This window comes from Mytilus edulis, chromosome 7 (genome assembly GCF_963676685.1).
Source record: "Mytilus edulis chromosome 7, xbMytEdul2.2, whole genome shotgun sequence".
In the NCBI taxonomy this organism is placed as follows: Eukaryota; Metazoa; Mollusca; class Bivalvia; order Mytilida; family Mytilidae; genus Mytilus; species Mytilus edulis.
The window spans coordinates 21,947,471-22,165,438 of NC_092350.1; the positions used below are offsets into that span (position 1 = coordinate 21,947,471).

Here is a 217,968-nt window from a genome sequence, read left to right on the forward strand (position 1 = left end):
AGTGTCGTTTTGTGTCTTTTACCTGGTTTCGAAACCTCTTGTTTAAGTGTATCTGTTTTTCCTAAACTTTAGCTTTCTTTTAAGTTTACGATAGTTGAAAATGTAATACGTGCATTTTAACTACATTTAAGGTTCATTCTACGAATGAAAGTTTCAGTTAATTACTTTAAATTAAAATAAATGCTAATAGTGTGGTCATTTAAAAGAAATAGCTGCATTTGAAGTTGAGCGCAGTGAATATCAATTATACAACCCTGTCTTCTGTGTTGTTTGTTTCTCTTTTTTACGTTGTTATCCAATCCAATGTACTCAAATTAGAATAAGGAGATGCTGTATGATTGCCAATGAGACAATTATTCGTCAAAGATCAAAGGATATAGATATAAGGAACAGACTATAGGTCACAGCACATAACCCATATCATATGGTAAGATAAAGACTAGCCAACATGATGAATGGAATATTTATGCTAAAACAATAAAATTTGAAATATATATAATATATATATATATATATGACCGAGAGAAATCAACGGCAACCACTGACTTCGGACAAATTGCATACAAGAAATGTCTTATTTATTTGTTCTTCTGTTGTTGTTATTATTATGATAAAAGATTTAGGCTACATTCAATTGCCATGTTTTATAAAAGATTTATGTTCATCCTTATTTGTTTTTACTTTTACCTTTATTATTATTATCATTATAATTAAATTTGATTTGTACGTGCTTAAAAACATAGTGTAATTATCTTTTAAAAGATGTATTGAAAGAAATTTTTGTTAAAAGTCCCCAACCACACATAAAATAGTAAGCAAAAAGACATTAAGATGGAAACACATGGTCTGTAATAAAAGCCATGTGCCTCTACGATATATCAAGCTCTAAGTCGACTTAAATCAATGAATTTAGGGAATAAATCAAACAGATAACTGACATAAAACACAACATTTTCCAAAATAACAAAAAAAAAGATATAACATACAAGATTACTAATAATATGGTTTTTGATTTGGAATAGACACATGAATATGTACCTTTTTCAGATCTCGATCTTGCACTTTCCATCTCAAACAATGGTTTAACAAAAAATATTCATAAAAAGGTAAAATATGAGTAAGAACAAGAAAAGCTATTAACTTACTTGTTGACCTCTGATTGGGACGTGCGTAAAACAAAGTTTACAAACTGTCTAACTTTTTAACAATGAATGTAAAGAGATATAGGTTAAGCGTCAATGAGACGGGAAACAAAATGAAAAAAAGTATGAAAGATGTTATTCACACAAAAAAAGAATGAGCAATAGCAGTCCATTTTGAAAAATGCTAACAGAAAATTATTTTTTTATAGAAGATATTAAAAATCAAGCTTTACGGACTATTTTGTTGTTAAGAAACCATGCTGTTCTAAAGTGTCATGTCGTTTGTATTCATAAAAGATTTATACGACAATGCCATAAGCATTACAGAAAGACACAACCGTGTGCAACGCTCAAAACAAACTATACAGCAAAATAAAGTAACATTTTTTTAGGATCGCTATAAATACACAAATAAGGGGATGTGGTGTGATTCCCAAAGCGGAAATGAGTTTGTTTGAAAAAGATACAAAATTATGTCGTTAAATGATATTATCAGTATCCTTATGTCAAGTAGACATATTTTTCATGTCGGTGACTTTTATTGCAGACTAAACAATACGGTATGGGAGTTTCTTTATCATTGAAGGCCATATGGTTGTCTATAATTGCTTACATCCATTTTTACCTGTGGTGGATATTTGTCTTATTTGCAATCTATCACATCTCCTTGTTGATATTTGAAAACTCATAAGTCGAAGAAGTCGAAAAATGACGAAAAGAATATCAAGTCCACAAAACACTAAAATGAAATCTAAAGACACTAACCCCATAAAAATCAGTACTCCATTATATTGAGTAGCTTCTTTTACACATGTGGCTTGAGTCAGGTTGAATACGGTAAGTAAAATTCGGCGATATCTTAAATTGAGCATGTCAAAATTGAGGAAAAGAGGACGGGTTTGAGTTTGAACATTGCTGTGGATATCTGTGACACAAATCAGCAATAACGGTCAATCGTAATATGGGTCATGCTGGTTTTGGGGGAAGGGGGTAACATCGTATTATGTGTTTGTTCTTTGATATTTTTGTGTTAATAATCTTGATATACTTCATTGACAATCGTATTTTCTCTCTCTGAAATCTTTTTAATATGGTCGTTTCAAGCACACTAAACAATATCTAAGATTTTTTTTGCCGTAGCAGTTTAGTCTGATAGCATTGCTTACGACATCCTTCCGTGATATGGTTCAAACGAGATTTCCTTAATGTTATCAGTTGCAATAGAGTGTTCCAATATAAGCACTGTTGACATTGAATGATTGTATGCAAATGCCTTTTATGGCAATGATTTCTTTAAATTATGAAAGTTAAAGAATGATCAATCTGTGTGAATATCGAGGAAAACATAAAGTATGGATTAGACGTTTTAGTTTCTGTAGTATACTTAATCTGAAGTTGATGACATTTATGAGATGTAATCATTTACTGATATGTGGTTTATTAGGTTACAGGACATCATCAATATATCTGAAAGTTAGATTAAAGAATCTAGCCTGATGCTAAGTCACATGATTACAAAAACAAGTCGATGAAGAGGGGCACATTGAGCACCCGTCGACCTACCGACTAGACGTAAATAGCAATCCACCGAACTAAATATTTGACTTGAAGATAAAAAAAAAGTCCAGAATCGAATCGAATCATCATTCAAGAAAGATGAAGAGCATTTTAGTTCAGTAAGATTGATATCCAATTTTCTCGTTCAATATAAATAGTAAGTATGTACACTTTTCAGTCAATATTAAAAATACTTCGGTACAATTCTATCATGACAAAATCAATTGGCTTTTGAATGAAGAGATAAAATCTGTTTTTTTAAACAACAAATCAGTTTCATTCACCAGTCGTAAAGATAACGGTATAAAAGATTCTTTTATATGATAACCTACAGAAAGGCACAATGATATCACCACTATGTCTCCAATGATAAGCTATTGTGCTCTGTAAAATATAATAATGTGTGCTGTGCCACACTGTAGAGTTCTGTACAATATACCTATGTGCTTTGTACAATATACTGCTGTGCACTTTACAATACACTGTTGTGCTCTTTACAATATACAGTGGTGATCTGTACACTATATGTATGTGCCCTGTACGATAGATATGTTGTGATCTGTACAATATACAGCTGTGCTCTGTACAAAATACTGTTGTTTGCTCTGTACGACACACTATTGTGCTCTGTACAATATACTGTTGAAATACATACAATACACTTTTGTGATATGTCAATTATACTGGTATGATCTGAATTATAGACTGGTTTTATCTGTATTATATACTGTTGTGCTCTTTAGAATATACTGCTGTGCCTTTTTCAATATAATGTTGAGCTACGTATGATCTGTACACTGTTTTGATCTATACACTAAACTGTTATGTTCTGTACATAACTATACAAATTTGGTAATGATATATTAAAAGCATTTTTATCAGAAGTTACGCTAGTAGACAAGACCAACTTCAATAAATTTTTAATCAGGAACTGTAGCCCTTCCTGCTGTTGTATCTGAAACCAAACAATGCACTTCATATTATAATTTCTGGAAATTTGCAGGCCAAAAATATGAAAATATAATAATAGTGTAGTAACTCATATGTGTTTGTGTTTACAGTAAAACTATGAACCAATAATTTTCAATTTAATGTCAGGTCTAACCTCTCATATATGACATAATTACCTTGTTTATTAAAATTATAATGAGCATGACGAAGCGAAATAGTATAATCTACATAGTCTAAAAGACTTAAAACTATTCTGACAAAAATATCTCCTTCAAAGAGATTCCATAAGTGATTAATGATAAAATAACAAAAATGATATATTTTCTTTTATGTCAAAATATAATATAATATAAACATTAGCCTGCTGTTTAAATGATATTTCGTATCTAAATTTTAGATCGTTTAATTATGTAACTGTAAGAAAAATAAAGTTGCAACATCCTGGGGCAACGTTGGTTTAGACAGTTTAAAAATCTTCTCTGTTATAACGCCCTTTATTTTTTTGCATACTACCAAACCTTAAATATTTTGTTCTTTTTAAAAGAAGGACAAAAGATACCAGAGGGAGATTCAAACTCGTAAATCGAAAATAAAATGACAATGCCATGGCTAGAAATGAGAAAGAAAAACTAGTAGACATGACACACTATAGAAAACTAAAGAATGAGAAAAACGAACCCCACCAAAAACTAGGGGTGATCTCGGGTGCTCCGGAAGGGTAGGCAGATCCTGCTCCACATGTGGCACCCGTCGTGTTGCTCATGTTATAACAAATTCGGTAAATAGTCTAATTTGGTAGGTCACATTCATGAAAAGGAAGGGGATTGTAGTTACGACATAAAGAACATATCCGATATCATCTGTGAAAACAGTTATTCCATAACGGTCAACCAACTCGTGATGGCGTCCGTACAAATTTACGAAGGGATGATTTCAACTTCACCATTTGGAACTCTTGGTTTAATAGCTTCTTTGTGAGTAGCAACCCTCTATCAAAAAATCATGATAGGAAATACAAGCACGGAAATATCGTACCAATTCGGTGATCTATTCCCCGTATGCAGGACCTGCGGTGCTGCTGGAATTTTGCTACTTAAAAATGAAGAGTTCACAATAGAAAAGCTGAAACCATCTCTTTTGTCGTAACGTTTTATTTTCAACCGACCTTCATTGTCAATTTCTAGATGTAAGTCAAGATATGAGGCCGACTTAACTGTATCGGTTGTATACTTTATCTCTAGTTCGATGGGATAGATGCGTTCAACATATTATTTATAGTGAGAGATATATATATATATTCATATATAGTGAGAGAACATCATCTTTATAGCGGAAAGTAGAGTTAAAGAATGTTGCTAACTTCTTATTTTTCTTTGGCACAACTTTTTGGAATTTTGGATCCTCAATGCTCTTCAACTTTGTACTTGTTTGGCTTTATAAATACTTTGATATGAGCGTCACTGATGAGTCTCATGTAGACGAAACACGCGTCTGGCGTACTAAATTATAATCCTGGTACCTTTGATAACTATTCTTCCTAAGAACTTCTGTATGAAGTCAGTCAAAGTTAGGTTATCAGGGTACCTGGTGCCTGATGACATATGACCCTACTCTAACCTGAAATGATGATGTAACAACACAAGATAAGAACAAACTATACAAACTAGGTTCAAAATGGCTTAACTCAACAGATCATCACAAAGCAGAAAAACATCCCAAAAAAATACAGGCCATACGTGACAGGGAATTCATACATTTTGAACCTTATCCAGACGCTATCAAATAAAATCTATTTAAGGACAAAACATAAAAAATACTTGTGTAACTGTTGATAAGACACATGACACACATGATCATTCGGTGGTGCTATTGAAACTATTTGTTTGCACTCAAACATAATTTGATCTTAAGCTTTTAAATGGAAACAGTCATATGTAAACTAAAATATGTAAACGAATGGCATTCTTATGAAAACTTTAAGCAACAAAATTATGTAAAAATGTTTAAATTGCAACTTTGTTCATTTCTTTCTTTGTTTATTTTAAACTTCGGTTCTGTTTTTTGGAAAATCATTTAACAATCGAAGGCTTCTATTTTTGTATTGTTATTGAGGTGTAAAAACTCAGTCTTTTAATTTGGTACACCAGACGAGCGTCTCGTCTCATTCATCATTTTGATTTGCAACTGTTTTTATTCGATCGCTACTGATGAATGAGACGAGACGCTCGTCTGGTGTACCAAATTAAAAGCAGAGTTGAAGAGCATCATTAAATAAAAATTCCGAAAAGTTTTGCCAAATACGGCTACGACAAAAAAAAGCCATTTTGCCAAACTAACTTGTGGTAGAAAAACCTTAGAATTTTGAAATGGCATGAAGATGCAGCAGTTGTAAACTCTTATAAAAAAAATTCTATGCTTATAATTTGAAATGTAAGACTCGTGTTCAAAGAGAAGACTCATCAGTGACACTTGAATATAAACGATTTAAATGCTAAATATTTTTCAAAGATGAAGAGTATTAAAATATATGAAAATTCCGAAAAGTTTTATTCTACAAATAAAAAGTTTCAGTTAATTACTTAAAATTAAAATAAATGCTAATATTGTGGTTATTTAAAATAAGTAGCTGCATTTGAGGTTGAGCGCTACATATGAATATCAATCATAAAACCCTGTCTTCTATGGTGTTTGTTTCTCTTTTTTCTTTCCTCTTTTTTTGATGTTGTTGTACAATCCAGTTTATATAAATATTCCACTACATTTTTATAAGGGGATGTTGTATGATTGACAATGAGATCTACAAAAGATCAAAGAATATAGATATGAGTAACAGACTATAGGTCACCGTACATAACCCTAAAATGGAATATGTATGCTAAAACAATAAGATAAAAATAAATACGACCGACAGCAATCAACGGCAACCACTAACTTCGGACAAATTGATTACTATAGAATTGTTTTATCTATTTGTTCTTCTATTCTTGTAGTTATAACTATACTGTATATAAGCTACATTCATATGCCATGATTCAGAAAGAAAAATCTTTTCTATATTGTCATCATTTTTTTACTATTATTACGATTGTTATCAATATACTTTAAATTACGTTTGATGTGTACATACGTAACAACATCGTGTTTGATCTTTTCAAAGATAATGGAATGGAAATTTGGAAAAACGTCCTCAAACAGTAAGAAAGAAAATCAAGAGAGAAACGCATTGTCTGTAAAAGCCAATTCTTTAATTTCAGTTACTAATGAATTTTATGAATAGATAAAACAGACGCGTTTAAATAAAAACTAAATTTTCCAAAATAAATAAAAATAAGATATGACATACAATATTACAAATAATGTGGTTCCTGATTTGCAACAGACATGAATATGTCTATGTCACTGGTTTTTTAGATGTCAATTTTACTAATCTCGATCAGTGGTTTAACAAACAGAAAAAGTACATAAAAAGGTACAATGAGAATAAGGAAAGCTATTAACTCACTTTATAACCTTTGATAAGGACGTGTGTAAAACAAGGTTTACAAGCATTCCAACTATGTAACGATGGATGAAATGAGATGTAGGCTAAAATACAATTGGACAGGAACAAAACTGAAGAAAAACGCTATTAAACATGTACATAAACACATATGAAAATGATTTTTTTTATACCGTTTTAAAGAATGTAAGCAGAAAATTATTGTCATTTGTATAGCAGATACTTAAAATCAAGCTCAACAAACTGTTATGTTGTTAAGAAATCATGATTTCCCTTAAATAAAATTGAGAAAGGAAATGGGGAATGTGTCAAAGCGACAACAACCCGACCATAGAGCAGACAACAGCCGAAGGACACCGATGGATCTTCAATGTAGCGAGAAACTCCCGCACAGTATGAATACAAGTGTCTAAAGTCTGTTTTAATGGTTTGGGGATGCCTGTAATGACACGAGGCAACACCTCGGGACGTTTCAGCCTCCGAGGACAAATCACAGGGTCAATTTCGGTACAACAAAAAGAGAAGGGACAAAAAGTACTGATTATATATAACGGTATTAGAAGTCACTTAAAGCTGTCGAATAGCCCAATTTTAACTACTTTATAAATAAGCCATGTACTGCAAACACTGAAATATCAAGCAATATATATTTGGGCGGTAAGAGAGAAGACTTAATAAGCAGTCTGAAAAATGAACTACTTAATATAAAAAGAAGATGTGATACGATTGCCAATAAGATAACATTCCATAATGGACCAAATGACATAGAAGTTTACAAGTATATGTCACTGTACGGCTTTCAACAATTAGCAAATCCCTTCCCAAATATTCAGCAATAAAAGGCACCGAAATGACAAATGTAAAACAATTCAAACGAGATGACCAACGGCCTAATTTATGTACAAAAAAATGAACGAAATCAAAAATGTATGAAAGAAACAAACGACAACAACTGAATTACAGGTTCTTGACTTTGGACAGGCACATAAGTCTTTGTGCAATGCCAAAGTATTAGTATATAATGAGAAGATTAAGTATACATCAGACGTTCTAGTTTCAATTGCTTCCTTAATATGACGTTCAATTGGTTATGTAAGATCTCTACAATATACTGGTGTGCTCTGTACAATATACTGCTGCTTTTTTTTTTAAATGTACCAAATATTCGTTCATGCAGGATGATACAGATTTTCATTACATGAATATGCTTTGATTGGCTGGTGGACTTTTTATGGCCTGTTTGCACATCCGGATTATAGAATGGTGATGTCTGGCGATTGTGTGGACGGTCAAAGGGATTGGGAATCAGTTTGGGTTATAAACTCCTCCGACAGTTTTTACCTAGGTCAAACTATCACAGATAGATTGCACATATATTGAAGTTATGCACCTGTTATCATGGAACTGCATTATGATTTGTTTCCTCATATGGAATTTTGTCCCACTTTAGGCAGAATTTACTAACAGACGGTACCTCATTTGTATAAACAAATTTGCCTATAGTTTCAATATGAATTCTTTAAAACTCTAAAGAAAATTGTACACATTTTAGGGTTAATCATCAGCTAGCTAGTATTGAATTTATTGAGGATTGCTTATAACAAAGTAATTGTTTGCAGAATTTATGGAAAACAACTTGATTTTGGGAAAATAGTATCTTATCGCAGTATTCAACCTTAAAACCCTCACAGAAGTTTCAAATCTATTGAGGTTGATTATGATTTTATTTTGTAGTTCTTTGAACATATTTTCCCCTTTTTACACTTTAACTTCTATATACGTAAATGCTAATTATATTTTTTCAAAAGTGTAAAAACAATTCTATTAAACACGGTCATTTGATTCTATCTTCCTTTTTTGAATTATTTGGTAACAATACATAAAATAATTTAATAGTAGTTATGGTAGTAGATCGAATGTACCAACTTCTGGCCAAGTTACTATCGTTTTAATCAGAAACGGTAGACCTTTCGGACCAAATGTACCAACTTCTGGTAAAGTTACTATATGTTCAATCAGGAACGATTGCCTTTCAAAACAAATAAACGCAAATTGTTGTCACAGATATTACGAACCACGTTTGTTCTTTCTTAAACCAACAAATGCACTTAATATTTTAATTTTTGGAAATTTATAGGCCACAAATATGAAAATATAATCAATAGTGCAGTAACTCATATGTGTTTATGTTTACAGTGAAACAACGAACCAATCATTTTCAATTTAATGTCAGGTCTAACCTCTCATGTATGACATAATTACCATGTTTATTAAAATTATAATGAGCATGACGAAAGCGAAATAGTATAATCTACATAGTCTAAAAGACATTGAACTATTTTGACAAAAATACCTTTTTTAAGAGATTCTATAAGTCATTAATGATAGAATAACACATATGATATATTTCCTATTATTATACATTATACTGCTGTTTAAATGATATGTTGTATATAAATTTCAGATCGTTAAGTTATATAACTGTTACGAAAGTAAAGTTGCAACAACCTCAGGCAAAGTTGGATAAAAATCTTCTCTGTTATAACGGCCTTTTGGTTTTTATGCATACCATCACAACTTAAAATATTAAAGGCATCGAAGTTTTTTCATCAGGGTAACCGTAGTAGCGTGCCATTTTCCAAAACGCTCTCTAGTTAACGGATAACACAGTCTGGTGATAGTGATACAGAAAGTAACACCATGTATAGAAATCATACCATTCGAGACTTTTTTCTAACACATATGTTTTAAGCATACAATATAAAAATAAGGAGATGTTGTATGATTGGCAATGAAACAACTTTCCGAGTTCAAGTGAAATGAATGTAAGCAATTATAGGCAACCATACGGCCTTCAACAATGAGAAAAACCCATACCATATATAGTCTGCTTAAATATATGAAATAATTCAAAGGTGAAAATAATGGCCTTATTTAGAACAAACAATTTACGAAAAACAAATTCGACGGACATTAACAAACGACATCCACCGAATTCCAGGCTCCGGACTTAAGACAGGCACATTAAGAATTGGGGCGGGGCTAAACATGTTTGAATGCGCCAACCCTATCCTAAACTGGAATAGTAGTGTAATGGAAAAACATAAATACAAACTGTAAAATTTAGTTGAAAAAGGATTACCTCGTCAGATTAATACAAATCGGAAAACATCACACATAAACACAGAGCGGTTGTGACAGTGGATTCATACATTTCATACCCTATCAAGATCAAATCTCTTTAGAGACAAAATAACAATAATATTAAGATACATGTGTAACTAATGATTACCGTTTGATGAGGTTCCTATTTAGAACATGCACATGACACACATTTGGCGGGGTTAACCTAGATTTGTTTACTTGAACATCTTTTGATTTCAATCATTTGAATAAAAGATGTCATATATCAACAACAAAATATTAGCAAACGGATGGCATTCTCGTGAAAACTACAAGTATGACAAAACAATGTTATGTCAAATATGGGATTCCGATAATTAAAATTTCTTTCTTTATATATATATTAACTTCCGTTCTGATATTTTGAAATTATATAAGAATTAAAGGCTTCTTTTTGTAATTTTATCGAGTAGTAAAAACTCACCAAAGACACCAGGCTTGGAGTTGAAAAGCAAATTCAAATACAAAATTAAAGAGCATTCATAAAAAAAAATCCGAAAAGTTTAGCAAAATACGTCTATAGCAAAAAGGCGTATTTGCCCAAACTTTACTTTGGAGTAGAATATCCGTAGAATTTGGAATATTTTCAACACTTTATAAACATCTTATTTACAAAAGTGCTTACTACAGGGCTAGTAATGAGGTTTTGCTGAACTTACAACGTGTCATCGGCTTGTTCTTAATTCTTCAGTAACTATTCTTATAGACTGACATCATTTCTGACAATCTTTGTTTGAATCGGGCTTCTGTAGACTTTAATATACTAATTCAAGGTTAAGTGTCTTTGCATGAATATATATAAATATATATTTGACCGTAAAGGTACAAAATTATGTCTGTGTCATTTCACGAATGATTAGAAGAACAACTACATGTTACCTTATGTAGTTGTGAATACTTTATCACATGTTCTGTGAAGTTAATCTGAAAAAAATATAACGGTTGTCACTTGTGAAGCAGGAACTGTTTACCCATTCCTACAACATGAGTTCACCATCTGATTCTTATGGGGTTGCTGCTCAATTTTTAATTTTGTTTTACTTTCTTCATAGTATTATAAAAATGTTTGTAACATAACAGATACCATCAAACACTTTCTAAGAGCAAACAAGTAATTCGCGAATCCGAGGGACTTTTTAAATTATTCGAATCCTGTTTTGTTTTTAACAAGTCAAACGATTAAACAAGTAACATTAACAGTTTAAGGTGAACAACATAGCGTCAAAAGTTCAGCGGTCGTTTTCATCATGTTTATATTATTATCATAATAAATAATAAGCCTCCTACATTTGTTATGGCTTTTCCATGACCTCATCTTAATCTACAAAATATTTAGGGGACTGTCAAATTTGAAAAATGTCTCGTTAATTGTTTAATGTTGATTAAGATAGATACGTGACTATTTTAAGATCGTTTATTCCAATAACGTGTATTTTACCTGTAATATGAAAAACAAGATTTGAAAAAATACATGTATGTCATCAATATAGCGCATTGAAGCATGATTATTGTGTTTGGTCCACCTGACGTATTATTCGCCACGGAATTACGTCAAGGTGTGCTAAAGTGACTGGACTTTTACAGGAACAAGGAAAAAGAAAACTGCAAGCTAATTGAATAGTTTTTGATATAAATTTCTCGCCCAAAATCCAACCAAATCATATTCTACTTGAAAGTTAAACTTTAAACATTATTTTTTCATAGTAGAGATTTATTTAATTTTTACAATATGTTAAAATTACCATATATGAAAGTATTGTTTTGTTCTTTTATATTTTTATATAGTAAGGTATCTTCAAATACAATACCATTGAAAGGTAAGATTACATATAGTTTTATAATTTTTATGATTTTTCATCTTTTGATGAGCAAATTTACAGCTTCATGATAACATTGGTCATATTTCTAAGCATGACAAGTTCTTCTCTTGTTGTTTTTGTGGTGGTTTTTTTTTTGGTTGGAAGGGGATGCAGGCTTGTTTCGTAACGTAAACATACAGATTTTTTTATCTGTATTATTAGAACGAGATATTACAATGATAGCATGTTCAATGTACAAAAAAAATCAGATTCATGTTTTGTGTTCATTGCGTTTTGACGGTTTTGAAAGAAAACTCGACCATTTTGTTCTTGGTTTCTGACTTTTCAAACAGCAATTTTCAAAAGCCATGATAATGCATTCTCATTCCTACTTTGAATGCAAGTTTGTGTTTTAATGTGACCACTTAATATGTATTTACCCGTAACACATGCATTTATTCATAAAAATTTATGTCGTTTTCCAGGATGTCAAGGTAAAATGGATATGATATTTGTGGTAGATGGATCAGATCACAATACTCCATCAGACTTTAACATTCTTAAAGACACCCTGATTGAGCTAGTAGAACGACTTCACATCGGCCAAGGCGGAGCAAGGATGGGACTTATTGTTTTCAGTCAGACTGTAACAAAAGAAATCACAGTCACCGGAAACCAAGCATTACTTAAAAGGGAGATAACTAACCTTAAACAGATCGGCACTGGAGTTAACATAGCAACAGGACTTCAAACTATGATCAAAATGTTCACAGATACTTATAAAAGTGTAGGTGTACCTAAAATAGGGACTGTTATTGCGACCGAACGTTCTACGGATCCAGGACAAACAATTGGAGTTGCATTTGAAGCTAAAAATGAAGGAATCCGTATGAATTCTATTGGAGTATCTACTTTCGCAGATAGGACGGAATTATCTGGAATAGCTAACGCAGATGACAAAGTACTGATGGTCAACACATACCAAGACCTAGCAGATGCTATTGGAAATGTAGTCACAATGGTGTGTCCAGGTAAGGCTATATTTTATTCAATGGTCTTTTTAGATAGTGAAAAGTTTATGGTTTTATAATTTATCATATCGGATTTTTAAAAAGTTAGCACTCTTGAAAAGTTTCATTTAGTGTGGATGCAGACGAAACATCGATGTAGGTAAAATAAGAAAAGGAACCAATCAAAACTAAGAATGTAGAGGCTGAGACTATTAAAAAGCATAGAGACTGGTGTAAAGAACTAGTGTATACAACCATAAATATAAAAGTACAATTTATGTAATACCAGGAGGAGATCATATAAAGGACATATGGTGTATCAGTGCATATATAATTTGTGAATATTGTTTATCATAAGAACAAACCATAAATAGCAATTTGATCTATTGTTTGCTATTGTTTAAGCCATTATCACTTTTATTTTTCGTTTGACAAGTATATAACTTAATCTTGTCCATCGATGATGAAGTCTCCCTTTCTACTGAATATTTTTTAGTGTTGTCAATGATTGCTATTTTTACTTTAAGGTATCGTGTTGATATATTTTATAGAACGTCAATAAATGTTTTCGAACGGACCATTTTATTTGGACATGATTTTAAGCCTGTATGCAATGCTTTATAAGTGCCACTCGTAAAGTGCTTCGTTTCTTTCAAAATTGAAAATAACAAAACACTCTGTTGCTCTGTTTGACCAGTATATTGCTATGATAGTTTCGTTTTACCTGTATGACATGTTCGGTTTTTTTTACCTGTATGGCATGATTGTTTTGTTGTACCTGAATGACCTAATGGTTTGTTTTACATATGCCAGTATGGTCTTTTTACTTATACGTTTGGATTGTTTAGTTGTATATGTTTAGTTTTATATGTTTGCCATGATGGAATTGTTTTACCTGTTTGTCATGACGTTTGTTTTCCCTGTATGACACGATGAATTAACCAATGTGGTATTGTTTAATCTGCATGTCATGATACTTTTGTTCTTCCTGTAAGCTATTGTGGTTGTGTTATAGCTGTCTGCAATAATTTTTCTAGCGGAGAAGAATTTGCCTCTTTATTTATCAACATTTATTTAACCCAAAGCTGTTTTAAGAAACACATTTCCAAAAATAAAGGAACTGATTAATTAAAATATTTGTATGGTTTATTTCTAGCACAAAATTTGACCACATGGATTCCCCCTACTACGACTACATCTACGACTACAACCCAGGCTCCTGAAATAACCACACCTTCACGTACCAAACGGTCGCCTATATCTGGTGAGTACCACTTCTATCATATGATACCACTGAATCGTTGAACTTCTCAAATTCGTAATGGTATCCCATATATTGAGTAAAGACACACAAAAGAAGTCGAAAATGCAACTTAAAGGACATTTTTTAATCAATTTACATAAAGTGTTCAGCGAGTGACTTAATGATGTAAATTATATGCATACGACAGTAGTTCAGGATAAAGCAGATTTTGGTTATACATTAATTCATTTTGTAGTCCAAATTATAAATGTGAAAACCTTTAAGTTGCATACAATTATTTCAATTCTTATAATCAATTACAATTATTAAATCATTATAATACAAAGTACATGTACATAGATTAATTCAACTTCTGTATTGTCTAATGTCATAGGTCCGTGTGAGCATTGTGAATTGAGGAATGGAGTCGGCTACAATCCACATCCAGAAGACTGTGATAAGTTTATCCAATGTTACTTTGGTGAAAACAATGAGATAGTTGGTGCTTACAGACAGTGTCCATGGGGACAATATTGGGACCAGGAAGTTCTCACCTGTCGACCTGCTGAAAATGTTGTCTGTCATAAAGGTATGTAGGATATACATTCAATGCTAATTTTCGTAACCTTTTCTATGCAAATGGCACACTTCAGAAGCGTGCTTATTTATTTAGTCATTCATGGCTTTAAATAAATACTTTGAACGTTTTGCTTTAACTTAATTTACAAGGACAATGATAATCCCGTACTGCTCAATGTAAATTGAGGGAAACTTAGTTTATGATGAGGATATTATTTACCAGAATGAAAGGTTAAATTATTTTAATGAGTCAATTTAATTGTATTTATTTTATTATAGAGAAATGCAGACTGCCTGGTTTGTTGTCCTATCCTTACGGTAATATAAAAAACAACCGTGCTTATTGGAAATGTAACCTTGGAAAGTCTGTTTCTCTGTGTTGTCCAGAGGGATACTTGTACAGACCATATCAAGGATGTGTTGAGTTCAATGGTAAAACTGAAACATGTCCTCCAATTGTTTTTCACGAGGGAGCCTGTGATATGAGACCAGTGTTTGGAAATGCAACTTACTACGAAAGAATAGTTCACGGAAACTGGATTAGAATGCCATGTGCACCAGGGACTCACTATGATCCAACTGAATGTGCATGCAGTTTATTTTATCCAACATACATTAGCAATGGTATGCATTTTATGTATATGTATGTTTTTCGGCAGTAAATGTAGGAAGTATCAAAATATTGATATGTTACATATTCCAGTGGCAAGACATATATATCTAGTTATCAACAGTTTGGTAATCGAAATCTTAAAAAGTTAAGCCGTATGACAAGCCTCGAGTATATCGTGCTTTTCTATATCTGCACATGCATGTACTCAATATGGCTCCAACTATTTACTTTTCAACACGGTGATGATATATACAAGATAAACATACATTTATCACAACTTTATTCTGATAAGTTTTAAAACCTAAATCATCATTTGGCTTGTTTTTCATACTTTCTGTTCTATTCATTTTCAAGTTGGTATAGTATAACGCTGGATATACATGAGGTTGTTGAATTTTTTGTCCTTTGTTGCGTCGTATGCCCTTGAACTTTTTGTACTTTGTTGCGTCGTATGCCCTTGAACTTCATCATTTGTTTTCTGTTGGAATAATAAGGAGCTTTTTTTCACTATAGCACACTGATTGATAACTTATTTTTGTATTATTTCTTAGTATTGTGGGCGTACTTTTGTTATGATTTTTTATGTTTATGATGAGTTAAACGCGTCTTAATTTGCATTGAAGAAAACAATTAGAAGAATGCCATATATTATATCTTTTTACATCAGTTGTCGAAAATATTTTATTAAAAGCCGATTTGATCTAGTGATTGACATTTATCGATTTGTTTAACATGGTACACATCGCCACAATGAATATTTCATTCTTTTAACTTTGAAACATTCCGTATATAGCAATCTATTTTAATCATAGACTGTAATAATTATAATAAAACTGTTATTTAAGGGCATATCTATTATACGTTTTTAATATTTAATAAACAAATAACCTTCAACTTTTAAACGTTTGATTATGATTATTTAAATTCGTATGACTAAATACTTTAAAAAAAAAACCTCGAGATATCAGCGATGGATTGTGTCAAACTTTGTCAAATTACCGAAAATATGATTTTAAGAATGTAACACCAGACTGTTTTTTATACTTAACTTTAGAGCATACGAAAGAAAATAAATACGACTCTCAAATTAACAGCTAAACACCTTCCTAAAATATATATGTATACTAATAAACAGTTTGATTTTTTTTACAGAATGTAAACCCGAGTTGTTCATATCATTTGATGGTACAGAAATCAAAGATGATTCCGGTAAAAACAATTATATAGAAAACCATAACGTTTCAATAAGGAAGATCAATGGTAGTAGTTATGGTTACTTTGATGGAAATTCCAAAATTGTTATTCCAAGATTTGCCAATTTTGAGTCAAAAGACTTTGTTATAAAGATGAACTATTCACACACTCCAAATGATAGATTAGAGTCCCTGATTAGTAATGGCGATGACTGTTGCGACAATGTTCCGTCCATGGCTTTGGTCAAAAGTAAGCGTAATGTCCATTACATGATAAAGACGGTCGATGATAAGACGAGAGAGGATTCAGTGGCCACCTTCCATCTTCCATCAATCGTAAGTAATCAATATATATCATTTCGTGTAATATTCAAATATCATTACAAATTGATGTGGAATAGCAAAATGCAACAATGTCTTGGTAAAAAAATGAATGAACAGAATGATTTATCTTTATGAGAACAGACTTCGTGTCCTAAACCATTACACAACACCTTTTAAGCATGCTCGCATATTAACGGATATTGTAATAGAAATTCTTTAAAGATGTCAACTGAGATTTATTCGATGTAAAAGTCCTTCGAAATTCAAATAAATTACAATTCAGTAAAAAGAAACAATAGTTGCAACTACACAATAAATCAAACGCGTAACACCAACATAAACGTAACATAAATAAATACAAAATAACTCCAATTAGGCATACAGAGAGCAGTTGAGATCAGCTATACATTGAGAGTATGCCTATGTGGTGGTCATTTTTTATCGCCTCTAAGTCAATTTGGTTTAATTTTGTTCATTATTTCATCATATGTCATATTATATGGATAGATAACATTATTATTTTAATTTCAGGCTGATCCTCATAACAACTGGAATGAGGTTTATTATATACATGACAGTTTGAGACTGGAAGGTAGAAGTAATGGTATAAGACAGGAAGATTTTGCAGTTGGTAAAATTAAGAAAACAAAAGCTGGATTACAAATAGGAGCTGGAAGACTTTTTCAAAATTTCACAGGATTGATAGACTATGTAGCAGTCTATCTGTGTAGACCTTCACATCTGTAAACTAAATCAAGATAAATATGAATGAAAAGTATTAAATTAGATTAAGATTTAGAGATTTGATGAACCTATAAAATTGATGATAAAAGTAGGTAATGATCTCCTTTAAGTAAATTCCAAATAACATGTCTGTGATATTCTATTGTTTATATGTATAAAATGTGATTTTTTTTATTTATGTATATATTTAACTATTTAAGTTCAAGCGAGCATAATGTATCAAATGCTTACTGTTGTATCAGTCGATCATTCTGATTGATTAATTATGTGTCCCAAGATTCTTTGCTTTAATTGTATTTAAACTTATTATTGTACCTCACATAGCAGCTGTAAATATACCATCAATATTATCATATAGCAATTACAAATTTGTATGTTTATCATTTTAATTAATACATTGTTGTAGAAACGTATTTAATTTTTTGTTGATTTTTTAATAAAAATACATGAGACTATTTGTGTTTGTCCGATTTGTATCAACGGTATCGAAAAGATTTAACAAGACCCTGTTATTGCATACGTCGAATTTCAGTCCCTTAATTAAGATATATACCTCAAGTCATTAAAAATCTATGGCATCAAATTCTTTGTTCAAAACTCTTCAGACGCACCAAGTTTGTTAATTGTATTTTTAGCTCACCTGGCCTAAAAGGCCAAGTGAGCTTTTCTCATCACTAGGTGTCCGGCGTCCGTCGTCGTCGTCGTCCGTCGTCGTTAACTTTTACAAAAATCTTCTCCCCTGAATTTACTGGGCCAAATTAAACCAAACTTGGCCACAATCATCATTGGGGTATCTAGTTTAAAAAATGTGTCCGGTGACCCGGCCAACCAACCAAGATGGCCGCCATGGCTAAAAATAGAACATAGGGGTAAAATGCAGTTTTTGGCTTATAACTCAAAAAACAAAGCATTAAGAGCAAATCTGACAGGAAAAAAATTGTTTATCAGGTCAAGATCTATCTGCCTTGAAATTTTCAGATGAATCGGACAAACTGTTGTTGGGTTGCTGCCCCTGAATTTGTAATTTTAAGGATATTTTGCTGTTTTTGGTTATTATCTTGAATACTATTATAGATAGAGATAAACTGTAAACAGCAATAATGTTCAGCAAATTAAGATCTACAAATAAGTCAGATGACTGAAATGGTCAGTTGACCCCTTTAGGAGTTATTGCCCTTTATAGTCAATTTTTAACCATTTTTCGTAAATCTTAGTAATCTTTTACAAAAATCTTCTCTGAAACTACTTGGCCAAATTAATCCAAACTTGGCTGAAATCATCTTTGGGGTATCTAGTTTCAAAAATGTGTCCGGTGACCTGGTCATCCAACCATGATGGCCGCCATGACTAATAATAGAACATTTGGGTAAAATGCAGTTTTTGGCTTATAACTCAAAAACAAAAGCATTTAGAACAAATCTGACCGGAGGTAAAATGTGTATTAGGTCAAGATCTATCTGCCCTGAAATTTTCAGATGAATCATACAACCTGTTGTTAGGTTGCTGCCCCTGAATTGGTAATTTTCAGGAAATTTTGCTGTTTTTGGTTATTATCTTGAATATTATTATAGATAAAGATAAACTGTAAAAAGCAATAACGTTCAGCAAAGTAAGATTTACAAGTAAGTCAACATAACATGACCGAAATGGCCAGTTGACCCATTTAGGAGTTATTGCCCTTAATAGTCATTTTTTAACCATTTTTCGTAAATCTTAGTATCATTTACAAAAATCTTCTCTTCTGAAACTACTGGGCCAAATTATTCCAAACTTGGCCACAATCATCATTAGGGTATTTAGTTTTAAAAATGTGTCCGGTGACCCGGCCAATCAACCAAGATGGCCGCCATGGCTAAAAATATAACATAGGTGTAAAAAGCAGTTTTTGGCTTATAACTTAAAAACCAAAGCATTTAGAGCAAATCTGACACTGATCAAAATTGTTTATCAGGTAAAGATCTATCTGCCATGAAATTTTCAGATGAATCGGACAACCCGTTGTTGGGTTGCTGCCCCACAATTGGTAATTGTAAGGAAATTTTGCCGTTTTTGGTTATTATCTTGAATATTTATGTAGATAGAGATAAACTGTAGACAGCAATAATGTTCAGCAAAATAAGATCTACTAATAAGACAACATGACCAAAATTGTCAATTGACCCCTTAAGGAGTTATTGCCCTTTATAGTCAATTTTTAACATTTTTCATAAATTTTGGTAAATTTAAAAAAAATATTTTCCACTGTAATTACTGGGCCAAGATCATTATAAATAGAGATAGTTGTAGCAACAAGAATGTTCAGTACAGTAAGATCTACATACACGTCACCATCACAAAAACACAATTTTGTTGTGAATTTATCTGTGTTCATTGTTTAATATGCACAAAGACCAAGGTGAGCGACACAGGCTCTTGAGAGCCTCTAGTTTTATTTACTTGAACTTAGACGATACCGTTCACTTTGGACTGTAGGCTCCGAGAGTAGAACTAGCTCAGTTGTCAGTGCTTTGCAGCTTACCTAATTCACAGCAAATCTTTTCCTGTAATAAATTAGTATTTATTAAAGAGCTTAGGTTCCAACTATCTCTGGCAATTGACCTTATAAGGTTTTGACTCTTTATAACCTCCTCAAGTATTTATCTATCTTTTTCTTGCAATCTTTTCATGTGATGATTTTATTGAAAAGCATTTCGAAGGCATCGAAATAACAAATTGAAATTGATGAATATAAAGTCTTGAGTCTATATTAATTTTTCTATTTTGTTATTATTACTTTAATTGCATTGCAAAATGTCTTGGTGTCTGTGATATTGTGTTGATAGGATGTACCCGTTTATTTATAGTTTGAAATTGAGAATTTTCACCAAAGTTGCACTCATATTGATCTACACGATAGGTACTGTTAATAAGGCAGGATCTGCTTAGACATATGGAACACCTGATAACATCCGTAGTTTTTGGTGTTGCTCAGTCTTAATTTTCATTGTAGGAATTGTTTGTCCTTTCGCCGTGGTTTTTTTTTTTTTTTTTTTTTTTTGTAACTACCCAAGCTACTTGATAAATAAATTAGGTATTGACAAATCACTTGGAAACGCATCATAAACCTCACGACATGGAAAAATTCTGAATAATCATTGGTCTGTTCAATGTTGTTTTTTTGGGGGTTTCAAACAAAAATAAAGAACTGGTTCTTCTTTCATTGTATAGGTGCCTAAATTAAATAAAGGTCATGAAACAAACTTTATATTGGTAAGTCTTCCAACTGCTCCACGAAACGTCTTAATCAGCAATCAAAGCAAAACCTCAAAGTTATTGTTATACTAACTTATTTGTTGTCGGCTTGAATTTAATGTGGATACTTTGAAAGTAGAAAGATTTATAAGAGTGCATACAATCAAATTCTCTTTAAATTTGCAATATTATAAATTCATCCGACCTTTTTTTTCCTTTACACAAGTACTCTTAATTCAACTTTAAAACAAATTGAAATAGTTGGTTCTGATTTGTTTCATAAAAACGAATGACTAACATAGATACAAGTATCTTATGTTTGAGAGAGGTATAACTCGTACTTTTGTAAACAAATCACATTGATTCAAACAAAGCTTTCCTTGTAAATGACATTATGAAGAGGCTTGATTTCTTGATTGACGACATATTTGCTATGAATACGTGTTTTTCAACAAACAATCGCCATTCCCATGGACACCGACTGTGCTCCCCTTTTTGTCGATTTGTTTCTGAACACATATCAGATAAAGGCAACAGTAGGATACCGCTGTTTTATAGCCATAAATCGGTAATACGTAAATAAATCCGGGTTACAAAGTAAAACCGAGAAAACACATCAACTATGAGAGGAAAACAACGAAAGCCAATATACACAGAAACGGATTATTACGGCTGATATTTTGAGAAGAATGAAAAACTACAAGCATTATTTTTTACCTTTAATTTCCACTATATATATGGTGTCCTCTCACTAAATGATATAAAGTTAGGTGACTATGTTGATCGCATCAATCCCATCGAATTTTTTAAAAAAAAGGACACAATACATACAGTTAATTCCGAATTTGTTGTATATATCTCCTAGTCAATAAGATATTCAAGAGTTTGCATTTCTTACATGATTTTCTTGATAGAGAGTTGCTGCTTACTATGAAGCGATCAAACAAAGAGTTCTAAAACGTGAAGTTGATATCATCCCTTTGAAAACGGACAAAATGACGAATTGGTTGACAATTATTGAATATCTTGTTCACAGATGACGACGGATTTGGTCCAATTGTCGTAACAACAATTCTGTCTTCTTGTCCTGGGTTATTATATACCGAACAGAATTATCCCTGTGTTTGTAAAATCATGATTAATGCGACATGTATCATATAGAAAGTAGGATTTGCTTACTCTTTGGAAGCACCTGAGGTTATTCCCAGTTTTTAGTGGGACTAGTGATTCTTGTTCCTTATTTTTCGATGTTTTGCTTAGTGTACTCTGCATTTGTCTTTCATTATTTCATATTTGAGATTCAAACAGCATTTGTGTATATAACTGATGAAATAAACCAAAGACAATACATCATTTGTTCGGATTCTAACGCTTTAATATTTTTCTAATGACAGTCTGAGTTTTGATTCTGATATATTTTGTTTACTTTAAATCCGATTAAAAATAAAATGGTTTTTGTGGCTAATTTGATATTCTGGTGCAGTGTAAGAAACTTGTTGAACCTTTTCAAAAAAGTTTTTGAAAAACCAACCCAATTAATCATAATAAAGTAAACCGCCATGAAACAAACACTGTGAAAACGTATTGTTGTCACACGAACATGTTTATTTCCTTCTATTTTGCCTCAGTTGAGATCTAAACAAAAGAATACAAAATAGGTGTTGCATTGTAAAAGATTTCCTTACCACAAAACCACCGACGTGCAAAAATAAAATTAAAATGAAGCTTTGTTATTTGAAAAATGTTTATAAAAATCGAAAAACCACAGAAGAGCCATATTTAAATTTGACCTTCTGATCTATGAAAAGTGTAGGAATTGCTAAATAAAGCATGTTTTGTGGGTTACCACAATGAGACATTACATCATTCGCCATCTTCGTCATCGTGGTTATTCTTAGCATGATGCTCTACTGCCATGTAATCATGGAATTCCTTTATAGAACATGAATAATTAGGCAACATTGGGAACATTTATCGTGGTGGTGTATAAGGATCAGGGGTATATTGCTTGTTAATTTAACTTTTGCTTTTAGATAAAACAAAATCTAGTTCTTTGCATCACTGTAGATATAGAAAATAGTAAAAAGATCCCAAGAAGACGGTCAAAACCACCAACTATAGGAATTAGACAATAACATGCAAAAAAATCCAAAACATAATACAATACAAAGTTCAGAGAAACAAAGCTGAGAAACAAATAACCTCCATCTTGTTAGATTTATAACAATGTACATTTTAAAATTAAAATCAAAATACATGTGTAACAAGTTTGATTAATAGGGGCTTCAAATAAAAAGGGACATAATTATACATCAGATAATGTACTTTCATTGGCCAAGTCTCATCCATGTTATAAAACTTCATATGAAAGAATAAAAACTAGTATATGCCAATACACATAATAAACAGCGCCTGATGATGTTTCATAACCTGACCGGTTTCGGTCCAAAAGTGACCTTCATCAGAAGCAGAATGGTAGATTAATGTTTGCACCCTATTTATATAGATACGAAAACATTTTTCCCAACTGATACTCATAACTAATATGGCTTCTACTTCTGAAACCTCAGTTTGGAGCAAATGTGTTTACAGACCTTTTATTTCAGTACACCTTTCCTATATTACCTAATAAATTTTTATACTCATTTTACCTACTACACATAAAATAAAATACATTTCTAGGTTGAATGCAAAAATGTATAATTGTTTTTTTTTTAATTCTTTAATGATGTTTACTTTTCATGATCTGTTGTATTGGTTTTTTTAATCTCAGTTCTGTCAAATTTCAATTACGACGTCATTTTTCATTTTGTTTTTCATTTGAATTTTCGTTGTTACATATTTGTTTGGTGATTGAGATTATAACACGAAAAATGTAGACTGCTGTATATTTGACATTTTTACCTATTATATCTGTTTGATTTATTCACACATCGTTGTCAATATAATGGAATTTTATGCGACTGTCGTACAAGTAGGAGGTTTAGCTAGCTATAAAACTAGGCTTATCAACCATTTTCTACTTACGAAAATACTTGTACCAAGTCAGGAATGTGACAGTTGTTATCTATTCGTTTGATGTATTCGTTTGATGTATTTGAGCTTTTGATTTTGACATTCGATTAGGGATTTTTCGATTTGAATTTGCCTTGAAGTTCAGTATGTTTGTGATTTTACTTTTTCCATTGTAAAATTTTGTAAGGCCACGAAAAACGGCGACCATGCATGAGGACGTCACAGATAAAGACTATCCTGTTCCTGATCACCTGATTTTGCTATGCTAAAGGCTTCATGATGGTTTACATTATTTATTTATTTTTGTTTTTTTTTCGTTGTTTGTATATTGTGTTAGTTTCTGCTTTTTGTTTTCTTATCCTCGTGTATATCTAAGTGCTGCCTTATCCATATTTTTAATGTGAACTTTTATAAGCTTTTCGCTTTTCTTTCATAATTGCTTGATATGCTACTCTGTTTTCTTGTTATTTGTATCCCTATTGTAATCTTTAAATTCCTTTAAACATAATCTACAATTAATCAGCGACTAAGTGTACTTTTGTAGAAAATGCTTTCTAGTGAGATTTATAAACTATAAATTATTGGCTGTCATGTATTTTTGATAACTATCTACATCATTTTTAGCTATATGTACTGACATGTCCTCATCGTGCATAGAATGTGCCATGGATATTGAAAAAAGAAAAAAATCCGCCATAAAGTTGGAAACTAGAAAAATTGCAAAACATTTGGATTCTAAAACATCTGCAATAGAAAGAATGACGTCATATTGACCATATACTTGTAATCTGTCATAGATTTGGAACCCGCTATGAATGTGAGTCCTATATCTATAACCAATTTTTCATTTTTAGAATGAACTGCAATGTGTTATAAATATCAAACTACTTCATGATATGGAGATTTGTAAATAAAGATGCAGATATCAATTAAAGTTAATAGAGACTGGCCATATATATTGAAAACAATGTTTTGAATAGATATTATGGTGGTTTTTTAAAAGCTACCTCAATAGTTATCAAAGGTACCAGGATTATAATTTAATACACCAGACGCGCGTTTCGTCTACATAAGACGCATCAGTGACGCTCATATCAAAATATTTATAAAACCAAACAAGTACAAAGTTGAAGAGCGTTGAGGATCCAAAATTCCAAAAAGTTGTGCCAAATACGGCTTTGCCTGGATTACGAAAATCCTTAGTTTTGAGAAAAAATGTGAAAATTTTGAAAAATATCATGCAATATCATACTAGTTTGTTAATACACTGGGAAGATCTGTTGTTATGATTCATATATGTTTTTCGTTGTCAGTAAGGGACGTCTCTCTGATCAAAAATCAATTTTACTGAATTGATTGAAAGATCTAGGACGCCTGATAGTTGTGGTTGAATTCCCTTACATTTAGTCATACAGTTGATACATTACACAAGTTATATTTGAAAAATTATTAATGATAAAAATAGTGATATCTTGTTTAAGATAGAAAACAAATAATACAAGCTAACACCTACGATCTGACTAAATATAACAAAAACAACAACAGGTAAATTTTGCAATTCTTGTTTGTTTTTATTTCCATCAATTCATCAATTCATCAAGACTTTTTGCTATAAATATAAAAATGCATCAATGGTTTTAAAGTTTATGATTATTTGGATGTAATTTATGACTTGTTTTAACTGTTTATTGCTGCCATATAAAAACAACTAGGAAATCAAAATGTTTAATTTGACAAGGTGTTACTTTAAAAAAAAAAACAGCAATAACAAATACCACAGACATACACAAAACTCAATTGAATGAAATACTATCTATTTCAAACGAAAATATATATATATATATGTTCTGAAATCAAACGACCCTTTAAAACAAATCACAAAAATACTGAACTCCGATGATAATTCAAAAGTCTAAAAAAAAATGGCAAAATCAAAAGCTCAAACACATCAAACAAACGGATAACAACTATCAAATTCCTTAATTCGAACATGCAATTTCTTATGTAAGGAATGGTGGATTGAACCTGGTTTTATAGCTAGCTGAACCTCTCACTTGGCTGACAGTCGCATCAAAACGATGCGTGAACAAACAGACGTAAAAGGTAAAAATGTTAAAAATAGGGGTACAACAGTCAAGATTGTGTTATAATGTTAAGTCATTTTACTACGATTGTAATCAATCGATATTTTGAGACAAAAATATGTAACTGTCAAATCGCACTTAGAGGTCATTATTTGAATTTAAATATATCGAGGACATAGGTACGAAGGTATGTTTCCACAACTTTTCCTCTAATAAACCTCTGATAGTACTTAAACTAATATCATCAAAGATACAAGGCTTATAATTTTGTACACCAGACTCGTCTTAATTCTATTCCCAATGCACAATTGAAAGATCAAATACATCGTTTCATTAAAACAGACATGTATGTACAAACATAGGAATCGTAGATACAAATTCTTTAAAAATGCAGGAATTGTATGCATAGCAGGAGACACGTGCACTTCTGCAAAAATTGTTGCCTTTCGAACTTGTCTTAACGGCTCCCTTCTCAACGGAAGTACATAATTTCTCATTTTTTAATACAATTTAACAAATTCTGTCATGCCATATAATTTTATAAGTCAAAATTTTACACCTCCCAAATGCTCGGTATAAAGATATTGATAAAAATATAACCTACCTATGTAAAACCAAGTTTGAAGCATGGCATGGAAGAGAAACAGAATACAGATTAGGCGGAAGTACATGCATTAATTTGAAAACTGTATTTTATTCTTTATGTAGTATTAAGACGTACCTACATTAAAATCTGACAGATATTTACTTTTTAAAAAAATAAACGTATTTCAAAAGAAAAAAGAAAATGCAAAAACCTTTTTAAACCTTATGACTAATTTGCAAAATTCTTCAATCAGCTATACTGGAACACAGGGTTCTAGACAATTTTCAAATCAAAGTGTGATAAAGCTGAATCAGGTATTACTTATTCGGCGACAAATTGACCTTGCTTGTTAAATCAGACGACATAAATTTTAAAGAATTTATTTGATATGTTATATGTATTCTATCATAGCAATCATTTATAGATCATTGTATTTAACATCGATCAATGTCAAAATTTTTAAATTATAAAATATAATGTTTTCAAAATCTCAGTTTATGATTCATAATTATTATAATTTGGCAGACTCTTAACAAAAATAAAATTCAATAATTGATTGGTTACTTGAAAGAAAAGATGATTTTGACGTCATATGTAACAATGTATGCTGAGATACAAACTATGGAAAAACCATTAAGAGTGCTTCACATAACACTTACCAGATATAAGTATTATTTTATACCACAGATATTGTCGTGTGCTGGTATGAGTCGACAATGATTATTGTCGAAAATTCGGGGAACAAATTATTGCATGTGACAAAAAGTCCCAAATTATAAAGACACCTTTGCATTCACTTATTTACTACAATGACAACATCCTTTCTCTTGAACATCCCGTTTACAAGAAACGTAGAAAAGCATCGACATTATTCAGGTCCGTACCGTTCATAACTCATTGGATACACCAGTGCTCTTTATGGGGAAAATGTTGGTACACTTGTCACCAACAACACACAATTATGTTTGTTTTTCTTATGATTTTCACGAGGGTAGGCTTTTCTCGAACACGATGCACTTTTGTATTTTTGACAACAAAAAAATATACAATCATAATTAATATCTTTCTATAAAAAACTTGCATATCATTTTTCTCATGTATTAAAGCGATGCCGGTACACAGAATGTTACCATCCACCTTTTGGTCATTGCTTCGAAACAGTCAATATTTTAATTATACTTTCTTACTTTGCATCATGATGCCAAACTTTCAGATTTACTTAATATACACGACATCTGGATTTTTTTTTACTGATGATTAGACCGACATAACATGTGTTTCCATTTACTGGAAATAATTGCCACTGGACGTTTAGTAACACAAAAATGAATCAATCAATCATTTTGATGAAGTGACATTTATATTTAAAAACTAGTTTAAGAGAAGATGAGACACTATATACAAAACATCAGAAACCCTGATTGGTAAAAATAACAGTAAGGTATCCATGCACATTGTTGACTTCGCCTTATACTAGTAATCAAAATTGATAAATCTGTTATTACGCATTTTATTTTTTCTATCTGCATAACACACGAATATTTTTGTTTACATTTTCTGTAGCTGATGTGTTTCCCTCAGTTTTTGTTTGTTACCCGGGTTTGTTTTTGCTTACTCGAATTATGACTATTGAACACCAGTAAATAAACTCATCATAGATACCAGGATTGAATTTTGTAATTACGCCAGACGCGCGTTTCGTATACAAAAGACTCATCAGTGACTAAGTTGACTTCCTCTGTATTCTATGACTGTTTTGTCTATGTTTTATGAATTATCGCATGTCTTCTTGTTATGCTACATGCTGACTGTTAATAAAACTTATTTATTCTTATGATTAATGTTTTATTCGAGAATACAAATGGTATTGCTTCTAAAATAATAAGAGAATTGCATTATCTCGTAACAAAAGAATGAATAGTCACCGGTGTTATGATAAAGATTCTGCTAACATTAAAATCCGTGCAAACAATTTTTCCAACCTCATCGTTCCGTAGTAGATATGAAACACGTATAACAAAAATACCGAACTTCAGAGCAAATTTAAAAGATGAAGTCAATACAAACATTATCAACCAAACATTATTAATCAACGGAACGATTAGAAATCAACTGTCATATTTGTGACTCAATAAAGACATTTTCCGAAGAAAATGGTGTTATACCTGGTTTTATATCTACCTTAAACTTTTACTTGTGTGACAGTTGTTCATAGTTCCATTATGTTGGCAAAATTTGGCGAGTAAAACAAACAGACATAATAGGCGAGTGAGACAATATATGAGATTCAGAAGCCAAAACTGAGTAAACATACATCACAGACACACCACATAACTGATTAAACATGGATCATTTAATGGGACATTGGCTGACAAATTCATGTTCACCAACTTGACTTACTAATCATATTTGATTTATAGCATCATAAAACGTATATCAAAATTACAAACGCCATCTAATTAACTATCGAGATGAGCTTCCGAAGACTGCCAACGGTCACATAACCTGATAAAACATAGATATAAATATATAGCAACCTCGTGTAATTGCTTTTCTAGGTCTGTTTGATACAATGTTTATATAAAACAAAATAATTATTGTTTTTACCTGTATAAGAATGTTTTTTTGTAAATCGAATCAGTCAACGAAATGGTTAACCTTTGTTTCAATTTCAATGTTGACATTCTTTTCCTATTAATGACCGAACAAGACTAATGCATGCGCAAAAAATCTCTAGATGATGGGTTGAATTGAAGGTCATAGGAATGCAGTTTCAATAAGGTTGAATAATTGACTTGCAAGAGAATAATTCATTATCGATATCTCATGGCTTATTTTGAAAAGAATTGAACCACATTGGCTGCTAAAAGGTAATAATTATTTCATTAATACATTTTTATTAATGATTGAAACAAACTCATTCGTATTCCAATCTTTTTTTATATCTCTTAGCTAGTTACACTTTAAAAATATATAGGTAATTTTGGTATCAAATAAAAGCTGAGAGGCTGGCGATGTGATTATTATATATCTTACACTTGTTGACTATAACTTTGAATAATAAAAAGTTTGCATGCAATTTTAAAAAGAGAACTCATTTTGCCTGTTTGTCAGATCTGAAATACCCTTTTGTACTTCCGAAGTTCCGGAAACCAGTTCTTTCTTATATGCCTTAATAAGTACAAGCCACCATAAAATGTTGATTTGACATTGTTGATTGTCACTTTGAACTTAATACAAAATAGCCTGATATAATAGCCTGATAGTGCCTGTTTGAAATTGTAGAAATTAACATAGAAAGCAATAGGATCATGATTTAGTTGTGTACTTCATTTTTTAATGAAATCAGTCTTTCTTTTCTTTGGTACTACCGCAAACTAAGGACGATAAAAAAATCTCCAGTCTGTATACTGGATACCCAAAACTGAACAAAACTCCTTATAGCCTTTAGAACTATCTACAGCCTGGTCGATAGGATGTTCGACTAAACAACTTTTTAAATTCTTATATCAATTTTTCTATAGTAAATATAGTCTTCACACATATTGTTATGATGTGTATTCAACAAACTGTGGATTCTTAAATCTGTTAAGTTTTACCTCAAAATAATCAATCGAAATCGTTGCATTTTCTCTATAATATCAAACTTTAATTCTAATTGACAGATTGACTACATTGTCATATTGAATAAAGCGTTGTTTTCTGCAAAAATTGGGATTAAATATGTAGGACTCAAATCTTTGGTGGGTTCCAAATCTATTGCAGATTCCTAATCTATGGTAAATATGACGTAATGCCATTTTAAATCTATGACAGATTTTTTAAAACCCAAAATCTCCACTTCTAAAAACAGCTGTGCCTTTCTTTGTCGTGGGATTCGGACGGTACGTCACATAATTAATACCCCTTCTGTGGATAAAAGATCTTCCTTTAAACCTTTTGCAAAATGACAGATTTTTGAAAACCCTAATCAATGGCGAGTTTTTATGCAAATGCCATAGACTTGATTTGTTTTGCGTTTGTAATGTCATATTAACCATAGATTAGGGATCTGGCATGGATTTAGAACCCGCCATAGATTTGAGTCCTATAAATATACAAATTTCTTTTTTTAGGTCATGAGTTTTTAAATTCTAGAATAAAAAATACTTGCTCCAATAATAAATACAAATGAATGCAATTAACGTTAGGACTAATTAAACCCTTCAACAATGAGGAAAATCCTGACCTATTTTAAACTCGGTCATTGCTTAGAAACAATTCAAAAGAGACAACCAACAGCACTTATGTCACGAAGAAAAGAAACACAAATACGACAGACAGCAACAACCTACAACCACATGCTTCTGACTTTGAAATATGAAAAAAGTCAAACAGCAAAAGTACCAAACTTCAATGAAAATTCAAATCGAACAGTCCCTTATCAAATAGGAAAACCGATAGCTCAAATATATGGTACTTGAAAACAGGCGTTGATGAAAAGTGGTGAGAAATTATATAATAAATCTATAAAATGAAAGACAATTTGTTCAAAACGTTCGAAGCATCACACCAATATTTCCGTCTTTGATAGTTTGACGTTAAAGGGAAATTCACTTCCATTATATAGAGAGTTCTCGAAAGTTGACGGTTGTATCTGATTGACAGTAAGCTGGTTGGAAATTTAATTGACAGAAAAACTCAACTTTGTTCCAAAATATCAAAACCCATACCAGACAATCTCAACCTGACATACCTTATAGCATATTTTGATTAATAAAATTATATTCGTAAAGAAATAGCAAAATACTGTTATCATACGTTCATATAAACAAAAAAAAACCACTAATTTCCTGATCAATACGTGACGTATCGATGAACTCGTCGTTATCTTGTCTAAACCAAAACTAACTGCTTGTCTGCACTTTCCTGCAGGCCGATGTCCTTGCATATCACATTGATCCGAGTTTTGAACGAGACATGCTCTTATTCTGTTATCTATGGCATGGTATTTTCCTATTTAACAAAATATTTACAGATTGACATTAAATAGGTGAAAAGTCGACCTACTATATCTATATTTGAATATTTTTTACCAGAAAAGCTCATCAGGAAGTGCCAGTAAACTTTATTCTCGCTAAATCATTTGGTTGAGATTTGATGGTTTACCAGGCGTGCTTTGTATAGTTATTCATTTCCTTGATTAGAACTAACTTTTATCTTAGTTTTAATTCGTAAGGTGTTTGGTGTTTACGTGTGGAAAATCACATTCTCATCGAAAGCGGATAGCTGTCACAATGGTAAACATAAAGCATTTCTTCGTGCATTTAGTTAGATTAGTTTCTATAAAACACATTTGGTATAAAATAAAACGTTCGATAAAGATCATATTATGGTTACAAGAAATGATTCGTCTATATGCAAATGTATGCTTTCGCGTGGAACGGAGAACATTTTAGAGTTTTGCCATTCTCCATTCTCAAAGTTCTTATTTTGGTGCTCTAATCTATAATTAAATGAAAACTTTCACACAATATATATCATTATAAATTTAAAGCGTAGTTTTAACCCTTTAACAGAATTGTTCATCGTTTAGAATTAATGAATACTTCTGCGTGCAAATCATTTAAGTTTCGGCATAAACCATACTGATTGAACACGTATCATTGATTAATGGTTATGTTTTGACATGTAAGATAAAAGAATATAATTTTATAGTAACTTATTTGAATTAACCATTAAATGAGATAAAGGTGCAAGATACCAAATTTAACAAAACAACCTGGGATTTATTTTCAAGTTGGAGACGAAAATATTATTGATTTTAACATGTCCCTAATTTTATATGTATCCATGAAAATGCAATAAAAACGAACAATGATAGTTTTTTTTAAATAAATCTGTCAATACAAATGTCAGGAAAATCCAGAATACTAGCAATAGACAATAGAGAATACACACTAGATAGCTATGTGGTATGTGTTTCCTTATACGGTACTTTTATTTTCTTAGTGCAACAAGTTTACGTAGATAAGTAGTGCATTCATAAAGCATTGAACGGAAACTAGGGTAAACCATGTAAATAAATATATAATAGGTAAATTGTGTTTCATTTCTTTGTTTCCTCTGAATCATAAAGTAGCACGTACTTCTATTGTTACCTCGGGATTTCCCTTTAAAGTCGAACTATCATAGACAGAAATATTGGTGTGATGCTTGGAACGTTTTAAAACAAATTGTTTTGCATTTTACAGATTTTTTATATAATTTCACATCACGTTTTATCTACGCCTGTAATATCAAGTACCATATGTTTGAACTTTTTATTTTCCTATTTGATTAGGGACTTTCCGATTTGAATTTTCCTTGAAGTTCGCTATTTTTATTGTTTTACTTTTTTCATATTTCAAAGTCAGGACATGTAATTCAATGGTTGTAGGTATTTGCTGCCTGTTATATTTGTGTTGGGGTTTTTTCATGACATAAGTCATGCTGTTGGTGGTCTCTTTTGTCAGCTATCTAACAATAAGTTGTATTGCACACCAAACTATCAAAACTACTAACTGTGTATTGGTACCTTAAACATACAGCGCTCGCTCGACTTAACGTCTACAGTTCTAGACCTTGCATCTTCAGTGGTATACTTTATTTCTCAATCACTTACTTAAAATCTTCAACCTTTTAGTGCTAGAACTTAACATCTCGTTTTTCTTGGCTTTAGAAACCACTGCTCTTAAGTATTTGTATTTATACACCTACATAACTTGATCATACAAAACTAATGTAAAATCGAAAACATGCTATTAATGACAACCACTATACAAAGGGTCGTGTCTGATTGACAATTAGCTAGTTGGAAGTTTTATTTGACAGAAAATCTCAACATTTTCTAAAATATCACAACCGGTACCAGACAATCTCAACCTGACATATTTATAGCATATTAAGTTTAATAAAATTGCAGTGGCACCTTTGTTATCCGACACAATGGAGGGCCAGGAAAAAAATTCGATTATGTAGAATATCGGAATACTCAGGTTTTTTCTGCAAAGATGGGCATATGTTGTGATCTGGTATTTATGATGAGTTTATTCAGTCATATGTGGGATGATATTCTTCTATGTTACAAAATATTAACAGATTACCAGAAAAATTCCACAGGAAATGCCAGAAACTTTTTTCTCGCTAAACAATTTGGTTGAGATTTTATAGTTTACCAGGCATGCACATGTAATTGAAGTAATGGTCAGTGTTTAACTGATGCAAAACAGGCATTATAATGTGATGCTTTATCTTGGATTACCCGTAAGCAAACCCAATTTAGAAATACCACATAAACCAAGAACATACACGAAAGAAAAGAATTTAGAATATAACAAATTTGTCCCTTTCTCCTTTTGGTATTTAAACCAAATAGGAAGATGAAAATGTTACGTCTTCATATTAGATTCCAAGCTTGAAGAGAAATCAAATTTAACAACGATGTATAATTATGATAAGCTATGTATTCTCAGATAGTGATATCAAACAGAAGTGAATTATTGATTATTCTTAAGATATGTTTATGACGAAACTTAAATGCTTTGCACGCAGAAGCTTCAAGCACATATATTACAATATTGCAATAAAATCAAAACTTTTGAGTTTGCAACACAGTTCACTTCCTGTCCTTAATGTTTTATTAAAAATCGACTACATCTTCTGACTAAACGTTAATTTTTCTACCAATATAGAAATAGAAGATTCAATTTTTCTAACTTTGGTCACGAATAAAAATTCTATTTTGAAGAAAATCACACTGATATAACAACTAAAACACCGATAAAAAATCATCGATATAAGACGATATCATCATAATATTTTTTTTTCATTTAATTTGCGTCATATTTGTCTAGTCATTGTGGATTAATATTACAACATACATTTGTATCCCAATAAATACTAAGTGTGCACCCTAATTTTTCAACCTTCTTGTATTCAAACGCAGTACAATTAAAACAAAAGTGTTAAAGACAATTACAAAAACTATCTAGCCAAATAATTTGATGTCATGTTCAGGTATACTGATTATAACATGTTGCTAACTAACTGCATACATTTCATATACCAAAGTCAACTTTGCATAGATAATACCTACGAAACTTGAAGGTGTGTTTCTGTCTGTATCTTTTTCTGAAGTTTTACATTTATGAAACAAGGATATATTACAAACATGACGCTTTAAATTTCCCAATGTTAGCTTCGCAGTATTAAGTATCAACATATCCTCTGACCCGTTGTAATTTGTATGGCGTTTACCTATATAGCTGATATCATAGGTGCGTGAATTAAAGCAATCCAAGATATGATTAATGAATAAATGAAAATATTAAATGTGGGTATACCGTAGTAGTCTACTATTGATACAACATTTTTGGTTAAAAACAATTGTTGTATTGATTTTGTCTCATATGAATACAATTTTTTGTTAAACGTCAGCCCATGGGGATGCACAATTAATATGTTTACCTATGGGAGTATGAAAAATCAATCCACCGATCTCGAAAAAAAATAATATCTCTTTCATCAATAAATTCCACCAATCAAGTAATATAGTTTTAGGTATATTGGATGTTTGGGTAAGTTGTTCATCACAAACGATGTAAACAATATTCTATTCGAATTCCTTTAATCTTCAAAGAAGTCCAAATTGTATATGTCGTAGCTTTATCTTTTCCTTCCTTTTAAGTATAATACAAACTGACAATATCAACAAGAACTGTTTGCCATCGAGGTCAGAATAGTTGTCAATAAGGTCTAAACCGAAAATGGTTTTCAACATAATATATGACCATAATATAAGAGGCCCCCTTATGGTGGTGTCCAAGTAATCACATAATCACATTATTTTGCCAATTTTATCACATTATCATTAAAGGAGTAGGTCCGGTAAGACCCCTTTTTGGCGCCAAAATATAGCAGTTTTACAAAATTGTTAAAATGTAAACTTTTAAATATATATTGGACATTAGAATGCTTCTGCTACATAAATATTGGTTGTTTTTGGCAATACAATGCACATATATCGAGTACTAGCACCATTAAGTCACGCTAAATTACTGAAATCTTCACAATTCTATCATTTTAGCTAAATTTTTGACGGTTTTCGTGTAAAACGAAAGTGGCCGCATTCGTGTTCATCCTTAATATTGAAATGTAAGTTGTATTTTATGATAATACATAACATATATAAAGATTTTGGATGAACACGGATGCGGCCACTTTCATTTTTAACAAAAACTATCTAAAAAGTGACATTTTTCGACATATTTGGTAGATTTTTCATATTTGAGCTTGAATCGGGTCGTTTTCAATGACGAAATCAGTTAAAATCTTTCACATAAACTAATTGATTCAAATGAAATAGACACTTAAGTGTTTAAAAAGAGATCAAATTCATTCGTCAGATGAACTTGAAATTTGAGGCCAAAATTGATCCTTACCGGACCTACTCCTTTATTTTTTAATAAGGTAATCAAATAATCAAATATTTATAGACTCCTTGATTATCACATTATCAATTATCAAGAATTATTTTATCTGGTAATCAAATAATCACTACAAAAATGACCAAGTAACAACATGATCAAAAACGAAGTTCATATACAACAAACATTAAAAGGTTTATGTTAGGTATTAGAGACAACTAGGCAGAAGCCACTTAATATGCAAGTTAAATGAAATTATTATTAAGACAAAGAATTCCTTTAGAACATTATTGTTTCATTTCGTTCATTGAATATCTAATTAATGACCATTCAGACATCATGTTGTTAGTAGCTGTTTGTTTTATGTTCAAAAGACTTCATTACAATGTTTACTATGTATTAACATAGTAGTCAAATGATAGGTATTACATATAATCATTTACATGGCTCTATGTCGTGTTAGTATTAATTTCATACTATTCAGTCTATATATGTTCTAAAATAAATCCCGATATTGACATTTCAACGAGTACATAATGTCATGTCGGTTGATGCATGCATGACTGTCGACACACCCGGGATGGATCCTCTTTATGCGGTTTCCTCAGTTTTTCTTTTCTTTTTCCTTACCTTGATTATTATCTTCTTAAAGAATTTCAGAGATTTAAAGATCACTTTAACCTCTGATTCCTAGAATTGCATATGCAAAATATAAAATAGAAATATCAGTGAAACTTTGATAAAAATCCTTGAAAACAGACATAAATTTAAAAGTCACGGAAGCATTTGCTCATCGCCTAGATAAAATTGAAATATCAGTGAAACTTTGATAAAAATCCTTGGAAACAGATATGAATGTAAAAATCACGGAAGCATTTGCTCATCGCCTAATTATTATTTTGTTTACATGATAACAACATTTATAACTTATTACAGGAAGGGAACTATAACGTGTATTTTGTAGAATTGAAAAAATGTAGCACGTATAGCATAAATTAATATTTTGAATGATGCTTTAATTGTTTGTCTCATTAAGGTAAATCATAAATGTACATAAGACTAAATGAATTATATTATATAGTGAGGAAGTATTTACAGCATTTGAATAAAATATCTTAACATTTGATTGGAGCACGTGGGTGTTACAATTCAACACTATATATATGTATATATATACATTTATATAACAATTCAAATCGATATTCAGTTCTTGATTTTAGTCTGCACACAAACTGTGGCACGTTTCTGATTTGGGACTATATTATTTATTCTATATTTATTCTAACCTAAATTTGGCAGACTGTTTTAATAATCCATTTATAATCAGACATTCTTGAAATATAAAAGATTTATGAGTTTTGTTCATTGGTGATTCACAATAAAAGACGACTATCGATACAACCGTTTTTGGTGTCAAGGAATGACAATGCTAGATTACATTATTTTATTTGGATTTTATTCTGCCATCGTTAGCTCTTCAGATTTTGAAGGTAAGTTATATTTTATTTTACTATTATATCAAATAATTATGTTCCATTTTTCTGATAGTTTTTTTTATAAAAAATCATACTTCTACATACTGAACGTTTTATTTTCATATATATTTACATACAACGAATTAGGTTAATGCATCGTTTAATATGCTTAAGACATAAACCTTTTGACTACTAAATGATTTTACATTTGCATTAGTATATAAATGTATATAAAGATGACATGTAACTTTTATTGATATAAACCTTTTATATGGAAAAGAACACTCAATATATCAAGTTCCAAATTAATAACTGGTAAATAAGATGCCGTTCGACTGGGAAGTCCTATATATCTAAGCCTGTAAGAGCCTATTTAAAAAGCGTCAACTTAGCATGTTCTTGAATTGAAAAAAGTACACAATAGTGATATAATGAAATGATATGTTTAATATTTTTTGGGGGGCAACTGTACTTTGCTTACAAATACGTCAAGGTCCTATTTATATATGATAGCAACAAATAAATTTTATATTAAGAGTCTTGAATAAATCTGTAATAAAAAAACGCATGCTTACTCTTCAATTGTTAACGTCTGTTCATTTATTACTTGAGATACATTTTCATTTCTTATAATATTCTATCTGATTTGATGATAGGTTTTGGGACCCAACATGGCATAGCAGTAGTAACACAAGTGGTATCAGATAATGACCAGCATTTAGAAAATGAAATGCCTGAAACACTAGATATTAAATTAGACCTATTGTCAGATGAAGACGGTCCACATGCAATGCGGCTCGAGTTAAACGATGACGATCTAGAATCCAAAGCAGTATATGTCGTCAGAGAAAATTCGGACGGTCAAAAAACTATTGTGAAAGAAAATATTGCCATAGAACAGGTAGCTTATTCTATATGGTTATTTTTTGTACTTTTTAATAATTTGTAGTAGTTTACCCTTGCCCTAATTGCAATCTATCATAGTAAGTACTCGCTACAAAATTAAACTTTAGTTTTATCATATGCAGTATTCGATTTTTTTCAAAGTGTATTTACTCTGAATTCGTATTAATGATATACTAGTATATGAATGTTAAACATCAGAATGTTCGTTATTCTTTTGAGTTTTTTTTCTTTTTTCTTGGATATCGCTTGTTACAGCGGACACTTACTACTTTAATAGATGTATAAAATAACGTTTATTCACAAATGTACTCATTTACCCTGGAAAAAGCTTTATAACGTTTGACTGCTTCGATTGCTTTTACTTTTAAAAAACGTGTTTAACCGTCAATCACCTTCATCACCATGACAGACATAACATAATTATGTCGATATCCGCCCTTTTTCGCTTTTAAGTTTGACTGATGCATAAAATTTTGTGTAATATATGAGTTTGCGGTTATAATAACACTGACTTCTGATTTAAGCTTTACAGGTCGTACAATGACTTGATGAATTTATTGTTACACTTCAACTTGTAAATGTGATTTATTTAATTAATTATTGGCCACCTGTGTTCAACATGATTTAGTTACTGAATGTCTTTTAAGGTACTTGCTGAAGTTCATTTTACAAATTCCCCCAAAACAGCCTCTTTATTGTCATGTTAATCTCATGCACAAAAATGTTCCTATTGATACAGATTATATGTCCAGTATTTTTTATCAATTGTGTCCGAGATTTTGCTACGTTGCAAAAATCAATATATTATAAATATTTTATCTTCAACTCCAAAAGGGCATATAAAGCACCAAAAAATTTCCCCGGACTTTTTGCAACCTATTTTTAATGTTATTTTTATAACTTGCTAAATGCTAAATGAATGTTTAGGCTGTTTCATATATGCAAATGATTAAAATATTAAGCTGGTAGGATAGATATAATGTACAAGGTGTACATTTTTCATAATGAAAAATGATAAGATACCTTAAAGCCAATAGAAATATAAGATAGATAGCAACACAGACAAAAAGTCAAACATGACAAAGAACAGATAACTTAACATGTATGCATATATTTAGCGACACTAACCAAACTAGGGTGAATATTAGTGTTTTTCTGATGCTCATGAGAATTTAAAATCAGGTAACACGTCGTTTCAAAGGATGCAACGGGATTAGTTATACAATGAATGAAACCTATTTTAAATGTATTAGATGGGAAAAACGTGTTTCGATATTTACTTACATAGGGCTAATAGATGTATATAATATTTCAGAATGTTGGATTATACCAGTCTCCTGATTCTCTGGCGTCTTTTACTGTAACGTGTGAGGGATTGGAATATGGAATGTGTAAACCTTATATTGTGAGCATTCATTTTACTTACCCTGTTTAAGTTCTTAATGATTTAATGTTAGTTTTTCTTTGCTGTTAGTTCGTCTACTCGACGCCTGAAGAAAACTCTAAATTTGTAAATGCAACTTGTGGTCTAAAATTTTTGTTGGAAAACATTACTTGGGATGACTGAAATAGATCAAAATGTTGTCAAATATGATACATGTGACCAATTAATTTGAATATCTAGGCATACGTTGCGCATCTTAACTTGTTTTACAATTAAATCTTCGATAATCAACACAACAAGCATTTTAATACCTATTCATATTCAAATTTTGATAACATTAGAAATTTATTATCTTTCAGTTAGGATCAATCAACCTAAATGGTACGGATTTCGACATAAAACCTAACAGTGATATGGCAAATACTGGTTTTAACAGAAATTATGTGTATAATGTATACAACAGAAAACAACCAGAAACAGAAGGGAAAACTTGCATAGCTGGAGGTACTGTTTATTTGGATTTTTTTAAAATAATTTTACAGCTAATAATTGCACGTGTGTTCATAGTCTGAGCACGATCGAGTATATTGCAAATTACTTCCGATCTTTACCTTTGCCTTCAATGTAAATAATTGGTTTTTGATGACATTTTATGGCAACTCAAAATCATATATGTTATGTTCATGATGTTAGATTGTTTCAAGTGCGCATTAGATTTTGTCCCTAGTGATCATACACGTTCAATTTGAAATGAAATAACTGGATACCAAAAAAAGACGTTTCTTTTTCCTAAACTATATTTTTTGTCTTCTTTCAAATTATCATATTTTCTTCTATATTTCCATATTCATACTATAGTATTAAATAACATTTGAATATATTGGACATTATGTTCCACTTGTATCGAAACAGAGCTGCATGTATTTAGTAATATTCTTCTTAGTAATACCAATCAATGAAAATTATAAAATAAATAAAATTTAAAAATGTTTTATTCTTACTTTTTAATAGAGGATCAAGAAATTGCAGCTGTTACTACAGCGTTTCAAAATGAGGAACAACAGACGGAATTTGAACATTTTGCAATGAGAAAAAGATTTCGAGTTATTAATAATGCCGCTGGATCTTCTTTCACTGGTCATCAGACCATAGGAATGGGACAACATGGACAGACCTCCGGCTCCTTTAATACATATGCAGTTGGACTACTTGTTCTAGTAGATGATGTCATATATAGAAGGTAGTGAATCTATTAGGTGTTGTCAATCAAATACGCTATTGTTTAAGATGCAATTCTATATAAAGTAAGACAAGATGTGGGTTTAAATCCAAAAGATAACAGTACATTCTAAGAACATAGTTCAACAAGAAAAAAACGAAATACTTTCAATACCAATATTAAATTGTATGTTCGTACCTATATAACTTGTGTTTTAATACCATTTTAAGATGTTTGATATTGAACCCCTTTAAACTATAAACTTAACTTAACAAATGTTTGCTAACTTTTTGATATATTTATTTTTAGGTTTTACTCTATGAGTAAAGGTTATACGCATTCCCAAAAAGAAACAGACGCTAAAGCATTGATTCGACAATATTATGCTCATGTTGTAAACGCCGTAAGTAGTTTCCTATTTTTATTTTTACACGAATTTATACTTTTCTATATAAATTCATGACCAAAAAAACCATTTACGATCTGAGAACACTGGAAAATAATGTTTGGTAATACTGCGTCTTTTAGAGATTTATCAACTGAAAATATTACTGAAATCTTTTACACTCAAAATTATTAATTTGGTATTTAAAAAAGAAAACTCCAAAAGAACAACTTTTATTTATAGCATATTATTTTTGTTTTCCAGATGGACATTCGTTACAGAAATATCCGACATCCAGTATATGAAATCCGAATTGTTGTTTCTGGATATCTAATCGATGATGTAAGTTTATATTTTTTCCATTGAAGTAAAATGAAATGAAATGAAAATGAAAATAACCAAGAAAAAATTATTTTGTCTGTCTCATAATTAATTTTTTTGAAGAAGTGAATAGACAACCCAGTTTTTAATAAAAGTAGAAAAGATAAATCCTTCTTTTTTTCTTTTCATATATTTAAAAATATAAAACCGTATGTCACCTTGCTTTTAAGTAATTTTTATTTTTTGGATCTAGAACCAGGTGGTAAACATATGGAATGATCCAGCAGAGGCCGCCGTTGAAGATGCCATGTATAGAGCCATTGAATGGAGGAAAATGATGACGTCAGAACTACCTCCACATGACCATTTAATGATTTTCACGGGGTAAGTGATTGTCTATTTGAAATCGTTTTCTACTTAAAGTTAAATATTTGAAAATTAATCTGATATAGAATCGTATTCCCGATTTGTTATAAAATATAAGAACAACCTATGGAGTAAATGGCTAAAATAAAACAAAGGAGACCGAAACCAGCAAAACATGTCTTTGCAGATGGAAGATCAAATTTTTCACCAAAAAATACATTTTACATTTATCAACATCACGATACAAAAAGTGAACCAAACATATATTAAATTCATTTGGCGAGTTTGTATTGCTCATTTATTGTTTCTGATGTGTATTTTGTTTCGGTTGGTTTTGTTTTACTCTACTTCTTTTTTTCTTAATCTACATTATTTTGTCATTTTTGTACTTTAATATCATGGTGTTTTCTATCTTGTAGGAGAGACCTTTACACCAAAGTATCACGTGATTATTCTGTTACTGGTAAGTATTTTTTTGTATTTTTGTACTTTTCGTAAAATTTTATTGTATTAAAATACTTCAAGATTGGGTCATTTAATCTGCTTCATTTGTATTCTTGAGTCTTTCCATATAGTATTCGTTAAAAAACACAATTTCAGCAATGTAGTAAAGATATAGATTGCCTTTCCTCTATAATCTGATTATACTATATTCAAGATATTTTCTTTTATATTTAGGATTTGCCAGTCTCGATTCAGTGTGTAGACAAGATAGCGTTTCCATTATAGAAGACAAAGGTGGATTCGATTGTATTATAACAGCTACTCATGAATTAGGTCATAGGTGAGTGCATTTTATCTATCTTAATCTGTTGACGATATCCTTTGTTTTTCATATTTTGAATTGCTATTGATTATTTTCCCTTTGTCAACTTATTTCATTCAGTTTCAATAAAGAAAGATTGCAACTTAGTAAAAGCAAAATATTACAGTATCATATCTTTTAATAAAATTGCCATATTATATTTTGGCTTTAATTTCATTTCTTTTGTACTTTATTTCAGTCTGGGAGCTAGACATGACGGAGATAGAAATATCTGTACTCCACAAAACAAGTATATTATGACATCGATTGGTGGTGGCGATGTAACAAAGCAAACCAGACTCAACCCATTTCGTTTTTCTGAATGCTCAAAGAGTTACTTTCTAGACAGATTGCAAACATTGTAAGATATTATATTGTTTTCTTAAAAATGTCATGAACCAAGTCAGGAAAATGCAAGTTGTTATCTTATAGTTCGTTTCTGTGTGTGTTGCATTGTCGTTTGGTTTTATGTTGCATTTTCTGTTGTGTCGTTGTTTTCCTCTTATAGATTATGTGTTTCCCTCGGTTTTAGTTTGTAACCTGGATTTGTTTTCTTTCAATCAATTAATGACTTTCGAACAGCGGTATACTACTGTTGCCTTTATATTTCTGATTACTATGCATATTCAATCTTGATATATTAGTACACTTAATTAAAGGAGATTATTAAATATATTAGTGTCATCTTCATAAACTAAACGGATATCTATCATTGATAAATCTTATAATTGTGTAACAACTTATCCGACTCAATTTACAAATACGAACAAGCAGGTGTCGTATAAAAACACAAGTACAAAGCAATTATGTTCTGTACCTTTCTGTTCAGCAGTATTATCCTTATCTATCGGAACATTCCCACATGGGCAAACATAAGAGGATATCTACAGAGTGTGAAGGGATGCTAAAATTCCAAAGTTTTATCAATCAAAATTAAAGTAATATAACAAAATGAAACTAAAAAAAATCGATCTCTGTCATTGTTTTGCTATAATTCACCATTTCTTTCTACAGAAGTAACCAGGGACTCAACTGTCTATCTGTGCGAAAATCATACTACGATCCAAGAGAGTTTGCAGGATTAACAAGTGTAGCAACTGGTCAATTATTCAGCCCAAACAAGCAATGTCAAATGAAACTTGGCGACGACTCTTTCTATGGATGGGTACGTATATTTAATTATAATTGTTCAAGTCTTTATTAATGCTTGCCATATTAGCTATTATCATTTTGTTTATTATAGTTGCATTTTGTTTATTATTTTTCGCAAATTATCAGTTAACATTGAAGTTGTTATTATTCATGTCCAAATTATATAATCTAATTTGAGGTATACACTGTAAAGCAATTACATATTCTTTGTCTTGACGCAGAGTGTCTCTAATTGCATTATGTTTTAAAAGTTCTTGCTTTTATTTATTTTAGGGAGGCAATCTTGGGTTATTCAAAGATGTATGCACACATATGGCATGTAAAAGTAACAAATCGTCAACCAGTTATAATCTGTACAATGCAGCACGAGGAACGTCATGCGGCAATAAAAAGGTATTTATCGTATATCAAAATACAATTCGGTGTTCTTATCTATTGTTGGTGCAATTGCATTTAAAATATATATCTGACCATGGAAATATCATATTCAGATTATCAACTCATAAAATGAATAATATGGGTTCCATTTAGCTTGTCACATTTTAGGATGCTATGCCCAAAAGTACAAAGTTTATAGACAACTGCTTTCTATTATCTATCTGTTTCGGATAAAGCCAGTGATGGCTATAATATAATTGATTATCAAAAACTAATGGGAATGGAACTGACAAATTGATTTAGTCAATATTTCCTTATACGAAAGAAAAACTTGAGCTATTTCTTTCTTAAAATATAAATGAAATTCAAATTGATATGGAAGTGATACAATTAATTTTTCCATGTGTCACTCAACAGAGACGTGAAAATATCCCTGATCCCATTTATATGATAACTAAAATGTTACGATCACAACATAATTGATTAATGGTTACCAGTGAATAAATTATTCTAATTTTTATATAATTGTAAAATTTGATTGCCATATTACGTCCAATACATGTATATAAATTAGTAACAGGTTTTGATCTGAATTGAAGTTGCGCTTTTACTTTTTTAAATTAACAAAATAATAAAGACTAGGATTGATTTGGACAAGGTAAAGCGAACGACGCAATTGAGTCAACTTGGTATGTTTGAGTGGGAAAACCAAAGATATACTTATACAAGTATATCATATTTGTCTATATAAATGTATCCTTTAATGTTTTTCATTCCAATTAATCGTATGCATATGATATCATGTTACCACGATCTACCAATAAAAATTAATTGTGAAAGTTTATAATTTCATACTAAGTATTTATTAAAATAATGTTGTTTTCTTTTTCAGTGGTGTGTTAATGGTGAATGCATTTATGACCAAAAAGCTCCGGCAAAAGATGGTATGTTAAAATACTTGAAACTTCGCTGTTGCTACTGTTTCTATAACTCGATAAAAATTAACGGCAAAATTAAAAATGGTTCAGTAATTTACAATCCCAGCTTTACGTATAATTGAATATGAGCGCAAAATCAGACCTTTTATACAGCTTTAAAGATTGTGTGCTACTTATGATTAATATCGCTTCACACATATTCCAAAAAGGTGAAAGCTGTTAGTCTATTCGATATTTTCGCCATCTTAAAATTTAAAATTCAGAAAATATCGATTCTGATTGGTTTGCACCATTCTAAGGTTCTATTAGCTAAAATGAAGAAAAAATGGACAACATGTCCTGAAAGGAGGAGATATCAAATACGGACGATTAGCAATACAACTACAGTTTAGATATTTAAGACCCGATCAACAAATATTCTGTACCTTTTAAAATATTAAAAATAAGTTGAACATGTATGCATTAGTCTTTACCAGCATCTGGTGCCTCGCCTCGTTCGTTTACGTCAATGAGACAGCAACTACAGATAAAAAAAAACGAGACATTTACTGTAACGCAAAAATATTTGTTGAATAGATATTTTTTTTATCTGCATTAAAACACATTAAGTTTAAACTAATGTAGACTTTAATGTATTAAAAAATCTAAATAATATTCTTAGTGTTTTAGGCTTCTTCTTGTATAATAAAGTCTTTTATTTTTTTCTTTCAGAATCATGTATACACGGAGATTCCCTACGATCCTTTGCAGCCTACTATTCGTGTTCCAATATGATTTCTTCGGATCCATCTAAATGTACGGATAAATATTATCGACAGTTTTGCTGTGAATCATGTAAACAATATGGGTTGAATACCTTTACCCTTCCTGGAGTAAATACTAGACGAAGGGCGCCAAATGTTTTGTCTATTCCTGTAACACAGCACATGCAACGAGTTTTACCAAATACCTTTTCCGCCAGAGGGCGTCAAGGTGGATTCGGAAGTCCAAGGAGTTCAAGTCAGCACGTGTTTTCAGCTTCTCCAGTCGTTAGAAATTTTAACGTTGCAAATCAAATACCCAGGAATCGTGGAAATACCAATGATAAATTTAGAATATTTTCCACACATAATAACATGCATAGTGGTATGTCAGGGCCAGGAAAAACTGCAAATCATCTTACAGCCCCGCAACATCATCAGCAACAATATGACCAGAATCAGTTCCAATCAGATTCTAACACATATGGTCCCCAGACCGATTCTAACCAGTATGGAGTTCAGAGCGATTCTAACAAATTTGGATATCAGTCAGATTCTAATACATTTGGTATGCAAGCACCTGGACCAGATCCATCCATCACTTTGCCTGACCATCAACGTCTCGGGTCTTTACAGTCATCATTTTCTTCTATGAATCCTGGTGATTTGACATCTTTCAGAAATTTGATAATGCGAACATTACATCTCCTGGCGAGAACTGATGGCTCACAGAATAATCAGTATAACCAGGTGCCTTCACATAACCATCATAGTTCATATTTTCAAGGTTCAAATCATGAACATCTAAGACCATCGAATGGATTTTTCAATATGCGAGAAATTCCACGAGTGGTTGTTGAAGGAGGAGCTATTGCTACAAACGATTCATTAGAAACAATCAGTACGTCAAATATTAGTTCTAACAATACCGTCGTAACAGAACCATTATCTTTTTCAAAATCGAAACTAGAGGAGGAATTGCGAAATTTTAACTTATTGAACATTGCTTTGCCTGAAACCAAAGCAAAATCTACCTCAAAAGTAGTTATTAATTCCAATTCTCATAATGATAAAACTATTGTGAATAGGTCATTAGATAACATTATAGACCCGTTTCTTAAGTGAGAATGAAACCACTGAAGAGTGAAATATCAAAAGTTAAATACTACCTTCTGTGAACGATCGACAACCCAGTCGAAGCAATCATCCCGGTTGATTGCCATAACAACGACAGACCAGTTCGTGTTACAAGTACATGAAGTCAGGGTTGGGTGAAGTACAATAAGACAATCAGTTACCAGGAAAGCAAAAGAAATTCCAGTGATAATATGAATTTTCTAGCCATTGACTATTAGTTGGTGATTATGTTCTGAAAACATTTTAGAACCTTATGGAAATAACTATAAAATATGATAACGTTATTTCTACCACCATGTTTCATCAGAAAGTAGAGAAATTGCCTCATGATCTATTTTGGTATTTAAATTGAGTGCAAATTAACATTCTACAAGTGGCTATCACTGTAATTTCCAGAATGGTCAAAGGAAGAAAATTTTGAAAATGTCAGTGTTTTGTTTAATCTTTAATGTCTGTGATTTCTATTTATTACAACTTTCTCGTTAATTTGTTATTAATTGTGTTACATTTTGTATATTTCTATTAAATTTGTTACTGTTAGTGCTGGTGATTCTTTTTATTCGCCATCATCATTTCTTGGTTTGTTTGGGTTTTGTTTATTATGGGTTGGGTTATCTCAAAGCAACAAATGGAGCAGAGTAGCTATCATTATATAGCGCTATAATAACAAGTAATTGCAGATAGAAAGAATTAATTGATTGCGGGTATAGGCAGATAGTTGGATGAAAAATACATTCTAAACTTACTAAGATTGTAGTTTTTTTTACGAAAAAGGATGCACACATCTTCCAAGAGTAATCTACTGTTATCCTAATTTATAACGTTTTATATGTACAACAACAAATGTTTTGTAATATGAAACCGCTTGGACGTTTGGTCAATAATAACTCGTCAAAGCTTACGCTATGAAATTGGGTGGCTTAAATGCAGTTTTAGAGATGATGATATATAATGAAACGATTAAAACTTGATAAAAATAGAGTATATAAAAATCATCAAAGATACCAGACTTTATATGTTACTTCAAACGCGCGAATCTTCTACACAAGATTCAATACTGATAAAATTGAGAAGGGAAATGGGGAATGTGCCAAAGAGACAACAACTCGACCATAGAGCAGACAACAGCAGAAGGTCACCAACAGGTCTTAAATGCAACGAGAAATTCTCGCACCCGGAGGCGTCCTTCAGCTGACCCCTAAACAAATATATACTGGTTCAGTGATAATGAACACCATACTAAACTCCAAATTGTACACAAGAAACTAAAAGTTAAAATGATACAAGACTAACAAAGGCCAGAGGCTCCTGACTTGGGACAGGCGCAAAAATGCGGCGGGGTTAAACATGTTTGTGAGATCTCAACCCTCCCCCTATACCTCTAGCCAATGCAGAAAAGTAAACGCATAACAATACGCACATTAAAATTCAGTTCAAGAGAAGTCCGAGTCGGATGTCAGAAGATGTAACCAAAGAAAATAAACAAAATGACAATAATACATAAATAACATCAGACTACTAGCAGTTAACTGACATGCCAGCTCCGGACCTCAATTAAACTGATTGAAAAATTATGTCTTCATCATATGAATATCAGGCACAATCCTTCCCGTTAGGGGTTTAGTATTATACCATCATAACATATATGAGAAGAACATAACCCGTGTCATGCCAACAACTGGTTTATTAAGAATAAATGTGTTTAGTTCCGATGCAAAGACCCTATACGTGAATCAAAATTAACGCCAAAATATGCAATCTTTAATGACCTGACAACAGTATCGTAACTTTATCCCTTCTTAATAAGTCTATTTAAAGGTTTTGTTAGCTTCTGAGGTGAATACTGACATTTTTGTGCTTTATAAAGAATATTTCCATAAAATATTGGATGTGAAATACCTGAACGTATAAGAAGTCTGCATGTTGAGCTATATTTACGAATGATGTCCTTATACCGATGATAAAATTTAGTAAATGTTTTGACTAGTTTGTGATATCGAAAACCCTGGTGTAATAATTTTTCAGTAATACATAAATTTCTCTCGTTAAAATCTAAAACATTGTTACATACACGAGCGAATCGTACAAGTTGAGATATATAAACTCCGTAAGATGGTGACAAGGGAACGTCACATATATATTCTGACTTTTTAAATGCCCATTTAATTAGGTGTGTGATTTTTTTCTTAATGAGAATGTGAGGCAATGTGGTATATAGGGTTGAAAAATCAAAACTTTGAACAGATTCAAAATCACCAATATAAGCATGCAACTTATCAAGTACTTCCAACGAGTTTTTGACACTCCAAAAGTGATTAATTCCACTATTTTAGAAGGTTTTATTTGAACAATTTATTATCAGGTTTTTGATTGTACCAAGTGTACTAGTAAGAAGAATAGATAATTTAGTAGTGGAACAATGGCTTGAAGACGAAATAAATCAATATTTGTAAGGTGTTTTGTGTAGTTTCGGAAGCCAATACATAGTTGGGACTTTCATTGTTCTTGGTTCTACTTGTAAAGCGGTAGCTAAAAGTTTATGTTTGTTACAGATGTCGTTTTCTGAAAATGGAGTCAGTTGGAATGTTGGTGAATTGGTGATTTCTTTTTGTAGAAAAAAGTAAAAACACAAAAATACTGAACTCCGAGGAAAATTCAAAAAGGAAAATCAAAAATCAAAAGGCAAAATCAAAAGTCCAAACACATCAAACGAATGGATAACAACTGTCATATTCCTGACTTGGTACAGGCATTTTCTAATGTAGAAAATGGTGGATTGAACCTGGTTTTATAGCTAGCTAAACCTCTCACTTGTATGACAGTCGCATCAAATTACATTACATTGTCAACGATGCATGAACAAAACAAATATACTCAAAGAGTAAAAATGTCAAAAATAGGGGTACAACAGTCAATATTGTGTTATCATCTTAATATCACTACATAAACAACAAATGTAACAAAGTAGCACAAAAAGGCATACATCAAATTTAACATTCTCATTTTGCTTTTCTTATACGGCTGAATTTATCTATGTAAAGTCTACCCATAAATGATAGAAGGTTTTCATTACTGGTGTAAAATTGCGCGTTTGAAATTCGCACAGGTAGACATAAAAATAATTTTGTCGTATGACGGCATACATAAATGCAGACTCACGTAAAGTAGAACCTCAATGTACAATTGTGTCAAACAATAATAATATTATTAGCAGCTTTATCGGCCGGGACAAAAACAAATTCCTTGGCTAGTTCTTTTAGTTTATGTTTGATACGAGAAATAAGTTTATTGTAGTTATTTTTAAGAGTAAAATGTTCTTTACAATGTTGAATACGTATATCAACAATGTTTGTTACTGAATTAAAAAAAAAGAGTCCAAAGATTTGCCCTCAAATCAAGACGTATGGAAACGTACGCCCTGAAGTAACCATTATTCCTTTTTCAAAATCAAACTTAAGGAATGGAATATGAAAGAAGGGGAATATGATGTGAGTGAAATGAACAATTAGTAGACAGACAAATGACTTTTGCAATAAATATATATAAATGTCGTTCAAAATTTTCAAAACATTGTAATGAAAAGCTAAGGCAACCACAATGTTTCGCAGCCAGGCCTCACGGTCATAAAACTTTCGAGCATGATTTTTGTACTCAGACTCGAAAATCAAACAATCAAATTGCTGGATTTCAGGTTTCGAGCATGATTTTTGTGCTCCGAGCACTGAGCAAAGTTGTATGCCTTCAAGGCCAGATGTAACAGGACGAAAAATTGAGATCTTAAACACAAATAAAAAAAACCTCCGTAATAGTTTAAGGACTCTACTCCAAGTTACATGTTTTAAATAGCTAGAACTGACTAACAAAGAATGTTGAGACCTACTACTTGATAAGTTACTTTTAAAAGTTTTAAATTATCAGTCTTAGTAAGTACAGTTATACTTATTCTCGGCGGCAGAAAATGCTCTATTATCACTGGGGTAAAGCTGATGACCGTAACTGCATTCACGGTCATCCCAAGATGTCGGATGAAAAATTAGGTCAGTTTCTGTAATGTCTGTTAAGGTGTTTCTATATCATTTTCTTTACAAATTATACATTGAAACGATGTAAATTTATAAAAGAATCACTCGAAAATCACTAATTACTTCCGAGAAATGTGCATAAAACGGGAAATTCGATTTGAAAAAATCGTTAAGATGACCGTAAATCATAATCAAAATATTTTCAAGATGACCGTAACATAAAACAAGGATGACCGTGATTGGTAAAAAGATGACCGTAACTTGTAAAGGATGACCGTAATTTGTAAAGACTAGCTGACTGTAATTTATATAGGACGACCGTAACTTTTATAGGATGACCATCAATTCTAAGAAATATCCGTATTATATTCAAAGTTTTTTTGTAGAGTTTGTCGATCTCAATAGGGGCTCGGTTAGCGGATATAAATATGTTTCATAAATTTCTTTTTTTAAACTATAATATAATTGGCCATATTTAGGATTTATAACAATGATAGTAAATTGCATATTTCTCGTAAACAATGAAATATTTATTGATATCGACGTTAAAATTTTAACACAAATTTACAGCGATACGACGAAAATTTGAAGAAACATGAATGTGTCCCTAGTACACGGATGCCTCATCTACACTATCATTTTCTATGTTTAGTGGACTATGAAAATGGGATAATACTGTAATTTGGCATTAGAATTAAAAAGATCATTCCATAGGGAAAATGTGTACTAAGTTTCAATTTTATTTAACTTGAAGCTGGACAAACGGACAAACAAACAGACGAACGGACGAACGTACGCACAGACCAGAAAAACATAATGCCAATAAATGGAGCATTAAAAAGATTAATAATACATACGAATATTTGGTAATCGAGCCCATGTGTATGGGTCCAGAGGAAGCAGATTAAAATCTTAATTTGTCTTGATATATGCAGGCGGAAACACTTTTGAAATAGAACAAAAGAATCGAAGCTCTGTGTTTATCGAGAAAGCGATAAAAGTTAACTGTAATGTTTGATATAGTAACAAAATTCGTGTCTGCCCTTCCATTATGTGAATCAAGAAAAAATTCCCCAAAACAGGTAACGATTGTATCGAAAAGAGAAAAATCGAGTGCACCTTTTTATGTTAGGGCATGTTTGGGGTGTATATTTTGTCTTTAAAACGTTCAAAGCAAGAGTATTTTATATAGCATCTCGCTTCAGATTCTATCATTATTATATATCAAAGCTACAGGTTGACTTTATAACGTAAAAAAATGACAGTACGAAAAGATGAAATATATGGGTCAATTGAGATACCTATCTAATGAATCACAAAAACAGAGTAGGTGTGTTCGAATAGCTATTTTTTCTAAAAGTACTTGACGACAGTCTTTTAATTTGGATGATGACAATGTGTGTGTGATAACTAGGCTTTATCACTGAAAATGTTTAGTCTGCCCTTCCACGAAATATTTAACTAGAATTTTTTTAAATGCTTAAGAATTTTCAAAAATTCCATCTGACATCCAAACAGACAATATTTTTAAGTTGAATGAATGCAGACAGGATCATTAACTAATGCTCATTAGCTAGTAGATACATTTGTATTTTAAAATATAACTGACATATAACGATCGATCGTAATGGTGCTATGTGGATCAATTTATCAGTTTTCAAGAGCAAAATTGGCAGAGCGTCATCCCTACAATGGCTTCCATTTCTACGACTGTGAGCATGAACTGGCGTAATGGGGAGATAATTTTGAAGAAGTAGAATCCTGACTGTATGAATAACATTTCTGTATATATACAAATTGACAACGTTCCCCCTTGTGATACGCTTTTCGTACAATACTATTTTAAGGATCTACTTTGCTGGAGCTCACCTTCACTAGTTTATTCGAATGATATTTTCAAAATATTTCTGTTATTTTATTTGCACGACAAAATGAAAGACGATATATTATCAATGGGTGTACATGCAATTTTTTTGCATTTTTAAAAATGTGTATTTATTATATGTCATTAAAAGGAATCCCAGAAACAAAAAAAAATCTTTTGTCGAGCAGTTGAAGGCTGTGCACCGCATGTCTTTTGACAAATTCATTTTAAAAATTGAACCCTCTACTGTAAAAAAGATAAATATGGTAATCTTTGCATTTGAAGCACGTCTTATTTTCTTCTACCTTTAGGATAAAACTTTCATATTAATATGTGTATACCAATACGATTAATCATTTGATACAAAAAGATAGTTATATAAATACGGATATTTCTTAGAATTGAGGGTCATCCTTTAAAACTTACGGTCATCATTTACAAATTACGGTCATCTTAAAAGCAGTTACGGTCAGCCTTGTTATGAATCGCTGATTCTGTTACGGTCATCTCGATTGTGATTTACGGTCATCTTGGCGATTTTTTCAAATCGAATTTCCCGTTTCATGCACATTTCTCAGAAGTAATTAGTGATTTTCGAGTGATTCTTTTATACATTTACATCGTTTCAATGTATGATTTGTAAAGAAAATGATATAGAAACACCTTAACAGACAATACAGAAACTGACCTAATTTTTCATCCGACATCTTGGGATGACCGTGAATGCAGTTACGGTCATCAGCTTTACCCCAGTGATTATGGAAACTGTTCAATAGCAAATATCAAGCCAAATACACAAAATATATCACTTTGAAACGTTGTGGAGAACGTTGAATTAACAAACAATGCGTAATATGAACTATAGAGATATTGGCTTGCATTAATTTATTTTTGTTCAATAGTCAAAAATGTTCAGGAACCTAATTATTTGAGGTTATATATTGTTCGTAAAAATATGTTTAATTAAAAATGTAATTATGCTTTACATTTCTGTTGAACCAAATATTGCAGCTTTGACAATTTTTTGACCAAACTGACACTATTGTATCTGAAATACATAAAGGCAGCAGTAGTATACCGCTATTCGAAATTCATAAATCGATTGAGAGAAAAAAAAAAACAAATCCAGGTTACTAAACAAAAAACTGAGGGAAATACATTAAATATAAGAGGAGAACTACGACACAACAGAAACACAACGTTAAAATGTAACACACACAGAAACGAACTATATTTCGTGTGTATAATTTGGAGTTTAGTATAACGTCCATTATCACTGAACTAATATATATATATTTGTTAAGAGGCCAGCTGAAGGACGTCTCCGGTTGTTGAAGTTTCTCGCTGCATTGAAGACCTATTGGTGACCTTCTGCTGTTGTCTGTTCTATGGTCGGGTTGTTGTCTCTTTGACACATTTCCATTCTCAATTTAATATAATATAACAAATACGATCATCAGTAGAATTTTGGTTTAAACAAAGGATTGTTAATAAATTTAAATGCTCTTTTTTTTCGCTGACACTAACATTTTGCCAAAATATATTTGAATGAGCTTCGTCAGATCGACCTTATGTAAGTTCGCATTTACATAAACAAGTAAACAACTTAGATTGGTTCTAGGATCATTTAACATGTTCAAATACGAAATGGAAGATGAATGTTGATCTGTTTTATAGGGTTCTTATCACAACTCAATTTTTCAAATAGTAAGAGACTGTTGATAGAGATTTTATTTAAAGCCAAAAAAAATAACATATATATTGATATTTGCTTGCATAAGGTCGATTTCTATCCGACGGAGCCAATATCAAAATTCAAATTTATTAATTTTCCTAATACTTTTACTTACAAAATTATGCCATTGGCTCTTTTTGGGGGCATGTGTCATTGAAGAACTCCTTCCATCTAATTCGATTTAGCGCCGGTTTTTCTTAAAAGTGTTATTGTTGTGTCCCTGTTGCTTCATTTCAAATGGGTCCCAGTGCCAGGTGTTTCTGAGTGCTCCTCTGTTATTAATTCCCCCGAGTGTTCCATATTAGTGTCTGCCGTGTAATGCTGCTTGTTAGTTTTCGCAGTATGTAGCCTATCCATACCCATTTTCCTTTCTTGGTTTGGTTGTCAATGGGTTCGTGGTCATCTCTTTTTCAGATCTTCATTTTTATTAATTTGTTAAACCATCTGATGTTCATGATTCTTCTCGTGCAGTAGTTAATGAACCTTTATGAGTCTTGACAGCAAATTTGTGTTAGCTGTTCCCCGTTTTTCTGTTCAATCAAGAGCACAGATTATATGTTGGAGTTTAATAATTTCATTTCTGTGCTGCAGATTGTTTTGGCACTCCATACGTTTCCTAGAATGCTAAATATGACTTTGGCTATGTTGATTTTTGATTAAATATGATTTATCAGCTTTTGTACCATATCCTCTTCCTTGACAATGCTTACGAGATATGTAAACTCTTTTTGTTCTTCTGTTTGTGTCCTTTATTTTAATGGATGTTTGCTATTTGTATTGATCATTATTATTTTTCTGTTTTCTTTGTTTAGTTTGAGTTCAAGCTTCGTAGATGTTGAAGAAAGAAGGTATGTTCGTTCTTGCATTTTGTTTTTGTGTGGATATTAAGGCTATACCACTTCCACAAAATCCAAGTCTTTTAGTTGTCTCTTTCTTTTACCTTCATGAGCTTGTCATGATGTAGTCTATTGCCAAGGGGAAAAGCGATGGTAATAGCATACAGCCTAGTTTTACTCCCATTTTGACATCAAATATCTCCCCGAGCTTGCCTTCATATATAACGCTGTATTACATGTTGTCATAGGATTTCCTTGTAATAATTATGAATGTTTGCGGTATTCTATCAGCAATGATATTCAAATGGGTTTCCCTGTAAAGCTGTCAGATGCCTTCTCAAAGTCTATAGCCTTAATCAGTAGGGAAATTGTCCAATCTAAAAGACTGTTCTATTACTATGACAGCAGTTGCTATCTGCCACTGGTAGTATTGGGATTCCTCTGAAAATGTTTCTTTTTAGTTAAACTTTTTTTGATAATTTGATTGGTGTACCTCGCTCCATTCTTAAGGCATTTCTTCTTGCTGCCATATATCACTGAATATCTTATGAAAAAGGTTAGCTATTAGTTCTCAGCTGGCCTTTAAAGATTCTGGTGGAATATTGTCTTGATCTGCTGCAGCCGATTTCAACTTTTTTACTGTTTCTTTTAAACTTGTATATAATTCAAACTTTAGATTTTACCCCGTTGAAGCTGATAGACAAGATATGTTTTATTGCTCATTAATTATGTAAAACTAGGATGTTTATTCTTAGTCAAGTATTCAATAAATATCTGACCAAATTGTTTTCATTAAAAACCATGAAAATCATTTAAAATCTATCTATGCTATTTATGATTCCAATACATATTTATATCAAATCTATTAAAATTGAAAGACAGGTCTGGTGTTATCAAGGTGCTTGTTTTTTTGTATTCAATATTCAGTCCTTCTGGTGGTTAATTAGTTACCATTTGACAATAACAATAAGACAAGAAAGATTTTTTTTTGGAATTTTTACTAAAACAGTATTCTGTACATCAATAAATCTGATATATAGGTTCGAATGCAATGGTTCAATTATAACTAAATGTACATTGGTAAAAATACTAATGATAAATGAAATGAAAGGTATTAAAATGTTACCTGAAAAAAATTCAGTAAACACAAGTATAAACAAAACTCACATCCATGTGAACATAGCTTTATTATAAAGCATATAAAATATGGACATATTTTATGATACAATAATGAATTAATTAAACCAAATTAAATTTTCATTCTTTTTATGCCAAAGTTTAGTGTCTACATTCATTTACATAGAAAGATATTTCGTAAAAAAAGAGCTAAATGCATTTCCACATTATGACAAATGATGATATTTTATAGCTCTTAGATAGTTAGATCTGTTGACTGAATTGCCTCTTCTTGCAAAACAATTATCATATAGGAACATTTCATACATAAGGAAAATGATTTGATAATAGAGATTGTAATCTAGTGAGATAATGACTGCTAAAAATTCAATGATAACTTTTACAATCTGGGCTGGTTCATATCGATGTACAACAACACATCAGATATACTTTATTTAATAAAGGAGTATGTTTGGTAAGACCATATTTTGTTCCAAAATATATATTAGCTCATTTTTGCAAGATTAAAGTGTTTCAAGTTGATGAACAGACATGTAAGAATGTGAAATATACTATTTTTGTCAAGTATTTTTAAATTAAGCATTGACCAAGTATAGTAATGAGGAAGTTTTTATGAGATTTGACCATTTTGCTGGATTTCAAATACATTTCAGGCCAGGACTACTAAAACCAGCAATCTATCATGTTTGAACATCAAAATATTGTTAGTTTCTATATCCCTACACTTCAGAAACAAGCAGTTGTTAATATCTGATGACATGCATGTACCATTATAACTTAATGTTGCTTTACAGCTGATTTCTTAATGCTTGCAAAGTAAAACTTTGGTTGGCTTGCTTGCTTTGTTTGTATAATTGCTTATACAAGCTTTGTAAATAAGATTGACATCTTTCAACAATTTATATAGGGATAGTTTAACCTGTATATATCATATTTGAATTTAATTGGGTGTTATCCTAATGATTGTACAATATACAAACAAAGCAACCAAGCTAAACAAAGTTTTGTTCTACATGCATTAGGAAATTAGCTGTCATAACTAATGATAAGTAAAAATTTCAGAACAACATACTTTAAAAAAAAAGCATTTCAATAACAATGTTAAAAAGTTTCCAAAAATGCTCTTTGACATGTAGGTATTGTAAAAATAGAAGCATGCTTTTATGCTTTTAAAAATTTTGAGGAATACATTTTTATAAGAGAATTCTAGATGGACTCATAACAAAAAAATATTTTGTGACAGATTCAATAAAATTTCATTTGTAATTAAATATTTTTTGACTGTTTCTTTCAATCACATCTGACACACAATGAGGGTTAAATAATTCACACACTTCTGTTTCATAAATAATCTGATGTAATTGAATTGAAAAATGAAGTATGAATGCATCTTAATTAGTGACAAAGATGTGTATGGCACATTTCCCCCTAAAAAGACATAGATATAATGAAAATAAAGCTACAAAGCACAACCGTTCTTAGTGCATCTATCTGCAACCACCTAATACAGGAAATGCACACTTTTACCCCTCTCGTAGACAGGTATCTTAAAAAAAGAGACATAACAAAACATAAAAGCATTGCTTAGCTATCTTTTTCAAACTTAATGTGTTCTGTAAACAAAATTAGTTGGCACTGAAACTGGGTTTTCTAATAAAATTGCATTTAACATCTTGCAATTCATAACTTATTCAAATCCTTGGGTAGTTCCCAATATATTAGTAAACAATTTGAATAAAAGGAAAATAATAAATCATTACAATTAAACTGATAAAATAACAAAATTGATAAATTGAAAACTATTATTTCCAAATCTAAGAATGCTCACCTTATTTTGAAAAACAAAAATAATTTCATTCACCTGATTTGTTTGAAATCAAATCAAATAAGAATTCAATAACAGTAAAAAATATATCCATTTAAATCAACAAATCAAACATTAAATCAAAGTGCTTCATTTTTATATCAATAGTTTTTGAATGTAAAAGTATTTTGTAGTTTAATTCACTGGTGGTTTGGGTAATTTTGATCTCAGAGTAGATATAAGGAGATGTGGTACAACAGCATATTTTATCTATTCTATTTTTGAAAGAGACAAAAATCTGTCATATAGCGGACTTGCATCATTTCAAATCTTTGTTAGTTTAAACAAACTATGAAATCATCTTTCTAACAATAAATAAATTGTACAACTTAATAAGTGATTTGTGCCCATTCTCAACATATCAATAACAATATTGTCTTGGTTTTATATTAAAATAACAGCACAATTATATTTAATCATATAATTTCTGACATACATAATGCACTAGTATTCAATATTCTCTTAATCACTCATAAACATCAGATCATTATCTCTCACAACACTATGATGAATTAATTGCTTTGTACCAATGTTATCTTCAATCTTCTTCATCCTTTTTCTAACATATTCTTTAAGTCATCAAATATCTGTGATAAAATAAAAAAATAAATAAATTCAATGATTGTGTTTTCAAAACAACAAAATGCTTTGTAAAATAAAATTAACACTGTGTCTAAGGACACAAATGCACCGGCTCAAGCTTTGCAATTTTTCAAGGTAAAAAGGGCCATAACTCTAGAACAGTAAAGACTCACAACCCAAATTTGAACTTTGTTTGTGTGTTGTGGTTCTAGGCATTGTTAATGAGTTTGCATAAGTCTTTTATAGCTTACTATGTGGTATGGGTTTTGATAATTGCTGCAGTCTGTATTGTGACCTGTAATTGTTCACCTCTAAATCACTTGGTTTCTGCTGAAGAGTTGTCTCATTTGCAATTATACCACATCTTCTCATTTTTATAATATAAAGCAGGGCTTCCAAAAAAATTTTGAGCCAGCCGGACATTTTATATCTGATTTCGATTTTAATCCCTAAGACTTAAGTACAGAAAATAGTTTACCTGTCACATGAACAGGTAGTTTTCAGCTGTCTAACAACTAATTAGCCTTGATTAAAATTAGAAAGGATTGAAGTAGGGGTTGTTTTGATAGTAATTAATCGTCATGTCCCTTTTATGACTGGAAATGTGTTGCTGTTAAAGGCAAAAGGTTGGGTCAAAAAGATCGTGATTTATGTTAAAATGACCGAAAAAACCTTGAAAACTAAGAAGTATATGACCGTTTCATGCTTTGCCCAGCCGGGCTTTTACAGGACATAAAACAATAGTCCGGAATATATGACCGTTTTGGAAGCCTTGATATAAAGTATGGCATTTGGCAAAGCCAAATGAAGCTTGGTGCCATATATCATAAATGATGACATGCAACAGACAGAAAGACCTAGGTGAACTTGTATACCCAAACGTAGACAGGAAAACTTTTTTGGCTGTATATTTCTAACAATTAGGTACAATTAATTGTTCTGAATTTTTTTATTTTACTGTACATACAATCTCCGAAGCAGAATAAATATTTAGGGAATACTTGTTTTTTATTGATCTACATGAAACGTTTAAAAAAATCATTATTTCAGATTGAAATATTAAAATAATATTTTATCCTAGATCAGTACAGGGTCTTTTTATGAGTTGCTCTTTAAGTTTGATCTTGAACTGGATAATGCCTAGTTAATCACTTTTAGTTTTTCTTTAATAATTATAGGAATGAAAGTCAATGTGTTGTAAAGAATGACAGATTACACTTACCTTAAGCACCCATGTTCTATTATTTAAACATTTATCGAGGATTTCAGAGTTATCTAAATTTGTGTTTCCTTCTCTTACTATATCAACCTATAAAATATTAAATTATCTAACCTTATAGATATTGACAATATATACATTTTCAAAAATAAACATGCTTATATATATATATATATATATTTTCATAAATAAAAAATGCTTATATATATGTTACAGTAAATAGGTGAAATTAGGAATTACATGTAATTACTAAAATTTAGGAATTACATGTAATCCCCGATGCACCTAGTAAATACTAGTAATTCCTGAAATGGCCTAGTTATTACCAGTAATTACTAATTTTAAAATGAATTTTTACACCTATTTACTAAACTGTTAAAACAATGTTGTAATATGGTCAGCTGATCAAAAGTTAGGGTAATACTAACTATAGAAGATCAGTGAGCAGCCTTAAAAAGTGATTAGCCTAAACTGTATCTTTTTTTATAGGAGCATTAGCTACGAGATATATAAAAAAAAGATTTTTTTTTTTGTTAAATCATTAATGAAAATGATATAGTGAAATTATAATTCACTTCTAGCAGTCAATCTGGATCTATTTTACAAAAAATAAGCTGAGAAACCTGCTTGATGAGATCTGTTGTGCACTTACAAGTGAATAAATGGACCTCATTGAATACTTATCCACATGTACATGACCTTCAATTCAACCCCTAGCTGCAGATAGGTTACCGATGGATTCAGATTTAAAATTGTACGGGTTTCATGGAACCCAGTATATCGCCTACATTTGCTGTTAATCACAGGCTCAACAAAAATGGAAAAAAAATATTAAATTTTCCTCCATATACTATCTTTTGTCTAGGACTGTAAGAAGCTTTTGTCCAAATTTGGTTAAAATCTAGGATGGTTTATGAAATCTAATAAATGTTTTAGAAAAAAAACGAAGTCAATTTATGAGGAATATACGAAAAAGATTTTTTTTTCCCATCTTTACTTCGGATATTATCTCATGATCATAAACAAGCTTCTGTCCAAGTTTCGTAGAAATCCAGGATATTTTGAGAAAGTTATTAAAATTTTAAAAACTTTAACCACAGTGTGAATGTAATGTTAACACAGAAAAACTTGATTTTATTTTTACAAAATTTACTTCTTGAAAATTATCTTATTATCATAAGCAAGCTTCTGTTCAAGTTTGGGAGAAATCTAGGATAATTTAAGAAAGTTATCAAAATTTGAAGAACTTTAAGGGGGTAGGCCTTGGTAACACCAAACTTTTCCTCTCGTTTAATTTTTCTTATACATTGTATTTACTTCATTGAAAAGGTAGGGGTCCATGCATCATCTGCCAAAGTTTTACGGAAATTCACCGTTTCATTTTATGTTTAGGGTATATTGAATATGACCAGTTTGGTGTACCCTACAAAACGGTCGAAAACACTAGTATGTAAAAATCATTGAGTGTTTTTGTACAGAGTATACACTTTTAATGTTATATTCCTTAATCCTGTTAATCCTTAATTAAAAAAGCTCTAAAATACCTACCCTTTACGTTCTTATTTTGTATCTTGAATTATATCTTTAGTTTTAAAACAAAACTATCAAGTTAGTAAATAGCTGTAAAAATTACAAAAAAAAATCAGTGAATACCAGTAATCACTGAAACAACTAGTAAATACATGTTATTACTAAATTGGCTAGTAATTACAGGTATTTACTGAAATGTTTAGTAATTACGTGTAATTCCTAATTTCACCTATTTACTGTAACATATATATTTTTAAAATACATGTTTCATAATCCATATAACTCATTAAACAAGAGGCTCTCAAGAGCCTGAATCACTCACCCGTATTTTTTGCTTAAAATGTTTCCACAATTGTAATTTTGCTTTTCGATATATATTATTGAGTGTCTTAAAAATTCCATTTAAATGTTCTTTGTATCTGTCATATTTTCTTCAAAAGTGTAATAATGCATTTTACCCCCTTTGTTCCATACAAAATTTATACTAGATATTCTGAAACTCATTCAGCCCAAGTTTTGCTGAAATTGATTCAGCAGTTTTAAAGCAAGCAAACTAGATGAACAAATTCTGAAAAATTGTCTTTAAAGGGCAGCAACTCCTTAAGGCACGTCAATTGACAATTTTGGTCATATTAACTTTTTTGTAGATCTTACTTTGCTGAACATTTTTGCTGTTTACAGTTTATATTTACACTAAGAAAATTCAAGATAAGCAAATACTGCAAAATTTCCTTAAAATTACCAATTTAGTGGCAGCAACCCAACAATGGGTTATCAGATTCATCTGAAAAATTTCAGGGCTGATAGAACTTTACCTAATGAACAATTTTACATCACATCAGATTTGCTCTAAATGATTTAGTGTTTGAGATATTAGCCAAAAACTGTATTTTACCCCATTGTTCTATTTTAGTCATGGCTGCCATGTTTTTTGACGAAACAGAAAATAAAAAAACTTTATTCTAGATACCCTAATGATCATTCAGCTAAATTTTGGTAGGAATTGGTTCAGTAGTTTCAGAGGAGAAGATGTTTGAAATAGTTTGAATCAGATCGACGTTGATGGACAACGACAGACGCCAAGTGATGGCAAAAGCTCACAGTTCCTTCAGAACGGTGAACTAAAAAAGGTGATTGGCACTGATTTTCAAATTTGTCCCAAGACATTGCTGACATTATATTTGATATAAATTTGATAGACATCTGGCAAGAATTGCAAACATGCAATGGCTAACAATACAGTTGTTATTTGGATCTTGTTTTTCAGAACGCAAAACTTGTTCAAAGAGCCTCTACTTGAAGTTGAAAATAAAGCCTAGCCCATGTTGCTTCTATATTTACCATCTCTCATCAAGATATTTTTCTTTAAAACAATACAATATATACAAGAAGTACTTGAAATATCCTACCTTTGCTAAGCACCTTTTATACAGGTTATACTTGAAATGATGAAGACTATGGTAGGCACCTATGTAATGTGATGCTGATTTTCCTAACAGGTATTCCTACAAAAAATAATATACTTAATACTTATTTTTGAATTATTTTTTATTTCTGAACAATTGGTTTATTTATACAATTATAAAAGGTATGTTCCCTATTGGAATTTTGAAACCAAGGACTTATTTTTGAACTGAACATCAGTAGCTGCTAGGACTCTCAGATAGCTAATTTGTATCATAAGTTGTTTTTGTCAGTTAGTTATTTTTTATTTTTTAGTTACTTGATATCTCTCTGATGAGCGAATATCCTTTCAACTGATTTCTATAGGTTGTTCTTCAGCTGTGCTGTTACACCACTGTCAGTCTTGTCAGCTAAGTTGGGCACAGGCAAAAAATGTTTAGCCCCTAGGGTATTGCACATAGTTGAAGGTAAATCAGTGAGTTATAGTTGCTAGCATCTATGATATTTGGGTCTCTAGTGGATAGTTGTCTCAAGGGTAATCATACCACATCTCCTTATTTTACATGATCATCAATGCTTTATAAAACTAACTATTGTATGCCACAATCTTTTTTACTTTTTGAATGAATAACTTACTCAAAAGAAAACAAGTGAGAGATAGTCTCACAGAACTAGTTTAAAATTGCATTATGCTTCTATGCATGTAAATAACCTTGTCATTCTCTTGAAATAATGTTGTCCTCAAGGACTGGATGTTTTGTTGTCTTAGCTAAAATAATCTAACTTGCATAAACCCACCATGATTCAACCCTATTTCTAGCTAATGCTCATTATATACAGTGTGACTATTTATGTTCTGGCTTTTTAATGCGTTGCTGTCTCAAGACATGACATGACACCCAATAAAATATATAATATATGTAAGTTTTTGTATGTTACTTAAAATGTGAATGATGGTGTATATAATTTTATCCATTTTCTTACCACACTGCCTTGGTGTGATGTATTATAAAATGTGAATGATGTATATAATTTTATCAGTTTTCTTACCACACTGCGTTGGTGTGATGTATTACAAAATGTGAATGGTGTATATAATTTTATCAGTTTTCTTACCTCACTGCCTGGGTGTGATGTATTATGAAATGTGAATGATGGTGTATATAATTTTATCAGTTTTCTTACCACACTGCGTTGGTGTGATGTATTATAAAATGTGAATGATGGTGTATATAACTTTATCAGTTTTCTTACCACACTGCCTTGGTGTGATGTATTATGAAATGTGAATGATGATGTATATAATTTTATCAGTTTTCTTACCACACTGCGTTGGTGTGATGTATTATAAAATGTGAATGATGGTGTATATAACTTTATCAGTTTTCTTACCACACTGCCTTGGTGTGATGTATTATGAAATGTAAATGATGATGTATATAATTTTATCAGTTTTCTTACCACACTGCCTTGGTGTGATGTATTATAAAATGTAAATGATGGTGTATATAATTTTATTAGTTTTCTTACCACACTGCCTTGGTGTGATGTATTATAAAATGTGAATGATGGTGTATATAATTTTATCAGTTTTCTTACCACACTGCCTTGATGAGATGTATTATCTGGAATTTCTTTCAAAGTTGTTCTATCATAGGGTTGACCAAACAAGTGCACAGACTTTATGGCATTCTGTGTGGCATTCTCTGTAGCCTGCAATATACAAATTGACATTCCATTAATATAAAGGCAAAAACAAATACTGTAGCAGGATTTAGTTGAATTTTTGTGATTTCTAGAACTAGAACTGTGAGTGAGATTTTATTTTTTAGTTTAACTTTTCCTATCTCTTGATCTTCCTTTAAAAATACTTTCTAAAAACAAACATTTGGTATGATTACTACATGAAATTCATCTTGATAGATCTCAATTGATAAAATCTACAGTACATTACATTTTTATAAATGATTTGCTACAACAATCTGGTATTTCTAGATAAAAATTCTGTTGACTAGTCATTTTTAATAGAAAATTACTTCTAATCAGGTATATGTAGTTTTATACAAGTTAATCGAGAATTGAACTTAATATTGAGTATATCTTCTGCCCTGTTCCTGTACCCATGTGACTATCTTTAATGCTAAAGATTTCTGACAAAGAATATTGTTCATGAATTTCAAATGGGAAAGTGTATATTTTCACACATTGATTTTTAGTATTTTTTTGTGTACAGTGTTATAATTCCTATAAAAGATGTAGTTTTGGGGTTATAATATTTTACCTGACACAGCTAACACAGAGTTGAGGTTATAATATTTTATTCGACACAGAGTTTTTTATTATATTTTACCTGACACAGAGTTTTGAGGTTAAAATATTTTACCTGACACAGAGTTTTGAGGTTATAATATTTTACCTGACGCAGAGTTTTGAGGTTATAATATTTTACCTGACACAGAGTTTTGAGGTTATAATATTTTACGTGACAGACAGTTTTTAGTTTGTAATATTTTACCTGACACAGAGTTTTGAGGTTATAACATTTTACCTGACACAGAGTTTTAGAGTTATTATATTTTACCTGACACAGAGTTTTGAGGTTATAATATTTTATCTGACACAGTTTACCTGACATAGAGTTTTGAGGTTATAATATTTTACCTGACACAGAGTTTTGAGGTGAGGTTTGTCAACTTCTCTGATGTGAGGTCTCTTCTCAGCAGTTTTCTGAAAAAAAATGTTATTTATTAGCTGTATTTTTCCATAACTGATCAGTATTCACTATGGATTCTTTTTTTTTCTTTTTGTGGGGGTGTTCATGGTCTAATATTGAAAATAAAAACCTATTTTGTTATTGTTGAAGATCGTTTGTTGACCTTAAGATAAAAAATAAGTTTTTGTGTAGTTAGTTTGCTGTCTCAGTGACGTTTACCTGCAATCATCCATAATTGATTCAATGCAACATCGCAACATCACTCGTACTTATAGATTATAGTTGGTCATCTCAACGAGAATAATTTTCTCTTTTGAGCCTGTACAGCGAAAGTGAGAAAAGCAATTGAGTTGAGATGACCAATGATAATCTGTGTAACACTATGTTGCCTATGATCATTTTTCATATTACTCGACAGTGAGGAGAAAGTAAATTATCCGTCAGTTAGATGAAAGAATCAAAGAGCAGAATGCTCTGAGGGATACGATTGCCATATAGTTTTCATTGACACATGTATAGCAGTTCTGCCAACTTTTCATTAAGCAAATTCGTGAGATTTGGTCAAAATAGAAAAGATCAAAGAGGAAAAAATTGATCCAAGGATACTGCTGCAAAAAAAGCATGAACATGCGTGAGTCTCACACATTTTTGGCAGCCCTGGCCTTGATAGTCCAAATAATTATGACGTCTTGAAAGGCTATTATATTTTTTTTTCTTTGACGCCTTACTTCGACGTCGTAGAAAAGGGGTCCCTCCTAGAATTAACGGCACCCATAGAAAAAGTCAAATCGACTTAAAGAAAAAAAATATAATAGCCATCCAAGACGTCATAATTATTTGCAGTGTTCTCCCCAGACCGTTTTAGCGTCGCGGTACCGCGACGCTATATTTTTTCACCGTGATGCTATAATAATTCCCGCGACGCTATAATTATTCCCGGGACGCTATAATTATTTTGAAGATGCTATTTTACTTGTCCTCAATTTTGAACTTTCATCTATTATCGATTATGATCATAAAAATTATATCACCTTTAATTGTAATCCCTTTAAGTCGGACACTAAAGGCAATTAAGAGATTAAATAGCTAGGTGTTAATTGCCCTCAGGGTGATAACTGTTTGGATGCGAATATCCCAAGCTGACACTTGTGACATGACTAATACCACGTGTCTGCAATAACCAATTTCGACATGGAAAAATGCAATCACAAAACAATTAGAAACCTACGTTTTGTATTACGATACTTCAAAGATTGAAACGATTTTTTTTTTTTTTTAAAAAGGTCGTTTTTTTTGTGAAACTCTCCAAAAATTACTTTCTTTCTCTTCCGGTAATACGAGAGCGAGAATTTTGGTTTAGAGCTAAAATAAGTTTAATACTTCTTTAAAAAGTTATCATAATTGGCTTAAGTTTATGTTTAATCCATTCAATGCATTAAAAGCGTCTTATTCATTCACAATCTCTTGTCAACAATGTTTATTCTCGGACTCATTTTTCGTAAATTTTTCTACGGCTGCCATTGCACATTTTTGTGTAAACTACGGATCAGAACCGGACCAGATATGACAAAAATCCGCATTTTCACGATAATGACAACAGATGGACAGTAGACAGAAAAAATATACCAAGAGAGAAAACTACGCTTTAACAGACTATTTGTTAGATAACTTTGTTAAAAATACATATCATTTTAATGTAAAAATAAGAAACAACTGGAACTAATTCATTAAGTGCCATGAAACAATGAATTTCATAAACATGATAAAAAAAAAATTAAATTGATTTTTTTTTTTGCTACTTTATCTTTACTTGATATACTATAAAAAATAGTTAATTTTGTGTACTAGATATTTAGTTTTGTATATATACAGGTTGATCTATAATGAACCATTCATTCATTTGACTTATTGTTGGGTAACTGAAACCACATATTTATTTTTATTTGGCACAAGAGGAAAAAAATAATTCTGTAACTATAAATGAATAAAGAAAACATAAACTGAACCAACTGTTTTTGTGGTTATAGTTTAATTGTATTCTCAGTTATGAATTGAACAATATAAACTAAAACATATGAAGGAAATAGAGCATCAACGCGACGCGACAAACGAAATTAAAAAAATAGTTATTTTTATTTACGCAAAATGTGATGCTATCCAAAATTTCTGGGGAGAACACTGTATTTGGACTATGGCCTTGAAGGCATAAAACTTTGCTCAGTGCTTGGAGCACAAAAATCATGCTCGAAACAAGAAATCAAGCAATTTCATTGGTTAATTTTTGAGTATGAGTACTAAAAAACTGACTCGAAAGTTTTATGGCCGCAAAGCCTGGTACTGCTGGATAGTATTATTTTCAAAACTAATTCAACTGCACATGTAAAAGTAATATAAATCTGAATAGTCAATCAACTTTAAAAATAGCTAATCCCAGATACAAGTGTACGAGCAATGTACTTATTGTGTTTTATTTGTGTGCTATCAATTCCAATTTTACTTTCCACAGCAGTCACTGAGAGAGAGAGAGAAGGTATTTCACTTCATAGTTCGAGATTACTCTGATGTCCGACGGCTGATTTGCCAGACAAGCTGGGACCGTGGGGGACTTTTATGCTAGTATACTTAAATTACAAACTTAAATAGTCCCAGTCCCATATATTATATCAAGTATTATTGGATGCCGAATTGAATTTTAAATAGGTGCCGATTTGACTAGATGCCGATTTAACCAGGTGCCGATTTGACTTTTTCTATGGGTGCCGATTTGACTTGTACCCAGTAATCTCGGGACTATTCACTTCGTATATTATCACCGTTAATTCTAGGAGGAACCCCATTTCCCAGTCCCATATATTATATCAAATATTATTGGATGCCGAATTGACTTTTAAATAGGTGCCGATTTGACTTTTTCTATGGGTGCCGATTTGACTTTTACCCAGTAATCTCGGACTATTCACTTCGTATCTTATCACCGTTAATTCTAGGAGGAACCCCATTTCTAACTCTTTAATTATTAATTTCCTTTGGGTCAGTGGGCATGAATCCTTCCGTACACACTCCTTTAGATCTGTTTAAATTGAGATCGTTCTTAATATAATACGACGTTTATCGACATCTAATGAGTTAATTTTTTCTTGACGATTTTGACGGGAAATACTTCTGAAAGGGAGACAACTCGAAACGATAATATGGAAGACTCCATTTCGGCTAAAGGGGTGTTATAGGTAAAACTTCATTGATTTTAATTAAAATGATGCATATGATTTTAAATTATGCAACAACAATATTAAACCCTCAATAGCAGGCAGACATAGAAAGAATCCAATGAGTTTCAAATTAATTAATAAGCAGGGAATCCAGAACAACCACTCAATCTGATACCCCTTGAAATCAAGAAAACTATACGCATGCGCATTAATACATAAACAAACCCGTGACTTGCAATTTGGAACAAGAACGTTTATTTAATTTATGATATGATGAATGAGTCTCAATTTCTTTATGAGAGTACAGTATCAGTTTCATAACGGTAAAATATAGAAAACTCCACTTCAGTTCTTATGACAGAAATAGAATTATCGGAATTCAAAGAACTCTCGCATTTATCAAAACTGGGGAATTCCCTCTGACGTGTTTCTAAATTTATAAAAACACTAAATATAAATACTGCTTAATTTTGATTTTCCGTGTTGTTAAAAACACGCATATAAGTCAAGGGAAAAATCAAACATGAAGATTATGAGAAGAACATTACAGGAAAGTTGTTTATGTTCAATCCTTTTGCTTGTTTTACCTTTTAAAGCAAGACAATCATAAGAATCTGAGATGTTGCTGAATGTTTAGAATAAAACGGTTGACGTGAGGGAATGAGCCCTGAGTCAACGGTAAAAGTCTACAGATTGCTTAAAAGCAATCGTATCCCAAAAATTTCGTAAAATAGCGATAATAAAATTTTCTTGTCATATCTGATTATCATATACAATCCTTCTTCCGATATAGACTTCACTGTTGTATAGAAAGTACTATTATTCTCTGAACATATACAGTCAAGATATGCAAATCAACTTTGTACACAAAGAAAAAAGGGATGACTACCAGGTGAATTAAAGAAATAAATTAAGGTTATCTATTAAGTTAGTACATGTATCCCACTTATTAAATTTGGCCTTTATCTAATACCAACCTTAAAATCTGTCATCCATCTTACTTTACTGTTAATTTCTAGCAGCTTTTTAGATATGATTTGATCAATCTTTTTCAATGGTTTCAAATAGAAATCATCTGAAAAGAAAGGTACATATGTGTACTGCAGTTAAAGACATCTATACCATACTGTACATTAAAACAAAACTTGTACATAAGGGAATAATTTATCAAAATTGCTCTATACATGTTTCTGAAGTTTGCAGGTGACAGTGTACTGGAAAAGCATCTACTCCACTTGTCCCATATTAAGTGTTTAATGCAGAATGTAAAATAAAGTAAAATAGTTACTACATTTACATTTACTGTGTTTTTGGGGAACTAGAAAGGTAAGTCAATAAAAAGTTTTTGAAGCCTGAGAGAATTATATTGTAGAGTTCTATGAGGAATTTGTTGACACAAGAAACCAAGGTTCCACAAATCTAATCTATAATCTTCCTTCAAGCCATAAATATTGGTACCTATGAATATTATTGGATTCTTAATATCTTGTTATCAAATGTGAATCAATCAAAACCTTCTATTTGAATTTATTAGCATAAACTGTCCCTTCTAAAAGCAAGCATACAGTTAAATTTACTGTACATCAAAAATTACATTTCTGTATGCTTTTCATACAAAATTAAAAAAATAAATGGATTTTAATTATTTTACAAATAAACTTACCACCACTTTCATGTATTGCTTCCAGAAATGTTGGCTCCATCGCCTGACTTAGGAATACTTGCATAAAGACATTAAACATGTCCGCTAAAGGATCCTTCTCGTACTCTGTTTCTTTACTGAAAATATCTAATATAGATGAGCAATAAACACATCAACAAGGTGATCATAATCCTTATAGCTAACTTCAAATATTTCATTATTGAACAATATAATATAAGGAATTATAACTTAGTTGGTTGGCAAAGTATTACCCGCCTGGGAATGTCTCGGTGGCAATACTCCCACAAATGGTTAATACTGGGCAATATGATTTTTTAAGCTCATTTTAACACAAAATAGTTAACACTTGGTGTAGTTTCATAGTATTATAGCTAAATATATACTTTTTGAGTCGTTTCTAGAAGAATGAAAAATTTAATTTCATTCTGTTCTTCATTAATTCTATGTAAGCAGAATACAAGATTTACACATTTAAGAATACCTTGTTAATTACCAAGCATTGTTTCCATAATCCAAACTTTGATAAAAATACATTTTTTTAAGTGAATTGTTATTTAGAATTGTTATACATTCATATTGCTAAATAAACACCATAAGGGGTCATGCCATTAATATTTATAGAATTGAAAGGGCTGATTATTGTTACATAAACAAATCTGTGTTCTAATCTGAATTACTATTAATAAGTGACAGTACATATACATTATTTAAATGTAATTTTTCTTACATGTAATTGTTAATTTTTAATAGGAGTTATAATTATTTGAAAAACATGATTTTTTGCTTTATATTTACAGTTTGATGAATCTAGACAAATTAAAACAAGTTATAAATATCTTAAATGTATAACATCTATAAAATTTAGACCAGTATTTTATATTTACCCAGTATTACCCACTAAAACCCAGTAAAACCCGGGTTTTCCCAGTATTTCCCACTGGGCTGGGCAATACTCATAAAACCCTGTATAACTAACAAGTTAAGTTTGAATACCGTTTAATCTGTGATTTGAAGACTTTGGAATTTTACTAACAGATGGAAAGTTGAAGTCTATTGGTTACACTTTTGTCATTAGAATCCATGGAAGGGATTTTTTAAACCAAATGTTTACAAGATATTTGTTGACAAGATTACATCATAAAAAACATTTAAATATAAAATTCCTAAACTCAATATTAAAATGCCCATAACTTTTAAGGGGAGTTAAGAAGGTATTTGATTTACATTTACGTTTCATAATTAGTTTATCTTTTCAACAATGTAGGCATTTCAAAACTGTAGATCAGAAATTGATTTCTGGTGAATCATGCAAACCAGTTATGTATGGACTTCTAAATCCTAAATATTTACTTGAAAGCTTTTCTTTTTGAAATAATCATAAAATAGTATTTTAAATACCCTGAATCTAGTTTTGGTTTAGGCCTATCTTCATCTAAGACCTGTACAATATACTGACTATCTTTAATCGTGGCACGAGTATGAGGGATCTGTTTAGTTCTCACAGATACATAGTTCTTCTCCATATTTGGTAGCCAGCTGGAATACTGAAATCATATTCAATAATATTTTGAATAGCAAAAACAAAAGATCTTTCACTAGTTTTACAGAGCTGTGTGAAATAAACAAGATTAATGGATTTTTTTACTTTTTGATACAGACTTATTCAGCAAAAATATCAAGCTATCCTTCTATCAATAATTTATAAATTAACACAGATGGATATGAAATGTGATGTTGGTGCATTGTTAAGTGACATCATTGCCTAATATTGTAGAGTATCAAATCCTGTCCTCAACTAAAGAAATATTGTGCAGTAGGATCAAAGGGAAAATGTTACCAGATGCTCCGCAGGGCGCAGCTTTATACGACCTCTGAGTTGGAACCCTGAACAGTTGGGGCAAGTATGGACACAACATTCAAGCTTGATACAGCTCTGAATTTGGATTGTGATTAAATAGTTGACACAACATAGGTTTCAGACACAGAATGAATGTGGTCTAAGAACTTAAACTTAAAGACTTAAAAATTTTAAATTGGACATTTACCTATAATGGTCCAATATCCAAAATCTAAATACATGGTTAGATTCAGCATATCAAAGAACCTCAAGAATTCAATTTTTGATGAAATCAAATAAAGTTCAATTTTGGACCCTTTAGACCTCAATGTGGACCAATTTCATAACTGGGCCTATATTCAAATACATGGTTAGATTCAGCATATATCAAAGAACCCCATATATTCAATTTTTGTTGAAATCAAACAAAGTTTAATTTTGGACCCCGATTTGGACCAACTTGAAAACTGGGCCTATAATCAAAAATCTAAATACATGTTTAGATTCAGCATATCAAAGAAGCCCAAGAATTCTATTTTTGTTGATATCAAACAAAGTTTAATTTTGACCAAGATTTGGACCAACTTGAAAACTAGCCCCATAAGCAAAAATCTTAATACATGTTTAGATTCAGCATATCAAAGAAGCCCAAGAATTCAATTTTTGTTGAAATCAAATAAAGTTTAATTTTGGACCCTGATTTGGACAAATAAAACCACTAAATCGGTTTTATCAGTACTGTATTTCTTTATTAGACAGACATAGGCAACCAGGATTACAAAAAGATGTATGGTTCATGGTTAATCTTTATTCAGTAAAGAAGAAATTCAAGCATCTGTTGTCCTTAATTTGCTCAAACAAGCTATAAAGTATACTTACTGTTGATAATGATCGATGTAAGATTTCTCCTTTCTCAACATATAATTCATATTTTCTCATCATTTTACCAGCTTCAATTTTCCAGATAGGAAATCCTTCAAAATTGTTGAGATCTTTTTTATTAATGACAAATGCACCCATCTGAAAGATATAACATATTTGACAATTTTAAAACCCCTTAACACTAGTGTTAAATTCAGAAAGCAATCATGTGACTAAATAATTGTCAGGACATACTATGATATCTAACATAACAGATGTTTTTTGATCTGTAAATTGAACATGTTCAAAAAAAAATTAAAAAATTACAAATTGGACCAACCAGTGAAGTTCAACTTCAACAGATATCATCCATGCAAAAAAATGTTGAACAGTGTTTAACACTATAACAGGAAAGAAGCAGAGAGTAAATGATTAATAGTAAGTTGTAGATCTATAAAAAAAAAATAAACATGCCCTAAATATGACACTTCAATGAAAATAGATTATCTATGGTATTACAAGTCTGACAGTCAACACTTTGTTTGTGAGTTCACAATCAAGACAAAAAGTAATATCATATCATTTTATCTGGGAAATGCACTTGCTTAAAGTACTGAATACATAAATCTTTGGATTTTCTTGTAGAGACAACTTTGTCACAAATACTTTCAAGTGGAGATACTCAAACTGTATATTGCTGCTAAGCAACACAATTCAAGACAATTATGAACTTTTTTTTTTCTATCTGGATACAATAAATATAAATAGTAATACCACAAGTGCTTGTGATGCTGTTGCATTATCCTGGTCTGTATCTTCTGATGATGACTCAATTTCTGGGCTGGGAACTCTGGGATATGCAACACTTTCCACCCTTGATGATTTAGCAGGAATAGATTTTGCTGCTTTCGATGGCCGTTTGAGTTTCCTACAAGTGAATTTTAAGTTTCATTTCATATATATTGAACTTCAGTTATTATATATCCAATATATGCCTCATTTTATCTTCGGTTATTAGATAATCAAAAATCAATTATTGGAAATATTCAGTGATTTATAACTGATTTTTCATCGTTTGTATTTTATTTGCATGTATTTCTTACGATTAGAAAATAAAAAATAAAATTTGATTTGTATTCTTTCTCTATTCTATTCCGTAAAAATTGTTATTTGAAAGGCAATAACTTCTATAAAGAACTGTTTGACAATTCAGGTTAAAAGTTGACTATATACCTATTTGTCAAATTTGTCTTGCTGATTGTTTGTGCTATTTAATTTTCTTTCATGGTAAAGTTATCTAGATAAAAAGCAACTATTATTACAGAAAAAAGTAAAATTCATCATCTAAGGGCAATAACTCTGGAGATCCTTTAAGAGTTGCTCTAATAAATTTTTCTCACAACTGACTGTAGGTTGATTTTTACACTTAATAAATTCTGCAACAGTGAAATTTTCTATATCTGTAGAAGTTTCCAAGATAAAAGACAAAACATGCTTTTGACTAGATGATCTAATTCTAGGAAGGACAATGAACAAAAGATGGCAATAGCTTAAAAACAATTTCAAATATTTACATTTTGATTTTTGTATTTCTTGAACGACCTTTTCTCCGTGAACTGCCTAAGTCTCCATCAAATGCAGGCTCTTTTTTTTCCTGTAAATAAAAGAAAAATATACAGATCCTGTTAATAAAAGGACTGTTTTGCTGGCATTTCTAAATTAACAAAATAAATCAACAAGTTAAAAGAGTTTTCATTCTCATTAAAGAGAAGTTCGTAAAAAGTGTAAAGAATATTTTTAAAATGCAATATTTTCAAAATATTCAGTAGCTTTCAAATGAATTAAAGGCTACATGAGGTAAAACACATTGATTCAATAAGGAAGTAAACCAACAATACAAAAAGATGCTTAGAGCTAATTTCCTAATGCTTGCACTGAACCATGAAAATGAGGTCAAGGTCACATGACATCTGCCCGCTAGACATGTACACCTTACAATCATTCCATACAACAAATATAGTAGACCTATTGCATATAGTATGAAAAAAACAGACCAAAACACAAAAATTTAACTATAACCACTGAACCATGAAAATGAGATCAAGGTCAGATGACACCTGCCAGTTGGACATGTACACCTTACAGTCCTTCCATACACCGAATATACTAGCCCTATTGCTTATAGTATCTGAGATATGGACTTGACCACCAAAACTTAACCTTGTTCACTGATCCATGAAATGAGGTCGAGGTCAAGTGAAAACTGTCTGACAGACATGAGGACCTTGCAAGGTACGCACATTTCAAATATAGTTATCCTATTACTTATAATAAGAGAGAATTCAACATTACAAAAAATCTGAACTTTTTTTTCAAGTGGTCACTGAACCATGAAAATGAGGTCAAGGTCATTGGACATGTGACTGACGGAAACTTCGTAACATGAGGCATCTATATACAAAGTATGAAGCATCCAGGTCTTCCACCTTCTAAAATATAAAGCTTTTAAGAAGTTAGCTAACGCCGTAGCCGCCGGATCACTATCCCTATGTCGAGCTTTCTGCAACAAAAGTTGCAGGCTCGACAAAAACAAAGCCAGCAAGACAGCCAAAGTTTTACTCTACAAGCATTAGGAAATTAGCTGTAATGACTTCGGGAGGCTTAATACATCCTGTATTCCACAATACATAGATTGTTGACTTACATCTGCCACTGGTGTCCATGCTGGGTCTGAGTCAGAATCATAGGTCTCAGGAACTTTGTCTCCTTCATTCTCACTTTCACTGTCTTTATATTTTTCTGCACAAGAAAATTCATTACTTCATACTATGAAAAAAACTTCTCATAATTTTTTCAGCATTCAAAATTCTGCGGGAATTTACAATGGACATTTGTTTAAGATTGTGTCTATATGTACCATTTACAATTTTCTGAGTAAAATGTACTCAGAAATACAGTTACTGATTTTTTTTGTAGGAAACTGAAACAACTTCAGCTTGCTTCCTGACAGTAAAAGCCATCATATTCATCATAGTTTGGTAAAATATTGTTTACTGTTGGTTTGCTTGAGGGTTTTTGTTGTTTATTATAAAATTTGTGGGTTTTTCTTAATTGATTTTTAATCGTGTGATCTCAAAGTCTCTTCTGTTAACCTGCTGATTGGGATTGTCTTAAGTTATATCTGAAAGGTTTTGCCATTTATTTTTAATTTGGTGTTGAAAGCCGATCTTTGATAGTCTCCTAAATTTATTCACAACCTTTCTAGACTTTTTACGGGCAATAAAAAGCATGACATTCTTTATATGCCCATATCCATTTTTGAAGGTTGTTTGTCTAGATTGGTTTTTTTTTTATGTATTTGTTTTGCTGTCTGTTTGACCCCTAATCTTCTCTAATTGTTTTTAATTATACTTACTCTGTTGAGCTAATACTTTAGCTTTTCTTGTAGAAGTTCTTCTAGCTGGTACTACAGGGGAAGGAGTTCTCTCCCTTTCTTCTTCTTCTTGTGAGGAGCCAACCTGATATTCTTCCCCTGAAGACCGTCCATGTTCATCATCACTTTCTCTGTAACTCCTGGAACGTTTATGTTTGACTATTGACTGTCCAGATGTCTTTGACCTCTTCTGTTTTGGAGGAGTTTTTTGTAACTTAATTCTCATTTTTAGACTAGGATGGTCCTTATCACCAGTGTCAATATTTTTTACGGTACCAGTTAAGCCAGTACTTGCTTCATCATCATCATCTGACATTTTTGTTTTAGAACTAGATGTATCTCCATTTGATAGAGAATTAGTATCAGATTTATTTTCATTGTCTGGTTTAGGTGTGCTAGCAGCACTATCACTACTCTTTTCCACTGAAGTTTGACGTGGACGTTTTGGTTCAGGGATATATTTAGGAAGTTGTGGTTTTTTGGTTACAGCAGTATTTACACTAGATAATGTCTCAGGTTTCTTACCTTGAATGAAACTTAAAAATGAGTCCATAAATGCATTATTTTTATTACTTTTAGCAGGTGGTTGTTTTTCAACAGGTTTTTGAGGCTGAGGCGGTTCAACTTTAGCTTGACCCTGAAGTTGAATTTTTGGTAATTGCGTTTGTTCATTGGTTATTTTCTCAATAACAGGTGGTTTTTTTAAATGTTGAAATTCATCATCTTCTTCTACTGGGTTTAATACAGCAGTTGGTGGCAAAGCCGGTTCGGCTATAAACGGTTTATTTTGTGAATAATCTTCTGTAAATCCTTCAAAGAGTCTCCCATGTGGATTTGGCGGCTCTACATGTGGATGATCACTAATAAGACTTGATAATGCTGCTTCATCCACAGTAGAGGAAGGATTACTTTGTGGATTTGCACAATAATTTTGTTGAGTCAAATTTTGACCATATGAATTAAATGTGTCTAAATTACAAAGGTTACCATTTCCTGAATATACTCCTTGGTCCATTTCTAATGCATCAAATTCACTTGAATTTAACTGAGCCACAAAAGAAGATTGATTTGGAGCATCCTCATAGGAATACTGATTATTATCTATAATCCTATTTTGTCCTTGTGGATTTTGCATTGGAACATTTCCATCACTGAATCCATGTGGATTGTTTGCAGACATGAAATTATTTCTCGACGAAGCCATCACTTGGGGGTTAAAGTTTTCATTATGAACAGGAGAATTATTATATGAATCATTATTTATATTTCTCTGCCCTAAATTTCCCATCATGGTCCCACTTGCAGCAAAATCATAACTTCCATGTGCCTGTGAATGTTTAGAGGGACTTTGGGAATATCCAGCACCCATCATATTTTGGGAATGAGATATTAGCTGACCCTGAGACATATCTGGAAGTTTTGAACTTGTAATTTGTGAGCTCTGCATACTGAAAGGAACTAGGTTTTGGTTATTGCTTCCATAATTCTGACCATAAATATTACCTGACATTAATGATTGACTTTGTTTATACAGATTTTCTTGACCTCCTGTATGTGAGAAAGCCTTTAATTGTTGTTCTTGCTGAATATAAGAGTCAACTAATTTCTTCTCGTTGGCAGATTTTGTTTCTTCTATAATAATTTCTTTCTTTTTCCGACCTCGTCCCTTTTTTGGTTTTGTTGTAGAATCAGCTACAGCTTGAATTGTCACTGGGCCTCGATTAGAATTAATAAAAGAATCAGAATTCTCCTCAGAGACAGATATTCTTTGTGAGTTGTAAATATTTTGTTGATGATTGGTAGAAACTATTCTTTGCTGAGATTGCTCAGTACCTAAACTTTGTTGGTGAAGTGAACCTGGAAAAGACAAAGGTTCTGATGGATTTCTGTAGGCGTTTCCTGTTGAAAAATATTGATTGAAATTGTCTCCCCTGTGTTCAGGTAAAGACACAATAGGTCTCACTTGTTCAAATTGTGAACCATGTTTTACATTATCTATATAAGGCTGTGAAGTAGGTAGAGAATAATTATAATTCCCTTCTGATGATCTTAACAACTGTTCCCTCCTAGAATTTGAAATGTCACTCTGTTCCTGTTGTAGATGTTGTGAATTTCTTTCAAAATTATCAAATCTTTCAGAAAACTGAGGATTAAATGCAGATGAAAGTGTAGAATTTATAAGGGTGTTCTGAGTTCGACTCTCTTGGATAGAATTATGATGCAGGGTAGAAACTCCACAATGTGCTGGTGGTGGCAAAAAGCGTTGACCAAGGGGAGACAAATCAGTTGGTAAACTTCCAATTAAGTTATGTGAAGTCTGAGGTAAATTAGGCTGTCTCCAACTATGATTTCTCTCCTGTGTAAATGATGGTTTTGGAGGTGATAAATCTAGCCCAAAATTAACAGGCTCTCTTTGTCGAACTCCCTCAAATTCAAGAGGGGATAATGCTGTTGGTTTAAATGGTCCTGTAAATCCTGTGGATGGACCAGAAAGACCTGGTACCGGTCTAGTCCCCGCTAAATGAGGATGAGGTGATAAGGCTTCAACTGAAAGACATAAAATAATAATGAATGTACTATTCAGGTTGAATAAAAATGTTCAAGATGATTTAAAATAAATAGTGAATGTGTCAATAAGACACTCTGCTAGTATATCATATTAAGTTATAAAGGGACATAAATGAAGTAAAAGTGATACTACCCAAATTTGTACTTGATCTTAGTTTTGTGGTAATAAGTATTGTGTAAAAGTTTCATACAATTTGGTTGAGGCAAACTTAAGTAAAAGAATGGAAATGAACAATTCAGTTATTTTTTTTCATTTGTAAAGGGACATCAACAGTGAAAGTAACAATACTAAAATTCATTTATGATATGTGTTTTGTGGTAATAAGCACTGTTTATCACATATTTTGTACTGATATGTACGTTTTTGCATGGCCAATAATAGCCGGAAGTCAAGGTTGGTTATCAGCCCTCGGGGCCGATATCGATATCAGCCCTCGAAATCCATATCAAGCCCCCGAGTTTAACTTCCGGTAAACTGTCAATCAAAGACTATTTGTAAACAAGTTGAACACAATGAAAAGAAATTTAGAAAGTTACGAATCTGCTGTAGAAGAAAAAAGTAGAAATCAACAGTGAAAATCACAAAAGTTCCCGTAAAATTTTGACGTCATAAAGAATTTATAAAATATATGACGCCACACTGGAATGAGTAGCGATATAGGATTCTTCTTAAGCATTTTTAACATTTGTAATGTAACATTTTAAAGTCGTTTAATATTTGCAATTCTTAGAATTAATATATTTATTGTTAATCATTTCTGAAACTTTTCACAAAACGTTGTTTACCTACTGTGATACGAACTTTTTTACACTCACAGTGATACATTTTTTATTTTATTTTCGTTAAATATCTTTTTGATTTTTGATGAAATATCAAACATAATTTGGTGTAAGCTATTTGTTTTCTCTTGCTTAAAAATATGTGATAAATAGATTATTACATGTCATTTTTCATATGGTCCCTGGTATCAGCCCACGACCCATATCAAGCCCTCGGGCTAAAGCCCTCTGGCTTGATATGGGAGTCTAGGGCTGATATCAGGGCAATATGAAAATTGCCATGTAATAATATAATATCATTTTCATAACATTTGGTTGAGGCAAACTAAAGTTAAAGAACAACTTAAAATTTCAGCAATTGTAAAGGGGCATTACTCTAAAACAGTTATAGTGAAACCACCAAAATTCAGTTTTGGTAATGAGAATTGTATATGAGTTTCATAACATTTGGTTAAGGCAAACCAAAACAGGAGAACGGAAACCAACTATGGGACATACAGATGGACAAGGGTGAAACTTAATGCCCACTTTCCTATGGAGGGGGCATTAAAACCAGAGCACCTTCTGGGATTTTCAGCTGTAATTACATTGTACCCAGATGGCTTTAAAGATCTACTGGAAATTGAAAAATATGCATTTAAAATTGTGAATCAATCTTTTAGCCATACACAATTATAAGAGATAAATAAATGTTGTAGATAATTTAGTCTAAGAAAACAATCTTTATTCAGAGAAAATTGTTATTGGCATTGATCAAGCTTCCTCAAGAATATGCAAACACTCTTACATGTATATCTTTACTTTTCTTTCTTTATGTAACTTGTTATTGTAATTTACACATGGTATTATTTCATCTGATTTTTATTTTGTTTTATGTGTCACATCACTGTCTTACGTACCTGTTTGTTCGGTAGATATGTATGGATCTAATGAGGGAAATCCTTGTACTAGAGAGGTATATTTACCTGTTTGTTCAGTAGATATGTATGGATCTAATGAGGGAAATCCTTGTACTAGAGAGGTATATTTACCTGTTTGTTCGGTAGATATGTATGGATCTAATGAGGGAAATCCTTGTACTAGAGAGGTATATTTACCTGTTTGTTCAGTAGATATGTATGGATCTAATGAGGGAAATCCTTGTACTAGAGAGTTATATTTACCTGTTTGTTCAGTAGATATGTATGGATCTAATGAGGGAAATCCTTGTACTAGAGAGTTATATGCTTGATTTCTCCATTGGTTTGGATCCATAACAGGTCTACCGTACACCAATCATGTCTGCAATATCACAACTACAAAGAAATTTACTCCATTTATCAAATAATCATCAAATTCTTACATTATGTTTAGAGTTTCATGAAGCCAATTATATCTTCTCCATGGGTAAATCTAGGGATGAAACTCGACATGTCTTTTTTTATTTGACAACTGAACATGTGCCTTATTTTTATTCTATCTTTGAAAACTTCCCATTAAATTTGAAATATACTTTTCTTGATAGCCTTACTAGCTTTATTTTGGTAGCATGGCTCACACTAAAGGGGGGAGTTGACTTTTTGTATTGTCACTTTTCCATTGACTGCCGGTCCACATTCATTTGTCATCACTAGTTTATTTTTATAATAAATTTTCTAAAAAGTGATGACAAAAATTAGCACACAATTCCATAGATCTTAGAGAATTGAGTATTCAATATTTAGGTAGGCATTCAAATTAAATGCATATTCAGAAAAGAATATAATAAACCTGCTATGTAAAAGACCGACTTGCTAAGCCTGATTTTTAATATGCTAGTTCACAATTAAACAGTCACAGTCTGCAGGAGACTTGTCACCTTACTGAGACATGTTACTCCCTTCACCATTGTAGGAAAGTCAGTATTCTCCTGTAAAACGACTTCCATTCATAAATATTTGTAGTCAAGTATTGAAAAGTTACCATGTGTTGACATCATGTTCATTGGTTGTTTTAAAATTTATATTGAATTCAGCATTTTTATAAGGAAAGCTACACGTACACTTTCATATTTGTATTGCGATCTTTTTCCTCAACCATAATGCATGTCAACACTGAAAACAAGTGTCCAAGAAAAATATTTATCTATTTAATGATGATCTAAAGAATTACACCATCTGATAAGGCAAATCAATAATGGGGTAATTTGGTGTCATATAGATTTTCATCTCAGGCCAAAAAAAAATTATATATGTCTGTTAACTGTTACCTGACCAACCCTACTTTTGAGCGCCAACCCTTAGTCATTTTATTTCCATCGTAAAGTGAAAAATAAACTGAACTTGTGTCAAAAGTGAAGTTAGTGCTGCCAATAATACAAATCAACAAAATGATCAACTAGATTACCAAAATGATCAACTAGATTACCAAAATTATCAGGATTTAATTATCATACATTTCATGATAGAGAATGAAATTAACACACTGCAGGATAAAAATTGAAGGAACAGCATTCGATTGAGACGCTGTGGGAACAATGAAAATATTTTAAGAGGGCTGTGGTTCATCATATCGAACAGGGGAGAACACTGCTGTCCTTAATGACACAAGTCACACAACAAAGCCAAGGTTCCAGTAAAATTTTGACATATTAAAAAATATGTTAAGCCCCAATGGAAAAGTGATTGGTATTTGACGTCAATAGTTCAAGAGGTGCATATTCTTAGTTCAAGCTGTGAAGCAGTGAAGATTTCCAAATATCAATAAGGTGTATGTATCCATGGTGGGTCTCATTGAGGTCTAAGCGTGATGCGTGATTGCCGATTTTTTGTAAGCGTGACACGTGAAAGTCAAATTATTGGGCAGTGAAAACGGGAAATGAAGTCTAGCGGGACACGGGAAATTACAAAAAAATGATAATTGCTTACATATATAGTGTAAGCGGGATACCGGAATCTGACAAAACAGTAAGCGGGATCTGGGATCAGAACCCCCCAATGTCAATGAGACCCCTCCATGTATGTTCCTCAAATGTTTTCATGTCATATGTGGTCATTTGTGACAGGTTTACTTCTATATTTTACTGTAAATTTGATCAGATCAATATAAGCATGTTTTGGTAAATAATAATCAAGAAAATAAATGAAATAATTAAATATACATCTGCTGCAGCCTACAGCAGTGTACAAAATCATGAAAAACTGACAGCAAAATTGTGAGGGTGCACTAACTTGCGTTGAAGGTATTTATCATGCAGCAAACATGCACGAGAAAATGTTCTCTACCTTATAGTTTTTAAGGGTGGTAGTTTATTCAGACTGGTTTGAAGTTTAATGCACTCAAGACTTATTTTGAATATAAAAGTGTGTATTTGTTTTCTTGCGCCATGTTCAGCCTCTCAAATTACCCAAAGTCCCATACCGGAAGTCAGTTTTTCATTGGTTGAGTAGAAGAATGCAGCGCACCGACTTGGAAGGCTTGATTTTTATAGAAAACCCATTCTCACAACAAATGTCACTCCATATTCAATAAGCTTATCGCCAAGTAGAACCCTTTGACATAGCAAGCTCTGAAAGCGAAAGTAGATGTCAAGAAATTGATTATCAAATTTTAAATGACATGCGGACCGGAAGTCGCAAATTTTGCATATAGTGAAGACAAGCTTGATTGAAATTTCAAATCCCACTGATATTTTCACCAAAATGGAAGGTAAACTAACTTTTTTAACATACTGTTATTCATAAATTCAAATGTAGCTTTGTTCAATTTGAGATTGAGTGCATATTTTTTTGCATCATCTAATTATTTATGCATGTTTATTATTTCATATTTTTCAGCACTGAGGTCTTGGTGGGAAGTTCCAAGTATTGCTCATTTCTGTTCATTATTTAGAGCGGCATTTGATCTCCCAGATTTTGACATAGAGGTAAACAATTGGTAGAGCGTAATCATTAATAACACAATTTAAATGCGCACATTTTCCATGTATCATTTGTATGACATGAATGTTGAGAGGATAAAAGACATGTACTATGTACTTTCATTTTATATTGTGTGATTTTTACTTCATTTAACTTCATGCTTATGTTATTATAGGGTTTCATTTTTCAAAAAAACACATCGAACTGGTATTAGTACATACATGACATACTATTTAATATTTGAACCAAATCACCATGCAATTTTTTTATTTTATTTTGAATTTAGATAATATAATGTTCATTTGTTTACAACATTGATTTAAAATTCAGCAGCATCAGCTTTATAATTCATGGTATTCAGTTTGTTAAGAACATGGCTGCTTTAGATTTCATGACTGATAATTTTAAACCTGCTTAATTAGATATATAGGCTCTTGACAGTCTTGTTGATTTATATTTATAATGTCATAACTATTTCACAATTAATAATCAGTGTAATACTTATAAGTATTTTTCATTTTTGAAAAGCTATAAATTAAGGAGGTAATATGTATCCTAAAAGGAAAGTAAAAAAATTTGCTGAACTAAACAGGTTTTACTGTAAATTTGTATACAAAGGGAGGTAACTCTTAAAAACTAAGGTAAATCATCATTTATTAGATTATGAATTAGACTTGACTGTTAATATTCCTGTCCTTTTATCAATAAATTGATTTCTGAAACTGAAATTTACAAGTCATTCCCATACAAATTTTTGTAATGTTGATCTTAGCCATCAGTTTGTCATTGATTATACAAACATTTTAAGCACAAACATTTATATGATTGGGGAACGATAAACACTTTATCAACCATTTAAATTAATTATAAAGTAATGCAGGGAACAAAATTATTCTGAAGGACACTGTTAATTTGTTGGGATTCATAGTTCAGATCTTTTCCCTATCCCATGCTGAACACTTCACACTGACACTACAATCAAAATAAATCCCAATTATAAAAATAATTACGGTAGTTCAGAAAAAGGGCAGGTTGGACTAAAGAGACCATTGCATATGCTTTTACAGTACACATAGATTTATATATATATTAGTATGTTATAGAATGATACCTTATTTTTGGATGCTTGCTAAAAATGAATTTATATTTTCAGGATTTAGAGAACTGTTTATATGCCTTCTGTGAAGATCAAGAAAGTCCATTTGTAATAGACTTAATCTGCAGACTACTTAGAGGATGCTATAGCAGAAAAGATATTGAGTATGTTAATATTATACAAGATCAAATGTAATGAATGAAACCTTCCAAAGTATGATATAATGAGCAGAAATAAGATACTATGCAGGGGCTAATTACGAAAGTTTGAAACCCACACCAAGAAGGTCTTGCAATATTTTTTACATTAACCCTTTCGCCGACGAGTCCCGGTTTACCGGGATTCACGCTTCAGACAGGTGACGATGAGTCCCGTTTTTACCGGGATCGGAATACCTCTTTTATATTTCCCGCTTAAACAGTGCAAACATGAGTTATCTTTCTTTGATGAATAACCCCGGATGAAAGTGTAAACATGGCGCTTCTTTTTGTTGAAAACCGTGTCAAAATCAGAGGAAATTTACGGAATTTACGAGAATTTGAAATGAGGGAACATTTTTTTTGAAAGAATATGGAAGTATTGAAGCCAAACTAGTAAACTTTTTTGACATAAAATGTCGTTTTATGTACAAAACACGTGGAATGGACATCGATCAGTGTGAGGAATTTGTACAGCCTCATAAAATTTTTCAAAATTTTGCCGTTTTGGGTTAAAAAAATTACGATTTGGGGTGAAAAAGTCGAATTTTGAGAATTTCACTTGGAAAATGCCGAAAATTTGAAAATTTGAATATTTTATGAAGAAAAAAATGCCAAAACATGAACAAAACTGTGAAAATGGTGTTAGTGAATGAAATACATACACAAATAATTATAAACAAGTTTTTATTGACATTTATTATGAAGATCTCCCACTTGAGTAATAGTAGCCAGGGAAGCCATCGTCTCACAATAGCTTCTGTCAGGGCAGCAATCGGTGAAAGGGTTAATACAATAAGGGATACGATTATTTTATTTCAATATTGGGCTTGGTCATGTTCGTGAAATGAATATTTTTCAAATTCAATAATAAAAATCATGGAATACCAAGGCTTTTCTTCATGTAAGTTTTGTAAATAATTTTGTAAAATTGACTGTTTTGAAAACAAAATTTGACTGTTTTGAAAATAATATGCTTGATACATGCATACAAAATTTGTCATCCATTAACTCATCAAGAGTCTTCCTTCAATTTTGACTGTCGATTTGGTATTTACAGATCATATAATTATGAAGTTTACTTGAAAGACATATTTAAATATCGAGCTGCTACTGAGGAAAAACAAGAAAATCCATTTGTGAATTCCGACTTCAAGTCATTAGATTTGAGAACTAAGGTTGAAGTACTCCATCAGTTGTGTGATTATCGTCTAGATGCTGCAGATGTTATGGACCAACTTAAGGTATTTAACATTGTATGTAAAAAATCGAATGTATTTTTTATAAGGGCTATTCCAGAAAAAAATGTATGGGGGGGGGGTTGGAAGGCAGTTTTTGTCAGGACCCGCCACCCAGACAATTGTAATTGAGAATTATAGTGCATTATAGTGTGAAAAGTTGCTCTGATACCCATCACCCATGTATTATTAATTTAATGTGCCTTCCAACTCCCCCATACATTTTTTTATGGAATAGCCCTAAAAGAAAGATAAATGTTACCATGATCAATGCATGCAACACAGATATTTCAAAAACGATCATGATTGCAAACACTTGCAGATTATTCTTTGTAAAAATCAAAAGATTAAATAATTTTTTCATTCATTTTATTGTCCCTATTGCAACACAGTTTTCAATATAAGACAGTTGTCTACTCAATAGGTCAAGCTAACTTAAAGTATATAACATTTATGTATGGATTTACCAGAAACAATCAACATTGATTAAAGATCTGCAATTAAAACTTAATTCTTTGAACTATGTCAGATGAGAATATTTAAATATTGAAAAATCAGATAAAATTATTTATGTATTAAAATTTCTCTTTTTTGAAAGGGATTGGAAGGTGATAACATGCGTGTGTCACCCCTGGGATCAGAGGATAGTGGTGCCACCTATTGGTATTTTTATGGAAACAGACTGTATAAGGAAGATCCAGAACCAGTTATTGAGGAAGAAAAGCCTGAAAAGAAAAAGTATACCTCCTTAGAATGTATTTGATAAAACCCCTTTCTTCTATTAGTATTAATGCTTTATCTAGGGATTTCAGTATTTGAATACTTGTTATAATTTTCATGCTACTGTTAAGAATAAGAGTTGTACATGCTTCCTTTGCCGAATTCTGACTAAAAGACAAGGATCGGGAAATTTTTTCACCTAAGTTCGGCCATTTTGTGATAACTTTAATGTTGGTGCCATTTTTCCAATATTCCCCCTGAGGCATTACAAAAGTTTAGTTATTAGGAGGACCCTCAGCATTATTACACTTTTCTGAAGTGGCAGTTTAATACAGGAAAGGGATAACAAAACAAAAAAAAAGTTCAAAATGACAATTAAGAAAACCGATCTCAACAAAATGACAGAAATTATTTCTGTAAAAATATAAAATTTGACCCAAATCCAAATCTGTCGTTAAGGAAAATGGATTTCAGAATCGGTCATGTCTGGCATATATGACCGTTTCCGGACCCTTGCTAAAAGAACTTGATTATGGAACAAGTCTGCTTATTACATTTTACATGTATATTATAGTTAAAAATCAAATATCCCCCAAAATCATTTTACCGATCCAGTCGTATTTATTCCTCAAATGCCACTGTGATACACATTTTGTTGTTTTATTATAACTTAGGAAAAAAGAAAAGGATAAAAAGGAAAGCAAAAAAACAGAAAAAAAATCCAAAGGGAAGAAAGGGAAAGCCCAGAAAAAGAAAACAGAGGAAACCCCTCGTTCAAGAAAAGGAAGAATATTGTCAAAAAAGAGACATTTTGGAGCAAGTGATAGGTATAGACCAAGTTATGATATTCAGTTGAAAAGGTTAAGACTATCTAGTAAAAATACACTAGGAAATTAAAATATTTTACAATGAAGTCCTGATGGATACATACTGTCATGTCCATGGTAAAACAAACATTGTTTGCCAGAATGAGTTTTGCTGTTTTTCTACTGATATGAGGTTGTTAGCTATACAGTTTGTCATGAATAGTTTGTCAACTTTGGTTTAAATGTTGATTCTAAATTATTGATGACTTAAATTTTTGTCACAAGATTTTTTGTGAATTGAAGGCTAGGAACATTATAGACAAAAGCAAATATATACAAAACTACAACAAATATATGATATGCTATAAAGATAAGGAGAAGTGGTATGATGCCAATATAGTACAACTACATTACGGCCACTACGCATAAAATTGTCATAACTAAGCAATGTTTGGCAGTCCTAAAAATGGGACAAAAATTCTGTAAAAGTTAGATTTTCATGTGAGGAAAATTCAAAAAAAATTGATGAAAAGCTTTGCTGTGGTAAATATTTAAGTGACACTTTGACATGCAAATTATGTCGGGATAATTTGTAAAAAGTGCTTGACAGTACTTAATTTATTTTTTGTTATTTTGTATCAGTGAGAAAGAAGAAGTTGAGGAAGATGAGGATAGTAGTAGTGAAGAAGATGTTACACCAGCAAAACAACCAAAATCTTCATCCAAAGGGAGACAATCAAGATCAACACGAAAATCTAAGACAGCTGAAAAAATGTAAGACAATGATATCTCTGCTTTGTATACTCATTCACTGCAAAGCTTAAAAAGATTTTCTCTAACCAGTGTTGCATACTTTTCCACCGCTCATTTAAAGAAGCTAATAAACATACACTGTATTTTCCGAATTGTTTGCTATGTTTTAGTTTTTGTGAAAAATATGACATGATCAATTTTGCAACTATAAAAACTCACTTTTTCATATTGATACCATTATTATTATGCAGAATTTACTGCCATCATAGTCATTAATCTGGCATTTGTGTCTTTTGTTCATCAATTGCAAAATAATAAAAAAGTGAATCTGTTGGTGAACACAGTATTAAACTGTTCCTTCTGATAAATACTGTCATTAAATCCAAAGAATAATAGATTTTCTCTGGTACTATAAAGATACTGTAAACCAGATGCAGTTTTGACATATTCACGATATTTGATTTACATTAGTTTTCTACTAGCAAAAATTTGATGTTTTAACTAACTTTCATTACAAGTATTATTGAAATGTTGTCATAACATAATTAATTATGATGTTTACATTACAAAGTGAAGAGGAACCAAAAGATACAGGAACCAGAAGATCTAGTAGAAGGTTGTCTGCCCTTAGCACACCTGTAAGAGAGAAGAAAACCAAAGGTGGTAAAAAAAACTCTACAGTTAATGGGTACGTCATTTTTACACCTTTTGTATTAGAAGCAGCATTTGGTTACACTTCAAGAACTTAAGAGTGAAAGAAACCTACATCTTGAGATGCATTAATTTGGATGCATCCCATGTAGTTGATTCCTTCTAATAAAATATTGTCACAATGAATAAAACTTACTTTGGATTATCAGTCTGTGCGAAGTCTGACCGAAAGAAATTTGACCTTTAAAATTTCTTTTCGGTCAGACATAAACTATTTGATGACAAATTTGGAAGACGGAGCATGAAAGGCTTTTTTTTACCCATATTATATATATATGGTCTAGTGAGACGGCTATAGTGCAGGCGATTTGGTGTCACGATATCTCAGTAGCATGGGTTCGAATCCCGGCGAGGGAAGAACAAAAAACTTGCAAAAGCAAATTTACAGATTTAATATTGTTGGATTGATGTTTAGACGAGTTGTCAATTTACAGATTTAACATTGTTAAATCTGTAAATTTGCTTTCGCAGGTTCAAATCCCGCTTTTGCAAATTTTTTGTTCTTCCCTCGCCAGGATTCGAACTCATGCTACTGAGATATCATGACACCAAATCGCCTGCACTGTAAACGGCACGCTAGACCACACGACCACCTGGGCTTCATAAAAATGAAGCTTTCAGTGGCCGGGTGTTACCTTTCCATGTCAGTTTTAATCTAGCGTCTTACTACACAGACCTGATTTTCTTCCGTTTTTTAGCGGAATTCCGCTTTCCGCTCGACTTCTTTCAGATTTCTTGCTTTGAATTCCGTTTTTTTATTTATCACGGCAAAACCGGATATTTTTCCGCTCTTCTCCGAATCCGATAAAAATTATATAAAAAAACTTCCAAAAGCGGAAATAAGCTCATTTTTGATTGGCCATAGCTATGTTTTAATAAAAGGACGAACGTGATTGGTCGAGATTTCAAAGTCAAGATGAAAGATGGTTTCCCGTGTTGTACTTCAGAGGGACTCATACAATTTGGAAGTTGACAAAGGTGTCAAAAACTGTTGGAAATGGGATTGGGTTGAACGTTCGGTTTATGGCAACCCAGTAGGCCAGTTTATTAGGAAAATTAACTCAAGAGGAATTGCCAGATGTGAGTTATGTCAAAAAGACATCAATTACGCTGGAAGAGGCTGGAAAAGTTTGGAGCAACACTTAACCAAAAAACTTCACCTGGACAATTTGAAAATGAGAAAAACAAATCACAGCCTGTCTGGTACGTTGAAATTTCTTTATTTATTTGTCTAAATGTTGTGTATCTATCTTTTAAGCAATGAGGTATGTTCTTTTAGGATAAGGAGAACTGTCCTACTCTCTTTGCTTTTCTTTCTTTGACCAAACTTTAAGGCCTGGGAAATTGGGGATAGGGGGGTATAAATTCTTAATTTCTATTGGCTACTATGCCCAAATTTTTTGTAGGTCTGGACTTAGTTTTTTTCTGCAAATATTTCTTCAAATGATGTATAAGTCAAAGGGATGAACACCAACACACAGGTTGGGAACAATCCCTAAAGAGGGATATCCCTTAAATGTCCCAACCTGACAAAAGCAATCATTACCACTTAATCTACAATATAAAAACATTTTAATGCTGTAGTCAGACATTTTTTCAAAATGCATCTCAAGTCTCGTTTAACTAGATTGACTTGTTGTTGTAATACTTAACTTGTTTTATTTTTAGGTGCATTTGGAGCAAAATTAGATACTCACCAAGGTATATATGGATTACATCCAATGTTCAAGTCATCTGCAGAACTAAAACAACCTGCACCAGCTTCACTTGCATCATTTCAGGATAGGGTAACAAATATGGAATCTATGGTAGTGGCATTTACTTCCGAAAACTCTCTATCTTTTTCCCTTGTGCCAAAAATGCTTGAATTGGCAAAAACTTTATCTGATGATAAAAAGGCTTTGGACTCCATCACTATGAACAGAACCACTGCTTCATATAAGACCCGTTTTGGCGTTGGAAAAACTTTTGAAGAAGATCTTATAAGATGTTTGAAGACAAGTTGCTTTTCCTTGAATATGGATGAAAGCACAAGTTCTAACTATCAAAAGGTGCTAACTATACTTGCTAGTTACTTCTGTAAAATCTCAAACAAAGTAGTGGTCAGGCATTTATCTTCCCTGACATGTGTTACTGTAAACAGTGAAGCTCTGTATACAAAAGTTGTGGATGTATTTGAAAAAAATGACATACCATGGAAAAACTTGACATCAATCTTAATGGATTCATGCAATGTCATGCGTGGTTCGAAATCTGGACTTGAGACCCGTATTAGAAGTCAGAAGGCTCCACACTTATTGGATGTTGATGGTGATACTTGTCATCATGTTCATAACTCAGCCAAAGCATTCTGCAAGCCATTTGATGGATTTATAGAACAGCTATACAATGACTTGTTTAATGATTTCAAGTGGTCTCCAGATTTAAGAGAGTTTTTTCAAGAAATTTGTACAATGCTCAACATAAAGTTTACCATGCCTCAAAGATATGTAGGTCACAGATGGCTTTCAGTTTACGATGTCACAGTAGATACTCTTAGACTTTTTGATGGATACACTGTGTTTTATGTGCCATGGATAGATGAAAAGATTCGTCACAAATACCTGATATCTGTTGTGGAAGTGTACCACAGGTTAGGTGTATCAGAGTCATCCAGAGCCAGGATTTTAGAAATAAGAAAGGTGGGTTTTTGATTTTATTTTTATTTAAATATTTTCAAGTTATTGTTATTTTTGTTAATTAATATTTGTAATTATTATCAAAAATGCCATTCACAAATTACCTGTATTCTTTATAGAAATTAAAGTACTTAATGTTTATTATATTGTTCATTTTATCAATGGGCTGTTATATAAATTATATAATAGCCCATTGATAAAATGGACTTCACATAAATTATTTATTGAATGACAAGCAGACAGAATTCTATAATACTGTTGTTGACATATTGTAATTGAATACAGGAATACTTATATTTCTTTCTTTTGTTTGTTATAATGTTTCAAGTGTTTTGATTTAATTATTTTTTGTTTGTTTTTAGTTTTGTTTTATTTTTACAGTGGATAATGTGGAGTCAATGTCCATTAAAGTAATGAAAGCAACACCAAACAACTTCTAGTATTAAGTAAGCAAATAAAGGTTTCAGTACAGCATCCAGTTCATGATAATTTTCAATAAATGTGTGGAAGGGTATTTATTTCTTAATTAAAAGTCCAAGTATTGGGTTCATTCTTAAACTGATTCTTTATCATGTTTGTAAATTATTGAATTTTTTTTCAGCATTTAATTTTGACCCACTTAGATGCTTAGAATTTTAAATGGAGAGGAAAAAAAATAAACAAAGTAAATTTTGTACATTTTTCATTTCTTAAAGAGAAAACAATCTGAAAATTCAACTGACTGACAACACAAAAAATCACATGCATAACAACACATATTGGGAATGACAAAGAGTCAATATATTTAAGCTCAATTTAACTATTGCCATTGCCTTGTTATTAATACTAAGACATTTATTAATTAAAACTATCATTTACAGTGTCTTCTGAAGAAAAATCTGACAAAAGATGGTCTTGAAAGAAAGAAGAGAATTGTTGGAAAAGTATTTTACGAGAGAAGTTATGCAAAAATGATAATGGGCCTGTATTCCTCAGTATTGCCTCTTTTGAAGCAGTTTGTCTTAACCTTTGAAATGAAAGAGCCAATGATTCATGAGCTGCATGAGCAATTAGTAAGTGCAAATGCAAAAAACAATGTCCCATATATACAGCAAAAAAAACACCAAAAAATATGAAGCTCAGCATGGTCTTCAACATTGACATACTTTTAAATTAATAATTTTACTTTTACAGATTTCTGACTTGGATGGAGAGTTGTCTCATTCACACTCATACCACACATATCACAAAATACCACATCTTCGATATTCCTGACTATATATAACTATTTGTTGTTAATATATTTCTTGATGAACACAAATTTCCCAGTGTAGCATACAGAGACAAATTTGTTATATTTTAATATGATAATAATTCTTTACAGGTCAAGTTATTTAGAGAGTTTCTTGCTTGTTATGTGAAACCTGAAATTTTGAAGTCAGCAACAACATCAGCAAAATTAAAGAGATTAGACATTTCAACAACAGCAAACTTCTTGAAAGCAGATAAAATGTTCATTGGGGTAAAATCATCACAAGTAATACAGAAGAATCAAAAAGATGTGGCAGTAAAAACATTTTTGCATAATGTAAGTTTTTTTAGAAACTATATATAATGTAAGTTTTTTTTAAAAACTTTATATGAAATAGAAAGGATATAGGGTATTCATCAAAAAGACAACATCACAATAAAATAAAGCATTGCAAAAATGCCGTCACAAAGGGGTCCCTTTTGTGGCCTTCAACAGTGAGCAAGAGCCCATACACACAACAAGCACTAAATATACCCTAGATAAATCTCAATCATTAAATTAAAGTCACCAGAAGTCTCAGAACAAAGTATCCAATATCAAAAACTAATAACAAATAACAATGAGTTGACAAGTGTAAATTTCAAACATAACAAGCTACAAGAACATTTCAAATTTGATAATAATCTCAGTTTGCCAAAGAAAAACATACAAAAAAATTAATCGACTAACATGATTGTCCATTAACATATACATCAAGAAATCATAATTTTGCATTTTTTATATTAAATCACATGTGTATATGGAAATATTAGGTTATAGAAGGAATTATATACAAAATAACAAGTGCAGTAATGTAAGTTTTGGTTGTTCAATTTATTTGAGCAATTGTTATATTTTTTTTATACAATATTTTTCAGGTTCAAGATGCCTATAAAAATTGTGGACTCACCCTTCAGAATAAGCTTCCAATTACAAATGTTTTCTTGAAAGCAGTTTCAGCTATTCACCCAGATGCAAAAGGCCATACCTGTACATTGATTTACTTACAAAAATTGCCAAGTCTTGCAACAAATGTGCTTGAAGAAGATGAAATAGAAAACTATGATTTGGAAATTAGAAAATTTCAGACAGATGAATCAATTGTGGAGTTGAAAGATGATGAAAGAATTGATGTATGGTGGGGCAAAGATGGTATTGTAAAGAAGTATCCACTTCTTTCAAAAATGGCTCAATCACTGCTTAGTTGTTTTCATGGACCACAAGTAGAATCTAGTTTCAACATAATGAATGACATTATAGATTGTAAATCTGGAAGTATTAACATTTCAACATACAATGCTATTCAGAATATAAAATACAGTTTGAAAGCAACTGAGAAAACAGCTGTAGAGTACTACAAGAAAAAAGATGTATTACATGAAAAGATAGATCCTCACCTGTGTAAAAATATGAAAACTGCTTGTAAGCAGTACAAGGAAGAACTGCTCAAACAGAAATTAATCAATGAGGAAAAAAAAGCAAACTTACAAATCAAATCGCAGGAAAAAACAGTTTCCAAGAGAAAAGCAAAAGAATTGATTGAAAAAGCAGCCAAAAGAGCAAGATTAGGACACATTACCTCAGCTTTTCAAAAGACAAAAGGACACTAGTGACAATGAAATCAATGAATTATGGAAATGAAATTGCCATTATATATTATTTATACACCATAAATGTTTACCCTTATTAAATATTAATTATTTCCTTTTCCTATTTATTATCAGAAGTTGTCAGCAATTGAGAAAGTATTTTTTTCTCTTCTTAAAATCTAAAAATGATAGAAGTTATATCATATTGAACATTTTTTTGAAAAATGGGGAAAAATCTTATATAAAAACAATGTTTTTTAAAACTAAATTTAAGTGCCAGGAATAGCCCAGATTGCATAATTTTGCACCATTTATCCCAAAATTTTATGGGGGCCTTGAGCGGCCCCCAGACCCCCAGCCGTGAAGGCCACCTCGCTGCGCGAGGTGGTTTGGGTCGCTACGCGACCCAGTCTGACTCAATATAATAATATTTCAGCTTTTTAGCTCACCTGGCCCGAAGGGCCAAGTGAGCTATTCCCATCACTTTGCGTCCGGCGTCCGTCGTCGTCGTCCGTCGTCATCCGTCGTCGTTAACTTTTACAAAAATCTTCTCCTCTGAAACTACTGGGCCAAATTTAACCAAACTTGACCAAAATCATCATTGGGGTATCTAGTTTAAAAAATGTGTGGCGTGACCCGGTCAACCAACCAAGATGGCCGCCACGGCTAAAAATAGAACATAGGGGTAAAATACAGTTTTTGGCTTATAACTCAAAAACCAAAGCATTTAGAGGAAATCTGACATGGGGTAAATATGTTTATCAGGTCAAGATCTATCTGCCCTGAAATTTTCAGATGAATCGGTCAACCCGTTGTTGGGTTGCTGCCCCTGAATTGGTCATTTTGAGGAAATTTTACTGTTTTTGGTTATTATCTTGAATATTATTATAGATAGAGATAAACTGTAAACAGCAATAATGTTTAGCAAAGTTAGATTTACAAATAAGTAAACATGACCGAAATGGTCAGTTGACCCATTTAGGAGTTATTGCCCTTTATAGTCAATTTTTAACCATTTTTCATAAATATAAGTAATCTTTTACAAAAATCTTCTCCTCTGAAACTACTGGGCCAAATTAATCCAAACTTTGCCACAATCATCTTTGGGGTATCTAGTTTAAAAAATGTGTGGCGTGACCCGGTCAACCAACCAAGATGGCCGCCACGGCTAAAAATAGAACATAGGGGTAAAATGCAGTTTTTGGCTAATAACTCAAAAACCAAAGCATTTAGAGCAAATCTGACATGGGGTAAAAATGTTTATCAGGTCAAGATCTATCTGCCCTGAAATTTTCAGATGAATTGGTCAATCGGTTGTTGGGTTGCTGCCCCTGAATTGGTAATTTTGAGGACATTTTGCTGTTTTTGGTTATTATCTTGAATATTATTATAGATAGAGAGAAACTGTAAACAGCAATAATGTTCAGCAAAGTAAGATCTACAAATAAGTCAACATGACCAAAATGGTCAGTTGACCCGTTTAGGAGTTATTGCCCTTTATAGTCAATTTTTAACCATTTTTCGTAAATTAAGTAATCTTTTACAAAAATCTTCTCCTCTGAAACTACTGGGCCAAATTAATCCAAACTTGGCCACAATCATCTTTGGGGTAGCTAGTTTAAAAATGTGTGGCGTGACCTGGTCAACCAACCAAGATGGCCGCCACCACTAAAAATAGAACATAGGGGTAAAATGCAGTTTTTGGCTTATAACTCAAAAACCAAAGCATTTTGGGGAAATCTGACATGGGATAAAAATGTTTATCAGGTCAAGATCTATCTGCCCTGAAATTTTCAGATGAATTGGTCAATCGGTTGTTGGGTTGCTGCCCCTGAATTGGTAATTTTGAGGACATTTTGCTGTTTTTGGTTATTATCTTGAATATTATTATAGATAGAGATAAATTGTAAACAGCAATAATGTTCAGCAAAGTAAGATCTACAAATAAGTCAACATGACCAAAATGGTCAGTTGACCCCTTTAGGAGTTATTGCCCTTTATAGTCAATCTTTAACCATTTTTCATAAATCTTAAGTAATCTTTTACAAAATCTCCACTGAAACTACTAGGCCACAATCATCTTTGGGGTATCTAGTTTGAAAAATGTGTCCGATGACCTGGCCATTCAACCAAGATGGCCGCCACGACTAAAAATAGAACATAGGGGTAAAATGCAGTTTTTGGCTTATAACTATGAAACCAAAGCATCTAGAGCAAATCTGACAAGAAGTTAAATTGTTAATCAAGTCAATATCTATCTGCCCTGAATTTTTCAGATGAATTGGACAACTGGTTGTTGGGTTGCTGCCCTCCAATTGGTAATTTTTAAAGAAATTTTGCCGTTTTTGGTTATCTTGAATACTATTATAGATAGCGATAAACTGTAAACAGCAATAATGTTCAGCAAAGTAAGATCTACAAATAAGTCAACATGACCTAAATGGTCAATTGACCCCTTAAGGAGTTATTGCCCTTTATAGTCAATTTTTAACAATTTTCATTAATTTGGTAAATTTATGTAAATTTTTACCAAATATTTTTCTCTGTTACTAATGGGCAAAGTTCATTATAGATATAATTGTAAGAAGCAAGAATGTTCAGTAAAGTCAGAACTTCAAACACATCACCATCACCAAAATACAATTTTGTCATGAATCCATTTGTGTCCTTTGTTTAATATGCACATAGACCAAGGTGAGCGACACAGGCTCTTTAGAGCCTCTAGTTTATGTTAGGGAGTGTTTGAGATGAATATTTTGTCTTTAAAACGTACAAAGCAAGAGTATTTGATACATCATCTCGCTTCAGATTCTATCATTTAATATAGCAAAGCTACAGGTTGACTTTATAGCATAAAAAAATCACAGTACTAAAAGATGAAATATAGGGGTCAAGTGAAATACCTATCCAATGGACCACAAAATCAGAGTAGGTGTGTTCGAATAGCTATTTTACTAAAAGTGCTTAACGACAGTCTCTAAGTTGGATCTTTGGAAAAAAAAATTGTCTTCCATTTCCACGATTGTGAAAATGAACTGGCGTAATGGGGAGATAATTTCGACGAAGTAGAATCCTGTCTGTATTGTATATTTACAGGTAAGGAAACATGTGAGAATATGTGTCATACGATGTTTTGAAATTAAGTGTCCTTAACCTCAAACATAACGTCCAATAAAATTTAAGTATGATGTATACAAGCTGAAGCCCCGCCTATCTTAATTGTCATGCTTGAGCAAACACTGATACAAACAAAGCAAGCAAGCCAAACAAAGATTTGTCTTGCTAGCATTAATGTAAAAGCTGTAAAAGTTGTATGATAATATGAGATACAAGTAAAAAATTAAAAAAATAGAAAATTAAAAGTATTCTTTCCTCTGTTTTAAATGTTGTGTAAAATTAAATTGTTATTTATTGTAATTTTAGGAATTTATCCGATGACGATAGTGATGATGATTGGAACACACCTTTATCTAAGACAATGGAGAAAACACCAACCTCATCTAGAGGCCGTGGCAGGAAAGCAAGGCAGACTTCTGTTGAGAGGTCAGTTCTACAAATATGTTAAAAGGAGGGTTTTCATAATGTAAAAGGGCTTAAACATATAAAATATCAGGAACACAAATGAATTAGCATATGAAAATCTAAGGCTAGGACAAAAACCTAAGGACAAGTATAAAGACACATGTACACCTGTACAACCTAGAGGAAATTGTTTTCTAAATATAAAGGTGGAGTATTGTTAATCAGACGCTAAGGTATTTCTAAAATTGCAGATTCTACAGAGATCAGTTAAAATAAAGTAAGTGGGCTAATTAAGAAAATATGAATACATCATTGTTTTGGACATCAATGATTGGGTTTTTCATGTCTTGATCAACAATAATTGGTTTCTAATGTTTTGGATATCACTGATTGGTTTTGTTTATGTTGACACATCACTGATTTGCCATGGGATTATTTATGATCTCAAAACTGCTGAATTGATGTTATCAAGTTGAAGAAGTGTTAAATGTATACCTAGGCTTATTGTTTACATGAGATGTGTTTGCCGACGTCAAAAGAGGTGTTTTTCATTTTCTATCCTGACACACTGCTGGAAGTTTTACCAATATAAAGGACACTCCAACATTACATTTTGTAGATGTGTTCAAAATTTGATTTTTACTGGTATTTTGCCTCTCTTGTCATGCTTTTGTGCCTAACAAATTGCAAAATGCTAAACAATGATTATTTTGTAGTGCTGAGTGTGAAGCAGAAGAAAGTGAAAAACCAAAAAAGAGAGGAAAACCCAGGAATTCTGTGAAGATTACACCAGATTCCTCAGTTAATGGGTAATTATGACTCCATTACACAAAACAGCTTGAACTGTTAGTGATTTAAGCTTAACCTCCTCTCAATTTTGATAAATCTTTTTATACTTTAAAATCATGCTACAAATCTACCTATACTTTTTACTATAACTTCATTTGGAGATTACTGGTATTAATGAGCATTGTTGGAAGTTGATTTGATTTTGATTTTTGGTGTTTTAAAGCCACTTTTAAGCACCGCATATAGGCTATTTCGTGGAGGAAACTGGAGTGCCCAGAGAAAACCACAGACCTTCGATAGGAAAACTGACAATCCTAGTCTATTAAGATTGGAGTCGAGTGTACCAGCACTATTGAGGTTCGAACTCACAACCTCAGTGTTGACTGACTAGTGATTACAGTAGTTACTACTTGGACCACTCTGCCACCGAGGCCCCTGTTGGAAGTTGAAAATAAATACCTAATTTTCTTTCATATTTTAAAGTGTTGATATGTCTTATTATAGCAGAATAAAGGTTTGTATATATACACACATGTTGTATGATTGCAAATGAAACAACTCTCCACAGCAGGTCAAATGACTCAGAAATTTAGAACTATAGGTCACTGTACAGCCTTCAACAATGAGCTATGTCTATACCTTGTTAATAATTATAGTACATCCTTATGATATACATTGATAAGTCTGTCACAAAATATTAAGTATTGTGATTGTTTATTATAGTGATGCTGACGACCAGAACTTAGATGACATGATGGATGAAGATTTAGATATGAGGTTTAATAAGATAAAGAACAAAGTTAGAGGTCAAGGCAGCAGCCGTCAAAGTTCAAGGAGAAATAGCATAGAGAACAAAGAGTGAGTGCTGTATCTTTAATATCCCACAGAAACATTAAAACATTTGCAAGGAGTTCAAAAATATGATAATGATATTTAAAGACAGAATTTCATCAGACAATTGTGTAAACAGCATTTAACCCTTTTGCCAAAGAATCTATGTTTACCAGGATTCACTCTTTAGACATTTGACAATGATCCCAGAATACATCTTTTATATTTGCTGCTGAAAAAACATTGAGAACACAAGTTATCTCTCTTTGTTTAATGCCTGGATGAAAGTGTAAACATATTGAAAATTTACAAATTTTACTTTGAATAGAGGGAACATTTTTTTTTAAGAATTTGAAACCAGACTAGTATACTATTTTGACATAAAACACCTTCAACTGTTGTCTGCTCTATGGTCAGGTTGTTGTCTCTTTGACACATTCCCTATTTTTGAAGTAATGAGTTTAATAGAAAAAAGTGGAAATTATCATATCATGTTAAACTAGTATGACATCTTATTCACAGAGGTCAATTTTAAATTAAAAAAAATTGTAGTGTAATTAACTATTTTATTTTGCCAATTAATTTGCTAACAGAACATTGGAAGTTGATAGTAAAAATGATGATGCAACTGAAAAGACGGTAGAAATAAAAGAAGGAACAAATGGAATAGAAGAACCAATGGAAACAGATGACCCTCAGGAAGATGAGGTTAAAGACGTTGATAATGCAGCAGATATGAAAGATGTTGAAAATAAAACTGAAATAAACACTGCTTCAAATGAAACCGACCTAAAGGTTGACACTGATAACCAACTATCAACAGATAAACAAGATTCAGGGTAATTTTATAATTGTTTTATAGTGACTTGAGTAACACCGGTATCACTCAGATTACAATTCTGAAAACGGGTCATTTTCGGAATTCCTGGGTTATTCAATGACCTGGCAGGTGTCCCTGGTGATCCCTCAGAATTGTGAAAATCTTGGGTCACATCCGCACAATACGGGTCAGTTGACAGGTATGATATCACAATAACAATAAAGTTACCTTAATTTTGGACAAGGTAAATGGCATGAAGCCAAATTTATCAACTTCTTTTGTATGAATGGGATAAACTGACCTTTCAATTCTCAAGGCTAAATAAGTATTTTATAGGCTAAATACAAACTTACCTGTCAAGGTAGAATTGTAATCTGAGTGATACCAGTCTTACTAAAGTCACCATAATTATTGTCTCCCTTTAGATGAAGGTTGTGTCATAGATAAAAAAAAAAAAAAAAAAAAAAAAAAAAAAGTCAGGAGCCCTGGCCTTTGTTTGTCTGGTTTGACTTTTGATTATAGTTCATTTATATATTTTGGAGTTTAGTATGATGTCCATTATCACATTTTCGTTTAGGAGCTAAGTGGAGCGCGCCTCCAGGTGCAGGATTTTGTCACTGTATTGAAAACCCATTGGTGGCCTTCGGTTGTTTTCTGCTCTTTGGTCAGGTTGTTGTCTTTTTGACACATTCCCCATTTCCATTCTCAATTTTACCTATTCATACATACAGACTTTAAACTGGTCATGGAATTAAATGTGTTACTTATTAATAGATGTGATGAAATCAACAGTACAAGTAAAACTGGAAATAAATTATTTTTTTCAATTTTAGGGAAGATGATACCAAGCCTGATGTTAAATCAGAACAAGAAGAACAAGAAAAGAAAGATGTTGATAGTTCTGTACCAAATACTAATAATAACCATGACAGGTAAATTGTGTTAAAACAACTAAAATGATGACCTCTAGCCTTACCTTTTTTCACATTTTAATATCGGCTTATTTATATGTATGTTTCCGGAATCATGGAATGTTTGATATTTCTAAAAAAAAAAAAAAAGTTTGAAAATTAATTCACCTGTAGTTTATTTCAGTATCATTTAATGTGTCTAACTGGACATATTTTGGCTACTAAATAAATAACCACAATTCTTAAACTTGAAGTCGGTATACTTTTTGATCGTCTTGTACAGATTTCAAATTTGAAGCACCATTTGAATTATAAATGTATGTAGAGTTACTTCCCATTGATTTGAATATTCCTGCTGAAAAAAAAATCTACTTTCTTTTATAGAATTGAGTGAGTTAGTACTTTAAAATTATATGAATAAATGTAGACATGGTGTAAATATTATTTAGACAGTGCTTTAACTAAACAATGAGACAGCTAAGACATGTAGATGCAAGCATTCAAAATAAAGAAGATATGGTATGATTGCCACTGAGTCTGTTATCACACAGCCTTCTACAATGCGAAAAAACCCATATCATACAGTCAGCTATGACTTGACAAATCTTGAAACAAGGGGGAAAAAATAATGGCCTGATTTATGGCAAAACAAATGAATAAAAAACAAATGAAACAAACAGCAACTACTGAATTACGGGCTCTAACCTTTGAACAGGCATATAAAAAATGTGGCAGAGTTAAACGTGTTTTGGGAAACTCACCCCTTCTTAAACCTGAAGCAATGGTGTAACAAAACAACATAAGAATAAACTCTGAAGATCAGTTGAAAATGGCTAAAATCATCAGAAAGTCATGAAGCACAAAAATGTCTAACATAAATCTAAGAATACTTACAAATGCTTAAAGCTAGTTCAAAGCCAATTACAAGTAATTCATCTATCGTGTTATTCCAGACTGAAAAAAAGCCTTATATTGTCTCTTAATGGTCATTAAATGTCTTTAATAATCAAGCGATTACATTTAGCCTAAAAATATGGTAATCTGATTGCAAATTATTGTCTGTTTCAGTGAATCACAAGAAAGTGAAATTAAAGAGGAAGTAAAAAATGAAATTAAATCTGAATCTGAAGTAAAAAATGAAATTAAATCTGAATCTACTGAAGTTAAAAATGAAATCAAATCTGAATCTACTGAAGTAAAAGAAGAAAATTCCAATATGACTTGTGATGAAGATGATTTAAATGTAACTGATTCTAATGAACATGACAGTGAAGTGAAGTTTGAGGACAAAGCACCCCCTAAACCATTATATCATAACCCACGATGGCACCTTGTGTGCTGTACCCTGGAGGAATGGATATCAGTGTCTGAATCGTTAAAGGATAACACAACAAAGAATGGAAAAGACCTGTATAAATGCATTGTCAATGATTTCTTACCTGAGATGCCAGCCATCTTGGAAGCCAGGGTAAGTTTACATTTATTTATGTTGTTGAATTTTATAGTTTTCATGGTTTATAGTAATTTGGATTTTGCTTTATAGCAAATGTGAACTATTTTATATCAATTTCTATTCTTTTTCTTATTTATGTCATTGTTTCTCTGAACTTCCAACTTAGATAATTTTAAAATTCTTAGCTCAATCTAGGATATACTTTACACAGCTATAATACATTAACAGACAAAGTAAGCTCTGATTTTGAAGATTGCAGAACTAATGAAATGAACCAGAATGAGAATATTGACTTGATGCATCTCATCAAAACTCATTTATAATCTTGAACCATCCGTTGTGTGTGTAGCAGTCACTTACAGTTCCTAAAAAAAAATCTATTTTGTTGCCTTTCTTGATCACATACAAAGTACATTTGTACAAATGATAGTATGTAATGCAATTGTTAAGTTATTGTCTCCAACTCTCCATTATACCATGGTATTGTATCTCATTTGTTTGTAAGTTTTAATTGTCATATCTTATATCCATGTAGCATTTCATTGGTTCTTGCAAAAATTGGTTCACTGCTACAGGAAAAGTTGTCAGTTATGCACACCTCATGACGTCACTTACCGGTTAGAGTTAATCACCAGTATCCCTTTACTATCAAGCATCTTTGTGATTGTCATTATGCAGGATAAACTAGAAATAGTTTTTAGTGGAAGAAGACGTCAAGTCTTCTGAAGACTTAAGGGGCTGACCTTTGGCATTGAGCCTCCGTATGCCGCATTCGTTTCGTGTATTACAATTTCATAACTTAAGATTCCGGACACCGATTTTTACACATGATTAGGCATCTGAATCATTTAATTTGTAAATTAGGATTGAAAAACAATCACTATCGTAAATATGACCCTTTTATTTATGTAAATTATCAGATTTCATCTCATCCACATGAACGTTATTTGTTTACTTGTCACAGGATGTTTTAACTGTAGATATTTGTATTACGCATGCGTGAATTTGGTATCGGGACAACTCGCCCTGTTTACAAGTTCGCCCTTGAAGTTACGAATTTGCAATCCTGCAGACAAGAAGATTTTGTTTTTTTGTAAATAAAAAGGATATATTTCTTATTAAATTGTTGTCTTAATTCATTGTTTTCCTTTGTCATGTGAATTAGATGCCCTTCTACTCCAAATGGTTTGAATCTATTTATAAAATTATTCAAGACTCAGTTGACAAGAGCAATACGTTGCTGTTTGGAGAATGTGATTAAAATCTAAGCTCATAGAAAAAGAAATATAATTGAAACTCAATGTACCTCCTTCTGAAGAATGTATTGCAATATAAATATAAATTCCTTTTGACAAGAGAAATCTGACTTTTGTCAGAAATATTTTTTTCACATGTGCAAAGGTAATCACATGTGTCGGCCATATTGGTTTGTTTACAACTATGTGAAGAACCATGACCTAAACATAAATAGTCTCTGAAAGCGTAAACTTCAAGCAATACTATTTTATCAATCATGAATATTTTCATAAATTTAAATTTGATTATTTAAAGAAATAAAATTATAACAATTACGATTTTTTATAAGAGATTCTACACAGACATGCTTTAATCTATTTATAGCCAAATTAGTTTACCTGTGTGAAAATGTAAATAATTTGTTTACTAAACAAGTAAAGACAAACTATGGATGGAAGATAATAATTTACATAAATACTTCAGGACATTTAATTGATTTTAATAAATATAGGATTTAAAAACTGCAAGTGGAAACAAATTTATTCATTAGCTACATAATCAGCTGATAATTTTATTTCACAAACATCGTGGTGATGTTATTGATAAAAATCACTCCATCAATCCTCCAGCCCTTTCACATATTAAGCAATAGATCTACTTATTATTGTAGAATATTTAATGAATATACATTCATCGTCTTATTGAATATATCGGGTAATCAGATATTTTTAGCTGACAATCTGGGTATAATCCCATTGGCCGGAGTCTACTGTACTACCAAAAACATGATAAAGATAGTAAATAGTATTTTTTCACTAATTTATTGACAATTTATTGACATAATACTGGTTGTAACATTTTTTTTTTGTATTTAGGTTGGGACCCCCACCCCCCCCCCCCCCCCCCCCCACCCCAATTATGAGTGGTGTCCCTTAAATGAGGGACTGTCCCTAAAACAAGGGGTCATTTTACTGTTGAAAAAAAATAAAGTACATTTTGAAGATTTTTATTAAACTCAAAAGTGGGAAAATTCATATTTGGAACAACTTTTCTAAATGAGGGGTCAAATTATTAAAAAAGATATAAGTTTAGAAACAACAGAAAATTCTTTTGACACGTTTTGACTATTCAGTACTTAATAGATGCATAGTTCTTGGGGAAAAGTTTCATCAAATAATATGAATATAAATGACTTTTTTGGTGCTCATTTTTTTACAGTGGGTTATACTGATCTTCCAGTTAGGTTAATCTCATTTGGAGTGTTGTTCCCAACCTGTTAAAGGTCCATCTTTGTGCATAATTTAAAATTGGAAATTTCAACAAGCATCTAATATTCTTACTCTGGAAAATAAACCCTGGTCTGCTAGCTTCATGTATATTTTTTCTACCGAATTAAAACTAGAATCATGCAAACAGACTTAAGAAAAAGGCATGTAAGTTAATCATACAAATATGACACTTTTTCTAGACAATCCAGATCGTGCAAAATACATCGCTAAAAATTGTAACCTTTAAAAAAAAATTTGTGCAGGAAAAACCCATACGGGAATTGGGATCTTTCAAAATTTGGCGGGTATGTAACGAGCCTTACTTTTTTAAGCTCCATTTGTGGGCAATATGTTTTCTAGTCTGTCCGTCCGTCCTGCTTCTGGTTATAAAGTTTATGGTCGAGGTAGTTTTTGATGAAGTTGAAATCCAATCAACTTGAAACTTAGTACACATGTGTTCCTTATGATATGATCTTCTTAATTTTACTGCCAAATTAAAGATTTTACCTAATTTTCATAGTCAACTGAACATAGAAAATGATTGTACGGATGGGAAATCCATGTACTTTTCTTGTTTGAAGAAAAAAAATACATTATAACGATAATGGAACAAAGCAGCCTGGGTTAGTGGGGCTGCTTTTATGGTAATTCAAGTTACCTTTTATTCACCTTCTTCCACTTCAGAGCTATCAGCTCTTTGATTGTTCCTTAGGTACTCAATCACAATCCCCTAATGATAGCAGTGCTAATTAAAAGAATTCTTCATGTGACGATGCCCCTAAATGCATGAAAAAGCTGTTCACTAAAACCAAAGTTTTTGACACAAATGCAATGAACTCAAAAGTTTTCTGTTCAGTGGTTAGACCTTATTTGTATTTCGATGATACACCAAAAGATTTGAAAAATTAATGTTCACCTGCTTTGGTGTTGCTTTTATTGGACAATTCATTGAACAATGAGTAAAACTCCTGCTGCATAGTAAGCTAGGAAAGGCTCCTATATATGACAACAAGTGAAACAGATTACAGTGGATTTCATTGAGTGTGTAGCTAAAGGTAATATCTTTGGTAAGCTTGCTTGTTAGCTGAACCATGAAGTCATTGTTAGGTCAGGTAAACTTAGTACCCTCCTTATGGCAAAGTTGACCTATTTAATTATGGCTGTTTCTTTTAGCATGTTTGGCTTTGATGCATGTCTTGTGATTTATGTTTTATGGACTCATTTAACATTTAAGCATACCTGATATAAAAAAGAAGATGTGGTATGATTGCCAATGAGACAACTCTCCACATTAGACCAAATTACACAGAAATCAACAACTGATGTAGGTTTTTCAGTGAAAAAAGATATTTTCATTTATATTATTCCCTATGATATATGTCAATTTACATATTTTAGACTGTTTCATTAGATTTAGGTCGCTATATCATTTTGAAGACTTTATCCTTGTACATGTTGTAACTGAAGTGCAATGTAGGATGTTTCTGGTTTTTTTTCTGCAACATACCATTATGACCATCCTGTTGATATATGTCATGTGTATACGCTTAACCACAAGATCAACAGCCCAGGCTTGTAAAATTCTTCTCTACAAGCAAACAGAATCTAACAGAAAAATTGTAAAATTGAGCTTCTGGCTTGTGGATTCATAAGAATATCATGAACATGAAGACTGTGTATGTATCATTAATTATACCCCCGCTTTGAAAAAAAAGGGGGGTATACTGTTTTACCTCTGTCCGTCCTTCCGTCAGTCTGTCAGTCAGTCCGTCCGTCCCATGAATATTTTTCGTCACATTTTTCTCAGGAACTACACTACCAGGATTTCTGAAATTTGGTTTCAGGCTTGTTATAAGTCAGCTATACTGTGTGATGCGTTTTCAGATTCATCACTCGACAACTTCCTGTTTACCGAACACTTGTATCATTTTTATACGACCGCAAAATTTGAAAAATTTTTCGTCGTATATTGCTATCACGTTGGCGTCGTCCGAATACTTTTAGTTTTCGCACTCTAACTTTAGTAAAAGTGAATGGAAATCTATGAAATTTTAACACAAGGTTTATGACCACAAAAGGAAGGTTGGTATTGATTTTGGGAGTTTTGGTCCCAACATTTTAGGAATTAGGGGCCAAAAAGGGCCCAAATAAGCATTTTCTTGGTTTTCGCACTATAACTTTAGTTTAAGTTAATAGAAATCTATGAAATATTGACACAAGGTTTATGACCACAAAAGGAAGGTTGGTATTGATTTTGGGAGTTTTGGTCCCAACATTTTAGGAATTAGGGGCCAAAAAGGGCCCAAATAAGCATTTTCTTGGTTTTCGCACTATAACTTTAGTTTAAGTTAATAGAAATCTATGAAATTTTGACACAAGGTTTATGACCACAAAAGAACGGTTGGGATTGATTTTGGGAGTTTTGGTTTCAACAGTTTAGGAATTAGGGGCCAAAAAAGGGCCCAAATAAGCATTATTCTTGGTTTTCGCACAATAACTTTAGTTTAAGTAAATAGAAATCAATGAAATTTAAACACAATGTAAATGACTACAAAAGGAAGGTTGGTATTGATTTTGGGAGTTTAGGTCCCAACAGTTTAGGAATTAGGGGCCAAAAAGGGACCCAAATAAGCATTTTTCTTGGTTTTCGCACCATAACGTTAGTATAAGTAAATAGAAATCTATGAAATTTAAACACAAGGTTTATGACCATAAAAGGAAGGTTGGTATTGATTTTGGGAGTTTTGGTCCCAACAGAATAAGGGGCCCAAAGGGTCCAAAATTAAACTTTGTTTGATTTCATCAAAATTGAATAATTGGGGTTCTTTGATATGCCGAATCTAACTGTCATGACTGTGTATGTAGATTCTTAACTTTTGGTCCCGTTTTCAAATTGGTCTACATTAAGGTCCAAAGGGTCCAAAATTAAACTTAGTTTGATTTTGACAAAAAATGAATCAGTTAGGTTCTTTGATATGCTGAATCTAAAAATGTACTTAGATTCTTGATTATTGGCCCAGTTTTCAAGTTGGTCCAAATCGGGGTCCAAAATTAAACTTTGTTTGATTTCATCAAAAATTGAATAAATAGGGTTGTTTGATATACCAAATCTAACTGTGTATGTAGATTCTTCATTTTTGGTCCTGTTTTCAAATTGGTCTACACTAAAGTCCAAAGGGTCCAAAATTAAACTTAGTCTGATTTTAACAAAAATTGAAATCTTGGGGTTCTTTGATATGCTGAATCCAAAAATGTACTTAGATTTTTTATTATGGGCCCAGTTTTCAAGTTGGTCCAAATCAGGATCTAAAATTATTATATTAAGTATTGTGCAATAGCACGTCTTTTCAATTGCACAGTATTGCTCAATGGCAAGAAATATCTAATTGCACAATATTGTGAAATAGCAAATTTTTTTTTAATTAGAGTTATCTTTCTTTGTCCAGAATAGTAAGCAAGAAATATCTAATTGCAAAATATTGTGCAATAGCAAGATTTTTTTTTAATTGGAGTTATCTTTCTTTGTCCAGAATCAACTTAAATCTTTGTTATATACAATATACAATGTATATTCACTTTTTACTACCAACTGATAAATTAAAATAATCTTTACCATTCAGTGATAACAAGCAGTTTTTTTACATCTTAATATTTTATGATGTATTTAAATGAGTAGTTATTGTTGCAAACTCCATTAGAAATTTTAATTGAGATTAGTTTTGGAATAAGGGAAAGGGGGATGTGATTAAAAAAATTGGGTTCAATTTTTCTCATTTGAAATTTCATAAATAAAAAAGAAAATTTCTTCAAACATTTTTTTGAGAGGATTAATATTCAACAGCATAGTGAATTGCTCTAAGAGAAAACAAAAATTTTAAGTTCATTAGAACACATTCATTCTGTGTCAGAAACCTATGCTGTGTCAACTATTTAATCACAATCCAAATGTAGAGCTGAATCCAGCTTGAATGTTGTGTCCATACTTGCCCCAACCGTTCAGGGTGCAACCTCTGCGGTCGTATAAAGCTGCGCCCTGCGGAGCATCTGGTTACACCTGATAGCCAAGTTGAAAATTTTTCATCACATTTTTCTCAGGAACTGCACTACCAGGATTTCTGATATTTGGATTCAGACTTGATATAAGTCAGCTATACCGTGTGATGCGTTTTCAGATTCATCACTCGACAACTTCCTGGTTACCGAACACTTGTATTATTTTACATATGATAGCCAAGTTGAAAATTTTCGTCACATTTTTCTCAGGAATTACTATACAAGGATTTCTGAAATTTGGTTTCAGGATTTATACAAGTCAGCTATACTGTGTAATGCGTTTTCAGATTCATCACTCAACAACTTCCTGTTTACCGAACACTTGCATATTTTTACACTTTTAAAATTATCCACTTGCGGCGGGGGTATCATCAGTGAGCAGTAGCTCGCAGTTTCACTTGTTATTCCAAGGTTACAAACCTTGTAGAACTTGCTAGATTAAGGTCTTACTAATTGAAATACATTAGAATAAAGAAACGCATGTATAATAACATTGAAATTGTCAATATTTCAGCAGGCATTCTATTTAAGGGATTGAAAACATTTTGTTTGATCTAAGAAGCATGAACCAATAACTGCATGAATTATGGGACTTTGTTCTACTCATATCTAGATGTAAAACGTATAGAAATTAAGGAATGAAAGCATAACGTTATGGTAATATATATCAATAAACAGAAATCTAGCTTCCTGAATGGTATGTCCAATTCCTGGTACTGTCTCTGACCCCTGATATATTCCTAGATATATTGTCAGTAGGCCTGTCAGCCTGAGGGCAATATTAGGTCAAAGTTTTCATACGGCAGATCAAACAGAATTATACATCACAATTTTATTATCAAAAGATGATACAGATAACAAAAACAATTTTCTATAACAACATACAAATCAATAACAGATATAATAGACGAAATGTTTTACCCAAAGGATTCCAGCTTCCTGTTTCTTTTATATTTGATAAAGTATTTATCCAAATGGGAACGTATGACAATGGCTACTGATTAGACGGTCACGATTTTTCACCAGAAAATTGAAAGGAATATTTTACATATTCATACATTTCATATTTTATTAAATGAAATTTATGACCAGATAAAGTAAAATTGACTTTCAGGGGTAGACCTGTAATACACTGGACATTGTCAATATACATATTCATACATTTCATATTTTATTAAATGAAATTGCTATAACAGGACATTTAGTGGTAAACTTGTTGCACTGGACATCATTTTAATAATTGACTTTGATGGTATGAATTATGACTGCAGTACTGAAATTATAGACTTATTGGTAAAAAAAGTAGTAAATAATTGATTATCATTATGACAAATAAAATAGTTGAGTCAGCAATTTTTATTAATTGATTGTACATCTTGTAAAAGGGAATTATGTATTATAAACAATGAAAATTGTTCATTCAGCAAAAAAAAAAATGGTGAAAAAAGAAAAATTTACATTTGTAATACATTTTTGTAGTTTATAAACATGATAAACATTGAAAATTCAATAAATATCCATCATGTTTTATTTGGCCCAATTTTTTTTCACAATACCCCTCACCTTTATAAAGCAAGATTATCATTAATATTGATCAAAGTATCCATTTGTAATTTTTGTTTGTCCATCTTCACATTTGTATTTGCACTTTCTCCTAAACAAAGTCTTTGGATAGCAATGAAATTTAAAGTAAATTTTCTGTACAATTTATTATGTTTGTACTACACAAAAACATGTACCTTTAATCATGATAATATAATAAAAGTTTTTGGCTGCACTGGTTGCCAAGGTCGTTCAGACAATTATGAAAAAGGCAATTTTTGATCTCCTGGTAGCTTTTTTGGCATGGGTGCAAACCAAGGCATTAAAATCGTTTTTGTAGATTTTTCACCAACCATGAATCAATCATATATGAGCAAGAACAATGACTTGTTAAAAGTTTGTTTGAGTCAGAACAAAGGAATGTATTTCTGAGGACTGTTCCTTGTGAGGTAGCACATTTTAAAAAAAAAAAATCAATTTAGCATGTCAGTCTATACGAAAAAGGATTTTTTTCATGTTTTAATAACTCATTTAGCGATTGACATCTAATTTGTCATCTACATAAGTAATAAAGTAATATTTGTTGCTGAGTATTAAGTGTAATTTATCATTCAATTTTTGGATTGCCCTTTCTTCTCAGAATTCAAAATAAATTCTGTGCTATAATCACATGAATCAGTTCAAATGGTACATCATTATTTGCATCCCATGAGCATGAAGGTTTACTGAAAATAAGACCCCAAATGATTTCTTACGAAGGTATGTTTCCTTGGCTGTGCAAGTGGTATGGTCATGTGTGGTCTGAATTGGTAAATTACTGGTAATTACAATCATAACAATACTGTGCTAGTATTCAACTTCCCCTGCACTACTCTTACAACCAACACCTGCTGATGGTTGTTCTACTTGTGTTGTATGTATAATTGAACCATATCCTGTTTGATTGAGATCACAGAAATGCATGGTTAACCGGACACGTCAGAACTAGAAATGTCAGTCATACAAGTGTCATGTTTGTTCCACAGTAAAAACCCGAATCCCCCTATTATTTTCATAAGAAATGTCAGGAATATAAAAATTACAAAGTGACTATTCTTATGATGATGGTTTAACAATATTGCCATTATGCTGTGAATTAATATTATTTTTGGGATACCAATTTTTTGTGTATATCATTGAAATAAGTAATCCATGAATTTATAAATTTTCAACAAAATATAATTTTTGAAAAAGCTTGTTTAAAGCTGCAAAACAAAAATAACCATGTTACTGTATATACATTGTACATATAAGTTATTCTCAATATTACACAAACATTGGTATCCACAAGAATAAATGAATCTACAGTATATGGAAATTAATCAGCAAGTTTAAATGATTTATTTCTTACTTTTTATCATAAAAAAAATACATATATTTGAATCATTGTTTTGGGGTAGGTGTACCTTTGTTGAGGGACAAGACTATTGAGTACACTAGACCTGACTTACTAAGATTCTGATACAGTAGCTGTTACAAGAGGAAAAATAATAAATATAAAGTGCAAAGTAGTTAAGGAAAAATGACAGTAATTTATATAATATTACATAGACCCAAGGTTAATGACTTGTTTATATTGCAGTTTCTAACAACCCATTGCTCAAATAATAAATAACTATAATCAATTCTGACCCCCCACTTCAAAAGAAATATATTGAAGTCTGTAATTGACCCAACAATATGAAGGAGAAAAAAAGCGACAGTATGTAGAAAGATGAGAGAGAAGTGAACATTTGTTAATGATATTTATGTTATCTGAGCACATTGTACAAGTAATTTGTTACTGTTATTACTACAACCACTTGCCAACAAAAATGTCTCACAGTTCCATTTTTGTCAGAAGAATTTTCATTCTGCGCCAAAAACCTGTATTTCACAGAGTCTGTATCTTTGCTTCTAGTTCCACAGTAAGAAATCAACAATTCCAACAGATTTAATGGCTTATATTTTTGCACAGAAGCGAGTTTTTGTTTGTCTGCGCCATTTGAACTATTTGGCAATGAACTTCTTTGTTGTGTCGTCTTAGGTGCAGATCTGAACACAAACATTGTAATGATTTCCACATCAGTGTCACTGGAATGCATTAATTTATTGAAAAGGGCACTTTTAGCCAGATCTTCATTCATAGGTGAATGAGAATTTGTCATTTGTTTCTCAGTGAGAATCTTATTTTGATCTCCATTGTTGATAGTATTTGAATCACTTAGTATTTTATCCTTGTCCCTACTTTTGTATAAATCTACACTTGTCTTGTCTTTTGACATTTGTTGATTTCTCAAATTTTTTGATGAATTTGATTGGATATTGCACATTTGGTTGATTTGTATTACCCAATCATGTCCAAGTTTTTGTTGAACAGTGCTCATAGTGTCTATAGTTTTACAGTTTGTAAGCAGCACATGTATGCACAAAAGCATTTTCTTGTAATTTCTGAAATACAAGATCAAACAATGTTAGCAGAAGACCTACTACAATAGCATTGTAATCAATTTATTTGACAATAAATCATAACCTAAAAAATCTTTGAAAAAAATACTCTGTTTCTTATAACTCAGTCTGCAATGGTTTAGACAATTTAATAGATAAGGTAAAAGTTGTTTATGAATAATAAATAATTTTCAAAAATTTTGCTTCAATATGTTTTTTAATGATAATTTTTCATATCACACTACTGATAGAAGTTTTTCTTAGTGGAGAGGAATTTGTGAAGTAGGATAAGCAACTTCTTTATTAATGGTCTTTTAGACACTTTGGATGTTTCTCAGCTAAATCCATCTAAGGGCTGTTATCATTCAATAAGATTGTAACTGAGAAACACCCTCTCTTTTTAAAACTATCGATAATCTATAAGTTAAAAAAAATCATGTATGGAAAGTAACCCTCAAAAACTCAGAATGCACCTGTTTTGAACCAATTTTTCTGTAATAATTTAAGTTTCAGATCATTGAAAGTCAGCTTGCCACTTTTGTTGAGTAATTACTTTTTTATGCTAATGAAGTTTTTTTGTGTTAAGTATTAAATAGCTTTTTAAAAAAATGAAAGGTTTTTGCATATAAATAGGATCCAAGTTTCGATTGAAGCTGTTGAAGACATTCCACACATGTTCTATGTTTGTCCTCTTTGAATGATCTTCCTGATCATATTACATCAGTTTGTTTGTATGGATAGTTAACAATTAATTGTTAGATGATTATCATAGTGTTACTTTGACTTATTTCTGCCTCCCATCTGTCATTCTCATTTGCATATATTTGTCAGAGGTGAATCAATATTGAAGGCTTTTTTGAAGCAGGTTTTTTCTTCTTTTTTAATCTATCAGTTTAAGTAAAAATTAGTTATAGTGTACATACACAGTGAATTTTAAGCTAGCTTTACTCCAAAAAAAAAAAACACCTTTAAAAAATATCGATTAAGATAAAAAAAAAAAAAAAAAATATGGTGCTGGACAACAACAAAAAATTGCAATTAGTAGGTCAATAATAGATTATAATATCTTGTTATTTCCCTACTTATCTTGGATTAATAACAAGACCACATACATGTCTGTTATAGATAATATTTCAATATTTTCCCAAAATAATTGCAGGTTATTGGGGGGTCACAGTCTGAAATTGATGCTTCCATTATGAATTTGATCTATTTTTGTATCATCATATTTATAATATGCAGTCTTCTGTAAAGATTTAATATGTTAATCTCTTTAGCTGTTTAAAAATATTTTAATTTTACCATGTGCAGTAAGTGAACATGTGTCATATGCATACAAATTGTGAATAACAAACAGGGCACTTATAAAAAAATGGTTTAGAAAATTTTCTAATTTTAACAACATTAAGTGTTTCTGGCCTGTTCTACGTGTGGTAAACCTCAAAGACAATGCTTTGGATTTTTTTATATAGTTGTCAATATACATGTAATATTATAAATTAAACAGGCTTCACTTTGATCAAAACATTAAAAAGAATTAAGAATATCATTTTCAGCAATAAATAGACAGAATTTTACAGAAACATTTAAATATTTTGATTGCTTTGCAAATGTATTTAAATTCTAAAAATAAGTAAGTAAACAAGGGAAGAAACCAATAGCCATTGAGATATAAATGCTGCATGTACTAACAATTCCTTGGATTATCAAATTTACATAAATATTAAATAATATTAAACTTACTTGCAAACATGTGTTACAAAAACATGATGTAAGAACGGATCCTTGGGTTTGATCCCTGTATACTGTTCTATATAAGGCGTAAAAGTTTCCATACATTTGTTTAAACGATCGGAAAATTGTTCATTGCAAGTTGCATGTTTCTGACGATGTGTCGCCATACTGCCAATCATGCTACATAGGAGTGTGATCATTTGGTATAAATTCATGATACCACAGTCCCGTCAATTACAACTGTGTAAATTCCAGGTAGTATGTACACTGTCAAAATCAATTTCAGTCAAAACAAGATTTTTGGCCTTTATGTGCTGACTGTTCAAAGTTGGCTCCCAAACTTCTTTATAATATTCACTTCAACTGTTCCATTTGCACATTCAAAACAAAGTCTTCATGGATTAAAAAGCAGTTTAATACATGATATAAGCACATTTTAAAGTTAAATTCCTTCCAATTGTTTTGTTGGGGGTACAAGCATGTTGACAGGAGTCATCATTTGTTTTACATGAAGGTATTGTTTTATTAGATCGTTGTCTAATATCTACAATTTCATCACCATGAAACAATACCTTGGATCTATTGTCCTATGTGAACCAGCTGAATTCTCGCCAGGTAAATAAGATCAAAATATAAAGGTAAATTACCTTTAATTTTTACAATAATTTTTTTGACTCCCTTGTTGAAGTTTACAACAATTCAAGTCAAATTCTTGTATGAATTGTCAAAACTTATACATTGTTCCTCAGCTATCAAAGATATCAGCTATTGTAAGGCTGATAAGATTTCCTGTGTTGATCACAGTTCTGAAGTGAAGTGATTTTCCTCGAGTTTAACCTGTGAAAAAAAATTAAATACAAAAACTAAAATTCATTATTTATGCAGAGATATTTGAAATATCATTCCAAACTTATAAAAGATTTAATGTAAAAAATAGTATTTTAAAAAAATTCTTATAACCAATGTTTAAAAAAAAAAAAAAAAAAAGTTAAAATATTACTTTTAGTCCAGGTCCTGCAATGATAATTACCTCTGAATGACTTGACTACTCTGCCTGTAGTAACTCTCGATTTACCAATGTTAGAATATTGATCAGTTAACATCAATGGATTTATAAATAGTTTGGTCAGCCCACTCTTATCAATATCTCAGGGGCATCAATAATACAATGCTAATTTACGTAATTATCATATTTAAAAAGCAATGTTACAATTGGTTTATTTATTGACATAAAAATAAATTTATCTGAAATTGTTTAAATTCATTCATTCCAAATTCAAAATGTTTATTCATAGATTCAGTTGTTGTACCAAATAACTAATCTATTCATTTAAAAAGAAGTAAAAGTATAAATATAAATTCATACTTTGGTCTATTGATTGTAAATTTACAAATATTTTTATACAACCATTCATAAATGTAATATTTATTCTCATAGATTATGCATCGAGCTCAGTTGATACAACTGTTTTTATGCCAACCTGTTCCAAGATGATTTAATTTTCATAATTCAAATCATGTTTAAAATAAGTTAAGTTTTACATGAAAATATAAGAAATTTCACCTGTACTTTCTGGTGCTGTAACCATCAGATTTATGAATGAAACAGGCGAAAACTGTCAGATAATCAGTACTTGACACAGTAAAGAATGTGACATATGAAAGTGGGCGTTGTCTTGATGTCATGGGGTGGGATCTCCACCAGATTAATCTTGTTTGTCACAATTTTATTCAGATGATTGCTAACGATGTCAGTTCTAATTAAATTATAACACCCTAATAGGGGTTAGATAGAATGTATTGGGCTTGGATCAGCTGCTTAGTCTAAAGTATAACCAGGAAGTCCTGTTGAGTCTTTGTTTGGTCAACTAATCAGCGACTATTATGGATAAAGAAAATGTTTGTGGTATTTGTAGAGGGTGATGAATCCCTGCTGGGGGAATCATTATAAGATGGCCATATTTATTTGGTAGAAGGTATAATCAGTGTCAGCAGAGAAATATATGAAAGTTTTGGTATTTTATTCTAATTCTATATAATAATAAAAAAAAAATATAATAGAAAAATAAAATAATTTCAAAAAAATAACATCCATTTCTCTTATATTATTAACTTGAGGTTATCACCAACTCTCTTGTTAATGGGTTGCTTTGGGGAAGGATAGTTGTCAGGCCAAAAAAAAGTTTGTCTTGCCCTAAATTATTATGCTTAGCACACAACACATAGATAAAGGAAGATGTGGTATGTGTGTCAATGAGACAACTCTCCATCCAAATTACAATTTATAAATTAAAGTAAACCATTATAGGTCAAGGTATGGCCTTGACTCACACTGAACAACAAGCTATAAAGGGCCCCAATATTACTAGTGTAAAACCATTCAATTGGGAAAACCAACGGTCTAATCTATATAAAAAAACAAGAAACGAGAAACATGTATAAATTACATGCATTGTTTCTTTAGAAATGAAGAAAACATTCTTTATAAAATCTAATTTCAAATTTGGACACAGCAAAAGTAAGGTTTTTACCTCTCATACCCAAACCAAATATAATATTATAATGGTCTTTATCTGCACAAATCCTATTTGCTTTTACATTGTTATTTGACCATGTTTAAATTCTAAATGTTTACTTGAACTGTAGTGAAATGGTCAGATGTCAGTTAGGAATGCCAAGTTGTTACTCATTCATTAATTAAAGCTTTGTTATCCCATCACTGTGTTTGTTGAAGAGGACATCAGAATTAATGGACAAACCTCTTACAAATGTTATGTCCATTAACTTTGTATTGCAAATTTGTAACATCTCACAATGGGAAAGCCATTCCTTGTTGAAAAGAAAATTAACCACAGAAAATGAATGAACATTAGCACCTTGTGTTTCAGAAGTTTAGGTAAACATCAAGTCAAGGCTGTAACATTTTGACTCATTAAAAATGCTTTTCCACTAAGAAAGAATAAAGATATAATTTTAGATCCTGTAGACCTAGTTTAAAGCAGCCACAAGTGCATGTGCCTGTCCAATGCCAACAATTTGATCAGTTATTATTGTTATGTTTTTGGTGTGTGCGTACATTCGTCCGTCCGTCCCACTTCAGATTTAAGTTTTTGGTCAAGGAAGTTTTTGATGAAGTTGTTGTCCAATCAACTTGAAAGTTAGTACATATGTTACTTATGTTATGATCTTTCTAACTTTAATGCCAAATTAGAGTTTTTACCCTATTTCATGGTCCACTGTTTGAACATTGAAAGTGATAGTGTGCAAGTGGGGCAATATATGTACTATGGACACAGTCTTATTCTATGTTAATCTATGTCTTTTTTTCAGTGGTAGATCTTTGATTACATTCATCCACAACTTTCCTATAGGACTTGTGACAGAAAAAAGCTAGACATTTTTAGACACTTTTATTTTGTTGAAGACCTTATGTTGACTACTGGTATCAGTGTTTTGGTTTTGTTGGGTTGTTGTTGCATTTAAAAGTATTGGATATGCTGTTCAAACCCCCTCATCCTGTAATTCATATGTAGGTTTGTAAACTGATTCCAAATTTCATGTGACAACTTTTCATAGTTTCTCTTTTTAATTTTGTTCTCACCGAGTTGAGATCAATTTACGGAAACTGATAGTTTTTTATTTGATTTACTTCTAAATATATATGCATAGTGAATGAGAAATCGACAGTGATGAATTTATAAGTAGGTGTGTGGGGGAGGACAATTGGAATTGACATTTTATAAAATGAACAATATTTTGTTTGAGTTCTTTATACAATTAAAAGTACCAATATTCCTCATCATTTCAGCATCATATTTCTGCCTACTGGACGAATTGATCAATTAACGACAACTCTTCATTGTGTTTTATTGTATTATTACTTGTAACGATGCTAATTTTGTTTCAGCATGTTGAGTACAGATTTTAAATTAAGAATAATATTTCTATTAACCTTTTAGTCACACAGAGAATCTGCATCCTCATCAGCTTCATCTAGATGGATGCTGTTTTTGTTTTTTGTAAGGCAAATATCTTGTTTATATTAACCTTTTAGGATTCGGAACAAACTATGGAGTGTCAAATACCTGGTCTGTGGGTCTGGTAGAGTCATATTTTTTTTGTCAGCAATTTTAGTTCTATTGTTATGCTTGTTAACATATATTTGCATGATCAAAAGTACTTTTTGGAAAGTCAAAGAAAGAAAAATATTATTTAAGTCCATTACATTTCTGGAATAACTCATCTGGTAAGCTTGAGACCAATGTTTGCTGAACACATAACACCTTGGAGCACAAAATTCATGATGGCCAAAAAAAAAACAGTCTGGAAAGCATGCTGTTGTTGTCTCAAAAAGTGACTCAAAACTTGTTTTACTTAAACTAATTGAAGCTTAAAGTTAGTTGTACTATTTACAGTTTCATGCATTTGTAAATGTATGCTGTTTCTGGCAGTGATGGCAGCAACGTTATCTTCAACAATGTATGAGTTTGTGATTAGGTCTAGTTTATGGTGAACCACTGTGGTAGGTCAACTATATTTGGTATGCAGTTGTATTAGCATTGGCACATCCCTCATCACTATAGAGATTATATTGCTCCGCCCCCTCAGTCATGGTCTATTGACCTTGAAACTTTTGCTTTGTTTACATGTATTAGTTTGTGATCGAGTCAGTTTAAGATGAACCAGAACCACTAATATTAAGTCTGATAATGCAAATGTACTGGAATTAGGTATACAAATGTACTGGCATTTGCAAGTTTCTTTTCCATGGAGATTTACATATAACCCCACATCCTCATTATGGTTCATTGACTTTAAAACTTTGACATAGTTTGTTTACAAGTTTGTGTTTAGGTTTGTCTAAAGGGAACAACTTATGAGATTTCAGTGGTATTTGGTATACAATTGTAAATTAGCATTGGCACAGCTCATTTCCTAGGAGATTGTTTAGCCCAGTACCTTCAGTCATGGTTCATTGACTTTGAATATTTTCATAACTTGCATATTAAAGTATCATTGCTATTTAAATTTCAACATTTGCATTATCAAAAAAACAAACAGGTGAGACATATCTCTGTTTTAAATGTTTATTAGGGAATTTTTCAATTTCAATTATAGTCTAGGGGAATATTATTGGTATATTTATTAGGGTCTTCTGAAAATGCATGAAACATTTGCCACTGGACATAAAGCAGACAATAATCAATCAATCTTGCATCTGGGATACTTAAGTATCAGCGGTTCTTATTAAAAAAAAAATCTTATGAGTGAAATAATACAATTGTAACGGGTTTTTTTGTTGAAAGAGTCGTCGTATTTTTTCAAAGACAAGTAATAGGTGGTGTTACAAACTTATGAATTTGTGCAAAAGAATTAGCCAAGATTTGTGTCACTCCCACTTGATATCGAACATGTGCTGTGCTCAGGGTTTTTATGCATTTAGGTTTGAAGTAGTATATAATTACCATGTTAGTTTTATTGTGCACAAATATAGATTTACGTCTTTTGATAAAAAAAAAATTAACAATGAAATATAAAATATTGATTAAATTGACCCAGATCATGAATTTTACATACTTCTTTTGATCATAATACAAGAGTCTTGTAAAACCATCAAAAGAAATATCATCCCAGATTTTTTCAATTGTTTTTCTTGGATCAATATATGTATGTTTTTGTAAAAAAAAATTAAAAACATTTAACAAAAAAATTTAAAAGTGTCATCTATTTAAAACAAAAAAATAAAATTGTTCTACAGATAAATGGTTCATTTATGTTTCAAAATTGTTTATGGTCTTTACCAGGATGAAAGGTTGTTGTATAAACTATTACCAAACTAGGACTCCAAGACCCTTAACATAACCACTGACATAAACCTTGAAACATAACAATTACAAATGTCTATAAAATACTCTTGAGATATATTTTGATAAGCTTCAAAGACCTAAGCGTTGTATATATACTATTACCATGTAGAGTTTCCAAACTTACAGCTGTAACAAAATGCTCTTTGAATAACCTAATAGAGAGGCTCATTAGTTGTTGATACCAGATCCATAGCCTCAAAAAGGAGGGAACTAAAATTACCAAGTGTAGGTGTCCTGTATGTGGAACAAATTCATTGTCTTAAGTCAAATAAAGTTAGAATGGTTGGATCCAACTGTTGATTCAAACATAAAAGACCTTTGATTTTTGGGGGATGCAATCTGTTTAAAGGAATTTAATGTGTTCAATTAATTCAGAACGAAGTATATAAGGCCAATTGGAATAGACACTGGATACTGTCAAAATCATATAACTAAAATTTACAATAGATATTCATGTGGTTTTCTACAATGCGAATTGGATGTTAATTTTTCCCTTTTTGCATCTGTTCATCTTATTCCAGGTTTTTGCTAGATTGGTGTGAATTACAGCAATTAACAACATAATTATGTTATTTATCTAAAATAGAGGCCCAAAGTATGTTGTTGGCTTGATTTCATGGTTCAGTGGTCATGGTAAACTGTGAAGCAGATAAGATTTCACAATGTAACTATGCAAAGAGAAAGTGTGACCTTGATTCCATGGTACAGTGGTCATGTGTCATAAGATTACTTTAGTGTTAACTTGTGAGCTAACACACTTTTAAGACCAACTCAACAGTGTGAACTACTTAGTTCTTAGATCAGGGTTCACATAAAAACTCATAACATCCTGAATATGGTTGACAGAATACCAGCTGTGGATATGAATTGACAAGCCTATCCCAAGGTTAAACATCATTTATTATATTCTTTTATTGATGATTCTGAGAATATAGTGCACAAAGCGTGACTGTAACTTTTGAGTCATTACTTCCTGAAATACTAGAAAATAATGAAATTTGATTTTTCTGTATAATATTACAAAAACGATATTCCATGAAAAATATATATCTATACTTGTTGGTTGTTTCAGTGTAATTTTTGGGTCGATAGGAATTTTACGAGTTGTTCATATTTGTCTAAATTGTGATGAACTGTTGGTAAATGGTTATCAATTTGCCATCATATAAAATGAAGCAGCCAGTGTAATTACATTATATCTATATAAAGTAGATGGAGTCATTGCAATTTTCTTTTGAAAAGTTATAGAAATTGATAAGTTGATTTTGTTATTACATAGTCATATATTTATAGCACAACACAGAAGCCATCTGTTGCCAAATAATTGACTGATAATAAAACATGACAACTTCTGTCATAACTTTAAATAGATTGCTTTATTTATTATAGGGAATTTCTGTTGTCTATTTATAGAGCTTAGTCATATAAGTTGCTGAGGAGATTCAGTGCTTTCTCTTTATTGCCTATCTTTTGTTTACTTTTGTTTTTGAACAATTTGTTGGTGAATAGAGGAATTTAGTTTTGCTTTAACTTTTGTCTTTTTTTTTATTCTAGCATGAATTTTAAATTGCTAAATTGCAGATGCAAATATCTCTTGTCTTCAAATTGTACAACTTCTAATTTGTATAAAACAACTCTGATTAAAAAGTTATCTGCAGTGCTGTACCTATTCAAGATATACTGTGGATTCATTATCATTTGTTGTAACGAATACCATATTTTCTATAGGTTTGTATCCAGAATTCGAAAAAACCACAAAAATTGTCAGTTTTCATTTTTTCACGAAAATTGGTACCCACGAAAAATGAATGAATCCACAATAGTTTTTGGTCAAGGTAGATTTTGATTAAGTTAAAGTCCAATCTGAATCAACTGAAAACTTATTGCCCATGTTCACTATGCTATGATCCTCCTAATTTTAATGCTAAATTAAGAGTGTTTACCTCTATTTCAAGGTCCACTGAACATAGAAATTGATGATGAGAGTGGGGCATCTATTTACAATGGACATAGTCTTGTTTACAACACAAATATATTTTATATTGTTCAGAGGAAAGGGTTTTCAACAGTCAATCAACATTCCTATGGTAACCAGCTGTGAACTCTTCTTTCCAACTTGTTCCTTTATTATTATGATGCTTGCTTTATACAGGAACTTCTAAAATAAAAAGCTAACATTAACCTTCAATTTCAGGTTCTGCTATATAGTATTAGTACTTTCACTGAATAATTTAAAGTTTGGTGAAACTGTATTGATGGTATCTATCCCAATGAACTGTATTGATGGTATCTATCCCAATGAACTTGAAATAATGGATACCACAGACACCATTAAGTGTGCATCATATGTCAGAGTATCATATAAAAATTAACCATCCAGGTTGTTTTAAACAAACAAGATAATTCCATTTTTCTCATTGTAAACTTTCCAATTTTTGTGTAGCAACATTGATACAGTTCCTACAGATGGAGTATCCATTTGATACATTATTCTAGGAATTATGTTTCCTAACATGATTTCCTTGGTAGACGGTTGCTGCTCACTAGGAAGCTATTCAACCTATGCTTCAACATATTACAAGATGTATTTCACAAGAAGTAGCCACTAGCCACAATCCTGACCTGTTCTCTTTTCCTTGATTGTGATATTGACATTTATCTTAATTTTTACATGCAATGAGTTATACCACAGATGTCACCAGTGGAGCAGGAGCTGCTATTTCTTTGTATGCACCTAAGCTTAAATTCATTGTAGGAGACTGTATTTAAATACAACAATGTATCAGCAGGTATGATAATAGAAAGAGTACTTGATTTAAAAGTTTCGTTTACATTTCAGGAACATGACAAGAGAAAACGTCAGGCAGAAATGGCTCCTAGGCGAGTGTCAGCAAGAATTACTATGAAGATGAGAGAGTTCCAAGAACAGGTATTTATAGTCATGTGATCAAGATTAGAAAATGGTGGCGAATTTAGTTCTCTAAATACTAGTTTTACTCCCTGTAAGTAGCTACAGGTAATAGCTTCTTGCTATATGGCACTAAGCTTTATCTAGAGATGTCACACCATGGCTTGTACCAGATTTTCATTTCCTGTAATGTTATACTTCCTGTCTGCAGAAAACTTGTGCGGTTCACATTTATAAATTTTTTAGCCAACACCATTTAGTTGGGATATATTTAGTGAACAGTAACTCAGATTTTTTTTGCCTCCAAAATATTCTCATTACAACCATAGATCAAGGTTTATAAATATATATCAACTTCACTGATTTGAAAATATGAACAAAATAAATCTGTACTGATCTAAAATCCTAAAAGTTGCATGCTGAATTTTTTAGGAAAGAATATTAGAAGAATCACATCAGTTGGAAGAGCAATCAAGAAAAGAAGAGGAGGAAGAAAGAGAAAGACAGAAGGAAATAGAGCGACAGGAGGAAGAAAGAAGATTGAGAGAAGAAAGGCAAAAAGCTAGAGAAGGTACATTGATATTTCTATGTCTTCTAACATCATTGATTCAATTTGTCAAGTGAAAAAGTAGCCTTCTCAATATCAAAATTCCTTATGTCAAATTTGCAAATGTTTAATACTGTGGATTCGTTTATTTTTCGTGAGTATCATTTTTTGTGGATTGAGGAAAACCTACATTTTTGTGGATATCTGATTTTGTTGTTATCCCATCCTCTGCTTACAATGCCTATAGAAAATGTGTGGTTTTTTGTCGAGCCTGCAACTTTTGTTGCAGAAAGCTCGACATAGGGATAGTGATCGGGCGGCGGCAGAGTTAGCTAACTTCTTAAAAGCTTTATATTTTAGAAGTTAGAAGACCTGTATGCTTCATACTTTGTATATAGATGCCTCATGTTACGAACTTTCCGTCAGTCACATGTCCAATGTCCTTGACCTCATTTTCATGGTTCAGTGACTACTTGAAAAAAAAGTTTAGATTTTTTGTAATGTTAATTTCTCTCTTATTATAAGTAATTGGATAACTATATTTGGTATGTGCGTACCTTGCAAGGTCCTCATGCCCGTCAGACAGTTTTCACTTGACCTCGACCTCATTTCATGGATCAGTGAACAAGGTTAAGTTTTGGTGGTCAAGTCCATATCTCAGATACTATAAGCAATAGGGCTAGTATATTCGGTGTATGGAAGGACTGTAAGGTGTACATGTCCAACTGGCAGGTGTCATTTGACCTTGACCTCATTTTCATGGTTCAGTGGTTATAGTTTAGTTTTTTTGTTTTGGTCTGTTTTTCATATACTTTATGCAATAGGTCTTCTATATATGGTGTATGGAATGATTGTAAGGTGTACATGTCTAACTGACAGGTGTCATCTGACCTTGACCTCATTTTCATGGTTCAGTGGTCAAAGTTAAGTTTTTGAGTTTTGGTCTATTTTTCAAATACTTTATGCATTAGGTCAACTATATTTGGTGTATGGAAATATTTTATGATCTATATGTCTGTTACGCAGGTTTTATTTGACCTTGACCTCATTTTCACAGTCCATTGCTAAGTGTTAAGTGTTTGTGTTTTGGTCTGTTTTTCTTAATTTATAAGCAATAAGTCAACTATATTTGTTGTATCGAAGAATTGTTAGCTGTACATGTCTGCCTGGCATGGTTCATCTGACCTTGACCTCATTTTCATGGTTCATTGATCAATGTTTTGTTTTCTTGGTTAATGATGAGTTAATGTGACAGTTGTAATAAAGCTTTATATTTAGGTCTATCAACATAATATCAATGATTAGTAAAGAAGGCGAGACATTTCAGCGTGTGCACTCTTGTTAAATATTTGAATTTGTGGTTCACCTGTATCCATGAAAACAATGAAAATTGGTAACCAATGAATAATAATGAATCCACAGTATCCTTATTCCTTAAGTCAAATTTGCACATGATTAATATCCAAAATCCTAATATCAAATTAGCATATAACTTTGGCATAAATGAGCTGAAAACTTATTTCTTGTTTAACCCTTTCAACACTATACACGGCATATGCCGCGATGACATACGCCGTCCGCCACTGCTATTCGCGGCATATGCCGCGATGACAACGGATTTTTCATAAGGACTCTTAAACCATTCGGGTCCTCTCTAATTTTTCCTTGTATGAATCGAGGATATGCAAGATCTCATTTGCGCTTGAAATCCCGGCAATTTTTATTGTAAAATCATGCAGTAGAAGGAAATATTGAAGGAAAATAAAAACAAATATTTTGACAAATGCAAATGGCGGAAATCGGAAACGAAGCTGTAAATATGGAAATATTTCAGCATTTCTATGGCGAAACTGATGACGAGGATTAGTTAAAAGGTTTCTTGTTATCTCAATGTGTTTATTACATTCAATTCGTGTGGGTAATATGATTTGATCGATCATTACGAGACGTAGAAAAAGGGGGGAAAACGGAGGTTGACTGAAAATTTTGAGGACGGAGCCACTGATTTGTGCCATGATTACATAATATGTTGTGTATGGTGCAATACGCTACGGAATCGAGCAATTGGTGTCTTCTTTATTATATGGCAGATAAAAAAACAAAATAGATCAAGACGAAAAGTAGTTTTTATTCAAAATTCAACACAAATGTAACAAATTACACCTTTTACCTGTTAATTACCTGAAAATGCAGGTAATCTGATAAAATTTTACTGAAATAACTGCCTAACATTACAGTTCATACTCTCCTGAGCATTTTTCATGCAATAACTTTTTCTGTATCTCTTACAATAAAAAAGATACAGCAGTCTGAAAAGGAATATACTGTTCTAATGAATGAACACAAAAAAAATGCAGCAGCAGCAGCCATTTTTCTATTTTTTTGTGTAGCGTTGAAAGGGTTAAAAATCAAAAATTTTGAGAAAAGTCTTCTTATGCTAGGATTTAAATAAGGTATAACATGCTATTTCAAAGTGATGATCCAGTGTGCAAAAAATAAACAACTAAAACTTTGTGTTAAAAAATTTAAACATGATTTTGTGGTATGATTTCAACAAAAAATGATACAATATTATGCAATGCATTCAAAATTATACCTGGTATCAATAATGTGTAAAATAATTTTTCGGTCGTATATTGCTATCACGTTGGCGTCGTCGTCCGAATACTTTTAGTTTTCGCACTCTAACTTTAGTAAAAGTGAATGGAAATCTATGAAATTTTAACACAAGGTTTATGACCACAAAAGGAAGGTTGGTATTGATTTTGGGAGTTTTGGTCCCAACATTTTAGGAATTAGGGGCCAAAAAGGGCCCAAATAAGCATTTTCTTGGTTTTCACACTATAACTTTAGTTTAAGTTAATAGAAATCTATGAAATTTTGACACAAGGTTTATGACCACAAAAGAACAGTTGGGATTGATTTTGGGAGTTTTGGTTTCAACAGTTTAGGTTTTAGGGGCCAAAAAAGGGCCCAAATAAGCATTATTCTTGGTTTTCGCACAATAACTTTAGTTTAAGTAAATAGAAATCAATGAAATTTAAACACAATGTTAATGACTACAAAAGGAAGGTTGGTATTGATTTTGGGAGTTTAGGTCCCAACAGTTTAGGAATTAGGGGCCAAAAAGGGACCCAAATAAGCATTTTTCTTGGTTTTCGCACCATAACGTTAGTATAAGTAAATAGAAATCTATGAAATTTAAACACAAGGTTTATGACCATAAAAGGAAGTTGGTATTGATTTTGGGAGTTTTGGTCCCAACAGAATAAGGGGCCCAAAGGGTCCAAAATTAAACTTTGTTAGTTTCTTCAAAATTGAATAGTTGGGGTTCTTTGATATGCCGAATCTAACTGTCATGACTGTGTATGTAGATTCTTAACTTTTGGTCCCGTTTTCAAATTGGTCTACATTAAGGTCCAAAGGGTCCAAAATTAAACTTAGTTTGATTTTGACAAAAAATGAATCAGTTAGGTTCTTTGATATGCTGAATCTAAAAATGTACTTAGATTCTTGATTATTGGCCCAGTTTTCAAGTTGGTCCAAATCGGGGTCCAAAATTAAACTTTGTTTGATTTCATAAAAAATTGAATAAATGGGGTTCTTTGATATACCAAATCTAACTGTGTATGTAGATTCTTCATTTTTGGTCCTGTTTTCAAATTGGTCTACACTAAAGTCCAAAGGGTCCAAAATTAAACTTAGTCTGATTTTAACAAAAATTGAAATCTTGGGGTTCTTTGATATGCTGAATCCAAAAATGTACTTAGATTTTTTTATTATGGGCCCAGTTTTCAAGTTGGTCCAAATCAGGATCTAAAATTATTATATTAAGTATTGTGCAATAGCAAGTCTTTTCAATTGCACAGTATTGCGCAATGGCAAGAAATATCTAATTGCACAATATTGTGAAATAGCAAATTTTTTTTTAATTAGAGTTATCTTTCTTTGTCCAGAATAGTAGCAAGAAATATCTAATTGCAAAATATTGTGCAATAGCAAGATTTTTTTTTTAATTGGAGTTATCTTTCTTTGTCCAGAATCAACTTAAATCTTTGTTATATACAATATACAATGTATATTCACTTTTTACTACCAACTGATAAATTAAAATAATCTTTACCATTCAGTGATAACAAGCAGTTTTTTTACATCTTAATATTTTATGATGTATTTAAATGAGTAGTTATTGTTGCAAACTCCATTAGAAATTTTAATTGAGATTAGTTTTGGAATAAGGGAAAGGGGGATGTGATTAAAAAAATTGGGTTCAATTTTTTTTCATTTGAAATTTCATAAATAAAAAAGAAAATTTCTTCAAACATTTTTTTGAGAGGATTAATATTCAACAGCATAGTGAATTGCTCTAAGAGAAAACAAAAATTTTAAGTTCATTAGAACACATTCATTCTGTGTCAGAAACCTATGCTGTGTCAACTATTTAATCACAATCCAAATTTAGAGCTGAATCCAGCTTGAATGTTGTGTCCATACTTGCCCCAACCGTTCAGGGTTCAACCTCTGCGGTCGTATAAAGCTATGCCCTGCGGAGCATCTGGTTATATTTTAATTTTTTTTGCCGCTGCTTTCTTTTTAATTGAATACTGAGCTACTTTTAAGATTTTTCCTATATAGCATAGAAACATTGTATGAAAGAAGATCAAGAGATCATTTTCACACTTGATATATTTCAGATAGACAGAACCGTTTGGTGCAGAGAGAACAACGAGCTGCCCTGCTGGCTTTGGGCAAAGAGATTCCACCAGAACTTATGTACACAGGAAATTCCTCCAACAGTAAATACATAGATGATGACAGGTAAGGTTTTATTGTTACAATAATCAACTCACATAAGTTGTTTAAAGAAAGGATTCATGCAAGCCATATATTTGATGGATATTTTTCACATGACCGGGATAATTATATTTAGATTTAATCATGAGATGTAAAATCAACATCTTTAACAACTGATCCAGGTAAAAATGACTCTTTTGTTTTAGTTTTTGCCTTCGAATTACTATTTATATAACTAAACAGGAAATAATATCAAAATGAAATATATTTTTCACAAAGAGAGAAATTCAGGCTCTTGGGAGCCTATTGTTAATTGTCACCAACTTATTCCTTTAATGTTTCTATAAAGTCTGCAATTCAATTATTAATTTTTTTAATTTTATACATGTTATGTTTTACAGAGTAGAATTGGACAGAGAAACTTTGGATGATATGGAGAAAAGTAAGTATTGTAGTACTGCTAGAGTTACCTCCCATTTGTATCTCAAATTTTGCATTATGATAGGTTTTATATTGTTTAACAGACATTATTGCAATTAAAGATTTTGGAAAAGCCTACAATATATACCTTATTTTAACATGAAATACATTGTAAATAGGATTAGGATATAAGGTACATTATTGACAAGACCTTTTGTATTTACATAGTGTATTTTTTATTACAAGTGGGAAGAGTTTTTTTGTTTTTCATGATCCTGATAATTGCTGTATTTAAATGCAAATTTTAATGTTTTATTTCAGTGATTGACGAAATTAAGTCCCATAAAGATTCCTGGCCTTTTCTGGACCCTGTTGAAGAAGAAATTGCTCCAGGATATCATGAAATTATAAAAGTAACTTAACTATTATATACATATTACATATAGCGTTATCTTGTCAATCTGTCTGTTTGACCAACAAACATTTTCATCCCACTATTTCCTGAAACCAACAGAATTACTTCATATAAAAAAAACTGCATCACACACAAAACATAATCACAATTGAACAGATGGACTTTATATTTGGCCAGTCAGCTCAAGGGTGATGAATTGTGCTGTCTGTAATCTTCTCTGATCTGTTGGACACTTACTGCTTGTTTTAAGGTACTTTTAATTACATGGTTATATGCTTAGCACAAGACAGTATGCACACTCTTGATTAATTTTGATATATATAAACAAGGCATCACCTCAAAAATCTTTGCCATCTATTAAAAGTATTAGAACACAGGTACTTTAGAAAAGGTCATTAATGAAAATCTTCTAGTTATCTTGAAAACGGCAGTGGAAAAAATGAATGTGATTGTATCCACAGAATAAATTACTTTTTGGCATCAAATTTTGCCCAAGGTATATTGTATATTCTGCATAATGTTGAATGAGGCACTTCTTCAAAACTGCTTTGCTGTTGTTGTTGTTGTTGTTGTTGTTGTTACACTCATTATTAAAAAAAAATAAAGCAGCAAGACTTGTTTATAACATCTTCATTAAATACAATTTACAAGGAAGAAATGGGAATATTTTCATTTTCAGTAATAAATTGCAAGACAGTAGCATTTTAAGTCTGTAAAATTCAAAATGATATATGCTAATTATGGGAATAAAAATCAATGCATGATTTCCAATGTACAGCATGACATAAATTATCATCATAAATTGTTTTTTACAACAGAAACCAATGGACCTGTCAACAATAGAGAAAAGGTTGACAAGTGGGGGATATAGGACGACAAAGAAATTTGTTGCAGACTTTAATCTGATGATCAACAATTGTTTCCAGTTCAGTGGGGCTGACAGTGGTGAGTAGCAATAGGAAGAAAGACATAAATAAATTGACTGATTATGAAAAAAATGAGAGATATTTGTATTTATGAACTCCTTGATTATATAAATATAAAGAAGATGTGGTATGAGGGCCAATGAGACATCTCTTCATCCAAGTCACAATTTATAAAAGTTAACAATTACAGGTCAAAGTACGGCATTAAACACAGAGCCTTTTCTCACACCAAACAGCAATTTATTAAGGGCCCCAATATGACTAGTGTTGCATTTATTAATGCTCACTGTACTACTATGGTAATGGTCTGTTGTCATCAATCTGTAGACACAATATTTTTCAGCTCACCTGGCCTTTATCTTTTACTATCTCTTAGTATCTGTTGTCTTTTTTGTTTTTATTTCTTATAAAATTTAGATATTTGTTAGAGAAGAACTGATTAGATTGAAAAAAAATTGGCAGGTATGTTACTACAAGGTTTTTTCCAAGTGTTTGTTACTAGGGAAATGATATGCAGGCATGGGGTTATGAAAAATGGAAATACATTACATGTTTCGAAGTAATTGCATGTAATGTGTAATGCAGCAATTTTTGCATTACATGTAATTGTAATTTAATGCATCACTTGAGAAATATGTTTTCAAAAGTAAGAAAATATCTTTTGTTTGACACATCAATGATATGTGAAACAACAGACATTTTCTTACTCTTGATTGGCTGAACTTTTGAAAACATAATTATCAAATACTTTAAAAAAAAAAAAAAAAAAAAAAAAAAAAAGAAACAAAACTTGACAAATATGTTCCTGTAAAGATTCCTGATAGCCAAATTTGGTGCTCATCAGAAATTCACATCCTTTGCTAAAATTATCAAGTAATGAAGTTCATCTGATAGTCATTTTTTCAGGTATGAACACAGCTACAAGAGAATAGAATCCTTAGTTCTTTATCATCTGGGCCAAGGGGATCAAACCAACAATTTGAAGGGCTGTTGTTTCTTTTAAATACTGAATGACAGTTTTGTTATTGGAAAAGCATGGTTATCAAAATTTAGTTTCTGGTTCAATATTTACAAATTGAAACTAACTTAATTTTGGATTGTTGTCGAGCCTGCAACTTTTGTTGCAGAAAGCTCGACATAGGGATAGTGATCCGGCGGCGGCTACGGCGGCGGCGGCGGTGTTAGCTCACTTCTTAAAAGCTTTATATTTCAGAAGGTGGAAGACCTGGATGCTTCATACTTTGTATATAGATGCTTCATGTTACGAACTTTCCGTCAGTCACATGTCCAATGTCCTTGACCTCATTTTCATGGTTCAGTGACCACTTGAAAAAAAAGTTCAATTTTTTTGTAATGTTGAATTCTCTCTTATTATAAGTAATAGGATAACTATATTTGGTATGTGCGTACCTTGAAAGGTCCTCATGTCTGTCAGACAGTTTTCACTTGACCTCGACCTCATTTCATGGATCAGTGATCAAGGTTAAGTTTTGGTGGTCAAGTCCATATCTCAGATACTATATGCAATAGGGCTAGTATATTCGGTGTATGGAAGGACTGTAAGGTGTACATGTCCAACTGGCAGGTGTCATCTGACCTTGACCTCATTTTCATGGTTCAGTGGTTATAGTTAAATTTTTGTGTTTTGGTCTGTTTTTCTCATACTATATGCAATAGGTCTACTATATTTGTTGTATGGAATGATGGTAAGGTGTACATGTCTAGCGGGCAGATGTCATGTGACCTTGACCTCATTTTCATGGTTCAGTGGTCAAAAATAAGTTTTTTGAGTTTTGGTCTTTTTATCTAATACTGTATGCCATAGGTCAACTATATTTGGTGTATGGAAATATTTTATGATCTTTATGTTAGTCGCGCAGGTTTTATTTGACGGTGACCTCATTTTCACGGTTCATTGCACAGTGTTAAGTTTTTGTGTTTTAGTCTATTTTTCTTAAACTATAAGTAATGGGTCAACTATATATGTTGTATGGAAGCATTGTTAGCTGTACATGTTGCCTGGCATGGTTCATCTGACCTTGACCTCATTTTCAAGGTTCATTGGTCTTTGTTTAGTTATCTTGGTTAATGTTAAGTTTATGAGACAGTTGTAATAAAACTAAGCTTTATACTTAGAACTATCAATATAATATCAATGATTAGTATAGAAGGCGAGACATTTCAGCGTGTGCACTCTTGTTATACTGTGGATTCATTATTATTCGTTGGATAACAAATTTCGTGGGTTAAGGTGAACCATGAAATTAAATGTTCAACGAATGACAAATTTCCTATGGGCTTGTATGCCAACTTCGGCAAAACCAGGAAATTAAATATCCATGAACATGTGAGTTTTCCTTAATCCACGAAAATTAGTACCCACGAAATAAGTGAATCCACAATATTCTATTTATAATCATATGACTAGCAAATATGACTGATTTTGGACCCTAATTTGGGAATTATTCTCTTAAAAAATAATTAAATTATGATAGATGCCCTCAAACTTTCAACTATAATGGTTGTCTTGAAATATAAATAATCCAATTTTACTTTTCTGTAGAACTGGGAAGAATGGCAACCAGATTGAGGAAATTCATTAACAAATGTATCAAGATTTACATAGACAAAACGGACCAAGATCAGGATGATGAAGATTTCCATGGCAGCGTTGCCATACAAACAGAGAAGAAATGGCGTCCTCGTAGAGCTGCAACATCTAGAGCCTTAGATACAATAAAAGGGGCGTTTGATGATGACAAGTTTGAGGTAGACCATGATAGAAATTTTATTTTCATAATTTAAAAAAAGAAATGTAGGGTATACATGTACATCAAAGAAGACAACCGCAGAAACCATCAAGAGGTCAATATATGTTCTTCAACAAAACTCAAGCTTTTAATTTCGCTAAACTATCAGACATCTATCGTCTGTACCAAATTCCCTAAATGACAAAATCTATTAAGATATAAAAAAAAATGACAACAACATATTAACCTCATGAACATGTAGTATGGTTAAACAAGTGTTTTAAGTTGTCAACTCTTTCCTATTTAATCCCAGTCAGCGGACTATCAAAAGGCATATTATAAACATATATAAGAGATACATTGAAAATCAGAACAAAAAAAACAACCAGCTCTTAAAAGACCACAGTATAAGAGAGAAATTACCACAGTACAAGAAAAATAATCATTAACAGTATTAGAATGCTCATAGTCATTGAAAACAAGCTTGAAGTACTTTATCTACTGATAAGAAATCATGATATCTTAACACTCTTATTTTTATTTATAAGCTTTTCTGTGGAGTTGATTGTTTACTGTAATGTCTTAATCAGTACAAGAAGACACAATCCTCTATTGTGCTTAGATAAATTTTGTTTAGAATTACAGTCCAGAAAACAATTTTTCAATATCATTTCTTACCAAGAAACTATTATAGTCATTGTAGCTCTGATTATATTGACTGAGGTTTGATATGGTGTGTTATATTAAAAAAAAAAAAAGAAGCCATATTATCATATACTCTTAACCCTTTCACCGATTGCTGCCCAGACAGAGGCTACTCTGAGACGATGGCTTCCCTGGCTACTATTACTCAAGTGGGAGATCTTCATAATAAATGTCAATAAAAACCTGTTTGTAGTTATTTGTGTATTTATTTCATTCACTAACACCATGTTCACAGTTTTGTTCATGTTTTGATAATATATTCTTCATAAAATATTCAAATTTTCAAATTTTCGGCATTATCTAGGTGAAATTCTCAAAATTCTGCTCTAAGACCCCAAATCGTAATTTTTTAACCCAAAACGGCAAAATTTTGAAAAATTTTATGAGGCTGTACAAATCCCTCGCACTGAACGATGTCCATTCCAAGTGTTTTGTACATAAAACGACATTTTATGTCAAAAAAGTATACTAGTTTGGCTTCAATTCTTCCATATTCTTTCAAAAAAAATGTTCCCTCATTTCAAATTCTCGTAAATTCCGTAAATTTCGTCTGATTTTGACACGGTTTTCAACAAACGGAAGGGCCATGTTTACACTTTCATCCGGGTATTCATCAAAGAAAGATAACTCATGTTTGCACTGTTTTAAGTGGGAAATATAAAAGAGGTATTCCGATCCCGGTAAAACGGGACTCATCGTCAGCTGTCTGAAGCGTGAATCCCAGTAAACCGGGACTCATCGGCGAAAGGGTTAATGATAGACATGTACCTCAATACCATGTTTTTCATTAGACATGATGTCATACTGATTAGGGGTTTGATAAAACCTTTGCAACTGATATCAAACTAATCATTTCTACATTGATTATATTACTTATACAGTTAAACTTTTTACGATTAAGTATATAATAAATTAGAAAAAAAATGTGCTTTCCCAAAAAATACAAGACACAGTGAGCAACAACGGTAAAAATATTACTTTTATCAATAAAAGACACATTGTTAAGTTGAGAACAATGAGGCACCAGTTCAATAAAGATGTTACCAAATTTACAAATGACCAGTAATTTATTTACCTTTATCCAAATCATATGTGTAAAAGTCCTGTAAAAAAGAAAGAAGAAAGAACAAGGAGATAAGTCAAGACAGTAATGACATAAAAAAAGATAATTGTGGCTTGATATTTTACAGGAACTTACTTCTACTCCTGGGCATGAATATGCTTCTAGCACACGAAAGAAAAGACTGATTCCTGAGTTATCAGCTGATTCGCCATCAAAGAATGTTATTAATGGAGAACGCATTTTCAAAAATCCTGAACTTAAAGCTAATTCTGCCTCGCGTGTGTGGACAGAATCTACAGAAACAACTAACGAAACCAAAATATTAACAGTCAATGGGAAAACATTTGTGTACAAGTTTAATACCACACCTATGAATACAAAGAAGAAAATCATTGAAAAACCAGCATATAGTATATCAGAATCACCAGAGAAAACTACAACTATTAAATTACCAACTGTGACTTATAGTGGTATGAATACACTTAATGCATCCCCTAAATTATTAGTGAGACCTCCGTCGATTGGAGGAGCTATTTTACCAGTGTCATCAATGCCTGCCTCCTCACCATCAAGTATAGCCACAGTCAATACTCCTACTGGTCCAAAAATCATACGGATTATGTCCCCTAACATGGGCCAGGGTAAATCACCAGTACAACCAACAGTGCCTACAAGTACACCATTGAAGGCAATTCGTATATCAGATGGTATGCTTCTGTTGGATGGTAAACCAACTGGAATTCATATCTCTGGAAAAACAAAAATAATCTATCGAGGGGCAGTATCAAGTAGTCAAACTACTTCAACAGAACAAAGTGCTATCATGGTAACAAGTGGCCAGGTTAATCCAACAGGAAGTACTAATCAAGCCATCAGATCAAATTCTCATGTAGTTGGTCAGGTTGTGACACCTGCCGTTACAGGACAAAACAATAGCCTGTTATCAACAGGACAGGTCAGTGGAATGACTACAGTGCAAGCTTCTGCACAACCTATTGTACTTGCAAAAGCGTCACCTGTCGTTGTCAACCAGCCGCTGGTTCAAAGTACAGTACAATCAGCAGGACTACCGATTAGTCTTCTTACACAACCTGTTATGGCAGCAACTCCAGCAATAAAAACAGTGCAACCATCTTCATTACTTAAATCGGTTGGACAAATTTCCAGTGTATGTGATGGAAGTTTAATACCAAAGTCTGTAGGGCCATCAGCTACATCCTCTGCTACAAGTTTATGTCAGACATTTTCTTTATCATCTCCCATTTTATCCAATCAAAATTCAGCATTTTCTCCACATACAAATACTGTTGTAAAATCTAGTCCTGTGCAGGTTAGTACTGACCAAGTCCTAGTCACAGGAAATATACCAAATATTTCTGATTTAGAAAACACACAAAAGACTAATCAATCCCAGATTTCTGTGTTGCAGACAGAGGTCATAAAAAAATGTGAAGAATCTCTAATGGGACCACCATTACTGGTTCCGCCAAAAAGAAAACTGTCTGGGAGTCCAGAAAACAAATCAATTCTGCCACCAAAACTTCTACATGTGATAGGGCATTCTCCTTCTAATAATGTTATTGAAAACTGTGATAAATCTGAAAGTCGTGTATCACCACCCAACATTGAATTCATGGGATCCTCCGATTTAACTGATACGGCAGACAATTTGTGTTGTGATAATGACAATTCAGTCGGTGCTTCTGTGAACAACCAATCTCAAAATATGGTCAATAGTACCAGTGCTAGTGATATATTTCCACCGTATAAAATTGCACATTCAAATTCTCCTGATAAAGGAAATCTATTTGAAATCTTAAAAACAAATTTAACAGAATCTTCAAAACCAGCAGAAAGTTCAAGTTCACAAGATTCATGTGATTCTGGGTTGTCAAAAGGCATGATGGACAAAGTTTCTACATTTGCTGCAAGTTTACAGTCAAAAACTCTGTCTGGTCAACTGAATATTCCATCTCACTTACTACAGAAATCACCAACGAAAGATGATCAGGTATGTTGTCATGTGATTCTTTTTTCATTTGATTAGTATGGGTTTGATAATTTCAAGTGAACTTAGATTCATATCTCTTTCTATAAATTAACCAGCATGCAACAGTCCAATGTTTTCATTTAAAAATATTTTTTGAATATAATGACATGATCATAATTTCAACAAATCTTAGCATGCATATATATTTTAGTTGAATTCTTTATTAGCAGATATACTTACCTGTGCTTTATTCTTTCAAATCATTAATATTACTCATTTTCATGGACTTCAGGTCTAGATAAAATTACACAAATTTAGATGTTCAACAAAATACAAAACTGCTATACATTATGCTTGTATGCAGAATTTGTCAAAACCATGAGATAAAGTAGCCATAAAGCACTAATTTTCCTTATACCACAAAAGTTGATACCAACAAGAATATATTGAATCTACAGTATTTTATACAAAGTTTTTTAGATTTTTATTGTAAAATAGCAATAAATCTTTAATCTTTGCATATTTACTTATGATTTTGCAGATAACAAGCAGTTTCTTTTGCCATCTGATAAATATTTTTGCCCATTTGTTAATTTATACAAGTTCTGTTGCTGCCTTTTGATCACTGATTGTTTCAACCATTTCAGACAATCATACTTTCTATTTTCATCAATGCACATATCATTTAAATGTCATTTAGTTTATTAGTTCTAGTTTGACTATCGTTTCTAGCTGTATGCTTCTCATTGCATGGTTTTAACTACAGTAGCATTCCTTTTTCAGCTTATAACAGAATTCATTGAAGATTCCAGCATTGTTCCCGTTAGTCATACAAACTCTCAGAGTTCTGTAGAAGGTCACCCTGAATCTCCCAGTATATGATAGAATTGTGTAAGATATTACATGTAAAACCTATTTGATTTCAACTGTAACACACAGTTTGCACTTCTTTTAAGTATAAGACATATTGTGGTCACTGTACAGACACTCATTAAGCATTCTAGCATATTCTCATTCTAAATTGAAAAAATACATGATAAAACTTGAATATAAAATTTCCCTCATTTTGTTGTTTAGAGAAATATATGTTTACATGGAGAAAGGGGAATAATGCCTGTGAGATATTAACACTATGAATACACATCTATGCTCCAGCTACTACAAGGTGTCTTATATGGGCATGCTACAACACCTAAGACAAGGTGTGAATGAAGGGAGACAATTAAAAGATTTAATTGCAGTTTGCCTTAAACATATTAAAAGAAGATATAAAACAGTAAAAGCACTGTCAAAAATACAAAGCTTTTAATTTTATAGGAAAGATGCATATTTTGTCTGCAAAAGACTCAAGTGATACTCTAATCAAAAAAGTTAATTAAAAATGGAATACAAGTATACAAGACCCAAAATTCTGAAAAAGATTTGCAAAAACAGTGATGGTAATCTATTTGTATATAAATACGTACAGTCAGGGGTACTACTTATACAAGTGTATTTTATTTACTTGAAGAAGTAAAAAAAAATATACACATGTAAGTAAATTTGTAGGATACTTATACAAGTGAATTTTATTTACTTGTATAGGTAAAAAAAAAATTGGCTTAGTTATGTCCCTTAGGCATTCAGAATTTTTTACTTGTATAAGTAAAAAAATCATCCTTTCTTCTTTTCTTGAATTCTTAAGATTTCTTTGCTCTAATAGAATTTTAAATTGTGTACCCTTTACAGATGTCTTTACTAATCATTTAAGTGTAATTTCATGGACAATGAAAGTCCCATTTGTTTGTTATCTTCTTAACACTGCTCATTTACAAGCCCCAAAGGAGCAATTTTTGAAGGCCTTGCGCAAATATACAAGATCTTTGCTCAATCAGTTTCTTTGATGAATTAATGAGATGAAACATTGATCTTTAATGAAAAAATTTGAGCAAACCTGGGAAAAAATTTTAAAGGCATGATTTTACATCTCAAAACTTGAGGATATTTGTTGGATTGTAAGAAAAATTTACTTATACAAGTAAATTTTTCAGAAAATTAAGGGGAGATTATTCAAACATTATTTATTTACTTATATGTGTATATTTTTTTTCACTTCTTTAAGTAAATAAAATACACTTGTACAAGTAGTACCCCTGACTGACGTAAACATGATTCTGACAACTATTTGAAAAATATTTTAATTTGTTGTAGGGTGACCACACCAGAAGGCAATTCCTGTTTCTGAACAGATGTATATATATAAATCTTATGTATAAGATAAATTTGTTTTATTTATTTTTTCAGAAAGGACAAAATGTATCTGTGAACAAAGAAGGGAATCTACCATGATGGAATTAGATACTGTGATAACTACATGTCTAGCATATCTTCACAACAAATACTTTTATGTCATAATCTTCTTTCTGATGTCACAAAGAACTGAGAAAATGTTTGAAATATTTTTTTATATTATAAAAAAACACAGAATGTAATAAAACATGTAAAATTTGAGTACAATAATGACAGTCATAGAACCAATGATAAAAACTGTTTGACACTGCGTGTGATATTATAAATATTTGCATGTGATACAGGGTGTGTGTACAAATCTTTAAATTTATGAAGCATACAAATGTAACATTATCAGTTTATACTAGCTCGTTACAGAAAGTTTTATCAAAGGTAGCTGAAAGCATTGGTCCTATTTATTTAGTTAAACATTTGTCGATGCTTTTAATTTTTACCTAATTATTCTATGTAAAGCTTAAATTTTCATATAAAAATGTTATGCGTGTTAAAATGGTTTCTAATTTCATGAATTTCTTGGGTTTGTTTTCTTTTTAAGGGTAATTGTTTGGTTTTTTGGCTATTCCAGGAAAAAAAATGTCACTAGGGAACTGCATGCCATTTATAAGTTCATACCTGTCAACTGACCTGGATTCTGCGGGTGTGACCCGAGATTTTCACAATTCTGAGGGATCACCCGGATCACCCACCGGGTCATTGAAATAACCCGGAAATTCCGAAAATGACCCGATTTCACCCGTATTTCTTAGCCTTGAGATTGATTTTCATAAGTAATATTCCTTTGAAATGCCGGCAAATTCGTAATTCTTCCTAGAACATGCAGTTCATCTAGCTATGTAAACTGTCAAATTAAGTGACCCATTAAGTGCATGGCTTCACTTGACAGCTTTGGTGTTAAACACACTGTTGATTAACACCAATTACCTTAGCTTTAGGTCGTAAATAAATTGCCCTGTTGTTTTACAAAGATATTTCAACTAAGAGTTACTTCCCCTTATTTATCACCATTCAAAATTATTCCTTATATTTACGTTTTATGGATTAAAAAGATTAAATCATAATAATATAAAATTCAAATACATATAGAAAAATAACTTTTCATTATTTTTATACCTTTATACAATTTTTAAAAAAAAGTTGAAAATTATTTTTTACATTTATACTTCCTTTAACTGTATTACTATATTTTATCATAGTCTAATTTCCTTGTTAATTGAGAGATGAATGTTTATACATGTAATACCTCTACATGGTATGTTTAAAGGCTAGTAGTCTCATTTAAAAATTACATTTGAAAAATAAATTTTAGATGATGACAAAAAAGTAAAGGACGTAAGACTGTGATACACAAGTTTATAAAAACCTTTAAAAGTGTAATGAAATAATAATAAATAAGATTTAAAATGACTTAACCAAGTGAACATGCATTGATGTTTTGGTATCTTTGATATACATTATAAGAAAATGTACCATAAATACTGAAATTCAGCTCGAAAAAGTTCGTACGCGTTATGACCTGAGATTTGATTCTTTAATGCAGGTCATGACCTGCATTTTCATCGTCACAGGTTGACAGGTATGTATGTTATGTTTTGAGGGGGTTAAAAGTTCACAATTTTCTATGGTAAAAGAATTTTGGTGTGTCTCTGGTACCCTTTAATTTCATTGGTGTCCTGTCTCCCATGATACACCTTTTTCTGGAATATCTCTTACCTTTTTGTTTTTCTTTGACGTGATTTTTTTCTTAGATAAACTTAGATAAACATTCTATACAAGATGACATAAAATATTGGCATCATAAAAACAAAAATATATGTTGCATGTTTTTACATAAATTATTTAGGGAGAGATTTTCTTGGGGGAATTCTAATGTGATATATGGCATTACAGAAAAAAGATTTGAAAAGTATATGACATTTTGCAGAAGAAAAGAATTGTAATTCCATCTAATTTCTCATATTTAGAAGATCCAATAAACCATTGTTGTGAACTGCTTTTTATTTCAACATTCGACATGAATTATTTAAACAATTCAGACTTTCAAAAGACCATTTTTGTTATTTTTTATTGAATGCTGTATAAATGTATAGAAACAAAATATGATTTTTGTGTTTTGTATGTTAAGAATGAATTATTATTCTGATATGAAGGATGGACTAGTTTATGAAATAACATTTTATTGATATCTCTTTTTTGTGGAGCTGTTAGTGTGTTCTTATGCAGCTGATAGTGAGCATTGTATTAAAAAGCAGTAAGATTTTTTTATTGAACTTTTTAAAACAAATTGATGATAAGTCTTCTCTGCTTCAGACATTCTACCTTACATTTAGCATATTGTCCTTCTTTGATTCCAGTTTTTATTTTTATCCGGACCTAACCCAACAAGGAAGTGGGCATTTGTTATACAGGCTGTAATATTTCTACCAACAATCCTATATGAGGTTTTGGATGGGGTTTAGAGAAAAGATAATTGTATGCCCTTTTAAGGGTTTTGTCTTTGATCTGTTCCAACTGTTGCACATGATGAAGTCCACTGAATCTATGAAGCTTCTCACATCTATTTTTCTTTCAATATTGCAAACCATGATTGAAAAAACATTCGGCTCACTGACCAAAGTTTCAAAACTTTTTAATTTATGCAATCATTATGTATTTTTTGTAAAGAAAAAACTATTTATTTACAAAAGAAGTTACTTAAAATACAAAATATGATTGCATATGATTAATCTTGAAAATTCAAATGCTTATAAATGATAACAATGCATGCATACATACAGTACATGAAAATCCTATCTATCTCATGAAATATGAGATTAAGCTATATTTTGGCTCCAATAGACCATAGAGAGATATATATATATATAATACATATGTTTATAAAACAAGTCTGAAATGTTGTTTCAGTGTGTTAGACATGTTAGATGATCAGATGATAACTTGTGTATTTTTTAATAAATGACATTTTTGTAGAATTAATTTTCTATTCTAGGCCCAAACATCTTGTTCCATTTGCAAAAGAATAAAAAAAAAAGAAGAAGATTGTCTTATAAATCAGACAGGTTATTCATTGAGAAGACTAGCAAACCACCAATAATTTAGACTTCAAAAAAGTTTTAGTGCAGTTGACCAAAAAGAATTCTGGCAAAATAGAAAAATCCTCAATTCCCCCAATATAATGATGAAACAAACTGTTGGAATAACGTTTCACAAAAACTAGTTAACTTCTAGCTCTTTACCACTCTATGATAATGAAAAGAATTACTGGTTCAAAAATAAAGACCTAAGAAAAAGTAATCCAAATCTGACCGGTTTAGGTGTGCTATCGTTTGAATAATGTTGAAGGAAACTGTTGCTAATTGCACTAGACACACTATGAACCACCTATTTTTTCCTGGCAGATAGAGTGAAGAGGTTTCAAGACCTGCTTTCTCCACTGAGGTTACAGGTTGAAAACAAATTGACAAAATGAAGATTAAGGCATATCAAAATGAGAGGCTTGTTTTTATATATAACACATATCTACACAGACAAAATCATTTTATAAGCAAGATAAATGCTGAATCAGGCGATTGTTTCTCTTTTATGATAGACCAAAGTAGAAGAACCAATAGTCAATCTTGAATCTTCAATGAGGCTAATTTAAAGGGACATACAACTGAACATTAGAAAATTATGCCTCTTTAATAATGCAAAAGTATGGCAAATTTATTTTGTCATACACATTTCATAGTATTTAGTAACATAAAACTATCTTATACATGTATCCTAACAAAAATAACTGAACCATGAGTTACACCAATCTTGGTGTATAGCTCATATGGTAAAATTTGTGGGAACCTTTTTTGTTATTTCATATGAATGAGATGAAATTTGGGTAAGACAGCAATCAAAGAACATCACAACCATAGAAGACTATCTTAAAGTACAAACAAGAGTACACACGCTGAAATGTGCTGCCTTCTTTACTAACCCTTTGTGTTGTTAGTCCTAAATATAAAGCTTTGAAAACTATCGCATCAGTTTAACATGATCTAAGAAAATGAGGTTAGGGTTAGATAAACCAAACTGGAATTACATGTTCACCTTACAATCATTCCATACACCAAATACATGTATGCTTTAAGTATAGTTGACCTATTGCACATCGAAGAAACAAACTTAACCAGGTAAAATTAACATTGACATCAATGAACCATGAAATTTAGGCCAAGATCAGATGAACCCTGCCAGACAGACATGATCACCTTATAATCATTACATACTTAACATTTAGTTGACCTTTTTCTTATAGTATTTATGTAATAAGCTAAACCAGGAAAATTTAAGATTGACCAATGATTCAGGAAAGTGATGTTTGGAAAAAAAGATTGGATGGTATTTGTCAGACAGACATGTTAACCTTACAGTTATTCCATACAACACATATAGTTGATCTATTGCTATTAGTAGTATAGTAGTAAAACAGACCAACAACAAAAATTAGCGTTGAGCATTGAACCGTAAAATGAGGTCAAGGTTAAATAAAACTTGCCAGACTGACATGTACATCGTAAAATATTTTCAAACACCAAAAATATAGTTGACCTGTATACAGTATAAGAACAACAGACCAAAACATAAACTTTTAACTTTAACCACTGAACCATGAAAACGAGGTCAGTGTCAGGTGACACCTGCCAGATATACAATTTCACATTACAATCGTCCCATACACCAAATATGGTTGACCTATTTCTCACAGTATTAGAGGAAACCGACCAAAACACATAAACTTAACTACGAACCTCTGAGCAATGAAAATGAGGTCAATGTCAGATGACTCATGCCAGTTAGACATGCACACCTTTGAATCATTCAATACACCAAATATAGTAGACCTATTGGTTATGGTATCTGAGAAAAAAACTTAACCATTTTTGTTGTTGGTCTCTTTTACTAATACTTATAGGAATAGGTCAACTATATATGTTGTATGTTATAACTGTAGGGTGAATATGTTCACTGATCCAAGAAATGAGGTCGAGGTCAAGTGAAAACTGTATGACAGGCACGAGGACCTTGCAAGGTACGCACATACCAAATATGGTTGTCCGATTACTCATAATAAGAGAGAAATTAAGATGCTCAAAATGTTAACAACTAGTCACTCAACCATGAAAATGAGGTCAGGGACAATGGAAATTTCTATAACATAAGGCATCTAGCTATATACAAAGTAAGAAGGGCCCTTCTGAACTATTAAGCTTTTTAAAACAGGTTAGCTGACACCGTCGCTGCTGCCACCGGGATACTATCCCTATGTCAAGTTTTCTGCGACTTAACTTGGTGTCTACGTCGGGTCTGGCTCAATTGACATATATATATATATATAACAATACAAAATATTTGTGAGCAATGGTGTTCAAATTCTTGTTGTGTGTGTAGTCTATACAGAACACGACACATGGGATTTGAGAGCAGCAGAACGTAAATTATCTTAGCCCATTTATGTAGTGACGGTTTGGGTTTCAGTTTCGTATTCTATGTATTGCTGGTAGATTATTTAGTCAAGGATCTCGTTCCCATCAATTACGTTTTACTATTGAATTCTATTATAGAAAGCAAAACAAATGGTTCGGAAATTTAGGTTACTTTATATCCAAACAGGATAGCACATCATAACTTTTATGTTTAGCCCTGTTTTATAGCTGAGAGTTTGCAATGGGTTTTTATACGAGCGCAAAAAAAATTTGCGGTCGTATATTAGTATCACGTCGTCGTTGTCGCCGTCGTTAGCGTCGTCCGAAGACGGATGGTTTCCGGATAATAACTTTAGTATATGTAAATAGAAATCAATAAAACTTTAACACAATATTTATAACCACAAAAGGAAGCTTGGGATTGATTTGGGGGTTATGATCCGTAAGGTTTGGGAATAAGGGGTTCAAAGGGGCCCAAAACAAGCATTTATCTAGTGTCAGGACAACTTTAGTATAAGAAAATAGAAATCAATAAAATTTTAACACAATGTTTATAACCACAAAAGGAAGCTTGGGATTGATTTTGGGGGTTCTGGTACCTAAGGTTTAGGAATTAGGGGCCCAAGTTGCAACGGGGCCCAAAACAAGCATTTATCTTGTGTCAGGACAGTAAGTTGTGTATAAGTATTTCAATTGTTCTGAAATTGTATCACAATGTTTAATACCACAAGTAGAAGGTTGGGATATATTTTAAGGGGTATGTGGCAAACAGTCTAGGAATAAAGGGCAAAAAAGGGCCAATCGGACAACCATTTTTGTAGTTTCAAGACAATACATTGAAGTTATCTTTCTTTGTGCAGAATGGTTGTTGAATCACCTAAAACCAATACTTTATGAAATCTTCTTTGAAAATTGGAGTTATCTTTCTTTGTCCAGAATAGTAGTTGAATCGACTTAAGTCAATGCTATATACAATGTACAATGCAATATTCACTTTACTACCAACTGATAAATCAAAGCAATCTTTACCATTCAGTGATTACAAGCGTTTTGATTACCATTCTAGGATTATGCCCCTTTACAAATGAAAAATTGAAGAATTTTTTAGTTTCTTTTCTCTTAACTTAAGTTTGTCTTAACTAAATTTAATGAAATGTGTATATAATGCTTATTACCTCTAAACTCAGTTTACGTTCAATTTTTGGCTGCTTCACTTTTTACAGTTCTAAAGTTATGTCCCTTTATAACGGGTTATATGCTAGCCGGGGCATCGTCTGTGTCCCTTTTGACACATTCCCCATTTATTTTTTTAGAAGTTACTATTAATTAATATTAATTTTAACCATGACTATGACATTTTATATTTTAATATTTTATGGTGTATTTAAATGGTTAGTTATTGTTACAAACTCCATTAGTATTTGAATTGAGATCATTTTTGGAATAAGGGAAAGGGAGAGGTGAAAAAAGTTGGGGGGGGGGGGGGGGGGAGGGGTCAAAAATTAAAAAGAAAATTTCTTCAAATATTTTTTTGAGAGGATTAATATTCAACAGCATATAGTGAATTTCTCTAAATCAAAAACAAAATTTTTAAGTTCATTAGACTACATTCATTCTGTGTCAGAAACCTATGCTGTGTCAACTATTTAATCACAATCCAAATTTAGAGCTGTATCCAGCTTGAACTTGCCCCAACCGTTCAGGGTTCGACCACTGCGGTCGTATAAAGCTACGCCCTGCGGAGCATCTTTTTGTCATTATCGAAGGCAACCAGTGACCGAAAGTTGCTATAACCTGTACGTCATAAGTTGTCTCACAAATTGAAAACAAGCTTCCAAAAGGTCGTATAAACCTCCTGGAACAAATATGGATGAGTGGCTGTGCATATTATCTTTGCTCTCTCTTTGTTCTTAAAAGATACAAAACAAAAACAAAAACAACAAAATATAAAAACACCACAACAGCAACAAATTATTACAAAAAGTAAACCCTAACAAAACAATCCAAAACATCCCTGTGAAGGGGAAAAACAGGATAACTCTATCTGACCATTCCTCTTGTACCTAATTTTTCTGGCTCAAGTTAAGTTAAAAACGAAAGGAGCCCTTCATATGCAAAGAAGGGTGTTATGGTCTAATTACTAATAAGACACTTAGTACCTATCGAAAGAATAGAGGAAAATCCCGCGAACAACTGTAAGTTTTTTGCACTTCTTTTTATGTTTATATTTCTTTTTTATTTGCGTTTTTATCACATTTTGTCCGTTGTCTTATAGCGTTCCATATACAAATATCTAATAGATGATACATCACGAACTATCTGTTAATGTTCGGGTGACTTTTGTGAGCCCTATTAACACACGGAAGATCGTTTTCAATGTTTTCAATTTAGGTTATCTGAACGATATAAGCAGGAGCTATTAGAATCGCCATTAAAAAGGGAAAGTAACAATAGGAAAGCAGTACTCTGTCTGAAACTGAAGCATCCAAAATCTATAAGAATAGGACAAAAGTTGTGTTTATATCTTATTTGTATAACCTGAGTTTAGGTTGGTAATTTCCACAGTATAATTAAAGATTTTTTTCATTATTTTGAGCAAAATGTCGGCACTGAGGTAACAATATACGTTATTCAATAGTTCTATCATAGTAACTCGAATTTTGACGGATCTTTACTGAGTTTTGCCATACACTGTATATAACAATACATGAAGGAACAAGTTTTCTATCGAAGCTTCAAGGGGTGTAATAAGTCTTGTTTCCGAATCCCTATTTCATGTACAACTGGGTTTTCCTACTTCCTTTCAGAGCATGCCTTCAGGGCAGCTCTGAATCCCTCAACGGTGTTGGTCGCTGTAACTGTTGTTGGTAGGTTGTTCCAGTCCCTGATTGTCCTCGGGAAGAAAGATTGGCCGTAAGTGTCTGTACTTGTTCTTTCTTGGAAGAAGCGGTTTTTACCTCTGGTCCGGTTATCATTCGGTGTCAGATATTGGTGACGGTCTATATCTATAAGATCATGCTGGATCTTAAATAGCATGCATAATCTATTTGTTTTCCTCCGTTCTTCGAGACTTTCCCATTTAAGATTTTTAACCATATTTGTGACACAGCCAGGTGTTCGGTCTGTGTAGTTGTTATTTACAAATCGTGCAGCTCTTTTCTGGACCTGTTCAATTGCCTTGATTTTATTTTGGGCGGTTGGGTCCCATATTGTGCTTGCGTATTCCACTGCAGGTCTTACCATTGATACATACGCAGCTGCCTTTACAGGTTTTGTACAGCCTTTGAGGTTTCTACGTATAAATCCCAACGTTCTGTTTCCTTTGCCTACTGTATTATCTATGTGTTTATCCCATGTTAGGTTGTTGCTAATGGTTACTCCAAGATATTTACTTGCTTCCTCTGTGTCTAAAGTATGACCGTGTAGCTGGTACGATGTTTGTATCACTGGTCTATTTTTTTGGGGATATTCTGATGACAAGGCATTTTTTGGCATTGAAACTCATCTGCCATTTGTTTTCCCAGTCTTCCAATGCTGTTAAGTCCTTTTGAAGTAGTTCACTGTCAGCTTGGTTGATGATGGTACGAAAGAGTAGGCTGTCATCCGCGAACAATTTGGTCTCTGATGTAGATGCTGTTTCTGGCATGTCGTTTATGTAGGCCAGGAACAGTAATGGACCAAGGACTGTGCCTTGGGGTACACCAGAGAGTACTGGTACTTGTGAGGAGACAGCACCCTCTAATATCACGCTCTGCTTTCTGTTATGTAGGAAGGAGCGAATCCATTTATTGGTTTTGGGGTTGACGCCATAGTATTCCAGCTTGTGTAGGAGGCGGTGATGTGGTACCTTGTCAAATGCTTTTGCAAAGTCTAGCAGGATGATGTCTACTTGGCCGCTGCTTTTTAATTTTGATGCAATGTCGTTGATGGTTACGATTAGTTGGGATTCGCATGATCTTCTTTTGCGGAATCCGTGTTGTGCATCAGTTAGTATTTTATTTTTGTCAAAGTGGTCCATGATGTTGCTATGTACAATATGTTCTAAGACCTTACACGTGATGGAAGTTAGAGATACTGGTCTGTAGTTAGATGCTAGGTGCCTTTCGTCTTTTTTAAAAAGTGGAACTACATTGGCATCTCTCCAATCTTGCGGGACTTCACCAGTGTTCAATGATGTTTGGTATAGGTCTGTGAGTATCGAAGCAAGTTGTTCTGCTGCTGCTTTCACTCTTTACAAAGAACGGGAAATATAACAAATGCATCATATTGCTGGTGTTGATAAGATAACAATTTCTGTAGAAATATCCCGTTTTGCCGGCTTCAATTGAGATATTTTAATCAGAGCCGGTAAAAAATCATATTTACAAATAAAACGAAACCGCGGGAAATCTTTTCGATTGATCTCCCTTGCATTGTTTTAGCAACAGAAGGCGCTACTGTTTCGGATGCTGGAGATGTTATGATGAATCAGAGACTGGTTAAAAAAGGATGCTAAATTTAGTCTGCAAAGTGTTTAATTTATAGAAATTAATGCAATGTCTACCAATAATCTAAAATATTCAAATAGACGCAAAAAACATATTGGATTTACGCGTTATCAACACATGGTTTTGGGTGGAAATTGGAAAATGTATTCCGGTGAATTGTATTGATCTGTTATATGTTAATGACAGTGGTTCTACTTGGGAAATTTATGTGGCATTTTATTAAGTTTTCTTATAAACGTTTTATGATACAATGTCAAGGTCCACGCGGATGTCACTTCACAGAGACGAGCAGTATGTTGGACCATATAAGCTGGAGAAAACACTTGGAAAGGGCCAAACAGGTATCCACATTTTCCAATAATCTGTGTGCCAATGCTATATGTTTGCACCCAATAGGTATGAAACATTATGGTCTACATCACTGATTTAACGGACAGGTTATATTTTTATTACCCTGCTTTTATTTTAAACACAACAATCTCTTATGATGAAACAAAAATAAGAAAAAAACTTCCAAGTTGCTTTGGTTGTGCCAGAGACATATATACATGTGTATATGTCTTTGGTTGTGCCAATTTGTAAAATACACACTGAAAACTGGGGTTTAAGTTAAAAAATAAATGAAAGAAAGAAAAACTGAAGACTTGTTGAAAATAACCCTTCAACTATGAGCATTATATAATAATGTTGTATTATGTCTCTGTCAGCATCAATGAAATAACATGCCAAAAGTTCACTTTTCTCACACAATTCAATATTCTATACATGTATGCATGACCCCATGTTCATGTAGTATGAAAAATATATATATCAAACGTTGAAATGTTGAAGGTGCATCATGTGCATTGCACAATCCGAACAGCATTCATATATATTCGGCATTCATATATATTCGTAAAGTCCAAGCGAAGTTATAAAAGCAGTTTCTTCATGCATCGCCACAACATTACATGTACTTGTAACCACTATTTGAATCTAGTGTTGAAAAGAATTAGCTCTACTCAAAGCATCAAATGATTCCTCTACATGAGGTAGGGGGTAAGCATCTTTGTATGACTTCTTGTTAATTTTTCCAAAGTCCATGCACATGCGCAGAGAATTGTCTTTTTTCCAACTAAAACAATAGGTGAAGTGTTAGGACTTGTGCTTTAACGAATAATCTATTATATACTAGCACATTTTAGCACTGAGAAAGTATCTGGTATCAGTATTTTAACATGAATACTATTCAAAAAGGCGCAAAAGTTGTCGTTATTTAACACAGATTCTCCAAGTATAAAATGACATTATGAAACACATACAAATGCAGAGTTCGCGAAAAGTGTCAGTCCTCAGGATTTCACCACCAAAATTTTGCATAGGACTGACACAATTTTAGTATTTTTCAACAGATTAATAGTGAGGACCAGCAGATTTTCTTCAAGGACCACCAGGGGAAAAAAGATTTCGCGAACTCTGCAAATGTATGTTACATATCCATTGGATGGGGATCCAGCCAATTTGAAAAAAGGGAGTTCAGACCCCCAAAACACCATATAAAAAAAACTCAGATTATTCATCATATTTGGAAGAAGACCCTGAAACATTTACATGACTAATTTGAAAAATATCATAAACAAAATAAAATCTTCCATGTGCTAAATAATGTATTACATTAGGAAGCACTAGCTGTCATAGTTTCTGACCTGTCAGACAAGCAAATGATTATGAACATGCGACAGATTTAAACTAGGAAGATTTTTACGAAATTTACTATACTAGCCCCATCAAATTGTCCTTGGTCATCAGTCATGTCAGTGGAATTTAAAATTGCAAAAAATGTACCTGTCCCAAGTCAGGAGCCTGTAATTCAGTGGTTGTCGTTTGTGTACAATGTATGTGTTACATATTTGTTTATCGTTTATTTTTTATATAGATAAGGCCGCTAGTTTTCTCGTTTTACATTGTTTTACATTGTCATTTCGGGCCTTTTATAGCTGACTAAGCAGTATGGGCTTTGCTCATGGTTGAAGGCTGTACGGTGACCTATAGTTGTTAACATGGTTAATGTCTGTGTCATTTTGGTCTCTTGTGGACAGTTGTATCATTGGCAATCATACCACATCTTCTTTTTTATACATAAAAAAAAAATCCAATGAATATTGGAAAAGCACTTAATTTACACATACATGACATAGATGTAATAATGATATAATGAACAAAGGAAAAACTATTATCAACCATCACAATGATGATTAGTATTAGATCTAGAAGTGTAACAATTCACTAAGACACACCAAAATTTCACCTATTTCCTTTATGTTAAATTTGTAATTTACTGTTACATGAAGTTAATATAGTAATTTCAGTCTGATCACGTTGATATGACATGTAGTACAAAGCCTTTGTACACAGTTAAATGTTTGGCAGAAAAAAGTGAAATCAACTGATAGCACAATCTTTTTTATCACATGTGCATAAAACAGATATCTTATAATTATTTTAAGACATAAAAAGCGTGAGTCAGTTTGTGTAGATACTTTAAACATCTGGTAATACTTTGATATTCTGACTGCTTCAAACTTTTGCAAAATCTAAATTGTATTAATTGTGAGAGAATAATCGTCTTAATTCAACACTGTCAAAACTAGTTTGATCTCTTCTAGTCTAGTCAGGGGCGGATTTAGGCGGGGGCGTGGCGGGCGTGTGTCCCCCCTAAAATTTGCAAAGCATGGGTTGTCCGCACGTAATAAGTATCCGAAGAGACGACGAAAGCTAGCCTAATGTCGTCGCATTCAATGTGTTTTAAACATTCAAACAAGTATTACTATTGAATTTGAATATAAAACAGTAATTTAACAGAATTATTTAACGTGATTACTAATCAACTGACCTATTGTTTGTTTAAGTTCTATAAACATGTTACACTTCAAAGGAAGGTGTCAAACTCGGTACTGCGTTTGATGACAAATATCATAGGCTTTCAGCAGTTAGAATAAAACAATTGTGACATTGTAGTTGCAGTTTTAATAAACAATTTCTTTGAAAATCGAAGTTCAAAAACATCCCTACATCACTTTCCCACGAAGAAGGTGAAAGTGCCCTACCCGCTATTTGGGTTATTTCATCATGGCACGACCAAGAAAGCAGTCTAAGTTAGATTCTTTCTTAAGGAAAGATAAAGATTATGGTTCAAGCGAGAGGTTAGTTTGTTAATTTGACTCATTATTTAATATCTCTGTGACAATATATGATTCTCACTTGCAACATATAAATTTTGCCGAAGCATGCATAAAAGGTAAAGGACCAAACTCGTAGGTACTACAGTATTACATGGGATCCCAAGAAAATAAGCACAGTTTTTTAAGGATCTCATTTTGATTTTATTGGTTAGCGGCCAATTTTTTTTTTACAAAATTGAAAAGTCTAGCACGACCTCCGAAAATAGAACAAAAATAAAAACACGTATTATGAATTGACAAATAAATTTTACCAGTAATAATTTTCGTTTTCAAAATCTTATATTGGTCAGATGAAAAATCATCATTTGCTTCGTCTCACTTTGCGTCTGTCGGTCCGCCTGTCTATCTGTCAACTCTTCACATTATGGTTAATGAAGATTGTCATTAAAATTATGCGGTTTTAGATTGAAACTTTAATTTCTCGCTCATTTTACCACAAATGTTTCTCGTCACACTTCGCTTGGCAAGATATCTATCTACATTGCACCCACTCTAGAAGAATATTTTAACCTAAAAAAAAATTTCGCCTCGCTCCTCTCGGCGAATTTTATTCTACGCCCCCCCTAACGTCAAATCCAGTATCCGCCCCTGCTAGTAAGATAATTTGTTTAAAAGACAAATGTTCAATAAGTTTTTAGATAAATTTATGTGACGGTGTACATGTCTGTAATTTAATTCAGAGACCATCAGAGGGAACATTTCATATGTCATGTACATGTATGAGGAGCTTATTAAATAAATTGAACCATAAAAAATATTTAAAATTGTTAAACCTTTTTTATAAGGGAGTTGGGGGGGGGGGGGGGGGTGGGGGGGGGGAGGTCTTCAGTCATGCTTCAGTGATACCCTATATAATCAACCACATTTTCAAATTCATCTCAAATTTAGGTAAACAATGTTAGATCTTCACATTAGCGTTAGCAAATTTTGTTCTTCCCTCAACAGGATTCTTCCCTTCATCATGTTAATTATATAATTGGATTTTGATTTTATGACAAAAGAATTTATACTTAATCATGGTATTTCTACAAATTGATACTGATTACCATAAAAAGAATTACTATATCTGATATTATCCCAAATTATCACATTATTTTTGCTGAGAACATTAATGAGACAGGTGCTGGAAATCCAAGGATGGTGTATTGAATTCTAGGGTGGAGGATCACTACCCTGAAATGCCTGGGGTGATCCCTGTTCATGTTTTATTGACAAGGGAAACTTTGTTAGGACCAGTAAAGCAAAATTAACCCCAGGAGCTGCATTGTTTACATATACCACATGGCACAATAAACTAGCGATCAGCTGTTTCTGAAGTTATCTTGACTTGTACATCATGTTGTAAGGTGTTTTCAATGATCATGAGGTCAATTATATCAAATGATGCCTACACAGTCTTAATAAAATTTTAGACCATATGCTACTCGTGCTACATGTACACAAAATATCATGTGTATGAATAGTATAACAATCAATAAGATTATACTTAATTTATCTGTATGATAATATGGTAATTACCACTTATGATAATAGGTAGTTAGTGATGTGAACATGTCAGATCATTAATATTGCATTATACTTATATTGATTTATGTAAATGACCTTAAGAACGAAAACACACAAGCTAATTTATTGAATATTTACTAGTATATGAATACCCCTTAAAAATTTGTTTTTTGGTTGTAACTTCAGGTTGTAATAATTATCATGATTATATTGTTTTAATTGTAAATTGCTTCTGACATACACCAGAGATGATTTCCACCTGTAAGGTTCTTGATATCATATAAGTAATACTGTATATCATAAGCTCTAGTGCATTTCATCAACTTTTGTAAAAAATGGTCCAAATTTATCTGCCCTTGTTCATATTGTTAAAATGATAATAAAATCTACCAATAATCACAATAATAATCTTGTGTACAACTCTTACAGTACAATACTTTATTGTGGTAGCTAATTGCATTTGCATGAAGACAATACAATGTATATAGGGTCTTTCACAAATATTAACAATTTTGTACAAATACATGTGTTGCTTATGTTCAGCATATTTCCTAGTTGAGAATTTCTTTGCAAAATGCACATCATCGCCACATGTTTTATATTTTGCACTAATCCTGATTAAGAATTCAGAATTTTCATTAAGAACAAATTACATACATTTAAAGGATATTCAAGATAGATGACACAACAACCTACCAACGTCATCTGTATATACATGTACATGTAGTCTAAAGGTGATGTTTAAACTTTATTTATTTTGATGAGAATTTTTGTAATCTTAATTTTATGTTTTTTGATTAAATTAATTTTAATAATTGGCAGAAGAACCAAATTATAACATTGTAGATTCACATGTTTATCCTCTCCTTAAAGTTTAGGTGAACGTTTGATATTGATGTTAACTTTCAAATTTGTTTGGTAAAAAATGAGGATTAATCTATAGCCAGATAAATAAAGAACATATGTAAGATTTTTTGGTAAATCAATTAGCCTTAATATGTTTATGTACTGTTAGATAACCTATCTGTAATCACCTAGGTAGATAATGAATTAAATTAATATCATCACATGTTAAGTATAGGGTATATGGTATAACTGTTTCCAGTCTTACAAGTTAGGCAGTTGATATCAAATTGTCTGTTTCTATGTATGTTGGTGTTTGATTTTGTAGCAGTTCAGTTTTACTGTTGTTCTTGTGTTTTCCTCTTAAAATTGATGTGTTTTTTTACCCAGATGGCAGATTTGTTATCACTGAATCTATTTATGACTATTGATAAAGCTGTATACTACTGTTGCCTTTTCTTTACCAGTACACACACAAGCAAAGCTGAAGCAACACATTGGGCTCATGTTTGTCATCTTGCAGTGCCTTCCATGATTCCACAATGCCTTGAGATAGATTAGACAAAATTCCAAAATCTATAGGACATGAAGTTGAGCACCTGTCCCTTACTTGAGCAAATATTAAGGGAGGGGGAGATCATGAGGATAAACCTTGAACTCAGTAGAAAGTTTCATGAGTTATAAAGCTGCATTACAGTTTAAGATGGTACTTGAACTTTAATTTTCTCTAAAACATTAACTAAATATAGATCTGAAAGAGAAGACACACACCACCTGGTGTGTCATTTAGAATAGAGACAATGTAATAGTATATAAATATACATTTACATGATTTATATATGTATGGACGTTTTAGGTTTAATGTAAGATTTGTCCAGTTAATTACTGGACCAATACTAATATTCAATAATTAACAATAGAGTGCATTTGACCTAAAAATCACTTCTGATTGAACTAATATTATTGAAAATCCTCTGAAAAGTGAGCCTTTACATAAGGATAAAATATTTGATTAACATTATAGTGTCTCAATACATACATGAATATAAAGTCTAAATATTCAAACAATAATTTAATGCCTGAGCAAATCTACACAGTAAAACATGAGAGAATTAATATGATTTTCCAATAACATAGAGATACATCGATGATTAAATGACAAAAGTGTCCTAAAGGCCAATTTATTGATTGGTCCTGGGTTTTTCCTGTAACTTTCATCAATTATTCCAACTCTATTACATTTTGGTTTTAGTATTTACAAACATTTTATATAATTAGTGAAACAGTTATGTATATTATGCACATTCTCTGATTTACCTTATACATGGACATACATGTATAGTTACGGAAAACCTTACATTAAAAAAAAGCGGGGAGAAGAGACACAGGTGTTTTTACTGACAACAATGCATGTATTGAGTACCCGTTACATCAGAAAAGCAGAAAATAATCAGGATAACAGAAAAATTTATTACAATGGATTCAATCAAACCAGGGGGTACTCAAGTCATCAAAAAACAAGTTCTGCAGTACTTGCTTTAAAGGGCCGGTTGGTGGAGCCTGTGTCTAAAAAGTTCATCTACAGTTATCATTAGCCTGTTAGCCCTGAGATTTCCAACCATTTTATTGATCTAATGATCTTAATTGATTAAGGATTGCCTTTTCTGGCTGCCATGATATGGCCAAGGTAACTGAAAGTGGCAATAAACAAAATAAAAAATCCTTGCTGTAACGTGAGGGTACCCAAATTGCACCTAGTTAGACAAGATTTCCTAGAGACTAAACAATTTGTATTTTTATGATTTGATACTATGCACGTCTTTCAACATAGGTAAAAATATTTAGATATATACACTTAACGTGCACAGTATTTATCAACAGATGGACTGTTTACTAAAACAGCAACATGTACGGAAACGTCGCCATGCGACGTCATCAAAACGTCATCTTTTTAAAATTAGCAAATAAAATATGGTACACATATCCATTTCTTAAAAAATGAAGAGTTAGCATGGACTAATATCCAATAGTTCAAAATGTTTGAAGAAATTAAAAAAAAGCTCTTTTATTAGACTTTTGACAATGCAAATTTAAGCATGGATGCAATTTGGGTACTCCTCATTACAGAATGGTTGATGGTTTGGAGGTTTAAGTTCAGATCAATTTTTCTATGATTCTATATGGATTCAAAATTAAATTGGTGTAACCATATAGTAAATAATGATACATAACAACAAAATAAAAACATAATGAAAACTTTTGTCTTAAGCATAAATAAACAAAGGTTAAAAACGGTCAAAATAGGTGCAATTTGGGTACCCACACCTGACATGACAAATAGCTAGGTTAACAGAATTTGGTAATTATTGTTGGTTTTTTTTGGCATAAAAGTTCATGTCTCAAATAAGTCTGATGTTAGTAATCCTGAGGTTATTGCTGTATATCATATTTGTTTTTCGTTTATTTTCATGTTCATAATTCAGCCTATATGTACATACATTTGTATGAAGAGTAGCTTTGAAAAATAACTTGTTATAAGATAATTTTCATATTATTTTTACTTATACAATGTATTCTTGAAAGAATGATGGATCAAAAGAAGAGGTTTTCAGTGGCAAATATTTACATGTACATGTACAATCTATATTCACATTTATGTTTTAATGTTTTAAGAAGTTATAATTACCCTGCTTTATACTATAGCTTGATACCACTTTTTAAATGTGCTAGCTTGGAAGGTTACACATTCATTCAAAGACATTTTACTTAATCTGGATGCATTATTAGGACTTAAGCGTGTTTTGGTATATATTCCCCTGAACATCATCTTAATGCTGAATCAGCAAAAATCTGTAGTACTCAGATTGAAAGTCCATTGGACTTTGAACTTGCACTATAATACTTCTTGTTTGTGAATGTCTTATCATACTTATCTACCGTTCATTATTTCTTTTTTCTGACTTGTACCCCACTGATTGCTAACAATTGAGTAATGTTTTCTTCAGTCAAGCCATCATTTACTTCATTACACAGGATTGATAAGTATTTAGATGACCAGTTGTGTTTCCTTTACTAGCCTGTCTAGAAATCTAATAAGCTTGTTTATTGACTGTTGAAACTGTCCAGTTCTTTGTTATGTTTCGTTATCCAGGAAAAACAGTTTTGATGATTGTTCAAGATCAATGATGAAATTGAGAGTACGAGTGCTCAGCCCAAAGACTAAATGTTTATTTATTTTAACATTTTTCATACAATTTACATTTTGGAATGACCACAGAGGGCCCAGTCCTTTTCTTTGTGGAAAAAATTTGATTGATAATTTAGGAAATCACTTGAGCATGACTCGAGGGGGCCCCCTTTTGAAAATTTCTGGATCCTCCACAACAAATTAAAATTTTGTAGAATATGTAAGATTTTCAATCTTTAGAACAATGTAGAATGAACAAACTTTCTTCCCTCAGGTACTGTCATGACTTTATAATCCAAATCAGATATGACTATATATGGCTCTTTCATATCCCTACTTTTGAAGAGCACAGTATATAGTGATGAAGTGTCCTTCAATCCACCTTTTATCTCCTGAACTGCTTGATTGTTTTTTATACGACCGCAAATTTTGAAAAAATTTTCGTCGTATATTGCTATCACGTTGGCGTCTGCGTCGTCGTCGTCGTCGTCGTCGTCGTCGTCCGGCGTCCGAATACTTTTAGTTTTCGCACTCTAACTTTAGTAAAAGTGAATAGAAATCTATGAAATTTTAACACAAGGTTTATGACCATAAAAGGAAGGTTGGTATTGATTTTGGGAGTTTTGGTCCCAACATTTTAGGAATAAGGGGCCAAAAAGGGCCCAAATAAGCATTTTCTTGGTTTTCGCACCATAACTTTAGTTTAAGTTAATAGAAATCTATGAAATTTTGACACAAGGTTTATGACCACAAAAGAAAGATTGGGATTGATTTTGGGAGTTTTGGTTTCAATAGTTTAGGAATAAGGGGCCAATAAAGGGCCCAAATAAGCATTTTTCTTGGTTTTTGCACAATAACCTTAGGTTAAGTAAATGGAAATCTATGAAATTTAAACACAATGTTTATGACCACAAAAGGAAGGTTGGTATTTATTTTGGGAGTTTAGGACCCAACAGATTAGGAATTAGGGGCCAAAAAGGGACCCAAATAAGCATTTTTCTTGGTTTTCGCACTATAATGTTAGTATAAGTAAATACAAATCTATGAAATTTAAACACAAGGCTTATGACCATAAAAGGAAGGTTGGTATTGATTTTGGGAGTTTTGGTCCTAACAGTTTAGGAAAAAGGGGCCCAAAGGGTCCAAAATTAAACTTTGTTTGATTTCATCAAAATTGAATAATTGGGGTTCTTTGATATGCCGAATCTAACTGTATATGTAGATTCTCAACTTTTGGTCCCGTTTTCAAATTGGTCTACATTAAGGTCCAAAGGGTCCAAAATTAAACTTAGTTTGATTTTGACAAAAAAATGAATCGGTTGGGTTCTTTGATATGTTGAATCTAAAAATGTACTTAGATTCTTGATTATTGAAGTTTTTTTGGTCCAGTTTTCAAATTGGTCTACATTAAGGTCCAAAGGGTCCCAAATTAAACTTTGTTTGATTTCATCAAAAATTGAATCCTTGGGGTTCTTTGATATGCCAAATCTAACTGTGTATGTAGATTCTTCATTTTTGGTCCTGTTTTCAAATTTCAAATTCTACATTAAAGTCCAAAGGGTCCAAAATTAAACTAAGTTTGATTTTAACAAAAATTGAATTCTTGGGCCTCTTTGATATGCTGAATCTAAACATGTACTTAGATTTTTGATTATGGGCCCAGTTTTCAAGTTGGTCCAAATCAGGATCTAAAATTATTATATTAAGTATTGTGCAATAGCAAGTCTTTTCAATTGCACAGTATTGTGCAATGGCAAGAAATATCTAATTGCACAATATTGTGAAATAGCAAATTTTTTTTTAATTAGAGTTATCTTTCTTTGTCCAGAATAGTAAGCAAGAAATATCCTATTTGTGCAATAGCAAGAATTTTTTTTAATTGGAGTTATCTTTCTTTGTCCAGAATCAACTTAAATCTTTGTTATATACAATATACAATGTATATACACTTTTTACTACCAACTGATAAATTTAAATAATCTTTACCATTCAGTGATAACAAGCAGTTTTTTAGCTCACCTGGCCCGAAGGGCCAAGTGAGCTTTTCTCATCACTTGGCGTCCGGCGTCCGTCGTCCGTCGTCCGTAGTCCGTCGTCCGTCGTCGTCGTCGTCGATGTCGTCCGTCGTTAGCTTTTACAAAAATCTTCTCCTCTGAAACTACTGGGCCAATTTTTACCAAACTTGGCCACAATCATTATTAGGGTATCTAGTTTAAAAATTGTGTCCGGTGACCCGGCCAACCAACCAAGATGGCCGCCATGGCTAAAAATAGAACATAGGGGTAAAATGCAGTTTTTGGCTTATAACTCAAAAACCAAAGCATTTAGAGCAAATCTGACATGGGGTAAAATTGTTAATCAGGTCAAGATCTATCTGCCCTGAAATTTTGAGATGAATCAGACAACCCGTTGATAGGTTGCTGCACCTGAATTGATAATTTTAAGGAAATTTTGCTGTTTTTGGTTATTATCTTGAATATTATCATAGATAGAGATAAACTGTAAACAGCAAAAATGTTCAGTAAAGTAAGATCTACAAATAAGTCAACAGGACCAAAATGGTCTGTTGACCCCTTTAGGAGTTATTGCCCTTAATAGTCAATTTTTAACCATTTTTCGTAAATCTTAGTCATCTTTTACAAAAATCTTCTCCTCTGAAACTACTGGGCCAAATTAAACCAAACTTGACCACAATCATCATTGGGGTATCTTGTTAAAAAATTGTGTCCCGTGACCTGGCCAACCAACCAAGATGGCCGCCATGGCTAAAAATAGAACATAGGGGTAAAATGCAGTTTTTGGCTTATCACTCAAAAACCAAAGTATTTAGAGCAGATCTGACAATGGTAAAATTGTTTATCAGGTCAAGATCTATCTGCCCTGAAATTTTGAGATGAATTGAACAACCCGTTGATAGGTTGCTGCCCCTGAATTGGTAATTTTAAGGACATTTTGCTGTTTTTGGTTATTATCTTGAATATTATTATAGATAGAGATAAACTGTAAACAGCAAAAATGTTCAGCAAAGTAAGATCTACAAATAAGTCAACAAAACCAAAATGGTATGTTGATTTCTTTAGGAGTTATTGCCCTTTATAGTCAATTTTTAACCATTTTTCGTAAATCTTAGTTATCTTTTACAAAAATCCTCTCCTCTGAAACTACTGGGCCAAATTAAACCAAACTTGGCCACAATCATCATTGGGGTATCTAGTTTAAAAATTGTGTCCCGTGACCTGGCCAACCAACCAAGATGGCCGCCATGGCTAAAAATAGAACATAGGGGTAAAATGCAGTTTTTGGCTTATAACTCTGAAACCGCAGCCTTTAGAGCAAATCTGACGTGGGGTTAAATTGTTTATCAGGTCAAGATCTATCTGCCCTGAAATTTTCAGATGAATCTGACAACCTGTTGTTGGGTTGCTGCCCCTGAATTGGTAATTTTAAGGAAATTTTGCTGTTTTTGGTTGTTATCTTGAATATTATTATAGATAGAGATAAACTGTAAACATCAATAATGTTAAGCAAAGTAAGATTTACAAATAAGTCAACATGACGGAAATGGTCAATTGACCCCTAAGGAGTTATTGTCCTTTGTAGTCAATTTTTAACAATTTTCATAAAATTTGTAAATTTTAACTAACATTTTCCACTGAAACTACTGGGCCAAGTTCATTATAGATAGAGATAATTGTAAGTAGCAAGAATGTTCAGTAAAGTAAGATGTACAAACACATCTCCATCACCAAAATACAATTTTGTCATGAATCCATCTGCTTCCTTTGTTTAATAGTCACATAGACCAAGGTGAGCGACACAGGCTCTTTAGAGCCTCTAGTTTACATCTTAATATTTTATGATGTATTTAAATGAGTAGTTATTGTTGCAAACTCCATTAGAAATTTGAATTGATATCAGTTTTGAAAAAGGGAAACGGGGATGTGAAAAAAAAGGGGGGGGGGGGTAAATTTTTCTCATTTCAGATTTCATAAATAAAAAGAAAATTTCTTCAAACATTTTTTTGAGAGGATTAATATTCAACAGCATAGTGATTTGCTCAAAGGCAAAAAAAACCTTTTAAGTTCATTAGACCACATTCATTCTGTGTCAGAAACCTATGCTGTGTCAACTATTTAATTTTAGATTTAAAAAGTTTGAAGAAGAAATCTTTAATTGATTTGTAAAATCTTGGCATTTGTTTTGTGTAAAAAAAAACCATGTAATGTCAAAAATTTGATCACAATCCAAATTCAGAGCTGTATCATGCTTGAATGTTTTGTCCATACTTGCCCCAACTGTTCAGGGTTCGACCTCTGCGGTCGTATAAAGCTGCGCCCTGCGGAGCACCTGGTTGCATATAAATCTTACTCACAAAATGTTTTTTTATTTGGTAAAATTTGGCATGACATGAACTAGTTGTATCTGCAGGGTATATTTGTATCAACTTATTTATATTTTGATATTTGTACAGTAATGCCTAATAGATGGTCCTCTGGATGCTTTGTTGTAGAAACAAATATTCTATACCCTTTATTCCTACAGAAACAAATACTGTAATATTTGTTCAAGTGGAAACAATATATACATTTATCATATATTTAGGCCACACCAATTTATTCCTTGTTCGAAGGACCCGCCCGCACCTATTTTTTTCAAAACAGAATTTTTTTATTTTTTTTTTATATTCCCGCTTCCCGCATCCGGAATTGTAATCATGTCCATTTCCCGCACCGTTTTTGTTGTTGTAAATATTATAAAAAGATCTCAACATTTGTTTTTAAAATCACAGTCTAACTTGTATGTAACGGTTTTAAACCTATAAGCACCCAACCACACTGTGTAAATAGCCGTGAGAATATTTTTTTCAGCATGACACCAATTAATCCCAAATGGGAGTGCTCCGATATAAATATGTAACAGCGAAAATACCTGTACAGAACAAAAAATTGGTTTCTTTCCTCTTTACTTATATTTCTTATCAAAAAATGTTCGTTGTTAGAAAAAAGTATGTAAAGAACTTCTGAAAGAGTTGCCTTCAACTGCAATTATATTGTATGCTGGCGATACAAAACTATCCATACTCGCTGCAGGTTTTTGCACCTGTCCTGGTTGATTCAGGGACCTGTGGTTCAGCAGTTATCGTTTGTTGATGGGGTTCATTGGTATTTTCTCGTTTGGATATATAAATTAGATCGTTGGTTATCCTGTTCAAATTGTGTACACTAATAATTTGGGGTCCCTTATTAGCTTGCTGTTTGGTCTGGATCAAGAACTGTGTAAAAGGCTGTACTTTGACCTATGCTATGTTTGTTAACTATCAGGTTGAGAACAACCCTCCCTCAGACAAGAAGTCATTTTACTGTTGTAGGAAAGAAAAAAAATACCAAGGATTTGTGCTACTATATGTGGAGCAGGATCTGCTTACCCTTCCGGAGCACCTGAGATCACCCCTAGTTTTTTGGTGGGGTTCGTGTTGTTTATTCTTTAGTTTTCTATGTTGTGTCGTGTGTGCTGTTGTTTGTTTGTCTTTTTCATTTTTAGCCATGGCGTTGTCAGTTTGTTTTAGATTCATGAGTTTGACTGTCCCTTTGGTATCTTTCGTCCCTCTTGAAAACTTAGATTTTTTACTCAAAAAGATCATATTTTAAACAACTTTTCTAAAAGAGGGGTCCACTTATTTTGAATAATATTAAACTGTTAAAGTAAATGTGTTTACATGGTTAAAGTCCAGGAATATTACAAAATTCTTGGACAAGATTTGACCATTTAATACCAGATAGATATTATAGTTCTTTGGGAAAATACTCTTGTGTACTAAAAAGTGGGTTTTTTTTACAAAAAAATATATTATAACTTATATTGACCCCTCATAAAAGGGATATTTATAAGTTCTGAACCTGATTATGACTTGGATAGAGCATTGTCTCATTGTCAGTCACACATACATAGACCAGATTTAATTATTCAATTATTTCTTGTTGAAAGGGCAAAAAATGCTTCATAATTTTAAGAAATGTCAAAGTACAAGTTTAAATGAAGTTTTAATATTGTCAAAACCTACTGTTTAATTTTACAAAAAAAATTATAATTGCTCGCCTCAAAAAATTGCAAATTAAATACTTTATTTTTTAAATTTTCAAATCTCTCGCTCGCCCCAATTTTTGGAGTCCAAAAATCTGTAGAACAAGAAATTAAATTGGTGTGGCCTTAGTACAAAATACAGCAATTTTGTATATCCATTAAAGGTTCTTTTTTCCAGTCTGTATCACCTACCCTGTATAGCATACCCCGTATCGCATAGCAAAATCCGTATCGCATACCTGGCGTGACGTCATAATTAGAACAACGTCCAGTTGCTGCATTTTCAGGCCTAGGAAAAAAAAATATGATTTCTATTAAAAAAAAAAACGTCATCATTTTTTTTCCAAATAATTATTACCCAGTAACTTGACGAGCGATTTTTATATAAAATAGTACAATAAGATGTAGAAATATCTGAAGTTTTATTGTTTATTTGGTCATAATTTTCGTAAAGTTTGTTTCTGCACAAATGCATTTTTTATTTGGTTTTAAAAAATATATGATAAACAGAATAATACATGGCAAAATCCGTTTCACACGCCGTATCACCCTCGACCAATATCATCCCTCGGGCTCTGGCTGATATTGGTATCTCGGGATGATACAGCATGTGATACAGATTTTGCCATGTATTATTCTCTATGTAATATATATAATATTTCTTCCATTTGTGACATTCTCTTATATGAAATAATTTTAATTCATGCATGACATCTTTAGCATGTTTTGATATTTTCAGTTGCATGTTTTTGCACATATTTGTCTTTTACTTTTAAAGGGCTTAGGTGGTAAGAAAATTCTGATGCGTTGTGATATATTGTTGGTGATTCTGGGCCTGCTGTCTGTGCTATGTATTATTGAAACATTTAGAATTGTACATTATAGAAGTTAAGAAGAACAATGACTTCTCTTTTAACTCCTACAGATCAATAGATCTGGACTTTCTATCTCCTATCAATTGAATTTGTTGCTTTCTACATTGTGATTACTATTTTATTTCAGGAAGTTTTCTATAATTTTGAATTAATTACACTGACAGCAGGTGTGCTGTATTAAATATCATACAGAGATGTAACTTTTGTTCATGTTACCTTTCATGTTCCAAAGAGCTACTTTGTCTGTTAGGTTTAAATTGATTTAGGGATGCATGTGAACAAAGCCACTGTTTGTGAATATGCAAGTAAAATGATGCAGCATAATATAAGTGATCATCTGTTAATCGCACATCAAAAGCTGAAGAACAAAAGGCAATTGTCATCGGAAAAAAATGTCAATTCTTCAATATTTTATGTTTTTTTTTGTTTAAAGATTGTATGATACTCAGACAGTAAGAAAAAAATATACAGAGCTTGAAACAACCTTGCCTAGAAGATGCTGACTTCTCAAAGAAAATTCATTACATTGGACAGTCTGTATCCAGACGAAAAAATCACTCTCTGAGTCTCAAATGTTAACTAAGTTGTATCAGCAATAATTTCATCATCAATCATCCTTCGTGATAGCCCCATTACCACCCTGATGTACAATGTACCAGACAAACTTTACTTCCTTGTTTCAAAAGAAAGATTACATAATGAAGAACTACAGTGTACTTACTATCAGTAGATGTGATAGAAATGTTTTTTTTTAATAGTTTCAATGTCATTGCCGATTGAAACATACATTGTTGACCATGAATCAATATTTATATATATGTCAGCAACTTTGTCAGATTTAAGTTCTAATATTGTCTTTTAAGTCTATAACATATCATAAAGATTTACTTACTGTATATTCAAGTTTATAGTTTGAGTTAATTCAGTTATTGTTGCACTGTCCAAAATTTAAGCATTGCCTTATTTTGGACCAGCTTATGTTCTGCAATATTGTATTTGCAAATCCTTACTTATGAACGCTTCTTAAGATCTTTTATTTGCAAGAAGATCTTTTATTCGCTAGGGGGACATTAGCCATACATTTTGCAATTCCTTGTTGCATTGTGGATTTTTAAAATCAGACAAGTAATTGGTTGTGGGTCTTGCATTAAGGGTTTTTGGGACAGAGAAATTACTGTTTGTTTGTCTTGCATTTTTAAACGACCTCAAAAAAATTTTGAAGTCGTATATTGGTATGACTTTGGCGTTGTCGTCGTCTGAAGACACATTGGTTTTCGCACTATTACTTAAGTTTAAGTAAATAGAAATCTATGAAATTTAAAACAAGGTTTATGACCACAAAAGGAAGGTTGGGATTGATTTTGGGAGTTTAAGTCCCAACAGATTAGGAATTAGGGGCCAAAAAAGGGCCCAAATAAGCATTTTTCTTTGGTTTCACACCATAACTTTAGTATAAGTAAATAGAAATCTATGAAATTTAAACATAAGGTTTATGACCATAAAAGGAAGGTTGGGATTGATTTTGGGAGTTTTGATCCCAACAGTTTTGGAATTAGGGGCCCAAAGGGTCCAAAATTAAACTTTGTTTGATTTCATCAAAAATTGAATAATTGGGGTTCTTTCATATGCTGAATCTAAACATGTGTTTTGATTTTTGATTATAGGCCCAGTTTTCAAGTTGGTCCAAATCGGGGTCCAAAATTAAACTTTGTTTGATTTCAACAAAAATTGTATATATGGGGTTCTTTGATATATGCTGAATTAACCATGTATTTATATTTTTGATATTTGGGCCAGGTTATCAAATTGGTCTATATTGAGGTCTAAAGGGTCCAAAATTGAACTTTATTTGATTTCATCAAAAATTGAATTCTTGGGGTTCTTTGACATGCTGAAACTAACCATGTATTTAGATTTTGGATATTGGACCATTATAAGGTAAATGTCCAATTTAAAATTTCTAAGTTTTTAAGTTTAAGTTCTTAGACCACATTCATTCTGTGTCAGAAACCTATGTTGTGTCAACTATTTAATCACAATCCAAATTCAGAGCTTTATCAAGCTTGAATGTTGTGTCCATACTTACCCCAACTGTTCAGGGTTTGAACTCTGCAGTCGTATAAAGCTGCACCCTGCGAAGCATCTGGTTTGTTTGTGAGACAGGGAAATGATTAGTTGTGTGTCTTGCATTGTGGGTTTGTGAGACAGAAATGATTGGTTGTGTGTCTTGCATTGTGGGTTTGTGAGACAGAAATGATTGGTTGTGTGTCTTGCATTGTGGGTTTGTGAGACAGAAATGATTGGTTGTGTGTCTTGCATTGTAGGTTTGTGAGACAGAAATGATTGGTTGTGTGTCTTGCATTGTTGGTTTTTGAGACAGAGAAATAATTGGTTGTGGGTCTTGTGTTTTGAGTTCTTTTTAAACAGAAATGATTGGTTGTTGGTCATTTTAATTGTATGTTTGTGAAACGGAGAAATGATTGTGTGTGAGTCATGTATAAAGGGTTTGTGAAACAGAGTAATGATTGTGTGTGAGTCATGTATAAAGGGTTTGTGAAACAGAGTAATGATTGTGTGTGAGTCATGTTTAAAGGGTTTGTGAAACAGAGTAATGATTGTGTGTGAGTCAAGTATAAAGGGTTTGTGAAACAGAGTAATGATTGTGTGTGAGTAATGTATAAAGGGTTTGTGAAACAGAGAAATGATTGTGTGTGAGTCATGTATAAAGGGTTTGTGAAACAGAGTAATGATTGTGTGTGAGTCATGTATAAAGGGTTTGTGAAACAGAGTAATGATTGTGTGTGATTCATGTATAAAGGGTTTGTGAAACAAAGGGTTTGTGAAACAGAGTAATGATTGTGTGTGAGTCATGTATAAAGGGTTTGTGAAACAGAGTAATGATTGTGTGTGAGTCATGTATAAAGGGTTTGTGAAACAGAGTAATGATTGTGTGTGAGTCATGTATAAAGGGTTTGTGAAACAGAGAAATGATTGCTTGTGAGTCATGTATAAAGGGTTTGTGAAACAGAGTAATGATTGTGTGTGAGTCATGTATAAAGGGTTTGTGAAACAGAGTAATGATTGTGTGTGAGTCATGTATAAAGGGTTTGTGAAACAGAGTAATGATTGTGTGTGAGTCATGTATAAAGGGTTTGTGAAACAGAGAAATGATTGCTTGTGAGTCATGTATAAAGGGTTTGTGAAACAGAGAAATGATTGCTTGTGAGTCATGTATAAAGGGTTTGTGAAACAGAGAAATGATTGCTTGTGAGTCATGTATAAAGGGTTTGTGAAACAGAGAAATGATTGTGTGTGAGTCATGTTTAAAGGGTTTGTGAAACAGAGTAATGATTGTGTGTGAGTCATGTATAAAGGGTTTGTGAAACAGAGTAATGATTGTGTGTGAGTCATGTATAAAGGGTTTGTGAAACAGAGAAATGATTGCTTGTGAGTCATGTATAAAGGGTTTGTGAAACAGAGAAATGATTGCTTGTGAGTCATGTATAAAGGGTTTGTGAAACAGAGAAATGATTGTGTGTGAGTCATGTTTAAAGGGTTTGTGAAACAGAGTAATGATTGTGTGTGAGTCAAGTATAAAGGGTTTGTGAAACAGAGTAATGATTGTGTGTGAGTCATGTTTAAAGGGTTTGTGAAACAGAGAAATGATTGTGTGTGAGTCATGTATAAAGGGTTTGTGAAACAGAGTAATGATTGTGTGTGAGTCATGTATAAAGGGTTTGTGAAACAGAGAAATGATTGCTTGTGAGTCATGTATAAAGGGTTTGTGAAACAGAGAAATGATTGCTTGTGAGTCATGTATAAAGGGTTTGTGAAACAGAGAAATGATTGTGTGTGAGTCATGTTTAAAGGGTTTGTGAAACAGAGTAATGATTGTGTGTGAGTCAAGTATAAAGGGTTTGTGAAACAGAGTAATGATTGTGTGTGAGTAATGTATAAAGGGTTTGTGAAACAGAGAAATGATTGTGTGTGAGTCATGTATAAAGGGTTTGTGAAACAGAGTACTGATTGTGTGTGAGTCATGTATAAAGGGTTTGTGAAACAGAGTAATGATTGTGTGTGATTCATGTATAAAGGGTTTGTGAAACAGAGTAATGATTGTGTGTGAGTCATGTATAAAGGGTTTGTGAAACAGAGTAATGATTGTGTGTGAGTCATGTATAAAGGGTTTGTGAAACAGAGTAATGATTGTGTGTGAGTCATGTATAAAGGGTTTGTGAAACAGAGTAATGATTGTGTGTGAGTCATGTATAAAGGGTTTGTGAAACAGAGAAATGATTGCTTGTGAGTCATGTATAAAGGGTTTGTGAAACAGAGAAATGATTGCTTGTGAGTCATGTATAAAGGGTTTGTGAAACAGAGTAATGATTGTGTGTGAGTCATGTATAAAGGGTTTGTGAAACAGAGTAATGATTGTGTGTGAGTCATGTATAAAGGGTTTGTGAAACAGAGTAATGATTGTGTGTGAGTCATGTATAAAGGGTTTGTGAAACAGAGAAATGATTGCTTGTGAGTCATGTATAAAGGGTTTGTGAAACAGAGAAATGATTGCTTGTGAGTCATGTATAAAGGGTTTGTGAAACAGAGTAATGATTGTGTGTGAGTCATGTATAAAGGGTTTGTGAAACAGAGTAATGATTGTGTGTGAGTCATGTTTAAAGGGTTTGTGAAACAGAGTAATGATTGTGTGTGAGTCATGTATAAAGGGTTTGTGAAACAGAGTAATGATTGTGTGTGAGTCATGTATAAAGGGTTTGTGAAACAGAGTAATGATTGTGTGTGAGTCATGTATAAAGGGTTTGTGAAACAGAGAAATGATTGTGTGTGAGTCATGTATAAAGGGTTTGTGAAACAGAGAAATGATTGCTTATGAGTCATGTATAAAGGGTTTGTGAAACAGAGAAATGATTGTGTGTGAGTCATGTTTAAAGGGTTTGTGAAACAGAGTAATGATTGTGTGTGAGTCATGTATAAAGGGTTTGTGAAACAGAGAAATGATTGTGTGTGAGTCATGTATAAAGGGTTTGTGAAACAAAGGGTTTGTGAAACAGAGAAATGATTGCTTGTGAGTCATGTATAAAGGGTTTGTGAAACAGAGTAATGATTGTGTGTGAGTCATGTATAAAGGGTTTGTGAAACAGAGAAATGATTGTGTGTGAGTCATGTATAAAGGGTTTGTGAAACAAAGGGTTTGTGAAACAGAGAAATGATTGCTTGTGAGTCATGTATAAAGGGTTTGTGAAACAGAGTAATGATTGTGTGTGAGTCATGTATAAAGGGTTTGTGAAACAGAGAAATGATTGTGTGTGAGTCATGTATAAAGGGTTTGTGAAACAGAGAAATGATTGTGTGTGAGTCATGTATAAAGGGTTTGTGAAACAGAGTAATGATTGTGTGTGAGTCATGTATAAAGGGTTTGTGAAACAGAGTAATGATTGTGTGTGAGTCATGTATAAAGGGTTTGTGAAACAGAGAAATGATTGCTTATGAGTCATGTATAAAGGGTTTGTGAAACAGAAATGATTGCTTGTGAGTCATGTATAAAGGGTTTGTGAAACAGAGAAATGATTACTTGTGATGAGAGTCTTGCATACTGGGTTTTAGTAATGGAACACACAACTTATTGGTTGAGGTTCTTGCATTGTGTGTTTTAGGAACAAACAAATGCTTTGTTGATCAGAGAATGGCAGTTTATATGTATACAATGTACAATTATCAAGTTGTGAATTTAACAATTTGTAGGATTTTGGAAAAAATCGGAGGTTTATTTCCGAGTGGGTAAGAAATAATGCCTTGGTCAAATATATTGAAGCTTTTTTATATTCTTGATTATTGTTAAGACAAACCAGAGGATGGTGTCATTCTTGAAGATTTTTCAAAGTACATGTTGAAATATGACATATGAAATTTGTATTTACCTGGTATTTATTAATTTGAATTTGTGGAGGATCAAATTCTCTTAAAACTATACCATATGCATAAATAAAAATATGTTCAGAATTTGTGTTACTTAAACAATTGTGTATGTGAACAAACATTTTTATATGTCTCTAACTTTGATTTTATTCGTTTTTTTTAGGTCTTGTGAAGCTTGGTGTCCATTGTGTGTCAGGAAAACGTGTAGCCATAAAGATTGTCAATAGAGAGAAACTTAGTGAATCTGTCTTAATGAAGGTAAAACAAATAAAGATTTCATCAATTGCTTTAAAAAAAATTACATACAGTCCAACCTGAGATGAAGCTTACCTTTTAACTAAGCAAAAATCTTGTTTCTTCAAATTGAGATCTTCTTATTACAGGAAATAGGACAACTATTTTTGGTATAATGGGTTGTTGCAAAGACTATTTCTGTCAGTTGGTTTTCAACTGACCTTGACCTCATTTCTTGTATCCCTTTATTTGATATGAGGTGAACTTGTCTGGCCTCTTGACCTTGACCTCATTTTCATGGCCATTGTTAAGTTGTTGTGGTTAAGTATGGCTCACAGATTCTAAATGTAAGCAATAATTCAGCTATATTTTGTGTATGAAGGATTGTCAAGTGTACATGTATGTCTGTGAGGGTTCATCTGACCTTGGCCAAATTTACTTTATCATTGATAATGTTAAGTTTTTTTATCTTTAATAAAGACTTTACTAGCATAATCAGTTAAGCAAGTGAGGCAATTTAGAGTGTGCACACTTGTGTTCAACTGTTTAGACAAAGGTGATTTGCAGCTTGATGAATTGTAAAAAACTCTTATGGTTTTTGGTTAATTGTGTTATAGGTTAGATATTCATTAACATACATATATAATCCACATATCCTATTTTATACATGATTTTATATATACATATAAACCAGTACAAAGTACAAAGTATTGGAAGAGAGAAAACTTTTTTCAGAAGAAAGAAAAGAATAAATTTAAACGTTTAAAAGTCTGTGCCTCAAAATAAGTTTTCCTTCACAATTTCACGATTTGGAAGAAAAGTTAAAAACCTTTACCCTGGTATGTTGAACAATATCAAACTTCACAGTATTGGATATTCTTGGACTTCCAAAAGTCTTATACTTCAGATATCAATAATTAATACTTAATGAACCTGATTATAAAGATATACAGGGTACAGCAATATTAATTGAATTATGCTAGGGAGCTGTTGGTGATTGCATCCTAATAGAAATATTATTTGGTAGAAGATAAACAAACTGATGAGGATAAGCAGGTGTGGAAAACTCAAGTTTTTTACAATTCAAAAACTAATTACATCTAGCTGTGATGTTACAGTGTGCAATATTGGTGTATTAAATTCTGTGTAAATTTTAAATAAATCAAATTAAATAGAAACTTCAATCATTCTGTCATATCTGATCAAAATTTGAATCTGAGTTACATGTTCTTATCTTAAGAAATGAGATATATCTGCATTGATAGTGAAATAATTCAGTGCTGGCTTCCTGTGTGAACAGGGAAATATGCTAGATAATTCAGATCTTAGATAATTCCGAGAGAAATTTTGAATCCCAGGGAGTTTCCTATAGTTACATCCTTGCTTTGGTCTCATTAATGCATCATTTAAGACGCAGTAATTGATGTCTGAAAATATAAGCTCAATCATCTAGGGAAAATATTCATATCAAATCTTTACTTGAAGATTAATTTTAAGGTGTTGTCGTCACATTTGGTTTGTATGTTTTAAATACATAACATCAAAAATGTAAATATAAACAAATGTAGGAAAAAATCTACCAAATTTATATAATGAAACTGTTACAAACTGCTTTTAATGTAGTGTGAATAAGCCAATGAGGAAAAAGGAAAACCACATAAACAACATAAACAACATAAACAACATAAACAACATAAACAACATCTCTTACTGCAATGTTTACTTATCCATGAAATAAACAACCCTCTCCAACAATAAATTCAAAGGCTGTAGTATGAATTAAATGGTTATGGTTTATATAATAAGAAGACAGCAACCCAACAACCCAAACTATCTAATAAACAGAGGACAGCATGCTCAGTTTTCATTAAGAGACAGGTCACCATGCTCCAAATTAGTCATGGTCTTTTAAAGATGTGAAAAGATTTAAAAGAAAACATAACTAAATATCTTCCAATAATACCAAATCATTGTTACAAAAACATTAAGATATGAAAAATGAGGCAACACAGTTCAAATATACATGATAGAGTGGATGTAAGTTATTATAGGCAACCTGTATGTGGGAATGACAGATATGACAATTAATGACAGATAATGACAATTTATTACATATATGACATATATGACATTTTACCACATATATGATATTTTACCACATATATGACATATTACCACATATATGACATTTTACCACATATATGATATTTTATCACATATATGACATATTACCACATATATGACATTTTACCACATATATGATATTTTACCACATATATGACATATTACCACATATATGACATTTTATGACATATATGACACAAATGGTATTTTTTAGTTAGAAGAGGAATATGACGGAACTTTGTTTTCCATTATTTAGTGTGTTTGGCTTGATTTTGCCATTTGTTAAGGGACTTTCCATTTGTTAAGGGACTTTCAATTTGTTAAGGGACTTTCCATTTGAATTTATTGAGGTTCAAACTACAGTAAAACCACAGAACAACAGGTCCTGAATAAGGACAAGTGCAAACAAATGCAGCTGGTTTAAAAGTTAAAATAGGTACTAATCTTCACTTTATTAGAAACAATAGTGTACATTACAACATAGAAAGACACACTAAAAAAAATCAATTGAAATGGCTTAACTCAATCAAAAGACATATTAACACAAACAAGTAAATATACACTGAATGAATGATTTGATCTATGACACACGGTAAATACAAAATCAATAAAATAAGGGGTGTAGTTTGTATATCTGGAACATGTATCAGCACAATAACATGATAGTCAATGTAGACAATGAACTCTATAGTATTCAAGTGTTCAATTATTTTGTAATGAAATTGGTTTATTGTTTGTTCATCTAAAATCCCCAATACCAGTGTTTGTGAAATTACATTTACCTTATTGCACTTAAGACTTAAAACAAAAATTTACAAGTTGAGGATTATTTTGTGCATGTCCTGTTTGAATTATTTCCATAGATAAACAGATGAATTTGATACAGCTGTGTTTACTGCCATTATTTTTAAGTAGTCATTTGGGGGTAATTTAAATTAGAAAAAATAACCATAATTTTGGGTTACTTAAAAAAAATGAATAAGTTTCTCTTATGCCTTACAGAGTTTGATTTAAACAACCACACTCTAGTTCTGATATAAGCTGTATTACAAAACCAGTTATTGTCTTTAGGGAAATCTGTTATATTACATGCAAGTTATTCCCTTAGGAAGGTTTTTTACGAAATGTCTTAGATAAATTAAGTCACTTCTACGTTGTATAATAATGTTTAACTTTGTATTAAGTGTTTACATAACCAGAATATTCTATGATGCCAAGGTCTTCTGCCTACATTTTCCATGGATAAGATTCTGTAGGGAAAATAACTTACACTCAAGGAATTTTGTGGTATTTTCTAATTAGAGTATATACATTGCGTTATATAGATCCCTTTATTCAATCTGCCTTGAACTTCAAGAGAATCAATGTTGTCTATCGATTAAACAGTTCCAATATAAGTTATCGGAGGTAGTTCTAACGGTGCTATTATATTTGATAATGTTTGGTAGAGCACTCTTTGTATTCTTCATAATTTTATTTTTATTGATAACTTTTGATTTACTTATATCAAGGAAGAATTTCCTATTATGATACAATACCAGCAATTCAATAAAATATTACAATGAAAGAATAATGATATTTTATAAAAATTGATTATCATGAAACTAGATTTATTCAGTAATACTATCAAAGGTTTTACAATGAATTGGGTCAGCAGAATAATAGGTTGTGAGTTCAACTCAACAGAAAGACCAACACCACATCTTCTAGAAAATAATGCGATATTTATGGTTTTTAAATCCCTAGATATTAAATTAAGTTATGGCAATTATTTATATGAATTCTGATTTCTTTATGTCTACTGTACCAAATGAATCCTGGTTTAACACATACCAGCATACTAATCATTTCCAACAGACAAACACACAAGTGTGAAAAAGGAATACACATGTGCATTCATATACTAGAAATTCTGCATGCCAGAATAATAAAACCTTAAATAAACAGAGTAAGGGGTAGTAGGAATTCTAAGCTGTATTCTTAAAGAGCTGGTAAATGATTTTTGTCCAAATCCAAAGAAAGAAATTTTTTTTTGGCGATTTGAATATAAATCAAGTACTAATGTTGGTTCTGAAAGTCAGTAAAAGCTCAAAAGGTGCTAATGCACCTCCTGACTAGAAATGAGAAAGGAAAAAGAAAGAACACAGTTAATATTTGATAAGCCATATGGATTTAAAGGGCAGTGATCTGAACTATTATTAAGTATGTAAATACAAATAAATGATGTAGCATTGTCTTAATTACAGAAATAAGACAGATAAAGACTTTATCCTTTTTGTGTTAAATAACAAATGAACAAAAGATTTGTTGATAATTGAGAGGATAGACTTCTTGGTATAGTCTGTCTGCATTGAAATGCTAGATGTCAACAAGTTCATTAATTCATGCTGCTGGCAACTACCATTCTCTTCATTACCTTGATGTCATCATTTTTGTGGTACCATTGGGAAAAAATCCCAAATCACATGATATCAACCAAGTTTGGTTGAGACTTTTTCTAGTTTTCAGCAACTTTATAGAAAAATATAGTTTTTTTAGATAGTTAATTTCATTTTGTTTTAAAGTACATCACTCATTGAATATTTGATATCATAAAAATAAATAGTAACAGAATGTGTTTTCAGGATTCAAAGGTGACAAATTAATGTTCTCCAAAAAGCTTGAACCTAATTTCATTAAGTCATCCTCTAATGTATTCTGATTATATTCAGGTAGATGTTGATAATTGTTTTATTTGAAATTTTCTCATAGAATATAAATTTGATAAAAATCATTAACAATGGTGTATTTATTTTATTGTAGGTTGAAAGAGAAATAGCCATCATGAAGCTTATAGAACATCCACATGTGCTAGGACTATTTGACGTATATGAAAACAAAAAATACTTGTAGGTATCATTAACTAGAGAACAAGGAAGTAGAATAGGTCATTAGGTTGTCATCTGGATGAACTGCTTTTTTTTAATACAAAAATTAAGCTTGTCATTTTGCCTATGTATGAATGGGCACATGTTGCATTTAGAAGTAAGAAATGATTTATTACCATTTTACAGTTTCGTTGAGTGGTATAATGTACTTTGGTTAACTCGATGAGAGATGTATATTGTAACAAGTGCATTTGCAGATGTTTTTTTTACCAATAGATGCTTTGTTAAATTAGCAGCATTTTAATAAATCTTACACTTTCTTTCTAAATATAAAACAAGGTATATTTAATGTATGTAAAACTATTGAAACTAATGTTGCAGCTGCAGAATTTGTTCTTGAAATTTAAAATTGAAGTTTGAATAATTTTTCAGATGACATGCATGGCTTTTAAATAATGTTGTTTTCTAAGACAAGATGCCCTTCTGGATTCTGCTTTGCTTACAAAGAAAGTGAAGACAGTAGAACTTAGGTGTTCTTTTCAACCATAAATTGTTTAAATATTTGCATCTTAAGATAGGATTGAAAATGTATCACTATAAAACATAGTACTTCAAGGGAGCCCATAAGAGAATTCAACATAACTGACAGTTTATATAAACATTGTGGTATCTTTTTTTTTTAAGAAATCATTTCTCACTGCACACACTAAAGCAAATAATATGGTATTAACTTGACAGTAATTTGAGTAATATTGATATTCATAAGCCAGGAAACATGATTTTCATAAATCTTTCGTTATCCAAACAGCTTCAAGCAAACAATATTGTGTTTTGCACATATTAAATCTGTAAAAGTACAAACTAACCTGAATAAATACATGTTTCTGTTCTGTCACTATTCTTGTCTATAGAGAGCATCACAAGAGAGCCGTGGTGTAGTGGTTAGTGTATTGGACTATTAACTCAATGGTTCCTGGTAGGATTCCCGTTCCTGGATGAAAATTTCAGGGACTGAATTTTCAGCTCTCCCTGGACACCATTTGCGAGTGTGTTCTTGAGGATAAGATGATAGTCTGTCGGAAGGGGACGATAAATGTCTGATCCGTGTTAAGAGAGTCATATCTCTTGCACGTAAAAGACACTCTTGTAGATTTTAAAAAAAGAGCAGGCTAATATTGCTACCAGGCAGCACTAGCACCCGCAAAGTGAAAAGGAATTTATATAAGTTGAAAAACCTGTTTCCCAATCCACTAAAAATAAATATATTTAAACAAACACCAACAGGCCTGATTAAAAACATGTATCTGTATTGTCACCATTCTTGTCTATAGATTAGAGCACAAACAGACCTGAATAAATATATGTATCTGTTCTGTCACCATTCTTGTCTATAGAGAACGGCACAAACAGACCTGAATAAAACATGAATCTGTTTTGTTACTATTCTTGTCTATAGAGAACAACACAAACAAACCTGAATAAAACATGTATCTGTTCTGTCACCATTCTTGTCTATAGAGAACAGCACAAACAGACCTGAATAAAACATGTCTCTGTTCTGTCACCATTCTTGTCTATAGAGAACAGCACAAACAAACCTGAATAAAACATGTATCTGTTCTGTCACCATTCTTGTCTATAGAGAACAGCATAAACAGACCTGAATAAAACATGTATCTGTTCTGTCACCATTCTTGTCTATAGAGAACAGCATAAACAGACCTGAATAAAACATGTATCTGTTCTGTCACCATTCTTGTCTATAGAGAACAGCATAAACAAACCTGAATAAAACATGTATCTGTTCTGTCACCATTCTTGTCTATAGAGAACAGCACAAACAGACCTGAATAAAACATGTATCTGTTCTGTCACCATTCTTGTCTATAGAGAACAGCACAAACAGACCTGAATAAAACATGTATCTGTTCTGTCACCATTCTTGTCTATAGAGAACAGCACAAACAGACCTGAATAAAACATGTATCTGTTCTGTCACCATTCTTGTCTATAGAGAACAGCACAAACAGACCTGAATAAAACATGTATCTGTTTTGTTACCATTCTTGTCTATAGAGAACAGCACAACAAACCTGAATAAAACATGTATCTGTTCTGTCACCATTCTTGTCTATAGAGAACAGCACAAACAGACCTGAATAAAACATGTATCTGTTCTGTCACCATTCTTGTCTATAGAGAACAGCACAAACAAACCTGAATAAAACATGTATCTGTTCTGTCACCATTCTTGTCTATAGAGAACAGCACAAACAGACCTGAATAAAACATGTATCTGTTCTGTCACCATTCTTGTCTATAGAGAACAGCACAAACAGACCTGAATAAAACATGTTTCTGTTCTGTCACCATTCTTGTCTATAGAGAACAGCACAAACAGACCTGAATAAAACATGTTTCTGTTTTGTTACTATTCTTGTCTATAGAGAACAGCACAAACAAACCTGAATAAAACATGTATCTGTTCTGTCACCATTCTTGTCTTTAGAGAACAGCACAAACAGACCTGAATAAAACATGTATATGTTCTGTCACCATTCTTGTCTATAGAGAACAGCACAAACAAACCTGAATAAAACATTATCTGTTCTGTCACCATTCTTGTCTATAGAGAACAGCACAAACAAACCTGAATAAAACATGTATCTGTTTTGTTACCATTCTTGTCTATAGAGAACAGCACAAACAGACTTGAATAAAACATGTATCTGTTCTGTCACCATTCTTGTCTATAGAGAACAGCACAAACAAACCTGAATAAAACATGTATCTGTTTTGTTACCATTCTTGTCTATAGAGAACAGCACAAACAAACCTGAATAAAACATGTATCTGTTCTGTCACCATTCTTGTCTATAGAGAACAGCACAAACAGACCTGAATAAAACATGTATCTGTTCTGTCACCATTCTTGTCTATAGAAAACAGCACAAACAAACCTGAATAAAACATGTATCTGTTCTTTCACCATTCTTGTCTATAGAGTACAGCACAAACAGACCTGAATAAAACATGTATCTGTTCTGTCACCATTCTTGTCTATAGAGAACAGCACAAGCAGACCTGAATAAAACATGTATCTGTTCTGTCACCATTCTTGTCTATAGAGAACAGCACAAACAGACCTGAATAAAACATGTATCTGTTCTGTCACCATTCTTGTCTATAGAGAACAGCACAAACAAACCTGAATAAAACATGTATCTGTTCTGTCACCATTCTTGTCTATAGAGAACAGCACAAACAGACCTGAATAAAACATGTATCTGTTCTGTCACCATTCTTGTCTATAGAGAACAGCACAAACAGACCTGAATAAAACATGTATCTGTTCTGTCACCATTCTTGTCTATAGAGAACAGCACAAACAGACCTGAATAAAACATGTCTCTGTTCTGTCACCATTCTTGTCTATAGAGAACAGCATAAACAGACCTGAATAAAACATGTCTTTGTTTTGTTACCATTCTTGTCTATAGAGAACAGCACAAACAAACCTGAATAAAACATGTATCTGTTCTGTCACCATTCTTATCTATAGAGAACAGCATAAACAGACCTGAATAAAACATGTATCTGTTCTGTCACCATTCTTGTCTATAGAGAACAGCACAAACAGACCTGAATAAAACATGTATCTGTTCTGTCACCATTCTTGTCTATAGAGAACAGCACAAACAGACCTGAATAAAACATGTATCTGTTCTGTCACCATTCTTGTCTATAGAGAACAGCACAAACAGACCTGAATAAAACATGTCTCTGTTCTGTCACCATTCTTGTCTATAGAGAACAGCATAAACAGACCTGAATAAAACATGTCTCTGTTTTGTTACCATTCTTGTCTATAGAGAACAGCACAAACAAACCTGAATAAAACATGTATCTGTTCTGTCACCATTCTTATCTATAGAGAACAGCATAAACAGACCTGAATAAAACATGTATCTGTTCTGTCACCATTCTTGTCTATAGAGAACAGCACAAACAGACCTGAATAAAACATGTATCTGTTCTGTCACCATTCTTGTCTATAGAGAACAGCACAAACAGACCTGAATAAATACATGTATCTGTTCTGTCACCATTCTTATCTATAGAGAACAGCACAAACAGACCTGAATAAATACATGTACCTGTTCTGTCACCATTCTTATCTATAGAGAACAGCACAAACAGACCTGAATAAATACATGTATCTGTTCTGTCACCATTCTTATCTATAGAGAACAGCACAAACAGACCTGAATAAATACATGTACCTGTTCTGTCACCATTCTTATCTATAGAGAACAGCACAAACAGACCTGAATAAAAACATGTATCTGTTCTGTCAGCATTCTTGTCTTTAGAGAACAGCACAAACAGACCTGAATAAAAACATGTATCTGTTCTGTCACAATTCTTATCTATAGAGAACAGCACAAACAGACCTGAATAAAACATGTATCTGTTCTGTCACCATTCTTGTCTATAGAGAACAGCACAAACAGACTTGAATAAAACATGTATCTGTTCTGTCACCATTCTTATCTATAGAGAACAGCACAAACAGACCTGAATAAATACATGTACCTGTTCTGTCACCATTCTTATCTATAGAGAACAGCACAAACAGACCTGAATAAAAACATGTATCTGTTCTGTCAGCATTCTTGTCTTTAGAGAACAGCACAAACAGACCTGAATAAAAACATGTATCTGTTCTGTCACAATTCTTATCTATAGAGAACAGCACAAACAGACCTGAATAAAACATGTATCTGTTCTGTCACCATTCTTGTCTATAGAGAACAGCACAAACAGACTTGAATAAAACATGTATCTGTTCTGTCACCATTCTTGTCTATAGAGAACAGCACAAACAGACCTGAATAAAACATGTATCTGTTCTGTCACCATTCTTGTCTATAGAGAACAGCACAAACAAACCTGAATAAAACATGTTTCTGTTCTGTCACCATTCTTGTCTATAGAGAACAGCACAAACAAACCTGAATAAAACATGTATCTGTTCTGTCACCATTCTTGTCTATAGAGAACAGCATAAACAGACCTGAATAAAACATGTATCTGTTCTGTCACCATTCTTGTCTTTAGAGAACAGCACAAACAGACCTGAATAAAACATGTATATGTTCTGTCACCATTCTTGTCTATAGAGAACAGCACAAACAAACCTGAATAAAACATGTATCTGTTCTGTCACCATTCTTGTCTTTAGAGAACAGCACAAACAGACCTGAATAAAACATGTATCTGTTCTGTCACCATTCTTGTCTTTAGAGAACAGCACAAACAGACCTGAATAAAACATGTATATGTTCTGTCACCATTCTTGTCTATAGAGAACAGAACAAACAAACCTGAATAAAACATGTATCTGTTCTGTCACCATTCTTGTCTTTAGAGAACAGCACAAACAGACCTGAATAAAACATGTATCTGTTCTGTCACCATTCTTGTCTATAGAGAACAGCACAAACAAACCTGAATAAAACATGTATCTGTTCTGTCACCATTCTTGTCTATAGAGAACAGCACAAACAAACCTGAATAAAACATGTATCTGTTCTGTCACCATTCTTGTCTATAGAGAACAGCACAAACAAACCTGAATAAAACATGTTTCTGTTCTGTCACCATTCTTGTCTATAGAGAACAGCACAAACAAACCTGAATAAAACATGTATCTGTTCTGTCACCATTCTTGTCTGTAGAGAACAACACAAACAGACCTGAATAAGTACATGTATCTGTTCTGTCACCATTCATGTCTATAGAGGACATCACAAACAGACCTAAATAAGTACATGTATTTGTTTTGTCACCATTCTTGTCTATAGGGAACAGCACAAACATACCTGAATAAATACATGTATCTGTTTTGTCACCATTCTTGTCTATAGAGAACAACACAAATAGACCTGAATAAAACATGTATCTGTTCTGTCACCATTCTTGTCTATAGAGAACAGCACAAACAAACCTGAATAATACATGTATCTGTTCTTTCACCATTCTTATCTATAGAGAACAGCACAAACAACACCATTCAAACATGTAACTGTTCTGTCACCATTCTTGTCTATAGAGAACAACACAAACAGACCTGAATAAATACATGGATCTGTTCTGTCACCATTCTTATCTATAGAGAACAGCACAAACAGACCTGAATAAATACATGTATCTGTTCTGTCACCATTCTTATCTATAGAGAACAGCACAAACAGACCTGAATAAATACATGTACCTGTTCTGTCACCATTCTTATCTATAGAGAACAGCACAAACAGACCTGAATAAATACATGTATCTGTTCTGTCACCATTCTTATCTATAGAGAACAGCACAAACAGACCTGAATAAATACATGTACCTGTTCTGTCACCATTCTTATCTATAGAGAACAGCACAAACAGACCTGAATAAAACATGTATCTGTTCTGTCAGCATTCTTGTCTATAGAGAACAGCACAAACAGACCTGAATAAATACATGTATCTGTTCTGTCACCATTCTTGTCTATAGAGAACAGCACAAACAGACTTGAATAAAACATGTATCTGTTCTGTCACCATTCTTGTCTATAGAGAACAGCACAAACAGACCTGAATAAATACATGTACCTGTTCTGTCACCATTCTTATCTATAGAGAACAGCACAAACAGACCTGAATAAAAACATGTATCTGTTCTGTCAGCATTCTTGTCTATAGAGAACAGCACAAACAGACCTGAATAAATACATGTATCTGTTCTGTCACCATTCTTGTCTATAGAGAACAGCACAAACAGACTTGAATAAAACATGTATCTGTTCTGTCACCATTCTTGTCTATAGAGAACAGCACAAACAGACCTGAATAAAAACATGTATCTGTTCTGTCGCCATTCTTGTCTATAGAGAACAGCACAAACAGACCTGAATAAAACATGTATCTGTTCTGTCACCATTCTTGTCTATAGAGAACAGCACAAACAAACCTGAATAAATACATGTACCTGTTTTGTCACCATTCTTATCTATAGAGAACAGCACAAACAAACCTGAATAAAACATGTATCTGTTCTGTCACCATTCTTGTCTGTAGAGAACAACACAAACATACCTGAATAAGTACATGTATCTGTTCTGTCACCATTCATGTCTATAGAGGACATCACAAACAGACCTAAATAAGTACATGTATTTGTTTTGTCACCATTCTTGTCTATAGGGAACAGCACAAACACACCTGAATAAATACATGTATCTGTTTTGTCACCATTCATGTCTATAGAGGACATCACAAACAGACCTAAATAAGTACATGTATCTGTTCTTTCACCATTCTTGTCTATAGAGAACAGCACAAACAACACCATTCAAACATGTAACTGTTCTGTCACCATTCTTGTCTATAGAGAACAGCACAAACAAACCTGAATAAAACATGTATCTGTTCTGTCACCATTCTTGTCTATAGAGAACAGCACAAACAGACCTGAATAAAACATGTATCTGTTCTGTCACCATTCTTGTCTATAGAGAACAGCACAAACAAACCTGAATAAAACATGTATCTGTTCTGTCACCATTCTTGTCTATAGAGAACAGCACAAACAGACCTGAATAAAACATGTATCTGTTCTGTCACCATTCTTGTCTATAGAGAACAGCACAAACAAACCTGAATAAAACATGTATCTGTTCTGTCACCATTCTTGTCTATAGAGAACAGCACAAACAAACCTGAATAAAACATGTATCTGTTCTGTCACCATTCTTGTCTATAGAGAACAGCACAAAGAACACCATTCAAACGAGTAAATGTTCTGTCATCATTCTTGTCTATAGAGAACAGTACATACAGCACCATAAATATATACATTGTACTTGTTATTGTTCGATCACTCTTCTCTTTTGCCGTCAGTGTTTCTATCAGTCTCTTTATCATTTAACAAATAAAACTATAAAATCAATCTATAAAAAGCTTTATGTTTTGATGAAGGTGATAACACATTTATTTAATTGTTTATAAATGCTTAGCCTTGAGTCTATTGGCCAGTCTGTCTCCTGTGTTAATAAAAATTCTCTACAGACATTTTCTGATGACAAAAAAAATAATTGCCCATAAATTGTCATCCTGGGGTTTCTATACCAAGGTTATATCACACTGATTTAGTTTGTAATCACCTCATATATAAGGTCATGAACAGATCTGAAGGGAGGGGAGGTATTGAAACCATATACAATCATTGTTATTCTTTCTACTTTTTTCAGCACTCATTGTACCAGGAACATTTTATCAAAGTTTTCTTAGCTTACAGTGTAAATAATTTTAGAGAATGATCAGTTATGTTTTATAATTGTTACATCAATCAATTGCATGCAGTGATGCAATTACAGACATAGTATTGGTCTTGTTTTTATAACTTTTAACCACTAAGTAGAAATTATAATTTTAAATTACCATTTCCAAGAAAAAAGGAATGATAGCCTAGAACTTATTAGTGCTGACAGTAGAAAAGCATAATGATTTATCTAAGTTTGAGCATACAGATGTACTCTAAAAAAAAAATGCTGTTTTTTCAAGATTTTTTTAAGGAAAGCAGGGCATTAAAATGCAAGTTGAGTTTCTTCAATAAAACATCATTGATTGGTGAACATCTTTGAATAGAAGCTGACATTTAAATCAATTGAGCAGAAACAGAATATTGAATTTAATTTATTTGAATATTCTAAAATTTTAAACTAGTTAGTGATAATTGAAAATCTTTACTTAAGATTGATTTCTTGTACTCATGATTAATATGCAAGTAGACATGTAATTTAAATAGGATGATCTCTGTCCAAAGTCATAATTTATAAATTGTCAAATAAGTCATTCATTCTGATATATCTTAACCTTGTGCCATGGAGGCTTTCCAAACCAAATGCAGTTTTTGCAGGGTTTTGTATTCTGGTATTTGATTTATGTGGATGTAGTCATAGTTGATTTTTATAATGATGAAGTCTTTAAAGTCTGTTAACAAGACATTCCCTCAGGACATTCAGAAAATAAACTTTATTCATGCTAAAATCCTTGAAAATATCAACTGACTTTCAAAGTTTTCATTTACAAACGACCAGTTTTCATCAAGTATAAATACAATACTTTCTAACACCTGGAAAAAACCCATAGAAGTTACCTGTTGTACAATGTATATATGTTTCTACAAACACTCTGTAACAAATGCTTAATTTGTATCTTCATCAAATCAAGTTTTATATCTTATCATTCTACTCTGATTGAGAAATTACAATACTGTAACAAAAAAACAGCTTGTTAATAATGTACCAGGGTTGTCCATGGGTACCTTGGAGATGACATTAAAGAGAGGTATTGGTGAAAATGTCTAGGAAAAATAGAAGTAACATGCATTCATTTCTTATATTTCAGATATCTGGTACTAGAACATGTGTCTGGTGGAGAATTATTTGATTATCTGGTGAAGAAAGGTCGACTCACACCAAAAGAGGCACGACGGTTCTTCAGACAAATTATCTCAGCTTTAGACTTCTGTCACAGTCATAACATATGGTAAGGTTGGATGCCACCAAACAGAGTTAGGAAAAAGCCATTACACTGTTGCATGTGCTTACCTCAAAATCCATTTTAAAATAATGTGGAAGCATTGCCATAAAACATCAAATATCCATCAAAGTCAAAGCTACGTGTATTTTAAAAGAATCTGGAGGTCACAGCACAGCCTTTAACCATGAGCCAACCCAATACTGTAAAATATATTATAAAATGCCTCACATGAAATAAACAATGTCTTTTTTATACTTATATTACAAAAAATGTATATTTATATAAGGGTCACATGCTATTCTTTGAAAGTCATCTCAATGTGCATTACAAGTTGTCTAGTCCCAAAATATCAGTCAATGTTGATACTTTATAAAATTTCATGTTTTTTTTTTATTGGTTCATGTATATGGTACTTTGTCATTCTTATATATAGATAATGTTATAAATGAAATTTGACAGTGAGTTAATTTGGTGGGAATGAATTAGGCAGTAATTAAATGCCTCTTTGTCTGTGGTATACTTTATAATACGTTTTGTATTTGTCATTGCACTCTTCTATCAGGTCATTAATTATAGAATCAATCTTTAATTTCAATGTTGGTAACAAGTGATTTAATTTGATTTTGCGTAGTATAAATAGTTCAATGACAATTGGTTTTCTTTTGTGGTATTCGATCATTTCTGTCACTCTGGTCAGACCTATTACCCTTGTCATCATGGTCTAGCTAATAACCAACTATTGATCTCTAGTTTACAGTCAATAGAGGTTGTCAAACCCTTTTATTCTTTGAAAGAAAAAGACAAATGTGTTCAATAAAAGATTGGCATCATTTGAATTGAGATAGTTATCCATGTAGCAGGAAATCTAAAATGGCATATGTCTGCTGGGGGCAATATTTTAATGGTGTAATTATTTTATAATTTTTTTTTTTGCTGTCATTTTATTATTGGTTAAATGTTCTTGTGTATATTATTAGAGAGGGTACAATTTTAAGGTTATATAAGAAAGAATTACACAAGGCAAAATCCCATAAAAATATATAAGATTAGAATTACTGTGATTGACTTATTGCTGTTCTTAATCATTACAGTTTCTACTCTTCCATTAGGTCAAAAGGCAATCAAAATAAACTTAATCCATCAAGCGATTATTCAACTTATTTAGAAGCTGTTTAGATATGATAGCTTGGAAGTTCCTCAAGGAATGAACAGAGGAGTGTGGAAAAAAAGTTCTTAAATAAAAAAAATTATATAAATGTGAGCGATTCAAAATTGTTTTTTTTTGTCCCAGCGTATTGCATTTTTGGGGACATGGAAATACTATGCATCTGTCCGTTTGTTCTTCTGTCCATTTGTCATACCATCCTTGTGTCCGTCCGTTCTTCCATCGGTCCATCCTGTCTTCTTAGCGCTCTCTGAGTATAATTCTTGGCAGATTTTTATAAAATAGGTTAATATCAGCAATATCTCCTACAACTTCTATTATCATGTTAGATAAAACTTTTTTTAAAGAGCTATGCCCCTTGGAAATGTTACATTTATGGAAAATGGCCTTGTTAGAGTTCTCAGATTTTATATCAGCTATATCTCGAACAAGATTTATAATAGTGGACGATTGAATGTTAGATTGAATAGTTATGCCCCTTAGAAATATAAAGTATGAGCAAAGTGGGGGACATTGGAACTCTGTTCTCTTATTTTCTTACAAATGTGTTTTATGCTTTATTTCAGTCACCGTGATCTCAAACCAGAGAATTTACTTCTGGATGACAAAAATAATATACGGGTAGCTGACTTTGGTATGGCATCATTACAAGTGGAAGGATCCATGTTAGAAACTAGCTGCGGGTAAATTAATTAAGAAAAATTTAGTAACTTGTTACAGCTCAATTGGTTTTAAGTTTGGAAATGCTTTAAGTCTAATCTGTCACTCACATTGAAGTTTGAAAAGAATAATCTTGGGGAAAATTTTCAGATCAGTGCAGCATGCCAAAGTTGTGTGCCGAGACTTTGACTTAGTGTTATTTGATTACTTGACCTTGAATTGAATTTTGAGACACCTTTTAACTTTAATCATAGATTTTTATCACTTAAGTTTGGGTTGAGATTAATTGTGTTAATCAGCTTATGGATCCCAAAAACCAGGATCTTTGGCTATATTGTTCCTGAAATAATATTTGTAAAACTTAAACTAAAGGCAACTCATTTATCTTTAATTAATAACATATAATTATAACACAGGTCACCTCATTATGCCTGTCCAGAGGTCATAAGGGTAAGATTGACCAATCAGAAGCATGGTATTTTGATGTCGTGAATGATGTATTTGTGTCTTCTTTGAACATTAATTTTACCAAGTCATCTTTTGTTGGTCAAATATTTTTACACATATAATTTTAACTCCGCATTTTTATAGATTTTGTGTATTGATTTGCATTATGTTTCTTGTGTTTTTTGTTTTATTTTGCTTCACCCATTCAATTGAAAGAAAAGTTATGTGGAATATTTCAAAGACCCACTATTAATGAAGTTCTAAACCTTATTCTTAAAAGACATGTTTGTATGATGCTTATATGCAATGCTGGTGATTTTGAGAAAAAAATAATTGAATAAATTATAAGCATTCTACCCAGTTAAACAACCTCTGTTTGCATAATTTTAGAAAGTATTCACTCCTGAATTTATTCAGTTTTTAGTTTATTTTAAAAAGAATTAATAGAGTATTCTGGGGTTCATGTCTGTGGCCCTTTCACAGTCAGTTCTCAGATTAAATCTATAGATAGCCTTATGATTTTATGTTACTAGATTGAGATGGATAGTAGTAGACTATTGTAGGGTCCTTTTCTGTTGGCCCTTTCACAGTCAGTTCTCAGAAAAAAATCTATTTACAGCTATTTAATTTCATGTACTTACTATGTGTAACTGACTTAAAACAACCTAGTATTTTGATGTTTATTACAATATTTTAGACCTATATATATCAATATTTCATCAGCACGTACACCCTTAGTTTTTTCTTATTGTAAGTTGGGCTATATAGAAACAAAAACAAACCTTTTTTTTTTGCAATGGAAAAAAAACCTTTAGTGCAATGGGTTACCAATATGTGTTAAACAATGGACCGATCTTGTACATTGTTGAATGAATAATACCTTTAGTTGTATATGTTGAGTGTCTTAATTTTATCAAATAATAAGTGAAATTCATAACTTGATGGGTGGTTCTATGTGCCGTACACCATGGACAGGTCTTGTAGGCATAACTACCTTTAGTAATATATGTTTAAAGTGTTTTGGAAAAGTTTAATAATTGCTGGGTACATTTGTTAGTTTTGCCAAAAAATTGATTGAAATTGGAAATACATCAAATTGATTGAAATCTGTTATTAAAATGTGCATGATGATGGTAAAATTGTTAGTCTTAAGTCATTACCATTTTATATGCAGTCACAAATTTTGCTTGCTGAAAGCATTGCATTTCCAAATCTAATGCACCGTTGATATAAAAAGTGATTGACAATAAATCTATACATTGCATTGAAACATGACGCACATCCATAAATAATTTTTACTTCTCTATATCAATGTTTAAGTGAATGTAATTGACAAAGAAGAAACAAAACCACTAAACAGAACATTATAACATAAGACAGTATAATGAATAGAAATTATCCATAAATTATTTGAGGAAATTGTGATGAGGAAACAATCATTATTGTCAATCTGTTATCTACTAAAATCAATAGAAAATTGTTTATGTGATATATGGCATTTACAATACACAATTATACAGTGGTTTTCTGCCATGTCTATTTATGTGTTAGTATTCTCTCACTCTAAGATAATGATTTTTTTAGACATTGTTGGTTAACTGAACAAGGGACTTTTAAGAAACATTTAATAGGGAAAGCCTCTTGGAGTTGCAGATGTTATATGTGCCAAGGCTGGGGAAATTTGAATATTGTTCTTTTATTTTGTTTGATTTTTAGATTTGAATGTTGTCTGTAGTTTTAGTTTGTGCACATGGATATTTAGTTTTTGTAGAAGAATTTAGATTTTCTTGTGAGTGCACATTGCATGTATTACAGAATGATTTTAAAAGGCTTATTTGTGTGGCTTATATCGTCATGAGTTAACCATGGTATCTGCAGCAAGATATGTTGAAGAGCTATCAAATAATTTTTCAAGTGTGGGAGATCGTTGTTTTTACCCTGACTAGGTCAAATTTAAGACTTTAAAATTGATATTTACAGCTTCTCTGTAAAGCATATTTTCAAGAGTATAAGCAAAATCTGGTCAACTTGGAGTCTCGATTAATGTGATCAGAATGTCTTCCTGCTAACTGTTATATTGTGAACTAACACATTGAAAATACACTCAGCATGTTGTTCTTGAAGAAAGTAGGGATAAAATTCATATTACATTAATAATTTTTTAGTTGACTGTTAATGTATATATTGTATAGATAAATTTTGACAGCAAAATATACCTTTATGCTGAGTGTATAATGTGATTTTGATAAAAAGACCAGTATTTATTATTTATAGAATAGAAAAAAATTGCAAATTACTCAATGATGCAATAAAAATAATGGAATATGAGATGGATGCCCCATGTGAAAAATGCAATGAATTTAAATTTTGTATTACCATATTTGAAAGGGAAAGAATTTGTTTTTAACAGCTGATTTGTGAAGTGTTGAACTAAACTAGACAGTTAAATGCAGCATCAGCATTTCTGTTACTAGACAATAATTGTCAAGTCATCAATCAGAATTTATTTAAACTTTGGTAGAAATTGTATCTGGAATTCCAATGACCCCTATTGATTTCTCAAGGTCAAGGTTACAGTAGCTATAATAAACACTGACATTTTAGGATATTTTGATTTATTTGATAAATGTTGATCCATATATTCAATCTTAATGAAATTTAGAATGAACATGCACCATGGAGAGATTTGTTAATTGATGTCACTAATACCAAAACAAATGTCACAGGGTTAAAACTTTGATTTTTAAATTGAACTTTTTACTTATCTATAAACTTTACATTATAAATAAGGAATAAACTGTTTATGCCTACTGCCTTTTAAGGCTACATTTTATGATATTTTATGTAGAGCATCTTTAAAACTAATGTGTCCTGTAAGGTTAATTGACCTTCCAATGACTTTGATGTTTAACTTTCTGGGAAGCTATTAATTTTTTTCTATTATGAAGTTATTATGTACTTGATGAACATTTCTTTATAGAAACTTGTATGTTTGATGAAAAGGAGAAGGTTCAGTAAGACCCCTTTTTGGCCCCAAAATATAGCAGTTTTACAAAATTGTGCAAATGTAATCGTCAAGCTATTTGTTGGACAGTAGAATGATTCTGCTACATAAATATGGGCTGTTTTTGACAATACAATGCACATATACCCGGTACGAGCTTCATTAAGTCATGCATAATTACTGAAATCTTCACAATTTTAGCATTTTAGTTAAATTTTAGACGGTTTCCGTCTTAAATGAAAGTGGCCGCATTCGTGTTCATTCATAATATTGAAATGTAAGTTGTATTTGATGATAATACATAATATATATAAAGGTTGAGGATGAACACGGATGCGGCCACTTTCGTTTTTGACAAAAACCATCTGAAAAATGACGATTTTTGGCATATTTGATAGATTTTTCATATTTAAGCTTGAATAGGAGCGTTTTTAATGACTTTTAATCAGTTCAAATCTGTCACATAAACTAATTCAATCAATTGAAATAGACACTTAAGTGTTTAAAAAGTGTCTAAAATATTTCGTAAGATGAACTTAAAAATTGAGACCAAAATCGGCCCTTACCGGACCTACTCCTTTGTGATTGTTTCAGTGAATTAACTTTTTTAGCTCACCTGTCCCGAAGGGACAAGTGAGCTTATGCCATCACTTGGCGTCCTTCGTCGTCCGTCGTCTGTCGTCGTCTGTCGTCTGTCGTCGTAAACTATTTCAAGAATCTTCTCCTCTGAAACTACTGGGCCAAATACTTTCAAACTTTAACTGAATGTTCCTTAGGGTATCTAATTTATAAATTGTATCCGAAGTTTTGATCTATCAACAAACATGGTCGCCATTGCTAAAAATAGAACATAGGGGTCAAATGCAGTTTTTGGCTTATAACTCAAAAACCAAAGCATTTAGAGCAAATCTGACATGGGTAATATTGTTTATCAGGTCAAGATCTATCTGCCCTGAAATTTTCAGATGAATCAGTCAACCCGTTGTTGGGTTGCTGCCCCTGAATTGGTAATTTTAAGGAAATTTTGCTGTTTTTGGTTATCTTGAATATTATTATAGATAGAGATAAACTGTAAACAGGAATAATGTTCAGCAAAGTAAGATTTACAAATAAGTTAACATGACGGAAATGGTCAGTTGACCCCTTTAGGAGTTATTGCCCTTTATAGTCAATTTTTAACCATTTTTCGTAAATCTTAGTAATCTTTTACAAAAATCTTCTCCTCTGAAACTACTGGGCCAAATACTTCCAAACTTTAACTGAATGTTCCTTATGGTATGTAGTTTGTAAATTGTATCCGAAGTTATGATCTATCAACAAACATGGTCGCCATTGCTAAAAATAGAACATAGGGGTCAAATGCAGTTGTTGGCTTATAACTCAAAAACCAAAGCATTTAGAGCAAATCTGACATGGGTAATATTGTTTATCAGGTCAAGATCTATCTGCCCTGAAATTTGCAGATGAATCAGACAACCTGTTGTTGGGTTGCTGCCCCTGAATTGATAATTTTAAGGAAATTTTGCTGTTTTTGTTTATTATCTTGAATATAATTATAGATAGAAATAAACTGTAAACAGCAATAATGTTCAGCAAAGTAAGATCTTCAATTAAGTCAAATTGACCAAAATTGTCAATTGACAACTTAAGGAGTTATTGCCCTTTAAAGACTTTTTTCACAATTTGTTCATCATGTTGACTTACTTTAAAAAATCTTCTCCTTTGAAACTGCTGTATCAATTTCAGCCAAACTTAGGCTAAATGAGTTTCAGAGTATCTAGTATAAATTTTATATTTTATTTCCTTGTATGTCAAGAAACATAGCTCCTATGGCTAAAATAGAACATAGGAGAAAATGATTATTTTTTTTGGCTTTTGAAGAAAATAGGACGATCCAAAAAACATTTAAATAAATTGAAAAGCCAAAATAATCATTAATGAGAGATTTAACCAAAAGAATTAAGGTGAGCGATTCAGGCTCTTGAGAGCCTCTTGTTTCTTATTACAGGGAGAAAAGTATGATGGCAGAAGGGCGGATGTTTGGAGTTGTGGTGTTATACTTTATGCATTATTAGTTGTAAGTGTTATCACCAAATTAAAAGATGGAGCACTGCAATCCTTTTGTGGTAGATGTGAGCAGCTGAGACCTTATTACTTGAGGGCCAAGAAACAGTCATATTTACCTGACACACCTAATCTGAATGGTTACTGACCATAATGGAAGATTGGGATTTAGGTCACAAATATTTTTATGCCCCTGCTGTACCAGAGGGGTCATTGAGTCTTACCCTTGTCTGTGCGTCCCAAACTTGGTTTTCATTCTCAAACTTTAGTTTGCCTCAGCCAAATGTTATGAAACTGATACAAAATACTTATTACCACAAAGAACAGATCAATTTTGAGTTTTGGTGGCATCACTTTTTAAACGTTCTAGAGTTATGCCACTTCAAAAATTTGAAAAATTGCTGAAATTTTTGTTCCTGTTCTCTTACTTTAGTTTGGTGCATCCAAACTTTTATACAATGCTTAATACCACAAAACTTGGATCAAGTAAAAATTTGGGTAGCGTTTCTTTTGCTGTTCTTCAGTTATGTCTGTTTATAACTTTATTTATATGCAAGTTGGGGCATATGTGTCCAATTGAAACATTCAACTATATGATACTTTCATTTAATCTTTATCCTTTAGACTTGAATTTAAAAGGGAAAATTATCAGATCCTTTTAATTCAAGTGTGGACACATGATCTGTATTCAAAACAGAAATATGTTCCTGGACTTTCTTCTTGTGCATTACTGTCAGAATTCTTGTTTACAGTTAATGTTTATTAGATAATGTATTAACTTTTTAGAAATGAACTTAAAATATGATTCATAATGCTTTGTGTTTTCAAACCTTAAAGATTTTATTTTGTTTTTTTAATTTTTTTTGCAGGGAGCACTTCCTTTTGATGATGACAATCTTAGGCAGCTTTTAGAAAAAGTGAAAAAAGGCGTATTTCACATTCCACATTTTGTTCCGCCTGACTGCCAGAATTTATTACGAGGGATGATAGAAGTAGATCCAGAAAAACGATTAACAGTATGGATTATAGTTCATTTTCAGTTATGTGGAAAAGCAGGGGCCATCAGTCATTTGATACATAGGTTGAAGTTGGTGGCCAATGAAATTATGCAGAATGGCCAAAATCTCTTTCCAATCTTTCATTATGACATAAATAAAAATAGGATGCATATATTTCCCTAAAAGATGACACAGTCTTCCTTCCCTGCTGTAGTCTAAAAAGCTGACAATTATGCTTCCATTTCTATTTAGGGCTTTGCTATATCAGTATATAATAGAAAAACTGAGGATATGGGGTCTCCATCCATGACTCAAAATCTACATGTACAACTAAAAATACACAAAGAGCAAAGGGATCATGCTTTTATTGCTGTTCTTCATCTCAAAGTCATAATAAGGCGTTCAACACGGAGCAAATTTTTTTTTAAAAACTCACATTTCACTGCAAGTTTAAGATGGCCATACCACTGGTTATAGTGGAATTCTGTTTCAAAATGACAATGATTTGAAAGACATATCAACACCTTATCATCCGATCCTGTCAAACAAGAACATACTGGAATGTAAACATAATGTTAAGAATGAAAAATTAAAATTTAAAAAAGAATAATAACATTTTCTTTTTCTTCAGTTAGAAGATATTCATCGACATCCATGGGTGATAGCGTAAGTATCTTAGAAATGAAAAAATGCTGTTGATATCGAAATGGTTGTAGTTATGTCACAAATAAACTCATAGAAAAATAAATACTCAAAATTGTGTGTTAAACTGTTAAGTTTTTGGTAGGAGTGCAGGAGTTCTAAATTTTATTATTATTTCATGCAGAATAGATACATTGTAGATAATTACCTAGTAGGCAAGTAAGTTAGCTGAATTTTGTTTAAATTAATTTAAACTGTTCCATCAACATATACAACATGGTTTGATAATTAAGTTGCATAGATTTTACACAACATTTCATAATTTTTGATAGACAGACAATCATTACAAGAAAATCCAAAATTATATTTTATTTCCAAACGAAATGCAACATCTTTAAATGCATGTGTTCTCCATGCTTCAATAATGCAAAGAAAATCAAATGAAAAGCTTGATTTAACTTTTAATTTCATGGTTATAGCTTCAAAATAAAATTATAAGAATTGAATACTTCTTTTTTGTAACCCTTAAGAGTTATATTATTGCTGACTGCACACATTTTGAGCATAATGGCTCTTCTGCATTTCATACAAAATGTGCTTGCCAACACTTAAAAAAAAACCACCCAATTAAATTACAAAAAAAATTATTCAAATCTTATTTAAAAATATTCTACTAAACATAAAACTACGTGTATAACACCTCCCCCTAAAAATTATTCTGTTATTTATTTTAAATCTCAGACTTACACAGCAGTTTCAAATTAAGTTTAAGTTAGATTAAGACTTTAATTTTTTTTTACATATTTTGATACTTCTTTGTCCAACAAAGCATTCTTTCTTAAGGTTTGAAATTCATTTCCAATGCCAGTTCTTATTTTTAGGATGTCATGTTCCAGTATTACAATAATAGATAAAATAAATTAATTGGATGAAACTTATTTATCTAGAATTTGATGGTGACTCAAATTATGATTGGTTTAGTTTATTTATGTTTTATTGATGATTATAGCTATTTTTGTGCATTTTTCCTTTGATCTTTTTTTGTGATAATTTTTCATATCATGCGTCTCACTTGAGATGGAAAATTATCCCTAGAAACTAAGGAGGCAGGTGGCGTTGCTAATTGACATGAAATTGACAATGTCGTCAGGCATAGGTAAAATAGCGATAAACAGATTATTATTGGTCATCTCAACTCGATTGCTTTTCTCATTGAGATGATCAACGATTATCTATTAATATTGGATGTGAATATTGAAACAAATGATCTTCACATGAAAGTTGCTGTGTGTTGAGTTAGATTTAGTTAGGGTTTTATACAAGAAATGATGTTATTTTAGGGGATCAAAACTAGAGTTTGAGATGGAACTCCCTGTTATACGAGCAGTACAGGTATACAATATCTACAAGGGAATGATGTTTGCCTTTTTGTTGGAATACAGAAAAATAGATAATCTATTCACAAGTGACTAAAAACATACTTTTTGTATTCCAATAAGAAGTTACTCTAACAGTCTTTCCATGTCCAAAAGCATGTGCATGTGTTGAACAGGGTTGAACATTAATTGTTATTGTTATGGTAACTCTTTGCATTGGAATGATGTTAATGATGGATATGTAGTTTAACTAATAAATAAAAATACCATGCAACAAAGCCAACATATGGATAAGGAAAATTTAGGTAAAGTTCCGTTGGAAAAATAAATACTTTCTTCCAAATCAAGAATGATCTTTGTTAGTTTCCTTGAGTTCATAAACTTAAAAAAATATATAGTTTAGATGGCTAAATAACCACTGAAATATTTTAATACCCATCCATTTAAGTCATGGTGTTTAATTAAACTTTTTGACAAAATTCCTGTTAGTACTTGTTGCATGGTATTAGTATCTGAATGTTATACAATTTGTTGAATGGTTATGATGTTGCATATTTGATGTTTTGTAGGGATTCACAAGGTCATATAGAATTAGAACAACCAGTAGCACAGATTGTGCAGGTATACATATACTAAGCTTTATTTTATTGTTAAAATCTTGGAAATATGTATTATCTGTGAAGCAGAAGGCGCAAGCTTGTCTAGTAATGGCTCGCCTCTGTCTGTCTGTCTGGCAGTATGTCTGTCAATCTATCTGTCTGTCCGAAAAAAATCGTTCGTCAAAGTTTTGTCAGCCTCAATTAAAGGAAATGGTTAAGTATTTGATCTGAAGTTAGATAATGTTGAGTTGTAGCAAGTAAGCAATTTTAACATCTGCCATGTGTCTACGTCCTATTTGTGAATAGTTTGAAAATTTTACCACACTGTATTTACAGTATAACCTGGCTAATCTGACACCTCAGTATTCCGATACCCTGCTTAATCGGACATTTTTAGCTCACCTGGCCCAAAAGGCCAAGTGAGCTTTTCCCATCACTTGGCGTCCGGCGTCCGGCGTCGTTAACTTTTACAAAAATCTTCTCCTCTGAAACTACTGGGCCAAATTTAACCAAACTTGGCCACAATCATCATTGGGGTATCTAGTTAAAAAAATGTGTGGCGTGACCTGGCCAACCAACCAAGATGGCCGCCATGGCTAAAAATAGAACATAGGGGTAAAATGCAGTTTTTGGCTTATAACTCAAAAACCAAAGCATTTAGAGCAAATCTGACATGGGGGTAAAAATGTTTATCAGGTCAAGATCTATCTGCCCTGAAATTTTCAGATGAATCAGTCAATCGGTTGTTGGGTTGCTGCCCCTGAATTGGTAATTTTGAGGAAATTTTGCTGTTTTTGGTTATTATCTTGAATATTATTATAGATAGAGATAAACTGTAAACAGCAATAATGTTCAGCAAAGTAAGATCTACAAATAAGTCAACATGTACGGTGACCTATAGTTGTTAATGTCTGTGTCATTTTGGTCTTTTGTGGATAGTTGTCTCATTGGCAATAATACCACATCTTTTTTTATATGACCAAAATGGTCAGTTGACCCAATAAGAAGTTATTGCCCTTTATAGTCAATTTTGAACAATTTTTTGTAAATTTTTGTAAATTTTTAGAATATATTTTCCACTGTAAATACTGGGCCAAGTTCATTGTAGATAATTGTAGCAAGAAGAATGTCCAGTAAAGTAAGATCTCCAAACACATCATGATCACCAAAACACAATTTTGTCATGAATTTATCTGTGTCCATTGTTGAATATGCACATAGACCAAGATGAGCAACACAGGCTCTTGAGAGCCTCTAGTTTAGTTCCCCCAGTGTGTGGGATTACACATGTTACACTATACATGGTTTGTGTGGGATTACACAGGTTACACTATACATGGTTTGTGGATGTTTTCTTGGCTGCAGTTGACAGGAATGATTAGTTACACTCCAGTATACATGTTACCTCAAGTAATTACATGCAGCGATGCAGGTCTAGGCTGTATTGGTCTTGTTTAGTTATGACTTGATTGAATAGTAATTATAGTCTAGTTGCATTTTGATGTTGAGTTTGGGCATGATTGTCAAGTTGTATTTTATGTATGTGTAAGATTTTGAAAAAGTGCATCACTAAATTATGAAATACAAGGGACGTGAATCACTGTGATGAATAATTTGGAGAAGAAAAAAATTGAGTAACAGTAAATTACTTTTTGTGGGTCATTCTGTCTACTTATTTTGTTTTGTTTAATCAGAATACTTTGTTTTGTAAAACTTGCAATATTGTAAAATTTACATGGAAAGGAACCTAACATCACAGAACCACTTTATATGATGTGCATGTGTGTACCGAGGTTAATTTTGAAGTTTCTTCCAGTACATCTTGATATTTGCAATTTCTGGATAAATTAGCAATTCAAAATCTACTAAAATTTGAAATGACTTGATTGTAATGTTTTTGCTGAATGCAAGGATCTTATTTTATCATTTATAAAGTTTTTTCAATCTATTTCTCATTTGCTTTCCATATATTGTACTGTAAAGCGGGTTATTTTCGCTGGTGTAAAATTTCACGATTTTCATTGAATAAGGTATACAAAACATTTTTGCGGTTAGTATTTTGGCAGATTCAAAACTTTTATCAATACCTTTGCATTTGCACTTTAAAATTGGTGATTTTGTTCTATCCACGAAAATAAGCCAAAATTTACACAACGCGAAAATTACCCGCTATACAGTACATTAGACACCAGAAATCTGTTAAGAATCAACATATGTGCGTGTTAAAAACCATTTTCCATTTTCAGACTTCCATAATACCAGATATACAAGATTTAGACCCTGATGTTTTATCAACTATGAGTTCTTTACAGTGCTTTAAAGATAAAGACAAATTAATACAGGAATTACTTAATTCCAAGTAAGTCTATTGAACCATATACATGTAATTACATAACCAGCATTGTAAATGCATACATAATAAAAGTGTTCAGATAGTATTTCATCTATCAAATGGCTGGTAATATACTTAGCCTACTGGCTTTGGCTTGTGGTAATCTGAGGCAGCACAGTTTAACAATAGAAACAAATTTAAAATGTATTGTAAAACATTTTCCAAGTACAGTTATTAAGGAGATTTGCTACTCGGTTTTAAAATAACAATCTTTTTAAAAGTCTGTTATGAATGATAGAATATATATAAATGAAGTAACTAAAAAAGCAGAAAACAATGATAGGCTTGTTTTCGAGATATATAAGCCATTGAAAATATATCAGGAAATTATTCTCTAGATTATTCATACATTTATCATTGGTACCTGTAATCTTTAAGCAACAAAATTTTCCCATCGATAAAACCTCAAGGTTCTGAATATCGGACAAAAAGGCAAAACAAGAGAAACCGAACATCCTTAAAACAATGTTTTTACGAATACAACAAGTAGAAAAAAAGCATTGATGAAAGCAACTGTCAAAAATTAAAAGTAGCTTTTGGTTTCACTGTATAGAATAAAATATAATTTAAATTAATTATTCAAAACCAAAGGGATAGTTGTACAGACAAACAATTCCATTAAATCAAAAAGATATTCTATAAATTAACACTGAAACAAGACATTAAATTGATATGTTGGAAGCTTGTTCACACAAACAATTGATATATAGTGTTAAAACCTTTTAATTCTGAACTATTTCGTCATTTGATATTACAATTTATTGATATTATGGTAGGATAATTTTACTATAACCTTGTTTGCAATGTTGTTTATTATTACATTTACAGACACAATACAGAAAAAGTAGTCTATTTTCTCCTCCTAGACAGAAAACTCAGGAATCCAAGCATTGAAGATGAAATTGATATCAAAACCAGATCTGAATCAGGTTCGTTATACATTAAAGATTAAGGTCATGTTGTATAACTATGACTTTATTTCTCTGCCATCATGCAAGGAATGTTGTGAAGCAAAAATGTGTGACTTAACCATCTGAGACATCATTATGGCTACCATCAACACTATATTTATCATTAGTTTCTAAGTTTCTCCTTAGGTCTAGTTCAGTACCTGCAATCGCCCTTCACTAAATTAATGGCCTCTATAGACAACATTCTCTTAAAAATTTGGCGTGATAACCCGTTTTTAACAAGAAATTTTTGTATCTGTGAAAGAATTTAGTAAAGGTTTAAATAAAAATGTGGTAACGAAACCCCTGACTAAATAATATACCAGTTAAACAAATTATTTTCATTGAAATCTAAAACATGACTACAGACACAGGCATAGAAAAGAAATTGTTAAATATACACACCTTAAGAAGGGTCTAAAGTGTGAAACTGACATATTGACAATTGATGCTGCCTAGAGTTATTGAAAGTAAGTTCCTTCAGGTAAATTTCTACAATAAAATAAGAAAATCTTTATTATTTAGGGGAAAAAAATCATCAAGGTAAGTGTTTTTAAATTTATCTATTAAATTTAATTTAGACAGATCTTTACTAACACTAGTTTGGATTTTTGATTAAATATATCCTCTGTATTCTGCCATTCTCAGATTTCCTCAGAGTTAGAGCTTTTTGGTTGGAAAGTTCAGTAATATCCATTGTCTATGCAACCTACAACAAACCACCCCTATTATCATCACTGGATTTGTACTCTTACTCTTATACCTCAGTCTATAACAACTGTCATTTCACCGATTTGTAAACTGTGAAACTGAATAGGATCTCACTGTATGTACTGTAAAATCTGTAATTTTCATCTTTCAATAATATATCAGTCCAAAATAACTATGATTTGTATATAGTCTAACTGAATAGGATCTCACTGTATGTACTGTAAAATCTGTAATTTTCATCTTTCACTAATATATCAGTCCAGAATAACTATGATTTGTAAATAGTCTAACTGAATAGGATCTCACTGTATGTACTGTAAAATCTGTAATTTTCATCTTTCACTAATATATCAGTCCAGAATAACTATGATTTGTAAATAGTCTAACTGAATAGGATCTCACTGTATGTACTGTAAAATCTGTAATTTTCATCTTTCACTAATATATCAGTCCAAAATAACTATGATTTGTATATAGTCTAACTGAATAGGATCTCACTGTATGTACTGTAAAATCTGTAATTTTCATCTTTCACTAATATATCAGTCCAAAATAACTATGATTTGTAAATAGTCTAACTGAATAGGATCTCACTGTATGTACTGTAAAATCTGTAATTTTCATCTTTCACTAATATATCAGTCCAAAATAACTATGATTTGTATATAGTCTAACTGAATAGGATCTCACTGTATGTACTGTAAAATCTGTAATTTTCATCTTTCACTAATATATCAGTCCAGAATAACTATGATTTGTAAATAGTCTAACTGAATAGGATCTCACTGTATGTACTGTAAAATCTGTAATTTTCATCTTTCAATAATATATCAGTCCAAAATAACTATGATTTGTAAATAGTCTAACTGAATAGGATCTCACTGTATGTACTGTAAAATCTGTAATTTTCATCTTTCACTAATATATCAGTCCAAAATAACTATGATTTGTATATAGTCTAACTGAATAGGATCTCACTGTATGTACTGTAAAATCTGTAATTTTCATCTTTCACTAATATATCAGTCCAGAATAACTATGATTTGTAAATAGTCTAACTGAATAGGATCTCACTGTATGTACTGTAAAATCTGTAATTTTCATCTTTCACTAATATATCAGTCCAAAATAACTATGATTTGTATATAGTCTAACTGAATAGGATCTCACTGTATGTACTGTAAAATCTGTAATTTTCATCTTTCACTAATATATCAGTCCAAAATAACTATGATTTGTATATAGTCTAACTGAATAGGATCTCACTGTATGTACTGTAAAATCTGTAATTTTCATCTTTCACTAATATATCAGTCCAGAATAACTATGATTTGTAAATAGTCTAACTGAATAGGATCTCACTGTATGTACTGTAAAATCTGTAATTTTCATCTTTCACTAATATATCAGTCCAGAATAACTATGATTTGTAAATAGTCTAACTGAATAGGATCTCACTGTATGTACTGTAAAATCTGTAATTTTCATCTTTCAATAATATATCAGTCCAAAATAACTATGATTTGTATATAGTCTAACTGAATAGGATCTCACTGTATGTACTGTAAAATCTGTAATTTTCATCTTTCACTAATATATCAGTCCAGAATAACTATGATTTGTAAATAGTCTAACTGAATAGGATCTCACTGTATGTACTGTAAAATCTGTAATCGTTATTTAACTCAATATCTCACTCCAGAATGACTGTGATTTGAAAAAAGTAAAACTGAGTAGGATCTCACTACATGTATATGTACTGTAAAATCTATAATCATTATTTAACTCAATATCTCAGTTCATAGTAACTGTGATTTGTAAATAGTTAAATTGAATAGTATCTCACTGTATGCACTGTAAAATCTGTATTTGTCATCTTTCTCTAATATCTCAGTCCATCATAACTGATTTGTTCATATTTAATTTGAATAGGTTTTCACTGTATGTACTGTAGATCTATAATTGGCGTCTTACTCTTTTATTTCAATCCATAATAACTGATTTGTAAATAGTTAACTTGAATAGAATTCACTGTATGTACTGTAAAATCTGTAATTTGTCATTTTACTCAATATCTCAGTACATAATATCTATGATATGTAAAAAGTTTAACTGAATAGGATTTCACTGTTTTTACTGTAAAATCTATAATTGTCATCTTACTCTAATATTGAAGTTCATAATAACTGTGATTGTAAGTAGTTAAACTGAATAAGGTCTCACTGAATGTACTGTAAAATCTGTAAATGTCATCTTACTCAATATCTCAGTCCATGATAACTTTGATTTTTAAATAGTTAACTTAAATACATTTCACTGTATGTACTGTAAAATCTGTAATTGTCATCTTACTCTAATATCTCAGTCCATGATAACTTTGATTTTTAAATAGTTTACTTAAATACATTTCACTGTATGTACTGTAAAATCTGTAATTGTCATCTTACTCTAATATCTCAGTCCATGATAACTTTGATTTTTAAATAGTTAACTTAAATACATTTCACTGTATGTACTGTAAAATCTGTAATTGTCATCTTACTCTAATATATCAGTCCATGATAACTTTGATTTTTAAATAGTTAACTTGAATACATTTCACTGTATGTACTGTAAAATCTGTAATTGTCATCTTACTCTAATATCTCAGTCCACAACTGCTGCGATTTGTAAATAGTTCACTTGCAAAGGACTCACTATGTGTGCTGTAAAATCTATATTGTCCTCTTACTCTTATTTCAGCTGACCCTCCAAGAAAAAGAATTGATGTTGTTCAGTTAAATGGACAAAATGGTCAACCACGGTAAGCTTAATAAGCCAGTAAATGACTTTATTTGTAAGATTTATTATGCATTACGTACTACATGTACATTAGTTACATTGCAAATGTATTTAGTAACCATTATTTTCCTTTAGCTTTTGAGAAAATAAGAGGTCAAGAAATAAGACTAATTGTGAAGTTGATATAATAGAATCAATTTTCATAGCTTCTTTATAAATTCTATCAACACAAGTTATTCTTAGAATATGTTCAAAAAAACGTTTTTTATACTGAATAGTCTTGATATTCACAGATTTTCCTTAGAAGTTTCCGAAGGTCCATTGTTTTCTCCAAGAGTGGCTTCCTCCACCAATATAAGCTACTGTATGAAATGGTCAGTAGTGTTAAAAGTGGTGTCAAACCCTAACAATCAATCACTAAATCTAAGGAAGTATATGTGAAGACCTTATTTATACCAACTAATAATACTAACCATACTAACCATTCCATCTACAAAGATTATTCGTATGAACTAAACAGGATTTTTCTCAAAATTGTAAAAAAAATATCACATTCAAGTCTAAAATGACAAAATCGCAATAATCAATGCTTGCAATAATTTCTGAATTTATACTAATCATACTAACCATACTTACTAAATATTCTATCTACACAGATTATCCCTAGGAGGTATAAGTGAAACATCTTTATTCTAACTACATGTATATAATTTATACTAACTTATCTTACTAACTATACTAACCTTACTTACTATACTAACCATTCTATCTACACAGATTATCCTTAGGAAGTATTAGTGAAGGCTCACCTACTGCCTCTCGACGAGCTTTAGCTGTTCAAAGAGTGTAAGTTATCATGCAGATTCCTTTCATTTATTTCAATCTGATGACTGTTAACTTCCAAAGTGTACTGAAAATACAACTTACACTAGGGACAACTTCATTGAGATGAACAATAAATATGGTGGAATACTGTGGTTTCATTTATTTTCATTGGTACCAACTTTTCATGGATAGAAGCAATTGTATTTTCATTAATATTTGATTTTGTGGTTTTGCCAAAGTATGCATACAAGCCTGTAGAAAATATGTTCTCATATCCACAAAATTAATGAAAATTGGTATCCCATGAATCATCATTAGAACTTGATCTTACAGAATTATTTGAATTATTGATGATGGATAAAAATACTTACAAATAGATATTTCTAAATCCCAGGAGTTAGTTATAGAGATGCAAAAATATGTGGTATGAGTGCCAATGAGACAACTTTCAATCCAAGTCACAATTTATAAAAGTAAACCATTATAGGTCAAAGTACAGTCTTCAACTCAGACCCATGGCTCACACTGGAAAGTAAGCTATAAAGGGCCCCAAAAATTAATAGTGTAAAACCAACAGTCTAATCTACATATAAAAAACACAAATGATAAACACTTTATATGAACCACATCAACAAATGACAACTACTAACAACAGATTCCTGACTTAAGACTGGTGCAAAAAAGGTGCAGAGGGTTTTAATAGGTACCAACTTCACATTTATCTGAAACAAAAGTGTAACATCATGTACTAATACATTGCTTATGAGTAGACAAGACTTGTGTTATGTCACTGTGACATTAACCCTATAAAATAAGACCAAAGACATCTAGAGGTCCATATATGATCTTCTTTAATGCAATGTAATGTGAAAAATGGTGTTTTTATCACAACAGTATTTCATCAAATATTCTAATTCTGTGAACATTGTCTGAAGAAACTCCAGCTAAATGTTATACAGCTTTGAAGCATAAGATACTTTAAGCAATTTTATACAGCTTTGAAGCATAAGATACTTTAAGCAATTTTATACAGCTTTGAAGCATAAGATACTTTAAGCAATTTTATACAGCTTTGAAGCATAAGATACTTTAAGCAATTTTATAATAATACCACACACAGTGTTATACAGCACTTTATGATATGGTGATCATACAAATTTTAACTTTCTATGTTTTAAAGTCAATATAAATATGCTTTATTTCAGTAGAAAAGCGAGCCTGTCAGGTAGTACCAGTAGTTCTCCAGTTACCAGTCCACAAATGTCTCTCCGTCGTATTCCCCCACACAGTCCTTCAGCAACACCACCTGGTTCACCAAGTAATGTAGCCAATACACCATGGAAATCCAGACTGCATACGATCAAAAACAACTTCCTAGGATCTCCTCGATTTCATAGACGTAAACTACAAGGTACACTTATGATGAACGGTAATATTATGGAAATGGATTACTTAGAAGGTGAACATTGTTTCTATGCATGCTTGAATGCTATAGATGTGAATCCACCTGTAGGAATAAATTGTTTTCATGGTCATTGAATTGAAGGGAAAGATTTGGGATGTCAGATTTTATAAATTTGAAAGTTTAAAACATTTTATCTCAATGCTACAAAACTCTAAAATTGTACTCTGTATTTGAATTGTGTATACCAGTTATTTTATTGGTTATTTCTACCTTGTCAACACTCTATAGACCAAATGTTCTAGGATCATCAAATCTGGTTTACATTATAACTAGGTTAAAGTCAAAATTCAGGTCAAATCAAGGTCATTGCAGAAAAATTCTTTACTCCACTTCAGGGTAGTTTGTGCTTTTGTACAGTTAGACCATAGTAAATTACAAGTTTATTAGACTCAAAGAAGCTTAAGACATGGTTGGATATCTATTTATTCAAAGAGAGAAGTCATTTAGATATCAAATGTCATGGTTAAAACCTATGTTATTTGGTACTAGCTATACTGCTTGCTCAGTTTTCTTGAAAGTAGGATCACCTTATCACAGAGATCTGTTTAACTCAGTTCTTGGAGGTTGTTCATAGTAATTTGCCATACTAGAGACAAGCTATTGAATTTTGTATGTAATGGAAAGTCCCTATACTAGTTTCATTTATTGGATAATATTGGTTTTGAGCCAGAGATCAATGTGTCACAGAATAGAAGTTGCCTCATAATAAAAGTTCCAAAAGGAAAACATATTCTGGATATTATTTCCACAGGAATAAATATTACAGTATATGTTCCTAACAAAATAAATGGTATAGAATATTTGTTCCAACAGAATCAGATTGTAAGGCTGAACAAATATACGTTGACAAATGAAAACAATTTATTCCTAATGTTCCTGAATACTAACAGTGAGTATACTTACATACAACTGTCTACTAAATAGTTTGAATACATATTGTTTATTAGATGAAACTTAAAAAGGAGTGGTAATCTCTTATACTATGACCAAATTAAAATTTATGAGAACGGATTGGTCTTGATTTTACAGCAAAAATGTGTTTTCTTTTGGAGGTATGAGTATGTATAATTAATCCCCTTTTCTATGGGATATAGGGATACCTTTGATCTTATTTTGTAATGATGGTAGGGGTAAACTATAAACCACAATTTCGTGAGTAGAAATCACGCAAATTTCAATTTTTTTGTGACAAAAATAAAAACTTGGATCTTTCATTATCTTACAACATCAAGTGAATTTGAAATTTGCAAAATTAAAATGCTGCAAAGTGGGCTAGAAAGGGTTTGAATAAAGTATCCGGGAATATTAGTTGCTTAACAGTATGTGATCCTATTTTCTATGAAAGTTAGAGGTATCTATGATCCCATTTTCTATGAAAGGTAGAGGTATCTATGATCCCATTTTCTATGAAAGGTAGAGGTATCTATGATCCCATTTTCTATGAGTATGGTATTCAAGTATTAAGTCATTTTGTATGGGGTGTTGGGGTATCTATGATCCTATTTTGTATGAGTATGGTATTCAAGTATTAAGTCATTTTGTATGGAGTGTTGGGATATCTATGATCCTATTTTGTATGAGTATGGTATTCAAGTATTAAGTCATTTTGTATGGAGTGTTGGGATATCTATGATCCTATTTTGTATGAGTATGGTATTCAAGTATTAAGTCATTTTGTATGGAATGTTGGGATATCTATGATCCTATTTTGTATGAGTATGGTATTCAAGTATTAAGTCATTTTGTATGGGGTGTTGGGATATCTATGATCCTATTTTGTATGAGTATGGTATTCAAGTATTAAGTCATTTTGTATGGAGTGTTGGGATATCTATGATCCTATTTTGTATGAGTATGGTATTCAAGTATTAAGTCATTTTGTATGGAGTGTTTGGATATCTATGAACCTATTTTGTATGAGTATGGTATTCAAGTATTAAGTCATTTTGTATGGAGTGTTGGGATATCTATGATCCTATTTTGTATGAGTATGGTATTCAAGTATTAAGTCATTTTGTATGGGGTGTTGGGATATCTATGATCCTATTTTCTATGGGATGTAGTTTTATCAATGATCCCATTTTGTAAAAGTTGGGTACTTGGGGTAACTATAATCTGATTTCATATATATTGAAGTAAGTATTAACTCATTTTGTTTGGGACAAAGGCGTATCTTTGATAACAGTTTGTAAGGGAGGTAAGAGTAATTGAGGTAGGGTTATATATGATTCTCACTTTTTAGCTCACCTGGCCCGAAGGGCCAAGTGAGCTTTTCCCATCACTTTGCGTCCGTCGTCCGTCGTCCGTCGTCTGTCGTCCGTCGTCCGGCGTCGTTAACTTTTACAAAAATCTTCTCCTCTGAAACTACTGGGCCAAATTGAACCAAACTTGGCCACAATCATCATTGGGGTATCTAGTTTAAAAAATGTGTGGCGTGACCCGGTCAACCAACCAAGATGGCTGCCACAGCTAAAAATAGAACATAGGGGTAAAATGCAGTTTTTGGCTTATAACTCAAAAACCAAAGCATTTAGAGGAAATCTGACATGGGGTAAATATGTTTATCAGGTCAAGATCTATCTGCCCTGAAATTTTCAGATGAATCGGTCAACCTGTTGTTGGGTTGCTGCCCCTGAATTGGTAATTTTGAGGAAATTTTTGCCGTTTTTAGTTATTATCTTGAATATTATTATAGATAGAGATAAACTGTAAACAGGAATAATGTTCAGCAAAGTTAGATTTACAAATAAGTCAACATGACCGAAATGGTCAGTTGACCCCTTAAGGAGTTATTGCCCTTTATAGTCAATTTTTAACCATTTTTCATAAATCTAAGTAATCTTTTACAAAAATCTTCTCCTCTGAAACTAATGGGCCAAATTAATCCAAAGTTGGCCACAATCATCTTTGGGGTATCTAGTTTAAAAAATGTGTGGCGTGACCCGGTCAACCAACCAAGATGGCCGTCACGGCTAAAAATAGAACATAGGGGTAAAATGCAGTTTTTGGCTTATAACTCAAAAACCAAATCATTTAGAGGAAATCTGACATGGAGTAAAAATGTTTATTAGGTCAAGATCTATCTGCCCTGAAATTTTAAGATGAATCGGTCAACCTGTTGTTGGGTTGCTGCCCCTAAATTGGTAATTTTGAGGAAATTTTTGCCGTTTTTAGTTATTATCTTGAATATTATTATAGATAGAGATAAACTGTAAACAGGAATAATGTTCAGCAAAGTTAGATTTACAAATAAGTCAACATGACCGAAATGGTCAGTTGACCCCTTAAGGAGTTATTGCCCTTTATAGTCAATTTTTAACCATTTTTCATAAATCTAAGTAATCTTTTACAAAAATCTTCTCCTCTGAAACTAATGGGCCAAATTAATCCAAAGTTGGCCACCAATCATCTTTGGGGTATCTAGTTTAAAAAATGTGTGGCGTGACCCGGTCAACCAACCAAGATGGCCGCCACGGCTAAAAATAGAACATAGGGGTAAAATGCAGTTTTTGGCTTATAACTCAAAAACCAAAACATTTAGAGGAAATCTGACATGGAGTAAAAATGTTTATCAGGTCAAGATCTATCTGCCCTGAAATTTTCAGATGAATCGGTCAACCTGTTGTTGGGTTGCTGCCTCTGAATTGGTAATTTTGAGGAAATTTTGCTGTTTTTTGTTTATTATCTTGAATATTATTATAGATAGAGATAAACTGTAAACAGGAATAATGTTCAGCAAAGTTAGATTTACAAATAAGTCAACATGACCGAAATGGTCAGTTGACCCCTTAAGGAGTTATTGCCCTTTATAGTCAATTTTTAACCATTTTTCATAAATCTAAGTAATCTTTTACAAAAATCTTCTCCTCTGAAACTAATGGGCCAAATTAATCCAAAGTTGGCCACCAATCATCTTTGGGGTATCTAGTTTAAAAAATGTGTGGCGTGACCCGGTCAACCAACCAAGATGGCCGCCACGGCTAAAAATAGAACATAGGGGTAAAATGCAGTTTTTGGCTTATAACTCAAAAACCAAAACATTTAGAGGAAATCTGACATGGAGTAAAAATGTTTATCAGGTCAAGATCTATCTGCCCTGAAATTTTCAGATGAATCGGTCAACCTGTTGTTGGGTTGCTGCCTCTGAATTGGTAATTTTGAGGAAATTTTGCTGTTTTTTGTTTATTATCTTGAATATTATTATAGATAGAGATAAACTGTAAACAGCAATAATGTTCATCAAAGTAAGATTTACAAATAAGTCAACATGACCGAAATGGTCAGTTGACCCCTTTAGGAGTTATTGCCCTTTATAGTCAATTTTTAACCATTTTTCGTAAATCTTAGTTATCTTTTACACAAATCTTCTCCTCTGAAACTACTGGGCCAAATTAATTCAAACTTGGCCACAATCATCTTTGAGGTACCTTGTTTGAAAAATGTGTCCGATGACCTGGCCATCCAACCAAGATGGCCACCACGACTAAAAATAGAACAAGGGTAAAATGTAGTTTTTTGCTTATAACTCTGAAACCCAAATCATTTAGAGGAAATCTGACAAGGAGTTAAATTGTTAATCAAGTCAATATATATCTGCCCTGAAATATTCAAATGAATAGGACAACGGGTTGTTGGGTTGCTGCCCTCCAATTGGTAATTTTTAAAGAAATTTTGCTGTTTTTGGTTATTATCTTGAATACTATTATAGACATGATAGATAGCGATAAACTGTAAACAGCGATAATGTTCATCAAAGTAAGATCTACAAATAAGTCCACATGACCTAAATGGTCAATTGACCCCTTAAGGAGTTATTGCCCTTTATAGTCAATTTTTAACAATTTTCATTAATTTGGTAAATTTATGTAAATTTTTACCAAATATTTTTCTCTGTTACTAATGGGCAAAGTTCATTATAGATATAATTGTAAGAAGCAAGAATGTTCAGTAAAGTAAGAACTTCAAACACATCACCATCACCAAAATACAATTTTGTCATGAATCCATTTGTGTCCTTTGTTTAATATGCACATAGACCAAGGTGAGCGACACAGGCTCTTTAGAGCCTCTAGTTGGATAATTTTGATAATAATGCTTGTTTTTCTATTTAACATTAGTTTCTAAACTAACTTATGCATGCTTTCATTAAGAATTTGGTACATTTAGAATATATTAAGTCCAGATCATTTGTAAATAACCAAAATGGTACATTTTCACAATTTTCCTGAATTTTGTTTAGGAGAGATTATTTCTCTATTATTGAGATGTCGTCAAGGAGCAGATTTCAGTCACAATTTGGAAATTTGAAAACAACTAACAATAACAGCATGTGCAGTTGTTGTCGAAAGCAAAAATTTATAGGACATAAAGTGGCAAAAACTAGATTTATGTGTAGAATTTATTTTACTGCCAAGTGAGACGCATCTTATTTCTTCCTCATCAATAATATAAAATCAAAATGATTGTTGATAAATAAAAGTGATTGTAAATCATGGTAAATGGTATTTTAATGTCTGTTGTTTATGAATTACAGTGCCTACAGATGATGTGTCCTTGACACCAGAGTCATCACCGGAGTAAGTTGCTATTTAATTTTTACATAACCAAACTTTAACTTAGTTCTATGAGTCATGTCACATGAACCATTTTGAAAATGTGCATAGTTTCTGAATTTGATAGACCATGCAACTTTTTTGATTTGACTTGTGCCCAAAAAAGTGAGAAAAAAATCTAAACTATTGATGTCGTACAAAAAGCTGGACTCCAAAATGTTTACATTCTTCATTTTTTCCCTATAAGTCACCTTAAAAACAGATGAATACAATCACAAACTATTATCATTGTAAAAGTGTAGCTGTTACATTTTACACATTAGTTTGTCCTCTGGACATTCCTGTGTGGATCAGTAATTGACATGTATTTGTATTGTAGAATGACAAAGAAATCTTGGTTTGGTGCTTTAATGGGATCAGACAGAGAAGAATTCCATTTTCTAACAGGGCAAGATAAAACAATAAGTCAAGTTAAAGCTGACCTCATTCATGCATTCCTATCTGTAAGTTACAACACAGACTAGGATAAAGCTAATAGTCATGTGAAAATTTACCTTAGGGCTGTTCCATTAAAATGTACAGGGGGTCTCATTGGGGGGTTCCGATCCGGGATCCCTCTTACTGTTTTGTCAGATTCCCATAACCCGCTTACACTACGTACGTAAGCAATTCTCATTTTTAGCTCACCTGGCCCGAAGGGCCAAGTGAGCTTTTCTCATCACTTTGCGTCCGGCGTCTGTCGTCGTCCGTCGTCGTCGTCGTCCGTCGTCGTCCTGCGTTAACTTTTACAAAAATCTTCTCCTCTGAAACTATTAGGCCAAATTAAACCAAACTTGGCCACAATCATCATTGGGGTATCTAGTTTAAAAATTGTGTCCGGTGACCCGGTCAACCAACCAAGATGGCCGCCATGGCTAAAAATAGAACATAGGGGTAAAATGCAGTTTTTGGCTTATAACTCAAAAACCAAAGCATTTAGAGCAATTCTGACATGGGGTAAAATTGTTTATCAGGTCAAGATCTATCTGCCCTGAAAATTTCAGATGAATCGAACAACCTGTTGTAGGGTTGCTACCCCTAAATTGGTAATTTTAAGGAAATTTTGCTGTTTTTGGTTATTATCTTGAAAAATATTATAGATAGAGATAAACTGTAAACAGCAATAATGTTCAGCAAAATAAGATTTACAAATAAGTCAACATTACCGAAATGGTCAAATGACCCCTTTAGGAGTTATTGCCCTTTATAGTCAATTTTTAACCATTTTTCGTAAATCTTAGTTATCTTTTACAAAAATCTTCTCCTCTGAAACTACTGCGCCATATTAAACCAAACTTGGCCACAATCATCATTGGGGTATCTAGTTTAAAAATTGTGTCCGGTGACCCGGTCAACCTACCAAGATGGCCGCCATGGCTAAAAATAGAACATAGGGGTAAAATGCAGTTTTTGGCTTATAACTCAAAAACCAAAGCATTTAGAGCAATTCTGACATGGGGTAAAATTGTTTATCAGGTCAAGATCTATCTGCCCTGAAAATTTCAGATGAATCGAACAACCTGTTGTTGGGTTGCTACCCCTAAATTGGTAATTTTAAGGAAATTTTGCTGTTTTTGGTTATTATCTTGAAAAATATTATAGATAGAGATAAACTGTAAACAGCAATAATGTTCAGCAAAATAAGATTTACAAATAAGTCAACATTACCGAAATGGTCAAATGACCCCTTTAGGAGTTATTGCCCTTTATAGTCAATTTTTAACCATTTTTCGTAAATCTTAGTTATCTTTTACAAAAATCTTCTCCTCTGAAACTACTGCGCCATATTAAACCAAACTTGGCCACAATCATCATTGGGGTATCTAGTTTAAAAATTGTGTCCGTCGACCTGGTCAACCTACCAAGATGGCTGCCATGGCTAAAAATAGAACATGGGATAAAATGCAGTTTTTGGCTTATAACTCAAAAACAAAAGCATTAAGAGCAAAACTGGCATGGGTTAAATTGTTTATCAGGTCAAGATCTATCTGCCCTGAAAATTTCAGACGAATCGATAGTCAATTTTTAACAATTTTCATAAAATTTGTAAATTTTTACTAACACTTTTAACTGAAACTACTGGGACAATCATTATAGATGGGGATATATGTATGCAGCAAGAATGTTCAGTAAAGTTAGATCTACAAACATATCACCATCACCAAAACACAATTTTGTCACGAATCCATCTGTGTCCTTTGTTGAATATTCACATATACAAATGTACCAAGGTGAGCGACACAGGCTCTTTAGAGCCTCTAGTTTTATTATTTCCCGGATCCTGCTAGACCTCATTTCCTGTTTCACGACACAATAATTTGACTTTCATGTGTCACGCTTACAAAAAATCAGCAATCCCGCGTCACGCTTAGACCCCAATGAGACCCACTGTACATGGTACCCATGGAAGGCACTTTAAAAATGGGGTAATCACCAAAAAAGGCAGATTAGAATTAAGATCACTTACATTTCCAAAATGCAAAATCTTAGATGACACCAACCCACAGTTGAAATTAAGAAGTGCCTTCCTTGTGTCCCATGTATGTTTTTATGGAACAACCCTTATCACAAACTCCTGTAGGAAACTTTAAACAGAGACTAGGACAAAACTTTAAATTATGTGTAGAGAAAAACATGAAGCCGGAAAAAGTTAATACAGCAAGGTCCATGTATAAACAAAAAGAATATTCATATTCTCATTTTATGCATAAGTTGAGGGAGAAATGTTTTATTATTTATCTACAATTACTTTTAAAAAATAATTAACTGATATATCAGCATATACTTTCTGTGGATAATCATAAAAATTTAGAAAACAACTGTCAATTTTATAGGGAACCAGGGTTGATGAAGGTAATTTTAGAAAAGACAGTCAGACATACCAAACTTATGAAATGAATTTTTTGTTATCAATAGTAAGGTTTTTGATGACCACGGAGGATCTTGTAAATATATGATTTGATTGTTATCTTTCAGACTTCCGATTTAAGTCACAGTGTTGTATCCACCTCAACTTTCAGAGCAGAGTATCGTAGAACAAGTAATACATCTATGTTTTCTCGTAGTGTACGGTTCCAAGTGGACATAACTCCAGCTCATACAACAGGGGTTACTACGGGAACCATGTATTGTTTGACCTTTTCACTTATATCAGGTAGGTTAATTTTTTGTTTGAATATTTTTTGGAGCTTTTAAAGATTATTAAATTAGATGATTAATTCTGTTATTCCTGCACGTTTAGAATAGGTTCTTACTCTCTTAATAATTTGATTAATTGTCACATTTGGTATACTGCAGTTTTGTTTGGGATTTTTCCTAAATCATTAGAGAAATAGATTTTGAAATTTTTATAATTTTCCTGATTTTTTGTTAATATTTTGTAAAATTTGAATTTCAAAATTGAACTATCAAGTGTGTAAATATTGTAACAAGAGCAGTATTGTTGTAGAATCTATTTACCAATAATGAAAGCCAAATTGAAAACTTCTTTCTTATCCTTTCTTTTCTAACATTTATTCATTTCAGGACCATCTCGTAGATTTAGAAGAGTTTGTGAACATTTACAAAATTTAATGTTAGGTCCAAGAGGGGATGCTTTAAACCAGAGAAAAGTCAGTACGGATAGTACGTCATCTTATTCATCAGAAACAGGACTTTCTCCAACACACAGCTGTTCAGCTAGGGATAATGGTGATGAAGAGGTAATAATTACTTATATATAGATAAATATGAAGTTCAATAGAAATAGTTTTTTGTGGGGAAGTCTGTGCATATGACCTGAAAAGAATTTTGTTGTTGTCTAATACATATTATATTCCTGTTTCCTAAGGACAGCTATACAGCTATTATATTACATTCCTTTTACAAAATAAACAATAGTATGAACAATTGAAAGACAAAAAAATGACCAGAACTATCTGAACCAACTGAAAAAGGTTACATGTATTAAGTTTCAGCTTTATACATGGAGAAGAGTTTTCTTCTATTAAAGTGTTTAAAATGCTCAAAATTTCTTAAAAATGTTGCTTTAGTTCATCTGTATTTGTGTTTTATTTTACAGGTATTTGAGAAGTTACGAGTTTCTAAAACTCCCACACCAGTCCGAAGAGAAGTACCCCGTGTGATAACTAATGGGAAAAAAGTATTAGTCGATCATCATTATCGTAAAGATAAAGTATGACGAAGAATATGCATATATGTGTTGAAGCCAAAATGATGGAGTACATGGTTGTGTGTAAGACAGGGATCATTAGGTTATCATATTCATCCATATTGTGAACAGGACCAATCATATACTTGGATTATTTATCTTTACACACTGATAGTCTTCAGTGAAAAGTCATTTAAATTCAAATACACATAGCATGTTTAAGCTCATAAGCTCATTTTTACAGACTTATCATCTAAAAGTTCTGAATTAAGAAGTGGTATTTTGTCTCTCGTATAATAAATGTCACAGAAGATGACATATGCATGCTGATTTAGTGAGAACCTTGTATCTATTGATATACAATTTAAGAATAAAAGAGCTGAAAACAACCATTAGGTCCGAGAACACAATTAATTCGTAGTGCATTTCTTTTAGAACATAAATGAAAATAAAAAAAATCCCACCTGCGCTTTCTCAAAGAAACTTTTACAGTGTGTTGTACTACTTTTGGGACAAATTATATCAAATTTATAGAAAACTTCATCGCCTCTAACTCAAAATATGGCCAATTTTATGTTTAGGGCGTCTTGAAATCTTTTGACAGCTTCCGAAGTGCTCATTTTCAACCTTTTTCAGCTGGACCAAATCACTACTTTCCTTTAAAATTCTGGACCCAAATTTTTTTACAGTGTAATTTCAACCCCCTTCTTGCAATTTGAGGCAGTGAACATGGAGAAATAAATTTGGAAGGGGTATAAAAATTAATGGCAAGTAACCCACTGTCAACACTAGGGACTATATTTGTGAACAACGAAAATCAAGGGACGACAATGGTGGTCTCGGACCTAATAG

General features: G+C 32.0%; 6 protein-coding genes and 1 long non-coding RNA gene across 17 annotated transcripts; 5 read left to right on the forward strand and 2 right to left on the reverse strand.

Moving 5' to 3' along the window:
* Positions 1-12,013: 12,013 nt before the first annotated feature.
* Positions 12,014-18,294, forward strand: LOC139481036 (protein PIF-like). Its single transcript, XM_071264071.1, has 7 exons — positions 12,014-12,149; positions 12,617-13,162; positions 14,298-14,405; positions 14,779-14,973; positions 15,243-15,587; positions 16,729-17,105; positions 17,625-18,294. The coding sequence occupies exons 1-7, from the start codon at positions 12,062-12,064 to the stop codon at positions 17,838-17,840; spliced, it is 1,875 nt and encodes a 624-aa protein (XP_071120172.1). The 5' UTR covers positions 12,014-12,061; the 3' UTR covers positions 17,841-18,294.
* Positions 18,295-37,392: 19,098 nt separating this feature from the next.
* On the forward strand, positions 37,393-47,945 carry LOC139481037 (uncharacterized). The gene is made up of 15 exons (XM_071264072.1): positions 37,393-37,689; positions 38,331-38,575; positions 39,896-39,985; positions 40,324-40,468; positions 40,976-41,204; positions 41,493-41,586; positions 41,833-41,910; positions 42,143-42,273; positions 42,675-42,718; positions 42,934-43,039; positions 43,260-43,421; positions 44,075-44,225; positions 44,486-44,605; positions 45,483-45,534; positions 46,240-47,945. Exons 1-15 carry the CDS (start codon positions 37,620-37,622, stop codon positions 47,391-47,393), a joined length of 2,871 nt encoding a protein of 956 aa, XP_071120173.1. The 5' UTR covers positions 37,393-37,619; the 3' UTR covers positions 47,394-47,945.
* A 10,910-nt stretch (positions 47,946-58,855) lies between these two features.
* LOC139481079 (myb-like protein AA) lies at positions 58,856-84,048 on the reverse strand. 3 transcript variants are annotated; one of them, XM_071264156.1, is made up of 15 exons: positions 83,905-84,048; positions 81,826-81,957; positions 77,297-79,861; positions 76,586-76,680; positions 75,456-75,535; positions 74,656-74,809; positions 73,900-74,040; positions 72,582-72,727; positions 71,184-71,299; positions 70,498-70,595; positions 66,260-66,325; positions 65,198-65,311; positions 63,604-63,699; positions 60,668-60,754; positions 58,856-59,450 (listed from the first exon to the last, which is right to left on the reverse strand). In XM_071264156.1, the coding sequence occupies exons 2-15, from the start codon at positions 81,914-81,916 to the stop codon at positions 59,412-59,414; spliced, it is 3,888 nt and encodes a 1,295-aa protein (XP_071120257.1). In that variant the 5' UTR covers positions 81,917-81,957; positions 83,905-84,048; the 3' UTR covers positions 58,856-59,411. The 3 variants fall into 3 exon arrangements, with proteins under 3 accessions (XP_071120257.1, XP_071120258.1, XP_071120259.1); XM_071264157.1 differs by having other exon boundaries at positions 83,851-84,036; XM_071264158.1 differs by having other exon boundaries at positions 81,826-81,999; positions 83,847-84,036.
* On the forward strand, positions 84,032-141,134 carry LOC139481078 (uncharacterized). 2 transcript variants are annotated; one of them, XM_071264153.1, is made up of 24 exons: positions 84,032-84,328; positions 84,457-84,545; positions 85,694-85,800; positions 86,894-87,077; positions 87,670-87,809; positions 88,466-88,618; positions 89,240-89,371; positions 89,922-90,038; positions 99,022-99,141; positions 99,837-99,929; positions 100,633-100,767; positions 101,334-101,579; positions 102,394-102,492; positions 103,540-103,939; positions 124,930-125,019; positions 125,431-125,569; positions 130,240-130,363; positions 130,741-130,781; positions 131,081-131,172; positions 131,993-132,119; positions 134,664-134,869; positions 136,746-138,629; positions 139,392-139,499; positions 140,892-141,134. In XM_071264153.1, the coding sequence occupies exons 1-23, from the start codon at positions 84,322-84,324 to the stop codon at positions 139,488-139,490; spliced, it is 4,824 nt and encodes a 1,607-aa protein (XP_071120254.1). In that variant the 5' UTR covers positions 84,032-84,321; the 3' UTR covers positions 139,491-139,499; positions 140,892-141,134. The 2 variants fall into 2 exon arrangements, with proteins under 2 accessions (XP_071120254.1, XP_071120255.1); XM_071264154.1 differs by lacking the exon at positions 139,392-139,499.
* Positions 90,733-95,376, forward strand: LOC139481080 (uncharacterized). The gene is made up of 6 exons (XM_071264159.1): positions 90,733-91,264; positions 91,730-92,742; positions 93,121-93,185; positions 93,600-93,791; positions 94,103-94,306; positions 94,888-95,376. Exons 1-3 carry the CDS (start codon positions 90,985-90,987, stop codon positions 93,151-93,153), a joined length of 1,326 nt encoding a protein of 441 aa, XP_071120260.1. The 5' UTR covers positions 90,733-90,984; the 3' UTR covers positions 93,154-93,185; positions 93,600-93,791; positions 94,103-94,306; positions 94,888-95,376.
* Positions 111,299-117,310, reverse strand: LOC139481081 (uncharacterized). The gene is made up of 3 exons (XR_011654555.1): positions 117,254-117,310; positions 116,233-117,060; positions 111,299-114,492 (listed from the first exon to the last, which is right to left on the reverse strand). It is a non-coding gene; the product is annotated as an uncharacterized lncRNA (long non-coding RNA).
* A 9,631-nt stretch (positions 141,135-150,765) lies between the features above and the next one.
* LOC139481082 (serine/threonine-protein kinase BRSK2-like) lies at positions 150,766-217,499 on the forward strand. 8 transcript variants are annotated; one of them, XM_071264161.1, is made up of 20 exons: positions 150,766-151,181; positions 172,651-172,745; positions 177,648-177,733; positions 187,162-187,302; positions 189,028-189,144; positions 189,538-189,571; positions 194,581-194,649; positions 195,506-195,652; positions 196,266-196,300; positions 197,617-197,668; positions 200,498-200,610; positions 201,472-201,572; positions 205,047-205,107; positions 205,863-205,931; positions 207,116-207,369; positions 212,909-212,951; positions 213,307-213,430; positions 215,943-216,120; positions 216,492-216,667; positions 217,027-217,499. In XM_071264161.1, the coding sequence occupies exons 1-20, from the start codon at positions 151,091-151,093 to the stop codon at positions 217,144-217,146; spliced, it is 2,106 nt and encodes a 701-aa protein (XP_071120262.1). In that variant the 5' UTR covers positions 150,766-151,090; the 3' UTR covers positions 217,147-217,499. The 8 variants fall into 8 exon arrangements, with proteins under 8 accessions (XP_071120262.1, XP_071120261.1, XP_071120263.1 ...); XM_071264160.1 differs by lacking the exon at positions 197,617-197,668 and adding an exon at positions 198,222-198,273; XM_071264162.1 differs by lacking the exon at positions 197,617-197,668 and adding an exon at positions 198,222-198,273 and having other exon boundaries at positions 207,119-207,369.
* Positions 217,500-217,968: the final 469 nt, after the last annotated feature.

What these genes read in the sequence shown, in the direction of transcription:
- LOC139481036 (XM_071264071.1), top strand. Translation starts at nt 12,062, where the DNA reads ATGTTAAAATTACCATATATGAAAGTATTGTTTTGTTCTTTTATATTT. An exon ending in AAATGTTGTCTGTCATAAAG is followed by an intron (nt 14,974 to 15,242) that starts GTATGTAGGATA and finishes ATTTTATTATAG; the next exon opens with AGAAATGCAGACTGCCTGGT. An exon ending in CCTTCCATCTTCCATCAATC is followed by an intron (nt 17,106 to 17,624) that starts GTAAGTAATCAA and finishes TTTTAATTTCAG; the next exon opens with GCTGATCCTCATAACAACTG.
- LOC139481037 (XM_071264072.1), top strand. Translation starts at nt 37,620, where the DNA reads ATGACAATGCTAGATTACATTATTTTATTTGGATTTTATTCTGCCATC. An exon ending in AAAATATTGCCATAGAACAG is followed by an intron (nt 38,576 to 39,895) that starts GTAGCTTATTCT and finishes ATAATATTTCAG; the next exon opens with AATGTTGGATTATACCAGTC. An exon ending in CTGGATATCTAATCGATGAT is followed by an intron (nt 41,911 to 42,142) that starts GTAAGTTTATAT and finishes TTTTGGATCTAG; the next exon opens with AACCAGGTGGTAAACATATG.
- LOC139481079 (XM_071264156.1), bottom strand. Translation starts at nt 81,916, where the DNA reads ATGGATCCAAACCAATGGAGAAATCAAGCATATAACTCTCTAGTACAA. An exon ending in TAAAGTATTAGCTCAACAGA is followed by an intron (nt 76,681 to 77,296) that starts GTAAGTATAATT and finishes TTTCTTGTGCAG; the next exon opens with AAAAATATAAAGACAGTGAA. An exon ending in TACATCGATCATTATCAACA is followed by an intron (nt 72,728 to 73,899) that starts GTAAGTATACTT and finishes ATATGATTTCAG; the next exon opens with TATTCCAGCTGGCTACCAAA.
- LOC139481078 (XM_071264153.1), top strand. An exon ending in AAGGCAAAAAGCTAGAGAAG is followed by an intron (nt 125,570 to 130,239) that starts GTACATTGATAT and finishes GATATATTTCAG; the next exon opens with ATAGACAGAACCGTTTGGTG. An exon ending in AAATACATAGATGATGACAG is followed by an intron (nt 130,364 to 130,740) that starts GTAAGGTTTTAT and finishes TATGTTTTACAG; the next exon opens with AGTAGAATTGGACAGAGAAA.
- LOC139481080 (XM_071264159.1), top strand. Translation starts at nt 90,985, where the DNA reads ATGGTTTCCCGTGTTGTACTTCAGAGGGACTCATACAATTTGGAAGTT. An exon ending in AACAAATCACAGCCTGTCTG is followed by an intron (nt 91,265 to 91,729) that starts GTACGTTGAAAT and finishes TTTTATTTTTAG; the next exon opens with GTGCATTTGGAGCAAAATTA. An exon ending in GGATTTTAGAAATAAGAAAG is followed by an intron (nt 92,743 to 93,120) that starts GTGGGTTTTTGA and finishes TTATTTTTACAG; the next exon opens with TGGATAATGTGGAGTCAATG.
- LOC139481082 (XM_071264161.1), top strand. Translation starts at nt 151,091, where the DNA reads ATGTCAAGGTCCACGCGGATGTCACTTCACAGAGACGAGCAGTATGTT. An exon ending in ACTTGGAAAGGGCCAAACAG is followed by an intron (nt 151,182 to 172,650) that starts GTATCCACATTT and finishes CGTTTTTTTTAG; the next exon opens with GTCTTGTGAAGCTTGGTGTC. An exon ending in TCATTCATGCATTCCTATCT is followed by an intron (nt 213,431 to 215,942) that starts GTAAGTTACAAC and finishes GTTATCTTTCAG; the next exon opens with ACTTCCGATTTAAGTCACAG.